We start from the raw sequence: 232,664 nt of genomic DNA on the forward strand, positions 1-232,664 counted from the left end.
TGCTCTGCTACCTTAACATTTTTTTATCCCAGTGAACATGCAGACACTTTGCCAGGCTGATGCTAAACTGTTTGTCACAGAGAAGAGGCCGATAAGACACATACAAATGTAACTCGATGATTCGGTTGGAAAAGTAGCAAGCATTTGCGTCTTTATAAGCTCTTATTATTAAAGTTTCTGGGTGCTCAGCAGCTCACCAGGTGCCTCCTTATCCTAGCTAATATTATTTTGATTAAAAATATTTTGATTTAAAAAATTATTGTTTTCTGCTGCATAATTTTATACCAGGGTTATGGCTATTTAAAGGGGCTTGCTACGAAGGACAGGTATTTGTTGAAGTCTCCCAGTAATCCAACCATAAATCACAGAGGCTTAGATGGGTCTGGTTGGGTTTTTAGCCTTGACCGTCTCTTTTTAAGCCCAATCACACTCTTTGCACAAGAAGACTGAATGTGGCTCATCTCAGAGGGTTAAGTTTCACCATTTTTGAGTGACAAAGGAGATCTCTGCCAAGTAGCAAATGGCTTTGTCCAAAGCTGAGGTCAAGGTCTTGCTTGTTCACCATTTGAGACACAGTCCCAACATGGTAAGACCCTGACTGTTGTGGTTTAACCCGGCAGGCAGCTAGACACCACACCGCCGTTCGCGCACAAGTGGGATGGGGGAGAGAATTGGAAAAAAAAAAAGTAAGATTCGTGGGTTGAGATGAACACAGTTTAATAGGACAGAAAAGGAAGGGAAAATAATAATAATAATAATAATAATAATAATAATAATAATAATAATAATAATTATTATTATTATTATTATTATAAAAGAATATACAAAATAAGTTATGCACAATTGAATTGCTCACCAACCACTGACCGATGCCCAGCCCGTCCCCGAGCAGCGATCGCTGCCCCCCGGGCAACTCCCCCCAGTTTCTATACTGAGCATGACGTCCCATGGTATGGAATGTCCCTCTGGCCAGTTGGGATCAGCTGTCCCGGCTGTGCCCCCTCCCAGCTTCTTGTGCACCTCGTCGCTGGCAGAGCATGGGAAGGTGAAAAGTCCTTGACATAGTGTAAGCACTGCTCAGCAACAACTAAAACATCAGTGTGTTATCGCATTATTCTCATGCTAAATCCAAAACACAGCACTGTACCAGCTACTAGGAAGAAAATTAACTCTATCCCAGCCAAAACCAGGACACTGACAAATGAAAAGGTGAGAACTTGTCTCTTTGGCCATTGATCTCCAACAGCATGAGTGGCATTAATGAACTTAGCTGTATATTATTCAAATTCTCAGTTTATAGATGGAAAAACAGAGATGGAGAAAAGTTGAGTCTGCACCTCCCGCAAATATAAAGCAACAATACTTAGCGTGAAACTAATTTCTCCTGATTTTAGGCATCTCCAGTGTAGAGCCTACAGGTGAGCTCCTTGCCAGGGCTCTGTTTGTAGAAACATGCACCAAATTTACCAGCTTAGGCCAGGTATTAGTTTCGTTCCTCCCAAATGGCGTCAGACTGATAGCAGTTTTCCTGAGCGTGCCTCATCCTGCCTTTCCTCTCCCTCCTCTGCATCACCCAGGAAGGACTAGAGCTAAATGGAGATGCCATCCTGCGCCTGCCCAATGCCAAGGTTAGGTTTTGTTTTCTCCGAAAGATGAACTCATGTCCTTAAAGAGATCTATTTGAAAAAAAAAAAAAAAAAAAATCAGGCTGACCTTAAACTTGGAGCAGTCTCCCGTTTTGCATAACTACAGAAACAAAGTGAGTATCTGGTTGACCCGTAAGGCTGTAATTTAGAAAGGGCATTCATCCCAATAGAGCCAGCTTGCGTTGCAGAGCAGCCTGTGCTCATGGTCTGGGCTCTGATATTGGGACGTAATTGCTCTTCTAATATCCATGTATTATTTACACTATGCTACTGTTGCAACCAGTGGCAAACTCCTTTTGACTCCAGATCTGTTGTTACTGTAATGTATTTATTAGAGCAATACAAGGTCAGCCTAACCTCAGTTATTCGACTGTAAATGACCCAACTGAAACCAATAGTTTTAGTCCTGTAACACCAACGTAAGTGAGATCCAAATCAGGACTTTGGAGTATTAATTTACTTTATTGCCATATCTTGATAGATGGTTACTAAGTACTTTAAGTATTAATGCTGCTGCTTTATTTATAACACAGGGATATGTCTTACATGCTTCCTAGGTATTTCTTTAGGAGAAGGGCTTGAAGGGAAAACAGAGCAAGACACGCACACCAAAGATGATTGGATCAACGGTGACTGGGGCAACGTCAGTCTTCAAACTCTCACCAGAGTCGGTTAATACCTTTGCAATCCACATTCCAGAAATTGTATATATAGTAATATCACCCTCCAGAAAACTGTTGGTGTGGGAGTTCAGATTACTCTGATTTTCTTCAAAGTGAAATTACAGACTGGAATGGACTGGGGGGAGCGTGGGAGCTTCATTGGCTTAAAATCTAACTCAAAATATCAATGTAGTAAGCTCTCCATTACCTCTGGTGAGAGGAGGCAGGGCCAGCCTGGGCAAGGAAAAGCCCAGGGAAGGAAAGCAGCAGAGTGCCATGCAGAGACGTTTCTGGTCGTCATTTGTAATTTGCCCTGTGCATGTCTGAGGCCGATAGTGTCCCTGCTCACCACCGTTGCATTGTTTTCCTTGCTCTAAGCGCATCTTTCCTGCCTTTATCTTTCCAAGGACACGTCCTTCACCATTCTGTATCTCCACCTGTGCTACTCAGAGAGCCCTGAGGCACACAAGGGCAGTCACCTCTATCACTGTTTGAGACGTTTGATTACAGCTTGAGGTAACTGATGCTTGTGTCGGATGGAGGCTACTCAAAAAAGCCCCATTCTGGCTGTATGTGAGAGAGTTTGGGATGTCAGTACCCTCTCACGGCACTTGTGGGTCCATCAGTGTGGTGCTGGGTCACCCATCCTGGCTGTGCAGGCAAAGAGCTTGGCTCCCTGTGGTCATTAACTCACAACCAGGCAGAAAGTCTGGCTTTAATGGCAAAATATCTAAGGTATTTTCCCCAAGCCAGTCAGCTGTACTGGATTTAGGTGGGTGCTCTGTGTAAATGAGGGTGATACAGCACAGTTCCTCTGCTCTTTGCTGAATTCAACAACTCAAGATTGCAATGGCTTTGCTGCTCATGCGATGAACCATCACCTTCACCGCACCGTTATCTTGCTCTCTGGTTTGAGCGAGGGTAGTCTGCATGCTTTTCCACATTTCTTTCTTTTTTGGGAGTTTTCTCTGGTGATGCACATATATCTAGAAGGGGTAACTGTTGCCAGATCAAAAGGATGCCAAATGAACCACATCTAAAACTTTCACAAGGAAAAATTTTATTATTCAATGAGGATACTAATGCAGCACCTGAATAGCATTTTTCCTCTCGTTATCGCATTCAGTGGGACTGGTATGAAAAACACCTAAAAAAGCAAAAGAAGCCAACCCAACCCAATGGTCAGCTGCCGGATAGGAAGCCCAAGGTGAGAAGGATGGGCTGGGCAGGCTGGCGCTGATCCCATGTGCTTGGAGCTGCTCCGTATGCTTGGAGCATACTTTCATCCAAAGGAATGAAAAGACCTTTTCTTTCCTATTGATGATTCCTGTAATTTTTTTTTTAATTAGGTCCATGCCTTTCATTCACACACACACACACTGGGTTTCCATTTGATAAGCTCTGTTTCGTTTATTCTCCTTTTGGCAAAACCCCTTGTCTCCCCTTCACTGCCCAATGATGCTCGAATCAGTCCACACCTTCTGTAGCTGAATTAAGTTATTTTCCACATTGCAACTTATTCCATAACAGACTAACTTGCGAATGTAAGAGAGCTGGCACATTTTCATTTCTTAAAAAATAGTCAATAATCAGAGAGAGAATTCAGTTTAGTCAGGCACTCTCTCTCTTTAGAAATCCATGTTGCAATATATCTTATTCTTTATTAACCTCCAAAGTCTAACTCAGACTGACTTTTGGAATACGTCTCCCATCACCCCCTTTACTTATGATTTAGATCTAAAACAACAGGCTTTGAACTTCTGACTCAAAAAATTTCCCAGCTGCCTCCAAACTGTGGTCCTTTAGCTCTTTGAAGCAGCCGAGTTCACTAACTGCCTCCATTAGTTGTTTCAAGGTTTGTCTTTTTGAGTTTACAAAAGCCAATAAAGCAAAGACTACTTCAATATGTGCTCACATATACACAGCTCTGAAAACCGGGGCATGTTCGTAAACAACCATTTGTGGAAAAGTGCTTTGCCATCATAATAAGTAAACTGAAACAAGGCCTAAATTCAATATTTTCTCTCTGAGATATGGTATGCTGCAGGGTGAACATGCCTGGCTGGGACCTGCTGGTCCATGCTGCATCGCAGGCTGGCAGTGCCACCCCAGCTAGTGCTTGAGCAGAAACTCCCCTAACACCCCCTGTAGCGTCCCATGGCAGGGTTAATATGTTTGACGTCTTCAAAGTTCAATATTAAGCCTAAAAGGTTGCTCTTCCAAAGAGACTTCGTGAGACGTCACTTGCTCTAGTTTGCTGTTGGCCTGCAGCGTTGGCCGGATCTTCATGAAACCAGCTCTGTAATTCTTTATTTAGTATTTTAATGACAGTGAAAACTTTTCCTTTTCCAAAAGAAAGTGCATCTGATGAGTTGTGACCTGCGGAAGAACTGCAGATGGTGTCTTCAAACCAGGGTTTCTGGATCAGATTTTCCTAAGGCTTCTGCGCTGACCTAATTTTGTCTCTATTGCAAAGCAGTGGTGACCTGCCCTTTGGTCGAGTGCAGGTGAAGCTGGCCGTGGTGCAGAGCTCTCCCCAGTCGTCCTTTGTTCCTTTGCCAAAGTAGAAAATGCTTGGGGAAGAGGGAGGATGTCTGTGCTCAAGTCTGAATACTGAAAAGCAAAAAAATACCTTAAGGTCCATTTAACTTCAGGACTGAAGATATTCTCAGTTATATAGGATAGACTCCATCAAACAAACCTGGTCTGTGCCTTGAGAAGGGGATTTTACTGTTCTTTGTACTGATGTTGAAAGTCAGAAACTGGAGGGTTTTTCCTCCTTTGTATGAAAAGATAAAATGGATCTAGTCAGTAGTATATGGAGAAAGGTCAAGGTGAGTTAAATGGGAGAAATTAAATTATGGGTGAAGCCTGCAATGGCAGAACATCTGCTTAATGTGCAATTAATTAGTCCTCCTTTCCCCCCCTCCCCCCCCATGTTGTTATCTCCCCACCATCTCTCAGAGGTCGGTAGGTCCTTGCTGGCTTCATATTTTTTTAAAGCCCTCATTAACTCTGACGGGGCTCTCAGCTGACTGCCTTTGGCATGTAAATACCCTGATTCCCCTCCTGGTTGCTTCGGTCAGTTCCTCTGCTGAGGACACCCGAGACCTTGGACAGAAAGTTTTCTTTCCCTGGTGGCTTCACTTACCAATCTGCAACCGGCAGCTGAAGAAGGGAACCGACTGATCGCCACTAGAGCAGTCACCATGCGGTGGGAGGAGAAGCTCCAGGCTGCTGGTGGGTGTGCTGGTAGGGTAATGATTTTCACCTTTCTGTCTTTTATACCCCAAGTTCTAGATGCACACAGACCCCTTTTCTCCCTCCCTCCTCAAAGTGAAGCCCAGCAATGTCAATTTGAGGTATATCCAAAAGTTATAATGTGACTTTTTTCTCTGCCATAATTACAGAGAAAAAACCAAAACAAAACCTTAAGAATCTTTTATCTCTGTAAGGAGAAAGTAGTTAAAATATGCAGATAAAAAGTCTTGAGGCTGGAGGCATGCAAAGGAATGCCATAACAGCTTCTCTTTATCTTGAGCCTGATGCCAATATTTTGCAGCCAGGTGGAAAACCTAAACTGGCACCATTTTTTTTTTTTTTTAAAGTCTCCCCACATTGTCCTCTGCAGGAGAAGACAGATGAGATCAAAAAGGAGTGCTGCTCTTTAGCACAGGGGGAGGATATTTGTAAGAATATGCATAAATTGGGGCAAAGAGTAGCCGAGTGCCCTGTTCATTCCTCTGCCACAGCTTTGCCCTCAAAGGAGCTGAATTTATATAAGTTAATAATGGGGAAATAAAAACTTACATGATGGCTTGATAGCTTATGATTATAATAAGCTTCCCCAAATCCATATGATTGAGGGGGTGCATAGGCTAGGCTGCTGCAGTATGAAATAAGAGGTTTATTGTTTAATATCTTAAATGAAATAATGCAGACTAATACAGACTTGAAGATCTGGCCCTGGCAATGAGGGCTGAACTGTGCTGAAAGTCTTGGTGGTAAAATGGTAAAGGGTGAGGAGCCTTTTGTGCTTTCCCTGTTTTATTTCTCTTTATTTGCACGTGAAGTGGTGTGCTAGTAAATCTTAAAAGTCTCTGTCAAAAGACCAAGAAGAGTTATACTTTCACAAGCCATTCATTAACTATATATTTGAATTATTCTGCTTTGTAGCTTCTGATGAAAAGATGTGTGTCTTTCAAATAAAGGCATGATTTGTCCTTTATGTGTTGGAGGCAACGTACTGTTGAATTTTGGAGCAAGGGCCTGTTCTTTGAACAGCTCTGATGTCACCACTGAAATCCCTAATTTGGACTTGGTGTCTGAGGCTTAATTTTAAGCACATCTCAGGTGTGCTGCTGGCCTGGAACCCGAGCAGAGGACGGAGGAGGCACAGTGTTGCATGGTCCTAATACTGACCTCCCATGGTGGATGGGGTGCCGTGGTCTACGTTAGCTAAAGTTATACTGTGGTGATAGTTCTTGGTTGAGTTGCAAAAACGTTAATGCTGAAGTATGCAGCTATGAGGGGTTTTTGATAGCTCGGCTTTAAGAATTCCACAAAATATCATATGTTGCTTGTCACCTCCAAGGCAGGGGTTTTTGGATGGGTTTTGAATATCTTGGCGGCTGTTCCATGTTGTGGCAAGGGATAACGAGGGGGAGGTATGTCCTCAGCTCTGCCCAGAGCCTTTCAGGAGTGCACAGGCTGCTCTTCTAGCGATGCCAGCAGGCAGTGGTGGCCTTTGAAGAAAACATCAGTCAGCGATGTCCTGGGAATTTTTCCAGAAAAACTTCTGACTTGAAGAATTTACACAAAGGGGAAAAATTTGTTTGTCTTCTGGTTAAACAGCTGCATGCATTAAGTGGCTGCGTATCCAACACTATTATGTGCTGCAAAGAGCATCAGGCTCCCCACGAAGGAGGCAGCAGTGAACTTCATCCACCATAGGGCTGTTTAGTTTGGCACGTGCTAGCTCCAGTGAGACCGCTGGCAGGTTTGCAGTGAAGGAGATACTCAATTATTTTGATGGGTTGATGAACTTAAGTCTCGTGCCAGGTCACAAAAAGCCACCCCTGAGATGCTGAAACTGGGAACCACACCTGGCTGCAAGGTGCTGGCTCACGGCAGGATGGGTCTGAGAAGATGGGAGCTGCAGTTGTCCAGCCCTGGTAAAAAACAGTGCAAAACATGCCTCGGTTTAGGACACCAACGCTTGGAAATTTTGGCCTTGTGCAACTTCTTTGTGAAGGGAATAGAAAGAAATTGCACAAATGCTTTCCCTGCAAAGAGCTGAAATTCCTGTCTGGGTTCAGGGAAGCCTCCAAGCGCTCACAAACTCCAACAGGCAAAATCCTGCCTCAATCCAGTTCAGTAAGAGCTCGCCACTAAGGCCAGAATTTTACCCTGTGGGTCCAATTACATGCTTAGAGTTGATCAGCTGCAGAAGTGCTTTCTGAACTGATCCTTTGCTCCCTAGAAAATGCTGGAAGTTGGAAGGCTTTCAGTTGGCTTTTCAGTTCAATTAGTTGGCGGGGCCGACCTCAGCGTGGATTACGACTTACTTATGACTCCCAGACCGGGATTGTGCGGTAATACTGTTTTCCTCTTCATCTCTTATCGTAAAGGTGCCCTCTATGGGTTTTTTTTTTTTGCGGCAGATTATTTCACCTGTTTGATATTGTACATCTGCCTTGCTCTTGCACGTCTGTCCTTCGTGTGCTGTAGCCCATTGCAAAGACAGTGCTGGCTGGGCTGGGTTGCTCTTCTCTCTCCTTTCTCTTTGTGTATGTGCTTCAGTTGCTGTTGGTCCTTGTATACTCTGTGTGTGTGTGTGTGTGTATATATATACATGCACATATATAAGATCTCTTTGCTCCTGCCATGTTGTCCCTTTCTCCTAGCAGATAGGAAATGCAAGTAACTGTCATCCTCCTCTTGTTTCTGGAGTTTAGCTGCGTAGTAATGCAATGCTTATTTGCGATTGTTTAGGTGGATATCGGGGGTTGGGCTTTAAAAAGTATTTCAAGGAATCTAATTTCAAAGCTAACAGCATGAAAAAAAAATCATTGCTTGTTTCCTTCTTGACAGCTGTGTACCTGGTGCTACAAGACAGAGCAGTGGGGATTTCTGCCCAGGTACTTCTGTGTGCAAAGTATGCCAGGGCTGGTGCAAAACCTTCTCAGGAGGCTCAGTGGGTTGGGTTTTGAGTCAGACTCTGTCAGGTACTTTTGGCTCTTAATTTACATTTTATGGGGTGAAAAATCTCTCTGCTGATCTTCATTACGTGCAGTGACGTGAAACAAGTCCACAGGCTTGAAAGCAGGTTTACCATGAACTCCTACTGCCGTGGGAAGTGTCCCTGTGGAAATAGGGGTCCCTGTGTGGGAGCACCTCTCTGTGCGGCTCTGATATAACACCCCTGCAATAGTCTCAATGTCAAGTGTGCAAAATGTTAGAGAGTTCAAACGAGAATAGTGAAAAGCTTGAAAATGTGCCTGAAAACTAACAAGTCAAGCACCTTAGTTTATCTCGGCATGGTCTCTGTGTGACGGTGCCTTCCTGGGCACCCAAAGTCAGTCTTGCTTCAGTCTAGCAGGCATCAGTACGAAAGATGTTGTTGGAAGCTGAAGTCAGCCATGGGAGATATTCACGAGGGGAGGTGATGAACCATTATTGTGACTATGCTGAATTCTCCAATATTGGAAGCTTTGTTTTTTTAAAAAAAACCCTATTTAACTACAGGTATAAATGTTGCCACCCCATCTGACCAGTCTCAATGCTGTATGAGCAGTAGGACCTGGGATGACTAGACCAAAATCCAGCTGTTTACCGTGAGAGGTAGAAGTGTCACTGCAAATAGGTGTTAAACTTGGTTTGCTGTTCACCTGTGCTGTAGTATAATTTATTAGTCATTCAGCTGGCAGGAGGTAGCCAAGCATGTTTTGTCTTGAAGCAGAGCTTTATCTCCGGGTGGCCCATCAGATTTGCCATGGCGGAGGGTGGTTTGATTTCAGAGGGGGCAGGAAATCAATCAGGCTCAGAAATAAAGTTCAGGGCAGGCTGGTTATCTGGTTCCCTCATGTTACACGTGGACCTGCGTGTTTGCGTCTTCTTCGCCACCACGGGACAGAGACCACTTGCGCAGCTGTGCTGGAGTCACCTATGGACAACTAATACAGAGGGTACTTGGGGAGGGAATTGGTGTAGTGCATTTTGGGGGAGCTTATTTGCATGCTTACAGCTACTTACAGCCGTATTCAGATAAGGTATAGCAAGCAGCAAGTCCTACAGGAAATAATGAGATCAACTCTGACAGCCTGAGAGTAAATCCATGGCACAGACAGATAAGGGATATTAATATTTCTTGGGTTAGGTCTGGATCCCTGTAACTCTGAGAGCTTTTCTATTTTTATGTCAGCTTAGTAGAAAGTTTTGTATTTGTTTGGTGTTATCTGCGCGAGTTCAGCTGCAGTTACTTTACTTTCACCCTTTCCCAGACACGTGTATATACGCTTGCACTCTTGTTTCTTGGCAGCTTGTAACAATGTCTCTAATCCTCCTTGACAGAAATCTTCTAAATTAATTCTCTTAGCAAAAAAAAATTTTGCTGGTGATAATTTTATCGCTGATACAAGAACAGAGGCAAAAAAATACCTGAGTGAAGAAACTTTGGCCAAAAGTTGACTTTCTTTCAGTGCCTGTCTCGAGCAGTTTGTGTGCTGCAAAGCCTTAGTTCTCCTTCAAGATAAGGATCCTTGGGAGGAGGAGGAGGAGGATGGCATTATGAGAGGTAGGCAATGCTACCAGGGCGACTCAGAGATTTGGTGTGAATAAAAAGAGAGGGATAAACCCATTCAGCCCACGTGTGTGTAAGCAGGCTCACAATTACCACTTGAAATCCCATATCATATTTTGGATGGGGTTTGTAGGAGCGGTAGCATTTCCAGTCTGCAAAAGCACTGCAAAAGGCTTGCTTTGGTTGCTTCCTAACAACAGGTTGTCCTGGTTTCGGCTGGGATAGAGTTAATTTCCTTCCTAGTAGCTGGTACAGTGCTGTGTTTTGGATTTAGGGTGAGAACAATGTTGATAACACACCGATGTTTTAGTTGTTGCTGAGCAGTGCTTTCACTAGTCAAGGGCTTTTCAGCTTCCCGTGCTCTACCGACTGAGCAGGCTGGAGGTGCACAAGAAGCTGGGAGGGGGCACAGCCAGGACAGCTGACCCAAACTGGCCAAAGGGACATTCCATACCATGGGACGTCATGCTCAGTACATAAACTGGGGGAAAGCTGGCCGGGGGGGCCGCTGCTCGGGGACTGGCTGGGCATCGGTCGGCGGGTGGTGAACAATTGTACTGTGCATCACTTGCTTTGTGTATTATTATTATTATTACATTATTATTATTGTTGTTATTATTTTATTTCAATCATTAAATTGTTTTTATCTCAACCCACGAGTTTTCTCACTTCTACTCTTCCAATTCTCTCCCCCATCCCACCGGGGGGGGGAGGGGAGGAGTGAGCGAGCGGCTGAGGTGGTACTCGGTTGCCGACTGAGGTTAAACCATGACACAGGTCTTGGAAATTCAGCCTTTACCTGTGTCGTAAACTTTCTGGGGATGATTAGTGTTTGAAAGGGTGAAAAGATAAAGAGAACACACGTTTGTACAGGACTGCAAAAACAAAGCTTTGATCATTTTTTTTTTTTTTTTTTAAATTTTAAAAGGAAATAAACCCCCAGCAGTTTTACAGCTGTTCTCAGCTCTCCATCCTCTCTGATCTCTCCTAGAGCAGAGCTAATGCACAGGATTTTCAGCTGTGGTTGATCAATGGCTGATGCATTGTGCTGAACACCCAAATCTGAAAGAAAAGGTGCCAAATATTTGGTGGGCTTCACTTCCAAGGTGCCGTGCAAAGAAATGATTGTTTTTAACAGCTGAGACAAGTGTCACGCACTCAAAAAGGACCCTAGCTTTGACTTTTGGCCTTCCCTCTTTGAGGCCCTGTCTGCAAAGAGCCGGTTATTATGTTTTCTGGGATTTAGAGATGAAGGTAGCTGTGTCGCTCTGGGTCCTCCAGCGGGTGCTAGCAGATGTATGTAAAGTATTTGTAGGATTTTTGACTTTCCTCATAGAATATGTTTGGCAGCTGTGTCTGGCTGTGATCAGAGCTGTAACTGCAAGCTGCCTGCCTCAAATCAGTGATGGAATATTACCCTGTCCATGAGAAAAAGGAAGAAAGGAGCCAATCTGTACAGCAATAGCATAAAGCCTCTGGTAGGTTGGAGAACAGCATGAAGGTGTGTGATGGGCAGAAAGCAGTTCCTTCAGTTAGGTGACCACAGCATCACAATTTCTTCATTATCACTTCTACATCTCCTGGATTTGGAAAAGCCAGGGCCACCCTTGCATTTTCTTGGGTGGGATTCATCCCTGTGTGTGGAGACACCTCATCTTAGCAGTCATCCATCAACCCTGGCAGAGGTGTGGGATGGGTTGCTGGGGTGTGGACACCTATAGCACACATTTGGGTGAGATAAGCCCCACGTGGGCAGCCCTGTTCAGGTGCATGGACGTGTGTCACAGGGCAGCAGCTGGACCTGCAGGAAAAGCAGGACTCACAGCTTGGTAGCTGAGCTACTGATGTGAAGGACCTGCCTTTGCATCAAAGTGTTCGTCTGCAAGGCTTTGGCTGATGGTAGGTGAGCTGGGGCCAACGATCTTCTGTCTGAGCTCCTGAGGCTGTCACCAGGAAACATCCAATGTCAGGCTGGACGGGGCTCTGAGCAACCTGATCTAGTTGAAGATGTCCCTGCCCATGGCAGGGGGGTTGGACTAGATGGCCTTTAGAGGTCCCTTCGAACCCAAACCATTCTATGACCAGGTACACATTGGTGGGGACAAGTCCACTGGTGGGACAAGTGCTGCTATATTGTAATTGGTGTAAACAATCACTGGCTCAGGCCCTGGGAATGGTGAAGTGCCATCAAGACAGACAATACTGATAAGTCAATGCCCTGGGCCATCGATGAAGTATTTATTTTGTGACATGCCACAGTAACGTCACCTGCTCGCAAAGTGATTAGTTTGGAGAATGCAGGGTTGCAAGGGACCACATGCATCACCAAGTCTAGTTCCAGCTTAACCCATTGTCCTGGTTTCGGCAGGGATAGAGTTAATTTCCTTTCTAGTAGCTGGTACAGTGTTTTGGATTTAGGATGAGAACAAAGTTGATAACACCGATGTTTTAGTTGTTGCTGAGCAGTGCTTACACTAGTCAAGGACTTTTTAGTTTCCCATGCTCTGCCGACTGAGCAGGCTGGAGGTGCACAAGAAGCTGGGAGGGCGCACAGCCAGGACAGCTGACCCAAACTGGCCAAAGGGACATTCCATACCATGGGACGTCATGCTCAGTACATAAACTGGGGAAAGCTGGCCGGGGGGGCCGCTGCTCGGGGACTGGCTGGGCATCGGTCGGCGGGTGGTGAACAATTGTACTGTGCATCACTTGCTTTGTGTATTATTATTATTATCATTTTATTTCAATTATTAAACTGTTTTTTATCTCAACCCACGAGTTTTTCTCACTTGTGCTCTTCCAATTCTCTCCCCCATCCCACCGGGTGGGGGGGAGTGAGCAAGCAGCTGCGTGGTGCTCAGCTGCCGACTGAGATTAAACCACGACACCCATGAAGTACTTAACCCATGAAGGCCCCAAGCCCTTGCTGAATCCAGCTGTGGGTTTGTGCCCACTGTTTTGGGGGGGCTGTTTGAGAACCTCCCTGCTCTGATGTCGAAAACCTTAAACTTGCTCATGATCAGCTTGTTCAGGAGCCACCGCTGCTTGAATAGTTCTTTAATTGTTTGTGAAGAGCATCTATTACCCCTGAGCCTGCTTCCCTCCATGCAGGTGACCGCGCGCAGCAAGGAAGATGTGAAGACAGTAAACTTTGGGGTTTTGGTGCATATTGTTGCTGGTGATTCGGTGATTACCGGAGTAGGGCAGGTAATGGAGTCAGGAGGTGCCCCAGCTTGGCTGTGGTGAGCTGCTAGGTGATCGTGGCTGGGCTCCTGCCCTTTTCCTATTAGCTCTGTGTCTCTCCTGTCTATATAGAGCCTTTGGGGCAAGGACTTTCCCTCTCAATGTGATTATTGCAGCATTCAGCACAGCAGGGACCCAGTCTCAGCTGGGAACTCTAATGTCACCGCAGAGAAAATAGGAAATAACAAATAAAAACAATTTTTTCCCCATTACCTGGGAACAGAGTACGCAGAGGCTTCTCTGATGCTGATTACATTGCTAATGACTGTCTTAAAAGGTAAAACAACATTTGCAGTACCGGAAGGTATTTAAGGTATAAAACACAGGTGTGCCTGGGCATTGCTGCCAGGAAATTTCTGCCCATGTACGTGCACGGGTGCGGTTGGGCCACGCAGCTTCTCCATCCCCCGGGGCAGGAGGGTCAGAGGCAGCACAGGGATGCTGAGTGATATTTTGGCAGCCCTGCCGCAGGCTTTGAGGAGGCTGTGGGCGTGCAGGAGAGGAAATCAATGACTGTTGCAGAGCCAATTTGGCAGCGTCTGAAGAGCTGAGTGTTTGAGCCCTTCTGGGTTTATTGAATTAGATTCTTATCTTTTAGCGAGGGAGACGAAGGTAGCTTACGGAATTGGCATGTTTGCTGCAAATGTCCCCAAGTTCAACAACAAGCTGTGTACTACAGGCCTTAAACGTTGCTGCTCTTCTGGTCTCTGATACGTGGATCTGATATAGAAATCCCGACTTGCATCTTGGAAGCTTAACCCTGTTGAAGTTGGAGGACATGCATCGGGGTCTGCATATTTACTGTCATTACATCAGTTATGGGTCTGAACTCTGCAAACGCTTACTCCTGCTGTCTAATGTCAACAGTGGTACTGGCTTCACTGGCAGTGCTAAATTCTCTTAGGGATCATACTGTTTGCATTAAATATTAAACGTACTTAGATTTGGTAGCCCGTGCGTAGGTTTAAATAAAAAAAATGAAAATGATTATCTTTAGTTGTGTAACTTTTAAGTAAACAGAGCTGTAGAAACATCTGTTAGCTTTGATTTTAATTTACTGTGTAGTAGCTTACATCATAATAAATGATGTTGTGTGATTTGGATGTAATTTTGAATTTGTCAGGAAGCTTGCAGCCAAATCACTGAAGTTAATGGTAGTTCTGCAATCAGCTTCACTACGTGTCAAATCAGAGGAGCCATTATTGAATTTTGAAAGGCTGAATTACTGTGTTTGTATTAAATCTTAATGCCGTTTTGGATAACAGTAATGTTTTCCTTTGGAGGTATGTACTGAATAGGGTTTCTGTTCCTGAATATAAAAACCAAACAGGGTTTCAGTGAAATTGCTTGAATTCCAATTTTAAAGGGGTTAGATGTATCCAAAAGTAATTTCAAACCTGTCCTAAATGAAAGAATATATTTCCCCTGGTGTATATAATGTTATAGTACGGTTCTTTTTATGAATTAGGAGAATTTAATGGTGCACTGTCATGTTAATTACAAAAAATAATGTACTGGCATGGCTGATCTTTAAGGGGGGGGAAAAAAAAAAGTGTGTGCATTTCTCTAGGGGTGGGAAAGGAATGGGAACTGCCCTGTACTTGCTTGTTTTCAGGCAGTCTCGCTTCCACTGACCGCTGCAGGATGTGCTGCCAGAGCATTGTCTTGGACTCCTCAGGGTAGGCTGGGAACCAGTAGATGGGTGTATGTATACTGGTCTTAGACCTTCTAAAATTGGAGGGGCAGTGGTTTTTTTTTTTTCTTCTCCCCCAGAGCCTCAAGTCTTTTGAAAGAGTCATGGTGTCCTAGACTGATTGTGCTGGTAGTCTCTTGCCATTTCCAAGTCGGTATTTTTAAATCAATTAAAAAAAAAAAAAAAAAATAAATCTCTTCCCATAAAGCACTTCTGGAGCTGAAACCGTGCCTTGCTAAGTCAAAACGAGCCTCCTAGCTCTGGCCAGGTGCCTCCCTCTGCTGAATCTGGTGCTTTGGAGTTACCTGCCTGGTCCCTGGAAAGGAAAGGCTAGGTCAGCCCGAGGTGCCAACGCTCGACTCTTGTGCTGAGGAAAGGGGTGAGATAGGACTCCGTTGCTCATGTCTCTAGCCCTGCTTTGCTAAATCAGCCTGGGCAAGTGCTGTAATAATTCCATTATTTCCCCAAGCCCCACATTACCTGTTCAGAGCGTGGCAAAGCTTTTTGGCTTGACTTCTTGCTGTAAGGATTGATTTGTGTTTAAGTTCTCTGATGTATTTGGAAGAAAACCAGAAATGTGCAGCAAAATGACTAAGCTTGATTGTTTCCATCACTTTTTATAGATGATGGCAAGAAAGTCACCCAGCCTGATTTTTCCATTGTTGCCCCAAACACAAACCAGATGGGACATCTCTTGGCAGGGACAACTTACACAGCCTCCCTGTGCATTTAACCCTGCAAGCTAGTCTGGGGTTTTAAAATAATTTTTGTAGCTCTTGGTTTAACCAGCATTTCATGGGCATCAACATCTTTTAGAGGAATGTTGTTTGAATTTTTATTTGCTCATGATTTCCCACGGCAAATTGCTGGCTGGTAGGTTTTTCTTTTTCCTTCTCTCTGAAATTATTGACTCGCTCTGTGTGGTGTCTAGCCCAGCAAAGCCTCTCACCTGCAGAAGAGCACTGGCCCATGGCATCACTGGTGAGCTGGGAGACTTTTCCCATCTCCCTCGGGCGGTACCTGACAGCAATAGATATAATGGACTCATTTGGATAATTTAGTACTTGCTCAGTGTATCTGGTTTCTCTAATGACACTCTGATGTTCATGCTTGACTTCCCCACCTCTCAGATAATAAATGAAAGAGGTTTCACCTTGTTGGCAGCACTGGCTTTTGGCCCATTATCTTTCCTGACATTGTGTACTTGAGAAATTAAATTACCTAGTTTCCTGGCTAGCTCCCTAATGAATGCCTTTAATTAATATATTTTTTCAAAGGAGGAGGTGTTTGTATTCTTAATCCACGGGAGAATCTCTTTCCTTGGCCCGCCCGTGAGCAGGGTGTTTGCACAGGCGGGAGCAGGTCAGTCCCTCTGCGGTTGGCTCTGCCCCGCAATGTCCTGAAGGCTTGTGCATGAGTGTCCATTCCCCAGGGAAATGCCGACTGGGGATGTGGGAAAGTGAGAGATACTCAGTGAAGTAGAGGTGGAAAGTGCTAGCTGATTCCCCCTCTCTCCCCTATCTTCTGTTCTGCACCAGTCTCTAGTCCACTATGAGCAACCTCTGCCCTAGAGAGGACAGCAGACAGTTGATGTTTCTGCCCTCTTGACCTTATTGTTTCTCATAGCCAACCTTAAAATCCTCTTTTTGTGCATCTTGGGCTAATGCTGTTACACGGTGCGGTCACCATTTGCTCTTGGGTCCTCCTCCAGCCTTTAAAAGAGGAGGCCAGTTCAAGTGAAACAATTTGCAGAAGACTTGTCCACCTCAGTGCTCCCTAAACACACCCTTTGGCTTGTAACTTGTTTTATAGCACTTTTCAGGGGAAGATCTAGTCCCAGGAGCAGCCAGGTTAATGAAAAGGATGATTATCTCTGCAGATGATGAGCCAACGTAGGAAAGATGTGTTGCTCATGATGCAGCTAGAAGATGGGTGGAAATGCAGCCTCATCCTTTGGTAGGAATTAGCAGGAGAGTGTGGATCTGACACCCCTCCACCCCTTTTTTCTCTCTAACTCCCCTCTCCCCAGTGAAAGTGGCAGCCCTGTGTGCAGATGGATATGGGGTTATAAACCTAATCTGGGGAGAGGTGTGAAATGCACATGCACCTTGGAGCTCAGGGATGGCTTTGGTTCTTCTGGGTGGAGAAAAAGGGACTGAGCTGGGGATGCAGAAGATCAGGGCTGGGGCAACAGGCACTGGGTTGGCTGTGGTGTCCATCTGTCCTTGCTGAAGATGGTACTGGAGTGAGAAGGGGGAAGCTTGGCGTGTTGGGGACATGGGGCTGGGGTGGTGCCTGGCCTCCACTGCAGGCAGTAGGTCATCAGGGTGGTATGGGATGACTACATATGGGCTCAGATTGGCACTCCTGAGCCTTCCCGGTGCCTTGGCAAGGGAGAAGCTGAGTGAACGTAGGACCTGGTGGTGCAGCTGGTTTCTTGAGCCGTGGAGGCTGGGAGCCGGGCAGGGAGCAAGCAGAGCTGTGCTTGGGCTCTGCAGGGAGAAGCAGCCACATGGATGCAGGCAGCAGTGACGTGTTCTGTGCCACTGGGATGGGAGCAAAGCTCTCAGGTTTGCTTGGATCTGCTCTGACTCAGGTGGGGCTTCAAGCATCGATTGATCCCATTGACTTCAGTGTTCCTACTCATGCTTTAAATCTCACCATGCTCAGCACCTTGCAAAACTGAACCCTTTTGGTTCTTTACCCCTGCTGCAGTGCTTGAAGATAGCTGCTTTCCTCCTCGTATCCTTGCCACTTAGTCACTTCTGCTGCTGCCTCTTGTTATGATCTGTGGTGTTCTTCACTGGGGGGAAAGAACAGTGTCCTTTGAAATACTTAAAGCCAATGTGAGTCACAGTCTTTCCAAGAAACACTGGATTTTATAGCCTTCTGGCAGAACAGATATGTCAGAAAGTTTTAGGATGCAAAGAGGTAGGTTGATCCCTCCTGGGGGAAACTTAAAATAACTCCTGTACAAGATGATGAAGAAGCTTCACCATCTGTGGGGATGCTTAGTACTTGGTACAGAAGTGGCCGATGCTCTGAATCCCTCTTCCCACTTTTGGTGGTTGGGCTAATGTATATTATGATCAAAAGGAACAGACGAATTACAGTCTTGGGGCTGAATCTCTCATTCTCTTGGAATCAGCAAGACTCAAACTGTTAGTCTTTAAGGAAAAAGCCTCTTCAATAGGGAACCACATGCAATACTAGTAATTGTAGCTAATGCCTTAATCAGGGCTGGCTGCACAGCAGGTTTAAACAGAAATAATGTCCTTTAATTTGTTTAGCTGATAGTCCTTTATGCATTGGAGTGTATCTATGTACACTTGAAATTCCTGATCTCTGTGGGTCTTATTTTCTTGTCGCTTTGCGAAAAGGCAGTCGGAGAAACAGGTGAAAATGCAGTCAGCTCCTTTCCCATTTTCTGCTGTTGCAAAACTCCTTTGAACAAGAAGTCTTGGATTACGTCCTTCCCAAACCCATGTTGCACAGCTCCTTTGGTGACAGAGGTTGACTTCTCAGCTTTGAGACCCCTCTGTTTGTGCAAAAAGCTGCAAATAGAGATTTTGCGAGCTTCTCGTGTTTGCTGAGTACACGTAGGCTCAGCTTGACTTTCTAAGGACACATAATCACAGTTCAAGCTATTTTTAATTGTCACGAATTAATTCTTAGCAGTGCTTAAACCTTGCGAATTAAATTGATAAAAAGAAGAGCACCTCTTCCACCAGCCTTACACACTTGTTCTTGTAAGGGCTCTGTTTTATCCCAGCAGCATTAAGATGCTGTTTCTTCCCAGGCTTGAGGCTTTTAAAACAACTTATGGCTGTGAATAAACCTTGATGGATTACCCACAGCTGGCAAGTTATGCATGCGGTATCTGGAGCAGATCCTACGTGTCTGACAAGACCCCTCAAATCAGAGGTGCCACAGCCCCAGGGAAAAGTAGACGAGGGCATTGCACTCTCCCAGCACCTCCTTATTTCAATCAGAAGTGTCATCAGGGTAAAAACCTCTGGGAAATGCTTGGGTGTTGAACCTACGTTGAGGTCTCTGCTCCTGCAGCTCCTCTGGCACCCGAAGCTGGACGGGTAATGTTTAAAGCCTGCTTGGCTGTGTCCTAGGAGGTGCGGGTGAGCTCCAGGAGGTGCCAGGGATGCTGGTGGGGTCTGTGCTCTGGTGCCTGCTTGTTCAGGCAACGGGAGAGACTTCATTCCGCATTGTGGAAGAGTCACACAAATCCTTATCTTGACATGGATTTAAGACCCCCAACTTCAATCACCTGTTCTTGAAAGAGCTTGTATATATATATATATATTTTTAAGGCAAATTCTGTTAAGAGACGTCATGCTTTATTCCTGATTTCAAGACTTTTTTCTTACGACCTTGAGTAAAGCAGTTTCCCCGGTCCTGAGTTTGAGGTGGCTACAGGAGCTGCTGTTTCGAGGCTTTTGAGGGCTCAGGGTCTATAAGCGTGTCCCTGCTGATGGACGCCTGCAGCTCCTGGAGACCGGGGACTGCTGCTCATCTCCTTGCGGGACACTTAGCATCTCTCATAACATTTGCTAGGGAAATATTTCTCTTGGCTAAACCCCATTTTTACCAGCAGAGGCCGTCATGCCCATACGCTTGAAGGTAGCGCGCTCTCACTGAAGCCCGTGAACATATTAAAACCTTTCCAGCCTGTCTTTGAGATGGATTGGACTCTGTACCCAACCACCTCTCCCTAAGCTGTTGGGCTGATGGGATTGCAATGCAGATGCAGATTTTGTTGTTTGAGTTAAAAAATAATAATAAAAAAAGTAATAAGTAGTCAACTGGGGCTGGAAGAAAAAGCAAAGCTCTTAGTAGGCACCGTGAGGTCTGATTAAATCTGTAATGACTGGCGCTGCAACACCGGCAAGCGGTTCCCCCAGCACCTCCTCTGCCCAGTCTGGTGTAATCTTGTGCATTACTCACATACATGGGAGAGAAATGAAATGGCTCCGTTAAAGGAATCCTTTGGTATTTATTTCGGTGGCATTAAATATATTTATTTTCTGAAGGAGATGGGCTGTGTGTATATATATTATAAATATATGGCATGCTGGGCTGCAGGGAGTATTTTCAAGAAACTATTCAGAGATGGGGGTAGATCCTGCCCTACTGCCAGGTATATGCATAAAAAAATATGAAATCCTGCAGTATCAAAGCTGAGGCAGCGGCTGCCAACCCTGCCTGCCCCGCTGTGCTCCGGGGGCTGGCAAGTGCCCTGGGCAGAGCATCGGGTGCTTCAAAGCCCCCTGAAGCTCTGCTACCTGTGGTAACTCAGCTGGAGTTCAAGGATGCCCTTTTTTTCTGGATTATACCCCGACCTGAATCCCACAGGAGCAGTGGGGGAGGCAGGCTCAAACACCTGGTTCATAAAACATCTGGAAAACTGCCTTGCCTATATCTGACCTATGTCTTGCTGTCTGACCTTCACAGCCAGTTTCTTTACCCTCATCTCCATGGGTTGTCTTGGTCACCGAAAAAGCATCCAAACACAGACCATGCATGCAGACACCAACTTTTTCTTTAAATCGCCCCCCGACAGTGCAATGAGGATGACAGACTTCTCTAACCATAAGTGCAGAGCGGCATGTATTGAAAAATAACTTCTCCTGAAACAAGAGGCTTCACCGCATCTGCCTTGGGAAGGAGACTAGAACAAATGCTTCTTTGGGATGTGTCAGCTGTGTTGCATGACGCCTGGGTACAGGACATCTGGGGTTTATGGTAATAAGTGCAAAATAGGAAAGACATAGAAGGGAATGAACTAAAGAGAAGGTGTGTTCGTGCCTTGCCTAGTACCTACCTAATAATTAATAATAATAATCCCATTACCTGATAATGGGATAATTCCAGGTCAAGCATTGTACGGCTTTTAGCAGCCCAGGAAAAAAAGGTTACAGGTGAGTTAGGACCTCAGCGAACCAAATTCTGACCTCTTGTACTCCACCAAATTTGTTATAATTCAAGAAGTCACCCTGGGCTCACGGCGCACTGGTGGCTTCTGGCCCAAGTCTTTTTGGGAGGGAGGATTTGGGGGAATCTCTTGCTGAATGCAGGGTAAGAATATAAACCCATATAAATACTGTTGACAGTTTTAACTAATGATTCTCACCAATAGCTTGGTTGCTTTCCCGGTAGTTCTTTATGCACCAATAAACCCCATTGTTCTCCCAGCTGTTATTCACAAAAAGAACAAAAGCGAGCCGGAGTGTTCTCAGCACATTTCTTTTTAATTAAAACAACAGATGAAGGAAGTTTACGGAGCGAAGTTTGAATGAGACACGGTAAATGTCTCTTCTCCCCCATCATTTTAGCCCATTTGATAGGAGTGATTTTTTTTTTTTTGTGGCTTATACCAGAGGTCCTGCTCCGCTGCACCAGGAGAAAGTGAAATGCAAGGCTAGAGGTAGCTCAGAGGGGCCGGTTCTCACTGGGGCAACTACCATGGTGTCCCTTCATGGTGCCTTCAGTGCCTCAGACGTTTCTTCCTGACGCATGACTTATTAACCGGGGTATCTCTGCAAGTGTAGCTGGGACGGGTGCATGGCCTCAGCCCTGGCTGGGGCTGCATCAACCTGAGGCTGCTCCCAGAGGTGCCCTGGGCATCCTAAAACTGAATCTCCCAGTGCAGGCTGGGGGGAGGCATTTCTTCTACCCCAACAGCTCTGCTGTCAAAGGCAGGTAACTTACTATGGGGGTGGGGGTAAACAGCTATTAGGAAAACTATTTTAGGGCTAGAAGGGACCAATCTTGCACCTGGATGACTTGTCCTGAGTAATCATAATGCTGCCTTCTGGCCTTAGATGTTGATGCTGTCAGCATTTTGCTGCATAGAGCTGGAGCCGTTCGGAGCAGCAGCACTCAGGGACTCGGTGTGATGAAGTGTTTACCTTGCGAAAGCATAACAAAGATATGAGCTTTGCTTTTCTGAGAGATCCCATGATTTTTCTTTTTCTGAAGGCGTGTTTTTGTTCTGTTCTGTGGGATTTTTTTTTTTTTTTTTTTGGTGAAAAGGGCTGGCTTTTCTGCGGTCAATACTGAAATCAAGCTCCCAGCTTTAAGCTGAAATGTTTGTGCCTGTGATTTCTGCTGTGGGCTGATGGCTGTTCCAGCGAGGGGAAAGGTAACAGTTATGAATATACTGTGCTGCAAAGCATTTGTCTGGGGAAATGTGCTGCATCACCAAATATCTCTGCAGGATCCCTGAGCTCCTCGGGACTGGCAGCATCCATGTGCCTGGACGGTGCCTTCAGAGCAGCGTGCCCTTGGTGCCTGCTGAGCCAACCGTCCCATGCTCGCTCTCAGAAGTGCCATGCAGAGATGCACTATGTGCCTTTCTGCTGCTTTCCAGAAAATAAAGACCTGAAAGTAAACAGGGGATTTCAGACACGGTGCAGGTCCTGTGGTGCTGGTGTCCCAGGATTTTGGCAAGTGAGAGCTGTATCATAAAGAAGGACAGTGATTATTTTTTTTTCTTTATGATTTTAAGACCTTGGAAAAGCCATTCTTGTGTTTCATCCCAAATCTGTGCTTTAACCTACTTGGAAGCTGTCCCTGGATAATTCACTTTGTGATGCTTAATAGAAAGATTTCCATTCAGCAACAGAGACCATAAAAAATACAGTGCTTTTTTAAAATTAGTATTCACATTAAATTGTTGGAGACTGGTGCAAAACACCTGCTAAGGAGGGTGGGACAGACCCTCACCAACCCTGGATCCTCTGGGCCTGGTGCTCCCCATCCATTCCTGCCCGGGGCAATGCCGTTGCCATCCTGCTCGGGCTGCACATGCTGCCATCAAAACATCTGTTGCTCGTGTTCCTGATAACCCACCGCCGATGCCATCCCCCTCTTCCAGGCTGGCTCCTGGAAACCCCCAGATTTATCTAGGAAGAGTTTTAAATCACATGCATTAAAGACTTAGCATGGCCAAACCCTCTGACTTACCGATACTTACGGTATCAACCACTTGAGCAGCATACCGTCAAGCAAATCGCACTTAATTTATCATTTGAGGAAGCTGTGGGCTGAGTTATCCCACAGGCAGGGTGGGTGGTAGCAGGAGGCTCTGTGTCATCATCCTACAGCCCTGCCATAAATTCAGCTCTCGCTTCTTCCATTAGTGTGATTTAGTGCCAGGCTGACTGCCCTGCTTGGTTTACGTACACTTGAGCTACACCAGAGAAATTCAGTACGGTTTTCTATATCACAGTTTTTAATTAAACTTCATTTTCTATGACAAAACCCATAAGAGCACCTTTGAAGAAGGGGAGATGATTTTTCTTCTTTTATCTTCCTGTTCTCAGTCAGACTTTAAATCATCTGCTCCTGACTGCAGCTGAGATTGACCTGGTCTCGTGGTGTTTGTCCTTCCCTTACCTGCCACGAGAGCCTGCCGGAGCCTCTGCAGGGCTGGATGCTAACCCAGGCTGAACAGTTGGGGCTGTACACTTACCCTGTCGTGGGACTTGGACCACGGCTGCAGTGGTGGCTCAGGTGGGAAGAGAGAGATCGAAGGACTCTCAGTCCCTTCCTATCTCCCGCTGGCATATCTACCTCTGGGCATGGGAGTTGCATGTACTAGACGTTGGGTGAGCCCCATGCTGACATCCCTGTGCACAAGCTGGGCATGCTTCATGCTGTGGTGGCCTTCCAACCATGACGTTACATCATTTATTTTTCCCATCCTCCACCTATCTCACCTCAATATTTGCCCGTGAGAGCTGTCAGATGGGTATATTTGTGCTTGTGCTCAGTTATTAATCTAAGTTTTATTTCTCTCTGGTTGGCCAAGATGGGCTGTTGTAAGAGCACCTTGTGTAAAGCGCATTCAGTGTCTTCTTCTGACTGTTGTATTTATTTGTTGAGCATTGATTTTTCATTTGGTTGGAGGTGCAGCACAGTAACTGGGGGATGGAGAGGCTGGATGCAGGAGTGCGTTGCTGATGCTGAAGGTCTCCAGATGGAGATCCTGGAGGTGTTTGTTTTTTCTGGTCACTGGCCTGGCTGGTCAAAAAAAAAAAAAAAATCCATGTAAAGTTGAGACCTTTGTTATCAGTAAGGTGATCCTGACACCATGAATAATGGAGAGGAAATGCAGACCAGTGCGATATGGTTGCTCGGTGGGTCTCTTTTTTCACCTGCCCATCTGTCTTATAAACACATGACTGGATAGCACTAAGTAATTTTTCATGAGGTTTCTGAAGCTGCTACATGTTATGAGGAGGAGAAATGCTTCTGTTTTATCCTGTCCTGAGCTGGCTTGTGAAGGACAAGAAGTGACTTGACCATGTGCCCTCATCTGCCCAATTTTCCAGGGAGCTGCAACCTTGATTGGCACGTCCTGATACCGTAGACCCAGATTGTCAACTGACCCTGAGCAGAGGCTGAGGCAGCTCTGAAAAAAAGAGAAAGTTCTCAGCACAGGCCAATGAATAAATAATAATAACGAAAAGGAGAAAACCCAAAGACCAGGAGAGACAAAAGAGAGAGGAAGGTGCCTCAGTCAAGGAGGTGAAGGAAGGCAGGAAGAGTCAGAAGGAGGTGAGCTGTTGGCACTCGTGGGCTGAGAAGGACAAGGAACTCCAGGACATACCTATGCTGAGCCAGGGAGGAGGAAGGACACTGCGAAACGAGGGCAGCCCAGCCCTAGGCAGGGAGAGGAGGACTAAAGGACTTTGGTAATTGGTAAAGGAGCCAGGGTAGGTGGCAGAAGTCAGGTTAAGGCAATCATAGAGCATTGTTAAAAGTGTAGGGGTGAAAAACAATGACATGAAAGAAAAGACCAAAAAGAACAAAGTGGAAGAGGAGGAGGAAGAGGAGGTAGTGGAAGAGGTAGTGGAGAAGGTAATTGAGGAAGATGGGGAAGATGAAAGCCAGGAGAAAAAAAGCAAAAAGAAATCAAAATCTGAGGACTCCGAGAATGATGGAGAAGTGAAGAAAAAGAAAAAAACCAAGCGTAGAGAGTATAGCAGTGAGGATGAGGATGACTATGAGCGCAGAAAGAAAAAGAAGAAAAAAGGCAAAAAAGGCAAAGAAAAGAAGAAGAAGAAAGGTGACAAGTCCAAGAAAGGAAAGACAGATGAGAACTTTTTGGAGATGTACGAACAGGAGCTTCGGGACTATCATTCGGACTCCTCCAATGCGACAGAAGATGAGTACAACAAAAAAAAAGGTCAGATCCATCATTTCTTACCTCTGCTCTTGAGCAGGCAGTTATGCTGTTGGCCCTGCTGATGCCCGTCTCGGGATCCTTCGGGGGGGGCAGGCACTTTTCTTTCCTATGTGGGGTATATTTCTAATTAAATAAGAATTTTTACTATGTGAGGTGGCACTGACAGATTGTGTCTGTATTAGCTTTTCAGTTTATGAAGTCACATTGCCCTGTGCGTGGTACTGGTGTAATTACATTCTCCTAATTAATATTTGCATTGTGGTGCCATTCAGAAGCTGCAATCATCAGATGTGGACAGGCTGGAGAGGGTCCAGAGAAGGGCCACAAAGATGATCAAAGGACTGGGAAGCCGGCCATATGAGGAAAGGCTGAGAGAACTGGGTTTGTTCAGCCTTGAGAAAAGAAGGCTTAGGGGAGACCTTATCACCATGTTCCAGTGTTTAAAGGGTGGCTACAAAGAAGGTGGAGGCTCCCTTTTTACAAGGAGTCACATGGAAAAGACGAGGGGTGATGGGTACAAGTTACTCCTGGGGAGATTCCGACTGGACCCAGGGGGAAAATTTTTCACGAGAACAATCAGCCATTGGAATAATCTCCCCAGGGAAGTGATGGATTCCCTGGGGAATCCACACTCAGCCAGACAGGGTGCTGGGCCGTCTTGTCTAGACCGTGCTTTATCAAGAAAGGTTGGACCAGATGATCCTTGAGTATATACCAACCTGGTATGCTATGATAACTCCCCTTGTGTAAGCAGGATACGTAGCAAAGATGCACAGTCCTGCTCAAGCATATGCAGCAGGAGCGTGCCAGTGATTTCAGCAATCAGATGAGCGGGCAGTGGGCCACTTAGTACTGATGTAGAAGCAGGAGGTCCAGCACACCGTCTCTCTGGCTGTTGTAAGTAACCAAATAGGCTGGGGAAATATTGCTGGTCGTCTCTAAACCTTAATACTGTGTCGGTACAATAAATAGTCCACTTGTTTTATATGCACAGGGTACTTTAGTTCCATGCATGGTGAGCTGTGCAGTGATTTAAGGTTTTAGATGGTGCACTCAGGTTCATTAGAAGACCATGGTCTGGAGAAGGATTGCAGCCATCAGCCTGGCAACATCTAGACAGCTTGTGGAAAAAGACTGCCCTTCAACGTTTTATCTGCTGAGTGGCAGCTAGTAATCCCATCCCCAGCAAACCTGCAGCGCTGTGGCAGAGAAGTAAGGAAACTGCAAGGCGAGCAGCAAAGACCCATGGTGTAGCTCCATGACTAAAAGAAAAAGCCCTCAATACGTAGGAGGGTGGTCCCAAGCACAGCGAGGTTATCTCCTTATCAGAGAGGTGGGCAGCAAAGAGGTAATGGACTGCGGAGGGGTGACGCTGGTGACCCATTACCCGTGCAATTGGATCTTGGCATGACTGGGGCAAGACACTTAACCTCTCAGCACTGTGGTTTCCCCATCAGTTAATTAGAGTAATAACGTGTCTTGTACGTGGCAATTTGGAGAACCGAGCGTGCCTAAGGAATCTTGTAAAGCATCTCATGCTTGCGGTGTGGTTATAGGTTAAGTGTAACTGATGACTTCTGTAATGGTGCCGTATGACCGTACGGGGAAAAGAAAATGATTCAACTGCTCTGATGCAGGAGGAGCAAGGCCCTCCCGTATACACTGTGTTTAGGCCATGCGCATAACCTACTTCATTTGTGATGGCTCTGTAGGGGGAGAGAGGTTGTCTCCCCTCATATCACAATTTTTTTATAGTAGAGGAATAATAACTCTTGCGCTTTTCAAAGACAGACGTTCCAGCAAATGTTTGTAATAATCTCTACGTGGTCTTCTGCTGAGTTTCTCATCAGTTTCTGCAGGGAAGGTAATAGCTTGTGGTTGAAACACTGGGGAATGAACTAAGCAGGGACTTGATTCTTATAGTCCGTATCAGAAATTAAAAAACTTGGTCCAAGACTTGCAACACTTACTATCACGACAGCCCCAGGACCTCCAAGAAACTTGTCATGTGGTCAAAAGTCCCAGGGGTGAACTACTGGTTGCTCCTTTGGATCGTGGACTCTCTTCCTTGAGCTGTGTCTCAGTATTTTGCACCCTCAATTTCCAGATATTTATGGAAGCGAGTGCACATGTATGTGAGGGAAGAAACGGAGGGCAAGGGAGAGGAGAAGGAAATTGGGTAGGACATACGCAATCAATGAGCCACTGAGGTTTTCCACCAGTGAAAACCTGCTACTGAGCCATCTGACACCAAAAAGCAAAAGCTCAGGAGCAACCTCTAACTGCCCTATCCTCTTGCTTGAGTTTCAGCTATTCCCTCTGCCATGCACTGTGCTGCTGCTCTTCCTTTTTTGATTCAAAACAGCAGATTTTTTTGGTGTGACTTAGTTGGAGGCCACTGCTGCTTTTCTTCCAAAGGACCATCGAGTGAAGTGACTGTTGTTGGTCAGGCTTTTGAGAAAAGTGTAACCTCTGCAAAAAAACCTCCCATGGGGATATCGGCTGCCTTTGGTACTGGTGAATATTCAGTAGAGTTATATTTCAGTCCACAAGCTGTGATTCCTTTTGCTGTAAAAAGAAGAGAGAGATGTAAATGTTTTATAAGCAGGGAGTCAATGGTGCCTGTGTCATCTGATGTCCTCTTTATCTTATTGCATTAGCAAACAGGAGAAGGAATCCCCCCCATCACATTCGATCGATGACTGAAGAACAAGGCAAATCCAGCTCCTGGGGACAGGAAAACAAAAGATATCAAGTGACTGGGTGATAGCGTACCTGAGAAAATTATAGCAGAGATACCAGGCATTTTTAACTAAATTGCAGCTGTTGTCCATTCCTGTGATGCTGGTGTTAATGAGATTAGTTATTTATTAATAAGTATTTGCGAAGTTACTTGTACAGTACAGAAGGCTCCGGGGAGACCTTATTGCAGCCTTTCAATACTTAAAGGGGGCTTATAAGAAAGATGGGGACAGACTTTTTACCAAGGCCTGTAGTGACATGACAAGGGGCAACGGTTTTAAACTGAAAGAGGGTAGGTTTAGATTGGACATAAGGAAGAAGTTTTTTATGATGAGGGTGGTGAGACACTGGAACAGGTTGCCCAGAGAATTTGTGGATGCCCTGGAAGTGTTCAGGGTCAGGTTGGACGGGGCTCTGAGCAACCTGATCTAGCTGAAGATGTCCCTGCTCATTGCAGGGAGGTTGGACTAGGTGATCTTTAATAGTCCCTTCCAACCCAAACCATTCTATGATTCTATGATCTTGAATTGCCAATAATAGTGCAAACAGGGCACACTATAACGTAAACTTAGTCGGTGGAATCAGTAGATTTAAAGTGCAGTAGGTATCCAGAGACTGTTCATATAGCACCCTGGCTGCCTAAACCATCATTAAAGCTTCTATGAGTACCAGCTACCTGAGGTTCAGAGTGGATGTCCAAGACCTGAAACCCTTTGCAGGAACTCCATCTCTTTCTTTCTCCATATCTTTCTCTTGATACCTCAAATCTTGTCTGTGATAGGGAAGAGGGAGACTGGCAAGGTTATTTGTCCTCCTGCTCAGGTCCAAACCATGGTCAGAGAACCATGAAGGAACAGACAAGTGTCACTATCTGTTTTCTGGGTCACTTCTGCCAAAGCCATGGCTATCTCTGGGTTGGTAGGAAGAAAGAAAATGTTTCCTTCTCCAAACTTGCTTTTATGCCATTAACTGAGTTTTCCCGCTGGCTGAGCTGGTAGCTGCTGGGTTGGTGACTCCAGCCCTGAGATATCCATGGGCTGTGGCAGATGGTGGAAAGCTCCCTCCTGTACTGTCACAGTAAAGTGCTGCTGACTCAGGAGATCTTGGGGCTTCCCTCTTTGCACAGCTGTAGCTCACCAAGAGGCATATATCATTACAGAGGAAAGCAATCTTTTTTGGGTTCTATTGATGATAAAATCCTCTATTTCTTCTTTTCTTCCCTTTTTTTTTTCCTGTTGAGTTTCAGATCTGGGTAAAGAAGTGGGTATCTTTCCTTTAAAGAGAAACAAATCCTCTAGTGGGTTTTCCTTGCCTCTTGGAAGTTTTACTGTAGCATGTAGTCAGACCTGCCACACTGTGCTCACTTGGTCACCACCTCCAGGGCCGAGGTTCCCAGGACTGTTTCATAGAGGATGAAGGGTAAGGCACTTCCACACATGCAACCTCTTAAATGGCAGGTCTGCGTGACAGTAAATGGCTAGGAAAGCTCAGGTGACTCATGATGATAAAGACACCGTAGAGGTCCATGGGAAACGTACGCTCCCACGCAAGGGATCAAAGCTTGGATTAGCTCCCAGGAGATGTGGTACTTTGAGGCTGCAGTCGTCTCTTCCAGGGACAGACGCTGAGCACTTTGTATGAAACACTGCTGGTTTGTCCATATTGTGCAAGGGTGAAGCTGGACTTCAGTGACCTTGGCAGTGCAGATAATAATTATAAAATGAAGAAAGCTACTCAAGAAATGCATGTTTTTATTAACACATTGTCTCAAATGGTGATGGGAGGGGGGAAATGGCCACTGTTGATTTGTAAATAGATATACGAGCCGCTCATCATTTCTTTTGATGTACGCCATCCGTTTTATTGTGTTACATTTATCAGATCATGTTCCTTTAGCAACTGCAGCAAAGGGTTACACAGAAAAAGCATTCAGGACGTGCCGAGTTTATTGCTAAGTTCTGTTTAATGTAATTTAGCAGTGGAATGGAGGAGGAGAGCAAGTGCTGTGTGGTCGCCAGCTCTCTCCCTGTGCTATATACAGAACTGGAGAGATGTATCACATACTTTTATGATAGATGATCATCAGTTGCAAAATCACCTCATCTGTGCCCTGCACCCACTGATCTTCCCGAACCGAGGCTTTGATTAATATTCCGGCTCGGAAGGAACAAGGACTCCTTTTTGGAAGACAGATTTTCTTTCTCCTTACCACTAAAATGAGCTTTGGTTTTAGGCATAAAACATTCAGAGAAGAGTTTTGTACCAGAGGCAATTTTATGTCTTGTGATCCAGTGGGACATGCAAAGCATGCTACTGAGAGAAGGTGGTGCTGCACCCGCCTTGGAGATGTGGTGGATCGCACCTGTTTGCATCTCAGCATTTTCCATAGTTACAAATGGCCGCACGAGGTATGAATTTTGAAAAGTTCAGATCACTTTTAGAGTTTTAGACGAGCATACCCAGGAACTACAGCTTGTGTGACAGAGCAAGCCAACACTAAACTAACTGTGATCTTAAAGCATTGATTAAGTTGGAGGAGCACTTGCTAATATTTTTATGTAGGCACCGAAAAATCTTTGGCCTGGCTATTAGACACCCCCCCTGCTACACACCTGTGTAGTCCCACCGGAGAGTTAAAGTTGCCTGGAGGTGTCATGCTGAAACGGGGTCTTACAAATTAGAAATAAGTAGTTAAAATGCTGCGGATGGGGCTTTGCAAGGAATCACAGCGGCTCTTCGTCTTTGACCTCCGTGGTCAGCCACTGACCTGCAGCAGGGCTGCTGCTAGTCATTGGTATGGAAAATCATTATCGTAAAGCAGATGAGTGCAGATAAACCTTTCAGAGGAAGCCCTCGCTGGTACCTGCAGGTTTAGGGCCTTGAAGATGTCTCCTTTTGTTTGCAGGTGTGTGCTCAACCAGTGCGGGCACAGGCCTGGGGGAAGTGAGCGCTTGTGTACCCCCCACCTCTCCCTCTCCCCGGGCAGGACCCAGCAGCCCCAAGCATATGCAGAAGCCATCCTTGTTACGTACACACGATCCATTTGGGATGGCTCAGCCCAGCTGGCAGCATCAAAACCAGCATTGAGGAACAGCTGTAGGCGCCGGGCTGCCAAAAGCACGGCGCAGCTGATGTGCTGGCTGATGCCTGTAAAACCCGCACATGTGAGGGCTGCAGTTTTCCAGCATCGCTGCTCTCCTCGCAACCAAAATACTTAAATCTGAAGGGAATGGCAAGTTCAGTTTCATATCCTTGATTGTCTGTGGCTACTTTTTAGACTGAATGTTTGGTTTTTGGACTTTAAAAGAAAATATCTGAGAGTTCCTGAAGAGAAACTGAACAAGATTTCCCTGAGAAGCAGGTGTTAAATGCAGGTTAATATATTCAATTCTGGATGTGTTACCCCCAACCCACGTGTCCCATCAGCCTGGATTTAATGATCTGTAACATCCAAGGTGTAGGGCAAGGTGTTGTCTCTGAGGAACATGACCTCTAGAGGATGCAGGACTAGAACTTGATCACATTGGAATAATTCAAGAAGATTTGGGGTTTTATTTCTTTTTCTTTCTCTCCCCCCCCCCCCCCCTTTTTTTAACCCTTAAGAAACTAAGCAAGATTCCTGTGTTTTTAGAAAATCCAAGATTTGCCTGGGTAGTTTTTCATTCTCTGGTTGCAGAAAGAAAACTGAGGAGCCGCTTTTGCTCACAGGTACAGCAGTTCCCTCCGCTGGTGCATCAAATTCCCCGTTTCAGGACTGCATTGGTATTTTAAGGATCATGAGTTTTGTTCCCATTTATACTTCGCTAAATATACATCTTCTGGGCTCTCTGTGAAGCTGTTATTCATCCTGTCCCTGGGTATTTGGACAAGTATCTGGATACTGGACCATCAAAACAGCAGAATTGCCTCCATCTGGATGGAAAGCCTGGGCAGAAAATCGTACTGAGCTATAAGGGTCTAAGCATGGAGAGGGAACCAGGGCAACCCAGTTTTTTATTCCAGCTTAGGTCACTCCCCACAGCCTCAGGTGAGGTGGTTTATCCATCTGAGCCCCAGGAAAGCAGAGGCTTGCAGCGGGGTTGGTGTCAAGAGCCTCTGACTGCTGCTGGGATGCTATGATTTACTGGGGGTTTTTGTGTCAGCTGTTGAGGATGCAACTAGGACATTACTTCCAGATAAGCTCACAACATACTTTTTGTCCCGTTAAGGCCTCCTCTTGGCTGACTACTGCTGCTCCAACAAATACTTGTTTATTCTCAGTGCCTCGTGGGTGCAGGTATTTCCCCAGGCATTGTCAGAGGGGTTTTTCTTCTGCCTTCGGGTTTTTTTTAAGTTGCTGGACGCTGCCGTGCAACACAATGTCACAAACACCTGAGAGGCAACACTTAAAAACAGACTGAAAATAATAATTCTGGCTTTTGTTGATGGATTTACATGCACTACAAGACTCATTGGACACGTATCACAAAGTAGTTTTTCATCGTTGTGTAATTGGATGTGGCTGTTGGAAACGGTCAGTCTTTTCGGCACTTCACCCCCTGATGTTCAGATCTGCTGTATTTTTCCACATCAGTTTGGTGTCCTCCATTTTATACATGTCTGTATCATAGTAGTATCTCTATGAGACTTGCTCTGTGAGCTGTAAGTGTTAATCAGGAGATATTTGTAAAGAAGGAAGAGGTAGAAAGTGGGAAGGTCATAGGGTATATAAATTCTTTTTTTTTTTTTTTTTAAAATCTTTTTTAAGGTGCTGTTTGGATAGTAGTAACTGTCCATCATGAATGATTAAGTTGGGGAGTTATGATTAATTCATAATGATATTTAAAAATGTGCATGTAAATATAGGTAACGCACATATAACTTGTATTTATAACAAGCTTCTGACAGGTATATCAGTCCCTGCTTACGCCAAGCATCAACCTGAAACACAGCTGGAAATCTGGTCTCAGGAGCAAAAGGTGCTGGTTCCTCAGCTGAGAGCTGCCGAGGGCGCAGCGTCACCCTCCGGCTTGCAGACGGTGTGCCCGCCGTGGGGCGACTGTCCCTGCTCGTGGCATCATCTGGTCCTCGCCTGTCGGTGGCTTTGCCAGCTGTTGACTTGGTGGCTTCGCCAGCTGTTGACTCCCGAACATGATCCTGCTGGATTCACTGCCTCAGGCTGAGCGGTTTTGAAATGTCGTTGTCGGCGTGTTTTTCTCTGCAAAAACAGCTCAGCCATTCCCCAGAAACAAACTGGGAGAAACGCCCTGCTCATGTCAGGGAACATCCAGCATCCAACACCCGCAACGCCTCCAAACCAAGGATGCTGGGGAGTCAGCAAAAAAATGATCTTTGGTGAAATTGCTCTTCCCGCTACCTGGGTATTGGGAGTCCGAGCTGGCAGCAAGGAGAATATCTCCTTGGTCTTGGTTGTCCTGCTGCCTAGACAACTAGAAGAAAGTGGGGCTTTTATTTGAACCTGGTCTTGGGATGATGTGACAGACAGCAGGGAATTACTTCCAGTTGTGTTTTGCAGACACGTTGCTCTACTGCAGACTTTTCTTGCTCAATGTTGCAGGTAAAATCTATATCATATTTTACCCAGGCTGCATTTTGCAATTCCCGTTGGACAGTAACGTCTAATGTTGCTGTCCACAGTTGTGATTCAGAGACACCCCGTATGCTGGCAGGCCCTCCATGTGTCCAAAAGATAATGAAAGAAATGGAACAGGTTTTTCTCGAAAATGTTTCTCTCCCCTGAGGCACAGTGTTTTCCTCCAGCACAATTTAAACTTGAAGAACAAAGATGTCGATTGCTAAGCTAATTCTACTTTGCTGTTCCAGCAAAGAACTGAGATATTGTTTCTGGTGGTGCTATGGCAAAAGCACTTTTAAGTGATAGCTGGAGCACCAGATGAATCGAGTTTGGCTTCCTACAGTGCATGAGAATGAAATGTTGATTTTGCAATAGCTGGTGAAGTAAAACAAACTCCAAATCACAACTACTCTGCCTGTGGGAACAGACGGGACAGTATTCAGCTTTAGATTTATATTTTAAGAGATAAATGATGTTTCAGAGCTCAAGATAATGCTATCTGTGTGTACTAGTGGAAAGTTTGCAAGAAACTTCCCTAATTCATGTCCGTGAAGTGTCTCAAAATGCAAGATATTATTAATTCTGCAATTCTTTATATAATCTATGAATAACAAAATGTATAACAGTGTGCAGACAGTCCAAATATTCATGGAAAAAATCCCTCTCTTTTGCTTTGAATAATTAATTTGGCATCCATGCCGGACTCGAAAGCTGCTGTCGCTAAAGCACATAAAGAGCAGGCAATCTCTCGTAGTGTGTGAGGCCCAAATCTTTTCACAGTTTTGCCAACATGAATCCAAAGTCATTGTGCTCAAGTCAATGGAGTTAGTCAGGATTTGCCCCGGAGTGAATGAGAGAAGAATTCGACTCATTTTGTGTATGACAAGAGATTATTCCTCAAATTGTGGCTTGATAAAAACAAACAAGTGCTGATTTCAAAGGCCCATCTTCACGGTAGGTAAAGGATGGTCCTGATAAAACCATAACCATAGCAAGTGTTTAACTTGTGTGTTCATGTGCATAGAACATCATTTTTGCAAGCATAACCTGTAACAGTCAGCACAGACCCTTAAAAACTTCCAAGTATTTTGCATAAATGTCAAGGCACTCTGCAGGTGCTCCAAGACAAACATACGCTGAAGTGCTTCAGTAGGAGCCAGAGTGATTGGCGCTTTGCATGAATCAACATTAAGTGAATATTGAGAATAATCAGTGAATTCCCAACTGGAAATACGGTGAAGTGCAAACAACCATTACCGTTGCCGAGCTAAATGCATCTTGCTAAACGGATGCATCTGAAGGTAGCTCTGATAGCCATAGCTTCAAAGCAGTTTGTGTTGGTTTGGGTTTATATTCAAGATGAAGACGGCATCTTGCCTTTTCCTATCAGTGTTGGCTGGGTTCATCGCACACCATGGGTAGAGGTGCCCCAAAGAGAGGCTGCAAAAGCAAAAGGGAGAGTACCGGATCCCAGTTTGAACATGGCACTGCTCACAGGAAGACACCTACGTTTAGGTGCTTTTAATTGGCAAACAACCTCGCCGTCAAGGTAAGTCTATTCTGAGTGCCCAGAACATGGCCAAGTTACAGTAATCTACAGTGTTAGTATGGGAATGCTTGACTTTCAGGCCACTCTCCAAGTCTTGCTTCTCTCCCAATGGGCTAGGCAGAGTCAATACAAAACTTTTAATACAGCCACTGATACAGACTCTTTTGTTCCAAATATTATGTCAGTCAAGTGGAATTTGGTTCACTTATCTCATCTGGCAGATATTGAATCCCCAGCTGACTCCACTGTTCAGCTATCTGGCACGAAGACTTCAGAAACCGGTGAAAGTTTCAGCAAGCTAAACAGAACTGATTTGCTGTGGGCTGCAAACCCATCACTGCTTTTCATGGGCATATACAAGCTCAATAAAGGAAATAATAGACACTAGTTTATTTGCTGAAAATAAGCAAGTCAAAAAAAACGTTAAGGAGTAGCACAGATGGGCCGGAGCATCTTTACACTGGCTTAATGGCCTGACCGAGCAGCAGCATGGGTGAAGAGGCATGGATGTTTGGGGCATCCTGTCCATGTTTAAAGGGAGGCAGAAGGCCAATGCCAATATTTGACACGGGGACATGGGAATGCCATGGTTTGCACCTTATGTTTGACCAAGAAGGAAATAGGGGTATGGTGGGTACAAAGCCCATGGAGAGGCTGAGAGATCTCTGCCAAAATATATCTTGATGTGTAAGTCCAGCAGGAATACATATAAGGAGTTGTTTTTCACATCACGGAAGCCAAAAGTTATTGCAAAGCTCTGAAGAAAGTTCGTGTTTCAAGTCCTGCTGACCAAAACGGGGAAAACTCTTGAAGTGTGCAGCTGGTAAACCATCGCAGTGTCTGCTCAGGACTGGTCTCTCAGCTGACCCTGTGGAGGAGATGTCAGTGGGGTTGAACCAGCCCTCCCAAACTCCGCTATGAGAGCAGATCTCTTTGAGGAGCTTAAAGGTTCCCCACGACAACTCTCAGCGATGTCAGACAGCTAACAGCAAAGCATACTGAGAACCCATAAATTAGTAAGGGAAGAGGGAGACACTATGGATGCACTTAGAAACTTCAAGGGTAACCACAAAATTCCTGTGGATGCTCTCTTTATTTGCCTTCAGTGATTGCTTCCATTGAGGAGGAGTCTAAATAGTAAGATACAGCCAAATCTGGAGTGATATACCAAAACCTCATTTTATCTTGAAAAATTTTGCTATAATTTGTCTTTAGCTGTTGGAGCGAGCAACAGCCCTGAAATAAATCTTGAACTGACTGTGTGCATCAGTGTCAACGGGTGGAAAAATAACAACCTTTGTATTTCATTACTTTGCAAAGAAATATTGCAGTTTTGTTGTGGGTTGGTTGTTGGGGTTTGTTTGGGGTTTTTTTTCACCCTTCCATTTGACAATATAAACTGGATGGATTATTTCTTTTTTTAACTTTCCCTGGTAATCAGCATATATTCCACGTGAAACTGATGAAGGTGGAAGATAAGAAAAGCGAATAAACAGGTGGCCAAACTTACTTACTCACTGACCCTGTTAAAAATTATTTGGGAGATTCTAGAGAATTTGGGTAGATATTTTCTTCCAGTGGAGGGGTTTTAAGGGCTGGCATCTTTGCACCATTGAGGTAAATCTTTGGTGAGCATTAACATCCATGATCCTGAGAATATTTACAGCAGTGATGGAGGTGGATCCTCAGTAGGCAATTCAGACCTCTTGAGTGGTGGAGAGGGGTTTGAAAAATGGGGACTCAAAATGAGGAGAAGATTGGAAATCCCATGAGAACATCCAAAAAGAAAGAAAGGAACTTGATGGGAAGGGAAGACCTAGCTTGCATGATGAAACAGGTATGATACTTGAGATATTTAACTTCTGTGTTTTCTTAATCTTCCCCTTCACAGATGAAGCACTGAGGCAGAAAAATTGATCTTTCTAGCCCAGATTCCACCCTTGGTTAGAAGTGTGACTTCCACAGAATTTCAATTTCAAGCTTTTCAGTTAATTTGGCTTTATTGTCCCAAATCATAAAGTACAAGACGCTTGTGCTTGGGATTTGCTAAGGTTGGATATGTTCTCTCAAAGCCAGAATTTCCAATTATTCGGGAGCAAACTCCTGAGGTGGTTAAGACATGTCGTTAGTCTACAGTTCTTGTCGTCTTATATCACGGACGCTGTTCCCAGCGAAGGGGTCTGGGGTATAAAATGCTGCCCCCGCAGCATGGTATCCTTTTCTGCCTGCTGGGTCCTCAAGCTGCAGAGATGCTCCCAGCAAAGATGACACCCATCAGCTGTCAGTGGTTGATCAAAAATAAAAGAAATGCAAAGAAAGGAAACAATCCTGGATCCAGACCGCTGAACTTTCATGCCTTTGAAGGAAGTGGCTAAATAAGCTGCGTTTGTCTCCAGGTGCCTTTTCCAGAAAGAGCTAGCATCAATATTAGTATTAAACTTTTATTTTCTTCCTGCAAAGGAAGTCATGGGCCCTGCATCCATGACATCACTGGAAAGCTGCGACATCACGATCGTGCCCCTGTACTGGGCACTGCTGAGGCCGCACCTCGAATACTGTGTTCAGTTTTGGGCCCCTCACTACAAGAAGGACGTTGAGGTGCTGGAGCGTGTCCAGAGAAGGGCAACGAGGCTGGTGAGGGGTCTGGAGAACAAGTCTTCTGAGGAGCGGCTGAGGGAACTGGGGTTGTTTAGCCTGGAGAAAAGGAGGCTGAGGGGAGACCTCATCGCTCTCTACAACTACCTGAAAGGAGGTTGTAGCGAGGTGGGGGTCGGTCTCTTCTCTCAAGTAACGAGTGACAGGACAAGAGGAAATGGCCTCAAGTTGCGCCAGGGGAGGTTTAGATTGGACGTGAGGAAAAATTTCTTTACTGAAAGAGTGGTTAAACATTGGAAGAGGCTGCCCAGGGAAGTGGTTGAGTCCCCATCCCTGAAGTATTTAAAAGACGTGTAGATGAGGCACTTAGGGACATGGTTTAGTGGGCATGGTGGTGTTGGGTCAACGGTTGGACTCGATGATCTTAGAGGTCTTTTCCAACCTTAATGATTCTATGATTCTATGATCATTTACTTCCACAGCTGGCCACACAGCTGTAGTGCTGGAGAAGGGGCAGCAGGGCTCCTTTCCCCTTCCAGGGGTGCACCGTGGCACTTGTCAAATGCAGTGATATGCTGGTGTCACCTACCCAGCCCCCCCTTTTGTCCCTCTATGCAAAGTTAATTAAAATGGTGCTAACCACAGCGTATGCTCAGTAACGACACGTGCTACTCGGGCAGGGCTCAGCACATCTGTCCCAGTAAAAACTGCTCATCCATGTGCTGCCTGCTTGCTGCGGTGTGTGGAGGCTGAATTTGGGGTTGTGAACCTAAAGTGCAAATTTGTACGTACTCGTGGCTTGTGCTTTCTTGCAACTCTGAGACTCCTATTGTGGGAATTAGAGAGGGGTTTTGATTTTTAAGGGGCGAATATTGTGGCTTGTTGATGGTGGTGTCTTAGACACATAACTTCCTTGTATCCCATCATCTCATTTGTTAGGAGTTGAAAAGTGAAAGTAGATCAGTCTGACTTAGGTCTTCTGTAAGGAAGTTAAGCTTAGATGTACAGATTAGGTGACGTCAGTACCCGTAAAGGTGCAGCAGACCGGTTCAGGAATGGGTTTCACTTGATGTGACATGGGCAGATGTAACATGACAGACTCTGCCTGCCACATATAACTTATAAGTCCTAGCACTTCTCTAGCAGTAAAAAAAAAAACCTCACTAGAAAACCTGCCTGAGCTTTTGAAAGGTCTCTGGGAAGATATGGAGTGTTGTGATGCTTTTTTTTTCCTCCCTTTTCACAGGAAAAATGCCTTCAGCCATGTGCCTGCTGGCATGAAGCTGGGTACAACTTGACCTCACCCCCTGAAAACAGGAACAGGGCCAAATTTTGCTGAGCCTCTGTGGGCAGGGAGGGGAGAATGCGTTAAAGGCCCTTTTCCCAAATGATCCTTGCAGAGGGATGCTCAGCTGTAACTGCCACTTTGGCGATGCCTATAGGATGCTCTGACAGTGATAAGTACTTCCATGGTACAGTTAAGTTGCAATATGCTTTGAGACGGCCAGACATAAAAGGCTGCTGTAAACGAGTGCAGCAATATTATAACTTAATGACATAAGCTCCCTGTTTCCAAAGCAGAGTCGATACGGTGCTGAAAACCATGAAACAATCAGTGGTGAATCACTGGGGCAGGGTGGATTGCGAGTCTTCCTCCTGTTAATGGCTAATGCGAGGACGTCGTCTGTCTCTCCGTGCTATGCCAAACATCTCCCGATGGCATGTGCGAACGCTAACAGGAGGGAGGTGAAATGAAAACACTGTTCATACATATTACTCATGTGCAAGCTGTGGATTTCATATTCTTTTTTTGCAAAGAAGTCTCTTCCTTTGAGCCCATAAATGAAATCTGTCAAGCCAAGGGATTCTGAAAATTTAGCTGAGCACAGATCATAACTTACTGTATTTATTATAATAATGTCTCCTTTCTGTCCTAGTTACATTCGTGGAAAGGTGAGATTAGGAAAATATTACGGTATTATTTTCTGTCTCAGTGCAATAGAGCTGCTGGAAATAAGGAGTAGTTTCTAATCAGTTTTACATGAGTGGCCTGGGTTTTGCTCTAGCACTCTGTCTCCAGGCTTTTCAGTTAAAATGGTGATTTATTTTCTTCCCAGTGATGCTTTGAGGGAAGAGTGTTAGTGGGGAAAAACATTGTGTTAGTAGGGGAAAACATCTGATGCTCAGAATAGAGCCCCAATACGGTTTTTGTCTCTTTTGAATATATACGTGATGTAGTGAGGAAAAGATGGGCACTAACAAAATACATAACAGTTCTGAAGCACCCATGAAGAAGGACAGTTTTACAGCGTTAGTTCTGAGAAATCACATACTAAGCAGTCAGGCTGTGCAGGACGAAATGATGAAAGTTTAGTCTTTCCTCCGGCTTATAGGTCTGAGCCTGAAATATCGTTATTAGCTAATGACCATCACGTGATCTAAAGCCAAAAAGAGCCATCAGGATGCTTGGTCCGGCCATAGGCAAAGTTTTATAATTTCTTCCAGTTCCTTCTGTACTGAGCCAACCAAGACATGTCCTTCAGAAAGGTAACCTGTTTTCAAGCCTTAAGTCTTGTTCTAACTTCACTCATCATCCTGCTTAAGAAATGCGTGTCTGACTGTAATTTGAATCTATCTAGCTTTACCTTCGGGCCGTTGGATCTTGTCATGCCTTTCTCCACTTGAGTAAAAGGCTATTTTTAACTTGTGTCTCTCCCAAGAAGATATCGATGTGTGGTAATAAAGTCGCCACTCAATCTACTACGTGGAAAGATAAATTGATAGAGCTTTGAGACTCTACTTTAGGCGTTTTCCTACCTTATTCTCATCATGATTTACCATTTGGTCTTTGGTAAAGTCTCCTGAACAACCAAAACGCAAACTTTCTGGCTGTAGTGATTCTCAGCTTCGTACAGATATATTATCAGAGCAAGCAGGAAATCGTGCATTGCATTGACATGTGCATAAATGAAGAATGGCTCAACAGCTTTACTCTAACACTTCACATAAATTCATCTGTTGTATGTAATACGTGCACATGCCTTACGGTAGGGGAGGCGATGTGTTCAAAGAGAAGTGTTTTCAGCAAAATCTGTCCTAACTCAACCCCTCTCTGCCCATGTAAAGTGTCTCCAGCAGTTTTAGTTTGATGTGATGATTTTCACCAATTGTGTTGATCCTTAGCAGTGACTGTGCCCTGTCCAAGAGATGGGCTTGTTTTGGTGGTGGGTGCAGAGATCCGTCCCTGGGGTCTGTATTTCAGCCCAGGTTTGGGGATGACTTGGATCTATAATGTATGGGGTGAGGGGTTTCTCCCCTTGTCCTGATCTTTCTTTTCTCCTTCCGCAGTTTATGAGGTGGTGACAGTGACAGGAGATGTCCGGGGAGCAGGAACCGACGCCAACGTCTTTGTTACTCTCTTTGGAGAGCTTGGGATTACTCCCAAGACTCATCTCACAAGCAAGTGAGTATCTGGAAGGAAATCTGTGTCTTTGAGGCCTGTTCTTCAGTAACTTTTATTGCATTTTGATGAAACGTAATATTGTGCTGGTGGATGCAGAGGGGATAAATCTAAAAGGTATTTTGAGATCACGAGGGAAATCTGAATTTTTGCCGTTGCGTATTTCTTACCAAATCCCTTGCAAACCTGCATTCCTTTCTGTAGGTGGAAATGTGTGTTCAGAACCACATTATATAAGGCTCACACTTGCAAGGTGTGGGGATACTTGCTTTTCTTAAAGCTTAAATTAGGAGCTCCCAATTTAGGAGCTGAGAATGTTCATCGCTTGTTGGAGTGGGCCTGATGGGACATGTTCGCATGCCTAAATCCCACTGAGGTCTCCATGCTAAGTCAGGTACAGAGAGATACGTGTCCTTGAATGTTTCTGAAGAGTAACTCAGTGGGTTTGAAGTAATGTTGTTGATGGGTAACCACCCACACCCAGCCGTAGGAAATCTGAGGCAAGCAGAAATGGAAGAATTTAAGCTGTTTCCTAATTTAGGCTGTTTCCATCCTATCTGCTGTGTGCTTGGTTGCACACCGTTGTGGTTGCACGCTGCTGTGGTGGCACTGTTCTGTTTTCCTCCAGCTGATGCCAATGCCACCCTCTGGATGCAACTTCTCAATTCTTATCACTATGTTAAACTTAATGGAAATATATTTTATCATTTAAGAACCTACTAGGAGGCTTTTGACTCTCTCAATAGCTTTATTTTTCAAAAAAAGTGAGCATCAGGGCCAGCAGGTGCTGAGCTTCCATGAAAGCAAGGTGACTTTTAACAAAGTCCCAGTTCTGCATGTGCTAATTTTCCCCTAGCCAAACAATTGCACTGAGAGAGCAGAAATCCCTTCTCCATGGGGTCTAGGAGAGGCTGTGTGTCTCTGTTTTTCGGTGTTCTTATTGTTTTGGTTTTCTTGAAAATGTGCTTCAGAAATTATTAATCCTGTGCTAATGTCACATGGTAACTTCACATTTTCTCCATTTCTACAGCACCGACAAGAGGTACCTGCAGCTATTTTAAATTTTACCCTCAAAAGAGCTTCTCTTCCCAGTGAAGCAACTCAAACATGAGAGTCTGTAAAGAAAATGATATGGGAATGGTAAAGAAAATACATGAAATTTCAGCCCTGTTTGCCATATTTGAAATTCAGAAATCAGAGCTAGGTGAAGGAGTTGTTTTATCGCAGCGTCTCTAGAAACACCAGGGAGAACTTGCTGATTGTATATGATATATCTATACAAAATGCTTTGTCTCTGTTCTGTGATTTCCATCTAGACATCCCAATGAAGTTATGAAGCTGAATACCGTTTCTCTTGATTTTACAGAGAAGGAAACTGAGGCAAGGAGGTAAAAGATGGCATGGTCCCATAGCAGGTCAGTGGCAGAGCTGGGAGCAGCAGCAGCTCTGCTGGGGGAAGAGCTTCTAGCACCCAAACCTGCCTCGTAGTATTTGGCAAAGCCATCACAGCAGCATCTGCTTTCCACTTTTCTTGTGATCAGCATTTACATAAAGAGCCATTTAATGGTGAAAGTGCTCTTCTGCATGTGGCTATGGAAAGAATCCAAACACTACCTTCCAAAAAAATTAATAAAAGTACTGTATGTCCTTTAGAGAAGAAGTCAGGAGATCCCCATAATAGATTTCTTTATCAGCTGTGACCTTAAACGAGCTACCGGTGGTACAAGTCATCTTTGCTGGCACTCTGGTGAATGCCTGCTCTTTCCTCCTGCACTCACCACTTTTTTTTTTTCTTTTTTTTTTTTTTTTGGTGAAAGAAATAAAGAAGGGACACGCAGGGATGGTTTTAGGTTGCGGCAGCAGCAGTCTGAGCTTGTTCAGGCCTGGGTTAGCATTTTGGGCTTGGTCCCCGTTGCTGCAGAGAGCAGATGGCTGAGGTGTTGGTAAGCAAGGATGAAAGGCATGGGAAGCCAACCTTCTGCAGTTCAGGGCTCTTAAAACCGGTCCCATAGGAAGTGACCGTTAGAACGGCAACTACAGCTTTCCACTGGGGGTTTCCCAAACATCAGTGAAATTTCTGCACCTTTAAGCAAAATCTGGCACGTTACAGTGCTTCATCGAGGAACAGTGAGAGAAAAGCTAGTCCACGTGTAGAAGTGTCTGCAGACCTGCTTAATTGATAGTCCTGTCTCCTAAATATGAAGCAAATCATGAAGTAGTCAGTTTGCCCCCAAATTGATTATGCAGCTTTGTGAATATGGCAAAAGGATGGAATCTCATGCATCTTTCAACTAAATGTTTACACGAGTTCACTTATGACTGCAAATGCATGACATTTTGTAGGTGTTTACATTTCCCGGTGTATGACAGAAAGCTAAAATATCATGCATTGCCTAAAGATGGTACTACCATTTCAGCTTCTGGTTAGAATAGGTTTTCCTTATTTCTTTTGTGATTGTGTGCTGGTAGTGAAATACATGACATTTCAGATCTTTTTTTTCATGCACGGTAAAGGGAAGATATGGCAAGCTGATGTAATATCATGTGTTTTTAACATTTGCCAACAATAAGGTAACTGTGAAAAATGAAAACAAATCTCCATCATGACTTGTCGGGAGGAACATCAGTTCTGGAAGTGGCACCACCCAAAGTCTGCCCCGAAAGATGCATTTACTTAGGTCAGGAAGTTTAGCTAAGTCGTGTTTGGGTCTGGGAGGGGCTGGAATAAATCCTCCTTTGCAGTCGCTGTCTGCCAGTTTGGGGGGACAGTAACACCTCCCCGCCAGTGCTGGAGGTGGTGGATGGGTGCTGGCAAAATGCTGCTCAGCCCTGGCAAAATCCTGCTTAAAAACCCAGCTCATGAAACGCTCTGGATCCCCACCTGCCATCCTGCACCAGCTTACAGCTCAGCCAGAAGCTAAAAGCACTACCCAAAATAAGTTTCTTTCCACGAGCTCCATCATGGGCACATGGGTGGACACCAAGGCGTTGCTTGGTGTCATTTTGGCAGTCACTGAGACCGTTCCTACAGGCACGAGCTGCTTCTCCATGGTCCAATGCAGAACAAACAGTGCTGATCTTCCATAGTGTTTTATTTCTCTTTGCTCATGTGCTTTCCACCACGCTGGGTCTGAGGACCAATTGCAAAACTCAGCCAGGAACGCTGTTGCCGTCTCATTCACCGTATTTAGTAGCAAATTTATTTATTTGTTATTAGCGTAAACAAATCCATTTTTCTGTGTCAGGCTTACCCGGTGCAGCTTGTAACAACTGCAATAAATACTAATGGGGAGATTTTTCCTTTTTTTAAAAAAAAAAAAAAAAGAAAAGATTTAGCAGCTTTGGCAATCTGAAAGAAAGATGAAATAATTGGTAAGTGACAGCTGGCTTCTTACTGAACTTGAGGACTGTGCAGTGGATTTTGTTTTTTTTTTTTATTTCCTATGCTGAATACCTTTAATTGGCAGTCCCTTCTACCTGGTCTTGAGTCGCTATACAGAGCTTTTCCTTCTCCTAATGCCAGCAAATACGTATGAATTGCAGGGTATGTACTGCAGGTCCTTAGAGGATGTTAATGTTTGTAGCTCTGCTATAGCTAAGCCATACCGAGTTGCAGAAGATCCAATTTTGTTGCTCTGGAATAAATAAACAAGTACAGGGAAGCAAGCTTATCTACTCTGAATAGTTAATGTAACAAGTTAGGAAGTGTTAGAAAGTTGGTATAGAAAGGGGTGTCCAGGCTAGGAAGCAAACGAACCCCACGTGCAGTGGAGGAAGACTTCTTGCATCGCTGCTGAAGCACTTCTTCAGAGATGAGTTGCAACACCTTTCCTTTACTGACAAGGGATGTTTCCTATTTTAAAGCTGCTTATGTATCTAACTGTACTCTGATTTATGCCCGTACAAATCTGCAGCACTTACACCGCGCTCTGAAGACTTAATGATCTGGGGCAGCATTAAGTGACAGCACACTTTAGAGTCTATATTCGCTTCCGAAAAAGAAACAAAGTGGGAAATTTCTCCTCTCTCTTGCTCAGGCTTATTGGTTAGCCCGTGTCTAGCATTTCAGGAACAAAACCACCTGAGAGGGTGCTTAGCGCTGTTGAACAACCCAAAGATAAGAACCAGTAGAATTGGTGTATGTGTAAATTATAATCCACTTGCAGCTACGCATGTAGCAGCTGGCGGTACCAACTACAAGAAAGGTCAAGCCTTAGAGGGAGAAAAAGGAATTTACTCAAAACAGGCAGGCTTTTAAGGGAATTTAGCTGCTAGACCAGGTCCCTGCTGATAAGTGCCAGCAGCATTTTTCAGACTGGAAAATCTGACCAGTTTTCCCATGGGATGAGTATAAGGTGCCTTTCTGGAACAAACTCAACCTTTCTGCCTTGCTCAAAATCCTGCCCCTACCCCCAACTCATTAATCTCAGTCTTAAAAATGTCTGAGCTCATTCTCATTAAAATTTTCAAAACTATTTCTCCGTGGGAATGGGATAGAAATTTTCAGCAAAGTAAAATTTGCCCCCAAATTTGGCAAAGTAGATGCAATTCAAAATGTAATTTAATACTGGGAAATGCTGAGCAACCTTTGCACCGTTATCGATGGCGCTATCTGCTTTGTATACAGTTTCTCCAGAAAACAAGAACCAAACTGCAGATGACAAAGACGTAAAGCATAGCTAAGATTATCTAAATTAAATACCACTGTTTTATTTTCTTTTTGTAAATCATGCCACCAAAGATGAAAATCTGATATTAAGATACTGCTGCTCCAGGCAGTACGAAGTGAAGGAGCACATTAAGGCTATTGAAATCTGTACTGGGAACGCTTATGGATAAGGCAGGGGCTGTTTCAGTGTTCCCTATGGCACTTTGTAAAGTTTCAGGGTAAATTCAGACACGGGCTCACAGTTTTGGGCTGGTGGTTGGCTCCTGGGTGTCATCACGCTGCTACACACCTGAGCAATTTATCTCATTCAATTAAATCCTTTCAAGTGGGACCATTTTTTCACTAATTCTTCTGTGCTTGTTTAAGCAAGATTCCTTCTGCTGGTCAGGTTATTGGTAGAAAAAGAAAATAATGTCCTTGGTACAGAGATGTTTGCAGTTGCTGTGCTTTCCGGCTGGTTTCTTTTCCATCTGGAGTATTTTTGGACGCATGCTGCCTTACGCGGTATTTCCAGCCACCCGTTGACTGCTGTTGTCAGCTTCATGACAACAGTCTTGGCAAAATATTTGCAGACCAAACTCCCTGGAGTATTTCTTGCTCCAAGAAGGAGGTTGATGCTGCTGCTATTGGAGCTCTGTGCTAAGAGTAACTATGGTTTAAACATATGGTTTTTTTGCAGTTAGGTTGTCCATAAGTCCATCCAGGCCAGCGTCCTCTCTCCAGGAGTGATCGATTGCAGCACGTACAGGGCAACCAGGTGATCAGGCCCAGTCAGCATGGGTTTATCAAAGACAGGTCCTGCTTGACTAACCTGATCTCCTTCTATGACCAGGTGACCCGCCTAGTGGATGAGGGAAAGGCTGTGGATGTGGTCTACCTGGACTTCAGTAAGGCCTTTGACACTGTCTGCCACAGCATTCTCCTAGAGAAGCTGGCGGCTCACGGCTTAGACAGGTGTACTCTGCGCTGGGTCAAAAACTGGCTGGACGGCCGGGCCCAGAGAGTTGTGGTGAATGGAGTTCAATCCAGTTGGCGGCCGGTCACAAGCGGTGTTCCCCAGGGCTCAGTTTTGGGGCCGGTCTTGTTCAATATCTTTATCGATGATCTGGATGAGGGGATGGAGTGCACCCTCAGTAAGTTTGCAGACGACACCAAGTTGGGCAGGAGTGTTGATCTGCTTGAGGGTAGGAAGGCTCTGCAGAGGGACCTGGACAGGCCGCATCAATGGGCTGAGGCCAATTGTTGGAGATTCAACAAGGCCAAGTGCTGGGTCCTGCACTTGGGTCACAACAACCCCATGCAGCGCTACAGGCTTGGGGAAGAGTGGCTGGAAAGCTGCCCGGTGGAAAAGGACCTGGGGGTGCTGGTCGACAGCCGGCTGAACATGAGCCGGCAGTGTGCCCAGGCGGCCAAGAAGGCCAATGGCCTCCTGGCCTGTATCAGAACTAGTGTGGCCAGCAGGAGTAGGGAAGAGATCGTGCCCCTGTACTCGGCACTGGTGAGGCCACACCTCGAATACTGTGTTCAGTTTTGGGCCCCTCACTACAAGAAGGACGTCGAGGTGCTGGAGCGTGTCCAGAGAAGGGCAACGAGGCTGGTGAGGGGTCTGGAGAACAAGTCTGATGAGGAGCGGCTGAGGGAACTGGGACTGTTTAGCCTGGAGAAAAGGAGGCTGAGGGGAGACCTCATCGCTCTCTACAACCACCTGAAAGGAGGTTGTAGCGAGGTGGGGTCGGTCTCTTCTCCCAAGTAACAAGCGCTAGGACGAGAGGAAACAGCCTCAAGTTGCGCCAGGGGAGGTTTAGATTGGATGCTAGGAAAGATTTCTTCACTGAAAGGGTTGTCAAGCATTGGAACAGGCTGCCCAGGGAAGTGGTTGAGTCACCATCCCTGGAGGTATTTAAAAGACGTGTAGATGTGGTGCTTAGGGACATGGTTTAGTGGTGGACTCGGCAGTGCCAGGTTAACAGTTGGACTTGATGACCTTAAAGGTCTTTTCCAACCTAAATGATTCTACAATAGTGGATGTGTAGGGAGAAACAGAAGAATAAGGCAAACACATCATAAGCATTTTTCCAACATCTTTTTGCATCTTGTGGCAAGCTGCTGTCTTAGCCAGAGGCCTGATAACACAGATTCACCCAGCCTATAATGTATATTGGATAATCTGAGGATGAGCAAAGCTGTCTGTACTTTCAAGCCAGGAAAACGATAGGGATAGACCAGTGCTCATCCCTGCCACCTCTATATGTCAAAACTATGCAGTCCACCCCTAGCCCATGAGAAACTCGCCTCCCATTATTTTTTTCCTAGTGACTGACAGGCTGTAGGATGGTTTTTGCTGTGCGACCTTCTGAAATCATCCCCGGTACCCAACTCCCTCCCGCTGCTGCTAAATGTCAGTGGCAGGAGCAGGCGGACCTGCAGGCAGGGTTGCAGGGAGATGCCACCAAGAACTGACTCTTTCTGATGATTTAATGGAGCATTTTAAAAACGTTGTTCGAACTGACATCCATGGTAACACTTCGTGCTTCTGTGCAGCCCTTCATCCATGGTGCTTTTGCAGGCAGCTCTGTGTGTACAAGGCATTGTCAGATGAAACACCTAATAGAAAGGCAATTTAAATGATCATTAATGCAGTGATTCAAAGCTAAATTGGTTCAGGTTACTCCATCACTGTTAAAGGTTGTGGTTATTATTTTTATGCCGCTGCTGTGATCAGTACCGAGGTTTCCCCTCTGTTCCTAAGAACTCAGCTCTGGAAAGGGTGCTGTTAGCTGATCAGAATTACAGACTATTTTGTACAAATATTTAAAATTTCAATTTCAAATGTGACTTTCATTTAGGTGGTGGGATTATCTCTTGTTAATTGCCATATATTAAAAAAAAAAAAGGTGATTTACTAGTGCAAATGTTTATTTTATGTACTTTTACATTTAAAATTGCATCGTTGATAGTTTCTTGTTGTCAACATAGCAAGTAGTAGCGACACTCTCATGGCACTGGCTCTGTTGTCTGTGCTGATGGCCTACAGAAGAGATGCACGCAGGGATTTATAAATACTGTGCTCAAATATGCACCAGTTCTTGTGGGGCTTTTTAGCAACGTGACTTACCCAACCAGGGGACATAGTGCTCTAAATCATTGTACATTTGCAGTACCACGAGCAGTGCAACCTGCAGGCAATCATTCAACCAAAAGAATCTGAAAACAGATACAAAAAATATTTGAGAATTTCTTATACTAATCTTTGGTGAAGTTCCTTGGATGTTTCTTACAAAGCCATTGGGTAAAACACTGCAATGGACTATAAAAAATAGAGCTGCTAAAGCCACTTAAATATGTGAAATAAAAAAAAATGAGTGAAACATATTTTGAAGTTGCTCTAGCCTGATATCCCAGCTGAACAATAGGGTTTCAAGTGAAATTCTGCTGATCTTTACGTGTTTGCTTACGGCTAGCCATGCCCAGTCCCTGGGTCTGAATCCAGTTAAGCCTGAACATTAGAAATTTAGTCCTGCAATTTCCAAGTCAGATTTTTCCCTGCTTTATTTGTCACTGGAGCTGTGCAAGCCAGTGTGCTGCATTGTTCGGTGTAACGAGTCCCTTATGGTAATCAGGCTATGAATTTCTTACCCCAGCCCCAGCCTGGACCAGACTCTGACACAGCCCAGCTGTAATTTCTCCTTCTCTCTCCCTCTCTTTCTTTCTTTTTTTGGGGGATAAATTTCAGTATAGCCATTCACGATGGGATATTGCCTCACTCCCTCTCTTCTCACTTAATTGACAATGCTAAAAAAATGCTAGAAGGAAGGGTTGGAGTTTTCCTTAAAACATTTCCCTTTTTTGTGCTGTTGATGCTGCATATCCACCTCAAGGGAAAAGATTTGTCAAATTCTTCCTACCTTTCAACAGCCAGATTTCCCAGGAGTTTGACGCCTGGACCAGCGTCATGTTTCCCAATGCTTTCCGAAGCTCTTTCAAGATGCATGAAGCATCTTCCTGATGGGCACTTTCGGGTGCCCACTCGGTGCTCCTCCAACACTGGGTTTCCTCCTCACCGCGCTCCCACCATCCCAGCAACCGAAACAGCCCAGCACAGTGGTGGGACTGCCGTAAACCAGCAGCCACCGGGACCGATGTGCTGAAAGTTTTGGGCTAATTAGTCTCACTTAATACTTTTGTGCCATCCCTGTAGCAGTCTGCAGCACTGCATCGATCTCCGGAGCCGATGTGGGGAGAAGCTGCTGTCATTACGATGCTCGCTCAAGCCTGACAAACAAATTGCCTCGTACTCACTGACTGTTTTCTCTCCGACAGCCAGGCTGGGGGAGGCTGGGCTGGATTTAATTGTCTCTTGTCTTCACGGCAAGGTTAACCATTTTAGCCTTTTCATGTAGCAGCGATGGTCCTGGCACGGTATCTGAGATAGAACGGAGGAGGAGGAGGCCTGTGCCTGCATTTGCAGAGCACACAAAATAACCTCTAAAGAAAGGTGCATGCAGATCCTTCAATGATGTGGAGAAGAGAGGCGAGCAAAAACAAACCCCCTTGTTCAGATTATTAATATTCATTAACTTTCTGAGTACAAGCTGCTTGTCACTGTGGCTTTATGCTGCTGCTGAAGTGCTGTGATTTCTCGTCCATTTTAATATGACTTCTGGATTTTGCTGTGTTTAATCATCTGTAGCAATGCTCAGCGGCCCAGGTGAAATGGGGGCCCATCAGGGAGGGCAGGTGGGAGAGGCTGTGTCTTCAGAGCAAGGATGGGTTTTGCCTTGATGTTTTTCATAGTGTTTTTGTGGAAAATAGGAGCTCAAAAAGGATGGAGGTGCTTGCCAAAGATCACACCGCAGGCTAGAGGCAGAACTGGGAATTAAATTCTGCATCCCCTGACCTGGGCTATTATATGTTACATTGTCTTCCACTTGCACCTGTGAAATACAAACCACACACTTAACACTTCACAAAAATATCAAACTAGTTCCTGTCCTGCAGTCGTTTTGCTTTGAATGACATACAATGACATGCAAAGCGTAGAAGAAAGCTGCAAAGGAAGTTTCAGTGGTCATGAAAAAAATGTCGGAAGATGGGCGTGGAAAGAACCTTTGATGCAGTTGGATGCTTTTATCTCTGGCTGAGCTCTGGGCAGATCTGCGGCTCCGCAGGGAACTCGCCGGGCTACAGACCCCCTTTACTCCATCACCAAGAGCGGGTCTGCTTGGTGCCCAGAGGCTAGGATGGCAGGAGAGGACATCTCTGGGAGTGGGAAACAGAAATGAAAAGCATACTGAGGCCCTGTAAAGCACCTGAGGTGGATGTGCAGGGGTCTGGATTCACTAGGGTCTTCCACGTTGGCTGGCCGACAAGGACTGGGTGATAAGGGTGAAACGAAGCTCTGACTCGACCACTCCAAATGAGCCCTTTCCAGCCACCCTGGAGGGGAGCAGCTGAAAACATTCCTGTGTTTTTTGCTGTTACCTCTATGTTTTAGCAACTGATGGGTGGGCTAGCAGAGTTGAGGAACCACAGACAAGGTGTTACCAAAGAGTTGGAGTTCTTCATGTAATTTTTGCTTCATGGGTGCTGCCTTGAAATATTTGCACCGATTATTTTCAGACACCTCTGAAAGCCACTTGCTGATGGGAAAGTCTTACAGGCTCCCCCAGCTCTTACCTCTACAGGCAATTTAGTTGAGGATTTTGAAAAACCTTTGTCATGTTTTATTCTTGGAGGCGATATGGAATGTGATCCAAGGTTTGCATCTGCTTGGGCCAGCATTGCATTTCCCCCAAAGCTTCCGTCTCAGCTTCTGGAAGGACTCTTAGAGCTTGAGAAGGGAAAAAGTCTGTTAAATGTCAGTACTCAGAGCTATCCGAAACTTGTCACGGGAAAGAGGGCATTGAAAAGTAGGTCTTTCCGGTGCTAGAAATGACATTTCTTCATCCTTAAACACTACTACTCTGTCAGGCCACGAGGTATGCTTGCTGACAAGGTTGTTATTTTCTTACCATAGCTTTTGGTGCATGTGTATTACAGGAGCAGCACGGCCTTTGAGAGGAGCAAAACAGACGTGTTCCGAGTAAAAACCAACAATGTCGGACAAATAAAGAAAATAAGGTACCTGCACAATGTTACTACCATGGTACCTGCTCCGTGAGGTGCTAATCAAATGACAGGCTGTAGAGGTTTTAGTGTTGCCATGTTTTATTCATTATTTGTTAACGTGCTCCTATCAAGGTGAAGTTAAGGGGTGGTAAAAAGCTTGTTTCCTGCCTAAGATTTGAACTGAAGCATGAAATCACCTACGGTATTGCTTATAACTATCCATGCTCCCCACCAAGAATTGTATTTCTGTCATATGCAATCACAGAGGAAGGAGTTTAGGACTGTTTTTATCTTCCTATGGAGGTAAATGGGGTTTGCTAAATTAAGGTAATGTAAATGGTAATTATTATGTTTAACCACCATCTGACTGACCTATATAAAATTAAAAATCAGTTAGTAGTACAAAGAAAGCTGGGAAAATGGGAAGAGGTGGATAAAACAAAGTAAGAAGAGAAAAGAGCAGGAGGGATACAGGGTGGGAGGAGAGTCACCTATGTTTTAGATATGGAGTGTAAGGTGAATGAATGCATATGTGGAACGAACGGGCAGGTGTGTGTATGTTTGTGTGCATCCCCTTGCAGGCAATAGCCCACATATGCACCTATGATATCTGCACACATATACATATATAGGAACGTTTTTATTTACAAAATACCCTGTAAAAGCCCATAAAATCTATGAAACACTTTGGATAGCTAGGTATAAGTAGGCATTTTGTGTATAGTTGCTCTAGCCTTGCCTAATATAAAATATTCCACAAAATTGCAGTGCTAGTGGCCAGTCTTAATCAAAATATCAAATCAGGGTTGTTCTTCCTCTAGGATTGAGCACGATAACACCGGACTGAATGCGGGCTGGTTCCTCGACCGCGTGATCGTGACCGACATGAACAGACCTCACCTCCGGTTTTACTTCCCCTGCAACAACTGGCTGAGCAAGGAGGATGGGGACGGACTGTATGTCAGAGACCTCATCGGCAGCCTGGATCCCATGGATGTGCCCAAAGGTAAGGGTTTTCCAAAAAGCACGGTGTCTTGTTGGAACGGACAGGGTTGCTTTCAGATGACTTTAGCCATATAAAAAGTAATCGCGTCGTCTACACTAATTTGAGTTTTCTTTGTAGTCAGTGGAGAGAGAAATAGGAAGATACAAGGTGCCTCCAGAGGGTAATTCCTTCTTCCAATGTTAGACCTGACATCTTAGGGTGGGGTAAATCACTATTTGGAGAAGCTCCGCTCATTGGTTGAGTACTGAAGCATCTGCGATGACTCCTTTAAATTAGATTAAATGGCTACACACAGATGAGAGGCATCCCATCCCAGAAGATGTAGCCAGTATCACTGTGTGCTATCAGAAGAGGCAGCGTGGTTGCAGTCCTGCGTATAAAGTTAAGTGTTTCCAGGCTCTGGTGACGATCCACAGGAAATTTCCATAAACAAGCCAACCCCCTCACTGTAATTCTATGCCGGTTTACTGTATGTGTGTGATATCCATATTGAGCTGGTGCCTGTTTTTCAGAGTGGTTTTAAGCTAATGATGTTGAAATGAAGCCAGGGCAGCTTGCAAACCAGACATGTACTCCCAAATTGATATCAGCGTGTAGGCCATGTGGTGATGTATAGTGCATGTAACATGAGTGGGAAGATGATCAAGATGTGAAAGTAGAGCCAGCAAACCAGCCTCAGGTGGTATGTCAGCAGTTTATCTGCAAGTGCTAATGAGGAAACCGAGTTGTGTTTTCCTGATGACCTCACCAATGCACCGCTCCTTTCTGGGAGCTTAATTTTGGGCATGGAAAATGAAGTACACCTGCCACTAGCCACAGGTCTGAGGGAAAGGAGAGGTATAGTTTGGTGCACAAGAGGGGAAACGTGTTTTTGCTAGTATCACATATTTTTGAGAATAAGTAGTAGATTTCTCGCACTAGTGTTGTTCACATGACCACTTAGGATCGTTTTTTTTGGTAAAAACAGTTTATTGCCAGCCTTAATACAGTGCTTTGAGCATTGATAGATACTCTAGAAGGGCAAAGTATTGTTATTTTTATTGAGATCCTGTTTGAAGTTAACAGTGAAACAATACACTGTGACACTGTTTGTTCCTGAATTGTTAAATAATTTTGCTCTATTAAGATACAACCTCCTAAAACAGCTTCAGTATGTTGAAGATGTAAGTATTAAAGGATACTGCATGTGAGTTAGCATGCACAAATAATATCCATTGACAAGAAATGTGTGTGGGAGCATTTTATAAATGCAGACCTCTCCAGGGTGGCTGCCACAGGGGAATGAGATAACGTCTGGAGATGCTCTGCCAAAAACCCCACCCAGTTACTGCTGGGGCTGTGCGTGCCAAAGTTCTTTGCTGCTCTTTTATCCATTCAGTTTGTGAAATGAAAGAGTTAAGGACACTTGAGGGGGCAGGAGGGGTCTGGACAAGATAGTGGATGAGTCAAAGCAATACACAATCAATGAGAGGTTCCCTCGAGGAGAAAGTCAACCATTCAATCTTAATAGATCTAAAAATGACACAACGGTTTATCTGAATTTATTATTGCTCCTGCCTGGGAGAGCTGATTCAAAGGAATGCATGTGATTTCCTTCATCCTGTTCAACACCTGTCTCTCAGCAGGAAAAGATTTGTGGGCTAAACCCTCAGCTGGTAAAAATCAGTGCAGCTCCAATGAAATTGCTGGAGCAACTTTGCATTTCACCAGCCGAAAAGCTAGTCCCGAGTGCTCGCCCTTCTGGAGGAGTGGTTTTGGGTTATAGATCAACTGCTCACTATGTGCTTGGTCCAGGACAAATACAAATAAGATTGTCTCCTGCTTTAAGAGTATGAAAGAAGAGATTTAGCCAGGCATTTGTCAGAAATGCATCTGTTCTCTATCTTTATCAGATAGAAAAACCCACTTTTGAGTGGCACAGGCTGGGTGTTCTGCAGCCGTCCATATAAATGCAGGGAGCTGGGCTGAGGCCAGAAGTATGGGTGAAGGGTTGGATGCCTTCCAGGCGGCAGGTCTGAAACTGTAAGAAGAGAGGGTTAGCTCAGCTATCTCGGGTTGCAGTTCCCCTTGAACCATAATTAATGAAAGATAAACATTCCCGGGCTGCTGAGGTGAACTGTCAACTGCAAATGTAAATTTACCTGAATTCATTTGGCTCCCTCTGGATCTGCAAAGGTCTGAAATGAGATTGTGATATGATTTTTCTTTGTACATACAAGTCATTTGCCCTAAATTTTGTTGTTTTGTTTTGGTGGTTTTTTTTGTTTCAAATGGATTAAACAGTGGTGTTTACTCTTTGAGTATTAATATTTTCTAGGCTACTAGACAAATGAATAATTATGTGGTTTGGTGATTTTATGTGCCTGTAAAGAAAGATTAGTTACTCCCTCTTAAGTCCGTGTTCCCATTAGCAGTGTTCAGTGCCATACTCTTCTCCCTTTTGGTCATGTCTCTTCAATCGCTGTTTCCCTTTTTTCTTTAGTTCTTTTTTGTAAATCACCCGGGCACTGTTGTTACAGACCTTAGTCTCGTACCTTGCTTTCATGTTCCATTTGCTGCCACAGTCTGGTATGTTTTTGGAGGTAACCAAACAAGTTTCCTCTGTGTTCCCTCTCCTGCAACATCTTCAGCTTTTGATCTTCTCCTGGAGAGCTTTCTCATTTTTGTCATGAGGATTTGCCTTCCTCTCTTGAAATGGAGGTCGCTGCTGGGACGTGCATCTTCTCTGTGATATGTGTGGGATGTGGACTGGAGAAAAATTATTTTTTGTCATATTTTTGGTTTGTTGAAGCTCTGTAGAGGCATTTGAAGCATATTTGAAGGGCATAGTTGGTGCTTGGACCAAAACCTACCAAGCTATGGGGAGACTCAGCCTCTTTCTTGGTGAGGAGCACAGGTCAGCCAGAGAATCCCTGCAGGGCTATGAGCTTTGAAGAGGTTAATTTAAAGGGAAAAAACAGAGACATTATTAAAAAATGCAGAAAAGAGTATGTTCCAAAAAATAGTCTACATATAATTGAAAAATTGGACACACAGACACACAAAAAACGAGTTCTTTTCATGATCCAAATAGAGTTACCGAGGATGGCAGGAATACTTAATGATTGCAGATGCCTGAGTGATTGCATTTACTTATCTGAATAAAATGGCTCCTGTCAGGTTCCCTGTTGAATGCGACACATTTCTCAAGGAGAACAGGTTACATTTTAAGTGTTCCTGCTTGAATGATCCTCTATTCCCTGTATTCACATCCATGGCATCGTATGCCCATGGCCCTTTGACAGTGATAGTGCCACAGATTCTTATTTACCCAGCAGCTGCTATTGGCAGCCTGGATTAATTTACATTGCAGGTATTAATTACAAGGAAGGGCTATTGTTCGGCCTTATACTGCTTTGCTCGAGTTTATGAAGCCTTAGGATTATATGACTGTGGCTGAGCCTCTATGCAAGGGACTGGCTCAAAGCTGAAATCAGGAGATGATTTTCCTTTGAGTGTTGCGGGTTTTGGATCACTCTGGGGGTGTCTGATGTCCTACCAAAGCAGCGGGGGAGGAGACCATTCATAATAGCTTGTAGCTGCTCTAATAAGAACTACTGACCCAATGGAGACGAAAAAGCAAATGAAATTTGGAAGCCGGTTTCCAGCCCGTTGTTTGACATCTGCAGACTGGTCGTGAATCACTTGTGTCACTCTGTGGACAGACCCGTGTGTCTCGCACCCCGTGGTGACTCTCATTTGGTTGGACTTCACCCTGCTTTCCCTGGCAGTTTGCAGCCCCGGAGCTGCCCTGCAGCCCCAGTCTGAGCCCAGTACATGCCATGAGCGCCATGGTGGTTACCCCACTGGGGTGAAAGATATCCCTTGGAGCCAGGCATGGCACTGCCCATGGGAACCTGCTGCAGGTGGGACACCACGGCCGTGTCTTTCTCCATCCCTGTGTGTGTGATGGGCACAGCTTTTACCACCCAGCTGTAAAGCAGGGAGTCCTGAGATTTGGTCTTCAGGTGGAAGGGTGTCTCAAGATGTCATACGGGAATATTTTTGCAAGGCTACATTTTATCCTCATTCATAAAAGAAGCTGAGGTTTGGTCGGGTTAGTTATCCACAGGCCATCTTCTCTCTGGGGTAACAACAGGCTGTTATCACTATCTAGCTGGTTGAGGTTAGTCTAGGCTCTCCGCAGTGTGACCTCCAGTTTTTCTCAGAACGAAGGAAAAAGGTTAGGTATCCCCAACACACATTGACTGTTCTTGATTACCTTTGAAATCTCTCCCTAATCAAAACAATTATCTGTGCTCGCTCTTTTATTGAGAGAAAGCAGGAATATTCATTTGCAAAGGGGGCCTTTACTCACTTGGTCCTTAAAACCATGTTCAAGAGCACAGATATCTGATAATAAATTCAGACTTCTGTGCAATTGCAGTTTATGCTAACCTGTCAAATTTTGGTCAAGTCTTGCCAACCTGCCTGTCGCAAATGAGGTTCAGAGCCAAGGACTGATTTCCAGCTAGCTCTTTGGCCTTCAGCACCCTGAAATTGTTTAAGATTGGACATGATGGGCTATAAATGTGCATGGGACAGCAGCTCACGTCAAACTGTTTCAAGGCTGCGTATTCACAGTAGAAGAGAACTGCGTGTGTGACCTCAAACTGTAAAACTCCTCCATTCTCTACTTTTTCTGGGTGAAGTTTAGTTTTATTTGGTCTATTAATAATGAATGTGTTTACAACGGGTGTGTTACACAGCACAGTACTGAGGAGCAGGGCAGTCACAATGTGTGGTGCACCCCGACTTTGAGGATGGGAACATCCAACACAATTGCGTTGCCTTTATTTTTTCCATACTTAAAAGTGCCAGGCGTTGGTCACCCATTGTTTTTTGTTAATATTATGTCAAAAATGGGTTGCAAGACCAGATTAGGTGTAGCTGTGCTGTATCTAAGGCTAAGTCTGCATGGTCTTTTGCAGGCAGACATAAGTTTTCTGCCTTGCTGAGACAAGAACCAGCTTTGAACTGGAAGGTCGACGGTTGTGTCAATTCTGGCCTGATTTGGGGTTGATATATGGTGCACCTGAGAGTTTGCATGGATACGTCCTAAGGGGTAATAGCTATAAGGTCACACTGAGCAATTGGGAACTGGATTCCTGTAAAGGCAGATGAGCGGTGAAACGTGCCTGTGTGCTTGTGCATGCAGAGGGTAGTCTCGCCTTTAAAAAATGAGAACAATATTTATTATAGTTACAAATGAGAGAGCTTCAGCCGATCAAGTTGCAGGTCAGGCCCAATCCATTAGTCTGTCACAAGTTTCTTTGAATCATTGGTCTGTCCTCATCTGGGGCAGAGTTAATGAGATCACCCGAGGAGACTTGGGCAGTTTGTGTTCATGGTGGGTCAGAGGAGAAGACCACAGGCAGAGAGAGCCGCAGAACGGTTTGCTTCGAAGGCAGAAAAGGCAGTCCTTGCAGGCGTTACGAAGGCAGTCTGTGCACACGAAGAAGCAGCCTGTGCTGGACTTCTCTGCCTAGTGTGCTTTTGAGAGCATCTGTGCAAGCACACGTAGAGTTAACATGCCCTAGATACTCTCTGAGGTTTTTAGATCCACTAGGACCTAAACCGCATATATTTGAGCTGGGAATGTGAGCTGTGTTATTTCTTCCCTCTGCGAAGGAGGTTTGTATTAAGACTTCATAGTTCATTGTCCAAAGTTTTAATGCTGGCTGACTTAAGACTTACGAGGCACCGACCTGGCTGTGGCTTGAGGAAAGACCTGGGGCAGCAGGTATTGATGCACATGCTTGACTTTGAGTCAGTAGGCAAATCCTTCCTGACCCAACGGGATACGCATGTCCCGAAGGGCTGGACTGGATCCAGACGGAAGCTGCGGCCAATATTTCTCAATAGCGCACTGGCGCTAGAAGCTCTGACAAGGAGCAGCATTTTGGATGCGAGGCACTGGTCGATGATGCCCTGTGGGCTTTGCAGCCTCATTTCACAAAGCACCAGGCCTGGAGGGTGGGACTGGTCCCTCTCCTGTCTCCCACGGGTCATGATTCAAAATGAGGTGTTACATTTTGGAAACTTCCATGGTCAGAAAAAATAAAAAGATTATTTCTGAGGATGGGGGGGGGGGGATGAAATATTAATAGGTGTTACCTGCTCATCAAAATTCATCTTTATTTACACTGAGAACTGGAAGTGTATAATCAGCACAGGAAAATGCAGCTAAATACACTTCTGAAATAAATATGAGTTGTTTACTTTTGAATAATGGTGAATACCCCCTGTATTAAGGATGAGGCCTTGCTGCATACTAAGATATTCAATAAACAAGGTTTGTAGAGGGAGTAATATCTTTTACTACCCAATTGATAACAATGGAAAAAACCTGTCATGCTATATGACTTACTGAGTATCCAAAAATGTCTTGTCTTCCCTCTCCCTCCCCAAAATACTTCAGTTGGTCTAATAAGGATTTTACTCTCCCTGAAAACTTTGCCCATCTTATATTACCGAGTCTAAAACAAGTCAGCTATGGACATTTTACTTGTATTTTTTGCCTCTTGTTTTGTCTCTAAAGACGGGTAAGGGCAATGAGAAATTGAAATGTAGAAATGAAAAGAAGCCCTGGTGACTTGTAAAGCACAAGGAAGACAAGATGCACAGAGCTCAGAAATGGGATGGAAATAGGGATTTGTAATTCGTATAAAAGACCTCATGTTTCAAGAGAAAAAACTTTGGAGAGGCATGAGACAGCTCTATGTGTGGCTGGTATATAGATCTATATGTATTCAATACAAAACAGCGCAACACGTTTGTGAAGGTGGGGGATAATTTTGACCAATTACGTCTAGATTTTGTAATTATTTCAACTATCAGTTTTAAAATAAAGTAACTTTATTTAAATATATTATTTATACAAAGCAAGACTGAAGTACAGTGATAATAATATGATTTTAAATAACACTGTAAAATTATTTTACTCTTCATTCTGAGCAGAAATGTTTTACCCAAGAAGTTATTTTCAGTGATTTCCCCAATTTTGATAACAGTAGATCTGGGGAAAACAGGAAGCGGATATTTCTTTTGTGAAATGTCTGCTGCCTTTTTTTCTTTTTTTTTTTTTTTTTTTTTCCATGGGCTCCCACCCTGGGGCTGAACTAATGAAAAATAATGAGAAAACTTGGAGAATTAGATGAACAAGAATTTCCGCGCCGCTGTCACAAGATGGGTTTCCCTGTGCTAAGCTCCATGCCTCTGCAACTAAACCGCTATTGTCTCTTGAGCAAGGTCATTTAAGCTCACTTCAAAATGTCATAATCACTTTGAAGTTGCAGTAGGAACATCAGTTTAGCATATCCTACAAGCAAAGACTCCTGCATGTGGTAGATTGCCTCTCACAGGCTTTGCAGAGGGATGATCTGGGCTGAATCCTAATATATATTAACTGTTTTGATGCATACTTTGATTTCACGTAAGAGCCACACAAAATAAGGCTGAATCTCGTGGTCTCTGGGCTGGATGGGGAGACCAAGCGGCTGAGTTCATTATAGGAGGGGCACGAGGCAGCGGTTGAGGATAATGCAATATTCAGCAGAGCAAACATAATCGTTTCCTTTTCCCACGTCTTATGCCTCCTTGAGTGGCAGCAGCAATCTCTCTTTCTTAAGAACACACTTTCAGAGAGCTCTTCTGAGATTAATGAAATGCTGATCCAGGGTGGCACCGGCCTTGCATCCTTGGTGCTGCCTCTGATGACACGCACCCCAAAGCCACGCAAAGGCTCTTCAGCCTTTCTCCCCCACTAACACCGTGTTTTGGCAGGGGTGCTCAGGGCCAAAAGCAATGCAAAGCTCTTTCTTCATCAGCATCCCCTGCGCTGCAGCTCATTAAGATAGTTGTCAATTACTCTTGACAGAGATTAATTATTCTCAAGCTCTAAACCAACCCTTCGAATTCAACCCTTTCCTGGATGGGGGGAAAAAAAATTCTTCCTTAACTGTGTGCAGTTGCTTTGTGCAAGAACAGGTCATGCTTTTGAGACAGAGCTAGCTCCTGGTGAACTCAGCAGGGCTCCTCTGCTTTTACAGGGGTTGCTTTAAGTTCTCATTATGTCTCGCTCTGAGTAGCTGTCTCTAGGGTCCCTGCTACTGCAGTAGAGACAGGTGTAATGATTAGGGCTGGGCGAGTTTTCTTCTCTGCAGTGTTTGCAGAGACTCCAGAGATAATGCTGTGTTGTATGAAAATGCAGTAAGGCATCTCCACCAGAAGGCTGGGAGAAGCTGATCTAGGAAAAGGTGGTGTTAGCCTGGTGGGATGGGCTTTTTCCCAGGACAGACAAGAACTAAATTCAAATGCTTGCTCTGACTCAAGCGTGTTGGGATGCCAGATCCCAGCTTCGTGCCCTGAACATAGGCTGTCTGACCTTTTGAGGTTGCTCTGACCAAGAAGTCTAGCTGTCACTGAGGAATATGCTGTCAGAAGTGGTATAAAGGAGCTTCCATTTTGACAAGTCAGTGTTTTCCATCACAAAGAGATCTTGTCAGACAATTTCTGGTGGGCTGGAATGACTGACTCGATCTGACAGCGAGGAACCGAGGCATATGGATGTTAAACCACCTTCCCGAGCACATGCAAAAAGGCTGTGGCAGCCTCAGGTTGAAACCGCGCCTTGCCTGCAGATCCAGCCCCCTGCCTCTGCCTCTAGCAACAAATTTTTTCACTTTTTCTACTAACCACAAGTGTATTTCTTTGCCCGCAGCAATTCAGAGACAGTAGCGTTGCCTCTTCCCTACCCGCCCCCCCCCGCCTCTGAAATCTGCCTGTTCAGTGCTGAGCAGTACAGGATGGATCTTAAACATTGCCACCCTTGGGAGCACTGTGAAAACAGAAGGACAATTGCTAAATGTTGCCTTATGAGAAGAATCTATCGCTGCCTACGACTTAGCTCCCCGCTCTTAACCCAGCGTGTTTTGCTTCTGAAGGCTGTGACATTTCTTAGTTGTTGCATGCTGTGCTGCCGCCCTGCTCCACGGCAGGTCATGCACAAGGGAGGTAGGCAGGGATGTCTAGCAGGGAATTCACTGTGCCCTCCAGGAGGTGATAACTCTAGGTAATGAAGCACGGTCGGCTTTGTTTCCCTGCCTAAATCTGGTGCCCCTGCTGCTACAAACTCAGCAGCTTGTGCTTAAACACCCTATCTAATGCCCCAAATAATATTAGCTACCAGATTTCTTTAGGCAATTCCATCCTATGGAGTTTCAGGTGACTATGATATCATATTGCTAAATAAATGGCATTAACAGAAGAATATCACACGGCTGAGCAGTCAGCTGCAGCTTGCAGATGGAAGGGTTTGGCTGGGATGTGTCCATGCGTTTTCCATGGTTGGAGGCAGGAAAGAGGTTGCACGAGAGCACCCAGGGGTGCTGGGGCTGGATAAAAAGATCCCGGGCAAGGTGTTGGGCTAAGTGCTGCACCCTGGCTCCTTGGGATGGAGATGGCAGTGGGCCCAGCCCAGAAGGGATATGTGGGGGGGGTAGGAGGGCTGCAGCCCCATGCCCGTCATCCCCTGGGAGCAGTGCTGGGAGTGCCTGTGGCATCACAGCCCTTCACCAGAATAAACCCCTTGGCTCTCAGTGGAAAGAGCCTGACTCTAGCCCACGGTGCAATATTAATCTTCCCTCTTAGCTGTTGAAAGCTGTGGCTGAGTTGATTAGTAACAGACAAGCTGCTTGACTGTCACACCTCTGCTAAATTAATGCAGTGGAGTCGTATCAGTTAGTGCCACCCCACTGCTCCCCTGAGATGCCATCCTGGCAACGTCTCCGAATGCCTTCTTGGGACAGCTTTGTGTGTGTCAGTGTGTTGGATGAGAGATGTCAGGGGGAGCTGGATTGTCTCTAATGGAGCAGACACCCGGCTGTAAAGAAAAGGAAGGTGCTGTAACCATACAGGACGTTTGTGCTTGTGTGTTGCAATGGGGAGAGGAAAACCAGCAGAAAATAGTTACTGCTCTTGCAACTGAATTTTTGTTAGCTGTTCTGCTCTTGGCATCTTGCAGTTCGTGCCTCTGAAGCTGCTAATTTTGCTTCTAGGAAAGCTCCCCTCTCCGTGCCTGTGCTGCAGTGAGCCTGCACTGCTAGATGGAGTCACAGCTTTTACCAGCCGTACATTAGCATTTTGCATGTTCCCAGTGCTAGGAGAAGCATCCAGGCAACATCTTGATCTCTGTTTTGCAGATGAACTCAGAGCCATGTATTGAGATTAAATAAAGCCAAGCGGGTATTTTTGAAAAGATGACGTTACTGTTTTAAATAATGCGTGATTAAGGGCTTACAGGAGAGGGAACAACATCCACCCATGTTTAAAATGAGGAGTGCTTGACTTCAGCCAGATCTCTGTCTGGCTGCAGTGAGAGCCTTTTCCTGCACGCTTCTAGCAGCTGAATCCTCGCTGTCTTTTTGAGATGTAGCATCCCTTTCTATTTAAATTTGCGCATCCACCATGTAATTCTGTAAGATGTGCTGATGTATGAAGCACAGAAGGACCCCTGAGCAGAATGAAGAGCTACTCTCTCTGCTGCAGCTGAGCATTGAATTGCTTAGAGAGGGAGAAAGCGCTGGCAAAAATTCAGCATGGCTCAGGATTGACCCCGTTTGTTTCCTGAAGATGAAGGAACAAAAATTGTCCTGTACGCAGAGCTGAGTGGGGCAGGTATGGGGACTGGCTTGAGTGCACACAGTTTCAGAGCTGGGAACATATGAAAAACATTAAGGGGAAAACCTGGTGAGCACACGCTAGGCGTGATCCTGCGGTCCATGAAGCAGGGATGTGCTGTGACCTAAGCCAAGGACCACTAATGCTCTTGGAGTAGCTTTGCCTGCGGAAACACATCTGCAAGGGCCACGCAGAAGAGGCATGCAAGCGCATGCCACGCACCCCAGCCTTGCTTATGTTTTAGGGGACAACATAACGCCCTTGCAGCACAGTGCCCTGTGATTGCCGCTAGCCTAAAATGATAACCCAATGCATTGCCCACCTCTGCGGGCTCAGGAATCAGCTCCGTCTGTGGGGTCTCTGTGCTGACACTCTGACAGCAACATCGTGTGTATAGAGAGCCCTTGGGAGCACTTGGTGTTCTGAGCAGGTTGTCAAATGATGTCATTATAAACCTTAGATTTGAAATATAGCGATGTTGAGAAACTTTTCAAGGTGTTGGATCTGGCAAATGATTTTACCAGCGTTTTTCTTGCTGACCAGACATATTTCTGCAGAAGCGGTACAAGGTGCCCTTCCTGCCCTATTTTTGGTCACTGCTGCTGGTTGCTCTTCATCGACTTGTTCTCTACACGTCCTCCTTGGTGCTCTGCATGTGTACAGACATCCTTCTGGTCTATACTTCAGAGGCATAAAGCCTGATCCTACAAGGGTAATCTAAGTTTAGCCGCTGATGCTTGTCCTTTTGTGGATCCTTTTATCCCGTCGGGTTCTTCTGGCCCCTGAAAAGTGGAGTGGAAAATTAGTCACTGACATCAGAATAAATATTCTAGGGGAGGTGCAAGGAGCAAAGCTTCTTGAAAAATGTGGTCTGTGGTTAAAGATCCCAATGTACAGTGGGTCACTTTTAGTTAGAGCAGCTTAGTGGCCAAATGGGAGCTGTAAATTGCACCATCACCATCCTTGGCTAATGCAAATGAAATCCTTTGGTGTTGGCATATCTCTAGCAGGCAGGTAGAGCTCTATGAACTGAAGCAAAAGAGTTAAAGAGAAACATTAAGGCATTTTCTCCCTTGTCTGAGCCTGGCTCTGTCCTCTTCTTTCTTGTTATTTAGTATTTATTGCACTTTTATCATTATTATTTTATTTGTAATGGCATGTTTTGTGATGGGGTGCCAAGAATGTCAGCTTGATTTTTAGCCTTTTCAGAGCACGTTCATTAAACTGTGACAGGTGATTTTCCCTTCTGTTTGGGCTCTGCCCTTGTACTCCTCACCCCGGGAGCTGAGCGTGTCTTTTTAATTCAAGGGATGGTCCAACAGCCGCTTCTCATACGCTTGCTCTCACATCCTCTGCCTCAAGGGGAACATGTGCACCAAAGTGTCTGCTGTCTTTTAGAATAATTTTTAATATACAGTGATTATGGTGGAGGAGGCAGGTGACCTGCTCTGGGAGTGGTAACCCAGGGTTTGTGATGGTCCCTAGCTCCTGAGGGAAATAATTTCTGGTGTTGGCTGGGGAGCCCAGACAAGCTTCTCCCATAACTTTGCACCTGCCAAAGGGAAAAAGTTGCTCGCCATCGATCATGGTGCCAAAAGTTTTATTTTTGCAAGGGAGGTATGGGTGACGTGGCCTGTGCATTTGTCCCTTTTGCAGAAGCAGCGTGCCCAGGACTCAGAAACAGAGAGGTGCTGTAGCGCAGAGCTCACCAGGGCTCAGTAATACAGGGTATAACAGATACTTTGTTGAGGGCATCTGTGATGCCATGTACTGTTCAGTAGTAGATTTTGCATTAATCTTTGTCAGTTTTGTTTTGTATCTTGCTGTCTGTCTCCAGCACTGGTTCTGCACAGAGGATACGGCACTAGACGTCTGTCATCGATGATTTTGCTTGGAGGAACAAGGTAGTCAGGCAGACTTTGGCAGCAGATTTTGAAAGTTGCTCGTGTTTGCCCCAAATATAGTCACAGTGAAGGCCATGGGAGTTTTCTCATTGGTTTCAGAAGAAGCTGAGCTCACCCTTGCTGTCCTCTGGAGCCAAGTTAGACCCGTCCTGATCCCTCTGAAGAACTTGCTTCTCAAACTCACTGACGTGGCATGTGTAAAATGTTTGTGGTGTGGCTCACTCACGTGATTTTTGCGTTGCTTGGTGCCACACATGATGTAGCTTCGTAGTGTCACAGCTCCTGGGCTTTACTCCTGTTTCTCCATTAAATGGAAAGGACTGGATTTTTTTCATTCTTTTTTTAAACTGGGCAGAGTAGTAGGGTGGTCACCTTCAAATTTTTGTGCTCGTGCAGTGTGACTGACCTTTCCTCAAAATACTTCTTGTCACCAGCCAGGCTAAATATAAGCTAGGCGGCAAAAATAGCTCCAGGGTACCATTCAGACCGGAGGGGTCAGGTCTGAGCTTGGGCAGATGGCTGGGTCTGTAACTCATTGATGTTTCGAAAAAGAAAGGCTGGTGTGTAGGTCCAAGTTCATTTAATGGCCATGTATCAACATCAAAATTTGCACCTTCTTCTCATCTATTTCAACTTTCAGTGTCAAGGCCAGGAACTGAGTGATCTTTTCCTCTTGCCCAGGGCAGTGAATACCCAAAGTGTCAGAGCTCTGCCTATGGATTTTATTCCTCTTGTGGAGGAGAGTGTCAGTGTACAGGATCCAGGGGCCATGGTTCAGACGTGCTTTCAAGATAGCATCAGCACAGCCTGAATTGGTTTGTACTATTATGTTTTGTATCAAACCATTGAGTTATTAATGTATTGGGATTTCTGCCTCTCTCCTTACAGTCAACAAATACGTGGTCCGAGTTTTTACTGGTGAAGTTAGCGGCAGTGGAACAGATGCAGATGTCTTCATTAATATCTTCGGTGAGAAAGGAGACACAGGTATTCAAATGCAAATCATTTCCTAAAATATTTCTTCCTGCTCTGCAGGCCTGCGATCTGAACAACACACAGCGGCAATCTGGCAAATGCAGAATAATTTGGCTGAGTGAAAGGCACAACAAATGGTGGTGTTAGCTCTGGGGTTTCTCACATCCGCAGCTCCTGGAGGCTGCGTCTGCAGAGCAGCAGTTGTAGCTGGGCTGTGAGCATGACTGAAGTTACCTACCACCAAAAACCCCAAACCCTGGGAAAGTGCAGCATAAACCGCCAGCATAAACCAGTGCAGTAAGTGCCAGTCCGCCGAGGGATCCAACACCAATGTGTATTTACAGTGTATGCAGTGAGAGCTGCATGTTCCATCTTTCTGTGGCCCTGGATGGATAATGCTGTCCTTTCAGTGTGGCACAGGTTGTGGCTGAGTCTGCCTGGCCATTTAGAAAGATAATCTAACCAAGATTTATATTAGTCGGCTTTAAAGTAATGGTGCTAGCTTTTTTTTTTTTTTTTTTAAATGTAGATTATACTACAACAGTGGTCTAGGAATTTGAATTTAATTTTTTAAAAGTATTTTTAACTGAATAATACTAAAAGATGTGCCCAGATCAAACCCTCTGGATCACGCTATGGAGAAGAGTGGGCGGAAATTCCTGGAGACCCAGCTAGCAAATATTCTCTCTCTTTCATACTGCACCTGTCCTGTCAAATTCAAGAAAAAAATTACATGATGTCTGCCAAGTGTCCTTGAACAGATTATGAAACCTAGTGGATAGGTCTCATCCTTGATTAATTCTCCAGACTTTTACAAGGGGATTCATCTGATCTCCCTGGAGACATCTGAAAGTGGGAGTCTAAATCTAAGCCGGTTGTCCAGGCACTCTGTCATATCTACACAGAGGAATAACACCCCTAGAAAATTATTCATCCCCTTCTAAGGTAAGCGGGGTGAATTGCCCTCTGACACCTTTCCCTGCACTGCTGCCTTGGGCAGGTTCAATCTCGCTCGCACAGGAACAGCGTTGGTTGCAACGGGGGTCGGCGCTTTAATACTTGTCGTAAAGGCAAGCTCCTGTGAGATCAGGAAAAGCCGATACCCTTGGTTGGGTCCCAGCTTGAAAATAAATCCCTCCTGTGTGAGGCAGCAAAGAATCCTATGGCCTGAAATGTCAAAATCTGCAGCTTGTGACCAAAGTCTTTTTTAAACAGTTTGGAGATTTTTAAAGACATTAAAAATAAAAGGGAAATGTGGTGGTATGAAAAAAAGATGCAAGAGCCATCTGGATATGTATTTCTGAAAACTCTGAGAGCTGTAAGTAACTGTGACATTAGAGTGAAAATCCTGGTCTTTTGTGTGCTCAAGAAAAGGTACCTTTTTTATTAGAATATAAAGTCCTCTGCCTTTACCTTGAATCCTGGTTGCAGAGAGCTGGTACCTGGAGAATATCTGATTCAGTCCATGGTGACATTCCTAAATATTTCCTCACTTACAAATACGCATGTGCCAGTAACACTTTCCTCCTTGGTTCTTCTATATTTATTTTTTCTCAGGTGTGAGGAAACTGGACAATGACAAAGACAACTTTGAAAAGGGAGCAGAGGACAAGTTCACACTCGATGCTCCAAATTTGGGAAGGCTAAGGAAAATTAATATAGGTCATAATAACAAGGGTGGCTCTGCTGGCTGGTTCCTCGCAAAGGTTAGTTGCTCCTGAAATGTTTAACATAAGCATGTTGTGGGATCAAAATGTCTCACTTTTTACCTTCTCGGCGGTCTGACGCTAAGAAACGCAGGGATGTTTGCTGGCGATACAGGTTCCTGGTTACTGAGAAAGGCACAAATCAAGTTTTCACCTTTCCAGAAGTATCCTCTTCAGCACTTGCTTTTTCTGCAGAGCAAGAGGGGGCTGATGAAGCACTGGCAACAGCCTGGTGCAGGCCAGTGTGGTGCATCTAAATCAGGTGCAGCGGATTTAGATTGGGTAATTAGAAAATGGGGGACACTCTGGGTTTAGGTGAGAAAATCCAGTTGTTAACACTTGAATTTGCCTGCTCTAATAGTATTTCTCCTGTCTCAGTCACTGCAGTTTCTTTGACAGATGAGGGGGAATTCTCCAAGCTGGGGCCTCCAAGCCCCCTCTCACTCTGTTGACTTAACTCATTACCAAGATGGTTAAGATACCAGAGTCTAAGAAATATCTGTAAGTCTGTTCACACTGGAAATTTGCAAAGACTTATAGCTTGGCCAAATTTAAGTGATTTATCATTGGCACAGCAAAAAAGATATACCTGCCACAAAGATTCTTTTCTTCCACTCCCACTTCCCTCCTCATTTTAATCTCCTGCTCTAAGGCATGAAGGTATCACAGCTTTTAGTGAAATGGTTGAAGGAATATTTTAAAAGGAGAAATTTATGGTGCTCTCCTCTGATCTCATTTTCTTCCCTCTGCTGGTGTAGTTTAACACAGCTGGCTTTAATCCACTGAAGATCTGACCCCAAATTTGTAAATCCTAGATAACAGGTTGGTTTGATGTATTACAAGTGCAAATATTAGCACATGCTTTTCCACCGTCACCATACGCTGCACTAAAAGTTATGTTGGTTGTCCGTGAAAAATGCAGATGAAAACCAGAGCTGTTGTGCTCCCTGTAATAAATAGGGGGGAAAAAACCCACAGAAAAGGAACCTCATTCTCACATTACAGATGAAGCCTGCGTGACATAATTTTTGATGTTGGTTAGGTTGCTTAAGTCCCGAAGCCTGAAGCAGTGACTAGTCGCAGCCAACACATTAATCCTATGTTCTGCCACAGGAACCGCCGAGATGTTTGTGATTAAGTAAAAGGCAACTTTTGCCTTGCAAGTTCAGCTGGAAGGTTGGAGGAATGATCTAAACCATAGCCCAGTTATCTTCTACTGTCAGTAGTTGTTTTTCTCTAATTTGCTCCAATATTTGGGGACTATAGCGTTGTCACTCCTGGATAACTTGCCAAGCATCATTAGTTCTCATGTTTCCTGGGTTTTCAGCATGGCTTATACTCAGAGCTGGTTTTCTACCTCTAAATATATGATTAAAGATATTAACATGAACCCAAAGAGGATCACCAGGTAGAGGGGAATCTGAGCGTTGATATTTTCTTCTGAACCTCATATATTTTAGTCTCTAACATTCCAGCACAGCACTGCTCTCTCATGCTGACAATCCCAGCCCTGGCAGACGCTGCTGTCCATGTCTACGGAGGTACAACAAGAATTGGTAATGCTACAGACAACAGCACAGTGTGGGATGAGTGACAGGAGGGGAAGCTCTGGTTCCCAAAGAATGGTTTCACAAATCTATCAGAAAGGACAGATTTCAGATTCTCCCTGTTTGCTGTGAAGGCAGAGAAAAGTGGCAATGACTTTCTATCCCTGATAGTGAATTTTCTTTCTCTGAGATATAAGCCATGTGGGCGAGTAGAGATTTTGATTTCTTCTTTTCTGGCTGAAAATCTTCAGTACTCTTCACTGCTTGTTTAAAATACTGCAGTAACTCCACAGCAAGCTTCAGGAACCCAGAAGATGATGTTGGTAAGAAATGCCTCAGCAGGTGCAAGAAACTTCAAGTGGGTAACACTGGCTTAAAGGTGAAGATTGTTCCCTGGCTTGTGTCAATAGAATATGTCTCTAGAGTAGGGCCAAGAGCCAAATCCTTCCAAATTAGAAACTATTCCTACCACAGGGTTTCATGACCGTCTTTGCAATGGTTCCATCCTGGAGTAACTGAGTAGGGTTAACACGATATTACTAGGTCACACAAGCTGATCCGACAGTCTTGATTTGTCCTAAAATTCCTTGGTATTATTTTATAACAAGCGTCTAAAACTGAGAGATAAAGAAGACAGCCTGTTCCCAAAGCAGAACAAAGAGCTGCCGTTCAGCTGATGGAGAAGAGTAGCCAGCAAACGGGCTCTGGAGAGAAGGAAGACAGGCCAGCCAGCTGGTCTTGCTAGCAGAGACAGCTGGTCTCGTACACTGCAAGAGATGCAGATTGAGTTCATGGGATAAAAAAAAGAAAAGAAAAAGGCCTGTTTTTTACTCGCTGGTTGTCTGAAATTCTATCAGTACTAATTAGGGAGCGGAGAGGGATCTGCTTGAGTGTTGAATATATTAAATATCAGGTGAGAGCGTGTACATTAAGCTTCTGCTCTTCTGTCACCCCCTCATGTAACACCTTTGCTTTTTCCACGTGTATTTTGCAAAGTGCTGTTTCTTTTCTCTTAGGTGATAATTGAAGACATTGGCAATAAATGTGTGTACCAATTCCCAGTTGGACGCTGGTTTGCTTTAGATGAAGATGATGGAAAAATCCAGAGGGACATACTTGTTGGGGGCACTGAAGCCACAGGTAAAGTCATGGGCTGAATCCATAGTGGGAAATGCGAAGATATAAAGGCCTAATTAATATTGCTAGCTATGTTTTCTTTAGAAGATTAAATGCCTTGCGCTCAGGGAGACCTGCAGTGGACCATCTGCTGGTGACAGGCAATTTTGTGTGAAGGTCCCTGAACTACCATCACATTTCCCACCTCCACATCTCACTGGTGAAGCTGTGCAGGACCTACATGCTGATTTATCACCTGATGCACCTGGATAAGGGGCTGATGGGCAAAGGATGAAAGACCTGGCTTGTACTTCAGCAAGTTGCTCACCAGCCTTCAGAAAGTGGATTAATATTTCCACAGTCACCAACGTGCCACACAGTAGTGCATACGGTACTTCAGGTCCTTGGCTGGGGAACTACGCATCCTTTTACAAAACAAGAAAGGCAGTGCGGAGCCCTAAAACTGGCTTTTTGATTATCCAACGTGGTTAGAGCAGAGACAACCAGAAGTTACGTCTTTGTTAAAAGAAACCTGGATGTAAAGTCAATAAAACAGATTACTACGAGGCAGAAGACTATTTGGATAGTGTTCTGCCTGTATTTATTCATTAGCATAAAGGTGAACACTCTGACTATGCACGTAACAGCTGTTTTACTTTATTGCATGGTCTTCAACATCTGCAGTCCTCATACTCCTCCCCACATGTGTGCGGGTAAAGTGGTCTGGATGCAGAGTCCTGACTGCAGGATGCATGTGGAGAAAAATTAGCGGAAGACAGGTGAAAAAAAAAAAATCTAAAAAAATGCAATTCATTTACTAAAAGCTTCTTTTATTCTTTTACTATTCATGACTGTGCATTTTTTTCCTGCTTTCATGAGTTTTGTTGAGGATATTCCGTATGCACAGTAAAACATGCCTGAATACAATTTTTCATGTAAACTTTAAAGAAAGAGAGGATTGTTTATAAGAGTGAGTTCTGATGTTCCTACTTAGTCCAAAGCTCCTATTGCAATTTCTGGGTGATTTAAGCAAAGGAAAAACTTAGCTTGGACCTCAACTATTTTATACATGCTCCCTAAAACACTGTTATAGTTACAGAGGTGTCTCCTTATTTGATGCCATGACACAGCCCCACGATATGCCTGTCAATGAGCCTACTGAGAAGTAAGGCTTGTAGGAAGAAGTGTCATCTTTCTTAGACCAAGATTTAGAGCTAGAAAAAAAACCAAGTGAACTTTTATGCATATAGACTTCTTTTCAGGAATATTTTTCTTTCTTCCAGCTGGGCTAATGCCTTTTCCAAGCCTTGCTTTGCTGAGATCTTTAGGCTCTCAGAGTGGCAGTGAGGGTCCTTCTGGCTTCAGCAGCATCAAGGCCTGCTGACCCCATGTTTTCAGAGTTTTGTGATGCTGCAGATCTTGCCACCACTGTTTAAAGCAACACCCCTCCGTCATCTAAGCATTCTCTGATGCGTCTGGTGCTTGGTACCTCTCAAAATCAAGTGACTTAGTTGCCAGTTCAATTTTTTGCCTTTCTTTACCTAATCATCACCACGTGGTGATAAAAAAAACCATACTTTTTTTGAGTGAATTTGTTGCCACAAACCTGTTTCTCTTGGACAATCTGAAGGTAGCTGTGAGTACGTGTGGAAGGAAAACAAATGAAGCATTGCACTGCGTGTAAGTCGAAAGCTAAAAAGACCAGTGGGAAACCAGTAGAGGCCAATGTAAATCCAATCAAAAATTATTACTCTCAGCCTTTTTTCCTCCCTTTTTTTCTTCCTAATCGAATTCCTGATTCCTTCAGGTATTGTGTACAACGTTGCTGTAGTGACAGGAGATATCAGAGGAGCTGGCACAAACTCCAAGATCCACGTAATCCTCCACGGCTCCAAAGGCTTAAAGAACAGTGGGAAGATTTTCTTGGAAGGAGGTGAATTTGAGCGTGCCAGGACAGATCTCTTTAACGTGGAGATAGCTGCCCTTCTCAGCCCTCTCAGCAGAGTCACCATTGGGCATGATAATTGCGGTGTCAGTTCTGGCTGGTTTTGTGAGAAGGTGAGACTAAGTTGTTTGTCTGTAGGCAGCTGTCAGACTGTTTCCTATTCATAACCTGACCCCAACAACCAAACACAGTTTAAAAAAAATTTTAAAAATCTGCTTTTATTTGGATGACGATATCCCCGGTTTAACAAGTCAATATTATACATAATGCATGGTAGTAGCTGATTGCCTCAAAGGTACATTCAATGCATAAGTCAATCACTCGCTAATTGGGTTGATTGCCCCTTTGCAGTCACAAAGATAGAGTTTATTGTTTGCTCAGCGCCAGAAGCACCTTCAGATGTTCATTCAGCTGAGCATTTAAAAGTTATCATCTATACTCAGAATTTCCTGAAGCTTTTAGATGCTGCTTTGGAGCTCAGTAAAAAAAGTGGCTGACCACAGCTGTTACTGGGAGGTAGCGGAGCAATATGTGATGTGAGATTGTGTACAAAATCAGCAGGAGCTAATGGGAGAGTGGAGAGGGAGGCAGCTGCCTACCCTGAAGCTGGGAGAAAATGCAGTTTTCCTGGAAAGCAAAATCAGCTTCGGATGTGGTTGAAGGCTTTTTGTGTCTTGTGTTTCCTGCAAAACCCTACTGTGCACTGGTGTGGTGCAGGGCATGTGCTGCACACTGACATGACGCTGACTCCTGCAGCCACACTGCCTGTTCCCGTTCCCTTCCCCTCGTGGTGTTTTACCTCTTCGTTGTTGACCCGTTTTGATGTACTTCTGGAAAAGTGGGAATAACAGGACAGATGGGTCCTAGCTATACTCCAAATTGGGCATCGTGCAACCAGTCCAGTTCATGTTGGTCCAGAAAACCTGATTTTGAGAGCAGGACCAAAATCTCCAGCTCTGTCTTTGCTTCAGTTACTTAAGTTTCCAGTATCAAGGTCCTGTGAGCTGCCAGTAACAGAATATTCAAACTCACGTTCCCAGTTTCTTTTCCTAGGTGGTGGTTTACTGCCCATTCACTGGTATTGAGCAAACCTTCCCGTGTAGGAAATGGCTGGATGAAGATGAAGGAGATGGTCTCGTAGAACGGGAGCTCTACGAAATGATCTCCCTGCGCCAGAGAAGACTGAAAAGTAGGTACAAGTGCCCAGGAGGCTCCTGTGACCCCCCCCCACGCAACAGCACCCTGAGTGTCACCCATGCAACATGACATGGGTAGGCCCGTGGTCAAGTAGAGGCTCAAATGAATTGAGTCCTGCGTGAGTTTCAGCTTTGAACGTCCTGATTTAGGGAGTTTAAAATGAAACTTTTAAAATATTTTGAAGAATTGCACTCGTTTTCTTAAGGGAAGAAATTGGACCTGGCAACCTTCCTAAGTTCACTGGGCTTAGGGCTGCCTCAGCCGCCATCTCACCTTTGCAGACACGCCAGGTTATGTTTCTTATCACTACAGAAGCAAAGCTTTCCTGTTCCAGATGGAAACAAAACTTAAATATAATAAAAACACAAACCTGGGGAAAAACAGGAAGAAAAAACAAACTCTTCCCGCTAACTTCAACTTTTTTACTCTTGGCCTTAGAGAAAAACCAGCTCTTAGTCCTGTCCAGCTGCCAAACGTGCCTCCCGAGGCAGACGAGTGCCGCGTTTGAAGCCTCTTCTCTAGAGGGAGGCAATGGCACATGTTTGCTGCTCGGTGCTGCTTGGTGCCGTGCAGGGCAGCGTAACGGCATGTTCATCCATCCACACACGGCTCCAGCACCCAGCCTTGCTGGCTGGTTTTGCACCAAGCAAAACGGATCGCTGCCGTCTCGCCTGCGCCAGTGTGTATGTGTAAGCAGAATGTTTTAATTAGGATAATAGATACAGTTTAATCCGAATGCTTTGGGTGGGCTCCTGCTTAAAGAGCAGTTCATTTAAATAAGCTTTATCTAAATGTTAGTCAGTGTTATAACCACATTGCGCCTCTGACTCGGTCCATTTAACTAAAGCATCTGCAACCTTTAACCCTCTATTATCAGCTCTGATTGTTATTGACAGGCTAATTCCCCTGCTGCTGCAGCGCAGGAGATAGACAGAGAGCATTAGCCTTGAGAAATCTGTGACCTTTAGCTGCCAGATTATAGAAGCATAAGACTTGGAGTTAGAAAAGACCTATTATGGCATCTCGCCTATCTCCCCGTGCATATAGGACTGTCCCTTTCTGTAGAGCTGATCAAAGCTTGGTTCAACCTCACTTTGGGTATCCATGGTGAAATGGCTCCCTGTGCAGCGTTTGCAAGCTGTTCCCTCAGCAGATTGCAGCTCGACGTGTAGCTTGTATTTATTCTCAGTCTTTTTTTTTTATTCCCCCCCCCTCCCCCCCCCCCCCCCCCTTATCTTGAATGTTATCCTGGAAACTGTTGTGTCAGGTCTAGCCCTCCCTGATGTTTCTGCCCTGGGGAATATTTGCTCTGGTCCCGAGAATTTCCAAACTGCCTGGATCCCTCGATGCAAAGGAAGAGGAAACAGGGGAACATGCCCAGCGAGCCCTGGGAGGATGATGATGGGTATTTGGGGAAATGCCTGGGCTCCTCCGGCAGCTGCAGACCTAGCTCACCCACGTTTCTCCCTGTGTGGTTTCTCCCTGACAGCCCTCTATCAGCATTTAATTCTGTTACAAGTTCCCCTTTCCCCCTCCCTGCATGCATCACTCCTCCTTTCCTTCAGCAAGAGGTCAGGGAGGCCAAACCAGACAGATGAGAGAAGTCTCTGTTGTCTGAATTGCCCTTGCTCTTTTCCCCAGGGAGAGAAGGCTGCTGTATCACATGCCATACGCAAACTTGCCTTAGCTTCATTTCTGCTCAGATAAAACTTGCTGGTGCTTTTCAGCAGGGAGTGGCTATCAACATTTTGCATATTATTAAAATAAGGGCAAAACTTTTTCTAAAAGAGAGCTCCCTCTTCCTCCTCATTTTCTGAGTAGCTGTCGCCTCTTTTTTACAGTCAAATGCTGAGTAGGTCAGTAAAAATCTAATTTATATGCATGTCATCATATTTTTATATTCCATTCTGGGCTCTGAAGGTCAAGCCATGCTCATGTGGGCTCAGGCATACCGAAAGGGTTAGCAATTCTTTCATTAGGATTTGTTAATAATTCAGCTGATGTCTGAGTCAGGAAAGAAACCTGTTCCCTCTCCTGTAGGTGCTGCAAGGCCTGCAGAAGTGAAACATGTTATTATCAATAAAGAATGCATGAGGGGCTCTTTAGAGGAAATAACGTCACCTTTATATGTGCAACCATCCTCTGGTGTGAAAACCAATGTAAAGTTGCTGCAGGTGGATTGCTCTTACAGTTAAAATGTTGGGTAAAGACTTAAAAGAGAAAAATTTTGTAGCTTTGCCACGATCTTTGTGGCACAAACACACTTAGAGTAACACAAGTGCTAACTAAAGTCAGGTGGGATTTGGGCATTTAAATAATTTTAAAACTTCTGAAAAATATCTTTACATTGCTCTGAGCATGTTTGCCCCACACCACGCAGCCTGGCTAGAGATACCGGAATGGGCTCCGAGCCAGCCTATCCTGCAAAAGGCGTATCTGGGGTAACTGGTCCAGTCTCAGGAAGGCTCATTAGCTCAGGATGAAGTGATACATGGCTGCATCCATACTCCTCCTTGTTCCAGACACAGACCATCTGGAGCAAGTTTTAGGAGCTACCTGGACCTGCATTGCACCGTACGCAAGTAACTGGAGACTCTTTCTCATTGACAAAAAGAAAGCTGACAGTATTTCCCTGGCTTTAAAATGGTCTTTGAAGCTAGAGTTGGAGGTGTTGGAGAAGTATACTGAAACTACAGAGATGGAGCACGTCCCTGGATTACCCTGTTAGTAATGTATGACATAGAAGAATATGGTTCACCTGGAAAGTGGTGATTTATGGTTTTCCTCATTTTATTTTAAATGGAAACACAGAATCATATTTCCAGGCAATCTCATTCCTGTATGTCATGTAGCAGCTGATTATGTTTGTGCAAAAAAGGATAAAATGTCCTGGTCTTCTTTCATACCATCCTGCCCTCTCTACCACCCAGGGGAAAGAATGAGAATTATGTTTTTCACCAGGACACCTTTAAAAATGACTTTTTAAACAAAATGTCTTGAACCTTTCTTTGTAGAAAGCCCCTGGTCTCTGTGGATCTGGACAAGTGATATTAAGAATGCAGGGACAGATGCCACCATCTTCTTCCAGATTTACGGAGACAAGGGGAAGTCAGACGAGATGAAGCTGGACAACAATTCAGACAACTTTGAAACTGGACAAATTGACAAGTTCATGGTATGAATCTCGTGCTAGTGATAAATTTGGCATGGTATTGTTTTCCAGGACATTAGCTTCAGCCCTGTACAGAAAATCAGCAGCACGAGATCTTTACCTCACTAGATCCTTCTGAAGTGGAGGTGAAGTGACTCAGTTTGGTGGTGATGCAAATGATTTCCCCACCTATGGATATGGCTTGTCTTCTCCAAACAGGGCTTAGGCTGGTGTTCCTGGGTGCTCAGGTGGTGATGACTTCAAGTCATGGTGGTACTAAGTGCCACATCTCCTTTGTGGCTCCTGAAGCAGATAGTCTCCCCCTCAGGCACAGCCCCACTCATGTTTGTTATAGACTGCTCCACCCATTTAGACCATGCCTCTCTAAAGCTAATGATTTATCTATTTTTCCCCCCAGTGCCTAAGTGGTCATTAGCTATTTACAGGAGAATTAGCAGTGGTGTTTTCTCTCCTCAGTGATCTGGTCTTCAGCCTCCTTGGACGTGAGCCTCCACGAATATTTGGGGCTGAGCGCAACAGCATGTTGAGTTTGGAGGCTGGGGAGGGTCTTTTTGTGTTTAGGAACAAATATGTTTAAAAGTTAACTGGGGACTGGTCAGAGAAAAATTGAGAAACAGAGGATTTTAAGGCATGGCTGTAGCAAAAACATTTACCCCGTTTTCACCAGCAGCTGTAGATACCTTCTGGAGGAAACGTGGTTGTGCTTCGCAGACCGTGTTTGAGAAAGAGCTGAAGCTTGAGAATTGGCCTTAGTTCTTACTGGGAGGAATGGTTTCAAGGAACTCTCATGATCAAAAATGTTTGGATTCAAATTATATGTTCTCCTCCCCTGAAAGAGAGGCATCAAGCTATCTTTGCGGAGTAGGGTTTATTAATTTTAAAGAACATAATTGGTTTTTTAACTTTAGTATTTGACCCCTCTCTGATTTGTCTCTTAAAAGATTTTCAGAGGTGTCCTTTGTGTGCATGCTTTGCTGACCTACAGAAATAATGTTGGGGTTTTTTTCCCCTCTGTAGATCGAGCTGCCTGATTTGGGCACATTTTACAAGCTTCGGATATGGCACGAGAAAAGAAATCCCTTCGCTGGCTGGCATCTGAATAAGGTGAGAGGACAGCAAGGGAAGGTAGAGCTGAAAAGCCAGGCTGGTCGCAGAGGTGTGCAGTGTCAGCCCTGGGTCACTGCGTTCCCCAGCTGGCAGCTGAGTTTGATGTGCAGTGGTCAGAGGTGCCTCCCTTTACAGACGGTGCTGGCCGAGGGGTGGAACTGGAAATCCTACACGAAAAATGGGATGTGAAGAGAGCACATTGTAGCGTTTGCAAAAATGTGTGGGGAGAGAAAGATTCACTGTGTGGTTTTTTTGGAGGAAATTCCATCTCCTTCCTGTCCCTCTCGGTTCAGCCCAGCTATGTATGGGAAATAAGAGCAGTGGGAAATGGCAGCTGCCAACAGCCCAGATCGACGGTGAAAAGCACGTTTCCCCATCCTGCCAGCGTCAGACCACCGTAGTCCCCCCTCACTGCTTCTGGCGGGGGTCCCCTGCTCTTCTAGACATCATTACTGCACAGAGAGGCAAACCCACTCCTTCTATGGCCTATTTAGGCTGGTCATAGCAAAAAACTGATTATGGTAGAGACCTATTGTACGGTGGAGCATAACCTTCCCTGAAATGCTGACAACCCTGTTGCAGGAGGTGGACACTTGCAGACTGGAGAAGCCTGTGGAGACTTTGCAGGCGAGAGCAGCACCGTGCTGTTTGGGAGATAAAAAGGGTGATCTGCTTGGTTTTCAGTCACATGTCCTCTGTTCTACCAGCAATGATTACCGTGCTGTCATCCCTCACCTGGGTCTGCAAGGCGGCAAGTTCATCTCTAAGCTTCACCCATACTCCTGCAGAGCTTGGAAGACATTCTCTGCACTTAACAGGACATACACTTTGCTGCGCAGCCATAAAGAACTGTGATGATAAATCCCAATTTACCACTTAGAGATTTTTCTCGCGTGCCTCTAATGTGCTTTGACAGATTCTGCTCTCCTGCATTGTCAGGGAGCTGAGAAAGCATACGCAGCCAAACACCTCTCCAGTGGGGAAAGGGCATCAAGTACTGCTTTGTTCACCATATAGCGGGAGAAGGTGTCTGGCTGTGGTCTTTATCAAAAAGAAAGCACTGGTCAGACTTTGGGCCACTGCAATCATCTCTATTAGTTTGTTCACAGATGGTGAGCAAAGAATGCTTAGACCTTCCATAGCTGTACATTTCCCTGGGGTATCCTCTTTTCCTGCACAGAAATTGTGTTCAGGGAGGACAAGAGGGATCTGACAGTGTGTCTAGGATTCACCTTGGGCCAAACTGTCTAAGCAAACCTGGTGAAGATGCATGAAATCAATCTGCCCGTATACAGCCAGTCTGAAGTTTTCTGGATGCATCAGGCTCGTGGCGCGTGAATCCCATCTCTTCTGCATCCATTTTAGCATCTAGGAACTCCGATGAAGCCTTAACGATGCTTTGTTCCAGTCTTTACACATTTCATGCCAGGCTTGCTTCATGTCAGGGCAGGCTTCCATTTTCTATTACACGAACGCAAGAACAGCCATACTGGTCTGGCCAAAAGTCCATCTAGCCCAACAACCTCTCTCCTGTGTCACATAAGTGCATGATTAGAGAACAGTAAGAAAAGGACAAGCATTATGATACTTCCCCCTAATATTCTTCCAGCTTTCAGCTATTTCCAGTTGGAGACTTACTTCCTGAACAGATCTACTAAATACGAAGCATTTAGTAGGTTTCTCTTCCATTTATTTGTTTAAAAGTTCCAGTCTCCCCTTGAACAATCAAACTTTTAGTGACCATAACAGCGTTTGGCAAGGACTTCACAGGTTGACTGTGTCCTTTTGTTTGCTTTGAACCTCGGTCTACAAGCATCATTTGATGCCCTGTATTTCTCATAGCAGAAGGGTGAATAGTTGACCCCCCTCTGCCTTCTCCATGCCACCTGTGATGTTGTAGTCCATCACACCCTCTCTTTACCTGCTTCTCCAGCCATCTGCAGAGCCCCACCTTATTTGCTCATTACTCCTTTGGAAGCTACTGCAGATCTTTGATCATTCTTGTTGCCGTTTTCTGAGTGTTTTCTAAATGTGCCATGCACTGGTTTTGAGCTGCAGGGACCAGCAGTGCAAGAGCCAGCCACAGTTTGCTCTGTGAATTTGTACAGTGGCATATGACGAGCAATTACTAAGAGCCACGGTATCCATCAAAACTTTCACAACACCGTGGAGCAATTGGAGAAAGGGGGAATGAAAAGTCATCAGCTATGACAGACTTTGCTCCGTGCATCGCTGCGGTGTGTGAATCTGAGTGATGGTCTCGTTATTAATGTGTGTTATTTCTCTGCTGCTACCTACTCTTGCTTCTCAGGCAAAAAACCTGTCAGGAGCTTGTTGCTTTTTTGTCTTCAAGCCTCTGAACTCATGCAGTGTTTTGATTTAATGAAGGTAACTCTGCTGAAAACGCTGACAAAAGAAAAATACTCGTTCAACTGCGGCCGCTGGCTAGATATAAATGAAGACGACAATGAGATCGTGCGGGAGCTCCCTGCAGAGGGATCTCTAGTGACTGAAGTCATGCCAGGTGAGAGCCACGGGCTCCATGCAGGGGCTCGCTTAGGACCTGAATAGAAAGAAACCCTCTTTGTGTAAGGGATGCATAGGCAGACCGATGCAATTCAATTATCTTCTCTTTCTGGCACTTTCTCTCTGCAGTATTTTCTGTGTACATCATTAGCTGCATGAAGCCTCAGAAATCCCAGGCTCTTATTCTGAGCAGATTTCTCTGTGGTGGGAGATGGGAGAGATCTGGCCACAGCACAATTGTTTCCAGAGCTATTTTTTTTTTTTTTTTTCCCCAAACTTGTATTTTTTCCAGTCTTCCTTAAAATGTGAAATGCCAGGTTTAAAGAGACGTTTATGGAAAGCAAGCTTAGCTGAAATGCAATCTAAACTTTAACAACCATTTTTGGGCTTTAAAGTTTTATTTAATTATGAGCACATTTATTCAGCTATATGTATAAATGTACACGAAGTTGCACAGAACAGTTGTGCAGGAGCATAGGCGCTTTTCAGTACGTGTGAGCAATCCGAACTATTTATTGGGTTAACTATGCTTGAACTGGAGATTTAATTAAGGAAGGCTGCAGAACTTTGCGTTGGCTTCCTGAAGTGGTCACTTCTGTCTTGACCCAGTGTCACAAGAACTAAATGTACTTGGAGGGAGAATTTTGGAGAGCAGAATATCTCAAGGTGGCCATTGGGATTTCTCTTATTTCCACCAAAGCACCCAATCGGGCTCCACACTCTGTAGACCACGAGTCCTGTTCTCTGAAACTTCCGATGAACTCAGTGATCTGCATGCAGCTGAGCAGTTCCTCAGAAGGGGAAGAGTAATTGTAATTGCAGATGTTATTAAAATGTAAATAAACCTGGTTTTGAAAAGTATTTTTAATCAACTGTGGAGAGGGCTGCTTGAGTTCAAATGCAGGCACTTTCCCGTGAGGAGCAGTTGTGCTGAGCAGAGGCGTGTTGGGCTTGCAGGCGGGTTTCGGAGGGAGGGTGGGAGCATTGCTTCTTGTCTTCTCCCGATGCTGGACAAAAAGGTCTCTCTCTCTTGGAGGTTGGTCTATGGGCTGGTTCTTCGTTGTGAAATTTCTTCTGGAAATCTTTCACCCAATGGAATGGGAGGGCAGAGAGGAGGGCAGGGTGCGGGGAGGAAGGTTGCAGCTCAAAATCCATCCAGCAAAATCCTGAATAAAGATTTCAAAGGTGACAAGGAGGCAAGACACGATCCAACCTCCTGCACTATGAGGGTCCCAAGGAGATGGGGCCAACTGGGCTTGTCCTGCCCCATAAAGCCAACATGAAGAGCCTGTTCTTCAGATCCCTGAGCGCTCAGCCCTGTTTAACTCTTTTTGTCTGCCTGCCATGCCCCTGGATGCTGAAAATGATGTTTTCCCCAAACACATTGTTATAAGGTCTTCTGTCACCAGGACGCTGTTGGGAAGGCAGGAGGGGAGGTAGGAGGGCTGGGGCCCCGAGAAGGCTATGCACTCCAATTCATGAAGTTTTACCCGAAGGGGACGGCATTTTTGTGTCCTTCTTTGGAGGGGTTTTATGGGTTTTCAGGCCTTCCTATTTTGGCTTTTTTTCTTTTCCCAGTGATAACATGGAAGTGTAAAAGTCAATACATCAGCAGAAGTACCAGCTGGAAGTATGAACACTTAAAATTAATTGCAAGTCTGTGGAAAATGCAGTAAATTTAAATGGCAATTAATCGTGTTGCTGAAATTGTTTTATTAATTTATATCTCCACAGTGATAAAATACCGGGTGACAGTTTGCACTGGGACGGTAAGTGGGAGCGGCACAGATGCCAACGTCTTTGTCTGCCTCATCGGCGATCAGGGAGACACGGGAGAGCGCATCCTCTACAACTGCATCAACACTGTCAATAAATTTGAAAAAGGCAACGTAAGTTCACACGGCAGCTCCTTAAGATGGGTTTTAAAGTGTGTGATGGTTTGTAGATTTTTTTGTTGTTGTTGTTGTTGTTGAGATGTGTATTTGTAAACTTGGCTGATTTCCTTGCCAGTTTGGGCTGGGGCAGTAGGGAGAAATAAATCATCTCCACAGAGCATCATAACAGGTTGCAGCTGGAGGCAGGTTTAGGTCAGGGACAGTGTGCCCTTGCTTGACATTGGTATGTTCATAAAAGAGTCTCCTGGTTTGCTGCCGAACTAAGTACTGACTGTTGAAATTGCATCTTTGCATGGGGGAAGGCTTCCAGGAAACCTGTTCATGTTCCAAGACCCTCCATCTAACATGGCAAAAATTTGGCTCCCGGGGCAAAGGAAGAAAAAGCAACTTATTTAATGTGAAAATCAGAACCGAAAGCCTAGCGTGTTTCCTTTATATTTCCTCCAGTCTCCCCTCCACCACGATGCACTCAATTTTTGTGTCTTATTTTCAATCTGGTTTTCATCATGTTTTTGTGTGCCTGTGTCTGGAATGGAGGGGGGTGGAAATGGCCTGAACTGAAGACAGAGCTTGTTCCCTGGGAAGCTGGAGATAATGAAAAGGTCAAACTGTAGTTAAAGCCCTTGTAGGATTAACAAGCAAATAGTGTGCTGATCTGATCTATGGGGTCAACCTACTTAATATATATTCAATTATAAGGCACATTTTGGATCTCTGGGGTCCAACTTAGACTGGTAAAATGTAATCAGTATCTCCTGGAGGAGATTTTGAGAATCTGATCACAGAACTCTGCAGATTTCCCATCTTTTGTGTCATTATTTGATTGAAGATTCGGAATGGAAAGCAAAATGAGGATAAAAGAAGGTAATGTTTTCAAAACTGACCGTTGAATTTAGGTTTCTGAAATAGCATTAGCACATTGGATTTGCCTTTGAGCATCCAGAATTTCCAATTCTTCACTGAAATCACTGAGTTTTTTAGACTTTAAAAGAACTTTCATCAAGGTTTTCTTGTGCCTGTAAGACCTGTCCATGGAAACACGTGGCATTTACATAGTGTGAAAGTTCGTTCTGCTTCTAAATGATATAAAGGTTTGCAGACATGGACATTGCAAACATCTTATTTTTGCCTATGCACTTACATTATAGATTTTTTTATTTTTAAAAGGTAGGCCCAAGCTGTAAAGGGCAGCATTTTGTCATTTGGTGAAGTCTAGTTTTGTCAAAATGGTAGCAAAATGACTCATGGTTTGGTGGTGGTTTGAAGACTTGTTTCAATGGAGTTCCAAAGAAAGATGCTTGATTCACAGAAGATACAAATATTTTCAACACAGATGATGACTATTTTATTTTTATTCCCAAGAATGAGTTATAGGGTAACTTGCATGAAAGGGGGGGGCGGGGGAAAAGGAAAAATAATTTTGGAAATCAATTCATGTGATTAATAGTATCCAGATGATATAAACCGAACTGGAATCTGTTAATGGAAAACTGCTCTCTTGGCTTGAGGAGCTGAAAGCTGGTGAATGAATTGGAAGCCGTTTAAGGATTGATCCTGACAAACTTAGAGCTCGTATATTCAAGAGACTGAATGAGTATATCTACACTGATTAACTCAGATACCCTGTTAAAAGAAATGTAGCTAAGTCACTGCGGTCTCTAATCTACAGCCACTTAAACCAATAGTACCTTGATTACCAATTTAACTTGAAAAGTTTGCCTGCAGATGCAAACTAACAGCTTGTATAGAAGGTAAAATTTAAAGATGTCTCTAAATTAGGTGTTTACCCTGCTGTGGTTCCAGTTAGTTACTTACTCATTAATTTATATCAGCCGTTAATAAGTAAGTTGAACATCAGGCCTAATGAATTAGACTTTATTGACTTAGACTGACTCAGTGAGGTTTTGATACCTTAAATCCCCAATTCAACAGTTTTGAGTATGTAAGTAACACTTGTTCATGTATGTAAGCCCATCATTAACACTTAAACCAGTTTAGTTGTTTAGTTGTCTTTATTTTAAAGGTCTGTTTGGAGTCCTGAATGATGGAAAAATTATGATTTTTTTAATAAATTTAAATATTTAAATAAATATTGCCTTGCCACCACGCTTTCTGGGAGCTAGCTGGATATATACTACCACCATATGTGCTTCACGGGCTTTTGGGAGATGAAGAACGGATGAATCGCAGTGTTTGGTTAGCTTTCTCTTACCTAGTGAGGCATCTCAGTGAGATGGCAACCACAGCAGTCATCTCTGTCTGTTGGGCTATATGCTTCAGATACGCTGCGTGTTTACACACAGTATTTACCACGCATGTGTGTGCGTCTGTACACGTACCATGGAAACTTGTCTGGCCTGATTCCCGGAGGAGTAACTCGCTCTTAATACATCTCTCTTCCTTCAGCCATCGGGAACTGCTGCCGCCGGTACGCCTTTGGGTAACAGGGCTCTGGTCTTGAGGGGCCATCGCTTGGGCTAATCTGTAGGTTGGTGATTTGAGCCCTTTTCCAGGGAAAAAAAAAAAAAAAAAGACTCAAAATTCATGTCTCTTGTGGCGTATTAGGGGTATTTAGCTGCTGGGTTAGGTTCGCACCAATCTCTGAACACAACTCATGGAGCAGCTGGAAATACCCCTGTGCAGCCATGCCCGGTGCTTGCATGCCAGGAAATGGCTGGGGTTAAATTGTGCGCAGTAGTCCCCGTCTGAATTTAACGTGGGGTAATGTATGTCTTTGAACTGTACCTCTAAATACCTCTGTGGATTTGGTCTGAAGTGACCTGCCCCGGGTTGCCCAGAAAGCGGATGTCTGTGCAGGGGTTTGAACTTGGATTTCCTGCCTCTCTGTATGAACTTCTTAAAAAATCAAATTACTTTTCTTTTTTACAGTTGTGGAGGACATGCAATGATGTGGGAGATTTAAAATGCTGGCAGATCATATATTTGTAAATCTAATGTTATACATCTAGCACAAATATTCAAGCTTTCATTCTTTGGTAAATTAATTCGTACTTTGTCCTTCACCTTGTGAAGAATTATCTTGCAGCATGCTGATGATTTTCGTTTGATCGCAATAATAAATTTGGTTGGTTTGTTTGTTTTTAAGGAGAAATATTGCCTTACCTTTTTTCTTTTCCTTCTCAAAGGCTGATGAATTCTTCGTTGAAGCGGTAACGCTGAAGCAGGTGAGGAGGGTGAGGATAGGGCATGATGGCAAAGGAGGAAGCAGTGGCTGGTACCTTGCCAAAGTGATAGTGAGGGAAGAAGGACAGCCAGAAAGCGAGGCTGTGGAATTCCCCTGCTACAGGTACTGGAAACAATGCTTGCAAATTATGCCTCCATCTATGCATTTGCCAGACTTTGAAGAGCCTAGCTATTGTTCCAAGACTGGAATTTTCTGAGCAGAGCTTAATCCTTTTTATTTATTCATTCATTTATTTCTGCTAAGCCCGAAAGCAAAGAGTGTGGATTGGGAGGTTTAAGATACGGTTAACTCCCCTTGCCAAACGAACAGCAATCTGAATTGTGAACTTCTCAGCAATTAGCTTAGTAATACAGAGAATTTCCAAAAGGTAAAAATGCAACCTTCCAGTACCACATCCAGTGTCACTGCAATTGCCTGCTGCAGAAACACGCTCTGCAATCTGCTGCAATCTGCTAGTTTTATCGCATGTGTGGGACGAGGTTCTGGTCACTCACATGCACATCCCATCTTTCCAGGAGCAATGGGATGCTATTTTTGTGTTGGGAGAATGCAAAATTGTTATGCCGCCATCTTGAGAGCTCCTTGCATGAAGGGAAATGCATATCATGCAGACAGAGATAGTGGTAGAGCAAAGGGATGTAACTTACCCCTATGGGTGGGTTATAAGTGTATTCTTCTCTTTCCTAGACAATCAAGTGGCCAAAAGAAATGTGCTGTACTGAGGCTGCCCACGGGGAATGAGATGCACCATCTGTCCTGGCACTAACTAGGGTCTGCCTCAACATCACAGCACGAACTAGAGAGAACTGAGTGAAAACATGAGAGACTAACTTCAGTGTAGTTCAGTGCCCTGTAAAGTCCCGCTTGCCCTCTTGGGATGTTCACCCTGTGAGATGGAAGTCCACTGAGCTCCACTTAACAACATCAAGTACCCATTCTAAAAAGTCATCTCCTGGGGGACAAGTGGAATTGTAAAACGCACACACAATTATTTTTAAATTGCAAACAAAGGTAAAACCGCTAAGCTGGTTACTTCTCTCTTGTCACTGTAAATCAGGAAGAACTCCACGATCATGAAGGGAGTCAGCCAAATACAAAACAAGAGCCAGCCCCAGCCTCTCTGCATTGCTAAAGCCACGTCACATCAGAGAGCGAACTCACTGGGGAGACAGCATGGAGCAGCAGATGCAATGTCATCTTGGTTGTGAAAAGCAAGCCAGTCTCTCCCTTTTCAAAGAACAAACCATCATGTTGTCATTGCTGCCTTTTGATACATATTTAACAACCATATGTTTTACTGAGTTAAGCAGGCAAGCGAGACGGGTTTTTACTTGGACATGAAGTGTCCACGTGAAGAGCTGTTTCGCTCAGACTCCTCAGAGATATTTCTGTGTCTAACTGCACTATGCAGCTGGCTCATTTTAAAGATTTCCTTTTGAATTGTCTCCTTACTTGACTGTATAACTGGGTGTCTTCCCTCAGCTTGGAGTGATGACCCCCCTCCCCTGAGGTTTACACCTGTGGGTCAGAAGCATCAGAGTCCATGGGGCATTCCCCTCAGGCCAGGGACTGAAAAAAGAGGGAGAAAAAACCCCAAGACCTTATCCCCAAAATATTAATAGGGTGCATTCAGGCTTCAAGTCACAAGTGATGGAATTCCACTCTTGCCTTTCTTAATGTCTCTTTTTCCAAGTGATATCAGCGTTGTTCGTGCAGCTTTGTTTGCTGTCCTTGTGCCAGCATTATCTCTTCCTCTCAGATTGAGAAGGTAACATGACTGATCACCTCCAAACACAGGGACAGCTGCTCCCTCTCACTATCTTTGATGCTTATGTCTCTTGAGAGACCGGGGCATCATCGCAGTATACGGGTGTCGTCATGGAGGCTGGAGATATCTGAGGGCAAAGGTGCTCACCCACTGCATCCTCCATGTGAGGGATAAACATCTCCATGACCTGCAGCGTTTGGATGTTCCCCTCCAGTCCTGTAGGCCAAGGACAGCTTATGTCCTCGCTGCTTGGGCAGGTGCTCAGAGAGGCCTGCTTCACCTGCTTCTTCAGAGCCAAGATGTTGAAGAAGACTCGGCCAAGAAGAGTGGCCTTCTTTTAGTGAGCCAATGCAAGCGAGGTTAGTTAGACACTCCATCTGGGGGACACCAGGGAAGCTTCTGTTTCTGCTTGGCCAACCTGTGGCCAGCCAGTGGACATGCTGATGTTCTCATTGCCTTCATCTCCAAGACCTGATTAACTTCCACTCTTCTACACAGCACAACTGCATGGTCTGGAGAAAACAACTTCTGCTGCTGCGTCCTTATTGAAAGCTACTCCATTGACTTTCTGCTGCTTAGCTGCTACTGTGAGACAGCTAGAGGACAAAATGCCTTCCAGCAGAAACACATCTCACCCGTGTAGAAGGCTTCACAGGCTTCTTACCTCTGTGAAAACTAGGCTGTACCAGCGTGTGGAGAGCAGATATTATAGCAAAGAGCTGGCTAACCAGCTTCCACTATAACGAATGTCTGTAGGATACCCTCATGGATCTTCATTGCATATAACTCCTTGAAGTCTCTGTTCTTGTTATTTACATTTTCATATACACGGCTATGTTTTGTCTTTTAATTTGAAAGCTTTTTTATGACTCTATAGGAACATCTATTATCTAATAGTCACAAGAGCTCTATGAGAAGAACTGTCTGTGTTGTACAAGGGAGCCAGCAGAGATAAAGAGAAGCTAAGTGGATTAATTGTGAGTTTGTGTCAGATTCAGGAAGAGCATCGAGAAATAATGACTCCCAGGCCAGTGCTTTCAACTCTTAAAACAGTTGGCTGTAAAGGGAATAGCTTGTAGCTTTTCTTAGATTCAGAGATTTTTAAAGCGGTCATTTGATCTGTGCTTGCAAGAAGTAAATGCAAGTAACTTCTCCAAGCGTTATTTGCAGAATTACTAGTACGTCACTTGTATGCATTGCAGTACTATTCCTCCCTTATGACCACATGACATTATAATATACATGCTTTTAGGGACTGAACACTGACTCATTCAGTGGCACAACTGAACAATTTATATCTATTAATACCTGATGTGGTTTAGGTATTGCGATTATGAATACCGCTAGAAAGTTCAAAATGAAGGAGTTCACCTTTCGCCCCAGAACTGGAGCCAAACCTTTTAGAAGCTCAGAACTGAGTTCTTCAGATTTCATTTTCTCCTCAAGGCTCTGTGGAAGTCCAGGAATGGACTAGCTGACATTCTCTAAAATAGCCTATTTTTCATAATATTTATATCCCAGACAGAAATGAATTTTCAATCAGGCAAAGTCGTGAGTTCGTGATAGGATAGAATTTTATATGCTATAAATCATTACAGCTCCACTGAAATCTTCAATGATACTTCATTACATTTTTTTTTTCTAAGCATATGGACTGCACCATCCTAATTTTTCTCCAGCACAAACATAAGGGAACATTGTTAATTCTCTGAAGAACAACAGACAAACCATGAATGGGATGATGCACTAGGAGACTCCTGTGAAAGAGCTTTTATTCAGTCAAATGCCAAAAGTGTTCATCATACAAAGGATCCCGAGAAACCTCCTTTTGTTTCCTTAAAATAGACTGAAATGTCTATCTATTTTACACATATTTATACATCTAGGTTATATTTAAAGACACACACAAATACATATGTATCTCTGAATCTAACGGATGTAATAGTCATTCTAATTGCACACAGGCTACCATTTACTGGATTTCAAATGCTATATATGATGTCATACCATATTTATTTCCAGTGCTTCCCTGACTCTCTGATCCTCTAGAAGTTCTCTCTGAAGTGGCTTTCATGTCATATTTGTGTCTGCTTTGGGTTACTGGACATACAATATCTCTTTAGAACTAAGTATATAATACAGGACATGACTACACCCTTGCAAAACCCACAGTGGCATGTGAATTACATGCACTGAAATCGTATGGAAGCTCTGGTAAAACAAAAGATTTTGACAGGTCTTTTGTACTAGGAATATGATGGCACTATACTGAAAAATTCTATTTTCTGCAGCCTGGTGTGTTTATGATGTGCCAATCCATTTGTGTTCGGTGTAAGACTATAAACCCCTGGTTGCAATCTGCTGCTCAGTGATACGCTCTTGGAATTACATTGAAGTAAAATTAGGATATTGCAGTGTATGCGCTGAAGGGAAGGAACACAATGACATTGCTCATCCAAATACTTCCTCTGTCACTAGTTAAAGTCATCTTCTTGAGAAAATAGTGCTTCTGCCACTTCTGGCTATTCTCTTGGCTGAAACAAAGTAAGGAGCCTTAATCCACTTCTGCTGATAAACCTCCCTCTTCCTCTTCCAGTCCAAGACACACTCCTCTTGCCATCAGTAGGTGCCAACATTGGTAGAGGGAATTTCTTTGTCTAGGGGTGTGTCCTCCTCTTTGGATTAATTTTTCTTGTCCCCCCTCACTGCCAAAGCAGTTAGGATTTTCCATGCTTCACACAGAGATCTGTTTCTCGTGGGATGTATTTTCATCCTGCCACCTTGGCGCAGAAGCGGTTCACCCAGATTCATCCCACAATTCCCTAAAACATCAGCAATGGCAAAGGCGACGGAAAACAACAGCATGTACACTGGCAGCATAAACAGCAGCTTGCAGGACACAAAAACCAGCAGCAGGAAAGCAGAAGTGTGTCTACCTTGTGAGCTTCTGCCTTCCTGAAGGCCGTGCTGAATTCAGTGGTCCTGGGGTGGTGAAGTTCAGGCTTGAATTTTGTGGGTCCTCCCAGTTAACATCCATGTATGCAGAAGCATCTTGACTTTTGGGATGATGAGATCCCCTAGCCATTGGATACCTGTCCAAGGACGTGAATCCTGAGCCAGCATCAAGAACTACATGATACAAAGGTATTAAGGACCAGTTCTAACAGGTAAAAAAAATCCCCCAACCCCAAAACATCAATAAAGGCTTCCTTTCTTAAGACAACGTGATGTCTTGGCATGCTCCTCTTCTGCCCTCCTTGCACTCCACCCTTGCTCAGCTCTTGACATCAATTTCATGCTCTTCCCCACAGATTTTTCTGCTCCTCTATCCCTACTACACCTCTCAGCCTCCACTGAGGCACACCACCACACCTGGTGCCCTCACATGGTGTTTGTGTGATCATCACATGTTCACGTGTTCATCACCTTCATGCTGACCCCCTTAGCTTTTAGCCCTTTTCAAGCCACCCGCACATGGCCACCTGCTTTACAGAGTGAAAGGGAAGAATACGGGGTAGACTGCATACCCGACAACCCACCAAAGCTTAGAGGGGAGCTGGGAGTGGAGATGTGTGTCTTTGTGGTGGGGCTGTATGCGCCTCTTTTGCATGGGAGCTTTGCTGCTAATGCTTCTGGGACCAACCGGCTTCAGCTCATGTTTGGATTTCTCTCCCAGTGCTGGTTTTCTGCACGGTTTCTTTGTGCTTATTGTTTTCTTGTGCGTGGGAAGGGAGAGGAGACTAAAAAGATAACCTTCCTTCAGATGGATGGAACAGAGACCTATCGCCCTTGGTCTTCCAAAATATTTGGTTACTTCTTGGTCACCATGGCGAGCCCAACTGGTCATGACAGTAAGCTGTGCTGGCTTATTACCAGTGAGATACCATAGGTTTGATCCAGCTCTCTGTGGGCGTTTGTTCATGTCCCCACATCCCTGTTATGAGGGTCGTTTGCTGGTTTCCATGTGTGCCGGCTCATCAGCAAAATCAAAGGTGGAAACTTAAACGGCAAGTGAGCTCCCCTCCTTTTTGGTGTGAGGGTCAGCCAAGGAGAGCACACATGGCACGGCGACATTGCAGGAAGCTTGCAGGACATCTGCGCTGCATGTGTTTGTGCAGAAGCAGGTCTTCTACGGTCTGGTGTCATTCACATAGCTGTGTGGCCGCCTTTAAAAAGAAACAGTTTCTGGGGATTTGTTTTTCTCTTTCTAGTTCTGGGAATTGTTATAGCAATTTAAATACCCTGCGTGACCTGCCAGAGCTTGCTCACTTGTCCTTCGTTCACTCCCGCTGGTTTTAAGCAGTATTTTTAACTGCAAAAGATGATGCTGCAGATAGCTGCGTACCTGGGAACAATGGACTTTCTGGGAACTGTGCCCGCTCTCACGACACAATGTTCGGGGACTGAAATGGCCCCAGTGCACCGCTGTGGGAAACCTGACCTTAAGCAGATGCTTACAGGAATATCCCGAGTGCTGCAACAGTCTGGATTTGAAGTGGAAAGTGAGAAACCTCTGCCAGGGCCCTTGCTGTTGTTGTGCAATGGTTGCTGTGTGGTGTATGATGGGGTTGGGGCTGTAATTCCTTCATCCCTGGGGCTGAAGGAGCAGCTGTGAAGATTACCAGGTTGGCAATTGGTTCCCTTCAATTTTCCTTTCAGATTTTTTTCCCTTGAGATCATGCTACATTTTGCTTTGTGCCCGGCTCTTCTTCTCAATTAGTGCAGTTGGATCATTAGATTAATGTTGAGAAACAGAGGAAATCCTTCCTTTTGCTGGTGCCAACTGCCTCCACACAGTCAGCCCTGAAAATGGGAACAACATAGTTCATCCCCTTCCTGGTGGAGAAAAAAGGGGTTATATACTTATCTGTAAGGAAGAGAGAAGTGATGATAAACTAGAGTAAGCAAACACTGAAAAAAAAAAAAAGGGTTTTTTTTAATAACTTAGATGCTATAAAGGTTGTAATCAAGGCAGCTAGTAATAAAAGCTGCAAGTATTTCTGGTCAATGAAGGTCAATGCTTTCAGAAGACCGAGACTGCCCATCTACAGGAATAACTTGTGGCTATGGAGTTTGTGCTTTCCAGACAGATGGACATCACAGCAGATGCTTATCTACTGCGAGCAGGGCTCTCATGATCTCTCTTCCTGGAAGAACGGAGGTTTAAAGTGTGACTGCCGTAGGGTCTGGTCAAGCTCCTGCAAAGTTAACAGAGATACAGAGCCCTGTAAAAATATCTTTTTGACTATGGTGTGGATTTTTACTATGTGTGGAGCCAGCCTAGATTTTGAAAGGTCTAATAGGTCCTGATTATTCAAAGATAACTTACTTCTGTTTGTAAACCAGATGGCTTGACAAAAATGAGGATGACGGTCAGATTGTCCGAGAATTAGTGCCCGCTGGGGAGTCACCGATGTTAAAAAGTGAGTTTAGCTTGGAAAAAAGAAGGGCTGGGTTTGAGCTGTGTATGCACGTATTTACTTGCTTTATCCTACTTAATGATTCATGTCGGTTCAATGTAAATCTGCTGGGCTTTTTTTGCCATTCTTATGCAAGATGCTGCAGTAGGTCACTCGGGGGAAAATGCCTCTGACCTTTAAATCCTAGTTTATGAATGGGATTAATTTGCATAAAAGAGAATAATTGCAACATTATATATGTAGAAAGAAACTTTGATTTTTAATGTCAGGATTTGTTTAATAATTGCTTTCTTGTATAGCTTTCTCTGAAGGATCTTGAATTGCCACTGCTTTAGTAGAGTAAATTCCATCAAATAACATTGTGTTCCCAGAAGAAAATCACCAAAAATATTACATTGGCCTTTTCTGGAGAACCAGGGCTCCAATACTACAATTTTCTTTAGAAAACAGCGTTTACAGAGCTCAGGCTGAGATGCTTTTTGTTTTGTTTTAGAAAAAAAGTCAAAGCTATTGAATTAAATTGTAAGTATAAAAAAAGTGAAATCACCTCACTTGCCTAAGCTCATTTTTATGGCTTGGTAATCATCTAACAGTGAGAGGGAGGAGTACAGAATATTTTCTGCTTATTAGTGTAACTGTTGCATTTCTTATGTTTCGGTGAATAACTCCAAGGTGTGATGGCTTTTCCAGTGTGGCCCTAAGATGCTGGATGCGTGAATGGAGAAGCAAAGTCCTTTCTCTGTCTGTAGCTGCAGCCCCCCTCCTTATATCTGTTTGAAGCCAACTGCCTGGCTGAGCACTGGAAATGCCACTCACATGTCTGTATTTTGTACATTGATCCCACTTTAGATGTCAGTTATCACATCAGCGTGAAGACGGGAGATATCCCAGGTGCCAGCTCAGACTCCAAAGTTTCCATCAAACTCTACGGTGAAAAAGCAGACTCCAGCAAAGAGGCTCTCTTAGTCTCTGATAATGATCTAGGCAATTATTTTGAACGTGGTCGAGTGGATGAGTTTACTCTAGATACGATGGACATCGGGGAGGTAAGAATTAATTGCAGGTGGTTCTGTGCTTCGTGCAAGCGGCTGAATTCAGAATCAATAGATAGCTAAAGATTGAATGTGATGTACGAATCTCCGACCTTTGCATTGGAGATTAAGGAACGCATTTTGTATAGACTATACGTCGGCAGTCTAGCGTACGTGCTGGCATGTGAAGAGTGTGTTTTAAGTTTATAGTTAAATACATATATAAATGATTTACATGAACATGGTGTAAGAACAAGGTGCCAGGGGAAGGAGGTTTTTATATATTAAGTAAATTCTGTTGTGTTGGGGTTTTTTTCTGTCCTCTTGGTTTTTGTTTGCTTTTTAAAAGATCAACCGAATACTGATCGGACATGATAACGTGGGTCTCCGGTCTGGCTGGTTCCTGGCCAGCGTCCAGATCACGGTTCCAGTCCAGGGAAGGCAGTACATGTTCCCCTGCAACCGATGGCTCGACAAAGATGAGGCTGATGGCAGGGTGGAGGTGGAGGTCTACCCAAGTGAGATTGTGCCTACTGAGAAATGTGAGATAAAAGACATTGAGAAATGTGTGGGTTTTTTATAGCTAGGACTAAATTTGTATTACTAGCATTCTTAAAGGACCAGGACACCACTGTGTTGGACACCAAAACCAAAAAGTCCCTGTCCCAAAGAACTTATGTTGGTGAGGAAAGTAAATTATTCTGCTGTTTGTTTTTGTTTCTAAAACTGTTGGAAAAACATTACTGAGTTTTCCACCTTAAATTCCTGAGATCGTATGAAAAATGTACGTCCTGGGCAGTGTAACACAGCACAACGTGCTGTGCCTCTTCATTACAATACCAGTGGGTTCTGCTTTTTTCACATTTACCTGCCCCAGTCCTGCAGAAGCACATGTCCTGTCTTGCTTGTATTACCCCATTGCCTGGAAAAGATAGGCTGTTTGATAAATAACGACCAAATCCCTACTGTCTATTTGACTTTTATCAGTAGATTTGTTTTCTTTTAAGGCTATGGTTAAAATTTGCCTTGGGATCCTGAGAAAAGATGTGTTTTTCCTCTGCTCTGTGTAACTCCCTCCCATTATTACATTAAGAAGATCATTTAACCACTCTATAGTTAATACTGAAATGAAATTCCCATTTAAGGCTCTATTTTACACCCCTCTGACACTGGCTTTATATTTGTAAAAGGGAAAACTATTAGGTTAGTCCTCAGTGAAGAGTTGTGTTATCTCACATTTGGTTTGGATAAGAGCAAATGGTTGGCTACGTGGTCATTTGTTAAGACAAGGTAATTAAATTTTGAACCTGAGCCCTCGGGAATGTTGTTATCTGAGCTTCTCTTCTGATTTATTTGCTTTATTTTTGGACTAGTGATAAACTACGAGGTGTCTGTAGTTACTGGAGACGTGCGGGCCGCAGGTACCAACGCTAAAGTCTTCATGCAGATTTATGGCGAGACTGGCAAAACTGAATTGATCATCTTAGAAAACAGATCAAACAACTTTGAACGGGGAGCCACAGATATCTTCAAGGTATGATGAAGGCAGTCGTTGCCACTTCTATGAGGGGAAAGGAATGACCAGCCAAAACTGAGACATCAACAGGCTAATTGGCCCAATCATACAAAACAATTGACTTTTTAACAAAATTGCCAGGTCTGTTGGTATCTGCTGTCCTCTATCCGTATTTTTGGGAGATTTCGTATTTCTTTTGGGAGGTTTTGTGTTTCGCGGAGTGACTTTCGTCTTCTGAGGGACTGGTAGCAAAGGTGTCATGGAAGAATATGGTCTAATAGCAGCATTTGTTTACCTTTACTTTCAAAAGGAGGTACTCATGTTAGATCTCAAAAGACCTTAAACTTACTTATATTTTGGGCCTGACCACATGTTATTGTCCCCATAAAAAGGGGGAAAAAAGAAACCCCATACAGAATATAAGGAATCCTGGCTTTGCCTGTGGTCACACACTCCTTTCGCCACTGGTACATGCTGTCAGCCCAACCCTGCAGAGGTTTCCCGCTGTAATTTCTGTGAACGTGTGAGTGCCCCATGGATTTTACTGCCTGCAGCACTAGTCCAGCGAGCAGTGCACAGTCACGGTGCTCAAGGTGTACAGCACACTCCTCCAGCTATCGGTCTGGCCAGCGTTTAGGTTTATACAGCAGAGTCCACACCTCTTTCTGAGCAACCCAACAGTAAGCAGAGTATTTGCAGGGATGAAAAGCCTCAGATATAACTCAGGTGTGTAAGCCAGGACCTGGCTAATCCAGCAAGAGGTCCTGGGCTGGCAAGGCTGAGCAGCGGGTGTGCACCACAGTGTGGTCGGGCATCCTCTCCTGAGTGGGGCCTGGCTACGTTGGAGTGCCATCCTTTTCTGGCTTGCTTGCTTGGGTTTTCTATCCAGAAAAACCAAGGTCTGGGGGAAAGGAATGTTCTTGCCCTGATGTGGGGTTCGAGCAAGGACAGGATGTGCTGTCAGGGCACGTCAGAGCCACATCCTTCTGTACTGAAGTAACTGCAGGAGACACCAATATCTGGACGGTAAAGCACAGATTCCAGATGGAAGCAGGATTTAAGGTACATCTGTCGTATGTGTTTACAGCACAAGGCTCAGCACAGCGGTGCCTAGGTCTCCTCATGAATTTGCAGTCCCACAGAGGTGGGATCCATCTCATCCCAGTTAAGCACCTACTTGGAGCTAGTCGTGGAAGCTCCCCTGAATCATCAAGACTGGGGTATCCTTCCCATTGTCACTGGCCAAATGGAGGTGCCTTTACTACAGTTTTGTAATGTGTATTTTTGAGATCAGTTCATCTCCTCCTGCCTCGGTTTCTTGCTTTATAGAATGGAGTTAGTGATGTTTATCCATTTTTAATGAGTTCTTTGGGATTTAAGATGACTAGCCACCTTATAATTGCTTGCTTTTTTAAGACTCTATAATTTAAGATTAGGTTTCTCTGATTTTAAAGGAAATAAGCTTTCCAAAATTTATGAGTAAAAGCTATTAGCCAATATCAGATTTATAATAAAGCCATACGTACAGTGTTCTGTTTACATAGCCATGTTTATATCCTCTCTCAGATGTTTATTACTGGACTTTAAAGTTCTGCCCATTTTCTGTGATTTTTTTTTTATAAGCACACAAGGCAGAAGCTCTGAAGCTTTAATAGACAGATCCTCTATCTCTTTCATTATATGAATATTTACAGAAAGATATGGGCAAGGATAAGATTCTGTGAGCCACATGCTAATAGGAAATGTCATCAGTTATAGACAGGGCATGCAGGATGATTATAGCAAATCTAACATTAAAGCAGTGTAAGGAAAGACACATTCTTTATGCCAGGACAGCTGGATCAATTTTAGTTTTCTGATAAGCATCTTGTGTGTAATTGATTTTGTTTTAATCTACTATAGAAAAAAATGCTTCTAGACTGAAACCTTATATGCCAAGTTGCCAGATTTCAGCCTGAAGCAAATGTTTGCAAGTTTTATAACATAAACACTGCCTAACAGCATAAGCAATCATCAGAAAGAAGTCATTGGTTGTTGAAGGATTGTGTGGAGTAAAACCTTCTATCCAACTTCATTAGGTAGTAATCCAGACAAATAATCTAAACCAACAAGGTTTTGTATCTGCTATATTGACTAGAGAGATGGAAATCTTCTTACTGATACAGCCTTCTGCCACTAATGCATTGTAATCACTAATGATTGTATCCTCTCTGCACACTAGCGAAGTGAGACAATACTCTTCTACTTTTCCAGATGAGAAGTAAGAAGGGCAGTCCAAGCCCATGTTCCGTGTTAGAGATCAAGTTATCTGAGTCCAAGTTTACTGCCTTTTCACTATACCATTATTGCTTCTTGCTTGGTTCATGTCTCATGCTAAGTATTAAATGTATCTTATTATTCAGTTAGAATCATAGAATAATAGAATCGTTTAGGTTGGAAAAGACCTTTAAGGTCATCGAGTCCAACTGTTAACCTGGCACTGCCAAGTCCACCACTAAACCATATCCCTAAGCACCACATCTACACGTCTTTTAAATACCTCCAGGGATGGGGACTCAACCACTTCCCTGGGCAGCCTCTTCCAATGTTTGGTAACCCCTTCAGTGAAGAAATCTTTCCTAGCATCCAATCTAAACCTCCCCTGGCGCAACTTGAGGCCATTTCTTCTCATCCTATTGCCTGTTACTTGGGAGAAGAGACCAACCCCCACCTCGCTACAACCTCCTTTCAGGGAGTTGTAGAGAGCGATGAGGTCTCCCCTCAGCCTCCTTTTCTCCAGGCTAAACAACCCCAGTTCCCTCAGCCGCTCCTCATAAGACTTGTTCTCCAGACCCTTCACCAGCTTCGTTGCCCTTCTCTGGACACGCTCCAGCACCTCAACGTCCTTCTTGTAGTGAGGGGCCCAAAACTGAACACAGTATTCGAGGTGCGGCCTCACCAGTGCCGAGTACAGGGGCACGATCACTTCCCTACTCCTGCTGGCCACACTATTTCTGATACAAGCCAGGATGCCATTGGCCTTCTTGGCCGCCTGGTTCTTGGCCGCCTGGGCACACTGCCGGCTCATGTTCAGCCGGCTGTCGACCAGCACCCCCAGGTCCTTTTCCACCGGGCAGCTTTCCAGCCACTCTTCCCCAAGCCTGTAGCGTTGCATGGGGTTGTTGTGGCCGAAGTGCAGGACCCGGCACTTGGCCTTGTTGAATCTCCAACAATTGGCCTCAGCCCATCAACCCAGCCTGTCCAGGTCCCTCTGCAGAGCCTTCCTACCCTCAAGCAGATCAACACTCCTGCCCAACTTGGTGTTGTCTGCAAACTTACTGAGGGTGCACTCGACCCCCTCGTCCAGATCATTGATAAAGATATTAAACAGAACTGCCCCCAGTACTGAGCCCTGGGGAACACCGCTTGAGACCGGCCGCCAACTGGATTGAACTCCATTCACCACAACTCTTTGGGCCCGGCCGTCCAGCCAGTTTTTTACCCAGTGAAGAGCACGCCCGTCCAAGCCATAGGCAGCCAGTTTCTCCAGGAGAATGCTGTGGGAAACAGTGTCAAAGGCTTAACTAAAGTCTAGGTAGGCAACATCCACAGCCTTTCCCTCATCCACTAAGCAGATCACCTTGTCATAGAAGGAGATCAGGTTAGTCAAGCAGGACCTGCCTTTGATAAACCCATGCTGACTGGGCCTGATCATCTGGTTGTCCTGTATGTGCCACGTGATGGCACTCAAGATGATCTGCTCCATAACCTTCCCCAGCACCGAGGTCAGACTGACAGGCCTGTAGTTCCCCGGATCCTCCTTCTGGCCCTTCTTATAGATGGGCGTCACATTTGGTAACTTCCAGTCAACTGGGACCTCCCTGGTTAGCCAGGACTGCTGATAAATGATTGAAAGTGGCTTGGTGAGCACTTCCACCAGCTCCCTCAGTACCCTTGGGTGGATCCCATCCAGCCCCATAGACCTGTGTGTGTCTAAGTGGTGTAGCAGGTCACTAACCGTTTCCCCTTGGATTATGGGGGCTTCATTCTGCTCCCCGTCCCTGCCTTCCAGCTCAGGGGGCTGGGTACCTGGAGAACAACCGGTCTTACTGTTAAAAACTGAGGTGAAGAAGGCATTAAGTACCTCAGCCTTTTCCTCATCCTTTGCCACTGTTTGCTCCCGCATCCGATAAAGGATGGAGATTCTCCTTAGCCCTCCTTTTGTTGCTAATGTATTTATAGAAACATTTTTTATTGTCTTTTATAGCAGTAGCCAGTTAAGTTCTAGTTGGGCTTTGGCCCTTCTAATTTTCTCTCTGCATAACCTCACGACATCCTTGTAGTCCTCCTCATTTAAAAAAGAACTCAGGCGCTGAGAATCTGACAAACTAGTATGATATTTTGGCATATGCGCCTCTAATACCAACATAGAGACAATACTAGTGAGGAGAGCAATGGAGAAGTAGGGAGCCCAGTAAATATGAATTCAGCTCCTATCCTTGCCATGGTTGTTCTGAATGTCTTCAGCTTAGTTTGTTCAGATGAGATTTGATGATGGGAATTATGAAAGAATAAAACAGGAAGGAAAAAGTAAAGGTAAACTTGCATAAAAAATTGATCTTACCCTTGCTTAGATGGTTTTGGGTGATAGAGGTGATGCTCCTCATTTTTATGAATGCACTGTATGAAGTTAAGATGTCTTATATCCTCCTGGGTGCTGACTTTCCCTTGGTGGCAGAGAGAGGCTGCAGATGTTGGCAAGATTTATAAGATTCGGATAGGCCATGATGGGAAAGGCATTGGGGATGGCTGGTTCCTGGAAAGTGTCACGCTGAAGCGGCTTGCCACGAAGACGAAGGAGTCTGATAAAAAGAAGAAGAAGAAAAAGAAGTCTGATGAGGAGGAAGAAGAGGAGACCAAGGTGGAAGAAGTAATGGATGTCTATACGTTTGTGGCACACCGCTGGTTGGCTAAAGACGAAGGAGATAAGGAGCTTGTGGTGGAGCTGGTGCCTGACGGCGAATCTGCCCTGGAGGGTAATTATCAGAAGGAATGTGCTTGTGTGTGGGGATACAGCAGTTGCATGAAGGACGATAACCACACTGTGGTGTTTTGCAGGACCATTTATGGCCCCCCCCAGCCATCCCACTGCCCCAGGCCCGCAGTGTAGGTTACACTGTGAGCTGGTTGATCAACTGTAGGGAGGAAAAGGACAGTGGTTAAACTCAGGCAGAGCATGGAGGAGACAGCCTGAAATGGGAGTATCCTAAAGGACTGCTATAGGATTCTGAAAGGCTTGTCTGGGGAACTTGAGTTGAGAGTCCCACAGGTTACCACCGTGGCTAGAAGTTTAGCAAGCTTTAACTACTTATTTGGTTAATGATGAGGGCTGGAGAAAGATGGAGCCCCTCATGTTTTAAGACACATGCAACCATTTTAACAAACTCCAGACAAAACCTTTCTTAAAGCTGACTGTGCTGGCATTTTTGGGCTACCCGCTTTCATGGTGAGCCACAGATCTGATGAAATATGCCTATTTCTGGGCTCTTCCTGATCTCCCTTTGCAATTTTATTTGCAGAGAATACTTACGAAGTCCATGTTCTCACTGGGAATGTGTGGGGGGCTGGGACGGATGCTAATGTCTTCTTGAGCATCTATGGCGTAGGAAGAGGAGACACGGGTGAGCGCCAGCTGAAAAGGTCGAATAACCTCAACAAGTTTGAAAAGGGCCAGGTAATGCATGAACTCAACTCACTGAAGTGAGCAGAAGGCTGGCAGAGCTCTCAGTTATGCTGGCCATTCATTACAGTCTCTTCTCTGCAAGGTTTGGCTGCTTCTTTCAGCTTAAAACTCAGATGTGTTTTATTTCTTAAATGTATTATTTAAAGCAAAATGCCTCAAAACATTTTCCAGGGGAAATACTTTTGAATAATAAGCTGAACACCAATTCTACATCGGAGCCACCTTTTGCATTTGCTTCCTGTAAGCATTCTGGTAATAATGTTTCCTGCCAGGAATACTTGAAAACCACAAACTTTAAATTAATATCGGAGAGCATTTGTGAGGCAGCTCAGGTATGTCAGTATTTAGATTGCAAATATGATTCTAAATGTTCTACTCCACCAGTCAGGGCATAAAAGCAGTATCACATGGTGTGCTATAGTTACATTATAATCTAATCCAACTAAACAACATCTCTTGTAGATTGAATATTCACCATAAAAATGTTTATGAACAATTAACAAGCTACTATTATAGCCAGGAATTGTTCAAGGAATAATTTTGAATAATAAAAAATTACGGAAATAATAAGCAGCTGTGGAAAACTTGAGAACAGGAAAAAAGAGCCTAAGGTGGTTAAATAAGCTGTTAGCTGTGATTTATGAGCTTGGCACCGGTGAAACTGCAACCTGCGTATGGTTCTTCATTCAGTGGGAAGAGCTCCAAGCTGCAAAGGTAACGCGTTCTGCTCTTGGGAGTAGAAACCCAAAGTCTACCAACAAGTTAATCACATTAAGATGTTTAAAGTATTATGATAACAAGGTCCATGCTGTCACACTAATAGAGCTAATAAATGAACATCGTGGTTGTAGTAAATGACAAAAGGAAAAAAAAACTTGTGGTTTGAAATAAAACACATGGAGGTGCACAGGAGAGTTTCCATGGAGTCAATATGTTTCTGTCCAGTTCCAGATTTAATCCGGGGGAAAATGCTGAGTCTGAAAGGAATGAGATTTAGGAGAGATGAGTTAAACCTAGAGGAAGCTGAAATGGGGATGAGGTAAAGAAAGGAGCGAAGGGTTATGCAGCTCCCTGGCTGTTACTGTCTTGTAGGAGCCAAGCATGAGTGTAATGGGAGAGCTCACAGCTCTTTAGTTATTTTAGTACAGCTACCCTAAGAATACAAGGGAGACTTACAAACATCTTTTGTTTTAATGGGAAAAAATTACTCTGGCCCAGTTACTGCCTCTCTTTCCCCCTTTCTGGGAAACACAGACATTTACCTCTTGCCTCCTGTGCAGGTGGATGTGTTCACCATCAAAGCCATTGACCTGGGTGAGCTGAAGAAGCTGCGGATCCGCCACGATAACTCTGGTGCTAGCCCAAGCTGGTTCCTGGAGAGGGTAGAGATTGTTGACCTCAAGGAAAGCACCACGTGAGCAGCCTGTTGCACCCTTTTCATACAGTCAGAAAAGGGGACATGTTCTCAGGAGCCTGCAGAACCACGGGAAGGCGGAGGAGATGCAGAAGGGCATTGTCATAGCTCCTCACCAACTCACAGGGAGCAGGCATCCTTTGGGATCCTTGTGATGATTGTGCTGTTATACTGAGTGTGGGGCCATTGTGTGGGGTTTTGCTGTCCCAGCATCTCTGCAGTTTAGGAACCTGCACTGTTTGGAAGGAAACCTCAGCTTTTCTCTGTTTCTCCTGAGAGGGACTCTCCCTCCTGAAGAGGTCTCCTTGCAGAGCCTGCACTCATGTGTTTCCTTTCAAGGCTCCACTCTGGAAGTCCCTGACCTCACATTTCGTTTGTCTTTTGTACCTAATGCAAAGATCTGGGCCAAAAGCAAGTCCTGATATAAGCAAACTCCCATGATTTTCACAGACAGCTGGATGAGCAAAGCCTAGGCTGTTAGAAACCTGAAATGCAGGTTTGCCTTTGAGCTAGAACATGCTTGAAGTCACGTGCTTAAGAGTTGCACAACGCTCTGGTGAGTGGGACTGCTCATAAGGACCTCAAGGCGGGTCCACTCTTCATAAACATAAAATGCCTGGGAGACTGGAGGTTCCCTTGAGTTATTTAATTTTTTCTGGGAGTGAAACCTAAAAGGAATCAATCATATGGGGCTGACAGCTCAGAAACAGCACTTTTCAGTAAGTGCTCGCTGACCTATTTATGGATTTAGTTCCCACAAACAACACCAGAGCTCAAGGATGAAAACAGATGTATTGTTCAGCTTTGAGTAATCTTGTTTTTTTTTAAGTAGCCTCTGATCTGTGTTTGTTTATGTTATTAAAGCCTGTGAAGTCCTGTGTAAGTGCTGGGTGCTGCTGTCATTCTTGTAGGTATTATTTTCCATGCCAGCGGTGGTTAGCAGTTGAGGAAGATGACGGTCAGATTGTCAGGGAGCTGGTCCCAGTGGATGAAGCATTTGTAAAGAAAGATTCGGAAAATGATGGCCAGTCTCTTGCAACGCTGGGCCTGGAACAGAAAGGTTTATGTTAGCCTTGTATTTCTTCCAGTGTGGGGTTGAAAAGGAACCAAGTTATTAGCGCTGCTGAGGGCATTAGTGGTTAGCGTTCACTGGGCTGTGAGTAATTCTGCCCCGACCATGAAGTTTTCAGGTGTGAATGAAGTGTGAAGTGCGTGTCAGCCAGCGAGGAGTGGACACTCCTCATTTTTAGGTGATTTAATCATCTTGCAAGATTGGACCCAAAGTGAGAAAGCTAGGAAGATGGATAAGATGTTCAGTCATCATCTCTCAACTGAAATGCACATTCGTTGCTAATATCTAAGGCATAAATCCCAGCCATTTCACATCATGGACTGGAATGGCTAAACATTTCAACATGAAACCGAGCAGAGAGCAAACATGACCAGAGAAAGGGAAGGGACCTAAATTTGTCTCACTTTCCATCTTGCTGCTTGTGTCCGTTGTCCTCCGAAATAACTTTGACTCTCTTGTACATAATTTTGCATGGTAACCACAGAGCAATGACACACTCCTGGGTCTGATGCTGAAAGGTGCTGAGTGCCCAGAATTTCCATTGGCTTCACTGCCAGTGAAAGGTCTTAAAGTTCCCCCTCAGATGCTTTCAAATACATGAATGATTTCCACAAATTGTATAGCCAACAAATTTCCACAAATTGGATAGCCCTTTCGTTCAGAAGGACCTTCTGGCTGAGCAGCATCTTGGAAACATGAGTCTAACTATGGAAGAAAGGTGCCAGTTTGGAAATCTTGAGTAGGTTTTTGCAGCGCAGTGAAGACTATATTGGACTTTTCCACAATTTTTATGAGTTTACTGCGCTTGCTAGATGATGGTGCGATAGAAACATCCCTAATGATGCTATTGTGAAGGGTGTGTTCATGAATATGAACTGTATATATCAACATGCACATACTTTCTGGTATGTGTTATATGCACATATGTTATATAGTGCTATTACAATAAAGGGGGCAGGGAGTGTTGTGGGGTTTTTTTTAATGAAATAGCATTGTAGGCAGAGGCAGATTTGAAGAGCCTCATGGATTCCCAGGAAGCAAATGGGAAGGCTTGAGCACATTTCTTATCGGTAGATATGCAGACAATGTACTGAATGACTGGAGCAGTAGAAGACTCTGCAACCAGATAGCCCAGCTCACCCCAGGAGCTACCACAGCGTACAACAGGAATTAGAGATTACAACATGGCTGTAATCGGTCAAAATAAAACCCAAACCAAACACACATGTGCAATGAAAAGTAGAGTTAATTCCTGCTCAGACTTCACACTCTTAAATTAAGATATTTTATCTGACAGCTAAATCAACAACATACACTGTGAAAGTGAAAACCGGGGACAAGAAGAATGGTGGGACAGATGCCAACGTCTTCATCACTCTCTATGGAAGTAAAGACGACACAGGTACGGCTTCACGTGATGGAACAGGATAGCACCTCGCTGCTGGATACCTGAAAAGACAGGTCGTGGTTTCCTTTTGTTTCCTCAATACCCATTCCTCACTCCTTTTTAGCACAACTTCATGTTCTCGCTGTCTCCGCATACATCATGATAGCTGGGAGCATACCACCAGCTGCTGTAAATCACTGCTGAACTTTGCGATGCTGATTTGCACCAGCTGCTGATCTAAAGGCTTTAATTTCAATTATAGAAACAGCGCAGTTGACTGGGACTACATTACTGAGTAGTGAATGCGGTGAATGATTTGCTTTCCTCAGCAATGAATCAGCATGCTCCTGAAATCCAGCTCTCCTCTGCCTCTCTGAGTGGCCCAGAAGTATTTAATCAGCTGATGAGCAAATCCTCTTGGAAGGAGCTGAGCTGTGTGTGCAGTGACTCGGATGCCTGTGACAGTGACAGGGAACTGCTGGGTAGGACCAATTTCTTTAGCTGTGAACACAGCACAACAGCATTGTCCCTGTGGCACTGCCAGAGGATCACTCAAGAAAGGAATTATATATATTTTGGGTGTTGATACGGATTTGGGTTCAGAGGGGGGGAGGGAGAAAGCTTGGATCTTGAGATGAAAAGCCATTTTTTACATTTTAGCCACTTCCCCTGTTCCACTGTTGACATTCCCAGAGGATTTGTTTCACATGCTGAACAATGTCCTTTTGCATCGCCACAACAGGGATAGTCAGCCTAAAGGCCTCAAAGATTAACAAGAACAAATTTGAGCGTGGGAAGGTAGATGAGTTTACAGTGGAGTCTGTGGACATTGGAGACCTGAAAAAAATCAAGATAGGCCATGACAATAAAGGTAAGATAATCTGCTTTTTAATGTAGTATTTCTAGTGCATTAGGCACGTTGCTGTATGAAATAACCTGCCTCCAAGACCCCAAACGTAATTTAGCTTTTATAGTGACAGATCCTTGCTGTCACTTTGGCTGTTGCTGCTACTATCTTTGCTGCTAATACCATTTCCCATGGCTGTGGCAGTAAGAGCACAGCGGTGGCAACTTGCAGGTACCTTTGCAACCTCTCTCTCTGTAAGAGGCTCTTTAGTTTTGCAGCCAAGTCTTTAGAGAGATTTCTCATATATCACAAAACCTGGTAGTTTTTCTTGTTCCACATGGGACCTATTGATTTGTCTCATTTCTTTTATCAATATTTTTCTTGTTTTCATCATCAAGTCCTAGCTGCTTCTTAGACATAGATGTATCTCTACTTAAAACTAGGGAAGCAGTGGAAAGACACATGGATTCCTTCCCTGTGGGGCACCAAGGGACATGTTTGTTGATAACTCCTCTGTCTTATTACAAAGGCAAATTAATCCAAGCAATGGAGTAATTAGCACTTCCACATGCAGATCTTTAACCTGACGCATATAGGAATGTAAAGCACATTAGCTCAAACCTGGACAATCGCTTGCAATGATCTTTATGGTATCTATTTTTCCATTGGCAAAAGAGAGGAAGATGTATTTCTCAGAGGTCTGGAATGCAATGATTCATTTGCTGTTGTCTGTAAAAGCTTTGCGGGTTATTCACCGTTATCTGTCCAACCACAGGTAATTCAACTGGCTGGTTTCTGGAATGGGTGGAGATTGATGCCCCATCACTGGGACAGTGCCTCAAGTTCCCTTGTGGCCGTTGGCTGGATAAATCAGAGGATGATGGAGCCATTGAGAGAATTATCTTCCCTGCAGAACTGCAGACAACGGAATATATCCCATGTGAGCAGAATGCCATTTCCCCGGGATACACCCATCATTACAGAAGATAAAATCTCACTAGCTTATGCAGTTTTATAGGCTTGGCCTCTCCCTTGAATTGGCTTTGAAAAACTTATAAATATATCACGTGCCAACTATTCCAACCACTACAAGAGGGTTCCTCTGAGTGCTCTAGACTAACATTTCCTGAGTTTCCCAAATCAGAGAGTCATTAGAAACTATGTGGCTGTGTATGATTGTCTTTTTGCTCCCTCTTGCCCTTTCATCTCCAAGTCCTCAGCCCGTTCCAAGCCGTCTTCCTCGTCTCCAGTTTCCCTTTGATCTTGTTCCAGTCTAATATTGCTGTTTCTGTTGTCAAAGCAGACACTTTGGTCCTGCTTCCAAGCCTTGGTTCCCCCAGTACCTTTGACACTGCACACCCCTCTCTTGCTGAAAGACCCTCTTCCAGAGTTTCTTCAGTGTAGTGCTTTTCTGATAGTGTTGCAGCGGTCTGCCTCTTTTAGCATTCTCCAATTTTTCCTTACTCTTCACTTTACTCCCCTCCAAATTAATGTTTGGGGTAAACCCAGTGTCCTTTGGGAGCTCCTTCTGAGTACTAAGCTTATAATTTTCAAGTCTGCTATGGTACCTCGAACTCTTCTATTCAGGCAACTTCTCTTCCTGTCTGCAGAACATTGAAAATCAGATAACATGGCTTTCGTGAAATAAATGACTGGAAACATTATTTTGCTTATTTTGTAGCCCTCTCTTTCCCTTTTCACATGTGCATCCTTGACTGTGTGCAGGGAACTCGCAGCCCTGGGACTGTATTTGATTTGTTCCTCCCTGATCTGCCTCATTTCAAGTTGTTGACAAATATTTCCTGGCCCACCTTCGGGGGACTATCAAAATTGCCTCTTCCCTTCATTAGGTTGGATGCCACAATGGTGAGGGATGAGCTCTGGAACTTGAGAGTTGATTTCCACCCCATGCCCTGCCAGGTGCTTCCTAGGTCACTCTGGACAAGTGATAAGTTGTTCACACCAAAGCTGTCTCTTATCTCATTGCATCCCTCATTGTATGCATTGATGGTATCAAAAGCCTTACCTCCTGCAGTTCCTTATTTAGACATCAGAAGTTAGAGCTGCCCAATCTCTCTCTTTCTTCCTTAGTTTCCTTCTGCATAAGTAGTTGTGAGAATAATGACGCAGAAGACTATCAGCTGCTTTGGCTCCTTCTTTTTTACTGTCAACACTGTGGTTCCTGTTAAAGGTCTCTTTCACACTGGCTGGCCTACCCTCCAATGTCCAGATCCTCACATCCTGCAGTCTGTAAGCTAAAATCATCTTTCTTCTCTGAGGATCTGCCAACGTCATCTCTTTGTGCCTCCCCCATGCTTTGGCCAAGCTATTTTTTATTTCTCATGTCTTGCTTGCTTTACCTAAACTGTCTGGAGCAGAGGAATGGATGCTCTTTGCTCCCTTCCCCACTTTTGTCAGTCAACTGGAAGACATAACAGTCTTTCTGTTTGAAAAAATAAATTTGTAGGTAGGTATAGTGAATATGTTCATAGGAGTGAATATAACCCAGAGACCTTGTATGTGCTTCTCATCAGGTTTTTCCATTTTATCCCAGTCGATATATATTTTGATGCAGATGTTGACTATATAATTTATTAATGTCCCTGTATATTAAATGATGTAAGAGTTTCTGGCATACCATGCCTTTGAATACATAGGTCGTGTAAACCTGATTTTTGTCAGCCATCCACATTCAGCCTTTGAAAATAGTCAGACCTCTCTGGCAAAAAGGTTGCACCAGACTCAGTGTCAGCTTAGGCTGTTTCACCATTTAAACCGTTCCCGCTGTGCTATTTACCGCATTCTGGTTTCTGAACTATTAACCTGGGGGTTTCAGTTTGCCAGAGGTAACTAAAACGGTTTGATTTGTTTTATGATGACACGTGCCAGAATTGTTTCACGCCCAACAAACGATGAAAACATGTCATCAGCAGTCCAATTAAAATCATGCCTGTGGGGATGCAACTTTAAAAGTGCCATGTAAATGAAATCGGAGTCTGACAGCTGAAAGTTGTGCTGCTAGTGACCTTGTTACAGTGCCGCTTTGCTGGTTCAGTTCTAAGCTGACGTTAATATTCAAGCAACAAGAGCAAGCACCACGGACTTCAGCAGAGAAGATCATTTTTAATTCATAATGCGTCGCATGTGATTTTTGGTCTCCAGGATTTTTTTTCCCCCCCCCCTCTTACATACTGCAGAAACTATTCCAGTTTACCTGCAGCACAGCAGAGCAGATTTCACTGAGTTGGGCAGAAAGAATACTAAGTACCTCCAGGCTGACTTTCTGTAAAGTAAAATTTCTTAATCTCTGTTTTCCTGAGAGCCGTGTTTAGAGAGCCTGGGTTTTTAATGAATGATTAGTTCCCGATACGCATAATCAGAGTTACTCCAACAGTAATAGATATGGTGCCAGAAACCTTCTCTCTACCCTAACAGAGATGCTGAATCTGAAATATAGCACAAAGTACTGTAGTTTAAATAGCAAAGATGACTGAAGTCGTCGCAGTGTGGGAGGATGCAGATGACAAGCAGCTGAGAAGATTGTAGTGAGGGATGGGAAACGGTGGAAGCTGGGTGGGTGGTGTATGGGAGAGGGATGGCCAGGAGCAGGTCCTGGTGATAGCGCTGGGTGTCAAAGGCTGTGCTTATGGGTAGTGGCGTGGACTATAGGGATTGTGTGCTCCTTGCGACAGGAGAAGTCCCTGCAGCTAATCACTGGTGCCCACATCTTACCTGGCATTTTTCATCTATAGATTTCAGAAAGGATTTAAAAGAGGTAGGGACAGGATTCAGTTTGCAGATGGCACACCTGAATTTACATGTCCTCGTGACAGTGGAGTGTCTGATTTCCCATTATCATCGATGGATGTTTGGTCATTCACAGATGGTGGATTTGGAGAATGATTCAGCTGACCCTGAGGAAGATGCCTGCATTTGCTTGTCTGACTCTTTCTCCAAACTCCGCTGACTTTAGTGATTACGTCTGGAGATGTACACACCTATTTGACGTGCAGGCATCTGAACATAGGTCTCTTACTCTGTGAGCTAAACACCATCTCAACTCGGAAACTGAGGTGGGAAGCGGCTTGACTAAGGATATTCAGCAAATCTGTAGCAGAGCCAGGAACAGAGCCCGTCTTATTCCTGGGTCAGTCTTCTTCCTGAGCAAGTCCGAGTCATGCTCCAGCAGGACTCAGGACTGAGAAGCTGTGAAGATAGAAAAGGACAAAAGGAGGCATCAGATTTTGGGGTCATGGGGCATTCTGGAGAAACCAAGGGAACAGAATAAGGAACGATCCTTACCGTTCTGCATTCACCATTGATCTAGTAGTAATTTAACCTGTTTGCCTTGGTGTTAAGGAGAAGGTGGTACTAAGAGAAAACTAGATCCGAGTGGACAGCAGAGGGTTTTATTTCTTTTCCTTATGATTGATTTTTGTCACTTGTTTAGTGATGAAAATAATAGGAGATTTTTTATCAATAAGGCTATCTTGAATATTTATATACTGCCTCCAGTTGGCTTAATATCATCCATCTGCCTAGTTGCTCAAAAATTTGTGAATTCATGTTTTGCTTTAAGACTTGAGCTGTTGAAGTAAATCCTGTTTCAGTAACTTTAGATGGCAGGTATAAATATACTGAGTGCTTTCTGATCATGTGTTTAACCCCAAAATCTCAGTAAATGAACATGCATCAAGGTCAAATGACCTTATAGGGTTAAAGGAAATTCCTCTGGATTCAGCTTGGTAACTGAATGACCACAAGTGTGTGATTCCTGCCCTGTCCTCTTCAACCGTTGAGTTTTCTAATCCAGATTTTGTTTCATTAAAATGTTCTTAGGAGCATTGGTATACTGCTTACTAACTTTTGTGGGTCTGTTTTAATTTTCTGCCATTTCCTAAATCAGTTGTTCCTTACGAGATCACGGTCTACACCAGCGACATCTTTGGAGCTGGCACGGATGCAGATGTCTTCATTGTTCTCTATGGAAGTGATGGGATCTGCACTCAGCAGAAATCCCTGTGCCTCAACAAGAGAGAGCAAAGGATGTATTTTGAAAGGAACTCGGTGAATCAGTTCATTGTGGAGGTAAGATCAAAGATGCTCACTCCCATCTTAGGTTGACCTAAGGGGATTAAGAAGAGAAAAAATGGAGTGAAGTGGGAACTTCTCCTCTCTTAGGGAAAGCTATTCAGCTCTTTTACTTGAAGAATGTGGGTTCAAAACTCTGTTCTGCAACAGACTTACTGTGTACCGGATCAAATCTTTCCTCACTGACGTCCAGTTAGTAGCAACCCAAAGGTATCAACATGCAGTGTCCCTGTGGCCTAATGCCATGTGAAGCCTTGTAAAGGCCGGTGCAATTTTATCACGGAGCTGAGATGTACCAATACATGGATACGGAGGCTTGCCCTTCCAGGTAAAGTTGAGAGCCACTTTGGAAGGTCTTTACATCTTCCATTTCCTAGACCACGCTTGGTAAAGAGAGGGTATCAGTCTCCAGGCATGCCGGATCTAATATGTGTACCTCTCCTTGTCACTCTTACTTGCTTGCACTTTTGCTTTCTCTTGCAGTTTGCAATACTTTGAAAGGTAACAGGAAACAAATGCTTGCGCTATCACTGAAACTAGCTGCCTTGTGTTTAAGGTCCCTACGCATCCTTTCATGTTCCTGTTTCAGCAGATTATGTTGAAGGATCTGGTCCATGGTGCTCACTACTTACGTAGCACTTCATTTGGGGTGGATGGTCTGTTCATTTTTTCTAACTCTATGGCAACCTAAGCATCATGCTCTGTTTCTCTGTATCCTCGGACAGAGAGATTGTTACTTTGCTGCAGACGCTGTGATTTTTGAATACCCGAGGCTAACTTTTTGAAAGATCTTATCAAATGTTTCCTGAAGTGTTTGCACAACTGTATGCAAATACTAAGCCGGTGCACGTAAATGAGTGAGCTCATTTACATCCACAGTATTCAGCAATTCCTGTTCATAATTCAGCCTTATTATTCAGGAATAATTCCTATTCCTATTCAACCTGTTGCGACAGGACAAGGGGGAACGGCTTTAAACTAAAGGGGGGAGATTCAGACTAGATAGAAGGAAGAAATGTTTTACGCTGAGGGTGGTGAAGCACTGGCCCAGGTTGCCCAGAGAAGGGGTGGATGCCCCATCCCTGGAAACATTCCAGGTCAGGTTGGACGGGGCTCTGAGCGACCTGATCTAGTTGAAGATGTCCCTGCCCATGGCAGGGGGGTTGGACCAGATGACCTTTAGGGGTCCCTTCCAACCCAAACTATTCTGTGATTCTGTGATAATATATTGTTATTGCTGAGAATTTGTGAGAGGCAAAAATATAGGCAGTCCTGCTCTGGCCTATCTTTTTGGTACTGCTTCATGTCCTCACCTTCCCTCCCTGGATGCAACACCAACACTGTCTTTGTAGAGAACTGCACACCCTCTTTGTGTTTTGAGGTTGGTTTGTTTTTGTAAAATAATTGAAGGCAAATCTTAAACCAAACTTTTTAACAAGTTAAAATGCTTCCAGCCCACGCTGTTGTTATATGGCATGAATCATAAAATAAATCCCCAGTGTGATTCCTTAAAAACAAAGAATAAGACTTATTTTGGTGGAGTTTCTGCACGGTTTTTCATAACAGAGGTTGCATTAACCTATAGGTATAAATCTTAAACTGAGTGTTACTGTTATTTCTTTATTCCATAAGATTTATTTTAGGTTTGGTGGAATCGAAAACATCTGTACTTTTCTTAGATGAAGTGAGTGAAAATGCAGTTTGTTCTCCAGATTTATAACATCATATTAACCTGTCCCCAAACTTCATTCTCTTTTCACCAGTTTCTCTTGCTGCAGGAGATGGGGATGAAGAAAAATATATTCTTCTTTCACCTACTTGTGTAGAGCCATAATTTGGAGTTTAACAGCCCTTAAAAACAATTTGGGGATCTCAGGAAACACAAGCTGAGAATTGCCTGTTTGTTTTAGTGATTTTAACTGCCAAGCTTTTATTTGGCAAAAGAGGAAAAAAAGATTAGAGACTTGTCTCAGCTGTGCTCCCAAGCGATGATTTGTTGGAGATGCATGCAGCAGAGTAAAGATCACTTCTTCTTTAACATGAATCTTTACTGGTCAAGCATCACTTTATTGCTATGTATTGATTAAAAGCCCCATTGAAAGTTGAGTATTTGGACAGGACAAAGGAGGAAGAAAATAATTTTCCTCTAGTGTATACTTGTGCGCATGCATGAGTTTTAGAAATGAGTTTGGGTCATTTAATTATTTTGCAATTGATGCTTATGCTGTCTAAAGTCAGGGCAGGGCTGGCGAAGTCAAATCCCGTTTGTTCGGAGTGTGAACTCCTTGAGTAGCGCAGTCAGTCTTATTGAGTCGAGGAGTCTCCTAAAATTACCGATGTCTTTTCTTCAGTATGGGACAATTCTGTCAGCTGGGAAGAGAAGAAGGGAGTAGTCTCCAGTGGTGCAAATTAAGATGTTCAGTTTTCTCATGTTTCCAAGAAAAAAAGACTCCAAGTCCCTACGGACAGAAAGACAGCTCAGTGTGCTTCTCCTACGTGCAAGGGGGGGTTGCAGCCAGCCTTGTTTTTTTAAAGGCCAACTATACAAAGTTTGCACTGAAATAACCAAAAGCTATTACTTAGGAGCAAATATCATTTTTCCTGTTCAGGCCTTTGGAAGGGAGGTGACTTAAAAGTAATGAACTGGTAACAAATTACTCAAGTAATAAGGTGAGGCATAAAAAAAACAGTAGTCACTTCATAAGATAGTGATCCTGTTGACTTGCTCAGAATGGCATTGGGATTCTGTGGCAGAACAGGAGAGAGATAATATAAAATGCTAGGCTGTTAATATTGTACTTTGACCTCAAAGCTATTGTTCCAGTGTTATAAGAGTGCAAATAAGTGTTTAAAAAGGAAAGGGATATAAAAAGAACAATTTAAGATGCAGCAGCACTGCCATTTCTGAAGAATTACCTTCATTCCCACTCATAGAGAGAAGCCTGAGATGCAGGATTGCTGCTGTGCAACCAAACCAATCTCATACTGTGGGTAATTTGTGTAGAGCAAGATTCTCCCCATTTTTGGAACAGAAGTTCGGGGAAACCCTTTAACTAAAATGCAAGTTAGGGCATAATTGACATCAACGCTAATATTTGCTCCCCTGGGGCTTCATACAGACTGGAAAAATAGGAAATAAGCTAAAGAAGTAGTGTCTCAAAAGTTACTTGTTGTTCATGCCATAATCTTTCTCTTTTTTTTTTTTCCCCCCTTTCTTTTTTCTGTAGCTGGAGGATGTTGGTGACATTATTGAAAAGATTCGCATAGGACACAAGGGTGGAGGACTGAACTCCGGATGGCATTTGGACCGTGTGGCGATTCGGAGACTGTTGCCAAATGGAAAGGTAGGCTGCGAATCCCAGTACTCTGCAATATGTTTCCATTAGCAGCCGCTTCCATTTCCCAAACCGCATCTTCTGTATACAAAGTGTGAGTAACAGTGAAAAACGACTCCCTAAAGAAAAATGCACACTAATGAACTTGCTAGAGCTTGAGGATCTGGGGACAACAAACATGTATTACCATGTTTTATTCTTCAAATGTTGATTATAAGACTCTGCAATCATTGCTTTTTAAAAAATGCTGTTCTCATTGTACCTTTTGACTAGAATAGAGTTATTTTCTCCTGGCAGTGGATGGGACCAAAGCGGTGACGTTGCTCCTCAACCTTTTGGAGGTCTTTGCTAACCATCTTTTGTGTGAAGGAGCGATCTGCCTGCTGGGTTTGGAGGCAACGTTATCATGACTTGCTTGCTGGATTGAGAGGGGAGATTCCTGAGTTTGTACCCATTGCTGTGCAAATACAGCTAAAGAATTACAGGGCTGAGCAGATGTCCCTGTGCTGCACTGCACCGCTGTCGCTGGACATCCCAGAGTGCCCAAGGCTAACTTAGATAATGGTGGGTTTGGGTGACATGAGAGGACAAAGCTTCATATTTTTATGTGTAGTTTTGTTTGGAAAAATTACAGGGACGGAAGTGGGAAGCGGGTGTACCATTTCAAAATAAAAAGCATTGTTGCTAAACATAGCCAAGAAATAATTTCATCAGTCCCTTAATTCTGGAAGAATAAATGCAGGGAACCAGTACAATTAAAAGAAGCTCATCACTCATATAAATCACTGAATATAAAAACCATCAAGTTAGGTCCTAGGGCTTTTGGTTGCTCATGTCAACAGGATTAAGGCAGTACAGCCAGACTGGTCATCTTGATCTTGTCCACATAAGAAACTGTTCCTTGGCCCTTCTTTCAGATGCTGGCTGTAGGGACAGGAATGAATCTGGCTGCAGGGAAGTTCAGAAGAAAATCACCTCTTCAGGACCAGTTCAGAACTGGAGCAGTAGCTGTATTTGGGAACACCTGGGCTCTCTGTCTTGTCTTTTCTCCCCCTATTCTGAAGGGATGTCAGCTTTCACCTCCACCTCAACGCTCAGGTCTGCCTCCTCCTGAAGTGACTTGTAATATCAAGTGTTGGTGTAAACACGGCTTGCTTGGTCATGGTGAACCTACTTCTCATCTTGCTTCCTCCTTCAAAATTTCCAGCACGTTTTACTCTCTTTGCCTCATGATCAACTCAAAGGTCTGCCCTGAACCTTCCTCATCATGCTCAAGCCTGCATCCTCCTGTACAAGCTTCTTCACAAGCCAATACCCTTCGATCGTTTCTCATGATCACCTTTTTGCCAGTCTGTTATTATCAGACCCTCTATCTGTGTATTGACTAACCCTTGCCTTGTACAGATTCATTAGGTCGATGAACAAGCTGACATTGTTTTTAGAGATATTGGTCATAGGCTAGGGAAGTTGAAGAGGGGGATGCACAAATGTATGGAAACCAAGGGGAGAGAGATTCCTGGGCTGCCTTTTTCTACACCTACTGTTAACTGAGCACTTTGGGAAGTTCCCGAGAGCTGCATGTTGGGTGCTCTTCCATTAGCCCAGAAAGGGCCTCAGGGCTGTGCAGCTCTGCAATCATTACAGCAGCTTTGAAGGACAGACGGTGAGAAACCTGGGAAGGTGGAGGAAGGAAGGAAAACCATGACCAACTTAAAATGGAGAGATTTACAATTCTGCTGATCTTTTGATTATGGCATGGGAAAAAAGAAGAAAGCAGAGCACTGCACGATGCCGCTGATCAGCTGCAGGATATTATGACCTGCCACAGGATAGCAATATGCTGCCAACACTTCTAAAAGCTGTGCTACCTGATCAGACTGCTAAGATGTGTCTAGATGTATCTGTAATGCTGCAAAAGAAAAATGAGGTCAGTAACTTTTCAGATTAAATTGAAAGCACTTGGGTAGGAAACTAGGATTGTGGCATGCCAATAAAGCTCCGTCTTGGCATGCCAGTTATATCTGATAATTATATTTCATTTGTTACAACTTGGAGAAGGGCAAAGAGCTGACTTTTAGCACACTTTCATACCCTGCTTCTAGCTTAGGGCCAGACTCAGACTCAATGAAACAAATTCTGTTTGGAGCTGCAAGAGTATTTTACTGTGGGTAGCATAAAACTGCGCTTTACGTCACTTAAATATTAATGCAATCACTAACAAGGAAACTCCAATAAGAAACATGGCAATGACATGGTGATTAACAATAATGATACAATTAACTTTTGCAGTAACTACACATTATGCCCCACTGTGCAGGCACTCGAGTCCCTAGATATCCTATTACCAAATAAGCAGTATTCATATCAATGGCACGTACAGCCAACGTTATGAATGTTCAGGAGCGGTTAAAATCTTCTGCGAGAGACATGACTGAAGTGGGATCTCTACTGGGAGGAGAGAGTTTCAGCACTGAAGCATCATTCCAGAAAGCCCTCTCTTTCCAGACTGTAGGTGGGGAGTTAAACACTGTTCACCGGCTCAGCATACAGTGAGATAATACAGGTTATGTGGTCAGACAGCCCGTGCAGAAATGAGGAGGCAGAAGTGGTGGTGTGGGCAGTCATTAGGTGCTGTATTTTGCTTATACAGCACAAATAACACTTGAAAGTAAAACATTTGAAATCATCTAAAGTGCTGCCAGTTTTGTTTGATACCATTTTGTACAAGTCATGCTCCAAACCGCCTTATGGAGTTAAATATTGCAAGCCTGGGGGTTAAACAGCAGCACTGCAGGGAATGGCAGAGAGGAGGAGAAATGGTGTTTTATTGACAGCAGAAGGTTTGGGCTGTGTGGGTTCAAAGGATGGTTCTGCTGCAGACTCAAGACGCTCGATCACACAAGCCCCTTGGAGGGGTTCAGCTCCTGCAGATCAACTTGTCTGGGATGTGCGCAGTGGTACGATGACCTGTTCATACCAGGTTAGCGGTGACTGCTAACCAGTGACAGGAGTGGGTCTCTGATCTCAGATGCACGACCTATTCCTCCCCAGTGACCGTGTCAGGGAGGGCAGGATCCGGCACCTCAAGGCAGTACAGGGCAGTAATACACAGTGTTAACAATATTAAATATTGCTACAGTGAGAGCTATTCCCTTCTTTTACTATAGATTAATTTTTTAGTGTTTAAATAGTAGAAAGAGTGATAAATAATGGTTGTTTGATAAATAATTACATGAAAGTAATTATGGTGGACAGTATTCATACGTATGTTATACATGAAAGTGGTGGCACACAGAGTACTGCAAACAGCAGAAAGCCCTTGGGCTACTGTCGTGGTTTAACCCCAGCCGGCAACTAAGCACCACGTAGCCGCTCGCTCACCCTCCCTGCCCCGGTGTGATGGGGGAGAGAATTGGAAGAGTAAAAGTGAGAAAACTTGTGGGTTGAGATAAAGACAGTTTAACCGGTAAAGCAAAAGCCGCGCACGCAAGCAAAGCAAAACAAGGGATCCATTCACTCCTTCCCATGGGCAGGCAGGTGTTCAGCCATCCCCAGGAAAGCAGGGCTCCATCACGCCTAACGGTGACTTGGGAAGACAAACGCCATCACTCTGAATGTCCCCCCCTTCCTTCTTCTTCCCCCAGCATTACATGCTGAGCAAGATGCCATACGGTGTGGAATATCCCTTTGGTCAGCTGGGGTCAGCTGTCCCGGCTGTGTCCCCTCCCAGCTTCTCGTGCCCCCCCAGCCTGCTCGCTGGTGGGGTGGGGTGAGGAGCAGAAAAGGCCTTGACTCTGTGTCAGCACTGCTCGGCAGGAACGAAAACATCCCTGTGTTATCAACACTGTTTCCAGCACAAATCCAAAACACAGCCCCATCCTAGCTACTGGGAAGAAAATTAACTCTACCCCAGCCAAAACCAGCACAGCCACTTAGGAGAGAAATGCTGAACTTGTCAGTAAGGAAAGGGCCATTTTTTCTTCCTTTATTTAGTTACTGTGAAATTAAAACTAACTTTTTTTTTTCTTCTGTTCAGACTTGTGGGCTCTGCAAGTTGCATGATGGTTCATGCCCCTTTCTTTATGGAGATGTAGCCTGGGGTGCCCAGCACACAGAAAGCTGCCTGCCTCTAACCATCTTGGAGGCCTTACAGGAGTCTGTTCTTAATGAGTGGTCTGGGATTGATTTTGTTTACCGAGTGGAAAACACATGTTCTATTGTTTTTGTTTGTTTGCTGATAGAAATCATATTTGTTTCCACCAAAATGAAGTCAAAACAAAAGATCAAAAATTAAATCACTATTTTTCTCCTCTTAATGCACGTATGGGAATTGCCTGGAAACCAGCTTGAGTCACAGAATTATAGGGCAAAATCTTGAAGTATTGACTCAGAAAAAAACCCCTACTGACTTCAAAGAGAATGCTGCTTGAATAAGGATCGAAGAGGGATTGCAGAGTCTCAGTAAAACATGGCTTCAGCAGGAATGGTGCAGTCCTGATTAGGAATTTGCAAGATCAAAAACTGGCAAGGGCAGAGATCTACTGGATCATACAGCCAGTCTCACACAGCCATTGGGAATACTGTTCTCTGCTACACGTTCAGTGCTTCTTCTCAGAGCCCTCAGACGTCCTCTTTCTGGAGGAAATGTATTTCTATATACTATTTCAGGTCTGCATCTACGTACACTTGCATACATACATGAGTTGAAAATCCTCGCTTGCACGTCAGAGTATTTTCAAAGGGGAAATGTTAACGTGTTCACTTTGTTTTGAAGAGATTATCTCTGTCATGTTTACTTCAGGGCTCGGAAACTGTCACATTTCCTTGTGAAAGATGGCTTGCAAAATCTGAAGACGATGGTGAGATCGTCAGAGAACTGGTACCATCTGGTATTTTTACTGAAAAACTCATGAAGGACGGGACACTCAAGCAGATAGAGGAAGAAGTTGAAGACCCATTAGAAGGTAATATAACCCTAGGACTAGGTAGGGACCTGTTAATCTGATTTTTTGGAACAAAACATTTGGATGTGTGGTTCAAGCAAATGCAACGCTGGTACAACTGTTCACGTTTCTTTCCCTTCCTGTTCTCTGGCCTCTCTTACATGTGAAGTACTTCTGTGCAATAATACCATTATTTTCTTGTAGGGCATTTATAAACCTGTCACAGACACCCTTTCACACAGACATAGTTTGCACGTCTCCTCTGATGCCTAACAAATTTCCTCCATCTTGTCCTTGTCTTCCAGGCTTTGCAAACATCTTTACTTGTTTGCCCAACTTCACCTGTCCTGTGCACTTTGCCCCTTCCTTTCCTACCCTACCAGTCTGATTTATGCTCCTCTTTCCTCCCAAAGTTGTTTTTCCTGCTGCTCTTCAGGTACTTATGGACACCCTCTAAAAATTTGGCTCTAGGCAGCCACCCTCACTTCATTAAAGTGCCTCTGGGGAGGAGAATAAAGTGATCACATTCAGCGTTTGGTCCTCCTGGTAGCTGAAGCAACTGAACGAGTACTGAAGTTTCATCCTGAACTCGTTGCTTCTCTGTATGCTCAGCTGTTCCTAACTCTTTTTCCTCTAGGATTTCCTTTTCCCACCCCGAGCTCCTTCTGCCCTTCAGAGAAGTTGTGAACCTTCCTACACTCTGAGCAGAGCAAACTGAATTCAGCTGCCATCTTCATTCCTGGTTCTTGCATCTGGCAACAAGATGATTCAAGAGAGAAAATCATTCCTCTCCCTGTTTCTTTTCTCTCAGAGTGATTTGCATTTACATTACACCATTGTCAGGGTGGAATTTATATGGATTGTAAGTGTTTTCCATTGCCAAGGGAAGAGGTGTCTTGCTGTAAGGAAGGCTGGAGCCTTTGCACTGTGCCTTTAGAAGAGACAGATGTACTTTTTTCCCCTGTTAAGAACTACGTGATAGCTCATGGGAGATATTTTCCTGCGGAGGCAAAGACAGTTTTATTATCAATTAGTAAGTGGCATGACTGCTAGATGCCTGCATGGCATTTTCTTTAACTTACTAACTTCTGTTGCTTTACCTTGCATTAGTTACCATGTCTTAATTAACCTAGGTGACTCATTTTTTCCTTCTAAAGGCAAAGCCTTAAAACAAGTTTTACAATCTAGGGAATAGGATTTTTGGATGGCTGAAGATTTCTTTTGGCTGGGAGTTAGGGCTAAGTTTGGGAACCTTCTGCTTTAGATACAAAATATCTGGGACAGGAATTATATCTTCTGCATCTCCACGAGTCCTCATACATCTTGGGCACTGACGCAGTGTAAATGACAGCAATGGAAAATCAGCCTGTGGTACTCTGAGGATCACCTTTTGTATAGTAGACTGCACTTCAGTCCTGAAGGTCTCCAGAACTGGCAAGCAAAAACCAAAGAGGGATGACTTGACTAATTAGACTATAGGCATTGCTTCCTTCATTACTAATGTAGCAGTTGTCTCGCAAATATGGAGCTGTAATTCTGTAGGACATAATGTGAAGAGGCAAACCAGAAAACCTGGCATTGCACCTAGCCTGATGAATGGTCATGATCCATTTCTTAGAGAAATCGACGGAAATCTTTCATGGACTATGAAGCAGAATAGGCCCTGTTTTACTGGGAAAGCTACTGTCCTGGTTTTGGCTGGGGTAGAGTTAATTTTCTTCCTAGTAGCTGGCATAGTGCTGTGTTTTGGATTTAGCATGAGAATAATGTGATAACACACCAATGTTTTAGTTGTTGCTGAGCAGTGCTTACACTAAGTCAAGATCTTTTCAGCTTCCCATGCTCTGCCAGCGAGGAGGTGCACAAGAAGCTGGGAGGGGGCACAGCCGGGACAGCTGACCCAAACTGGCCAAAGGGACATTCCATACCATGGGACGTCATGCTCAGTACAGAAACTAGGGGGGAGTTGGCCGGGGGGAAGCTATCGCTGCTCGGGGACTGGCTGGGCATCGGTCAGCAGGTGGTGAGCAATTGCATTGTGCATCACTTGCTTTGTATATTCTTCTATTATTATTATTATTAATTACTACTATTTTATTTTATTTCAATTATTAAACTGTTCTTATCTCAACCCATGAGTTTTCTTACTTTTACTCTTCCGATTCTCTCCCCCATCCCACCGGGGGAGGGGGAGAGTGAGCAAGCGGCTGGGTGGTGCTCAGTTGCCGGCTGATGTTAAACCATGACAGCTAGGTACAGAAGAAAAAGACTATATAGATATTTTCTTTGACGCTGTTAATGTACAAAAAAGAATCCTAACTAAGACTTTGTAACCTCTTCCTTATTTGTATTGCCCTGGGATTTGCAAGGAGGCATTCTCCAAGGCTCGTATGCCACCAGGGTAATCAGAGCCTTGTACAGTCCCTAATTGTTTTCCGGGCAAGAATGCTTTCGGTAACTGTTTGTTTTCCCTGTGTAATTGGGAAAAGAGTAGCAAAATAAAAATAGGAGTATTTAACAGGTTTAGTAAAGCACATTACTAAAGATTTGATGAGGTTTTATTGGATCATCACTGAGCAAGCTAAAGAGAAAGGGTGCTTAAGCAGTACAGCTCCAACATTTCCTTAATTAAATACTGTCTCAGCAAAAGGACCCAGAAACCTGTTCTCTTTCTGTTTGGGGAATTTATAGAGATACATGCCATTAACTCTGGCAGCAATTGCACATCTGAATCCCTGGAGTTTGTTTATGGAAGATGGAGTATTAAGAATTCACAACACTGAATCGCTTGTTCTCAGATGTAGGTCCCTTGAGGCTCGGTATGAAAAGGTGCTGAGTTCCCTCACCTCTATCAACTTCGCATCCAGTAATAACCATAACGATTCTTTGCGTTTTTATGTGATCAAAGCAATACATAGGCATTGATTAGATGAGGAAAAGGAAAGTCAGCACATTTCAACCCAGTGATTCCCCAACCTTTGGATCATTATCAGAAGCCTGGAAGTAAAACATGTGGGATTTTAAACTTCCAAGGACTGAGTGATGAGTTTTGGGACCATTTTCTTAGGTAAATTCAGTATCTAAGGTAGACCTTGATAATTCACCTGGCCAGAAATCACGTCTCTGTTTCTTTCTGCAGTTCACATATACAAGATTAGCGTGTTCACCGGAGATATCTATGGTGCTGGGACAGATGCTAATGTTTTCCTAAATATCTACGGAGATCTGGGGGACACAGGAGAGAGAAAACTCAGCAATTCTGAAACAAACTTCAACAAGTTTGAAAGAGGACAGGTACAAATGCAGCGGGTTAATAACACTTTCCATTTCACAGTCTTTAACCTAACAAGTCCATGACTGTCTTTATAGGACGAGTTTTCCTATGAGGGATGAATTGATTGATTCCATTTACCATGTTCATTACCTCTTAGAAGGCTTTGTATGGATTGTCAGCTGGGTATTATGACTGACAGGCACTGCAGTAGATGTTTCCGTGAAGTCACTGATTGACAAATTATGAGCTTGGTCCATACAAACTGGCTTGAAATGTTAGCTGCAGATTTGAGAGCACACAAAACCTGAGGTCTCTCATTCCCATAGCCTCTGTGCAACTGGTTTGCACGTACATAGTATATACTGTAATTCACTGCAGAGCATGATAAACTGATGGGACCTAAACTGCAGCTCTGTTTGACAAAATAACTCCAAAAGTGGTACTCTGTGGTCAGTCCATGAGTCATATGCACAGCCTCATATGGAGATACTCAGATATAATGACGGCAAAGATTGTCTCATCTGGATTGTCCATACCAATCTAACTGGATTAGAAAGGGAAGTCTTATTTAGACTTAAAAACCAGGATGTAAAATTCCAGGAATTCAATATTGTAATTGGTTGTAAAAATGACATTTTTGTGCAGCTCCCCTCATAGCAGAAGCAGGCTTCAAAACACTTCCCTGCAGAACAGTTTTAGCATACAGAAATGCCTCTCTAGACTGCTGCAAAGCTTTTCACCAAGCACAGTCATGTGAGATGGAATTTAAACACATATTGTGCTCTGTAGTCTCCGTTTGCTTTTGTCCGGTAGATGATCTGTTGAGAGCTCGTTAACAGAAGCAACTGCTATTGAACACTCTGCAGGAGGATACGTTTACTATACAGGCTGTGGACCTTGGCATTTTGTACAAGATCAAGATTCGTCATGACAATAGCATGTTCAGTCCTGACTGGTTCCTGGAAAAAGTAGAGATCCTGGATGAGACCACAGAGGAGTCGTTCGTTTTCCTGTGCGAGCGCTGGCTCTCTAAAAAGAAAGAGGACAAAAAGATAGAGCGTACACTTTATGAACAGGTATGGTTACGGCTCAAAGCTCTGATCCAAACCCAGCTACTAATAAAAGTAAAATGATTGAATATGTGGTTGAAGTCCAAGACAGATCATTAGGGACTTACCTTTTTTGGCTTGTCCAAAATGAATTCGTGATTTTTGGACAAGTGCTGAAAGTATGGCCACTCTCAGCCCAGTATCAGTAGCTCTGTAATTTGCAATTTCAACAGAAAAATCAAGGAGGCCAAGTGAAACTCTTTGGCTGAGAGTCAAAGTACCTTACCGATGCACAGTAGAGTATATTTGCCTGCTGCTCTCCTTGCCGTGCTCACAAAGTAGCTTAGTTATGGGTCCCACTATTCAAAGTCCTCAAGCCAAAATATTGGGTCCTTTGACTTCATCCTCACTGGATTGGATGGGTTTATCTTTTCAGCAACTTCTTCCACCAACGCCAAACATAAAAAATCTAGTTTCTTTGCTACCGCTCAAGGCACCAAACAGTTTTTAGTGAAATGCCCTTTCTACTTGCACATTTTCTGTTGCTTTATCAGGCTAATACAGCTAATTGGAATTCGAGGTACATACACTAATTAAAATTAGCAAACAAGATTAATAGACCTCTCTTGCTTCTATACAGTGAGGCATAATAAAGCAGCTGATTATAAGTCCATTGTATTTAAGGAGTCCGCTTTGCAAAATACAGTGACATTTTAATTGACAGTTACCACCAAAATTATCATCAATGAAATTGGGCCAGACTCATCCTGAATACAGCAGAATGGATGTAAGAAGAGTTACACCATGGATGAGTATTGCCCTATGCTCCCTCACAAAATTGCAGCAGACAATACTATGAATTGTTGTGGTCACGCTTACCCTGTTGCTCATATTAATTCATAATGAGGAAAAGCTAATTACTTGGTTTTTTTTTAATTATGTGACTGCATGGTAAGACCATCACATTTATTGGACAATGACACTGAACTCTTCAAATACAATAGATGTTTCGTATCATTCAGCTTTGCAGTACTCTCCCTCTTGTGCTCTTTGACCTGTACCAGGTAAATTAGTCTGACACCACAGTGTGTGCCCTGATAAGCAAATCTGATACCATTCCATCCATCTGAATTTTCTGTGGCTATTGCTCCCACAGGTAGCAGAGAAAAGTCGCACCACACCATTAAAGTCTGTTAGGTCCATTATATTTTCTTTTATTATAACACACATCCAAAATGGCCTGTCAAGGTTACCAATGAAGTAAATGAATGACCTGCAGTAAATTACAAGTCACATTTATTTGAGCTACACTGAGCAAAAAGCTACCTGGGGAACTACAGGGATTTCTTCTCATGTTGTTCTTGGAGGCACAAGGGAACAGCTGACAACACTTGAGCTCTCAACCTCATTACCCTCCCGTACATGCCTTCCAACTAGAGCTATGACGGTGAGCGAAACAGCCTGGATGGCTCGTCTCTCAGCCTGTCAAGTCAGGATAGCAATGAAAACCTGAAGGAGAAGAAAAAATCCAGCTTGGTCAAGGCGGCAGAGGAAGGATCACGTGAGCGAGCACCGTGTTTGATTGCATGCATGCATGTGTTTTTGGCTTTCAGTGCTTGAGGTGTTGCATTCATCCTGGTGAAGGGCAAGGAGAGGCAGCACAGCAAATCGCTTCTCTGCACCCTGTGTTGTGACCGCTTTGGGAAAGGCTGGATCAATGCCTGTGTTTCTGTGTTTGCTGCTTTTCTTATCGTTCTCCAACCCTAACAGTGGAATAAGCCATGAAGTTCACAGCAACTTCAGTGTTTCCAACACTCTTCTTTCTCTCCTGTGGAAATTTGTGATGCTGTAGCTTGTCAGAATTGACTTCTCCATTGCCAGCAGATGTAAGTTCTCCAAACAGTGTGGTGCTTTGGGCAGTGTGACAATATTGTTAGGCAGGTGGTTATTCAAGGGTACGCTGTTTTCTGTTGCAGTGAGGTAAAAGGCATAGGGGACGGCTATGGGCAACTGCAATAACAAATCATGTCCCTTAGATGCCTAAAGTTAGAAGAGTCCACGTACACCATCAAATGTGGAAAAGGGGCTAGTCAACAACATCCATAGGGCCTCTTCAGAAAGAAACCCACTGACCTGAAGAATCATACTCCCTCCTCCTCCTCCTCCACCTCCACCTTCATTGCAGACAGCACTTCAGAGGTGGGGAGAAGTGACATTGCCCTCTGAACAGCAGGGTCTGATAGAGTTAAGGGAAGAATTCATGCAAGTTTTGTAAAACTTTGTCTGAAGTGTCCTTCAAAGGATCCAAAGCTCTTTGCAGTGAGAGGGACAGTAGGCAAGTCAGACATGTTATCACCAAAGGTGCCTCCCTTGGACTATCAGAGGCTCTTTTCCACATGATTCCTTAAAGTAGCTCTTGTTGCTGATATCAGCAGTTTTTTTCCTCCTATATCTCTTTGACCTACTCAAGATGATGTTTCATGTAACATAACAGATCTGAATTGCCAAAGGTAGCTTTGAATTTCTTGAGATGTTATGTGCCACATTTAAGCCATCTCCCCTTTTCATGGTCAGGCTAGTAGTGCCTCATCACCGAGGATGTTTGTTTAATACGAATTTAAAGGTGATTTATTTTAGAACCCTTCGGGTTTTTTCCTTACAACACATAGCTGCATCATAGCAGCTGTTGGGTTGGGAGGGGAGTGGGATACCGGGAGCTGAGCAAGAGCACAGATAAGTCTCTTGGCTCTCAGAAAACAAGCTTCAACTGGGAGTGCTCAGGTGAGTTTGTTCTTTTCTAGAAGGTGGATTGTCTTATAATTGGGCAGAGGAGGAGGGTCTGCAAGTGCTGTCACTGAGAGACAAGGAGTCCATGAACTCTGGACTGAGGCTGCTGCTCAAATACCTGATGGAAACAGTTGGTGGCTCTAGTGTAGATTTCCATCTCTAGGCTCTGGTTCCTGAGACAAAGCAAAGCTGAATATAAAAGAAAAACCTGTTTCTGGATTGCAATTTATAAAAAGTGAAATATATTGGACTGTGTCTGCAAAGGCCAGCTTTCATGCAGGGAGGCTAGTCTAGCTCAGCTGCCTCCGATATGAAGTGGGAAAGTTGCGCGGGTTCTGTTTCTGTCCTGGCTGTGAAGGAAGCCTGGAAAATCAGTGTCCATCAGATGATGTTAACCTTTGTGGAAAGCTTCCCCAGTCCATTGATATTTCCTTATAACTTCATTACCACACAGACTTTTTTCTCTGTATTTAAGTACCTTTTGATCAGTCACCTCTGTGTTCCAGAACATTGACTAATTATCTAAATTGCACCTACAGTTCGTTGTCATCCTGTATCAGGTCTTTTAGCTTTAGATTAACATTTTAGATGCATGGTTAAGATGCTGTGTTGTAACAAGTAACTGGGCAGCAGCTGAGTCACGGTTACTGTCTGTATATGGGCTCTTAGTCCACAGCAAGTGCAAAATAATTAAACTTATCTTAAACTTCCATGGTAAGCCAAGTGTAAAATGATGTAATTTGGCTCAGGAGTTTAAGATAGCTTTCACTGACGTGGTCCAAGAGAACTCACACAAATGGTTACTGCAATTCAGCAGATTCCTAGAGGCTTGTTGTAATGTGATACCTGGGTTGCGTGTCCCGAGCCTTTAAGTTGTGAAGCAGAAATAATGCTGCACATTGCTTAACCTGGTCTGCAACCCATGTGTCTCGGGGCAACCCTTCTTTTGTAATCCCATATTGTGCTCAAACAAAAAATAAGCGATTCCCATGTTCCTTCTGATATTACTTCTGTGGTGAGACAATGGATAACATCTGCCATGTTGACATTCCATGTAGTTTCACAAATAATGGGTAAAACATCAACATCTCCCATGAGAACCCATCTCCAGCAGAGCTAAGATAGTTCCCATCATCCCCATTGTGCCAGGGTGGTCTTTCTTCTCTGAGTCCTGGAGCTTGTCATCACCACTATCTCTGTTGCAGTGACATGGTCTCATCAAGGAAACCGCATCTTGAAGGAATGTCGGATGAGATGGACTGTGTGAGCCAGACAGCCACCTCCTGAGCTGGATAAAATGCCAGCTGTTAATTAGTTGATTAGGGGAAGTGGTATTGGGAGTTGCCTGGGAAAGGGAGTGACAATTTGAGCAGCCCAGTTCTGACTCTCTCATGCTCAAGATGGTGAATGCCTTTGAAGGGCAGGAGGTGATGTGAGGATGGAGCACAGAGAAAGGTCCTGTTGACTAGGAACCTGCTTGGGTCTGAACTGGGAACCCTGCTCCATGCTGGAAGGCAGTGCTGGAGATGGCGTGGTCTACATCCCTAATGAAACCCAACCCCCTGTGAGGGGGACACGTGCTCTCAAACAGCCTGACCTCTGCGCAGGGACTCAAGGAAGCAGGGGGCAAAGGGAGATGGGCTGGAGCACCTGTGGTGTCCTGCTGTGGCCATGTGCCTCAGGTTTTGCATTCTCCCATGTTTGAAGAAGTAGAACTATGGAGACCCAGAGAAAGAGGGAGACAATGGAGAGGGGAGATAAACAAATTAAAGGATCGCTTTTCTAGTTTTTAAAGGAAAGAACAGCAAACAGTGTTTCCTGCTGTCTGGTAACGAGCTACTCTGTGTCTCTGTATCCATTATTTAAAGTGGGAAATGATAACAATTTCTCATAGTTCTCATTTTTTATATAGGTGTTTCAAGTACTTTGGCTTGAGGATGCAACATCAGTTGGAAATGCTGGTAGTTCTGCGAACTTAGTCTGTCACAGGAGAGCAGGGTAAAAACTGTATAAAAGAAAATGTTGTCCCTATTCAAAATATACTTTATTTAAAAGAGGAGTCTGGAGATGTTCTAAACATGACCCCTCAACATATTCTTATAAAATCTGTCTTGCCTACAGCTAAACCCTTTCTCCTGCTAATATCAGCAGCTCCAATGGTTATTTTGTGAAGAATGCATTGCATATCATTTTGCTGATGTGCACACTGAAATGTAAATGATACCATAAAGGGGAGAATAAGTCTTGCCTAATCATCAGGTCATTTTGTGTTGGTACACAAAATCCTCAAACTGGGGCTGAATGAATTTCTTTGGGTTCTGCTCTGTCCAGAGGTAAGAACAGATTTGGTCAGCATGAATTTATGCCTTCCCTGATATTGCACACATATTCTGAGCTTGATGGGAGTTTCTAGTACAACTCTCACTCCAAAAATGCTGTTAGTCATCATAAAGCAAAATTAGATGTCAATCCCAGATGATCTGAAAGCCAACCAAGTTTTTTGTCAAGGTTTATAAACCATTTTTTTTAAATCAAAAAAGCGATGATGAAGCCAGGCTGAGTTTCGATTCTGTGACGAGGCAAATTTCAGAGCTCCGAGTCTTGTCAGAATGGTTTGAACAGCCCTACACAAATGTTCTGAGAAATCAAACGAGTATTCAGCATCTAATTCTGCACCGCCTGCTCGGCTTGCCCAAATGAGCTTTTGGAAAGCACTTGAAAAGTAGTCTGGCACTTCCTCCCTTTTAACAGCTGAACTGAAATTTCTGAAAACCACAGAAAAAACTGCTCAGTCCCAAGCCTTGGCCTGAAGGTTTTTCCCCTAACCAGTATTATTACACAATGTATAAAATTATTGAGTGACCTACCTTTAATGCAAGGATTATTCATAGTTTGCCTGGATTTGCAAAGGGATGCTGAAACCCTGAGCTGCCCCATAGATCACAGCAATTCTCGAATGAAGCACAAAGGAGAACATTTGCAGTTGTACTGGGACATTCAGTCAGTGATGGTTTACCTTGGAGTCAGCATAGATTTATTTGCCTTTATTGAACGGTGAGCGTAAGATCACTTTGGTCTAATAGCCTGTTTAAGATTTAGGTGCTCAGCCTCATCTTCAGGAAGGTCTCTTGGTGTAAATAAGGATTCAAGCCCTTTGCTGTTCTGTCATCTATTAGGGAGAAATCTGGACTTATAACCTCCTTGCAGCCAGTAGGGTTGTCTGGGGAAATTAACCCTTGCAGAATTCAGTCCCAAGTGCGTATGGGAAAGTAGTCTCCCATGCACATTTGTAGCCCAACGCGGCACGGTGTTATCCCTTCTCCGAATGAGTTCAACGGGAGGTGAACCTATTTAGCATACACAACTGCTCCCTCTGATGGGATGAGTCCCTGGTTTTCTGAAGTCTCATGTAAATGCATCTGTGCGTGGGTTTTCTGGTGATTAAACCTCTGTTTGTTGCAGTGATCCCGTACCACATCACCGTCACAACGGGCACAGAATATGACTCCAGCACCGACAGCCGAGTGTACATCATCATCATGGGTCCTCAGAAAGCGCAGACGGAGAGGCTGTGGCTGGATCTCCCAGAAGGAAAAGACGAGTTTGCAGATGGCTCTGTAGAGAAATTCTCTGTTTGGGGCGTAGATGTGGGAGAGATCAAAAAAGTGGAGGTACTTTGTGAATGCATTACAAGCACTGGAGGCATATGACAAACGTGGCCAAAGAAAGCACATGTTCCCGTTATTCTTAGCAGTGAAGGAAAGGCACTTGGGTCTGAAAGGAATGTAAACAGGGATGTGCTAATGAGATTTCACATGTGTCTGAACCTGAAAATAAGTACGCTTTACATGTCACAAACCCAAGATCCTTGGGAGGCAGAAGATAATTTTGAATTATAAGGAAGTTGTAGCATGTCCCAGTTTTGTCCCACCTCTGGCACTGTTTTTTCTTAGTCAAGCCCTGTTATTGACAGATGCAGTGAAGTTTCCCAGGATGCAGTCCTCCATCGGTCTTTTTCCTAGTTGATTTTTACGCTACTTCCAGTTGGGTTTCATAAATTGTGCCTGCAGTGAGAAACACATCTTGTACAATTTTCTAGCTAAACATGAAAATTGTTTTCACAGCTTGGAGGACCCAGGCTTAGAGAAGAAAATTAATCATTGTTCATAAGTAACATGCACAAACAGATTTCGGTCCAGGAGCCATTTTTTTCTGCTATGGCTCAGGGAGACAGAATTTGCATAGATTTTCCATCACTGAGCTTAAACTTCACATGAATATTCCAGAGCGTTTGTGTACATCGTTCCTGTTTCATACGGCAGTTCCACCTCCTGAAAGCCTGCTCCAGCCCCCCGAGTGCTGAAAGCCACAGCATCTGAGGACTTCCAAGAGCCTATTTAATTTTATTTTTACCCCATGGCCTGTGTTGTAGTAAACCTACCTGTTGATGCGCGTGCTTGTGTATTTGGAGGGAGACGAGTGAAAAAAATATAAAGAGAGAAATCCTAACTAATTAAAACATCTTTGCAGTTGTACGTCCTGTTGTAGCAGCTGATAGACTGAAGTACTCCCCTTAGCTTTCATTCAAGCAATGGATTCTGACACCTTGAGAAGTCTCCACACTAGATTTGAGCTTATTATCAGGCCATTTTCTTAATGCACTCCAAGTGCCTGGTTATTATGAGTATTAGTGTCACTTTCTATCTAGCCATCTCTAGGTCAAACTTTGAAAGTGAAGCAAGTACATAAATCCTTCTCTTCCAGACTGTGTGCGCATGGAAACAGCCATGGGCTGCGACCAAGAGGGAAGAAAAAGCCAGTATAACCCCTCAGTGCTAGAGAGACAGGAAAAGCTGGATGAAGAAAGAAATAGAAAGGGATGCTGGAAAAGAGACAGCGAGTAGGGTGAGGAAGGGGCAGAGAATAGGAGAAAGAGAAGCGGACACTTGGAAATAGAGAGAAGCAAGGAAAAGAAATAATTTGAAAAGGATTACAAATGGGAAAGAAGAGAAAAGGTTGCAAATGAAATGCAGAGAGTTAGAAAAAGAAATAACATATAGCTTTCAAGCTGGGCGATGCTCTTCTGTCCTCTTTCACCCCTATTCTCCGTGATCTCACCAGTCTGCTGCCTCACCTCTTGCTCATTTTTCCCTTTTAGTTTGTAACCCCCCAGCTCGTGGCTGGAGGAGCCATCTGCTCCTGGCCTTCTGCCTTCCTTCATGTAGTGCCCTCTGCTTGGAAAGTCTCTTCTTGTTCATCCACGTCCCAACGATGACATCGATGTGCCAGTCTGCCGTGGTTGCCATGGAATCAGTCCATATTTTCCTTGTAGAAAATTGCAGTGTTCAGGGACATTGCAGAAAATTGCTAGTTATCTACTTGGGAAAAGTGAGGAACAGTTCGTTCTCAGATTTGGCATTTGGCTGCTTCTGGAAAAAGGCAAGAAGTTCTGAATATGAGTTACCATGTGAAAATAGCATAGCATGGGGATTAAGTTTCCAGAAGCCCTCTGTATAACCCAGGCTGCAGACTACAGGACTTAGTAGGATCATAAGATTTGCAGTGTGATGCCACTTTTAGTTAGGTATTATTCTCCTGCCGCAAATATCCTATACTGAAAGCAGAAACAGTGGAACGTGAAGTAATTTGAAAGGGGCCCGTTTATACCTGTCTTGTAAGCCTACAGATATAATATTTACTACTGGTGTACTTTAATAGACACGCTGACATGAAAATAAATAATACAAGTTATTGGGTATAGGCACTTTATACTGTGTTCTTAAAACAAGTTTTAATATTTCTTCTCCTAATGAATGAAAGTATCTCTGTTCCTAGACTGCTTTTGCTGCAGAGAGACACAGGTATGATCAGAAGAGTCCTGCATTGGTCTGCATTTCTAAACCACTTCTAGTTCAGACCCTTTCTCCAACACAAGCACAAGGCGTGATGGAGTGTAAAGTGTCACAAGTCCAGTCCCTCACTGACTAGGGACCTGATCATGGAAAACCCTCAGGTCTCTCTAATATTCTCTGCACCTTCCAGAATAAGCAAAAAAATCCCACTTTTTGGCATCTTTTCCTTCTATCTACCACTCAAATTCTCTCCCATTTTCCCCTGTTGTTGCGTTCGGTTTCAATGGGATTGTGAGCAGCCCAGTGCAAATTGTGCGTCTTAGTCTTGGTGATGCGACGTACTCAACAGTCCCTCAAGGACAGTGGGAATGAGTTACGAAGATTTTCAAACAGCCCAAGGATCTAGCTGCCTTTGAAATTCTGTCATTCTAACTTAGTACAAACATCTCAGCTCAAACAACTTGTCATGATGCTGGTGTACATGTCCAGGCTACACTGCTGGTGTGGCCATGGCTTTGGATCATTCACTGTATTGGCATGGTCCGTCTAAAGATTTGCTTGGAATCGAAAGACAAATCCCAGTGCTCTGCTCTAAAAGACCAGCCATAAGGAAGACTCAGCACTGGATGAGTTTATCCCAGAATTTACAACATTGTTCTTGGAGCCCTTGGAAGTCTGCTCGTATGCAGGTTCTCCAAGGCAACTGGACGTGCAGGATGCTTTCTTCTGGCCAGTCACTGATACCAAAGGAGTTAAAGGTTGCTGTGAAAATCTGGTACCCTGCAATGTCTTGGAATGGCGCTTTAGGAGGTCACTGTAACGAACCCAAAAGAGCAGCAGACTTTAATGGGCTCATTGGGATTTTCCCTCCGGCTGCTCTGTCCCTGCTTCATTGCAGAGCCATTGCCCTGAATTTTCCCCGCTGCCTCATCTGCACCATCCCGCAACAGGTCTCGAGAGGCTGTGTGCAGACTCTCAGAGGGGCTTTGGGTTTGGAGAAGGGCAGCCAAGCTGGCAGAGAGGGAATGGGAAGGCAAGTGTTATATTCCCATTCACCTCACACCCAGGAATCTGAGAATTAATACATCCATTGTAGACTTGAATTTCCCTAGTGGTTAGCTCTAATTTTCTGCAGCTGCACAGACATTAGTATAGTAATAATACTCCTAATAGCAGTGATGGCTGAAACAGATAAAAAAGATCGCTTGTTTTGGGGGGAAAAAAAGATACCACAGATATATCACCCTAGATGAACCTGTTATTAAAAATTATTTTCTGAGCAACCCTAAATATCCTAATAATTTAAAAACAAAACCAGAGAGAGCTAACGACCTCATTTTCCTAGTAATGACACAAACAACACTTGCTCTGAAAATAACGAACTATAGGTAGCTCTTTTATTCAACCTTTTATGTACAGATAGTTCATTGGAATGACTGGCTGACTGAGTTTCATACATCAGCTGGGACAAATAATTATGCTTATAAGTCTGCCCTGGGATGAATTGCCCACGTTCTTTAAGAGGGACAGATGCAGTTTCTTGAGAAGTTTGCACCGTCAGCATTCTTTTGCTGCTGATATACCTGTAGGAACATTGCTTGCTGCTGTTCATGGCCAGACTCAGCTCCAGGTGGCCTTTGGCTTTCCTAACCTCATCCCTGCACACCTGGGCAGCGTCTCTGTATTTCTCCAGGTCCCCTGTCCCTGCTGCCACCTCTAGTATTCTTTCTTTTTCCATTTAAGTTTTGTCAGGAGCCCCTTGTTCATCCATGGAGGCTTCCTGCCACTCTTCTGTGACTTCCTGCTCTTCAGGATGCACCATTCTTGAGCTTGGAGGAGGTGGTCCTTGAAAATCAACCAGCTACAGATGTAAGCTCCATCTGTTGGCTCCTATACAAACACGGAGCTTTTGCAGTTTAAGGAGATGGGAAGCAGAGAAACAGCCTGGTACATATAGTTGACTGAGACGTGGATATGTGAGGGAAGGAGTGCTTGAATAATGCATGTGGGTGTTTGCCTAGCTGCGTCTTTCATCTTGGCTATGAAGCTTTGGATAGTCACTTCAAAGTGTTGCAACAGCAGTGGAAAGGGTTGGAAAGATGGAGAAATGGGTCTGCAGAGACCAGCAAACCTGGCCGAAACCAGGACACAGGTAGAAGTCAATGGAGCAGAGGTAGAGTGGCAAGAGAGTGGACATGTTTTCACGTAGGTTAGTGCAGTCTACCTATTCCATGTTCCCCTTGCTTACTTTTAGGAATGGCAGTGTCCTGCCTTCCCTCATGCTCAGCAGCAGATGACTTGAGCTTCCTTGCCCACATCAGCTACCATGTACACTGACGTCTTGCCTGTTGAGCAGCAATGGCACGAACTATTTCACAGCTCGCTCCATTCCACTGTGGAAGTGGTTGGTGTGATGGTGTATATAGTCAACGCTCTTAGTCCTTCATCATCACTGTTTAAAACACCCAATCAGGGCCGCTCCTCTGAAGAAATCCCCTTTAACAAGCAGGTGTTTTCTCACAGGTGGGGCACGATGGCGCTACCCCTGAGAGCTGCTGGCTGGTGGAAGAGCTCACCATCGTCGTGCCCACCAAAGGCATCATGTATAACTTTGTCTGTAAGTGCTGGCTGGCCAGAGACAAAGGTGATGGACTCACCTCACGAATCCTCAACATCCTGGATGCAGACTGTGTTAACATTGGCCTCAAGGTAGGCTCTAGGCTCATCCGGTATCTTTAGCTGTTGCATGGACCTGTGCTGATATAGGTTGTGTGTCAGCAGTTCTCATACTTTGACTTCTGCATGTGGTTTGAGCCGTTTATTTGCAGAGGGTTTCTTTGTCATTTCTTTAGCAAAATCTTTAGGAACGGTTTAGCATCATTGCCACTTAAGAGCACTGTTCAATAATGCTGGCTGGATGCAGCCATGGCATAGGCAGAAGGACAGGGTAGGGCCAGAGCAGGCAGGACACAGTTCAGCAGCATGTCCTCCTTTTGTCACCACACCTGGAGCACCCACCGCATCACCTGGTACCCGTAGAGTGGGGGCGGCTGCAAGGTGAACACCTTGGTGCAATCTAACTCCATTGTGTTTTGTTTGAGGAGATACTTCTAACTCATCACATCAGAGTAGTGGAGAAATTTTAATCTCTGCATAGTGCGGCTACATATCAGCTTTTCTAATATGGGATAAGGAAACCGAATTCAGTTAGAAACTAATAATAATTGGAAGTTGTTGAACCATGGAGACATTTGTAAGCTTGATATTTAAAATGAATAACTGATTAAAGTTGAATAAGCAATGAAAAAACCTATATAGTCTTTTTATCCATATATATGAAATTTGAAGTAATGTGTGCTATGCCATATTTCAACCAAGTACAAATTGGAAAGCTGAGCTATGCTGATTTTGGAGGTAAGGTTTATAACAGAAATAGCAGTCTGGATGAATGGGACAATAATACTGTGTTTAATACCTGTATGGCAATTTAAAATCTCTATAGATGTGTTTCTATTTACAGTGAGGTTACACTTTCATAGTACATTCATTTTTCTTTATGCTGCTCTTGATTCCCAAGCTAAAGATATTCTCCTGAAATCTTTCTTGTTCCCCAGACACTTGAAAGCGTGATAACATTTTTAGCATCCGTGAAGGATTCAACAACTTAATGCAAGTTTCAGTGGTAGAACTGACCTAAGAGGGAAAAAAAAACCTCCCCCAGACTGAATACCAAGGTTAAAACCTAATATCTTAAAAACTTCCCATCAGTTGTTTACCCTCCTGGATAAGGTTTCCAAACTCCTATCAGTGAGCTGATGGCTTGCCTGTAGAATGAAGTGGATGTTAATGAAGACTTATGTTCAGTCTTCCTTTAAAAGCTCAATTCTGAATATTTATTTTCATAAGCATGCCAAAAATAGACACATCTAACTAAATTTTTTTCTATGAAGTTGGGCCAGAAACTTGCTGAAAGGTTTGAAGGAAATCAGAGGAGATGCTTGAGACATGAAATCAGAAGTGCGCATTTGACTTTCTGATCAGTCTCCTAGTTGAGGGAATTTGGGACTGTTCCCTCGGAAATCGCTGTAGTTAGAAACTGAGTTTATTTTTTTTTTTTTAGAGTTCAGAGAAGACTAATATGTTTAAGGTCTTTGGGAAAATTAATGCTTTTTTTGTTTTGCTTTTGCTTGACTCTTGCACAGCCATACGTACCCATTTCAATTTAATTTTCTTCTTGGCTTGATATTCCCTCTTTGTGCTTTAAATTGAGTATTTGACTTCTCATACATACAGAAACTAGTCAATGTCCACCACAGTCATTAAAAACCTTTAATGCATTGGTAAAAGAGTTTTTCTTCTCCTACCTATAGCAAATATGATGCTTTGCTATGACTTAAAATGTCTGTGGATGAATATGTGATGGACAGGTTACTCAGGATTGAACAAACATGAAAAATAATTTTTCTATGATGTTATTCCTTTGCACGGTTTATTTACGTGGCAATCACAATTCAGGCCAATAAAACTTGCCTAGCAGTGCACCATTTGAAATATGTTTTGTTGGGGCTGTTTCTTGATATTCTTCCACCTCTTAAATCCAGAGGTCTTGTTACCATAGGTACGATCTTGAAAGCATCTAAGTGGCCTAAAAGTCTTAATGCCACTGACAGCCACTGGGACTTGCACGCTTTTGAAATATTTTATTTTGAATCTTATTATTCACATGTCAGAAGAAAAGAACAAAGTCAGGCTAATAAGATGAAAATGACGCGAAACATCTTTTCACAAATTGGCGTACCTTTAATGTATGAGATCTGGGAACACTCTGCATTTGATGCAGCAGTGTGCATCCCACTGGGAAATAGGATAGCGGCATTCTTCTGCTGTACAGAGCATTTGGATGTATAGACTTTAAAACTATTAGCGATGTTGGACTAAATGTTGCCCAGATGGACACCAAACACTTGGGGGAAACATTCTGCAGTCCAGGGAAAGAGAAAAATGGGTCTTTGGGAGCTGTTTTTTAAAAATGGCGAAAGTTTGGTGCAGTACAGAGGTCTGGAGCACTGGAGGTGGCCGGGAGAAGACGGCAGTAGCAGGGGGTTGGAGACCCACACACTGACATGAGGGTTGTGACTCCTGTGGAGAAGTAGTTTACCAGGTCTTCATCGCTCCCCAAGCATATGGTTGTCAAAATGAATGTCTCTCTCTCTGAGTCTATTGAGGCTGAGAAAATCTGCTGAAAAAGTAATAGATGATGCAAAGAGGAAGGTCCTGTAGCAAGTTGCAATCTCTAACTTTGCCTCTGAGAACCACGGTGTGGAGAGAACCCAAGAAGCTGTGTTGTAACCATTTCTGGCAAAGAAGTAGATCTCCTGCAGCATTTTGCCTGTCTAGCATTTTGCCCAGGCTTTTGTGTGGGTTAAGGACAGCTGTTTGAATGAGACCTTCTGATTATTTCAAATCCGCACCAGGTCCTCTACGAAGTCACAGTTGTGACTGGAGACATCGAAAGCGGTGGTACCGATGCCTGTCTTTTCATGACTGTCTTTGGATCCAATGGGAACACTGAGGAGATGCAGCTGGAAAAAAATGGAGACAGGTACAGTAACTTTGTCATTTTTGTTGGTTAGAAGTGGAGTGATAAGAGATCCTGGTGTCAAGCCAAGAAGCACTTGGGGCTTTGATCATGCTCCTACTGAAACACAAAGATAAACTCCCATTGACTTCATAGATTCAGAACTGGGCCCCTTGTAAGTGTTATTATAATGTATTTAGCAGAGTGGAGGAAAGGAGAGCACTGTGTAGCTAGGGGAATCATCTTCTGTCATTTGCAGAAGTTTTGTTTGACCTGTTTCTCATGGCTTTAGAGATGAGCATTGAGAATAAAAATATGAATTTTGAAGTCTTGCATCAGCTCCAAGAGGAACTGTCGGCATTGCACGAAGCCACAGGTGCAATTTCTGCAAAATGCATCTTTTGTGGAAAAAATAAGTAATTTAATTTAAACATTATTTAATGGGAATGCATGAGTAACTGCATAATGAAAGAAAGACAAATCAACATGTACAAACCTGCCTTGGGAAATGCCTGTGATGGGAAGGTGCTGACTCTCCTCCGTCTGCTCCTCCCGTTTGCTTTGCTGGCCAGATGTCAGCCAGTTTGGTCCAGAAGCCGCATGAGGGATGCAAGGGCCTGAGCCGGTAAGCTGAGGGCCCTGCTGAGAAGTGGGCTTCTTAGCTTGGGCTCTGTGCCACGCTAATGTAACCACATGGTTTTGGAACTGGAGCTGGCTTGCCTGCAGCTGGCACAAAAGGGACACACGATGACATCTGTCTGCCCAGATGTGGCCTTATGGTGCAGAGAGATGGAAATGGGCCATGAGCTGCGCGGAGTGCTGCACTGCGTGCTCTGCTTTTACTAAAAAGGTGAAATCTCATGTTTTCTTCAGCAGAGACAGCTAACAAACACTGTAATCCTAGTCTGACGCCAGCACTTCCGTAAGCCAAAAAAACCCCACATGCCACTGATCCATTTCCTCAAGCTTTCCTGTTCCTTTCTAGCACCTCCCTCGGTACTGAAAGCTTTGGCAAGAATGAATGTGGCACTAACCAGCTTTTAGAGATGAGCTTCATCAGCCTTAAATTTAATTAATTGACTACCTCTGATCTTATTCAGCAAAACATCTACAGAGTGTCAGGAGGGCTGGAGCATTTGGCCACGCAGTTCAAGCTCATCTTGCTGAGGTGATGCTGGACTCTTCCCCCAGACTCCTGGCGATGCAGTTCCTCCACCGCAGCTTTGCGTATCATGTGTGGGCTGGATAATTGAAGATAAGGCTCCCTGCATAGAGGTGTTTGCTCAGGGGATGTTTTACTTGCAGCTGTCATAGCAGAGTGGGTGTCTGGGCAAGCGTGTTCAGCTAGGATTGAAACCTTCATGTGTTTAGTTAGTAATAAGCATGAGCCTTGTTTGCGCTGAAAAAAAAAATGTAGCAGAGGTGCTGCTGACTAAACTCTCCATGAGAAACACTGCTGAGTCACGCAGAAAGACGTAGCTCTTGGCCCTGCTCCCCACCACAGAGAGACATCCAACGTGCGGGGCAATGCACCTGGGTTACCACCGTGTCTGGCTATCGGTGACATCCTCCTTCCAAGACCCCAGGCAATCCCAAACTGATCTGTCTTCCACTATTTTAAGCCCAACGTTCAATTCTAGTAGGTGGGGAAATGGACCACGACTGTTTGTATTTAAAAGTAAAGCAAAATTCATATCAGGGTACATCGACCAAAGGGACCAAGACATCTCCAACCCCTCAAGAGAGGGACTGCAGTTTCGCTCCAGCTGGCCAGGCAAGAGATATCCCTAAACTATGTGGCCTATAAAAAAACATCACATTTGTCTAACCTCTGCTGTAAGGATATGAAAACGCAATAAAGGAGGGCCACACAGTTTGTATGTTATTAGTTGCTTGGGTTGTCTTCTGCCAGTAGAAGATCTGCAAAAGGCGATGAAAACTCATTGGGGCTGTATAAAGGAGAAGGACATGTAGACCACAACTATTAATATGTTAATATCCCCAGGATGCTGTGCTATTCTTTGGGGATACTGGCACAGCTCTGCGAGCTGGAGGCGCTCTGTACCACACCTCCAACTGTACAGAGCTCTCGTCATCTCATTAGGACCCTCTGCAGAGGACATGGCGTGTCCCCAAATACAAATACTGCCTGTTTCCACACCACTCCCACCAGTCTTCATCCAGCTGTTAACAACACAGGCTTCCCTGGCTCTTGTTTCGCATGGAAATCTCGCCAGCCTTTGCGCCAGCAGTGAGGGTTAGGTGAGAGCCACTGCAACCAAATGGTAAAAGGCACTTCATCTTTATGGGGGCCATCCAGTGCCAATTCACTCACAGCAGCTTAGTGCATTACGAAGAACCGTCTGTCTAACCTGCCGCAGGTTTAAGGCAATTTTAGCTACATTACTGTTACTGCCAAGACCTCTGGGCAATAGAAATATTTATAAGTGCAGCCATGGGTAGGAAAGCTTAATGAAATCCCTTAGATAAATGCTTCAGTGTCCTGGAAAAGGAATAGCAGCAGAAGGGTACTTCTTCCCTTCTCAATTTTTTTCAGGCTTATGTTCATGTTCATATAAATTAGGGATAGAAAAGAGCTCTTGGGTCACTCAGTTTGTCACTTCAGCAATTGTTCCCCTCTAGTACAATGACTTCTTGGAAGTAGCAGGTATCAGTTTACAAACTGTAAACAGGGCATTTACCGAAGATAAATAATGGTTTATTTTGGTAACAGACTGTTTAGCTTAGAGTTGCTCAGCCTGGAAAGGAACAGAGTGAGAGACTTCTATGAAGCTTTGTAGGTAATAGTGATTGTAATGAAAACTGATCATAGGATCATGGGATAATTCAGGCTGGAAAGGTCACACCTTTTTCTTAAATAGGAGTGGAAATCAATCCAGTCCAGGCACAAAAGCACATTCTCTTTCTCACCGTGAGACAGGCTGTCTTGGGATCTGGTGCCACAGAAAGACAAATAACAAGAGAGGGGAGTTTTTCAAAGAGCAGACATAGCCCTTAATAACTAGAAATGGACTGGGACCAAAACGCCCTATCCAAATGCCTCTGGGAGTGCAGGGAAAGCAATGCCTGGATGAAAACTGAGAGGCTGGAGCCAATCGCTATTGCTAACATCTGCAGCTATGCGGGCTCAGATAATGGTGTGAGGATAATCACATTCATGCTGCAGGGTGTAATCTGAGCAGAGGTTGCTAAAGAAATGTTTTTTTCTCCATATCCTGGCACTGCACAGCTGTAGGAGGCTGAGTACATTGCCAGGAACAAGATATCATCATTATGGATTGCCTGTATTATGGTAGTGCCCACAGTTTGCAGAGCTCTCTCCAAACGTCTCAGCAAACTCGGGTAACTTGCTCACAAGGAGAAGTTTGCACGAAGGAGGAACCTCAACAGCAGAGTAGTCCCGGTAGACCCCCTGGATTTGGCTGCCCTTCTACTTAGCAAGGGTTGGATTTCCATCTCCAAGCCCACAGCAGGTCTGCCAGAGTATTTTGGGGGCAAACCTAGAAGATACACTTGCTCTAACAGAGTAATATTGAGCCTGAGGCAGCACTTTCACTGCAGCAAGGCTTTTTTCCGAGCATCATTGATGCTAAGAGGGAGGTAAGGTAGCAGCAGTCCTAGCCAGTGTAATATCTTCTTCAAGAAGCATATGTTAGCTCTTTTTCCCTTTTTCCTGCTTTCTGCTGATTGCTATGGATGAGCAGTTCCTACACATCCTTGTGCCTATATACAGCAGCCAAGCATAGGTTAAGATCTTTCATGCAATGTTACACAAACCCACCCTGGTTCTTACCAAAGACAAATCCAAATTCCCCAAATTCAGGAGGGGAGTGCGGGACAGTCAGTTTGGGCTCCTCTCTAACGCAAGTTGCCTGCGCTTACTGAACTTAGGCGTTGGGCTCCGACTTGCAATCAGGTTGCCGTATTTAGCCGGGCTGCAGCAACTGTCTATCACCGCAGCAAATGCAAAGTTGTGTGCTGCGCCTTAGGGAAAGAAGATTAAGCGAAATTGCTTTGCCTTCTAGCTGGGATGGGCTAAGGGCAGGCACGTGGGCAGATGCCAGGAGGAAGGCGATGTGCAGAAACCCGACTGTGAGTCTCTATTGTTCTGGTTACAAACAGAGTGACAACGTATGCTACAGGCTGCCTGGAACGACTCCAGGTGCCTCGTATGGGCTTGATTTTCCAGGGGAGGAGGAATCCCTGTCAAATCTGCAGTGAGGTGTCTTGCCAAAAACACAGTAGCTAGTGATTGCAGGACAGAAAAGCTCGAGTCCAATAAAGTGCATTCATAAACTTTTAATTTGAGGCTGTTGGCAAGGTGCGAGTTGCAGCACGGACAGGGGATCAAGACACAACGATGCTGTAAAGCAGCGGGAAACCTCCTCGACCTTTCAATCCCTCCAGGTTTGAGCGAGGCCAAGAGGACAGTTTCATTATGGAGATTGCCGATATCGCACCCCTCCGGAAGATGAGGGTCCGGACGGATGGGAAGGGGACTCGCCCGCACTGGTTCCTGGAAAGGGTAATGCACTTCACATCGCGTCTCTCCGCAACCTGCTTGTGCTGAAGCCTCTCAGCCCTGAGAAAGAGAAGAAAGGCAGCGAGTGACTCGCTTTCATTCATTTCCATTTTTCCATTTAGTTTCTCATGTTTTTTTCCTGCAGGAATCGAGTCAAAAAAGAAGAGAGCAAGGGCAAAAGCTGTGCTGTAAAGCTTTACCACAGTCTCCGCTGTTAGATCTTGCTCTCCCTCCCTGCAAAAGAGCCTTGGCTTGCCACCAGGGCACCTGCAAAACTTTCTGGTCCCCGGGATGCACCCTCAGCTCCTGCAGACCCCTGCCATGCTCTGACCCCATGGGAGAGTGGATCACCCTCTGCCAGGCAGGGACAGCTAGCGTGGGCCTGGGCTGGGTGGGACATTTCCAAATAATCCATCCTTTCAGGTGAAGCATCACATCTCTCCCCTTCCCTTCTTCCGCCAGCACGCAGGCAGATTTCTTTCTTTTCTTCTTCATATAAGTAAGGTGTGGGAAATATTCTTAAATATTCTTAAATATTCTTGCATTTTGAATACAGCATGCAAAACGGTTCCCACCGCTTCTGTTGATTGTATTTTTCCCTGGTGTCCTATCTCACAAAAAAGGACAGTGCTTGCCTTTATATTTTCTACCAAACCACCAGCCCCATGTAAACGTCACTTATATTTGGGCAGTAAAAAGTAGTTTGCTTGTTATGGGTCCCTATAATTATATTTCTAAGATAGAGATGGAGTGATGTGCTGATTCCACACCACCAGATGTCATTAAGGGAGGAACACATCTCTGCCATGTTTATTTAGCGTGCTTTTTCTGGAGTAGATATCCTGCTGGATTTCTATATCTTGACTTTTTTATGAGAATAGGTTAAGACTCAATAGCTTAACCCATGGTCAGAAAGAATAGTGCAGGATTTTTTTGGGGGGGTCCTTTATCCTTTTCAACTAGTCTGAAGCTGTCCTTCGTTTTCCCCTAAACACTGGTCCTAGGTGGCCACCAGTTTCCAGTGAAGTGAAGCGCTCTCCACCTCCGTTAGCATGGTCTAAAAAGCATTTCTGTGGTGCAGTATCTTTTTGTACTTGAGCCTTGTCACTGCTAAGTTTTTTCTCAGCAATTCTTGTGCAGCTTTCCAAAGCATTAGACCTCCAGCATATATCTCCTGAATATATGCCACAGACACGCAATTTTTCTCTCTGTGCCTAAGGAATAACTCAATCTGCTTTCTGATTTGATTCAGTTATCTTGGTCAAACTCCCTTTGCCAGTTCCCCGATACCTTCCCGAGTTTTATAAATCATATTCATATAAAATGAAATCAAATAAAGCTTATTCATCCAGGGACATTCCAGATCTTGCAGTTGTGAATTAGCAATAGCTCAAAGGCGTCTTTAGTGGCAGGTAGCACCTTCACATGTTCCTGTTGCCAACTCTGTCCAGTCGGCCAGCCTGCTGGACTGTCCCACCCAAAGCAAGGCTTTCCCAGAGAGGTAGGCAAAAAGGACTCTCATGTGGACCCATCCGACGGGATTATGGCCCTCTTATAGCTCTACCGAAGCAACAGGCAGACCAAGCATGCAACTCTTCGAGACCAGGATTTTAGAAGCTTTTAAAAATTGTAGCCATAGTTTCTATTTTTCTTAGAGAAAAAGAGCGTGGAGGACCTTCTAGCTCCAGTGATATGCAGAGAACTTTATTTATTAGTTTTCTTTCCCACCTTCCCTGCAAGGGAAAAACAGCATTTGCATTCCCAGGCAGCGAGTGAGGACAGGAGTGCTCTGGAAGAGGGGAGGAAGGATTTGTGTTCTCTGATTTGTATTCCAGCCTTGAAAACTTATGTAGCCTGGTGTGACATGAAAACTGATCTGAGCCCATTTCCATTTCTGTCAGAAGTGCATATTAAAACTGCATAATGAAATACTTGTGGGGGTAGTGCTAAACTCTCAGACAGATGGTTCACAGTTAGTGCTAACTAGCACAGTGAAATGAGAAGCTAGATTAAGCCATCAACCCCATAAATAACCATTTGTTGCTCCATTTATCTACAGGATATTCTCAGTTTTCTTGTTCTATTAAAATAACAATAAATGATCTTTTTAATTCTCTTTGGTCTTTTTGTAAAATGTTTCTGGTCATAATTTATACTGCTTTTAGTTTACCAGAAATAGAAGTGCATAAATACCAATTATAATGCATGAATTATCAATGATGTTGTACACAGCCAAAAGATTCAATTTACAAGCAGGGAAGTAGTCTTTTTTTTTTTTCTTTCTGTCTAGATAAAATACATCGAAATTTCATTCAGAATCTCAGCAAAATAGTGAACTTGGTGCCAAAGATTCAAACTGCACCAAAAGTGGCAATAAGATTTAAACGCTGATACTTAATCCTCTAGAGGGAACAAAATTTGATTAGTGATGTGTTGGGCCAGAATGAATATTATTGATTATTGCTATGCACAGAAAAACATACCAAAAACTCTGTAAAGCTGAGCAACACTTTCTGATCTCACCACTGCTGGGAGAGAGACAGAGTTTGGATGTTTTCCTCTGACCTAATGCTGAATCTCATGTTCTTCCATGTCAAGCTACCAGGACACTGCTCTGTGTTTCTGAAAAATCAGAGAATAGAATCATAGAATCACAGAATGGTTTGGGTCGGAAGGGACCTCTAAAGGCCATCTAGTCCCACCCCCCTGCAACGAGCAGGGACATCTTCAACTAGATCAGGTCGCTCAGAGCCCCGTCCAACCTGACCTGGAATGTTTCCAGGGATGGGGCATCCACCACCTCTCTGGGCAACCTGTGCCGGTGCTTCACCATCCTCAGCGTAAAAAATTTGTGACTTCTAATTAGGAAACTTACCTAAATGCATGCTTTGGAAACCTCCTCCTGGGATAGCCAGTTCCTCAGTCCACGTGATGATTTCACCTGCTGCCCAGTGTCTTAGATATGAAGTTGAAAAGCTAGAAATAAGAAGGGATGAGAGCTCTCTGAGTGAAATAGCAGGAATTGTAAGACACTTGAATTCTGCAGAGTTGCTTCCCTCAGAATTTTAATGTTACTTTGTGCTGTCAAAGCCAGGCAGATAAGAAGCTGTCTTAATGAAGCACTAATTGCATTGCATTCAAACGTCACAAATAATCCTGAATGTGGGACTTGGTTCTTTATTCACTTCTTTTTCCTTTATATAAAAGAGATTAAGAGAATTTGAGACAATTCATTATAGCTGAAGCTGACTGTTGTTCTTTGCAACAGAGCAAAGGCTTTTTGTTTTACAGTCAGAGGACCCTGTTTTTAAGCGAAGACAAATGACTTGCAACAGAACCACAAAAACGTGTGGTTGAGTCTTTAAAGATGAAATCCAGGACCTCTGTATTCTGGTGTTAGTGGGGTGTGAGCCCCTGCGGAGCTTGTTTTACACTGCAGCTGGGAGAAGGCTGGGTTGAGGTAAATCAAATGATCAGACACGTCAAACCTTTCTGTTACAGCATACAAGTGCACAATTAATTTCAAGTTGCTGGTTTAAAGTTCCTGTCAGCTACGATATTTGCTCAGCTACAAGGCAAATTATCAACATTTTATTCATATGTACCGTTCCCGCTTCCTTTTCATTTCTATAGGTGTTCTACAGCCCAGTTAAAACCTATGCATAATTAGTGATAACGTTTGAGCTTAAAAGCACGCAGGATGTCCGCAGCGAGTTCTAGGTATCCTAAAAAACAGTTTAGATGCAATGTAAAGCAGCAGTCTCATTGCCAAGCGGTAGCTAATTTTTCTGAGAGGAACAGACAGAAAATAAAAATAGCCTCAGCTTGGCTCCCTGAGATGACTTTCTTGACCCTCATGATCCAAACCAAAATCCTGCATCATCCTGTATGTGTGCAACAACCACAAACATCTCCTTGTAGGGTGGGATTCATTTTGTGCTATCTAAGTCACTGAAAAAGTTGCGTTTAGCTTTCACCGCTTCTACCAAACTATTTAGGCCTCCTCTGTAGTCAGCAGAGCGAGCGATCTGAGAGAGGGAGAGATGCCTTGAATGGCAGTTTACCTGCCCCCAGCTTGGGTGGGATGCGTTGCTTCCCTGGTGATACCCAGCTCTGACCACGGACCATAGGGAGGGCCAACACGATGTGCTTGGGCTGGATGCCCGATGTTTAGGCGGTTCACGCTAGGCAAGGTAGGCAACGTGCCCACGTTGTGACTGAGCAATCAGCCTGCCACAGGTTTCCTGCTGCCTCCATGTCCCTTGCTGTGATCTCCCCCTGAGCAAACGAAGCTCGTAAAATGAATCTCTTGCTCCTGTCTGCTCCTATCTGGAGCACCATCCCAGAACGAGATAGCAGAGGCTGCTCGCTCTGTCTGTGCTAACTGCTTACATGAAGCTGCATAGGGATGAACTCACCCACCCTGGGTGAGGGGCTGGGGATGGAAAGAGAGGGCATTTTGCTCCGGCGCTTTTAGGAGCCAGACAGTTTTTCCCAGACAGCATCTGGAGCGTTGGGCATGGGCTGGTTATTTGTGAGAGGTCTGATCTCTCTGTCTGCGAGTGCACTCCAGCTGGCAGCTCTAATCTGCTTCTAACCCCCGCTGCTTTCCTGACATTTCCCTGCAAGCTTTGCTCAGGACATTTTGCTACTAACAGTGTCGCTGTCATGTCCAAGCAGGGCAGAGGTAGAGCTGGCTGAACCTTTTCCAGCAAAGTGTTTATGCACCAAGGGGGGGAAAAAAAGGCATTTTCAGTCAACCCGAGATTACTCGTGATTCAAATTTGCGAATTTAAGCCAGAGAAAAGTTTCTAGGTTGGACTCCTAAGAGGATGTAGACATCATTCACACATCCTTGAGAGAGGAGACTTCCTTCTGGTCTGTACCCCAGCAGAGAGGGCACCAGCTGGGGTGGTGGAGACCTGATTTCTGCTTGGTTCAAAGCAAGGATTTGATTCAACATCTCTTGACTCACAGAGCAATTTCCTGACCACAAAGTAATAGTGTCACCGGCTGTGAATAAGCAGCTTTTTAGAAAAGTGGGACAGCCTCAACAGCCCAAAAATGTCCTGTACCTCTGGGATGAAGGTGCTGTGTTACAGATCCCTGTTTAGCATCAGGCAGAAAGAAAACCCCAGATGAGTGTCCTACCCAAGGAACAGTACAATGCACAAATAGCACGGCTACTGCTTCAGACTCGGTGTAGCTACTGGCCTCTTTAAAATCATTTCTTATAACCTGGAGCAATGTTCTTCTTTTGAACTGCTAAAGGCTCCGGCAAAGCTTGGTTGGGGTCAACAGAAGTGCATGGACTGGGACACATGAGTTTGAGGACAGAATTTGAGCACATTTTATCTCAAGATAAGTTTTATAAGTTTCTTAGACTGATATATGAGAGTGCAGCGGAAGGTCACTAAGATAGTCAAGGGGCTGAAGCATATGGCATACTAGGAAAGGCTAAGGTAAATGGAGTTTTTAAGCCTTGAGAAGAAAAGGCTAAGGGGGAATCTAATTGCAGTCTTCTGCTGCTTAAAGGGAGGTTAGAGAGACCATCGATCCAGTCTCTTCTCAGAGGTGAACAGTGAAAGGGAATGGGGCAATGGACACAAGTCGCAGCAAGGAAAAGGAAAATCCTGATCGGATATAAGGAAAAAATATCTTCCCAATGAGACTGATGCAGCCCTAGGATGGAGGGAAACTCCGCCCTTGAAGATTTTCAAAACTCAGTTGGACATGGCCTTGCAGTTAGGCCTGCTTGGAGCAGGAGGTGGGACTAGACACCTCCAGGTGTCCCTTTTAATTTAACATTTTCCATGACTCCATGATTTGTTTCTTCCTAATATCATGTCACACTTCTCTGGCGCATCTGGGCTCATGTTTCCATGGCCTTTGCAGAGACGTGCCTTGCAAGACACTGTTTCTTGATGCACTCCTTCACTTGGGTATGGTCTCTGTTTCTGTTAGATGGTAACAAAAATGATAATTTGCAGCCCTGTCTCCTCCCTTCCCTCCAACTCCCCCCATTTAGTGGGAATTTACTGCTAGGTTTTTGCTGTAGGCATGTGTCATGCCTTTCTCGCAGTAAACTGGTGGCCCACTGAGCCCACATTCAACAGGACACATAAAGGTGGGTGTTTTATTAGGTGTTTGTCGGAGTAACTCACTGGCTTGTTCTAAACAGGTTCCTATTCTGTTCTTATCACCACAGCATCTGAGCTCCTTCCCGTGACACATTAGACAGTGTGACTAATATCTGTTGCATACTGTTTGTTCTGTCACCTTTTCCCAGAGGGAGAAGAGTGTGAAGCATTAAGTTTTGCTGGCCTAATTTTATCTTGTGCATTGCTTTAACTTGCTTGGGGTCGGTTTGCACATCTCTACAATGATTGCTGCGTGTTTGCACAGAGGAGGCGGGCAAAAGAAAGATACTGTGTACTTCAAGGAGAGGTAGTGAGGTTTTCAATAACTCTCTGTTACTTCTTCTTTAGATTTAATTCCATACTGGCTTCCAGGAAAGGTCTGACTCTCTTAGAGATGAGCTTTGTCCGTAACTTATGTCAGAGGAGCAAATTTCTTCCTATTCTTTACCCCATGCATGAAAAGGTCCAATATTATGAAGACCATTTCTCAGGACAAGTCACCACAGCAAATATTGTCCATAGCAGAGAGTTCCATTCAGCCCAGAAGAGCTCAGTACAGGTTTGAAGCTATGACCGAGCTCTACCCATGTCCTACCACACTGCACTTTATAGGTTTGATCTTTGCCCTCGTTCAAATGGCAGTTGAAGTTTAGCTGAAGTTTTTTCCCTTATTTTGGCTCTTCACAGATCGTCCTGAAGAACCTGACTAATCAAGAAGTGGCCACATTTACCTATGGTGAATGGCTGTCAAAGCTGAAAAATGCCAAGGGAAGTCTTGTGTGTGAGATGCCAGCTGTGATAAATGATGAGCAGATGATGGAGGACACGACATACACTCTTCAGGTTAAAACCAGTGATATTGGAGGCAAGTCCATGGTGGATATTTTATGACTTTTCTAGTATGAAGTTTGATTTTGTTTAATTTGAAATTAGATTTAAAAAAGCATAATTTAGCCCTACTATGCTGGAACACCTCCATTTTGGCTGGCTGTTCATCATGACTGTTATGCTGTGGGATTCATCCCGATCTGAGCCCTGGGCATAAAATATTTAGACACAAAGCCTTGATTTGACTGCTCGCCGCTTCCTCTGAAGACACCTTAACAAAAGCTATCGCCAGACCATGTTACAATGGTCAGGAACCCCCTTTTTTGTTTTTGGTCAGGTCAGGTCCATCCACGTAGGATGGAAAAAAGGCTACGGTCAAAGCTGGTGGGCTCCAGGTTTTCAGTCAGCACTATCGACTTTGGCCAAAGAGAGGAGCAATAATTCACCCTCCTTTTCAAAGTGTTTTGAGACCATTTATCTCAGGCCGTGAAAAACCATCCCTAAATGCACACCAGATAGAAGAGGTGGAACAGAGTATAAAGAAAGCTGCAGATCTTCAAAAGCCAAGAAATGGGATTTCTATGGCATTTCCTGGGATCACTGCCTCTTTTCATGAGAACTTCTGTCAGGCTGCTGAATGAAAGCTGCAACCACATACAAGCTGCCTCGTGCCAAAATGGGGCAAGTTAGACGTTATCTTGCAGACACCTTGTTTGAAAGATTGACCCTCAAAGGGGATTCTGCCACACCAGTGCACATAACCACCTCCTGATCTCTACCTCTCTTTCTTTTTTCTTTTTTTTTTTTTTTTTCCCTGGATTTACCAGTGGTAATTTATGCAGCTTGTGAGGTTTGATCTGAGAATATCAAAATCCCCCTGGCAGAGTGTCTTCGTGCCACCTCACCATTTTTTATTTATCTGCTCTGTCTGCTGCTTGACTGAAAAACATGTAGTGAAATATAAAAAACAAAAGAGAGAGAGGAAGATTTGTTTATGTATCTGGCAATCCATCTAGTATAATGATAGATCTTTCTGTGACCTTTTTGTGAAATCCAGCCCTAACTCACAAAGGCGATGGAAATAATAGAAGCAGGAGGAGAATAGAAGATGACAGCAACAGCAGACAGATCTGCCCTTCCTATTGAACGAAGGATGATGGGTATTAATGATAAAACTTTTTATTTCATTATGAACAGCGACAACCAGTAGGAAAGAGCAGATTACAGAGAGGTTTCAGAGAGTCTGTTTATGATTAGATCACACAGCGCACTGACATAATGCTGAACTTTATCCAGCTTATCTAAAGAGGGTACAAGTCATGCACTATCTCCCCTCTTTGATCGTTATGTATTCCACAATTACTCCTGGTTGGACCAATTCAGGAAGAAAGACATTTTATCCTTGATGGTTAGTTTAAACATGTTATATCATCTCCTGCCACACTGACATTGTCTAGGGACGGCAATGCTCCACAATGAATAGAATCAGACGTGTTTATTTCTAGGTATAAAGTTTTTCTCTGCAATAGCTTTCAACTTTCCAGTGCATCAGAGGCACACTGAAAAAAAAAGAAAATTCAGCTCACCTATTTGTCGCTCTCCAAAAAATTACACTTCTGGTCTTAGTTTCTTCTAGTCTAGACTGTCTCTGGTCAATTCACAGGGGAGAGGAGTCTTAATCAGTGGTCTGGATCATCCTCTGGAGGGTCTCTGTCACTCTCTCTTCATCAGATTCAGACAGAGCCAGCACAATTAAGTTAGGCTAGATGGTTAAAGTTAGGGAAAACGAATCCCACAGAAAATGTCCTGCAGCGAACAAGAAAGCATCAGCCATTTCCTCCCCACCATACACACATATTTAACAACAGTCCTGTTTTATTTTTTCCTCAAAGAAACCTTTGAGTTACAGTTTGGCTTTCCAGAAGTCATTCAGTTGGATGATCGTGTAACATACAGAGTTTGCATCAGGGAAAGGTCAAACCTCCTCTCTTTCAAAGGTCAAATCCATAGGCCATCAGAAGTACCTCAGAAGGCAGCTCTCAGAGTACACACAGATAAGGGGAAAAGGGGTTATTACGGCAGACACGTCCCAAGTCAGATGGGGAAACTTTGGTTAAAACCAACATCTTGTTTTACTTTTGATCTTATAAGAGAAGTAACTCACGAGCTCATTTTCTTCAAGGTATGACCCACAGACACAGCTGCAGTAGAGCCGGATCACCTGATGGCTCTTTCTGTGGCATAAAAATGTCCTCGCCTGTTAATTTTGATTTACGTAGACTTTCTGTATTCTACATGCAGGCATCGTATACATGGTAATGCAATAAAGATGGAGAAAGAATAAATACTGCTTTCTCATTTTCCAAGCATTAATGAAGCAGGAGGTTTTTATCTCTGCTGTTATAAGATTAATTAGTATGTTGTCAGCTCAGCTACAGCCTACAAATTACATAATTTAAGGCAGTTGGTGTCATTTCCTAGTGCCTTATCCAAGTCTCTGTTAAGTCAAAAGAAGGACATTCAGAAGGCTGGCTTCAGAAGGCTGTGACTCAAGCCCACAGTTTGTTTAAAAATGATGCAGCTGCTCAATAAGAATCATAAAATCATAGACATTTTGGTTGGAAAGAGCTTCTGGAGGTTATTTCATCCATCTTCCTGCTCAAAGGACCGTTGCCAGCACTAGGTCAGATCAGTCAAGGCTCTGCCCAGCCAAGCGTTTGACACCTCCAGGGATGGTGGTACCACTTCCACCTCCCCAGGCACCTGATCCAGATCTGTACCATTTTCCTAAGAATTTTTTTTTTCCTGATGCCCAACCTGAACGTCCCCAGCAATTTGTGGCTCCCTGGGGCATGGTCTGACAACTCCACAGCACATGACCCTGTCATCGTTACCACCTTCCCTCCATGTGATCACAGGGCCCCTTGTTCACCTGCCCCAGCTCATCTCCCTTGGCCTTTCCTCACGGTCATGTGCCCCAGCTCCTGTCCATCTTGGCAACCATCTGCTGAGCCTTCCTCAGTGTCTTGACATGACCCAGGGATTCAAACTGGCAGCATGGTCTAAGTGTGGGCTTCTCAGTGCTGAGCAAAGGAGATAAGATCTTCCCTTCAGCTGCTGGCCATGATCCTCCTGATGTAGCCCAATATGCAGTTTGCATTGAAAACTGAGAACTTGCTGTTAGCTTAGATTCAACCTGAATATGAATGTTACTGCTATAACCTCTGGGTCTTCTTCAACTCCCCAGCACGTACGTGTGCAGGGTTTATTCCACCCCAGACGCAGAACTTTGCATTTCTCCTTGCTGAACTTCATGGGATTTCTGCTTGCCCAGACCTCGAGTTTCTTAAGGCCCACCTGGGTTGAAATTCTGCCCTTCAGCATGTCAGTCACTCCCCCAAATTTAATGTCATCCGGAAATCTGCTCAGGATGCACTCTGTCATTTTTTAGGGTGTCGATGACAAAGTTCAGTGCTGCAGACCCCGGTATCGACCCATGAACTATTGCACTCATTGCCAGTTAAGGCCTGTGCAACCACAGCACCCTCATCTCTTCATTTATCAAATCTGTTACAGTTCCTAAATGTGCCTGACAGTTTCCTGGAATTAACAACCACAACAAAAATATCAGAGAGAGACCCAAATAGGTGAAATGTACATTGATTCAGCGATTCCTGTTCTTTTCTTGCCCATCTCCTGCTAATTGCTTGTGAGGGAAATGTCACGGCATGAGGCTTCTTCCTGCGGGGAAGGTTTTGCTAAGAAACAGTTGGTTCTGTGCTTTTTGAGACCTTGCATTAATTGGGAGCCTGCTCCTTGTAAGGAAATGGACTTTAGTTTGCTTTGTTCCTCACCTCAGCAAGCTTTAGGGTCATAAAAGGTACTGCCAGATAAACTGCCTGAATCCCTGATGCTTTCTCTTCCTTCTTAAGTCCTTCCCAGGGAACTGCTGAAAATTAGCCCCAATTTAACATAGGCAATTTTTTCAAGTGGACACCAAATATTGCTTTGCCTTTTCTCTGTTCGACTCTTTTTCTCCTCTTTTTTTCCTTCTTTTAATGTCTTTTTCAGTCCTCCTTATAGAAGAGTTGTGATTTCTTCCTAATTTCTGTATTCAAATAATTATCCCGAAGAAGTGGTAGCTTTCTCGGAAAGTTTTCTGTCCCCCCGACTTTGTCCCTGCATTGTGTTGTGAATGGAGCTGTGGGAAATACTGTCGGTGTGGTCCAAAGTGGATTTACGATCCTCTTGTGTAAGAAATGGCTTGGCAGGCGGTTAGAGTTTTCAAAGCTGGGCTATCTAACCGAGGGCAGCAGATGCTGACTTTCTTTGTAAGACAGATTTGGGTTTGATGATCTCATTTTCATTTTCCACAATTCAAAGGCTTTGGTTCTGACACAGCAATGAATGTCTGCCCACACGGAATCAAATTTCTTCCTATGAATCTGCTTTTTTATTATGGCATCAAAAAAAAAAAAAAAAGCAATAATTTTGGTCAAATTATAAATAGTGCCAGGTAAAATCGTTGTAACACCTTCAGCTAAAACGTTCGTAAGGGCACTGCAGGTGATGGTTTGGCCTTAAGCTCTCCAAAAGTCAGGAAAATTTCTGCAGCAAAATATGGGCAGTCATGGGCATATGAAATTCAGTATCAGGTAATAAAGATCATCTTAGAAATTACTCTTTTCCTAACATATACATAAGAAGAGGTGGGAGTTGCTGGGGCAAACTGTTGTACAAGAAACTAGGACTTTTTCTATTAACGCAGCGTGGCAATATTTTGAGAAACAGGATTATAGAAAGAAGACTTATGGGAGGGGGAAATGAGCCACAAGATGCCAGAGTGGTTTGGTTGATGATCTGCACTTTTCTTTCAAATCCCTGTGCCGTACAACACAGGGAGAGCAGCACGAGACAGACCCCAGCTAAAGTGTCCTGGGTGCCACAGGACAGCTTGGAGGAGGTTGTGGGACTGCAGAAGGAGACCACAGTGTGGAAAAGAGACTGTGGCCCAGTGGGAAGCCCAGGACAATGTGTACTAATACTTTGACTATAGCTAGAAAAGTTAAAGTATGTTCTTTAATGCTCTTCCATAGATTGCTGGATGTTGCTGGGTAAGTCACGTTGCTTCCCAAATGGGAATGACGACACTGACATCCTCTGCAAAGCGACACGATGCACAGTGCTCCATCCGGAGCAGATACTCTTGCTTCCTTTTAGTACTGCTATCACCACGGTCACCATACCTCGAATGCAAGGGCGAAGCGTTCCAGCTGTATTTGGGGGACGGACTGGAAGGGCTGGCTTGTTAGCTACCATGGGGTGTCCTCTTTGCAGGACCCTGCACAATTTCACTGAAATTTGTTGGCTGTGCCCAGAGAAACCTGATCGTCACTGCAGCCTCTTCCAGCCTGCCTTTGCTGCCTCCATTTCCATGGAATTGGAGGCTGGGTGTCAGCCCTACGCGGCAGGCTAGCTTGTGACGATGTGCCTTGCTCTCTCTCTCCAGGAGCAGGCACCGACGCCAACGTGTTCTTAATCCTGTTTGGGGAGAATGGGGACAGCGGGACCCTGGCTCTGAAGGAGTCCAACAAGTCTAACAAGTTTGAGAGGAACCAGATGGACGAATTCAACTTCTCGGACATGCTGAGCCTGGGAGATCTCTGCAAAGTGCGGATCTGGCACGACAACAAAGGTCAGGGCAGTGACTTGGGGGGGGGTGGGAGAGGTCAGGACAATGTTGTCACTCGAGGAAACACATGATCCTCCGTGGATAATTACCAATCCTTGGTAATCCCAAGGATTTTACCTGGATCCTGTGTCCCAGCTTGCCTGTCTAGACATATCCCCTTCATGCAGGAGACCGTCTCCCCACGTGCTGGTGTAGTATCTGCTCTAATGGGTCCCCAGCTTCAGTCAGAGCTTACAGCCACCACTGCAGCACAGATAACGACAGCTCCTCCAAAGCAAAGCCATCCAGCCTGTTATCCCAACACACCAGCTCTATTAATGCAATACCTTTTTCACCGGCTAGTATGGCACTTTCCTGGCAATTTAATGCTATCAGCCTGACATTGACACACGGGGTAATGCAGCCTGGCATAACATAGTGGGCTTTAGAAGATAGAAATAAAGATCTGTGTCTGTCTTTATTAAAATCACTATATCAGACAGTGAGTGTGATCTCTCCCTGCTGTGAGAGATTCTGACATTTCCCTGCTGCTGGACACACGAACTGCTTTCACAAACAGCAAAGCAGCACTGCTGTAGTCATTTGTATTGTTATTCAGGTACCAAGCAGCATCTTGTAACAAATGCATCACTCACACTGCTGTGATGACACCTCATCCCATCCCACCTTCATCTAAAAGAGATGATCTTGCATTAACAATGACTTGCTCGCTAATGGCAGGCCCTTGCTGCAGCCCAAAGGTGAAGCTTGATGGTTCCCATAGACCCACCTCGGTCAGTATGAACAAGGGTGTTTGGGCAGTAGTATTTATCGAAGTCCTGGGAGGAATGGCGGCAGAACTACCCAGTCATTACCTCGGGGTACTGAGGCAGCTGGTTTATGGCTGGGCTGGGGTTATATGTCAGTATGGCCATCACCTTCTTGACTTCTCCAAGTTGTGGCAGTTGGGGAAAGCTGCATCTCATGCAATATTAATAAAAGATGCTACCTCTGGATCGGACTCTCCCACCGTAAGTTTGTCTCTGTATTGTTATTTTAAAAAAAAAAAAAAAAAAAGAGAGAAATCTGTTGTGAAATACGGGAAATGTGACCATCCACCTAATCTGGCTTCATGATTGTTTGTTCCCAGCCACTGCAAGCTTCAGGCTCATATTTATCACTCCCACAACAGAGGACAATTTAGTTGTTTAAGCTCTGTAACATCATGTTATATAGCTGGTGCTGAATGCAGTGAGGGAGACCATTTTACCTGATTTTAGTTGCCAAAACACTTATTCCTCGAATCTGCGGTTTAGATGCTGAAATGGAACGGGCTATCAAAATACCCACTGGAGTTTTAGCTCAGCAAACAGGCTGCTTTGCAGTTGCAAGGGTGATTTGGATGTCCTTCGGAGAGCAGCAAGAAATCAACGTGGACTTGCAGATTTGTTTTCAAATATATTACCAGCTAAAATGTCTACAAAGAGAACATTTTCCTTAAGAGGCATCGTGGCTCCCCGGTGATCGGTCGTGCTAACAGAATGAAATACATCCACCAGATCAGAGCTGATCCTTAGGGCTCAGGCACACGAACAGCCTGGGATGTAAGAAGATAAGAACTGCGTCAGACCGAGAGCCTGTCGAGCCCAGCAGCTGTTTCCAACAGCAGCATCATTGGGTGCCTGAGGAAGAGGAGGAACTGAGCGAGCACATGTAATCCTTCTCTAATCCTCTGCATCTTACTAGGCGTAGCTCAGACCACCTCCTGAACTGGATGTAATTTTTGTCCATTAAGTAACTTTCAGTGAATTTTCTCATTCAAGTGCTTGTCCAGACTCCCCAGGAGACATTTAGCACCTACAGCATCCCGTGGCAATGAGACCCATGGGTCTGCACTCTGCTGTGTGATAAGCAAATCCTGTTAATCTAGGCAGTTTTGCTGCCTCTTCCTTCACGAGTGATCACGCTTCACCTTCTCCCTGCCACTGATGATGATGTTGATACAGGTTGGAGAGCTACCACATTGCAGCTGAGCTATGGTAATTGCTATCTGCACGCTCTTGGTTAGTGGCAAAGAGAAGTAACGGAGTTTAGCTTTAGGCTAAGCAGTAAATAGGCTCAATTCGTTTAAATTTGCTGTGGGCTAAGAGCACATACCCAGATAGCCACAAGTCAGCTAAAATAGTAAACCATGTGCCTAGAACCTGAACAAATACTTCATATTTATGAATATAAATGCACATTGCAACCTCATATTCTCTTTCCTTATTTCCCTCTTATCACTGGTTTCTATTTATAAATAATAGTTAATAGGGCTTCTACCAGACCTGGCTGACTGCAGGGTTAAGCCTTGAACAAACAACATGCTCAGGTTTTATTCAGCAAAAATGTACTTGTTTTTCCCCCCAGAAAGAAGGACAACTGTAGTTTAAACCATAACATATGTTGTCTTCATTGTTCTTGCATTAGTCATGTGAAAGGCATATCCTATCTAAAACTTCACACAATGCAGCATGACAGTTTGTTGGGTGGGTAGAGTATTTATTACTGCTGGGATCCCAGGCTATAGCTATCCTTTGCATATATGCCTGTTTTCTCGATATAATTTATATAAATTGGCTGTGCCACTGGTTGGAAATTCCTGGCTCTCTTTTTTGGAAAGGAGTAGTGGGGTCAGGGGTAGAGGGTCGTGCATGTTTTTTGTCAGATGCTTGGGGGACTTTGGATATTAAACAAAAATGTGCTTGTATTTACCATTACTTTGAGGCATCAGATGTTGATCATTCTTTCCCTAGTTTTTTTTTTTTTTCTTTTTTGGACTAAAGGGTTCTTTGCCAATGGTCTGTGGAAGACTCAGCCTCACACTGGCCTACCCCATCGCTCCTCACATGCTGAAGACTTGGAACATGGATGATGTTCTTTTCCTAATTTTCTTAATAATCATAATAATGATTATTAAGAATGACAGCATCAGCCTGTTTTGACTCACATTAGGTGCCTTTAGCACCTATGGGCTAGTTAAGGGAACTACTAACCATCACAAGGCTTCTTTTTCTTTCAGACATCACCTGCTCCCAGCAAGAAGTCAACCAACCTGTCCCTATTTCAGAATAAAAAACATTTAAATGGCTTGCCCAAAGTGGTTACCTTGCCATGAAGTCCAGCTGAGCATCCGTTTCCACCAGCAAAGTTTTGCTGCGGTGGCTTTGCTCCCAGTTGACATCCCGCTTTTGTTTATCCTTTCACTGAAATTTGACTGCAGTGGGGTGTTCAGAGTTGAAGAGGCAGTAACTGCAATGGCAAAGACTGTCAGAAGGTCTTTAAATTGCAAACACTGCGTTTGCCTCCTCTGGAAAAGCATGCCAGTTTTATGGTCCCACTTTAATGCTTTTAAATGACGTTTTCCCCACAAAAACTGCTGAGCGGCATCTCTGTATGAGATGTAAAGGAGGAATGAAGCCCCCATCTAATGCCTCTGACTTCAGTAAAATTGATTAGGGAGGAAGTCGGCATCTCATTCGAAAACAGGCAGTTGAGAGACTTCACAACTGTAATTTCAAGGAACTTGTTCCTGTTTTTTTAGATGTTTAGAGCTCACCAGCGAGAGTCTGGTAACAATGAATTGCTGTGAATGAAATTTAGTTTTAAGTTTTGCTCCATGTCTTTTTATCTTGCCCCTGTTTATTTTCAGATACTGATGTTCGACCTAATATATTTAGACTCCCTAAGCAAATTTAATCGTTTCCAGACTCCCCATCTCCTGATCTCAGATAGGCACTATGTATTTTCTCATATCTCAGTTCATTTACTTCTACATTTATGCAAGATCAGTATCTGTAGGTCTGTAGAAATGCTGGCTTTCTAAATATAGGCCTCAATTTTTTCTCTGATTTCAGGACTAAATCACCATTCTGGAAGAATGGCTTAAAGTTTCTCAGTATCTCAGTAATGGAATTATTTACCTAGAAAAAGCTTTTTTTCACTTTTTTTTTTTTTGTTGCCTTTTTCTCCTTGCAACAAGGAGATATGGGAAATCTGGATTTAGCTCCCTCATCTGCCTGAGTAAATTTGAACCCAGATGATAAGCTGTCTTTCTAAAGTCATTAATTTCAGATTCTTGATTATCTCAGTTGCCATCAGCCAAGGGGAGCCAGGAAGCGTCTAATTATGGATGAACCAGACTTCTCTGTGTTATTATAGGAGCAGAGACAGAAGTAAATAACAAGGTTATGCAGCCCAATTTCTTCTTTGCCTCAACAGGGCCCTTCTCCCAATTACACCAACTGCTATGACATTCTCTAATTGAGTTTTAAATAGCCTAACTGCCCCAGTGACTCCTTTTGGGTGACTCTTCCAGTGGAGAAAGTATCTTATTCCCCTTTCTTGATCTGGACCCAAGTCAAAAACATCAGTATACCCTTGTTTTTCCTTTTCTTTCTCTGAAGGAACTACCTTTCTAAGGAGCAGTATCTTGGATCAGATCTGAAATTGCCCAGGCCTTGAACTCGCAGCACACGGCTTTTCCAGAGATACGTTTCTACAATTCACGGACACGATTCCAAGCCTTTTGGGCACTGGTAGACCATAAATTATTAAAAGAAACCTAAAGATCTGCCTTTTTAGCCCTTTGTAAGGATTTGCTCAGCTATCAGACTTGAGAAGGGCTTTTCTAAGCCCTCTTCTCAGCGCTTGACTGTTGCCTCATAAACTCTGTTGATCCGTGGGGCAGATTTGTTGAGTAGTTTCTGCGTTAAATAAAAAGTGAGAGGAAGAGAATTAGCTGTGTAAAACTGCCCAAGGAGAGGAGGGTCCACCATCCCCCCTGTTTTGTTGATGGCTCAGTACAGAGGAAGACAACGTCAACGCCTGCATCTTTCTGGATGGATTGAAGTCAACACCTTAGACAAGGCACAAATGGGCATGCAAGCTGCAGACCTGTGTAGCATCCCAACAACCGTGCCTTGGCTGCTTAGTCCTTCAGATTGCCCATATCTGGCCTCAGCCCCTCGGGAGACCCCACCACTGACCTGCAGAGCCCTCCTCACATGCCATGCACCTTCCTCTCTCTTCAATGGTAGGTCTTCTCCTTACGCTCAACAGTCCTATCACAAAGATGTGCTACAGGCATTACAGAGCAAGCAGAAGACACTGCAAACATCTCAAAGTCCAGAGTTGACATAAAGTAGAAAAAAAAAAAGATGTAAGCAAATAAATCAACAGACTTGGAGAGAAGACGAAGACTTCAGTATTGACCTTGCTCGGTCATTCATTTCTTCCCAATCCCCTGTAACTGCAGAACCCTTCACTACAGAGTGGAAAGAGCCCAAAAGGCCAGATATAGCTGTAGAATTATCAATTCTGTAAAAGTTTCTCTTTTCTACAAGCCTCCTGACCTCCTCTTGGGGACAAGTTATCCTGCACCCTTGTTAAATGCTTTTGCATCAAGTATGCCTCAATAAAACACAAAATACGCTTCAATCACAAGAATATCATCTGAGAAACTGTTATATCTTCACTCTGAGATGTTAAGTGTTTTTGCACAGGAGTCGTTTATCTGTAAGATGGGGGGGAGGGGGTTGTCTGAGAGTAATTTATGGGTGGTTTTGACCTGAGTCAAATCCTGGACTGAACAAGTTGCATAGACAACAGAGAAGGGGGGGGAGGGGGGGGGGGCAGGGGACCTATTTTCTAAAACTGTCCCAAGTGTTAAACTTTTGCTTTGTCAAAGGTTGTGAGAGGTTTTGCATTGCCTGTCTGCTCTGATAAGAAATGTTGTGGTGTGAACTAACGTGATCCTAAAGGAGAGATACACAAAATTGATCTATTTTTATTCTGCCACTGGCTTGCTGAATGACCTTGCGTAAATCACATCCCTGTACCTCATTTTCAATTATGTAAATTAGGGATAAAAATTATTCCCCTTCTTAAAGTGTTTTGAGATGTACTGATGCAAAGCTCAATGCTATGATTTTAACACCTCACAATTAATGCTCCATTTCTAGTGATCTGATGCTGCTATCAAAACTCCCACCGCTTTCTGGGTGATGTCTCATGTGGTCAGGTTTAGGGATGGATGGTCATCTAACCAGGCAGGGGATAAATAATCATAGAATCATAGAATCATTAAGGTTGGAAAAGACCTCTAAGATCATCGAGTCCAACCGTCGACCAAACACCACCACCCACTAAACCATGTCCCTAAGCGCCTCATCTACATGTCTTTTAAATACTTCCAGGGATGGGGACTCCACCACTTCCCTGGGCAGCCTGGTCCAATGTTTCACCACTCTTTCAGTAAAGACATTTTTCCTCACGTCCAATCTAAACCTCCCCTGGCACAACTTGAGGCCATTTCCTCTCGTCCTATCGCTTGTTCCTTGGGAGAAGAGACCGACCCCCACCTCGCTACAACCTCCTTTCAGGGAGTTGTAGAGAGCGATGAGGTCTCCCCTCAGCCTCCTTTTCTGCAGGCTGAACAACCCCAGTTCCCTCAGCCGCTCCTCATCAGACTTGTTCTCCAGACCCCTCGCCAGCCTCGTTGCCCTTCTCTGGACACGCTCCAGCACCTCAACGTCCTTCTTGTAGTGAGGGGCCCAAAACTGAACACAGTATTCGAGGTGCGGCCTCACCAGGGCCGAGTACAGGGACACGATCACTTCCCTACTCCTGCTGGCCACACTATTTCTGATCCAGGCCAGGATGCCATTGGCCTTCTTGGCCGCCTGGGCACACTGCCGGCTCATGTTCAGCCGGCTGTCGACCAACACCCCCAGGTCCTTTTCCACCAGGCAGCTTTAATGTCAGAGGACACAAGGCTGATGAACTGTCTTTGCGATGGTCATTACTTTATGTTTCAGAAAATGTGAAAATTAAAAAAAAATGCAATTAGGGGGCTGAGCAGTGCTGGCTGATGGTTGTGAATGGCTGGGCAGCAGCAATTCTTCACTGGTCCCTGAGCAGTCCAGTCCTGAGCAGGATTTTTCGTTTACTCCTATGGGAACATAAACACCGGTAATGACAACTTTTATCCTCGATGGGGCATCAACCGTTTTCAAAACCAAACCAAAGAAATGCTGCTACAGATAGACAAGGGATAGAAAGGAAAATCAATTTAACACGGCTACAAAGAGTGGAGTCAGTTTAACTTCCATGGGCATGTGTGTATCCAAGCCTGGATGTGGTTCTGCCAGCACAGATTTGATCCCACCAGCTCTCGCTTTGCAAGGAATAGTTAATATTTACTAAAGCCAGGTCAGGGACCAGGTGCCTGGTCAGTGGTGAACCCACCAGACTCGGTTCATTCTCACGCTCTTTCTCCCATCCTCCCATGTTTCTGCATGTGTCAGAACAGCTTAATATTTTAGGGGTGAATATAGGCTGGGGCAAGTGGTGACTGTTCCCAAGAGGGGCAAAAGAAACTTGTGGTGCTGCAAGTTGGGGTTTTAGTTCAATGAAGCGGTAATGTCATTATCTGTGTTGCATCTACTGCTTCTAAAGTCAGACTCGATTGCGCTAATCACTGCAGAAAGGCATGGCAAGGAGCTTACAATCCAACCTGTCTGTCCAAGGTCAGGAAAGCACAGGCTTTTAGCATCGCCTGGGAAAAAGACAAGATGGTCCTGTGAAGACCTTGCAGACGTACACAGGAGGCCCTTGCCCAGCATCACCCAGCTGTCAGCTTAAGCCCTTTTGGAAAGGAGGATAAATGGGACAAATAACTGCTTTTTTGGATAAGGGCACTTGGGGAAGAGAATACATTTCCCTACATGACACTAAATTATACAACTGCCAGAGTCAAGCAAGCAAAGTGATTCTGTTTTCCCCAAAGCTCTTCTCCTCCTCTAATTACATTTGAAATGTTTTGCACGCTATTGAAAATGTCACTTCCAGCTGTGGACCATTAAGGAGCCTACGTGGCACAGCCATGGGTTTTATTAGGGCAGGTTTGCTGCTGGGGATTTCGATGGCAGCAAAACAGGCCTGGAGTGAAGTACCTTTTGTTGCAAACATTGAACACTTGTTATGGTGATAGGGGATCTTCCACAATGGCGCAGTGGTGGCCAAACTATTTTAAAGACCGAGACCTGCATAATCAAACAGGAACTGCTCAGATAAGTGCTATTTCTTCCCTTCTGCCCCAAAGCAGTAATGGAGACAAATGTAGTGGTGCTGGTTTGTACTGGGGTCACTGCAGAAAAGCCCGCGATGCTCTCCAAGGCATTCGTGCAGTCGATTTGTTCCTGAGCCCTTGTTCTCCTGGCACTGTTGGTCGAGGTGCCGAAGGGATACAAACAGATCTGCTCTGGCTCTTCTGCAAACACTGGAAATTGAGTGATGGAACAGCTGTGGCTTTCATGCTGAATCAAGATCCACCATCCAAAAGTATCCCGGCACCCAGGGAAAAGGCTGATGAGCCATCACTGCAGAGATCCTCCAGTTTCTCCTGCATGGCCAGGCTGTGCGAGCAGTGGCCAGGACCTAGGAAAGTCCTTCCACCCTGCTACATCCACACCACTTTCCTGGCTCTTCTTCCTCACTCCCTCACTGATGCCCACTCCATAAACCAGCTTGTGCTGAGGATTTGATGCCTCCAGGGTTACACCCATATGAGACGTAGTTCCCTTTCCTGTTGTTTCTCAGGTGCTGTGACGCCTCTGAGCCCACTGCTCTGCAAAAGCCGCACGGAAACAGAAGGTGGAAACAGGGTAATATCCTGAACCCAGGATTTCATGACCTGAAAAGTGGTTCTGCAAACATGGTTTCTTCTTCCACTGATGTGCCCCCTGGCACTCAGAGCCAGCTCAGTGGAGGGAAAGTCTCACATTTAGACTCTGTGCATAACGGGACTTTGTGGTTTTTTTCTATATCGATACAAAAAGAAATTAAATGTATCTTTTCCCAGTCTGAAACAAGAGAAAAACAATTATTTTTCTGGTAAAGCAGAATAATTTCTTCAACCCTGAATCAATCCTTCCATTTCCATATCAGCTTTTAAATGGGGTTTAATGCTGCGGCGGTGAAACGCTTGATGTGACACCGCTCCTGGCACCAGGAGACACGGACAGGGTGGGAAGATGTGCTGCTCTGGACATAAGCAGCACAGCATTCACCTGGAGTGAATTATTTCTCTTGAGAAATGATAAGCAATATAGGATACTTCTACAGCTTCCAGGTCTCCTAATCTAATTTAAGTTGCTAACCATCAGGAAGGAAAACAGGAAAAAGGAAAGACCAATTCTAGTGAGAGGGAAGAGAAGTTTTTTTTTCCTTAAAGCAGACAGAAAGATGCCTTGAGGCAGTAGCACCATTTTTCTAAGAGTGACCAGCCAGCTCCTTGATTCGAGGTACACTTGTACTGTAAGGGACACCCTGTTGGTATTTGCTTTTCAGTGTCGATCCCCTGACAGAGCCCAGAGCTTGCTCTTTAAATAGCCCAGAGCTGATAAATGGCACCTTTCGCAGGGAACACCAGGAAAAGCTGCACTTTGTGCTTTCTTTGCCCTCAACTCCAACATGTGCTGGAAAGTCAGCTCTGGCCCACCCACCCCTGTGATAAAAGAGCAGGTTTTTGTTGCAGCTCTCCTGGTGAGCAGCTGCTGGGACCAGGCTGGAGAAGAGGGAGGAGGGTATGTGCACCTCATTCAGCCTCTCTCCTGATACCACTACCTAGCACTGATCCTGCCCCAGTCGTGCTGTTCACTGCTGGCAACAGAACTAAGATCACCAATTTATTCTATCCTGGTCTGCAGTCGTTGATCTCTCTCGATGGAGAAGGATGGGATGTTTTCTTTCTTTCATCCGGCGCTGTTTTAACTAAAGTTTTGATGGAAGCGGAGCAGCCTCCTGAACATGCTGCAGAGACGTTCATTGAACTTAAATGGAAATGAGCCTGCCAAAAAGATTAACAGCTGACACTGCCAATGTGTTTAGAATAAATTTCCAAACAGCCCCAAAGAGCAAAGTTGTTCCAGTTAGAGCACGGTGGGAGCCCTGGGGAACTTGATAAGGTCTGCCCAGGAGGCAGTAAACTGGTGAGGATCTGTGAGGGTATCGCATGCCAGCTCACCCCCAAAACCCCTTCATACCCTTGTTCTGCTGCCGGAGCCTGGAGGAGGTCATGCACGTTTGGGTAGTGCATCCAACTCCCCTGCCTGGGTGCTGCACCCATGGTATTTGCACAGGTCTTGTCACTGGCACATGCTACTGTCCTCCCAGTGCCAGAGAGATGTGGACATCCTGGAGAGAGTCCAGTGAAGGGCCACAAAGATGATCAAGGAACTAGAGCGTCTGTTCTACGAGGAGTGGCTGAGAGAGCTGGGACTGTTCAGCCTGGAGAATATGAGGCTCAGGGAGATTTTATCAAGGTGTACAAATATCTGATGGGGGAGTAAAGAAGATGGAGCCAGACTCTTCTCAGCAGTGCCCGGTGACAGAGCAAGAGGCAAAGGGCACAAATTGAAATACAGGAAATTCCAATTTAAACATAAGAAAAAAGCTTTTTTTCTCTGCACAGGTAATTAAACACTGGCACAGGTTGCCCAGAGAGGTTGTGGAGTCTCCATCCTTGGAGATATACAAAACCTGACCGGACACAGCCCTGAGCAACCTGTTTTAGTTGATCCCCTCTAAGCAGGGGGTTGGACTAAACGTTCTCCAGAAGTCCCTTCAAGCCACAATGATTCTGCGGTTCTGTGCCTCTAAATTTAAGGGGCAAGTGGTGTCTTTGGTTGAGGTCTGTGCTTTGTAGCGGGAGATTTCCTAGCTTGGAGAAGGTTCAGGAAGCCAAAGTACAAAACAGGAATGGCTGTGAGGCTGGTAGAGAACTGCCAACATGTGGTGTGGAGGGCTCGCAGTCAACAGGAGCAGGGAGACTTGTTGACATAACTCAAAAAGGTGCCATCATCTCCTTTTCAGGGCTAAAGAAGATTAATATTTGCAAACTAAGGAAGTAGGCACATGGCAGTGAGTTCTTGGAAGAGCAAGAGCTGTTTAGTGTCTCTGGGATGTAAATAATAATAAATAATAAGTCAGCAGAGATCTCTCATCATGAACATAATCTTTCTTTGTCTGACTAATAACAGGACTTGTAAGTAGAACTGTCAGAACCTCCTGTCCCCCCACCTAAGCTCAACAAGGGCTCCTTCTATTTCAACAAAGAAATCAGGAAAATGTTCCCAAATGCCCTTTTCTTAATTTTAAAGTTGCTTTTCCACTGAAAAAAAAAAAGGAAATAGAAAACTAAAAGGGAGCTATGAGTCCTCAGAGGCCCCAAAGCCAAAGTTAGGTGATTTGGTGGTCCCTGCTGGAACATCCATCACTTTAGTCTGTCATACGTTCATATCCAGTCACAACATTAGTGAATTCACCCTGGTTGCTTGGCAAGATCAGGATAGCATAAGTAATTTCCTTGCATGTTCTAGCTGGTAGGGTCAAAGGAGCAAGTTGTAATCTACCTTTTGACCTTCAAATCCAAACATGAAGGGTTTGGGGAGCCATAGAGAAAGACACTAAACCCTACAGCCTGTGGCCAACTAGCACTCCCAAGACGTGAAGGGACCCCCACAAACCATGCACACACTGCTGTGTCTTTTTTAATAACTATGGACGTGTGGTGGAAGGATGGGGGTTAGGTGCAACAGGAACTTGTATCTTTCTTTTGGCTTTCAGGCTTCATGTTTCCTTTAAAATGGAAGGAAGAATCAGCAGCGGTTTCTGTGACAGAAGCTGCTCCATTAACTTTTGCCCCCAAACCCTCTGATTTCCAGGAGATTTCTTGCTTCTGGCTCCGGCAAACAGTTCTGCAGGGCCCTGGTTTCCCTGGGACTTTGTAAGGGTTTGCTGTCCCTAAACCACAGTAGTGCTTCTTCCTGGGGCGATTCCTGTGTTGGTGTGTTGACAAGGGGCACACCGGCCCCGGTTCTCCCTGTTGACTGCTGCTGCTACTGGTATTGCAGAAGTCCTGTCTCGTGCAAAGTGCCGGGCAAGGACAAGAGATGGCCCCTTGCCCAGAAAGCTTGAAATCTAGCTTATCCAGGACCATGCTCCAACACCCTTATATCTGATCAAAAGCCAGTGACTCCCTCAAAAGCCTGACTCTAGAAGAGGGATCAGATTATGGTCTTGAGCTGGTCGTCATTGCTTTTGGTATCAGAACAATGTCATGTTCACTGGCGACATTATTTGAAGCAAATATAGATCATTTCTAGTACCAGCAGGGTACTCCTGAGGAGAGGTATCTCACCTCCTTACCCAAGCAATGTGAAAATATCCAAAAGTGTTTTTATTTTGTTGTTTTACTAGGAATCGCACCAGGTTGGCACTTGGAATATATTGACGTGAAGGACTCTGCCATGGACAAGACATTTCGCTTCCAGTGTGATCGCTGGCTGGCTAAAGGTGAAGACGATGGGCAGCTCATAAGGGAACTGGCTTGTGCCAATAATGACATCTTGGAACTGAAGGAACGGACCAGTAAGTTTAGAGTTGACTTGTGGCATTTGCTGAGGGACCTCAGGGGCCATAGGATCACATCTCCTGCAAGCTGCTCCACTGAGGGTTCCCATGCAATAGGCATTGGTATTTGCAGGCTTTGAGGGTTGAATTACTTAAGGTACTCCTTAGTTCAAAAGTGAAATGCTGTGATAAGAAAGAAACAAATCAGGATTTATAAGGAAGAAAAAGATCTTATTATGGGTTGAAACTTGAGGGGCCCATCTGCAGCGGTTCAATCCAGCAGTAAGCCATAAGGACACATGGTTATGGTCTCATTAGAAATAATGGGCTTGAGTCTTTGAGGTGGAAAATAAGTTTAATCCTGAAAGCTTTGTAAGTAACATTGCTCCAGCTTCCTTCTTAACATGTTCTGGGCTACTAGCTCAAGTATCCCAGCTGAACTTGACGGCTGAGCTTAACACCCCATAGCCCTGGGTCTGCTCTGGGTAATTCCACTGAGTCCAAGGTAATGATACTGGTGTCTAATGTGGTGAGCAAGCGAGCGAGCAAGAGTTTGCTCGCTGGGTGCACCCAGCCTGGCACTCGCACATCAACCACACTGATGATATGCAAAGTGCATCTCAAGAACTCCTGCACCACAGTGCTCTTCTTCAGGAGAGTCCTGGAGAGTTAATAATCACATTACTTCAGTGTGATTTCACTCTGCCCCGCAAAAAAATCAGCCTTTTGGTTGCCATTTTGGGTACTTACATGCCACCGTAGCATCTGAGCACATCCTATTGGGTACATGGATACCCTCACTGTCCCTGTTAGGAACGGTGGCACAAAAACTGTAAGATTTGGGCTGTGTTAAAAAGGGAGTGCTTAGCACAGCAGGGAGCTGGATACAGCTTGTTCAAGAACAGCTTCATCTACTCTTGCTAGCTGATCGAGCAGTACTTATATTTTTCATGTACTCTATCCCTGCATGAAATCCAAAGCACATAGAAGTCAAAAGTCCCACAGATCTCAGTATGGTTCCATCCTTATTTTGCAAATGCTTTCTTGTGTGCTGTGATAAATATTAGGAAGACAGTTTTTAAGTGAAGTGACAGCCAAATGAAGAGATCTTTCTGGCCATCTGCTCTTCCTTTTCTGTTTAACGTGTGTGTTAATTATGCTTTAAAGCCTATGAGATTGCCACAGTAACAAGTGACAGAGAGGATGCAGAAACAAAGGAAAACATCTGGATCATCTTAGAAGGAAAACTGGGCCGCTCGAAAGAATTCCTTATGGAAAACTCCTCCAGGAAAAGGAGATTTGAAAGGTAGTGGGACTGGATGGTGGGCTAGAGGAACTCTTCATCAGCTGTGTGTCTTCCATAAATGCCACCTCTTCTCCAGGATGGTCTCCGGAGTTGCATTTGTGCCATGTTGTTTCTCATCCCCCTTCCAAAAAGCCTAATGGCTTCTCACCTGGAGTAAAAGGAAGGTGTAAAATTAGTTTCTGATGGGCAGACACAGAGCAGGTTTAAAAACAGTAAGAAAAAGGCATTTGGTAAAAGGAAACGTCAATGACGTGTGTGTGTGTGTGTGTGTGTGTGTGTGTGTGTGTGTGTGTGTCCTCTTGTATTAGTATGTACAAACGGGCTGCTGGCGAGCCCCCGGGGAGGCCCTGTATTTTTGAGCTGGGAGGAGCAGAAGGAAGCTGGAGGTGTTTTTAGTTCCTCTTACAGCATCTCACTGGCAGTGGGAATCAGAGAGAAAATAAAAATAGTTGGAGGCTAAATGTTGTCAGAGCTGCTCAGATTTGACTTTCCAGATGAATCTGGGGGGTAAGGCTGAAAGATCACTGTCGCGTGAGGAAAGCCGAATATCAGCCTCGTGTGCAGACGAGCTGGAGGACCATCTATGTAACGTGGGGCAGATTCCTTTTCCCATGTGGGACCAAAGTGGTGCAGATGTGAGATGGGTTTTCTACTTTGTTTAAGGACACAGCACACCCTTAGGAGATGGGAACCTCTTCAAAGCCACGGACTCTGCTGATGTTTGGTTGCTTTGCAGGGAGGAAAGGTTTCTCTTGTGGCTCTGTAACGGAAGGTGAAATTACAGCTGGTGTGGACTCTAGTATGAATGGCTGAAATTTCATATGAAACATGAAAGATCAGGAGGAGCTTCCTTCTGACCTTCAGCTGATGGTGTCTACAGTGGAGTTAAAGACACCACTCTCCAAAGCATTAGTCACAGTCCATCCTTGGGGGCAGGTTTGAATAAGGACCAGTCCAAGGAGATAAACCTAACAGATACGCAGGGGACATGACAGGGAGCCAGCCAAGGGTTTGACAGAGACCTATTGTTTCTCTAAACTGTTTTCAAGCTGAGCTCCAGGAAGGGTGGCTGAACTAGCAAATTTAAAACAGCTATGGTGGGTAGATGTGTAACAGATACAGTATCTGTCAAGAATGAATGAATAAGTGCCGGAGGGGAAATTAGTAATTCTTTAGCTTCATCTGTAATGAGGCAAATTGATTTTGTATGTGGAACAGCTCAAGTTTATCCTGGAAAGTCCTAGTGGCAACAATTTAAAGTGTCACCCCTAATCAGAGAAAATACTAAATTTAAATATGGAAATTATACTTTGTGTTGAATGATTGTAGGTTAAATCAAATGACTTTAAATGAAGGCTTATCTTTTATCTTCTGTAGCCATGTGCAAATTACTTAATGTCCATATGAGACAAGTCACTGCCGTCCTTCAAGATACTAACTGAAACTGCTCCCTGTTTCCTGCAGGGGAGCAACAGACTCATTTCAGTTTTCTTCAAAGAACATTGGTGATATTGCAGCCATCTGCGTTGGTCACTGCCCAAAAGATGGGAAGAAGTCATCTGCAAAAGCTGATGTCTTCTGGCATGTCCAAGAGATTATCATTACAGAGATGGAGCTTTGCAACAAGTAAGTGCCTTCTCATCTGCAAGAAGCTGCTCCAGGAGGGCATGGGGAAGCTGAGCAGCTCTGCGTGCGTCCTCCTGAAGCATTTCAGACTTAAGCAATAGCGGAGAGTCTTACCCTTTCTGAAAGCTAAGGGCAAGCTGTTTGGTGTGTTGGGTACAGAACGTCCCTGCCTGACTTGCCTGTGCAATTTCTGAGTTGTTAGAGAGAGCATTTGCATGTGCAGATAAGTTTATAAACAAGTTGGCTGGGGTGAATCTCGCAGCTATGACAAATTAATGTCTCAGCTTGTGGAAAATACTTAGACGGACTGAAATTTAAGGGGTTTGTAGGATGCTCTGCACAGAGTGGCTGTTAGGTAAGTCTTGTAAAATGAGCTCCTAGAAAAAAGTGGAGGGTAAGACAAAACCTGAACCTCTGATTCAGACCAGTTTGGTTGAGAGACCCTTCTGGTATGGTCCAAAAGGCCCACTGGAAATGTTGAAGTCATGCAGCTCAGCTACTCTGATTTGAATATTACTGAAATCTGCCATGGCTGAAAAATTAACGTCTGAAGAGCCCTGAGCACGTCAGGTCCTACGCGCTTTGGTCTGAGCCCTGCCTTTGGAAGGGGTGACGTTCACGACTCAGGGAGCAGATAGCACAGGAACTATGCAGGAACCAGAGAAGATCATCCATTTGCAGAACAAACTGCTCTTCAGAGAAAATACCCACAATGATAATTGTGGATTTCTTTTCTTTTCAATGATATTTCCATTGCTGCTAAAGAATTTAACTGTAAAGGCTTTGTTCCAGCCAAGACAATTGAGTGTTTAAGAAGAAATCCTTGAAGTGGTTTTTTTTTTTTTAGAAGCTGAGTCTCTCCTAGCAAATTAATCAGCCAGCAGAAGAGCCACAATAATATTTGCTGAATGAAAACTCAGTCAATTACGTACTAAAACGTGTTCTTTTCTCCTGGTGGGGAAAAACCTGGAACCCTTAAAGTCCAGCTGTGCAATCAAATCTGTGCACTAAACTCACTGGGAGCATGCTGAAACTGCTGAAACAGTATGTTTTGAAGGGGCCAAAGATCTTCTCGTAAAGCCCCAGTTTTCGTATAGTTGTTTTACATTAAAGAGGGCAGCCAGGAGATACCGGTAAAGCCTGCAGCCCATCATTGCACTGAAGCAGGGCTCCAGCTCTGCAGACGCAGCACTTCACAGCGGTGTTTGCTCTGCAAACGATCAACTGGAGCAGATTGCACCGTGAGAGCAAGCTCTCGCTTCAGCTATTCCCAATCCCAAACATCCAAAAAACCCCACCCAGTCAAGCCAAAGACCAAATTAAAAGAGTTATGAGATTGCTGCAGCAATAGTTTTGAATTATACTGGGATTTTTGCCTTACAGTAGTAGATCTTAGTATATGAAAGGGCTGTATTTAGAAGCTTTTTCTTGCAAATTCCAGGGCTAGAAAGGTCATCTTTTTTCTTCTTGCCCCTTGTGAAGACTGGCATGCTCCATTATAACCCCAGACCATGAGATATTACATAGCCCAGGAAATAAAACTGCAGCATCAGGCAACCCCTCCACCCCACTCTCATGCAGTTTTTCTGTCCCTGAGCCTAAAATTTTGCTCCCACCAGAATTTCTCGTTTACAAAGCTTCTTTCCAGAGAAAGGAATGCTTTACTTTGGCTGCGGAAAATGTCAAAAATGTTGGAAGTGCTTAATAAGCACAGTACTGCTGGAATCGCAGTAACCCTTCCTCCAGGTGTTTATTTTACGCACACGCACTGCAATCCAGCAACACTCCCTCCAGGAGGACCCGCTGCAGCTTGGTGAAGGCAGGGGAGAGGGAAAAAACTCATTTGGGAATGATCTGCATCATTGGAAGTGAAATACATCATTAAAAGCAGAGTGCTCCAGCCTCTGGCCGGGTGCCAGGTACGCGGTAATTTATGGGTGCGCTGTGATGTGCTCCCTGCACATCACCAGAGGCAGCACTGCAGAGCCAAGGGCTTTCGGCATCTGTTACCTATCATTTCTGTGCTCGATGCTGGGTTTTTTTTTTTGCTTGCTAAGGATGGGCCGGGTGATCTAGATGAGGAAAGGGGGGGGGGGGGGGAGGGAGGGGGGCTTAACCTCCTCCTTCCGTCTTTCTCATTCCCTTTTTCCTAGTACCCAGCCCAACCTTAACCATACCATCAGTGAGGATAACTGCTGATCGCCCTGCTCCCAGACCAGTTATACTCAGCAGCGCTGGGCTGCGTTAGCCGCGGGGCTGATTGGCCCGTCCTGCCTCGGTGGGTCTGCAAATGAACGTGCCATTGCACAGACAAAAGTGACAAGTGCCCCACGCCAACCCTCCCATGTGCGGGGTGTCTGTGGTTGTCTAGGGAGATGCTGGGTTTTCCAGTTGCAGTTGCAATGTTCAATCACGGCTGTCTTTCTAGAGGGAAACTCTAGTGCTAGCACATATATGGAAAAGTACAGCAACATCATTAATATTGGACAATTTAGTAGCTTACCCAGTCCGTAACATTTGCCATCCATAAAGTGGCCATCCATACCATTAACATGCTGCTAATTTTCCTTCGGCAGATACTTCTTCAGGTGCAATGTGAAAATCCCTCTGCGTTACAAGAGACGGGACTACAAAGTCTTTGAGTGTGCCAAGGTCACCGAGAGCTTTGCCAGCAAAGCCCGGAGCTTGGTGCCAGTCAAATACGAGACCATCGTGGTCACAGGCTTTGAAAAGGGCGCGGGGACCAATGCCAACGTGTTCATCACCATCTTCGGGTTGAACGGGGACTCGGGAAAGCGGGCGCTGAAGCAGAAGTTCAGGAACCTATTTGAGCGGGGCAAAGCCAACAGGTTTTACCTGGAAACGCTGGACATGGGGGAGCTAAAAAAAGTCCGGATTGAGCATGACAACAGCGGTCTGGCACCAGGCTGGCTGGTGGAGCGGGTGGAGATCACCAACTCGGCGACCGGCGTGACCACCATATTTCCCTGCGGGAAGTGGCTGGATGAAAACCGGGGCGATGGGTTAATCTGGAGGGAGCTTTTTCCTAGGTACTGAGGAGGGCAGGGCTGCAGGAGGGTTTTGGTCACTCCGGCATGCGCATTTTTCTCATTATACTGTTTTATATTGCATTTTACTTTTTAAAACTCCGCCTTTTATACTGAGAGATTTTTAGTAGCAAGACGTGCTTCCTGGGTTAACATTTTGTAAAAGTAATACTGCTTTTTTTAAAGCGTGTATAAAATTGTGAATTAAATAAATACATTTCTCGCTTATTTATGATTAAAAGCCACAACCAGCAGAGCCATAAACTACCCTTTAACAGCTCAGATGCCATCTTCTGCTTCCAGTGCTTTGCCCTGCCGGGGCTGGGAAAGCCTGCTGGCCTACACCACTGATGGGCTCCCCTTCTAGATGAGTAAAGAGGATAAGAGAATTGAGCCAATATATTTAAGAAAATTGAGTTTGGAGATCCCAGTTTCTCCCACTTCTGACAACTGTGAACACTGCATGTCCGTACACACACATGCGCACCTCCAGAAGGCACCACATCGAAAGCAGTGGGCACAGCAGGGCTTTCTGCAGGGAGGTTGGGAAGGACCCATTATCCACCAGCCAGGTCTCAAGGGGTGGGATCTGGGTGGCGTTTTCCACCCATGGGCTTTCCCCCGCAAGCCAGACCCAGCCCTCGGGCTGAATTCGTCCGGGTCTGCCTAGAGCTGAGATCTACAGTTACGGCAGCTGCAGCAAAAGACCTACCAGATAATCAATTCCACTGCAAGGAAGCTGTGCTAACTATATTCAAAGCTGCCTCAGGATAATCTTACCCTATATGGCCTGAATACCAACTCTGTTTCAGAGCAGCTGCCATTCATTTTATTTTTTTTTTCTTTTAATAAGGATTGCTCTTTTGATTTTTTCTGTGGTGGAGAAGGGATTTCCCAGCCACAATAAGGGCCAGTGCTCCTGTAGATGAGCTCTTCCCAGCTACTCGCATCTCTACAGGTACCAACAAGAAAAGCTGTTCACAAATCGTTGCTTCTGGAGCCCCGTCTCCCTCCCCAGGGAGCAAAGCAGCGACACATCCTTCAGAGGAGAAAGGGGGGTGTCTGAGCCGCCATAAGAAGAAGACCTTCCTCCTGGCCCACCTGAGTCCTAGGAGAGGTCATTCCCCCTCCCAGAAATTGGTTTTAAACAAGCACTTTGTGCGAATGGGGTTCAAATGGGTCAAGAGCGGGTTAAACCCGCTGAGCCCACCCACCCCATCAGTCCCTGAGTTGAGGATGATGCATGCTTCCGCTGGGACGTGACCTGGATGTGCCTGGCCACAAGGCAGGACTGTCCCACTGCTGAATCCCTGCCTGGTCACGGGCAAAGGAGGCCCCAGCAAAGGCTAGTGATGCTGAGACAGGAGTTAGGGGTGTACTGCAGGTGCTGTCGATTGCTCCTGGATATCTGAAAGCTGCTGCATCCCACCAAAGCCACGCCAGGGAAGTACTGCATCTTTATTTTCCACAGCAGGCACCACCGAAGAGACTTGAGCTTATTCAGGGCTGTCTGTGCCAGCTCACAAATAATAGCTCAGACTAATTCATTTTAGAAACCTTTATGGTAACTGATGGTTTTGGAGTGGAGCAAGTTGCTTAAATGAGCCCAGTAATCAACCTCATCAATGATCAACTACTCGCTGATGGAAATAATAATAGCAGCCTTTACTGCCTGTATTCTCCCTCCTCACTGCAGACTGCTGCTACCAAGCTCTGGGCAAGGACTGAGCCGGGAGCTCACAGGAGGAGCAGAACAGACCTCAGCAGGGCTGAAGGCGGGTGCTGGGGTCAGCAGGTGTGTTGCATCCCTGGAACCCTGCTGGGATGGGGCTCGGGCTCCCTGGAGAGCCAGGGGGTCCCACGAGCAGAGTCTGGATCATTTGCTGTTCCTGCGCTTGTGCAGTGTTGTTGCAAAGCAGCAGTTCCCCAGTGAGTGTTTTGAAACAAAAAAAGGCTCAGGCTTTTGATCTCTCTGCTTTCCCTCCCACCCCAGTCTACCAGGGCTATGAAAAAAACCTCCCTGTCAATAGATTTGTCCCATTTTTAGACAAATGTGTGCTGCAGTGAAATAGGAGTTTTTCCCATTAAGATGCTGTAGTCCCAGCATTTCCAGTTGGCTTCAGTCAGCACCCACTTGGTGCGGAGATGCCAGAGATGCTGGTTTTGCAGCATCGCTGCATCGCAGCAGTTTAACCCCTGCCAGCCCCTGAGCAAATTCACCATGACACACGCAGGACCTGTACTGCTCCATGCTTCCAGCCCTTGGGAGCAGCGAGGCAGCTCCTGATCCACACACCATCCCTGCATGGGGCAAGGAGGAAAGAGAAATCCTTATCTTGCATATGAGATGTGCTCACATCTGGAAGCGATCACACGTAGCAAGTAGCTACAGCCATGGATTGAGGTCCTGTTGAAGCAAGAATGAACATCTTCGGGGTCACCAAATCACTGCGTAGGTGAAAGATGGGATTGCAGATACCTGGGTTGTCATCAAAACCACCTGCCATCCCCAGACGGGCATGTTCAACACAAAAGCTGTGCTGACCTCCAGGCAATGCTGCCCTAAAAAGGGCCAAGGGGGAGTTTGCTGATACGGGGTCAGCAACCTCACTGCCTCCCAGGAAGGCAACCTTGGCAAAGCATGAAAAAAACTCTGCTTTTTTTCTTCTAAAGACTTCAGAAATGTCCCTTGTTTGTGCAAAACTCAACTCCACCCTGGCTCTGGGGAGTCGTTCTGTTGCTACAACAACTAATGCTACAAAAGTAATAAGGCAAGAGTGGAGTTTTTCCAAGGGCGGGATTTGCATTAAGCTGCTAAAACCAACATGTTCTTGGCCAAGCGGAGAACTGAGGAGGAGAAAAGCCAAAATTGTCCTAGGGCTGTGCCTTTTGCAGGGCTCAGGCAATCTCTGCCTGCTGGGGCAGAGCTCCCCGAAGCTGTTGGGCAGATGCGCAGCTCTTCCATCCCCTGCCACTCTCTACCTTTTTTTTTTTTTCCTCTCTTTGTTTCTTAATTGGTATGGTTTTAGTGCACATGCCTTCAGTCAAAACCATTAATGTAAGTGAGAAGCAAGAGCAAAGGAAAAGGATGGTGACACCCAGCAGGATTCTTCAAAACCAGGCTATCCCATCGTCTCTGTGGTCCCCATCATTTTAGAAGCCCAGTGAAGTGCTGTGTTTGTGAAAGCACTTGGGTGCCGCCAGTGAAAACAAGTATAACCGAGGAGTCCTTTGCAGAGTTGGATGCTAAGAGGGACTGGTTGTCTCTTGCTGCAGGACACAGAGAATTATTTGAAAACCTCTAAGAAATTGTTGTGAAACATTTTTAATAGCATCAGATACCTACACCAGCCTTACATGCATGAAGACAGAATAACTGAGGGCTGTGAAGTATCCATATTATAATCTCCCAGGCCCCACTGTTATGTGTAAGAGGCCCATAGAAAAAAACCTCATTAAAAAAAAAAACCCAAACCAACAAAAACTTGATATTTACTGATGGGGTTGTACAGCTCTGAGCTGCAACCTGTGGGCCAGCTGAGGATTTAGATACTACAAAACACAAAGAAGGGCTAAGCTTCCCGACCCCGGGCAGCTGCTGCGAGAGTGGATGCTCGCAGCAAATAAAGATGTTGCATCTTGGCCCGTGCGTTATACCTTAATGGGCACAACCCCTCTCCCTCCCCAGCACAGCCACCGGTTACTGCTCGCCGCACTTGGCAGGGCTGTTATCAGATCGCGGCGGCGTGTTTACTGTGGCAGCTTTGAAGCAAAACCGATTGCCATCTCAAGCAACTCTCTCAGCACCGTTACCCTTTCGAAGGACATCAGCAAGATCTCAGCGAGCGACTGAGATTTTCCCCAGCTGGACCAGCAGGTCATTTTTAACCTGTTTTCCGTTTTTTGAATTTGTAAAAGCTTCCTGTAATGGGCCTTCGTATTGCCTGAATACGGTGCGTCCCTTATGCAACATTTGCTGGATGCTGGAGGAGCCGGCAATTCCCCTCGGCTACGGGAACTAAATCTCTACGATCAGCAGCCGCCTGTCTCCAAGGCTCATTTAGTCTAATCACATAGTCGAAGCTGGGGACTGGTCTCTGCCTTTCTACGTGAAATGCATGAGGAGGAACAGCCAAATTGAGAGTAGGTAGGAGGAGAGACCGGCACCGTTCATTGAGGGGAAAAAATAAAAGTGCAAGAAGACCCATGAAATGAGCTGTGCAGGATGCAAAGTTGGGTGTATGGCCCATTGGATTCTCCAACAGGTAACAAAAGGATTGAAAATACCCTCAGATATATCTGTATTAGTTTGGAGGATTTTTTTTTTTTCCTTCCAATAAGTTTCTCTTTCCTTAGTCATTAAACAGGAGACCCACGTGGAGGGAGATGCTTCTCCACCGGGAGGATGGAGGACCTGTCGGTATCTCTGCAGGACTTGCTAGAGATATCCTACAGGCACCATGGGATGTGTTTAGAGGAGAAATCTCTTTTTAATACGCAACTTCCAGCCTGGTTCTAGAAAGTGATTTTTGGTTCCTAATTACAAAACTGATGCCACAGGACATCACGCACAGTGGTGTGCCCAGTGTGGAGAGCCTCACCTCGTCTCTGCCATGGAGCTTAAGCACCAACAGCCTCTGCAAACCAGCTGGGCAGAGTATTTTATGCCCCAGCGGTGTCTTTTTTGCACATCAAAGTCCAAAAGCATAAGCAGTGAAAGAAGAATTGACTCTGACCCAAAGAAACAAGAAATGAGCGGTAAATAAAGACCAAGTGATCGCCCTGCCAGGTGACTTCTGTGTGGCACCGGTTTATAGTTAGCAATGCAGTTTGTTTTATTAGTTATAAATAAAGTACAAAAAATCCACCAAAAGTGAATCTAAGCATTTACACAATTTCTAATGTCTTTTCATTTCTTCAATGCACTATTGCTTTAATATTAATAATAAATATTTTTCTAGCTTTCTTCTATAAAATAGTCTATGTAGCAAAATGTTGCACAGCACAACAGAACAGCAGTAGGAGTACAAAAATGTGGGTGATCCTTTCACCAGCCCAGGTCATTAAAGGAGAGGATTTTTGTTCGCTCATTCCTTGTTTTACTTATCCCTTTTACAGTGTCTTTGTGGGGGGAACAACCGACCCCCCTGTCCCCACACGGCTCAAAACCGCAGCTCCAGGCTTCAGGGGAGGAGTGTTACAGAGCAGCAAGGAAAAAAACACAGACAGATTTTAAACCCAGGGTAAGGCAAAGTCAACAAAGCAGAGCAGCACCCTGAAGGGACAGAGAAAAAAAAAATAAGGTACAGTCATTATTTTGTGCCTTTCTAACCCGAAAGAGAATTGCATCCAAAGTTTTTTAGGGGGGACGGACGGCTACTGGCTGAGCACATGCATCGAACCCCACTTCTGTCCATGCATGGCCGAGCATCTACGCTGACCAAGAGCGGTTATGGCTTAAAGCTTAAAATATTATCAAAGGTGCTCTAACCCCCTTGCGAGGCTCGAGCACTTGATATTCGGGAGCCTTTTGAGAAAGGGCAGTGCGTTGCGAGAGCGGCGTGGCCGTGGCTGGGGGTGGGGATGCTTGGCCACCGCTGCAGGAGTGGGATGTCAGCTTGGGGCTGGCCCCCTCCTTGGGGACAGGAGTGCTCCGGTGCAGGTCCCAGCTCTACAGTGGGTTAAAAAGCTTCAAGTTGAGGTTTCCCCCTCAACAGGGGGGATGAAACCAACTGTAAGGTTTTCAAGAAGAGGGATTGTGCTCCATGCGTTGTTTTGCGGCTGGGTTATAGCAAATGCCCACGGCCAGGCATTACAAAGGGATCCCGAATCGCTCCCACATCCATCCCAGTCCCTCTCAGCTAGACCAGGGGTCAACACTTATAAATTGCAATGAATCCCTTGGTTTTGTTGCCTCCAAGCTCAGGCTCAATTGATTGCCTCCTTCATCCTCCCTGCAGCGCCCAGCTGGGTGCATGCACAGAGGGTGAAAAGAGCCAGACCGAGCACCGATAGGCACCAAAAATTGAACAGAGCCACCACGCCTGGGCTTCCTGCCTCGGCTTTGAAGCAATTTGCAGAATCTTGCACTAAATGCATGCATTGCCCCAAGCACAGCCTTGTAGCGGGGGCCCGCCGGGTGTTACTGCAGGGTAACGCATGCAGCAAGAACAGTAGCATCACCAGCGGCGTCGGGGACAGGGCGGTAGCAGGAATTGACCGAAACGTTTTGGTTTTGCAGAGCGCCGTTAATGGCCTTCAATGCGCAAGGACGCAAGTGAAAGGATCACCAGAGTTTGATTATGAGTGCAAATAATATTCATATATATGTGCTAAACACAGTCACTATATTGCAGTTTTCCACTATGTCACAGCATACAGAATCAAAGGTTTGCATTTTTATGGAATGTATCCAAGGTAACAGCACCACAGTAATACAGTTTGTAATCACACACCCTGATTTTTTTCTCTTTTTTTTTTTGACAAGATAAGCATTACCCCCCACATCCCATGTTTAATTTTTTTTTAAAGTACCGATGCATGCAAAGCATTCCATTCCCAGAAACAATGCAAAAATGAGGTAATAGGAGTAATAAAAAAAATTAGTATTAATTTCTAAATAAATAAATTATAATTAAAAATGCAAAAAACAACTATAAAAATAATTAAATAAGAACCCACGATATCTACAAGTTAGTCATAAATTATGATTGTTAAATATAAGGCATTTAAACTCACAAAACCCTGTAAACTATCAATGTTTTGTTCCTAGAGATTTTTTGTTGTTTGTTTCATTTTGTTTTTAGACTCACCCTATTGTCGCAACCTACTCGTACAAATTATTTAAACGCAAAGGAACCTGACACACCGATGCAACTCCAGACGCTGTAAATTCGCACGCACCTCGGGATCAGTCACTCACACGAGACCACGGGAGTTTGGTGCTTTTCTTCACCAAGGTTGGTTTTTTTGTTTTTTTTTTTTAAAAACTGTGCTTGTTCATTAGGCAAATAGTAATACTTTCGCATAGGCTTTAAGAAAACGCGCGGTTCGGAAGCGCTTCTCCTTCCCTCCCCACCCAGCCAGGGTCCCAATTGTCCCGTTCCTCCCCCTGCTTCGCCCCCAGCTCACGCCTGGACAGACCAGACCGGATTACAGTGTATTTTACCAGCAAAGCCTTGCTTTGCTTGTCCATATTATTAGTAATATTAGTATTATTTTTAATGCTGCTTCAATCTGCTGCTGCTGGAGCAAGCCCCATAGGTATTGATGGACCACTCCTTGACCCAAGGAGTCCGCAGCCCTCCGGTTGGGGCTGGGACTGCTGAATCCCCTAAGAAGCCATCGCTTGCACTGGGTGGCAAATATATCACAGAATCACAGAATGGTTTGGGTCGGAAGGGACCTCTAAAGGCCATCTAGTCCAACCCCCCTGCAACGAGCAGGGGCATCCTCAACTAGATCAGGTCGCTCAGAGCCCCGTCCAACCTGACCTGGAATGTTTCCAGGGATGGGGCATCCACCACCTCCCTGGGCAACCTGGGCCAGTGTTTCACCACCCTCAGCGTAAAACATTTCTTCCTTATATGCCACCATGTGTCCCCCTCCACTCCCTCCTACCTCCATGGACACAACAAGAGAGGGGCTCCTGCATCCTTGCACCCTGCGGGGCTCCCCTCTTTCCCTCCCCTCTCCAGTTGGTAAAAAAAAAAAAAAAAATCCCTGGGGTGCCTCTGAGGTTGGTGTTTTCCAATTACAGCTCACGGGAATCCCACGATCTCTCCGACAGTAATTTATGATTGTTTCTACTCAGAGAGCATCACTTGGCTCCAGCGAAACGGATGCTCAGGGGAGCCAGAAATCATCCCCACCTCATCAGCATTTTCAATATATAATGTTCCCGACTAATTCCCCTTGCTCCTTGGTATCTTTCTCTTGCTCCCCTAGTGTGCAAAAAAAAAAAAGTATTTAAAAAAAAAAGTATTTAAAAAAAAAAAAAGGAAAAAAGTGGTTTTGGTTGTGAATGCCAGTTCTCCGGAGGGTTTCCAGCTCGGTCCCTGTGGTTAGTATGCTGAGGTCTTTATTTCAGCGGGAGCTTGGATCACAACAGCCCATTCCTTTGGGGACTACCTCCTAATTCTGTTTTGGGCATTAATGCAATTAGGTTTCATTTGAACAACCACTCCGTTCTCCGTACAGATACAGCCTGAAATGTGTATACAAACACAGGCGGGTGCAGGTGCATGTGCTTTGAGGCAGGGTTACAACCCAGCCCCTCCGGAAAGCAGCAAACCCCCCTCCCAACCTGCCGTCCCCTCCCACACCAAAATGCTCATGGCTTCAGCAGTGCCTTGCGAGCATCGAGTTTTCTCCCATCCTGTTATCAGAGATGCTTTTGCATGGGAGAGGAGTCGGCAGCGTACGTCTCTCAGCACCTCTCCAGCATTATTATACCCCAAAGCACAGCTATAGGCGCCGACTCCAGTAACCATCATTTTGGAGCAGTGCTGGCAGCGGCTGCTGAAGCCAACCAGCCTCGCAGTTCACTGGAGAAAGCGTCATGGACAATGGCAATCATGAAGACAGCCCTTCCTTGGATTTCGATATGCCAAGCTACTTCGTTAAGATATGGAGAGCAAAGAAACAGCATCTACTCCAATATTGTGCCCCCACAGAAAGTGTCCAGCACCAGCAGATAAGCAGGAACGAAGCTTCTCCCTATTGCTTCATTCATTTCATTCCCAATTTTTATTTTTTTAAGCTTCTCTAAATTTGCAACACACTGTAAACGCAAGGAAAGGAAGCACACGCGGCTGAGGCAAAGAGCGCAACCCTTCTGACTGTAAACAGGATTTTGCTTTTTCGCCTCTTCCCCCCCAAGGGTGGGAAAGCTTGACCTCTTTATTCCACCTCTGCAATGTATTAATCAGGCACCAAAATAAGGAATCTATGAAAAAATATTTGGTGCAAATTAGGTAACAGCAACATGTCCACCACAAGATGAGTAGGGCATCAAACACAACATTTCTTAAGCTAACATGCTCCAGCTGCCATCCATAGAAATAGCTAAAGGACCCCTAACATGTTTCTACGTATTCGAGAGGTATATATACAATCCTCATGAAATGCAGGATTGACAGGCCAGACTACCACAACTAGTTCCTTCATGTTCAACACTAAATCTTCTGCAGCACGGGGTCTCTGAGCTCCGGGAATGCCAGCTCCCTTTCACCGGGCCCGTATCCTGCGTATGTGCAATATCTCCTACTGCTAGATATTGTACCGCCACCTCCACCTCCTCCTCCTCACTAACGTGCCTGCAGACTTTTCCTCTCAATCAAATGGCTCAGAAGGCAAAAATTTTGCTGCAAGGATTTATGGCCATATGACCTGGTAAGGAAAAAGGTGTGTCCAGCCAGTCCTTTCAGCTGTCCGAGCCAAGCTGTGTTTCAATGTCCACCCTGCAGATCGGGCACTTCTTGCTGGTGGCCAGCCACTGGTCCACGCACACTTGGTGGAAGAGATGCATACAGGGCAACCGCCTGCAGAGAGAGAAATACCACCCCGTTAGGATGGAGGAGGTCCAGGGGACCAAGAATAGCCAGAAAGCAGCAGCTGGGGCTGCTTCAAACATGGGGGAGCACCGATGTAGTGACACCAGTGCTGCCTAGGTCCTACACCCTCCCCCAGCCACGCCAGCTCACATAGAGCAGTAGGTCAGGGATGGTGTCCTTCTTGGCTAAAAGCCTTTTAGAAAACCCCACACCCTCCTGAATTAAGTTGTTCCAGTTATTAATTACCCTGGCTGCTGCTTTTTAACCGTTCAGGAGTATTAGGTTATACTCCAGAGCCTCTTGGTTCTTCACCATTGTGACTTGTTAGCAGTCAGGTGGGTCCCCAACGCTCCCATGTGGGTGTCTGGTGTGCCCCAGGGAATGTGGTTGCTTTTCACCCACATCACCTTTGTCATCTCTTCAGTCACCCTCTTGAGCCAGAGGGACCCTGAACCACAAGGACCCACGGCAAGAGGATCAGAGTTTTCCTTGATGGTTTAAGGCAATTAAAGGGTGAGGAGCAGGACCAGGTAGTGCAGCTGCACTGCCCACCTGCAGCTCCTTCAGCTGTGGTAGCTCAGCCCCTTGCAGTTGCTTGTCCCCATCCTCTGTCACAAGCAGAGATTTGACCCAGCCAAGAGCCTGGGGACGTCTGTGAGGGATAACCGGGGCTTTGTTGTTGGCTCAGGACGGCTCCCTGTGACCGTGCAGGCAGAGTAATCTCACTTATTCTACAATGAAGCAGCTCCGTCCTGGCCACAAGCCAAACACCCCTGGACTTCACACCCACACTCCCTTTTATCGTACTTTGGTCATCTGTCAAGCTCAGATGTTGACGTTCCCGAGCTCCAGATGGCTGTCTGAGACCTGGGACCCATCCTTCTCTGACACTTGCCACCTGGCCCATTGGCACAGCCTTGAAGCAGGTGATCCAAACCCAGGAGATACTGTAAAAACTTGGCCTTCCTGCTGCTGCAGAGGTCTTCCTACCTACAGCCTATACCAACATCCATCTAAATGGCATTTGGTTTCCCAGACCCTGAGACAGCCCAAGTGAGTTATCAGGACGAGAGCAGGGACAACCCCCCCAGCGCATGGCGACATTAATCCCGATAAACGCAACTCAGATGGCATCGAGGGGCAGAGGAGCAGATGGAAGGATCGTACCTGACGTCTTCTCCGTCTTCAAGCATGGACAGACAGATTGTGCATTTCTCGTCGGTGTCTGACTCCTCTCCATCCTCTTGCTCAGCTTTGCCCTCCTGCGGTCTTCTCTGCAGCAAGGTTGAAGACATAATTTGGTTAGGACTTGACTTTCTAATGCTCTCCCAAGCCTGGGTAGTTGCAGGAAGGCAAATAATAAGAGCTTTGTCTATCAGCCAGATCCTCCAGCTTGGGGAAGCCAGCCCAGCGAAAACAGCCAGTGAGGGGAGGATGCCACCAACATGCTGCTGGTCGGCACGTCTCCTCCTGGGACCACTGGCAGTGGGGCTGGTGCTAGTGCCCCAAGGAGCAGCCTGTCCTCTGCTGCCCTAACACAGCCCCCCCACACCTCCTCCATCCTCCTTGCAGTGGGGATGGCCCCATGGTCTCCTTTGCTGGAGGCTTCTCCTGGAGAGCCCAAAGCATGTGGGGCCACCACTGCCAGGAAGGGCAATCACTGTGCCCCATGCCAGCTTGGCCACTGGCCCAGCCCCACACTGCACCATGGGGCAGTGCTTAACCTGTCAGCTCTCCCCTTTTCTCTTCCCCCCACGCGTCCGTTCCTATTAATATCATTTTTCTGGATCCACTGGAGATGCAGGAGTTGACTCACTTCCAACCTGGGCAATGCAATGTCCCTTCTTGTTACTGCCCAGCCGGGAATGACCAACATGTGAAATTACTACGCAAACAAGCGCTTTTCCCATTTTCTATTTAGCATGACCGAAAAACATGGCACCCGTTTCCTTATGGGCAGGAGATCAGCTCCAACAGAGGAGACACCTCTTGCAAAACGAGGGGAGGACAAGCTCCCCCATGCCATGGAGCCAGCGCCCTCACGGCGGGGCGTGCGGGCAACGCCGCTTGCATGCAAAATGGGGTGGGTTTGCATGCACAAAGCCCCCTTGGTGTGAGCACTTTCTTACCAGGTGCGGACAGGGGGGAAATTGCACCCGCTGGGTGGGAGAAGGTTGAGACCCTTTTGAAAATTTGGCCCGCAGCTTCCTAGCCTAGAAGTGAGAAACAGCCAGCTGAGCTACACCACCGCTTCTGCCCGGGAGCCCCACAAGATATTAAAGCACCAATTGTGGATTTTACATTCCTCCCCTATTTTGGGGAACATTGATAGCGCCAGTTTGCCAACCCTGAGGATTGCGACCCACCAAAGTCATTCCTTCTGTCCGCTCCGTGCCCACAACCCTTGGCCAACTGAGGGGGGCTGGCAGTCGTGCCGCGGTTTTGGGGCACTCACCTTCTTGTACTTGTGGGGGAAGGTGAACCTCTCGATCGTGTTCTGGACGGCGCCCCGGCTCACGCTGCCCAGCCTGTCCTCTAGCTGCAGCAGCTCCTGCGGCGCAGGAACAGCAGCAAAGCACCATCAGCATTGCTCCCGGGGCACGAGGTCCCATCACCCCACCCCACCTGCTGGGGACCAAGGCTCCCTCCTGCCCTTTCCTTGGTGGAAATGTCCATCAAACCCAAATCAGCCATGCTTTGATGATGAATCTGAGCCCTGGCTCTTGGGCTAGTAAGTAAGGGCTCAAGGCAGAGAGCTTGATATCCAGTATTTCAGAAATTAGGGTGGAATTTGAGCTCCGTTTGACAGGCTGGGAAACAAAACCCCACAGAACTGAAGCACTTTGTTCACAGACATGAAGTGAGCCAGAGTCAACCTGAGCCAGACCCAGGCACCCTGGAGTAAACCATCTTTTACCAAACCCACTCAACCCCTTTGTCCCCCAGTAATTACTAAAATAGCCGCAAGACTCAATGCAACTGCCGTGCCACAAAACAGTCTTACAAGTTTACGCCAGAGCTTGCACAGATTCCCAGCACTTAAAAATTTAATAATAATTCCAGTCCCCAAGGTACGTACTTCATAGCTCTCCCGCACAGCAGACGTGTGCCTGCTTGGGTTCAGTCCCTGAAGAGCAAGTAACTGAAGCTGAGGATAAGGGTAATTTCTGATTTCGTGAACAACCTGCGAGAAGTGAGGGAGAAAAATAAAGCCACCTGTACTTGCACACAGAAATCCCTTGTGTACCCTGATTTAACTCTAGTGCTTTAAAAATTCAAAATGAAAGAGCAGACCGACACCTTCCCCAACGGAAGCCTTTTAATAAACAAAAAATGAGGTTTTATTAAATAGATCTCCTATAAATGATAACTAAGAACATGCGTTTCTTCTCAATAAACTCTCTGTTATAATAATTCCTATTGCATCTAAAACATTGCAGTTCCAAACTGTCAACATGGATTAGCTTAAAAAGAGATTTTATTTTATTTAGTTTTAAATGGGTGGATTTCTCTTCATGCAAGCTTTGATTTTTTAAGCCTCACTGTAGTTCACAGGTGTCAGGGTCCGGCTACGGGCACGAGGAAAAAACACCCTCGTGGGATTTTTGAGGATGCTTTAAGGATTAGCAGTGCTTGGCATGGCTTAGCTCCAAATACAGCACCCTGCTAGGAGGAGGGCCAGCAAATGACCCCAGTCAGCCCATCTTCTTGTCAAACCCCATCTCCACCTGTGGAAGAGGTCATGCAAAAGCTTTACAGATGGCATCAAGGCTGATGTGGAGAGCAATGATGTGATGAGGGATGGTCCTCTGGGCTGAGCCCAGGGAAGGAAGTCACCTACTGCCAATCCTTCTGCATACAAAAAGTCCTGGGAGCCCACAATTTGTTCCAGTATTAATAATATTATTGGTAATAACTGCTGAGTCTCTCACATCCTGCCCAGGATTTGCAGACCATCTTCTGAGCGTGGTGCTGCATGCGATGGACCGAATCTTTCCAGAGCAGCTGAGCTTTTCTTTCCTTTCTCTAATCCAGAGTGCAATGATGCAACATTATCCTTGCAGACTCTCCCTCCCACGGCCAGAGATAAGTGGGATTCACAGAAGACAGGTGATAGAAAGATAGCAGCCTTTATTTTGACTGCCTTCTGGCAGACAATGCATAAAACATTTCTCAGTAAAAGCGTTTCACTTACCATTTGCGTCGAGGATGTGCTTCTGGGGAAATGGTGCATCCGAGGTGTAGCTAAGTAGTGCTGATAGGGCTGAGGGACTGGGCGGACCTGGAACTGGGCGTGAGTCAGTCCCGCATCGACACTGAGGTCCCTGTGGGCACGAGGATGAAGATACGGCTTTCACTGCAGGGTTTTATTGTGTGGCTTACAGCAAGTCAGGTCATGCTCACAGGGCAACCTCCACTGGTGGGCTCGGGGCTGCTGTAGGTTCCTCAGCCCACGGTGATACTACTGCTTGGAAGGGAGTTTCCTCCAATTTGGGCAATCGCTCACCGGGCCAGCACGAAGCAGTGAGGGGTTGCTTTTATGCCAGCTAGCGTTTGTGTTAGCCAGGGTCAAGAGCTGCACAGACGCAGCCTGCTAATTTCAGAGCAAGAGCATTTTGGTGGCTCCGATCGATACCCAGGCTCAGTAACTCAACCCGGCCAGACCAGGTCTTCCCTGTGCTGCCATCACTGCAAACAATTACATTTTGCCTTGAATATTTTGCAGGAATACAGCTAATTACTCAGGGGACACACTGATGAACCATTCTGGGTAGCTGTTAGGAGCCAGCTAGGCACCATCTGGGGGGCTTTTTGATGTGCCTGCACTCTCCTTGGAGGTCTCCCCACCCAGGCCATGGTAGGACTCGGGGAGACAAGGGAGACTGCACCTCACGTGAACCCAGCCTCAGGGAACTCCAGAACTGCTGTTTGTGCAGAAAATGTAAAGGTTTTAAGAAATTTCTGGATGAGACTGCTGTAGGAAAGCGTGTTGCACAACCAGCGGGCCAACGCCAATGAAGCAGGACATCCCCGATGGTCCCACTTGCCCGCACGTGGCCTGGCCCGGGCAAGCAGAGCTGGAGCTCAGCTTGGTGAGTTTGGGCACTTTCTTCCTCCAGAAAAATAACTCAGCTCAATCCCAGGACCTGGCATGACCAAGATCCCAGCAAACGCCGCAGCTCTGCCCAATCCAGCACGCAGAGACAAACTGCAACCCCATCCCCACGCCATGTGGAGGGGACGGGAGGAGACCTAAGGCAGCATCTCCATCTATAATCCAATTAGCTGATCCCTCGTCTCTCCAGCCAAAGAGTGTCTCAGCAAACAAGTGCTCTGAACGTCATTCACTTTATCATAATTACAAAAGCCGGCGCTCTAATAACCATTGTCTTCACATTTGCCAAAGCTAAGCTAATTAGAGCCCAAGGGTGGCTTCCCGTTTCATCCTCGCACTTCTCTTCCCCTCCACAGAGGACGGTAGCAGCGAGCACCACGGCTTGTTAGGAGCAACCCAGACGTGTCCTCCAGCAGCTGTGTAACTGTGTTCATCCAACAGCAGACATGAGGGGACAGTAAATGCAGAAATCCTTTACCCAGAACAGCCTGTGTACCAGGCAGCAGCTCCAGTGCTTCAATACTCCCCAATAAGTCTCCCTGCAGCAAGCTGAAGCAAAGAGAGGGACTATATTTGCTGGCCCTGTGCTAGCCACGTCCTAGACAGACAAGATTGGCAGAGGATAAAACACAGCAAGCAACTGGCAGGAACACAGCCAGGGTGAGAATCCTCAGGACTGAGCATTTCCAGTTCCCGTGTCACAATTTTGGAGATTTATCGAATTGCTGAAGACTGATCCCAGGTGGATGGAAGGCTTAACTGGAAATCAGGAGGCTTTGAGTCCATTCCCAGCCCTGTCACTGGCCTGATGTATGACCTTGACCACTTCCTCCCTGCCTTCCCATCTTCCCTGTCTACAAAATAGATGCGATAATCCACAGAGTGCTTTGAGATCAAGGACTGAAGAGATCTCTCAAAGATGAACGGCCGTTATTAACTTGCTCAAGTAATTGCAATAACAGCACTGCTGAACTGTTTGTGCACCGGTGCATCTAGATAGTTAAAATCAGATATTGAGGCTCCTGAAGTGATGCTGTGGGCCTACAGAAGGGCCCAAAGCAGAATACTTCATGGAACAGTGTTTTCTCAGGGTTTGCAGGTGAATAAGCAGAGCACATTAGCAGAAGAAAACCAGAACCAACCATCACCTTCTACATGGTGTGTGCTACATGGACAACTGTACAGCATCTTGATGCTCAGGTGCGAGGTTCAAGAGCTATGATGCCTATGGTACACGGGCTGCCAACAACCAAAAAGTGAAAGATAAGGACCCAGATAACAGGTTGGATGGTCATCACTAAATGCAGATGCAGGAGATGATTTAAGGAACCAAATGGGTGTTTATTTCTTCTTCACCAGAAGATTTTAATCGAGGCTGGGCTGTCTGAGATGACTGATCACCTCCAGATCTTCCTTCCATCCCCATTTCCCGCGACAGTACCTACCACCTACCGCCTCCGAGCCAGCGCTGCTGCTGCTCATGCAGTGGTAGCACATTAGAGGAAAGTTTTTATATCTGTCACTGGGCAAAACTGTACATGTGCCCCAAGGGGAAGTGAGTCACCCAAATATATGTACACAGTATATGATTTCTGTCATCGCCACTCCTTAGGTTTTATAAGGCTATGGAGCAACACAGGGGGGAAAAGGAAGGAGGAGGAGGGGAACATAAAGCGATGCTTTATCAGATCCTTCTAACGGTTATAATTAAACATTCTGCGCTGAAAGAGAGGCAGAAAGAATGGTTCTATCCAGATGGTACGTGAACCGCTTTGCAAACTGATCCGAACAATGTCATCCCGGCCAAATTCAGCTCACGGTGGTGCCAGTAATGGGAACACCTGAGAAGAAAATGGCAGAAGGATCTGGCCATATTTTAGTTTGTATATTATTACCCCGGAGGGGGAAAAAACCCCAACCCTCTGTTAAAAGGACTCTCCATTTGCAGAGCAAAGTGCTCAGATGTTAGGAAATGCCATAATTAAGATTTTCTGTGACATTTTCTTTCGGTCCCCTTGTGCATATACATTGCGATTGTCTCTAATTACATGTTCACATGCTATTTTTTCCATTCAGTGCACAGAATGGACTTTGCTCAGCTAACAAACAGCTACTCAGAAGTATGTTTTTATTTTCTTATTCTTCCAAGTAGGGCCCCCATACCTTATTAACCGTGCAAGAGCTCAAAACCTGCTCTGAAAACGAAATGATCAGTTCGCTGCTTGGCTTTTCCAGGGTATCGAACATGACAGTGGGAGAACAATTAACAGCTATTAATTCATTCACACCACCCTGTGGGGAAGGGCAGCACCGTGCTCCCTAATTTAGACCACAGAAAAAGTTGTGGCCACTGTTTTTTGAGTGCCTGGTGGACAGCAGAAGATCTAGTTCAGGCAGAGACGTTGGTCTACGGGAAAAAGACCCTGGCTGTGCCCTGCAGTGGGAAAAGCCCCTGGAGGAAGATTAATGCTTGGCTGCACTCTACATCCATGGATGGAGAGTTATGGGGAATATCGATGCCTCGATGTTATCATATACATGCATAAAGGCTTTAGCATGCACCTGTGGCCCTCCCAGAGATGAGTTTTCCCATTGCACGCTCCCCACGTTGTATCTGTTGAGCTGCACCATTAGCTTTCATGAAAGCGTTGATCCGTGATGACATTCAGCAACCCCTGCAGCCTCCCCAGGACTTTTTAAAGACCTCATTCAACACACAAGTGAAACGTGGAAGACTTACCAGTCCGTGCCTTCAGCTAAATACCTGGGCTGGGGCCCCATGGGTTGTGGAGTTTGCAGTTGGTGGCTGAAGTCAAAGCTGGGGTGTAGCCGGTGAGGCTGAACGGACATGCGCTCTTGAGCCCGCCTGCGGGGAGGAGGAGACCAGCAGGCGAGTTAGCCATGCAGGGGGCACTGGTACGTACGGTTCCGGCTCCGAGCCCGTGTCAATAAACCAGGGGAAAACCCAAACAGTTGGGCTTGTGAATATGTGTCCCGGAGAAAAGAGTCCAAGCAGGTGTCAAGGATAGTGGAAAAAGGAACCCAGAGCTATGTCATTTACTCATGGTCACCACAGACATAACTCAGACCTCCACTCTCACCCCCTGTAGCATCCACATACACTCAGTTTACAAGAGATGCTATTTCGCGGCAACATGGAGAGAAAAAGAGGAAACCAAACAACTTCTTCCCTGGAAGTTTTGTACCATTTGCACTGTTTTCTTTTTCTCCACTGTCAGCCCCATAAACAACACAAGACAAAACATGTCCCTGGTTCAGCCGTTATCCATCATCATAAAGAAGCTGCAGGTTGTCTTGTCTCCCCGTGCAGTCCATAAACTCCTGGGGAACCTCATTCATAACAGGATTACTCAGGAGTAACTGAAAGCAGAATTTACTCTCGCTGGCCTTTGCCAACATTTCTCTGGATGATGGACAGGCCAGCCTGGGATCCAGCTCCTTCTCCCCCAGCTCTGCTGCCTTTACAAGCAGGGAAAGGAAAGTGGTAGAAAATACAGCGAGGTTTTTCTAGGGATTTGAGTCTCTTCTCGTGATTATTGCCCATTTGGACTACTCAGGGAAAGAGCACGTGCTTCTTCATCAGTGTCCACATTTGGAGAGAGACAAGGTGGATGCACGAGCAGGATTTGCACTACAAACAGACGCATGCCCGTTGCTCCCTGCCGAGTCCCTGCTTACCAGCGGGGCCATCGCAAAGTAAATCTACGGGAAACCACTAGAGCAAATGGAGCAGGGAACTGCTAGATAAAGAATTTTTCGTGCAACCACAGCTCAGAGGCTTCACTTTTAAAGGCATGACCCAGAATCCCGTTACTGGGACCTCATGCCCCACACCTGTAAGGTTTCTGACACCCTCCTCTGATGCAGCTGTGCCTTCAGAAACAGCCTGTGGGACCGGGCAAGGGGCTCCTGCCCTTTTCCACACCACAGCCCACTTACAAATGGAACACTGACAGCATTTACCAAAGCAGCTTCTGCGTGGACTTGTGTTCCGTGCTTTTATTTGAATTCAGCTTATGACTAAGAGAGAAACACTTGTATCATCAGTGCCTCAGCCTCGCACATATTTGCTACCCAATTATTAACTAATCATTAAATTCACCTAAAATCCAGCTTATGCAAAACAAAACAAGGATGAGAAGAGCACACAATTTTCAGACAGAAAGACTATGGAAAGAAAGTGTTTTCTGTCTGTCTGCAGCATTCTTTCCAAATGAAGCATTATCACAAAGACTCATCCTCTGATTCTTGATCCATGGGTACAACCCACAAATAGCTTCCATATGTTTCCAAAAAAAGCACTCCTCTCCTACGTGCTATCTAAACCCCTCCTCAAGAAACACAACCAGGACAAGGCCAGGCATCCATTTCCACCTCTGCTGCGTTACAGTAATTCTCTCTGCAGTCGTCAGCCCAGTCTGAATTTAGGCTGCTTTCCGTGACTGAATGTGCTGCAGGTCAACAGCGTCATTCCCTCATAGATCTGGGAAGCCTACCTAGACCCAGAGGAGCAAGCTCTTCGTGTGTAAAACCTGACAGGACAGGTGGATACAATCTCTTACATGGTTTTGAAACAGCAGCTATGAGGAGGTAGCTTGTGCACGCAGTTTATTGCTCTCTCTGCCATGCAGGACAGGTTCACTGCAACACCAACGTGTTACCACCATGATTCTCCTACGAGTGACAATAATAGGTGACCTTGGGACATACTAGATGAGCACAGTATGGATCCCCATGGGAAAGGTACACCTGCAGGTGCAACCTGCCCTTCAGCTTCCCTTCTGGTGGATGCATTTTAGTGGTACACAGATGAACTTGTGAAGAAAACCCAACATTAGTAGCACATACTGCCGGGGCTTTGCAGAAGCCACTTTGCTGAAGTGAGGCTGATGTAGCTTCTCAGCATCCTTCGGGACGAGTAAGACCCCCTTACCTGGGATGGGGCATGAGCCGGCGGTGCTGTGCCTCGAGGAGCTGCTGCTGGAGGAGGTATTGCTGGTGAAGCGCCTGAGGTAGGAAGGAGGGTCCGGCCACGTCCTGGAAGGGCAGGGCTGGCACCGGCGCCAGGGGCTGGTGCAGGGGGCCGCTGTGCTGGTGCGCGGGGGCCATGTGGGGGGTCAGCCCCGGCTGGGGCTGCACTGCGTGAGGCAGGGTGAAGTCGGCGGAGAGCTGAGGCTGGGGACCCAGGTGGAAGTGCCGGCAGGAGGTAGCATGGGGATGCTGAGACCTTTGAAAAGGAGCACCTGGAAGAGAAGAGCATGGCCGTCACGGGGGCCAGCGGCAGCCGGGGCACCCCAGCCCAGTGGTTGCCCATCCAGGGCAAGAATTGAGCAAACAGCTATTTCTCTCCTCTGCCAAAAGGGTTAAAAAAGAGAGAACAGGTCAGTTAACGTTGATTACATGGAAAAATGTTGTCTTTGACTAATAGTTTTTCTCCTCCAAAAAACATTGGAACCAAAACATGGGTTTGGGTTCAAAGTGACTTTTTGGCTCCAAATTGAAGTGTATACTGATGAAAACTGCTTCAGCTTGTTTTGGTTTGCCTGTCTTAAAGAGAAAAGGAACAAAAATTTTAATAGGGCCTGTAGCGATAGGACAAGGGGGAATGGTTTTAAACTAAAAGAGCATAGATTCAGACTAGATATAAGGAAGAAATGTTTTACGCTGGGGGTGGTGAAACACTGGCCCAGGTTGCCCAGAGAGGGGGTGGATGCCCCATCCCTGGAAACATTCCAGGTCAGGTTGGCCGGGGCTCTGAGCGACCTGATCTAGTTGAAGGTGTCCCTGCTCGTTGCAGGGGGGTTGGACTAGATGGCCTTTAGAGGTCCCTTCCAACCCAAACTGTTCTATGATTCTGTGAAAAAGCCTCAACATTTTAGAAAAGGAAAAAAAAAATCTGTTTTCTAAAATATGTTTTCATGGGTTATGAGCTCAAGGTATTCCTTCGCCTGTCTAAAAATGTCTCATAGGCAAGGAAATAATCTCTGCTCTAAGAAACTGTCTCTCACTGACTGCAGGACGTGAATGAGACACCTTCCACCTCTGAGAGCTGGGATTAAGACCGTGCGTCTTTGCTGAGATCCTTCAACAGCCCATCCTCATGAGCTGCACGCAGGGAGACAGCGGCTGCGGGAGACCCAACATGGACTGCTACGAGAGCAGCCATGAAACTGATGGGAATGAGGAAGAAATGAGGTGTGAAAGATATCCGTAGCAGAGGCTTTTTGCAAAACATCTGGCACTGGCTTGCACCTCCCTCAAGATCCTTGCTTGGATGGGCCCTTGGCCCAATCCGGCACGTTAATTCCCACATTCCCAGAGCATTTACAGGCATCACAGCAAAACTTTTGGCTCTTAAACTAGGGAGAGAGGCAGCTCAGAGGTGAAGGATGAGACTCAAGTGAGGCTATTAGAGATGCCTCTTTGCTGAGGATCAGCCCCAGGATAAGACACCTACCCTTTTACGCAGTCTTTTGAACACCTCATCTTCCAAAGAACTCCTCTTTTTTTTTTTTTTTTAAATCCAGGAACAACAGCACCAAGAGACACTGAGTGTCATCCCAAGACACAGGCCAGATGTGCCTATGATGCTTTCTTCACCCAGATCCCTTCTGCTCACATCTCCCTTCTGCCAGCAGGCAGGGCCAGTCCACCACAGCAGCTCAGGGAGCCCCGAGCTCTTTCTGTTCACGTCCGTATGGAAACGGGAGATGCACAAAGAAAGCCAGATGCCAGCAAAAGAAACGGGAGAGGACCTAACAGAAATGAATGGTTTGCAAAACTGTGCATAAGTAATTACACACAGCATCTCTTAAATACAAACTAATCCTCCGTAGCGCCCCTCTGAGAGAGGCAGCGGGTAACAAATGTGTGTGCTACCAGCAGCAGAACTTCTTAAGGTGATAATTTCTCATGCTGTCAGATAACAGCATGATTCGGCTACCCTATTAATTAAAACCAGAGGAGGTGGGATCAGACCCACTGTTCCCCAACGATGGAGCAGCAAACCCAGACCCATGAGCCGTCAATGTACACCATCTCCCGGTACCGCAGGTTATATTTGCTGCCGTTGGTTTGGCCCCAATTCACCATAGCCCACCGACAGGTAAAGGCTGAGTCATGAAATGGGGATCCTGTGCTGCCCTGGCCCATTGCTCAAGCTGAGCCACACTGCAATCATGGGGAGATGCCTCCTAACTACTGCGTTTGCTGGGTACTTGCAGAGCGACTCATGGTGAATTGCTCAACCTCTAACGGCCATGGGTCCTCCCAATGGAAAACAGCTACAGCAAGTCACGGGTGAGCCATTTTACACCTCCAGGTCTTCACAGCACCTGAAGACAAGGTGCTAGAGCAGGTTAAAGTGCTAATCCCTCTGCACACCCAGACACAGCAGCCTGTGCCACCAGGCAGCAGTTTAGTTGTCTTTCAGACAAAACTGGCTTAGGAGGACACAAGACAATGAAGCTTAGTGATATTCCCCCACATTTACTGGGACAAATTTTGTAGCACATAAGTAAAGCAGAAAAAGCCAGTCTCTCATCCTCGGCATCTTTCTCGTCTCTTGATGCCTGGTGCAACCTTAGACAAGGATTTCCAGCCTTTTGCTGTATCTTGGAAGACCACAGTCTGATTTAGTGAAACATCTGCAGGACCTTCGATGCCAGAGCCGTGATGAACTAGAGAGCACAGGGTGGGCAGATCATCTTGTCAGAGCTTTTGACTTGATTTTTTCCTCCCACACCAAGACAGTCCTTGCGAGGAACTTGGTCATACATTTCCCTGCAGTCCAGAAAGTGCAAACTATATCTCTGATATCTGGGCAGGAAGGCATGCAGGGCCCGTGCAGAGCCAACATAACCTAAACTAAAAGCCTAACCCATTTTGTTTTGGAACAGAGAGTTAATTCGCCTTATTTTTAGGCACTAGTCAATTAAAACAAGCATTTTTTAGTATTTTTTCTGGTACCTACTGGTGCAATGATGCATTTCACTCCATAGGAAAAATACTATCAAGATGTGACCAAGAGCATATGATTAAATAAAACCCATCAATTTCTCTTAACATAATTCACTATCTTATGCTGTAATTGTTCACTCCCTACAACTAATCCAATTGCTGATGAGGATTTTGATGGCAAAGCAAAGACTTTGGGGAGTACTTCAGCAAATCTATGCTTATTAGCAGTCATTAAATCATACAGCTGGCATAACTGAACCAGCTTGCACAACAAAGAGCCAGTCCTTGCCGAGCATGGTACTGGTGGACCCCAGAAAGCCCTGGCAAACAAATTACAGTGCTCAACAGCACATTTCATCTCTGAGTTACCTATTTTCAAGTTTACCCTCTTCTGTTCATCATATCTAGCCGCAAGGGGCCTTGGTGGAGACTGCTTTCCAAGTCCACGTGTTGATCTTGCATGCACAAGGTAAATCCAGTGTCACCCTGCTGACACCAGCTGAGCAGTCTTACTCCAGGTAACTCACCATAACCAACAGCAGAATCTGGCTCGCAGGCACTCACCCCTATTCAATGTAATGGAGGATCTCACGTTAGCAGTGTCTATTAATGATTACTCCACTAGCACATCTTCCTTCTCTTTCCCAAGCCGCAGTTTGGTCCTAGATCACATTTGCATTGGAACCGACAAGCATTGCCCGTAAAATCCTTCAAGAAAATTTGATTCATGGATTTAATCTGCTTTTTGCCTGGACAGTAATGTCTGCCACAGCGGAGAGCAATCCATGACTAAAAGCCAGTCCAGATACCCCACTCCAGCTTTTGTTTTTACTCCCCAGAATAAGGGCAGGGCTGACATTTTCATTAGCTAAGCTTTGAGGGCATTCCTGCAGCAAAGACAATGAGGTTGGAAACTGTGCCTATCAAGCTCCAGAGCCACTAATTGCATCCTCCATGAGCCACGTTCCCCACTGCCTGCCCCAGTGGTGGCTGCAGGAAGGCAATGTTGCTCCGGGATTGGCAAGGCAGAAACCCTCTCCTCACTCAACGAGCTCCAGAATTTTGGTCCTCATCCTACAGTAGGATTATCCTTCTCCACTGGGATACTTTGATTTTGCAGGAAGAGGGGTCAGCCAGATCTTGGATGGTTTTTTATGGCCTACCCCAAAGGCACCTAACAGGTTCATCAGCTTCAGTGGCCTCTGCTGCAAACACTTGTCTCCTCCAAATGAAGAGGGAGGGGGAAGCCCAGTGTCCTTGCTGCAGAGGCAATGCAGTCCTCACCAGCCCTGAGAATCTTTTGACCTGAGGCCAACCTGGAAACACATGTCCCCATGTCCAGCCTGTTGGTCCAGCCATGAGGTTAGGAGGGTCCACCCCGCTGCATGAGGCTCATTGACGTGCTCCTCCTGGTGGCATGAGTAGCCCCAGCTGCTCATATCTGGAGCCATGGAGGACTGATTTCTCTGGGCTTACTGTCAGGCTGCCCACCAGCCAGAAATCCTTCTTTCCTTGTCCTGTTGCGTCTTCCTTTCATTTAAACGCTGTTGCTGTGGCAGATGATGACAGCTCAGAGCAACATCAGATCAGCAGCTCTGAGATGAGCAATGCGTCACTTCTGTGTCAGCAAAGTAGACAACTTAATCCAGTTTTGTGTAGTCTCCCATTAACTGGTTGAGGCCAAATATCATTGAGATCAGAGACTTCTGTCTCAATGCAAGCATCTAAACTGAGTTATTTCTTAGCAGAGCAGGGGGGTATTTCCGCCCCTTCTTTGCCTTTCCTCTCCCTCTCCATATTAGTTCCTCATGCTCTTCTGTTGACCATACGCATTTGCAAGGTCTGCTGTCTTTCTCAGCCTGCCCACCCACCCACCCAAGCTCCCAGCTTGGACAACCCTTGTTGCCTTACACCCCTCTGGCCTCAGCTAAGCCACAAAGGCAGCTAATGTCTGAGCCCAGCTAATCCAGGTCTAAAAAGTGCCCTGCAAAAGTCTAAAGGTTTGCATTAGCACATGGAGGCAAAGATGGGATCCGGTGGAGACATGAATCAGGTCTTGGGCAAGCCAGGCTATCTGTGGGGTGGGAAAGAGGAGCTACATGGTCCTCTCACATGCCTGAGGCCAAGCCTGGCCCAGAAGAAGCTACGGCATGGCATGATGGTGTAGGACCATGTGGCCACGGGTACCCCATCCACCTTGTGCCTTAGCACCAGCAACACTTCCCTGCCTTGCGTGATGCTCTGATAGCTGCTGCATCCACTCCCCCTTGGCTTCTTCCGTCATGTCCCGAAGCCAAGGTCAGCACCAGGGATCAAGGGGTAGGGAATCGGCACTTCATTAATTCCTGCAGCTGCCAGAACACGAGTGCAGATCAGCAGCTGCCCCAGTCAGTCTGGCTCACCTCTGCTACCGTGACAGATGCTGCGGCTTTGCACCGTGATGCTGAGGACCCACCATGGAGCTGGGTCTGCTGTATTCCCCACAGCTACGCAGCTTGGCAATGCTGTGGCCCCATCTCCCTACCTGCACCGTGAAGATGATCTTCAGCTAAAAAGCCTGCGGGGAACATCACTTAACAGCTATTTACGAAGCACCCAAAACGCTTAGCTGGAAGGTGGCATTACATGCTGCAGTCTCAAACCGAGGAGGTAAAAATTCGGTTTTAGAAAGCCAACAGATGATGCAGGCACGTGGATAGCTGAACCTGTTTGGCTGCTCACCGCCATGCCGTTTCCACCCTTCACTCACACAGGCTCCGAACGTGGCAGAAACCCGCGGGGAAACTCATCACGTCCTCCTTGCCGCCGCTTTCTCACTTCCATGTTTTTTTCTTTTTTTTTTTTACCTCAGTTCTACAGTTGTATTTATTGTTTCTATATGTTATCAGAAGCAGCCTGGACTTTTTTTCATTAAAAGAAATGTTCCCAATTCCTTTGCACCTCCAGGTGAACCCCGTAAATCACAAGTTCATATATTTTTGCAGGTTGGTATGTGACGTCGAGTCACAGAAATTTACTGGTCTGATACTGGGTATTTCTGTCACCAGGGATTCTCCTTTAGCATCAGTCAGGATTTGACTATGCATATGCACATGTAAATTTATCCATCCACCAATATTTCCCCCAGAAAGGTTCAAGGGATCCGTGTGCTCATTAAGCACTGACCCATCTCAGAGATGCAAAGCCCCTGGGTAAACCCTGCAGAGAGACAGGGGATGCTACAGGCTTTATGAAAAGAAAAACCCAGAAAGCAGAACAATTTATTTCCGCCTCCTTTCCTTGTGGCAGCAATATTTTTGAAGTGATCGGGCTACTGGTAAGGGACACAGGATCAAGCCCAGGGCTGGTGCTGGGGATAGGTATCTCGAGCAGACAGCTGCAGCCCAGGGAGCGCAGCCGCCTTCGAAAGGAAAACAAAATCTGTCTTATGCTGTTAAGCCGCCTGCGATGCATGTGAATTTTTCCCCTGGGTAAGGCAACCTGGCCGGCTTGTTGAGGCATTCACGGTCCGTGTGCGAGTGTATAGGGGCTGGAGGGGGGTGGGAAGGGAGGCTGAGGCTATTTATACATCTTGATCCCATCGCGGCGGAGAGGGAGATGGCAGCTCCTGGAGAGCCCTGGCTTCACTCACTGACAGATTTTGCAGCCACGGAAGATCTGCCCGTTGCAATCGGCTGAGCTGGGGGCCGGAGCCATGCCATCTCGGCCATTTCGCAGTGATTAGAGCCCCCACAACCCCTCCTCTTGCCCTGGGATGACAGATAAACCCCATAAACCAGATCCATCCACGGTGCCTCTCCGAGAACCAGGCTCTGCAGAGAGCCCACCAGGCTTTTAATAGCCCAGGAGCCTGCAGCTTGTTTCCTTGGACATGCATTAAAATTCCCCTTGGAGACAGGAACGCAGTGGGAAGTTAGCATCTATCCCGACGGTACAGAGAGAGTAAAGGCTAACATTGTGGGAGCAGCTCCAGCTTCAGGTGGCACACCAAGAAGGACTGCATTTACACACAAGCTACTAATTGCCTGGTGCTGTCAGCCACGTGTCAACCCTTTGCAAATGATTTGTGGATATACTCTTATTAAACGAGTTAAATTGACTTACTAATAGAAAATGAGGGGTGACGATGCACCTGGAAAATAAAAAATTAAAAAAATAACCCCCCAGACCAAATCTACGGTATATTCAGCCGCATAAAAATTTAGCAGTCTTGCACAGAGGGAGATATCATGCCGCCTCATTCCCGTTACAGGATAGCAAAGTGCAGGGTGAGGAGATCGGGGCAGGGAGCATGGAAGAGGAGGAGGAAAGAATTTGGGAAATATGTATCAGATGGGAAGGAATCTGTATCACTTTCAGCACCTTCGCCAACAGCTTTCTCATTTCATTTAGCAAATGGCAAGAACTGTGCCAAAAATAATAGGCAGCCAGCTCAAATCCAGCCCAAGGTACAGCCTGCCGTCCCACATGGCTAGTACCATGCAGTGGGTAGCAGACCCCAGCACCAGCCCGTGGCTGGGTAAGGAGCAGCCCCGGCACACGTTAACGATGGATAAAGAGCATTTTCATTTGTCATATTTGCTCGGCCAGGCTGTGCAGCGCCAGGGACCGAGTCAGGATGGAGCCTTTGTGGTAGGCAAAGGGCTGGTCTGTGGTGGTTGGCGGAGCATGGTTGGGTCTTAGGTGGAAACATGAGGTTTTGGAGGTTTATCATCTTCCTGCTCAGTCTTACACGTTTGATGGAAAAGGGCTGCAAAGGGGAATGGGGCTGAGATGGGTTCCCCCATCGCTGTTTAATGGTTTGATGGTCACTGCCACCCAACAGCCTTTGTTGAACCCCACCTCTATGGACCTCTGTGCAGGCACAGCAAAACACAGCTCAGTTCGTCCCGAAAAACACATAAACACAGACCTCAGAGACTGCAGATTGCCCCTGCAGTCCCCACTGTATGATCCCCATTCAACATCCTTCGCCCTAACGGAGCCTCTCATTAATTGCTGAGTGACATGAGCTGGCGTGGCTGGAGCACAGCCTCGTACACACACCCGTGGTCCCTAACGCCGAGCAGAGCATCTCCTCTCCTGCACACCACGGGGTGAAACCACGTGCAGCCCTGATGCACCCAAAAAAAGCCGAGGTGGGATTCCTTCCAGAGCCTAGACACAGCATTCAACAACAACAACAAAAAACCCCTTACAACTGGCAATAACCAGCGTTTATCAGCATATTTACATCAGGGCTGAAGCGATGCTGAGCAGTGGGGATGGGGAGCAGTGACAGCTAGTGATGGGATATGGCTGGGCAGCCTGGACCCATCACAGGAGAGAGACGGCTGTTTATACAGAGCTGGCTGAGGGTTTTTTCCCTGCAACCCTTTTCCACTAGCTTCAGGAGGGAAAAAAAAGGTTTTGTTGAAGATGATGTTTCACAGGAACGTGTTGAATTCAGCAATATTTTCCGAGGAGGAAGGAGAAACACTTCGGCCGCGTTGCTACACTTAAATCCGTCTTTTTGCTTTTGTACTTCGCACTATGTTTTAATTATAGCTTTATTCTCATGTACGGCATTCAAGGGTGTATTTATGATTTTCAGATCGGCACACACACACAAAAAAAAGCCAAACCGTGCTGAAAGAAAACGTTTTCTGAGATTTAAAGGTCCCAGTTTCACTCCTCCCCTCCCAGGCTCTCGTGTGCCTGGAGGGATGGGTGGCCCCAGCAGCCTGGCATGATGTTTCCCACCCAGCCCAGCTCTTCCTCCCCAAACCACCCCATTTCTCATGGTTTTGGACCCAGCTCTGTGCATGTGCCAGGAAAGGGCACTGGAGGAAAGCCAGCTTTGGGGGTGTTGCAAAACCCCTCTGTGACTTTTTCCGTTTCTGTTCGGTCTGAAGGCGTCAGAAAGGATGGAGAATGAACGGCCGACAGGAATCACTCGCCCTCAAATCCTTCACTAAAAGCAGGGGTTGCATCTCAGGTCTCACCAACATTTTTGGGCTGCTCAGCCATTTGCAGGGCTTACGCCTGAGCGAAACCCCTGCGCTGCCGAGGGCAGAGAGGGTTTGGCCAGTACCTGAACTTCAAGGCAATTATTGAGGCTTTGGCCATCGGCCAGGCACCCTGATTTGGTCACCTGTCCCTTCTCCCCCACCATCATCCCAGCCAGCTCCTATGTGTAACCTAAGCCCATTTTACGTGCCGTATGGTGGGGAAGGCAAACAAAATCGGAGAGTTTCCCAGTTTATTGGCAGGCGCCTAGGCTTGACAGCTCTTCTCCAGGCTTTGGACTGTTAGCCCAATTAAAAAAAGAAGTTGAAAAGGGAGTTGGAGGGGTCCAGGGGCCCCTTGGTCAAAGGGGGCAAGAGCCCTCATCTTTTTGTGGTTATACATTACTAGCAGGGTGTTATATCCATGTGAATTAGTCCCCAACCTGGAAATGGGAAAATTAACCAGGGGAAGGAATTAATCCTCAATTTAAAAATAAAAAATTAAAATGACGTGACAGCAGTCTATTATTTGGCTCTGCCTGCAGAGAGCAATGGGGAAGCACTTGGAGCGAACCCTATCCCTGCCCTTGGGAATGTAAAAACGTGCTGACTTGTGCACGCAGGAGCCTTCGACTTTGACGGGCAGCGATATGCTGCAGCCAGTTGTTTGGAAAGGGAAATTCAATACTTGGGTTTCCAATGTTTCCTTGCTTTCACAGTGTCCAAAGCCCTCCCCAGGCATTTGGAAGTGCTCAACACCTGCCTTAAAACACTCTTAACTGCTCCTAATGACCGGCCGGGGGGGGGGGCTTGCAGCAGCTCCCTCCTACCAGTAATGATATGCAGGACATCCAGAAACAGGCAAAAAGCCAAAACCGTGGGGGAAAAACCCCAGCTAGACATTGCAAGGACCTGGAAGGATCTCGAGTGTTGTTCTGCATTGCTTTTGGAGCCTCTTAATTCTGTGACAGCCCAAACCAAAACCCTCCACCCAAATGCTGCCAGACCTGGTGGGTCTGAAATCCAAATGCAACTTTAACCCTCCTCCAGAGAAGGCATTAATGGGAAGAGCCAATGCTCTCAGCTGCCTCTTGTCCCTTTTTTAAGCAAAAGGCTTCGTGATCCCACCTGGTCTCGAACCTGCATCTGCTCAGCATCAACCCGCAGCAGCTCAGACAGGAGCCAAGTCCTTCAGTACAGCCGTACCCCGCGGGCACTCAGGAACCAGGGCTTATCCACAGTCCCGGCACAGCCCAGGGGATGGGACTGCTCTGCCCCGCAAGGCTGTGGGGATGCAGCGACAGCACCCCAATCCTGTGCCGGCCCCAATATCCCTTCCCTCCTCGGCAGCTTTTGGGTGAGGGCCAGCGGCCTTTGTGCCAGCCCTCTCCTCTCTGCATAACTTGTTTCCCCTATCCATAGGGATTTCCAGCTAAGATTTCCATCCTGCTCTCCCCTTACCATCAAAGAGGAGAGAGGTGCTTTTTGGGGCACGGTTTGCGTGACCTGCTTTAAACCTCCCTGCCAGGGAGAGATCAGAGCAGCATTTGAAACCTGTCCTGAAAACACGGAGCAGGCTGTTTTGTGGGAGGGTTACTTGCATCTATCCCACCCGTCTCCATTTTGCATGCATTGATTTTTCCCCCCCGCCCCATTTCAAATGGGGCTGTAATCACCAGCTGGGTTGTCCTGCTTGATTTATTTATTTGCAGCTTAAGCCTGGAGGTGGGAGATCCCACCCAACACATCTGCACAGCTCCAGAGCGAGTAGCAGTGATGGGGCGGGGACGGGTGGAGTGTTTCACCATTTCTGGGAACAGCACATCAGGTTAGATGTCATAGGTTTTTGCAGTCGTAGAATCATTTAGGTTGGAAAAGACCTTTAAGATCATTGAGTCCAACCATAAACAGTCCAGCCTTTCTTCATTGCTGGCTCTCTGGCAAATCAGCCCAAAAGCCAGAACTTTTTGACAGCAGAGCACAGCTCTGAGTTTTGTTTCTCCTAGCATCTGCAGAAATGTGCCACCAAAAACAGCTGCCTGACTTCATGGAGAGAGTGCAGCCCTGGGGAGCAGCAAGAAGTCAGTCTGGCTATTAAAGAGAGGGAGGTGGCAAGTGCTGGGTGTGTCGTTAGTGCCACTGTTAATGCTGAGGGCTAACAGAGTTCGTAGCAGTGAGAGGCGAGGATGAGAGTCAGGACATGGGACATCCGCTTGCAAAGGGATCGGTTGATCCCATGTTGCAGCTCACCTTCTGGATTTCATCCTAAGCCTTGCAGAGACATGCCAGATGCTGTGCATAGCATTTGCCAGGCTACATGAGACCCTCAGTGGGGCCAGGAGGGCAACACTGCCCCATGTGGGGCACCTGCCACCCAGGGAATCCAATATACTGGACAGTGCCTCCCGATTTTTATAGACTGCTCAAAAACCACACCAAAAAATGCCTCTCCTCACCCCACAAGGCAGAAGTCAGGAGCCATTCAGCAGCTGGCACTTCTTCCAAGCGACAATATACAGAAGACAGGAACGTCTTACAAATGCTAGGGTACAAAAAATGAAGATTATGTCTTAAGAGAGAGAAGAAACGCTCCTGGTAGATGGGTCCATGGGATGCAGCGAATGCAACAAGGTTAGCAAGTCCCCCCTAAAACACTATAAGGTCCTATCCTGAGCCCATGGGCTCACCACCTGGTCCAAGAGCAGCCCTCAGCATGGGGGCTCGGACCTGTGGAGCTCCTGCAAGTTCCCAGTCCCCACTGGACCTCTTCATTTAATTAACCTAAAGGACTTTGGAGGTTAAACCATCACTGTGCACTGGTTGGAGGTGCTGTGCACCTGTTTGTGCTCCCAGCACCACGGCAGCAGCCAGGACCGTAGTCCATCCCAAGGACAAAGGCTGAAGAGAAGCCGCATGAGATGCGGTGGGTGCCAGCAGCGAGCTGGCACAGGTCAGGGCAGCTCAGCGGCTCTTTACGCTGAACTGACTTGAACTCAGGTCTGGGAAAACCCCAGCTACCGCAAGTTCTGATGCGCCATGTCCTGGCAATTCCCCTTTTATGCTCCATGAATAAGAAGTCTGTAGCTAAAAGTCAAACATCTTGGAAGCCTGTTCCCTATTAAACTTAATATCCCAAACTTTATAGGTATGTGTCACTCCAGGAGAGAGAGAGCTGTGTTTAAAGTACAAATAAAACATCAGTTTCTCGATACGGAAATAGCTCTTACTTTACATTTCTGCATGAGGTCCTGGCATGAGTTAGTGCTGCTAAGCCCTGCTGTTATAACATATAAGGGAAAACTCTACTCAGACAGCAAGAAATATGTATTTTATAGGGCTAAATGTAAAGTCATCCATCTAAGAAAAACCATACAGGTCCTATTTGCAGGTGGCAGGCTATTCGAGGGAAAGTGATTTTTGGTAATCAGCAAACCACGAGCTCCCAGAGCCCCAGCAGCATCTGAAGGCACAAGTGTTTGCTATATAAAAAGCAGGGGGTGGGGTCACTTGGGAGCAATAAGTCCCTTATATTGATGCCAAAGCCAGGAAGGAGGCTTGGAGAGGAGCCCAAGGGTGCCATGCACGCACCCTGGAGGGAGGCACTGCAGGAGACCTGGGCCTCCACATCAGAAAGAGCGAAGATGAAACCGTGGTTGAGCACAGCCTGAAATGGTACCTTGCACTGGTTGGGCAGGATGAGGCTCATCAGCCTGGTAATGAGCCTGACAAAACCCATCGACCAAGACTGACCTGCAGCCAACGCAGGCCAGGCTGAAACACCGGGCACCACATACCCGCAGCCGAAATCCCCTCCTCAGCACCAGGGCTGATAAAGCCCAGGCTGGATGGTTTCCTAAAGGACGTCCCCTCACTTGGGCAAGAATTAATTTTGGGATGTGGGATGGAGAAGGTGACAACAGCTGTCCCTTCCGGCATGAAAATCCACCCGCTTGTGGGTATTTTCCCCTCCCACTGAAGTCAGAGGAGGCTGATTGCAAGGGACTCGCTTTTCCACCACAGTGTGAATAGGAAATCAGGTTCCTGCTTATTCCATCAAGAATATCCCGCAGGGCTGCAAGTGGCCCGGCAGCAACCAGGCAGGATGCTGCAGGTATGGCTCTACATCACAGGCAGCATCTCATTTCCCTGCAACCAGCTTCTGAAATAGCTCAACAAGCATCTGGCATCCCTGAGAGAGTTAAGACTAAGTCAATGTTTCCATCATCAACCTCACTTTCGAGGGGCTCGTAACTCTCGACGTTTGTGCTCTCGTGAGGCCAAAACTTGGCACAGAAGCACACGGCCCAGATGCAGTTTTATTTGGTAATAAATAGCTTAAATCTCATAAGCCTTTTTTTTTTTTTTTGGCTTAAACATGTAAAATGGGAAAAGAAAAATGTGTGGGATTTTTTTTCCTACCTTCCGATAATTTTGGAAAAGCAGCTTATACTGAATAATGGCAGTTTTTTTTTCAGATACACACAGTCCACAATGTTGTTTCTCAAACATCTTGCCTTTTTAATATCCGCTCTTTAACAGGATCAACGTCCTTCGCCCAGCGCAGCGCCAGCATTGCAGCCCGAGATTTCCGGGGGTGGCTCGCAACCCTGGATTATTCAATCTTTGGCACATTAAGCCTGATGTTCAGGAAGAGCTAGAACACGGCAAAATTCCCCAAGCCCTTTAATCAATGTCGGTAACGTTTCGAGGATGGATTGCTGTTTTAATTGCGCCTCTGTGACATCCCACTTCTCTAGAGTTCAGGCAGTTATTGCAGCCCAGCAATAACCAGCCCCTGGGTGAGCATCGGTTTTTGTCAGCTCTCCGCTGGGATCTAGCGCTTTCAGATTTACCCCAAACACAGAGTTTGCTCTATCGAGCACTCTTTGGCCAGCTACTTTTCAGTGGCCAAAAGCCAAGGAGACGCCCCAAGCCCTCAGCCCGAGGGCTTGGCCGCCCTTCAAAAGTCCACCTCAGCTGGAGCAGAAAGATATAGCAGTGGTTTTGCTCATACGGTCAGCTCCAGACATCGGAGGCTCCCCGGTGGGACGCTGGGCTACTGTCCAGCTGGTGCTGTTATCCGAATGCTTCGTTATCTGCAGGACTGGGATTTTTTGCAGAAGGCAGCAGGGGGCTGCCGGGTATGGGAACGTTGCACTGATATGGGGAGCTGGGCTGACGACAGGTCAGGGTCGCGCAGCGTGGCCTGAGGAGGACTCTGCAGATGTTACTTTAGGAAACTGTCCTTTCCTTGGGGTGGGGATCCACCCGTCATCCCTGCTGAGCCACACCCCCATTGGTTGGGAGGGTGGATTGAAGGCAACCCTACAGGGTCGGAAATTTTCCCCCAAAACAGCCTCCCACCAAATTCTCCATCTCAACACCGGGCTTGCAACCCAACAGCATGCACAGAGCCTCTCCACACGCTTGTCCCACATCTCAGCCTCCTCAGACCCCAGCAGACCCAGTGAAGAATTGCTTGCAAGAGAGGTACGGGGAATTTGCTGGCTGGAAGCAAGGCAGGCGGCTCATGCTGCAGAGCCCACCCCTTGTCCCAGAAGGTCCCAGCCTGCCGCCAGCCCTGCGTACGCGCAGTCTCCAGAAAGAATGGGATAGCCCACATATGGTATGGATTTACAGGATCCAGGTGACTCACCGAATGAGGGAGTGGTGAATCGGAAGAAAAACTCCTAAATATACAGGTACACTTCGGGCCATCTGTCCTTGAGCAACACAAGCCACATTATAGAGCACGTAGGAGATGTCGCAGCAAGAAGTCACTCATGTGAAACTACTCTGACATGGCATAGAAATTGCACTCAAGGAAGAAGCATCCTCCTGCTGCAATGAGGCCATTGCAGGAATTTTTCAGTGGATAAATTGTCCAAAGCTGCCTCCAACCACAGTAAGTTCTTCCCAGCTCTCTTTCACATAAGACATAATCCAGCTCCCGCAGTTGGGTCTCTGGAGAAAACACCGGGCATGGTCCACAGTTGGGAAGCATTCGCTTAACATCAGCCTCCCACCAAATTCTCCATCTCAACACCGGGCTTGCAACCCAACAGCATGCACAGAGCCTCCCCACACGCTTGTCCCGCATCTCAGCCTCCCCAAATCCCAGCAGACCCAGCGAAGAATTACTTGCAAGAGAGGTACGGCGAATTTGCTGGTTGTGTCTGCTGCAAACCCACACACACTGGCTTCAATCTGTCTGCAGGAAAGACGGCAGTGGTGGATCTGCACTCCCTGCGCTTGTCATCAATGAATGGCACTTTTTTTTTCATTTAGATTTAAGGGCAATAGGGTACCAGTAATTAAACTAGTTTAAAAAAGCAAACCCAGCTACCTCAAATGGAAAGCTGTTGCAGAGCCAAAAGATTAATCCGTGTGAATATTAAAGACCCAGAAACTACCAACAAATCCAGAATGAACCAAGCCAGGTGACGAGGGAGGCCCACGCGCAAACCTGCAACCCCTGGTTTCATGTCTTCTCCAGCTGCCATGGGAGGAATGAGGGGCTTGAGCAGATGAGGAGTTTGCAGGGGAGGAGGAGAGGGACCCCGGCAGCAAAGTCTGCTCTCTCCTTCGAGCAAAACACAACCTCCAGCAGTCTGCTCCCCATCAAATTAGTTCAGGCAAAGCTAAACTGAGCATCACGGGGTGGGAAACTGGGCTGGGTCCAGAGTCCTCACACAGCATCGACCCCTTGGTTGGACACGATGGGGACCTCGTGGGATGGAAAGCATCAGGGACCTGGGGGAGCTGCTGGGAGAAGAAAGTGCTTTTCAGCAGGGGACAAGCCAAATCAGGCGGCCTTAAGACAGCCGAAGGGAGGGTTACCAAGGCAGTGGCAGTCAAGTTTATCTCCCTTCACAGTTTTCTTTCAAAGAATTGCCTCCTCTCATCACACGCAGGAGCAAACTGCCCAGCTGGGACCCGAGTTGACCTCCCATTATGATTTTTACCATTCCTGACAGAGTTTTTGCCGAGCCTGCTCAGACAGAAACCTCGGAAACCTACACGCTGCCATTCAGCATAACCAGCAAGCACAGCAGGTACGGGGAGGCTACGCAGCCCTCAGCCCCCCTGGGCCAGCAAACCCCCTTGCAGATGTCCATTAGCAGCACCAGGTTGTCACCTTGTCTTGTTTTCCAAAGCCAGCCTTGCTCTTGAGAAAGAAAACTGGCATCCAGAGGGAATTCAGCTCCCTGGGCTTCGGGTGCTGCCCTTAGCAGAGACAACAAAACAAAGAAGAGGTTTTCGGTTGCAGAATAACCTGTAAATTGTTGTTTATAGAGCTGGTTAAGTACCCCATAAATACAAATACTGTCAATGACTGGAGTCAGGTGAGCTGTCAGCTCTAGGGAGGAAAGGGGGATGCTGTGGCAGGGAAAGCCCCACAGCTTTGTGCACACCAGGCACTTTTTAACTTAACTGATGCATCCACCCACATGTTTTCAGGATCAGCCACTGCCTGCCACATATGAGGTGAGATTTCTTTCATGCCAATGGGTTATTTTATGTTTGCAAGGTGTCTCCTATGGGCTTTTAGTGGTTTTAATGAGTGTGAGGTTCAGCTGCTCCTCAAACTCCTGCTCTTGGACCTCTGGAGGTTGTGGGAGACCCAGTGTCAGACAGCAGAAATTGGTCTAGGGAGAATTACTGAACCCAGTTAGACCAGCCATCCATGCCAGCACAAGAGCCAAGGAGTTTGCCAGTTAAATAGCACAATACTATTAGGAGAAGGTTGGTGGCCTTGGGGAGAAGCCTGCAGCCTTGAGCTCTTTCCACAAGAGTCTAATCCCCTGGTTAAACTTTGACTCTGCTTTTCCCAGATGAAATTCGTGTCCAGTACAGTTCCCGCCCAGGCAACTTTTATGCCAGATGAAGCCTTTGAAAGACCAGATTTTCAGACAAATACAGGATGTGGAGATGTACCTAATGGACATCTAGAAATGGCCAAGCAGATGCAACCACACAGCAGGCCATAGCCTGAGAGGTCTGACCATTCCCACCTCGTTGGGGGCCTAAATGAGCAGTTAATCAATCTCAGACTGGCTCAAGCTGTCCTCCACCCCCAGAAACTCACCTTTCAAAATGGTTGTCCACCCACTGAGACCATCCCCAGGACAGGAGGCTGGCAGATGGACAACACTTGTTTCACAGCTGCTGATTAAAGTGGGATGAGGATGCTTGGCAAAATGCCAAATTAATTAGCGCTCGCCACATGATCTACAAGTCCCTTTTGGCTTTAAAAAAAAAAAAATTCTAAGAATTTTCCAAATTCATTTTCGCATACCTCACCGGCCTGACATTTTCCCTTGAATTTGCTGTTCCTGAAGTTGCATCTCTCTTTCATAGGGGGCTTGTGCCATTTTTAGACGCCGTGAGTTTGAATGTGCAGCAGAAGGAACTCGGAGCCTTTATAGCTCTTGGCCTTTTGGAGAGGATGGACTAATCTTTGGCTGATATTTAGCAGAGACTTGCAGTGCCGCACACGACCTCCTGCTTGATATTGTTATGACCTTTCAGCTTCATTTGTGAGACCATCTGAAATTTGTTTGATTTCGGTTCCTCTGCAGGGCCTTCAAGCAGACTTCGTGCCGTGGTGAATCACGGCACACCCAGATTAGCTGTTTCTGTACTTAAGCGGCACGGAGGGACACTTACCCAGCGCAGCGAGAACCAGGCTGGTTAGTGCACCCTGTTTTACAGAGGCGATGGGAGCTGGGCAGAGGACAAAGCTGTCCTGGCCAGCAGAAGTGGTGGATGGCGGACCCAGGACCAGACCCTCTCCTCCGCATATCTCCCATGAGAAGGTGTTTGTACAACCTTCTGGCTTCAGGGACTGAAGCCACTTTCTCCCCTACGACCAGCCAAGGTCTCCTACATCACCCCATGCTTGCAGGGCATTTACAGATACCACCCCACCCAGGGCTCCCATGCCGGTTAGTGGGTTTCCATTGCTAGCAAGATGAACCAGAGAAGAACAACAGGGCTGAGTTTCTACCAGTAGCAGCATAGAGACCCTTTTTTTGCCTTACACGAACCATTTTTCCCAGCAGCAGGTGGTTTTCTGCCCTGCAAACCATGGACACACATGACCAAGAGCAGGAAGACTCATCCCAGAGGGCACTGGGTCAGCCCCAGGGAGGTGGGCAGCAGATTTACAGACCGTAAGATAGCTCAGCTTTGTCTATGTATATCACTCCTGCGTCTTAGGGAGTGGAGACCTTTCCTTCCCAAAGGATGACAGAGCACCTTTTACAGCGTCATGGCCCTAGACGTTCAGGAAGCATTTAGGAAATTGTAATTTGATCTTTTAGCTGTGCGGCACCGCACCGGCCCAGAGCTTCCTCCTGGCTCCGGAGAGACATCTTCATCTGCTCCAGACTGAAGAGGGACTACGCTTTTCCCTGCCAAACAGCTGGGATGGTGGGCTCATTCCCCAATTTTACTTTTTCCTGCAAGAGCCCCATGCTGGGAACCCCCTGCTTGTACCTCGCCTGCCTGCCCTGCTGCACCAAGGGGCAAGTGAGGCTCTTGGGGAGAGGGAAATGGGCAATAAACCTGGTTGATGGCCCCAGCCCGGACACCTACTCATACCTTTTATCTTTGGCACTCGCAGGGCAGGAACTGGCCAATGCTCGGTCCCAGGCAGAGCCCAAAGCCCTGAGCCGCAGGCAGAGGTTTGTACTTCTTCCTACAGTCTCGAAAATCCTGTGGGATGGGAGGAAAACAGCCCCCGCCCGGTCCAGCTTGTGACCCAGCTGCACAGATGTTCTCAACCTGCTGCCTGCACCTCCCACCAGAGCAAGGACTGCAACTGAGCACCAGGGATGGGGAGTGACCACGTCTGCTCTGGGCAACCAGCTGGATTTTTAGCAGGCGACCATCCCCGAGGCCAGATGGGGACCGTAGGGAGCCCAATTGCTGCAGGTAACACACCTGCAAGGAGGGACCCCATGGGGCAATGGGTGCACCAGGAGAGACCCCATGGATGAGGGTCTCAGGGGTACAGGGCCTGTGCATCTCAGTGAAGCAAAGGAGACCGGGAGGGTGATGGTGATGGCTATGGAGCTGGAGATGCACCCGTCTGAGTGGGGCCAGGAACATCTCAAAATATCCCACCAGCCCAGGGCAAATAGACTGTACCATGCTCCTCCCCACGGCACACGAGACACTACCAGGAACCCATGCAGTTGCAAAGTGGAAAAAAATATTCTTTTTTTAGTTCCACGTGTGACCTCTAGGCCCCAAGGATTTTTACTAATTACTAAATTTAATTTATTTTCCTTCCTTCTCGTGGCTAAGGCTTTGCATCGCTGGGCCTGTATTGTTTCCATTACAGCCCGCTGGTGTCCAGAGAAACTTCAAATTAAATATCAGTCACACACTAAGGTCAGGCAGCTCAATTCCATTAACAGGCAGCGAGACTCAGCCTCCCTGTAATGAATGCTGCCCACGCCTCTTAATGATACCGGCAGAGGAACCGGGCAGCACCAGCACAGAGTGATTGGCACCCCGCTGACACCAGGGACCACAAAATTGATTTTAAAAGTCCATTCATCTTCTACAAATCATGGCTTAAGTTTTTCTGACCTGTGACAAATCTGCACGAGCTTCAGTTGAAAGACAGAGCCAAGAAGAAGGAAAAAAAAAGAAAGAAAGAAAAAAATCCACAAAAAATCCCAAAAGCAAGAAACAGATTTCAGCAGGGTTTTTCTGTCTCCGTTTCCAGCCCTCACCCCCAGCCATGAATTTCTACCCCTCACTTTATGAGCAAGATTAAAGGTTTTCCACCCTGTGCTGCCTGCCACAGAGACGGTACGGAGGATTTAAAGATGTTACAAGAGCCTCCCTGTTGCTGGACCCAGGGGCATTGGATCTGGATAAGTTCACCCCAGTCTGTTGGGTCTATCGCTCCTTCTGCTTTTCACAGCCCAACAGCCACCAACACCGGGCCCCCCCCTTGGTCTCTGTGCCCAGCTGGGAAGCAGCTTTGAGGAGCTGGTGGTCAACACAGCAGGGAAGCGAGCAATGCAGGTGCCCACCCCGTCATCTGCCCGTACCCTCCTGGCATGGCCCCACGGCTGGTGGCCCACTTCACCTGCAGTTTCTCTCCCTGCTTCTACAACAAAGTGGTATAGCTACTGTCGCTCATGGGCAAAGGAGGACCTACCACTAAAAAAACATCAGAAAACACTTTTCCTACTCTTTAGCACAATTAACCCAAGTCCGAGGGTCCAGCCAGCTCATGTCTGTACCAGACCAGGACAAGCCTCAACATCTTATACAGCCTTAATTTATCAAAGTCCCATTTGGGGTAGCAAGGTGAGGATGTTCTCCACCAAGTAACACAAGAACGTGGAGAAGCAGCTGATTTGGCCTGAAGTCAGGAGTTGCTCTGCTGAAGCAAGATAACAATTTTAGTCGTGTGTGACTACCCAAGGTCTAACAAGCTGTGTGCCCAGCACCACTGTTTCAGAGACATTTTGGAAGTGTAATTGGGGTGGGGGAGAAGAGGAGGTGGGGAAGGGGGTGAAATTGGACTTTAAGGTACTACCACAGTATAAGGAGTCCGGGTTTCAGGCTGTCACGTCGTTATTGCTGAGGTATTTGGGAATTTTATAATAGCTCTTTTACTCTGTAAAATTCATCCTTCCTAAAGGAAAACATTTATTCCGCTCAAGTACAAATAAGAGTTAAATACAGGCAGATCAGTTTAATAGTATAGGTATGCCTATTAAAGTGACTGTAAAACTAACATCAAGGCATTTCACATTAATACCCTCCCAGTGACTCCAGATCTGATTTACTTCAACAAATCCCCTGCTATTGAGAAGTGGCCACAAGTCTCCATGGCCCCGTATCTGCTGGCATTGCAAAAAGTTGCTGTCGGACTCAAAAAGTCAAGATCTATCAGCTACGTGGGGAAAGCAAACCTATTGATCAGAGCAGCTAGATAAGGAAGTCGTACAGTTAGTGTCAGCAGCCAGGTTTTCCCCCAGGTCATTATTTTTAAGCAGATTTCATAGAGGAGATGGGGCCTGAGTCACTCTTCCCACTACGGCAGTGGGCGACCTTGGGAAAATGCCTCCCCCTGGATTAAAACAAAATAATGTTAAAACCATTCTTAAAAAAATATATAGATATATATGACACTAAGAAAGAATTGAGGTTTTTATTTTTCATCCAAAAAATCTCAGTGTTGTCAGCTTTCTGTTTAATTTCTAAATCTATTTCCTGAGGAAAGCAGAGACATCTGACCAAGTTCTTATGGCTAAATACAATTCTTCAGACATCTCCTGTAACACATTTCCTCAACAGTGACCACAGAAAGGAGGATGAAAACCAGAAATGCACTTTTCCCCATCCACATTTACATTTTCTCAGGAATTTTACCTACAAAGGAGCAGAGTCATCCGCATTTTCCTTGTTCCCTGAATTTTATACCTAGTGGCCTGCGAGATGGGCACTGGTGCATCGTACAGATGGAGAAATGAAGGTGGGAGACCAAAAGCACTTACTCAACCTTAGGGAAGGCCGGAGGGTCTGAGCGGGGATCTGTGCCCGCTGCCCACCCGGACCCACCCGCGTTGTTTGGGCAAGCAGGAGCATGTCCAGCACGTTGGGGAGAGCCAGTTTCTGCCCCGGGTGTTGGACACAGCCCAGCTGCTTGGCCTTGGACCAGACCCATGGTGGTTTGGGATCTTCCCCATGCAGATGTGGCCATGGAAGTGGATCTCCCTGCCCATGGAAAGTCCCCTTGTTTGGAGGGGACGACCCCGGTGCAGAATGGACAGAAAGTGTCCAACATTGAATTTTATGGCAAGGGAGAGCACATCTGCACCCCTACCCACGCCACCTGATTGCCCATCCAGCCCTGGGAGCAGGTGTACCCCCAGGGACTGCTGACCAGAGAGCGGGCACCTCCAAGGTGCTGTCATCTCCATCCTTGAATATGTCCCAGATTGGCTGGGCAGGACCCTGAGACACTCAATGACTGTGAAGGTAGCCCTGCCCTGAGCAGGAGGCTTGGCTGGAGACCTCCGGAGGTCCCTTCCCAGCTGAATTATTCTGCAACTCTATCAGCCAGTGGAAGATGTTCTTAAAAAGGAAAAAAAAAGAGCATCTTCTGGGGCAGCTGGGTATGCACCTCCACGTTACAGCTCTGAAAGCACCAACAACGTGGAAAAGTCTCCTCTACCCTTGCAAGGGGTGTGCTTGTAAATGCACACACATGCACAGAGTGGTGCAGCGCTCAGCACTTCTGCATCACGAGGAGCGCAGACCTCACACAAAGACTGGAATGAAAATAATCCTAGATGTGCATTTTCCATTTATATTGTCAGTTCACAGCGTAACTGAACCTTTAGAGGAAGCAGAAAAAGATTACAAGATTTTTCACAGCGCTAACTGCTGAATCCAGGAGAAGACTTCTGCCTGGGTTGAAATAATACAGCATGAATAACACTAGCCCACATAATGTCCGTTGGTCGGTGGTTCTGGCAGATATCAAGTAGAAGAGATAAAAGCAGCAATTACAAAGGTGTATTTCAGATTCAACCCAGCTCTGGGGAAAAAAAAACCAACAACATCTCTTCAAGCCACAAAATCTGTTGACTCCTCAGAGCTCCCAGTTACAAACAAAAAGGAATAAGTTGGGATCTGAACTTCTCAGTGATGTTAACTAAAATCTGGTGCCTCTAGAACACCAGCCGAGCTGCACGCTGCTTTCCTAAAATTTCTCTCGTGTATTTGAGAAACATAGGCTACAAAGCATCTAATCCCGTTCCTCCATTCAGAAGAAGCATCTTGACCAAGCAAATCAAACCGAGCCCCATTAGGAGGTGCTGGCTGGCTCAGAAGTTGTCCAAGATTTGGCAGATCTGCAAACATCTAGCCCCAAAGAGATGTCTGGAGGCAGTCCCCAAGCCCTGAATACCCTCGCACAGAAAGCTGGATGGGTTAATCTTGATTTCTGACATTTTACAGTGGGACCATTCTTATTTTTTAGAGAAACAACAAAAGCTGTACGGATGGCAGACTTCCTCCTGGGACCCCTGGGTTCAGGTCATTTACTTTTCTGCTTTAATGGAGTACATGGATTTCTGGTCCCTGTGTTTCGGGGTAGCAGCACAGCAGTGTAAAGCCCCACTAGCATTATCCTGCTTGCAGTTTTAAATGCAGAGGTGCCCTGGTATTACAGGTGCAGCTTGGGCAGATTGCCACGCTCCTGAATGCCCCTTTTTCTTGATGGCAAGTGGCAGCTCATTCAACCAAAGTGCCCAGCCTTTCAGAGCAGCTCAGCTTGCTTGACAAAGGTCTCCTTTTCTCTTAATATTGTGGAAACCAGTCAATGGCCACCACCAACCCCTGCCCAGCTTGGATGCGGTGGAGACTCACAGTTCTTCTAACCATTACCAAGCCGCACTGATGAGCATCCCCAGCCCGTGGTGTGGGATCTCTCTCTTCCTTGACTTTCTGGTCCATCACCTGCTGCCCTGAGACCCTCCCAGGCTTCCTGCTCTGTGTTGCCTTCCCTCCTCCACCATCACCCAGCACTTCCACACCAGAACTCACCTAAAACCTCTCCCACAGGTGCAAATTTGCCAGGAATTTTAAGCCCTGCTCTTTGGAGATAGCGGGACACCGGAGGTGAAAGCCACCTTTCTCACCATGGAAGGTGGTATGCACGTGGACACACAGAGAAAGCAACTCCTACAGCTTAAGGACTGCACCACAGCCAACCCCAAACCCCAGGAGACGTGCGGAGCAGACCACTCATGGCAGGCATCGATAAGAACAAAGCACCTTTTCATTGGCTTTTTGGTGTCTGAACTTTGGCAAACACTTTGCATTTTCATGTTACTGTTGTGTTCTGGGTTTTTATCCCTTCTTTCTACTTTTTTTTTTTTAAATCACAAAGTCTTATTATATTTGTTGGCGCTCTCAAAGCTCCAGCTCCCTGGCGTGATGCGAAAGTGCGTGTGTCACGGCATCGCTAGAAACGGACTTGTTCTTTATGCTGGGGGAAAAAAAAAAAAAGCAACCAGGAGCTGGGTCTATTCATGGGCTGGAGCATTTCGGCTCAGGGGGCAGAGTGCCAACTCTGCACATGCACTCGCTCCGTTAAACTTACCTCCATTAGGCTGCTTTCAAAGAGGACTCCCCCAAGTCCTCCGCAGAGGTGGCAGCTCCAAGTGGGGTTAGTTGTTGGGTGCTCTGACACATCCCTCCTCCCCTGCACCATCTGCCTGCCCGGCCCTGGCTTGCAGGAGGGTCCCAGCACCTCTTTGATGCCCTTTGGCTCTCGCGCTGGCCTGGACGTCACCTCCCCACAAGGGATGCTGCCAGTGAGCCAGGTTTCTGCAAAGCATGTCCATCCCCCCGTTTCCCATTTGAATTGCAGGACATTGGGAAGGGGCCCTTACTGCCTCTCCATTCCCATCGTAAGGCCAGAAAGCTGTGACCAGTTGTGCCGGTGCACCAAAAACGGGAGGTGGGGGGAGAGGAGAGGTACCAGCGTTCCCTGTTCAACGCGACGAAAGAGCAGCAGCACTTTTGCACAGGTGTTTTCTGCAAAGCATCCATCAAAGCCACCCCCCCTCTGAAAGCAATATTTTCTAGAAGCAAAGCCAGATGGGGGATGTGTACCTAGAGCCCACTCGGCACCACACCGTGATGCTCCTTTCCCCCAGCCAAATGACCGATGTGACCATGCTTTAAAGCTAGTACTCCGGTTAGGAGATAGACTTCCCTATCACTGCGTTCCCAACGCCGGTTATTACAGCATCAATCACAGCCATCTCCCGATGTAGCGGCCAGAGGACAGCACTTGTTCTTCAGCCTCCTCATCCGTTCAGCCCCTGGAGGTCCCAAGGAGGTCCTCCATCTTCTGGACACACTGTCCCACTGACAGCAGTGCCTTACCCTCCCCTCCACCAACACACACCAGACCAGCGTGCTTGAGCATCTCAAGTGTTTCCAGCAGGTTTGAGCCCTGGAGCCAGCACCAGCCCTGAGGAAGACTTTGGCGCCTGGGGAATGAATGCAAGGAAGGAGCAATTCAGAAAAAAAAAAAAAACATCACAGCCACGGGGGAAAACATGGCAGATATTTAAAAACATGGTGGGAAAAGAGAGAGGTAAAGGTGAAGAAATCAAGTGAAGGTAACACCAACAGCAGTGCTGGCCAGGAGGACTTCTCATCTGGCATATAACCAGCCTCGTAATGCATTTGCTGAAGAGCAGCAAATGTTGTGTCTCTGCAGAGAGCCAGAGGATGGGTCTAAGCCTGGGTCTGCCAGCATCGAGGTCAGCCCAGGCTGATAAGACTTCCTCTCACTGCTTAGTTTCTAACAGAAAAAGGTCCAATGAGAGATGCTGGGCTGTGGACAAGGAATCCTAGGACAAGGACAGGGCTTCAACACAGCTGGTCCCACATGGTCTGGATGAATGCACGAGCCAGTGTAACATATCCCCAAAAACTGCTATGAGCTTCCTGGATGCTGCTGAGGTCTGGCCTTTGATTTTATTAATGGGGCTCAAAATTGCTTGTTACAAGAAGAACAGAGCCACACTGGACACCTAACAAACATACTTCGGCTTCCCTAACAGCACCCCAACTCCTTTCAGGAGGAACTGCTTTCTGTCCAAGGGATGGGGGGGGATTTACATTGCCTCCCTTCCCCTTGGTCCACATCCTATTTTTCTAAGCTTGTAACTGCCTCCTGGTAATATTTTCCTTCCCCAGGACACCCCTGCACCCTATAGAAGAAGCACCTGGACGGCATCATGTGCCATCTGGATCTGGCAATACAGGACTCTCCTTGCAGATGACCCAGGGCAAGACGATACGTCCTTATCTCCAGGGTACTTCTATGGACTCCTTTGGCAAAACACCCAGGATTTCCACCGGCAAGTTTGTAATCACACATGCCAGACAGATTTTCCTACTCAGATCAAACAAGGCCACGGAGGAGGTATTATTTGTTCCTGCAGGCTGAAGTAAGTCAGGTGGATGAGCCCAGTGAGGAGCAAAGCAGTGGTTGCACATCCCGTTCGAGACCTCAGCTCTCATTTTCATTTTGGAAACCGCCTCTGGTCCTCGCAAGCCTGGATATCCACCCTCGTTGCCAATAGAGGTGAGAAGGAAGGAGAGGCAGGGGCTGACATGACCTCCCTTGTTTTGTAAAGGGTCAACTACATTTTGCGACCTCCCACACCGGGAACACAGCCTTTGCTTCTCCAAGACTCATCTCAGGCATTAAAGCACTTTCTGTTGATTAAATAAATCCGATTCCTGCACGCACTAAAGTCACAGCATGGTTCCACAGTACAAGAACACGGAGGACTGGGGCAGTCTATTCCTGACCACTGCATGCTTTCCAAGTGAGGACTAAACACCGAATCCATCTCTCGGATATGAAAAAAAACTACATCTAGGTGAAACGTTTCTGTACGAAAAACCCAACTGAAAGATTATGATGAATTGGTTTTATTCCCTGCATCCAGTTGATGCTGTTTCATTTTCTGCCACAAGATAGCATTTCACTTCTGGGGTCATGGCATATTTCATCTCACTTCAAATGAACCATTTAAAAGGCTTCCCCTCCCCCCCATTTTGCTGAAAAACTCAAAGACAATATAAAACTAGGAAGATAAATTTTGAGCCAGTGAACCGGAAAATAATAATAATCAAAACCAGATATCTCTATTTTCACGTAGCTCTAGTCCCCAGAAACTCAGGTCAATAGAAGTGCCATCAGCTGGGCTGCTGGTCCACCACCCATCGCTCACCCGTGCATCCCCCCCCACTGCCACTGGGACACAACGTCCCTCGCTGTGGGGCCCAATTCCCGTGCAACATTCCTCCACGTCACAAATGAGTTGCCATTTTTTTCAGCTCACAGCTTCAAGGAGTGACCTCGGAGACAAGAGTCCGGCCACCACTCGTTAATTTAACGTGGGAAGGAGTCAGGCAGAGAGCTGAGCAACAGATTAAGGATGGACGATGGGTTTTGCTGCTACTTTGGTAAAAGCAAGAAGGTATTTCATTCCCTGGGCTGTGGGTCACCCTTCAGCCCTTGCAGATGGGAGGTTGAGGGGCTCCACCTCCCCACATCCCCACAACCTCTGGCTGCCTCCCGCCCACCCAGATTCACCCATGCCATCATTTCCCACCCAGGCCAGATTCACGCACCGGTAATCGAAATGCCAGACAGTGTAGGTCAGTCTGCAGCCCCCGGCCAGGTTTGTTGCTTACCTCCAGACTCTCCCAGAGCTGCACTTGACACGCGATACAACCATTATCTCAGGTTCATACAGACGTTTCCCACTCAGGCCAACGAGGGCTGAGCAAAACCAGCTTAGTAAGTGCTTTTGGTACACGATGGATAAAATTTTCTCCGTTCGGCCTCATGCCTGCAGCCCATCGATCTCGAAGGAAGGCCTGCCCAGAGGAGGGAGTTTGGGGCTGCTGACGGGGCTTTGCAGGTGGCCAGCGTGGGAGGGGATCCTTTTTTATAGGGTTGCATACGACCGAGACATTCACTATTAAAAAAAAAAAGCCTTGTAACCCCAAGCCCACTCATGTCATGCTATCTCTGCGCAGAAAGCCTCCTCGTTCCTTATCTCAGCCCCCGGAGATTTGTGGGATATCACAAATAACAGCTGGACAACATAAGGCTTCTTCCGACACACTGGTTGGTCCCAACATCTATAAAGCCCCATCGTGACGGACCTGAATGGACCAGTAGTGCCTGGGGATGCTACATCTCCGATTTTAGTCCAACCCTGCTCTTTTCCAGATGTTTTGAGTAAACATTGTGGGTGTGTGTCCCCCCCCCGTTCTCACACCTTAGATGCCCATCTCCAAACCCTACCAACACCCTCACCTCCCACCAGGAAGAGCGGAGACCAAAGACGCTCAATTTTGGCCAAGCAAAGCTTAATCCACTCCCGGTCCCTCCCAGCTCCTAGCGTTGAGGGAACGTCTTAATTTCAATTAGCCACTCGTGCAGTAAAATCCCCGAGGAGGAGGCAAGCTGTCAGGATCTGACCCTCCAGGGTTTACCACCGTGGTAATGCGAAACCAGGCACACCGGCAACAAGATGTTTATAGCCCAGTGATTCATAATACTGCAGAGCTTGCAGGAAATGTAGCACCATTCATGATTAAGAAAGGCTCTTGTTTTCTGCTAAATATATAAAATAATCACTCATCCCCTGAGCAGCAGATGCAAATTATACATAGTATTAGCCTCATATGCCAACCGCTATAATTCCAGTGCAGCATGAAGCCATTTCCCAAGGCTCTAGAAGTCCCTTAATCTGCCTTTTGACGTCAAATGACAAATTTCTTGCCTGGGATCATTAATGGGATGACTAATGAAAGCCAATAAGTGAATTTATAAATGAAATTAAAGATATTAATATCAAAGGCCAGGCTACAAGAAAGAGAAATGTGGATTTAGCAAACCACAACAACAAGTGCAGTAATCTGCATGAGATTTACAGCTCCTTTCCTGCCGGGCAAATTAGAGACGTGGTATTTTCCGCCTGGAGGACTTGGAAACTGCCAGGCTTGACGGACACCTCTCCTGAAGCATTAGCACCCCCATTACCTTCAGAGGCTGCCTGAGGCTTAAAAAAAAGCTCCTGCTCAAATTCACCAGTAAGTGCCATGCCAGGGCTGAAAATACACTGATAGTCTTGCAAAGATAACTGCATCACTAAACCCTCATGCAAAGAAAATACCTTTGGACTGTGGTCAGTTTGCTGCCAATTACTTTTTTTTTTTTAATTAAAAAAAAAAAAAAACACCTCAAACTAGATTCTCATCTTACTCATCCCATTATAAATGCCAAGCAGCTCCTGTAAAAGTTGAGGACTTATTTTGGATTTATTCACGTATAAACAAGTTCAGACCTTTCCAGCTTGGTCTCCGATCCCGCGTCCAGGCAGCTTCTCTACAAACCCACAGCTCACTTCTGACCCCAGCTGCTCCTCACTGAGGTTTGGGGCTCACAGGAGAGTCTATTTAAGTCTCAGCTCCCACCAGCTGATGATGATCAGCCCTGACTGGACCAGACAAACGTCCTCCACTGCCCCCAAGGAGCACAGACAGATGAGATCCTACCCAATGCTGCAGGCCTACATAAGAACAGGCACCTCCTCTGCTATCAAAAAAAAAAAAAAAGAGGAGAAAACTTCCTTTTACCTGTAGACACCCAGTTTTCAAGCAGACACATCATGGAAACAGGTTGGTTGGGCAAGTGCTCATGAGTGGTGCCTCCTCACGCACCCACAGCTTCCAAAAAACCAAGATCCCTTTGGATATATCAGGACCTTGAGCGAGCGGAGTGACCGAAGGAAGAGTCAGATGCCACCAGGAGAATGAGAAAGCCCAAAGACACAACGCGAAGCACCGCTGGGGAGGGCACATTTGCTAGGGGGGCGTTTCCCAATCCCACCCTCCCACTGGAGGAGCCCAACGTGGGGAGCAGCTGCAGCACGGCAGGTGCCCGAGGGACTGTGTTTCTGAATGTCTTTTAGAGACCCCCCCCGAGCCTGGAGAAGACGAGAGCAGTTTTTTGGAGCAGCTCCTAACCCAACCCTGGCGTTGGGTGCCTGGACACCTGGCCTGGCAGGCTGTCCAGCTCCATCAGAGTCCTGCTCAAGGTCCCTTCAGAGAAGTCCCAGAAGGTACCCACGGCCCGGCTTTCTCCTCATTTAGGGAAACGGCTGCTCCTTGTACCATTTGGGGAAGGAGGTGGAGGACCGACACACGGTAACAGCTCTACAGCATCACTTGAGCCCCCCAGGGAAAAACAGCAATGGCCAGTGGCTCCGTCTAAGCCGATGGTCACGCACACCTCAGGGTGTCACCTCCAGGCAGGGCAGACGCTGCGAGCGGCCAGGAGCACAGGGATACGGGGCGAGAGACAGAGACATCCAGGTCCTTCTCCGAGCTACCGAAATCCTCATCCGAACATCTCCCCGCAGGCACATCCTCACTTCGAAGGGTCCCCGCCCACAGGTACCAAGCTGCCCCTTATTGCCTCTCCCCATAACCTGCGTCTTCACTGATTCCAGCATCTGCTTTGCTCCTGACCCCGGTGGGCTTATTCACTCAAACCAAAGCAATGGTCTTCATTGAAGAGCTACAAACCATACATGTGCAGCTTTCCTGCAGGCACATTTTACAGCCTTTAAAGGGAGGGAGAGAAAACGAGAGTGGTTAAGGACACTTACCAAGAGGGATCCACCACAGCACGTGCCAACCAGCCCAACCCAGCTGGGGCTGGGAAATGTAAAGGACCAGCAGGCAGGAAAATGGGTGAGAAAAGGTCCCAGGAGACTGCAAAACTGAGCAGAGGAGGAGCAAGAAGGGTTAAGTAAAGGTGGTGGGGAGGCACGGAGCAGACATGGGTTTGCTTTCCCTGTGTCCTGGCTCTGCTGAGCTCTGCCAAGCTCAGCCCTCCGGCACGGGAGCCTGGTCCCTGCAACGACCAGGATCTGCTGCTCTGGCTGAAAAGTGATTTGTCTTTTTTTATTTTAGAGGGAGAATTTAGCCACTTCCAAAAGACCTGAGTTTCCCCCTAAGAAGGTTTAGGAGTAAGACAAGACCACGCAAGAATTAAACTGGGGGGTCTCCCATGGGATCCCGTGAGGAGCTGCTCCCAGGCACAGCACGACTTGGGAAGCCCCGACCCCTCTGCTGACTGACCCACTCCGTCTCCCCAGATTGAACTAAGAAAGGGAGAAAACTATCATTTTCCCCACTGGGTCTTAGCCCCGCTCTTGCTGCCCACCTGCAGGTCCCTGCCCTGGCCCCACCGCAGCCACACGTTGCCCTTCTCCTTCCTAAACCACCGCGTCGGCTGAAAAACCTCCCGAGTGTTGTAGCCGACTTCTGAGTTTTGAGCACCAAGTTTGCGATAAGCAGCAGTTTGAAGCTTTACTTTATATACTACCCTTCAATCGAAAAGCCTTGTGCTATCGCCCGACTCCCGGAGCTGCGGGTTTATGTAGAAACACCCAAATACCGTGAGATGCCCACAGAGTCACGCGACATTTGGGCGGTGCCATCACACATCTCTCAATTGCAAAACCAACTCTGGTCTTGGAGATTACGGATATCGAAGATGATCTAGATGTAGGAGAAGACCTTCTGCAAAGTCTCACCTTGCATTTCTGGCACATTTCTGTAATGCTCCCCAAAACGAGCCTTCCCGGGTTAAGGGGGAGGAAAGGCTTTTCTCTGCTGACCTGCTGCAGCACGTGTCCCTTTTTGAACACCTCTAGAGATAAGGCCCTTCCAGTTTTGACACGAGGCAGCCCCAGCGCACGGTTTGGGTGTAAACCAGCATGTAAACGGGCTGGAGGGGATGCCCGTGCCCTCGCTACCCGGTGTCGTGCCCCGCAGGGCCCCCGAAAGAGCCATCCTCCCCTCTCTGGCCACCCCTGCACCTCCAGCGGTTGCGACCACCATCCATCTGGTCGGTGGAAAGGGATGAGCCTGTCTTGGGATGCCACACGTGCTCCCCCATGGCACTTGGGGGGGGGTTTCTCCTACAGGTTTGGGAGGACGGGGCTCCCGCGCTTGCCCCAGCAATGCTCCATCCTCCCATTTCAGCAAACGAGGCGCTCCCCAAATTACGAGCAGGGTTTAAAACAACAATGAAAAAGGAAGCTCAGACTTACTCTAGGACAGTCCTTCCAGAAGGTTCACGGAGGAGGACTCGGCACGAGACCGGCGACTTGGCGAGGTGGTTACGGCAGCGTCCTGGCGCCTACAGATCTCGCCCCCCCGGTTTCGCACCCCGCACTCTGTCCGGGATGCACCGAGCGATGCCGGACTGTGTCCCCACCGTGTCCCCACCACCTCATTCCCCCCCCCGGCCACGGCAGCTCCTGGGTTTTGTGGCAAACACCCCCCAATCCCCCCCTGCCCCGAGCTTCGCAGCTGCGTTTGCTTTCTCGCTCGGGCACCAACTCACCGGGTTCTTAAATAACACATTTCCACGGAGCCGGATCCGCGCACAGCAAGGTAAATCCAGATCAGCTTTCATTAGACTTTGGGGATAATTCCTAATATGGGCAAAATGTGACCACTATTTGTTTACCTTTTTCTTAAAAATGATGGAAATTGTGGCAACACCCCAAGCCCCGTGTGAGAGACAGATCGGTCCAGCTCCCGTTTGGCATCATTAAATGCACGCAGACGTGTATCAGACCTTTACACAACCCTTATATAAATGAATCTCAGAGCCCGTTTTGTTCGTGTTTGGGATTATCTGTCTCCCTGTTATTGAAAAGAAGTTATTTAAAGCAGCCCAGGAATACAGGTCGGTGCTGGAGAGATGTATAGGCTTTATAGAAATCGCTGCATGTGCCTCCACACCCACAGCAGCACCACCAGCACATGACTCGTCTTGCGTTTCCTCAGCCCGCGATGCTAAAATCGAAAAAGATTATTTTCTTTGTACCAGGTGGCTTTTCAAGACTCGGGAGTGTCAAAGGAATTAAGTCATTAAATTGTGGATGCATTTGATGGATTATGAGCTGTGAAAGCCTGGTGGTTACTGACTAATAAGGCTGGGAGGTGGAGGGGGGGGGGGGGAAATGTTTCCTCTCATAAGGATGTGTTTCTAACAAGACAGGTCAAAATATGATGCGGATGATAAATTGCTTGGTAGGAGTTGCCATTAACCCAGCAGCTTTCTGTATGATTAGATTACCGAGGTATCCTCAGAGTATATTGACCACACAGTTTTGCTCTGTATTAGCGCTGATTTGCAGAAGTTATTACACTGGGGGGGTTATTACACCCGCTGCAGCAAATCCGCCGCTCCTAACAAAGGGGCAGCTGCCGGCAGGTGTCCGTAGCGCGAGGTACGTTTCGGAGGGGACTGGGTTCATCCGTGGCGGGGTTTCGGGGTGGGGTAGGAGGGGATTCATTTTTTTCCACGCCGTAACCCAAATCTCATTGTCTCACATGGGGGTTGAATTAAAAAAAAAAAAAAAAAGGAGGGGGGGGGGATAAAAAAAAAGGGGGGGGGGGGGAATCACATTGGAAAATGGATCAGCCCCAACAGGCATGCACGTCTCCCTTCATGCAAGCGAGAAGCACAGCCTCCCTCCTCGGGATGCGTATGGGGACATGTGTCACGCACGGAGCTCAGCGCTGGCCCAGGGAGAGGATGGAGCGAGAACAAAGGGCCACAGCATACACTACATCCAGGGGGGGAGCAGGGGGGCAACCCGCTTGTGCTCATACCGGGGGAGGGGGGGGGGACGGGGACAGGATGGCCAAACAGTCATCGAGATACACGGAAAAGGAAATATGGAGAAGGAAATAATAAATAAATGTTTTAAAAAAAAAAACCAACCGAACTCAGGATAAAGCTAGGAGGGAGGTGGAAAGGCACGGCCTTGCAAAATGATGCGTCTCTTCGAGGGATGCTGGGGTAAGGCAGGGTGGGTTGCTGGAGCCACTTGCTTTTGTTTTGTTTGCTAGCGGCTCCTCTTGAAATTTTAGCGGTGGGAACCCCTGACCTGCTGAATTTGTCTTCCTCTCATTAAAGACAAATAACCAATCCTGTGTCTCCCCACCTTCTGTGGAAATGCAATTAAGACAAGATGCTCCCCCCCGCTCCAACCCCAGCCCCATCTCCTGCTTTCGGGAGCCCTGACTTCCCTCAGTTTCTGGCGGCATCCAAGCCAAAATTGGGAGGTTTTACAGGACCATTTTGCAGACCTGGGAAAGGAGGCCTGGCGCAGGAACAAGGAGAGGTGACTGGTATTATCGCTTTGCGGCTGCAGCAAAATTGCTCGCTGACCGCAATTTGGTGGTCCGTCCCTCCCTGCTTCCAACATTTTAAGGTCCCCGGTGACTTTCTCCCAACCCCATAGTTTGCTCTTTTGACCAAATCGGGTTATTCAGAAGATGGTGGGCCTGGAGGCTTCAAGCAGGAAAATGTAGTTACAACATTAGCAGCTGGGACGGTTTTACGAGCCCTGCCTTGCAGGGGTCTAGCGAAGATATTTATAGCGTGCCAGTCGCCGTGGGACCGAGGCACGGCAACTTCTCGCCTAGCAGATGGCGGGCAGGGCACTCGCATATATGTATAAATATACAGCTAAGAGATTAGAGGGATTTCCCCCCCCCCCCCCGGGTTCATTTACCTCTTGTTAATCAGTTTAAAAAAAAAATAAAATTAAAAAAAAAATACTTCCCCCCCATCCATCCGGAGGTCATCCCTCTCGTTTTGGTATCAGTCTGGTAAGGAATGTGTAATGTTGTAACTAGAATGAAATAAGCGGCAGACCCTTCATCAAACACCTCTCTCTTTTTGATTAATAATGAGGGCTTGGATTTACACAACTTTTTTTTCGGCTATTCTGCGGTAAAACAGAATTCTGCATCGGCACAAGGGTAATACGGACTGTGCGTCTAGGGAGTATGTACACACAGACTAATGCTGAGGGTAGATATGGGATGGGGGGGGGGGGGGGGGAAATGTATTAAAAAGCCCCCAGATCTGCACTACGGGGGAAAAAAATCCACTCACTCAAACCTCACGATGGGGGAAAGCAAGGAAAAAATCTAAACAGCAGGATACGACAATAAATGGGAAAACAGCAATAGAAAAAGCACACTAGGTTAATATAGGAAAACTAGTTTCTTTATTGAGAGATCGTATATTAGTATTAGTGGAATCGTGTGTAACAATGTCATCATGCACACAATACAAAAAGGCAAGGCCCACCATGCTATGGAAGGGCAACAGAACAAAAGCAGCGTACACTGAGCAGATGTATAGGCTACAGCACATTACATTTCAGCAGGGTATGTCTCTACAGAGAGATTTACATCAGAAACTAGGTAATGTAAAAAAATACAGACCATGCTTTAGTTTTAGTACAAGAAAAAGGTGAAGATACACAACCAAAGGATATTCGATACAGAAAAATTACCCACAAAATAAGAACAGGAAGTAATTTAGCACAGCAGAAAAAAATGTTATCCCTGTTTAATGGAAAACCATTTTGCCAGTCGTCTCTTTTCGCAATCAGATTTCGGGGGGGGGCGTGGGGGGGGGGGGGGGGGGGCGTTCGCCACGTCTGAGGTGCGCTAATGGGACGGGACACTTGTGGCTGATGGGGACGGGCGGGATGGAGCGTGGGATGGCCGGGCGAGCGGCTGGGCGGGCGGGCGCCCACGGGGGACAGCTGTCGGCTGCGGTGTCGCCGCCGCCGGGGACAGGGATGCTGCACCCCTTTGCGGGCGACTCTCGCCAGCGCCGGCCAGCAGCTTTTGGGGGGTATTTTAGCCCCAGTTTAACCACAGATCTTGCTCTCCAGCTCTTTTCCAATTTTATTTTTGGAATTCAGGCCAGTTGCGTTTCCTTGCTGGATTTCCCCTCCCCGATTTCATTTTTTGGGGGTTTTTTTTGGCCGCAATTTGGGGGCGTTTGCCTCCCCCCCACCCCCCAAAGCCCCCCAGGAGACTCTGCGCCCGACGACCACAGCAAAATGAATCCACTTAACAGGAATTTACAGTGCAATGTACTCAGCTAAACAGGATGAAGGTACAAAAATGGCTGTTATCGGCTACAGCTACGCTGAAATGGCCTGGTGGCTACGCTACACGGCGAGACGGGGGGGGGGGGGGGGGGAGAGGGGGGGTTTAAATTAAAAAATAAAATAAAATTGAACAAATAAAAAGAGGAAAATGGATCTACCGAAGCACAGACGGGAGGTGCAGGCGGGAGCTGGGCAAGCGGCGGGCGCCGGGGCGGCCCCGGGGGTGCGGGGGGGGGGGGGGGGTAGGGGGGACGGGACACACGGACACCCCCCCACAACGGGCGCTGCTGGGGGCTGAGGGGGGGGGCGCGGAGCCCCGCGCGCCCGCGGAGCGAGGCGGGCTCGCCCCAACCGCCGACCTGACGGCGCGCGGGGAGGGCTGGGGGGGGGGGGAGAAGCGGGCGGCACCCCTCCTCCTGCCGGGGGACCCGGAGCCCGGGCCGAGCCCGCCGGGCGGGGGGGTGGTGGGGGCGGCGCGCTGCCATACGCGCCCGGCCGCGGCCCCCGCTCGCCCACACCCCCCCCCCGCCCCGAACCCCGCGCGGAGCGGCCCCGGGACGCGAACCCGCGGCCCCCGCGCACGGCGCGGTACCTCTGTTGCGCACGGAGCCGAAGACGGGCAGCACCAGGTAGCCGACGTGCACCAGGACCATGCTGCGGCCTTTGTGGCGCGGCCCGGCCCGGCCCGGCCCGGTCCCGCCGGCCCCTCCGACGCGGCGGCGAGTGGCGGCCGCCCGCTCCGCCGGCACACAAAGGCGCCCGCCGCCAATGGCAGCGTCCCGACCGCCGGCCGCCACGCCCTCCCGCCGCCACGCCCCGCCCCCCCGGCCCACGCGCCGGCCAATGGGAGACGAAGGGAGGGCGGAGGGCGGGGCGTGCGCAAGCCCGCGGCGGGCGGGCGCCCGCACGTGCGGCCGCTCCTCCGCGGCCGCGCGCACGCAGGCACGCACCCCGCGCGGCCGCGCGCGTGTGGCCGTGCGGCGGGGGGGGTAGTCGTGCATGTACACGCGTGTGCACACGCGCGCGCGGAGCGCGCACGTACGCGCACAGGCGTACACGGCTGTGTGCACGCAGGCGCGGGTGGACGTGCGCGCGCACGCAGGTGCCCGGGCGGGCACGTGCATGCATGCAGCGCACGGGCGGGCGCAGGCAGGCAGGCGGGTGCACGCGGGTGCACGCGCACACGCGGGTACCTACGCACGTACACGGGCGCTGGCGCGCGCGCACTCGGGCGCGTGCCCGCGCGTCGGCGGGCGGGCAGATGCACACACCGTGCACACGCGCAGTGCCATGCACCTGCGCGACTACACGCCCGCCCGCCCGCGTGCAAGCCGGCGTGCAACCGCACGTATTCACGCACAGAACACGGGCACGCGCCCCACCACCGCCGCCGCCACCACCACCATCTCCCCCGCCAAGGCCAGCGGTCGGCACGCCTGGCGCCCCAGGCCGCACGCAGCCCGGCTCTCCCCTCCGCACGTCTCCCTCCGCACGGCGGCCCGTGCCCCCGCGCCCCGGCCGTGGCCCATGTGGGAGACACGCGTCGAGTCGGGCCCAAAGCAGAGGATGGCGCCGGCCGCAGGAGCGCGAAGGGGCTGGTCCCCGTCCCCGTCCCCGTCCCCGCAGGCGACACTGTGGCCTATTGTGTCGACGCCCCAGTTGCCGACGGAGCTCGCTCGTCGGGGCACCGCCGACCCAAAATGGCTCCGGCCGAGCCCAGGGAGATGCAGAGAGCTCGCGGAAACCCCACGGGGCGCAGAGCCGCCCTCCTCATGGGGCCAAGAACCCCCACGGCTTAAAGGAGGACAACCCCCCCCCCCCCCAAAAAAAAAAAAACAACCCAACCAGAACCTCGTCCTTGTTTATTTAAAACCGTTTTAAAGAAGTGGGTAAGACCCCCGTTGCGTAGGGCGGGTTTCTGTCGGGGCAGAGGGTCCCGGGAAGCATTTTACTGCGCTGCCAACCAATTTTTTGGTGGCCTTTCCACCCCGGCCAGGCCGGGGGTTGTTTTTGCCGCCGGCCGCTGTCCCACCGGGGGGGAGCCCCCTTAATCCCCGCTTAGCTTTATCCATCCCGTGCATCTGGCAGGTTTAAGCGCTCGGCAGCCTCCTAACGTCTATGTGTGACGGATTTGTTCGCCTGGATTATTTCATTGGGTTTGTCATTGGGTTTATTTTGTGTGGTTTTTGGTTTGGTTTTTTTTTTCCCCCCCTGATCCGAATTAAAACGGGGGCTTGGCAACCTGGATCTGTTTAACCCTTTCCCTCCCAGCCCCGCAGCCTGAGGGCAGATGCCGGGCCCGGCTTCTTCGGAGCTGTGACATCCACCCGAAAGGACTCTTTCGGGTAAGGCTTCGCACCGCCGCTGCGCCGAGCTCCCCTCAGATGGGGAATGCCCAGTGCCTCCCAGTGCCCACCCCATTTCATCCCAGTTTGGATTTTGCCCTCCTGCCTTGCCCCCCTCGGCGTCTCCCAGGAGGCTGTGTCGACCCCAGGAGGGTTTTCAGGGCGGGAAGGCTGGATCTTGTCCCCCGCTGTCACCGTGCTGCTCTGAGCAGTGCCCACGGCCGCAGCGCGGCCATACTGGATCTGCAACGCTCCGTATCTGCAGGTACCACACGTCGTCCACACCAGCACGAATATTTCCAAGGAAGGAGCAAACCTGGGTGTTTTTTTTTTCCATGCCTGCGCCGTAACGAAACGCCTCCCGTGCCCCGTTCGTGGTGCGGCATGGGAAAACTACGGCTTTCCACCCATTTCTGCCAGTGGCAAGAAATCGTTTCCAGCAGCAAGGTGCGATCTGCTTGATCGCGCCGTATTAAACACATCCCACAAAGGGACATGTCTGTAAACGCTAAAAAGCCTGGAGGGGGCTAATGTAGCCAAATCCACGCGTGAATCAACCAAGGAGAGATTTCCACCTCGTCTCCTCTTGCCCGTCCCCACTGTGATGGCTGCAGGACGGGTCGCGCGGGACTCCCAGGACGTGCATGGACCCTGCAAAGCACCCTGGCGTCCCCCCCCACGGTCCCCTGAGATCGCCGCTGGCCCCGGGCCGGGGGCTGCAGCCCCGTCACCGGCTCCGGTTGCCTTGGGCAGCTGCTCCGGTGGCCCCCGGCCCCGCCGCGGCAGTTGTTGTGGGTATTTCGCGGGGCTCAGCCCTCGCTGCTGTTGCTTTTCGTCCGCACGTGCTCCCCCCCCCCCCCCCCCCCGGGGACACCTGATCCGTCGCTGGGGCTTTGCATGTCACGCAGATGTCGCAGGCACACGTTGACGTTAAAATTAGCCCTTGGCTTCCTCCTGCCCGCATGGCCGGTGCCTGTTGGTGTCCTCCGATGCAGCTTTTGGGGTCCCAGCACACCCAGTTTGGGGCATCCTCCCGCTTTTGCTCCAAGCTCTCTTTAATAATTAACACCATGAAATTCTTCTTCAGCGTGATGTTCTCCAGCCTCGTGGATGTCGCATGTGCTACCAGTGTGTCTGTGGAGTAGACGTGTTGGAGATGCTGCAGCACAGACATCGGGGCACCGGGGCTCTCTCACCCCTCGGTCCCACGGGGAAGGTTTCTCCCCTTAGCCAGGCACGCACAGAGGATATTCAAGAAATATAAATGTGATACAGAGCAGTTGAGAAGTCCTGGGGCACGTACGGCCCAGGATCATCAACATCAGCCACCATCCTCGGGTGGATCTGGGGGTGACGGTAACTCTCAGCTCACTTCCAGACCTGGCACTCGCCCTCTGCCCACCTCAAAGCCCTCG

The 232,664-nt window shown here is 46.0% G+C and overlaps 2 protein-coding genes across 2 annotated transcripts; one reads left to right on the forward strand and one right to left on the reverse strand.

The window, feature by feature from the left end:
* The first annotated feature begins 24,849 nt into the window (after positions 1–24,849).
* On the forward strand, positions 24,850–173,680 carry LOC143172921 (lipoxygenase homology domain-containing protein 1-like). The gene is made up of 40 exons (XM_076362807.1): positions 24,850–25,051; positions 41,062–41,176; positions 51,882–51,962; positions 52,772–52,956; positions 66,468–66,566; positions 68,112–68,260; positions 70,824–70,947; positions 72,731–72,981; positions 73,922–74,057; positions 77,080–77,240; positions 78,255–78,341; positions 80,733–80,868; positions 82,605–82,759; positions 85,912–86,072; positions 93,085–93,161; positions 94,008–94,204; positions 94,539–94,731; positions 95,563–95,723; positions 100,423–100,720; positions 101,264–101,418; positions 102,708–102,841; positions 103,753–103,901; positions 105,211–105,315; positions 106,043–106,171; positions 111,054–111,235; positions 114,466–114,582; positions 119,375–119,537; positions 122,656–122,810; positions 123,657–123,866; positions 125,277–125,400; positions 130,089–130,297; positions 135,002–135,187; positions 137,953–138,080; positions 142,485–142,602; positions 149,427–149,604; positions 155,077–155,262; positions 167,539–167,709; positions 168,859–168,997; positions 170,462–170,623; positions 173,200–173,680. Exons 1-40 carry the CDS (start codon positions 24,850–24,852, stop codon positions 173,678–173,680), a joined length of 6,549 nt encoding a protein of 2,182 aa, XP_076218922.1.
* Positions 173,681–182,009: 8,329 nt separating this feature from the next.
* Positions 182,010–229,595, reverse strand: LOC143172569 (E3 ubiquitin-protein ligase ARK2C). The gene is made up of 8 exons (XM_076362165.1): positions 229,497–229,595; positions 193,295–193,604; positions 191,081–191,206; positions 187,420–187,549; positions 186,304–186,408; positions 185,680–185,775; positions 184,392–184,498; positions 182,010–183,212 (listed from the first exon to the last, which is right to left on the reverse strand). The coding sequence occupies exons 1-8, from the start codon at positions 229,555–229,557 to the stop codon at positions 183,095–183,097; spliced, it is 1,053 nt and encodes a 350-aa protein (XP_076218280.1). The 5' UTR covers positions 229,558–229,595; the 3' UTR covers positions 182,010–183,094.
* Between the last annotated feature and the right edge of the window lie 3,069 nt (positions 229,596–232,664).

Source organism: Aptenodytes patagonicus, chromosome Z, assembly GCF_965638725.1.
Source record: "Aptenodytes patagonicus chromosome Z, bAptPat1.pri.cur, whole genome shotgun sequence".
Classification (NCBI taxonomy): Eukaryota; Metazoa; Chordata; class Aves; order Sphenisciformes; family Spheniscidae; genus Aptenodytes; species Aptenodytes patagonicus.

Excerpts from the sequence above, each read along its gene's own strand:
- LOC143172921 (XM_076362807.1), top strand. The coding sequence starts at position 24,850 with ATGAAAGAAAAGACCAAAAAGAACAAAGTGGAAGAGGAGGAGGAAGAG. Across the intron at positions 77,241-78,254 it reads GACAAATTGACAAGTTCATG|ATCGAGCTGCCTGATTTGGG; the intron begins GTATGAATCTCG and ends TCCCCTCTGTAG. Across the intron at positions 135,188-137,952 it reads GTGTTAACATTGGCCTCAAG|GTCCTCTACGAAGTCACAGT; the intron begins GTAGGCTCTAGG and ends AATCCGCACCAG.
- LOC143172569 (XM_076362165.1), bottom strand. The coding sequence starts at position 229,557 with ATGGTCCTGGTGCACGTCGGCTACCTGGTGCTGCCCGTCTTCGGCTCC. Across the intron at positions 193,605-229,496 it reads CGGCTCCGTGCGCAACAGAG|GTGCTCCTTTTCAAAGGTCT; the intron begins GTACCGCGCCGT and ends CTTCTCTTCCAG. Across the intron at positions 187,550-191,080 it reads TTAGCTGAAGGCACGGACTG|GGACCTCAGTGTCGATGCGG; the intron begins GTAAGTCTTCCA and ends TCGTGCCCACAG.